The sequence below is a fragment of the Agelaius phoeniceus genome, chromosome 2, assembly GCF_051311805.1.
Source record: "Agelaius phoeniceus isolate bAgePho1 chromosome 2, bAgePho1.hap1, whole genome shotgun sequence".
Lineage (NCBI taxonomy): Eukaryota > Metazoa > Chordata > Aves > Passeriformes > Icteridae > Agelaius > Agelaius phoeniceus.
In genome coordinates this window covers 91,429,399-91,703,191 of record NC_135266.1, presented here as the reverse complement: position 1 = coordinate 91,703,191, position 273,793 = coordinate 91,429,399, and the positions used below count along the sequence as shown (strand labels likewise).

Genomic DNA, 273,793 nt, shown 5'->3' with positions numbered 1-273,793 from the left:
GTATGAACACCCACAGTAATTTCCTTCTGGACACCACTGCTTTGTTTTGGGTAACACACACACCCACACTCCACTCAGAAAAGCTCTTCATGTTCTGTATCTCTCTTCAGGGAAATGGATCACAGCTTAGGAGGCTGACTTCACAGGAAGCAGGACCGGTGGTCATCATCTCAAACACATGCTCGCAGAAATTTCTGGCCCTTGAAGAAGAGCATGCGCTCTCATTCCCATCATTAAATCTTAAAATTAAATGGAAGCAAAATTCTTTAAGAATACTGCTGTCATTTCAGACAATTTTATCTGAGTAAGTGTAAAGGATGGTCTAATGGAAGGGTCAACGTATTTTCCTTGTCTTTAAATCAAGCAGCTCAAAAAGTTTCTTTCATTGTTCAAGTTCTGTGTTGCAGAGCCCAAGCATCAAATAAATACAACAAACACTTTTTCCCTAAAGCAATTCTTTTAATGAATTGACACTAGGAGAATGTATCTATGCTGCTACTCTGTTGACCAAAAGTTAGATACATTAAAGGGAGGAGAGGCATACATAAATCCTCTGCTAAAGGCTCTCACTGCAGGAAACAATTCCCACCAAAGACTAACCGTTTCCTGTATTAGTACTGAAAAAATATTGAAGAAAATAACTCAGTAAAGATTTCCACTTAGTAACAATATATATTTCTATTCTGCCAGAAAAAGACCAGAATAAGCATTGCTGATATTTAAAATGTTCACAGCATAAACATGTTTCACTTCAACACGTAGTTTAACAACTGCAGCATGAAATCTATTACTTCCTCATCACTTCATGTCCTCCTTACAGTTTTGAAAATCCTACTTAAAATACTAAAGGAGACATCTATCTTCATTCTACTCTTCTTTTTTTTTTTTTTAAGGGGGAAAAGACAGGTTTTGCTATCTGAAATTTTTAATTCATTAAAAATAGTTTACAAAATCTGAGGACAGACCTACTTTACCAAAGTAGGAAAAAGAGCTAACTAGCAACCAATCGTAGAATTTGGTTCCGCAAGTACGTGCACAGCTGGTTCATCAAGTCTCTGTTCTGTCCTTCAACCCAGTGCATTTCTACTACTACATCATTTCCTTCTTTCTTCACGTTCATTAAACACTTGAAGAGAAAACCCCCACTAGTTTCTTTAGGGCCAGGCTCTTTTCCCACTGTCAGATTGCCAGCTTCCTCTGAAGGGCAAGGTTCCTCCTTCACATCACTGGAACCTCTCCCATATGATGTTTCTCCCTGCTTTGCTTCCATCTCCTCTTCCTTCACAGGATCACTGTGCTCTTCTTTGGCAGCAGATTCCTCTGGCTGCTCATCACCTGCTGTCATCTGGACATCCTCATCAGGTGCCATTTCAGAGTCTTCAGCCTTGGGGTTTTCACAGTCCGAGTTGTTGCTCACGCTCTTCTGGCTGTTCTTTTCCTCCTCCATTGCTTGCAGAATATCTTCAGAAGCTCGAGGAAGTTCTCGTAATTGCCTTACTCTCTCTCGTTTCTTTCTCCTCAAATGAATCCAGGAGTTTTCAATGGCAGTGACAAAGAGGCTAATTTCATCTTTTCCACATGGAACACGTTTATGCTGAACCTATTGCAGAAAACAGAATTTCATATGATCCTCTCACAGTTATGATTTCAATTAGGACGTTGTTTTAACATCTAATACTTCATACTGTACCTTCAGATCAGTGAGAATCTTCTCTACCCAGGCTCTAACCACAGCAATAGCTTCTACAGCATCCCAGCCCATAGCTGCAGCTTTGACAGACAACTCTTTGACTGTAGAAGCCAAAACCATGAATGTAATTGGTTTTCGTGGTTTTTCTAATTTTCTTCTTTTAGAGGGAGGTGACTAGAAGAAGAAAGAAAGAAAAGAATTACAAGGCTATGCAGTATTAATGGGGTGACTTTTGTACTCAGAAGACTGTGATTCCATTAGACACAAGGATTAAGAGTGTAACATAAGGCACTAAGCAGTCATTCATTTGGCACGTGCTCCACTTCACCCCCAGGAGTTTCAGACTCAAACCAGCTAACATGATCATGCACTTTATGCTAGCCTGATGGACAGAGGGAGTTTATCTTCAGGTATTAGGCAAAAAGCTTCATTGGTTCCTTTAAACTATGAGCTCTCCATGAGCTGAGAAAGTGTGGCTGCTCTTGGGAACAGAGGCCAACTGCCAATATCCACGTTTTGATCCAACTGCACTGAAGGTTTACTTGCATCTTCCTTAAGATTTGTTATTGTCTATACCTATATTCAAATATACAAATATCCAGATCCAAAAAACCAACTGGCTCACATTTAAGGTGAACAAGCTCCACTTACATTCATGTAGGCAAGTCTGAGTTAGACGTGGTCATACCTATTTGGTAACAGAATCCACATGTTAAATTAAAACTGAGTTCTCGGAAGGAAGTTTAAATTCAAATCCAGCCCCAAACTTAGCATATTATTTTTATTACTACTAAACTATTTGAGGTATGTTACAAATCATCCTTATTTTCACTGAAAGCCACAGGAAGTTCCTACAACGGCTTCCTTTTTCCACCCTCAACAGGGGTCACTCATGAATCACATGTCACAACTGCTAACAGACTGGCAGCTATCTAAGAAATTCCACTGTCCAGTCCATACAGCCCAGCACATCCAATATTCCAGTCTGAAGAAGAACAGTTTGTATCACAGTAGTTATAGCTCATTAGCCCCTTCCTCAAGTAAGAGGCAGAGAAAATCACAGGCAAGCCAGAATTAAGCTACTTACAGGTACTTGCACATCATCATAGAAACTCCAGGCCAGTGCCCATCTCATGGTGCGTCCCTGGCAGAATTCCGTGTGAGTGACTTTAGGGACCTATGCAAAGAAGCAATACATTATTTCAGATTAATAAACAACACTGTTTTACTGCACACATTTCAAAACAAGGCATATTATCTCATTATACAAATGGAGATTCTTTCTGACATGGCTCAGAGGTGTCAGGGCCCTCTCTCATTTCTCTCCTTTTACTAAGACTGAGGTGCAACAGTTCAAGGACACAGAAGGAAAATCAGATATTTTGTATCTAGCTCAGCATCTGCTTTTGGTAATTCATCTTTCTGGGAATTTATTTCACCATGCATTCTCTTCCCTTCAACTGTATACAAGGACAGATCTCACAATTATTCTCTTTGTATGGGAATTAGTGAAGAGTATGCTTCCTCCAGAAAGCCATCCAAAAGTCCTTTGCACAGCCCTCTTTAATGAGAATTTTACTTGGTGCCAGAATTGAATACAAACAAAACAACATTGCCACTTAAATCATGTTACTATTTCTTTTATCAACCAAATTGCTAGAAAGCTAGAAATTTTTTTTTGTTCTCTTTTTTTTTTTTGTTCACTACAGCCTTATTAAGCCTATTTTAAAGCAGAAACCCTGAATCTTCTAGACTGAAGACATACTCCAACATGTGCTAAAGACAAAACTTTGGAGATAATATTTGCTAAATATCTGTCAGTTTTGAATCTACAACAGTTAAACCTCAGTTGTTTCCCTAACAAGGAATTGCAGTTCCTTTCTGTAAGGAAATAATTCAACAATAATTACCCACATACATTGAAGCATACTATATTCTGAATAGAACATAGGAAGGATATATAGGGACTCTATGCAAACTCACCCCCTGGATTCGAAGTTCTTCTTTCAGTGGTGCTAAACTGCATTTCTTACCCAACATGCAACTGTACCATCTGCAAAGCACACGTTACAAAATGAAAAACCAAAACAACAACAACAAAAAAAATCATACTTAATCAGAGTGACTAGGACATAGTACAACAAAATTCAGAACAGAAGGTCCAAAGACAGACTGGACAGGGCAATCTTTTTGAGCTTTTAAGAAACACATTAGGAGTATTTAAGAAACAACATATGAACTAAAAGCAATCTTGTTTCAAAGAGTGACTTCATTTATGGGGAAGATGCTACACCTTACAAGAATTTGTTTCAACTTCTCCACTTTCTTTGGAGAATGAATCAGAACAAAAAGGAATAACCAACTATTGGCAAGTAATCATGCTCAAAAGCAGACATACTGACTATCATTTGTGCTCACTTATCCAGGTTTCCATCACATAACCCATATTTCATGAGGAAAAAAATCAGGAAAAAGAAAGGAAAAAAGTTATTTCCCACTTCTAGTGAAGCTTATCCTTCCACCCAGCTCCACATCTTCAGAATCTCCCAAACATTACTTTAGATGAAGCTCTGCTCTTCATCTAAATTATTATTCAAGCTTTACAACCCCATCTTCCACAGTTTTTGGTGACTGGATCCAAAAAAGTTTATTCATAAATATAACATATTGAAGTACAAAACTTAAGATTTCCCAGTTACCAAGGGACAGTTTTGTCCAACACTGGGGGAGTGAAAGCCTGATGATATAGTCAGAAAACTGAAGACATGCCATCTGTTTCAAAATAAGGTCAAAACAAGGTCTCACTATGGGTTTTATTGCAGCTTATGCTCACCCCAGAGAGCATTCAGTACAACAGTGTCCTATAGCAGGCAAAGCTGCAAGTTACCAAAATTCAGGCAGGAAAAGATAGAAATTTTTAGGTAATTAACAGATAACTAAGCAGTATCATAAAGCCTCTTCCATCCCAAAAATCCTCAAGAATGAACCCTGATCTGTCTCTTATCAGGTACACGTGCTAATTTTGCTGCAAGCTACAAATGTCACTTGCACAGGCTTTGTCTTCTGCCTTTAAATACCTCCAGCAATAACTTCTAATTGCTGCTCAAGAACAATTGGATGTGGAATTATCATCAAGCAAACTGAGCAGGTATCACTGGATCATAGGTACTAGAAATAACATGGTTGCATGACTTCTGCCAAAGATGAAGATAAAAGGTGTTAGTTTGGAGTTTTTTGACTGGAACAAAACACTTACCGTAACCTCTTTTTAAGTTGGAGACTATCATGAATAATTCTTTTGACAAATTCTAGTTCTCCTCCCTCAGCCATGATTTCTGTGATCCCTCCTGTATTTACAGAGCTGGGAGGGGGACGCCGTGGATTTCGAGAATTAACTCCCTGGATTAAAAAACAAAAACATTTGACATGAACATTTCATTAAATGTTATGCTGCTTTTTACACTGCTTCCTATCTTAATCTTTAGGGGAAGCAAGCACCATGACCTCTACTCATCCTCCCCCCATCAGAACCATGGATAACAAAGATCCACTCAAAATAAACATAGCTGAGTGAATTCCCCACAATCTCAAACTTAGTTAAGGTACTTGTCACATCAGGATTCTGCTAATATGAAATATGTGGTTCCAATACATGTAAGACATGCTAAGTGCATCTATGCAATTACAATCTGTAGTGCTTAATTAAATCTTAAACCTTCCTTGCTACTGCCCTGCTTTATAGATTTCTGACTATATTTAGTGGGTATTGCATGACCTGTATGACACCATCTACATGACTAAGGAAATGAAAAATACAGTTAAGCAAAATTCCAGGAACTAATTCCCCTGCACTACAGAGGTGCCTGTTATGCAGCAGGCATCTGATTTCAGATTTACCAGCTGTCTACTTTCCAAACTCATTTTCTAAGACAGTGAGAACTTGTGAAAGAATGCTACAGCTCATTCTCCACTTTAGGAGGGGTAACAGTTAAGTTTTCAGAAGTTTACTTTAAGTTTCCTTTAGGGGCTAGGTGATGAGGAGGGAGAAGACTTAAAAACTATTCATGATGATTTGGGGTTTTCCACTCAACCTTGCATCAATTTAACCAAGAGGTTAAATTGATGCTACCTTTTCACTGACTACTGAAGTACCTATAATATGCAGGTTGTTACCTTACCTTAGCTTCCAACTGGTTGGCAAAAAAGGGGGGGTTGCACATGCAGAAATCATAAATGATCTCAGATTCCTCTTTCAGTGCATCCATTAGAAGAGTTTTCTGTGGTACCTTAACCACTATTAGAAAAAGTGAATTTGGTCAGTAAAGAACTTCATATTTTATTTAACAAGCTATATACATTATACATAGTATAAAACCAGTACTTTCTAAACAATGCTTTCTACAGAAGAGATGTAACAAATATCACCATGCAAATAAAGACTTCAGGTCAAGGACTAGCATACAAACAGCCTGTATGTTTATACACAGCAGCAGAACCACATGAATCTGTTTAAAACAACAAGGACTACCTGACTTATGCCAAGTTCTCCAACACAACCACAAATGTGCTTTAAGCCCTTACAGCTACAGGCACTAAAGCTTCACATGAGGCCTGTTCCTTTGCCAGCTGCTTTTCCAGTGTATTGAAACACCACCACACCACTAAAAATCAGTGGCAGCAGTGACAGAAAACTCTCATTGTTCTCCACATCAAGTTCTGGATCTTCAAGACTGACATGGACAACAGATTAAGACATGTTGTTCAAATGGATGCTTCCAAAAGTTTTTATTCAGAGCTCATAAATGGACCTGATTTTTATTACACTGAGCTCCTTCAGAAAACTTTCCAAGCTCATTCCCAGACCAAGTCTGGCATACTGCCTCTGCTACCACAGGCAATGTCAGGACTTCATTCAAGAAGTGAGGATGAGGAACTCTCTGTACAAGATACATTTTGTGGCAGCATCATGCAATTATCCAAGGGGAGCATTCCAGGTCTCCTACCAGCAGAAACAGCCCAAACACTAAGAAATACTTCAGTAACAGACAAGGAATACAGAGATGAAAACACCCCAGGGTGAAGTTTATGTGACAGATTTTGATAAGGAAGAGTAGTTCTCTATCCACACATACCATGCTAGACAAGGCAGCTTTTTGGCTTAAGTATACACTGACTTAAGTAAATATTCTGCTCCAGTAAAAATAATTGAGCAAATAATTGAGTAAAAAATGTACTTGGAAGGAATACACATTCTGATATGCCACTGAACAGGCAAAAATATGCCAGAACATTCATATGCTACTAAATACCTTATTACATTGTACCTTTTATAAGATCAGACAAGTTATTCTGTTCCACATTCTTCTTGGCATAATTGAAGCACATGTCATCCACTTCTGTTGCAAGGAAATACCAGCCATTCAAAGTTGCTCCAAGCAATGGGTATATACAGGATGCCCCTGTCCCTGCAGAAGTGAAAATCCATGAAAAAGGCAAAATAAGTACTGGTGTTATACACAGTGTGGCTGTTAACTGTGTACTTATTACACCAAAAAGAACTAACTTCAAGAAAATTTATTATTAATCATCTGCTGATTATTAATCTGATTATTGATCATCTGCTACTCAATTCTTTAATGAACTTAATTTTTGTAACTTGAAAAATACCATTGTCCAATATGCACTTTTAATAAAAGAAAAAAATTAATAATCTGTAATTAATTTCTAGTAAACTATCAGCTTTGGTTTAAGCTACTTTTCTTCTATATGACAATGGTTAATTTATAGAAAGAAAGGCAAATACATTCTGGCTTTACTAAAACAAAAACCCTACCAAATAAATTTCTCTTCTGCACTGTTCTATCATCTATCACAAACAATTTACTTTGATGCATACAATAGCCACGAAAAAAAGAAAATCTGTTCCACCAGACTGCCTTTCTCTAATGTTCAAAACTATCAAAGAAAGTGTCCATTAAGTATCAATTGAGATACTCAAAAAGAAAGACAGACAGATAAAAACTTGGTAAACAGAGATACTAGCAAAAAATAATCATGGCATACCAAGGTGATCAAGTTATCAATGACAACCAAATTTAGGATTAAAGGGAATGGATACAAGAAAAGGGAAAGATATCCCACCACCACAAAACTAGAGTTCAGACATATATTTAGAATCTGTTATACTGACTTATTGAAACATCAATAACTTCATCTGTCAGTACACAACAGCAAGGGGTTATTTCTAGCACTTCTGTCAAGTCCCTCTTGGATGACTTCCTGCTTTTCCAAAGCTGAAACATCAAAGCTCATGCAAACTCAAACTGAAGATTTTGCAGTATGTGGAGGACTTAGAGGATCTGTCTCTTCTACCCAGCCACCTACCGTGACGAAGTTCATAGAAATCATTTTCAAAAATTAAAACTAATATCAAATGCACAGAAACTGTCTAGGATATTCCAAATTTACTAGAAGAAAGCTGCTGTGAACACACGTGTGATGATGGAAACCTAGTATCCAGCACAACTCCAGCTAAAAATACAAGTCAGTAAATTTCAGGAGAACAAAAAATCCCATTACAAAAAGTCATGTTAGCTGATGCCAAGAACATAAAATCTGATACAGTAACAGAGATTACTGAACCTCAGTTTTGAGGAATTCAGTAACTTTAAAGTTTTAATGTCAAGCATTAAAACAGGTTACAAAGGAAATTCCAACTTCTCTCAATTTCATTCTAAGTTTTCTGCAGCACAAAACAGTCTTTGAAATCAAGCCTCTGGAACTGTAAAGGAAGATTCTATTGACAAAATAAAAGATGTGAACTAAATTCAAATATACTATCACTAGTGCCTTTTAAATAATTCATCCAGAATAACCAAAGATTGGGAATCCAAATGCCAATTTTATTATTTGTGTGTGGAAGTTCTTATGGAGCGCACTTTTCTTTTATTTCCAATGAAAACCAAATTATGGCCATCAGTGTACATCTCATAAATTCACACCTCTACTGTTTACATTTATCTTCTGCCTAATCTAGATACCATCCTGATATAACCCAATAATCCAGACTGAAAGTAGACAGTGTCATCCATCTGCTGATGCTTGGTCCAACTTAAAAGACATTTTGTTCTCAACAATAAACAAGAAATCTTTGACCATCTACAACCAAAACACAGCTCAGCTGGCATTTGCCCTAGTTTCTAATTTGGCCTCTTTTACAATTCAGTTCACATATATAACTGCATTGAAATAAATTAAAATAAAAAATTTAAAAGAACATATCATTCACTTATCAAATACACCTATAACAACAGGAAAAAATGTCATGTGAAAAACACCAATCACTTGTTTTTAAAATTTTAAAAGTTTAATAGTAATAAAATGGTTATAAAATAGTAATACAATTTGAGTAATAATAATTTGGACAACTTGAATTAGGACAATATGAGACAATAGAGACAAAGAGTTACGGACATCCGGGTACCTTTTTCTGGGCAGCATAAGCCCGAAAAAGGACACCCGTTAACAGAGGATTAACCCTTAAAAACAATAGCCTGTTGCATATTCATACACCTCATACATGATGCATAAATCCTGCATTCAGACACAGGATTCTGTCTGGTCATCCTCAGCTTCTTCCTCTGAATCCTAACAGCGCCTTCGAGGCAGGAAGAAGTTCATTTCTTCTGATCAGAAGGCAATAAATTCTTTTTCTCTGAAAGATTTAGGTGTCCTATGGCTGCTATCTGGTGTGAGTGCCTCATTCTTTTCTTAAAAAAAAATCCCACTTACACAGTTCTTATTTTAACTACAAAAGTTACCTTTTAACTACAAAATTACATTTATCATATTATTAAAATGTTAATGCAGCACTAGTAATCAGTACATCAAAATACATACAGTAAATATCTTTGTAGAGCCATTTAATATGCACTTGTCACATGTCACTAAGTGGAGCACTAAAAAATATTGCTATGCAACTCACAAACTCTCTGGTACAGACATCCAAAAAAAAATTAATAAATTAGCGGCAAGACACAATTGGCTAGTTAGAACACTGAGGAGAAACACTTTATAGATCCTTTAGAATAAAATTTTTGCCTGCATTTCTAGAAGCACAGCACACAAAGCTGCACTCAAGTGAGTTCGAGGCCCTAAAGAACCACATAATTGCCTGCCACGATGCTCCTGTGTTTGTGCAGAGCAAGGCTGCCCACCCAGCAGGCACATGAAACACCTGTGGAGCTCAGACTGCTCCCACCACAGCTAGCACACCTCAGATCTCTTTGTTCCTCAAACCTGACGTTTTCCCCTGCAACAAATTGTACCTGCTACTGTCGCTGATGGTGAATAAGGATTTAAACATTTAGCTTTACCTATGTCAATGCCTCGTCTCAGGGTTTGCTTGTCAGCATCCCGGTGGCCGATGAGATCCTCCACCCAGTGGATGTAGTTCAGCCTCAAGGGGACGGTGGGAATGAGCCTTTCCACGGGGATATCGATGGTCAGCCCGAAATCCTCCTTCAGCAGGGTGCATGTCAGAGCCCTCACGGCCTCGGGATCCTTGAAATTCAGGCTGAAAGGCACACGCGGAGCTCTCAGGGGTGCCCGGGGGCGGACACATCGGGGGCGGGCACACCAGGGGGACACACCGGGACACCCACCCGCCCCATCCCGCCCGGCCGTACCTCACCCTGCCCGCCAGGGTGGTCTGCACGTGCTGCTGGAACTCGGGGTACTTGCCAGCCAGGTAGGCGAAGTCGGGGGGTTTGTCCTTGTAGCGGTTGCGGGCGTGCATGGACTTGTTGAGGGCCATGTCGGGCCGGGATGTGCCGGGAGCGGCGGGAGCGCGGCGCGGGATCACGGCCACACCCCCCGCGCGCCGGCCGGGCCCGCTCCCGGCGCGCACCGCGGCCCCGCGGGCCGTACCAAGCCGCGGCGGCCGCGGGGGGGACAGCCGGGCGCTCGGAGCAGCGCCCGCTGCCGCGGCGAGCGAGGTGCCACTGCTGAGGCAGAGAAGTGACCAGCGCGGCTCCATAGGATCCCGGAATGTCATGGGTTAGAGGGGACTTTAACGATTATGTAGTCCCAGCCTCGCTGCCAAGGGCAGGGATACCTCCCACTGGAGCGGGTTGCTCAAAGCCCCGTCCAGCCCGGCCTTGAACGTGGCCATGGTTACCCCCACAGCCGCCAGTGCCTCGCCACCCTCACAGTAAAGAATTCCTTCCTACTATCCAGCCTAAATTTCCCCTCTTTCAGTTTACTTCTTGTCCTATCACAACAGTGACGAAGAGTCCCTCTCCAGCTTCCCAGTAGCCCCCTTCAGATACTGGAAGCTTGCTGGGAGTTCTCCACAGGAGCTTCTCCAGGATGAACAGAGCCGATTTCCTCAGCCTGTCCTCGTACGGGAGGTGCCCCAGTTCTCTCATCAACATCTTGGCCTCCTCTGGACTTGCTCCAACTGTTCCATGTCTTCCTCATGCTGCGGGACCAGAGCTGGACCCCATACAGTTAAAATGTAAATGTTCTATATACAGGTATCATTGCTTCAGCGTTAGATGCTCAATGAGTAATGGCGACAAATAAATGAAATTACATAAACAGTTGTGTTTCTCTGGGGGCTGCTCTGTCCATGCAGCAGCATGAGGAGCCTACAGTCCCATTTTCAGATATATTACCCACCCAAGTCACCTTTGTTACCTTGAAGGAATCTTCAGCATTCTCTGAAACACCTCATAGCCATGGATTTCTGTAAAATTCCTGCATGAAGCTGTTAGTACAGGATTAAATGTTTCTGAAAATCACGTATAACTAGGCCAAAAGAATGCTTGGTATTTGGGACAGTTTAGCAAGCTAGAATGTTTACAGTAACGGGGATCAGTATTTAAAGTTTCTAAGATACCTATAGGTAAGATTCGTACATGTTCATACAAGCTCAGGCTAAGCTCTAATGAAGCAATATCAATAAGGCTGTTATAGTGATTAGTGCTACAGCTGAGATTGTATAAATATGTGCACTTTGAACAAAACCACGGAGCTAGATTTGGGTTGCTAATACCCCTAGTTCCCGTGTGCCTCAATAAAGCACCTGCATATCATCTGTCTGTGATTATGTGTGCTCCCAAACACTAACAAAGCCACTGGCAACCCAGCAGTGGCCTGGGGCCTGCTGCTTGTGGCTTATCTTGTGCCACAAGCTTTGCAACACATGGATTTTAAATGATGTATTGAACAGTTTGAGATGGGGAAAAAACCCCAAGGCTTAGACATCACACCTGGAAAAGATTTCCGAGAATTTCCCCACTTCAAGCACTTTGAATATACATATACAACATGTACTTCTAACAATTATCATACAGTTGTGTTTGGTGAAAATAAATTATGAAAGAAAAAGTGTATTACAGTGAGCTTTATACTGCCTCTGATTAAAAAAAAAAAAAAAAACGAAGCAACAACAATATCATCCTCAATTAAAATAAGATGTAGGCATAGCAAAACAAAGCCTCAAACTGGGAATTAAAACTGATGTCAGTTCCTGGCTTTGTCAGGATGGTCAGGATGGTCAGGAGCTTCCATGTTTCAAGCAGGAAACTTTCAAGTAGAATAGGAATAGTCCTTCCTTATTTAACATAGTGCTCTGGTTCCTCAGACAAAAACACGTAAGATTAAGATTAAAGTATAACCTATTATTATTCTTTTATTTAAAGATCTTTTCCGGTTTAAAAAGCCAGATACAAATCCAAATGACTCATTGTATATTGCTTAAAAAGTCACTCTAAATGTGCTGGCATTCAAATTCTTGAATATCTGAGAAGACCTGCAACTGGATTTCATTTAAATCCTGCCTACTTCCTGCCCTCAGCTAGCTTCTTGTGATGTGAGGTCAGCTAAGTTTTACATACCAAAGTACATAAAACTTGGGTTTGTTTTTTTTTTAAATATACAAGACCACCAAACTGTCTACTCTTGATGCTTCTGTAAGTTATTCCCCTTTGTCTCCCCCCAGCCACAGTCACAGAAAAGAAGCTGATATGAGCAAAACCAGAACAGAGGTAAAAATATTCACTTTAATTCAGACATTTAGTGTATTTACAATAGAAAGTTTCCTCTCTGATCAAGGGATTAGAGACTGAAAAAACCCATGTTACAAACATGTGGACAACCTGCACCTGGTGCAGGGTAGTTGATTTTTTTTCTACATCTGTTTCTCCCAGGGTAATTCTGGTGAGAAGTGATGGGGAGAGCCTGGAGATGGTTCGGATGGCCCTCACAGCCAAGCAGCAATCACAGTCCAGGAAGTAGTGTGCAGTTATTCAACAGTTGCTAAAATATCTATACAGACACGTACGCAGTCCCATGTGCAGTTAGATTCACGGAATCATATCCAATGTAGATAAGCAGGTAGACACAAGCCTACCAGCCTGTGTGCAAGCACAGACGTGCAGAGGTGCTCATGCATAGGTACCACCTCACCCAGGGAAGGTGCACACACTCCTTGCCACCCTGCACTTGGACAAACACACAGGCAGGTGTTTTGTTAATGCTAACTTACATGATTTTTAGATACAGAAAAAAAAAAAAAAAACTTGAGGAAAAAAGCACCAACCCTCTCATCTGACTCACTGGCTTGGAATTCTTACTCCTCTGGAACCTGAGGGACATGGTGTGGAAAGGATGATGTCCTCCTGTTTCTCAGAGAGAGAGAACCAGTTCTGAATCTCCAGGAGACTTTTGCTACAGCGATACCAACTAGTTGCTACTGGTTGACACCGAGAGGGGGCAATCCTCTCCTGCTCCCAGAAATAGGCACATCCTCCTACCACTTCCTCTTGAGTCAGATTTAGCAATCAAAAGGCTGCAATATGAGCCACTTCAACTGGTTGATCTCGCAGAAAAATAGATCTGCAAGAAGTGAGTGAGTACTCAGCTTAACCAAAGCACCCTACAAGTCTACCCACCACACGATGTGTGGAGCACCTGTTTCAGCAACAACTTGTCCATAGAAGCTGATCCATGATCAAGTCACTCAGAGCTCCTATTTGCACCTTGGTCAGACTCCACACACCACTTTCCCACTTTCTTGATGAGGTGCTCCCCTCCTTGGGAGAGGAGGTGTTGCAGACGTATGCCATGGCTTAAAGGTTGAACTACATGGTGGTTAAGAAGCAAACCTCAGCCCTCCTCCAGCATAACCTGCTGCTGTCTCCAACAAAACCAGCTGACAAGAGTTACAAAGATGGGGAGATATGGGGAAAGAAAGAGAGCTATGATCCCCTCTTAAAGGTCAAAGGCAGCCTAAGCAGAAATAGATTAAAGATGGTTGTGGAGGCTGCAAGGCTGAGGAGAGTTCTGGTTGAGCAAAGCTTCTTGAACAGCTTCGCTGCAGCCACTGAGCTCCATCTGGTTGAGAACGCAGCTGATGTGCTCCACGGTGGCGGCACGGCCCATGCGCAGTCTCCAGAGCCGGAGCATTTCGTACTGGGCGTCTCGCAGGCGCCGGTGCTCCAGCTCAATCCGCTCCAGGTCGCAGTCGCTCAGCCCCAGGCGCCGCACAAACTCCTTCCACCGCGACGGCGGCACGTGGTCCACCACCGTGTACAGAACAGCAGGGGCTGTGGACACAGAGGGAAACCCTGAGAAGCAGGATTCTGTCACCTCAAGGAGAATGGGAATAACCCAGGGCTGGAGGTTGCCATGGTATCTTGCATTGCCTCCTCTTGTTCAAGCCTTCTCCAGTTCTCCAGAGTAATCACATAGACTCCAGACTTGCTCTTGTCCCTCAAAATGTAATGGGAATGTTTCCATATGCTCTTGTATAAGGCTATGGAGCAGAGTCAAGCACTTTTTCTTAGGGCCTTTCTGCCATACATTCTTGAAAAAGAATGAATTATTAAAATTATTCTGGGTCACTGCCCATATTGACAGCATGTCAATACATATGGCAGTCCATTTTGCTGGTAGGGAAAGGGACAACAGAAAGGCCTTGCACAGATATTTGGCATATACAGACTCACAGGCTCTGGGCGTGCTTCTGCCTTTCTACTGTGCCGTGCATGGGTACACATCCAGGTCATATACACTGGGTAAGGTCTCTCCTGCATTACTCCGAGCTGCATCTGCATAATTAGGTTCCCATTTGACTGGGGAAGAAGAGAAGGATGGAGGAGTTTCACTTACTGTCTGGAAGCTGTGTCTTCCTGGCAGGTCTGACACAGTCTGGAAACTCATGTGAACTCTGTGGCAGAGGGTCAGATGGCTGGGTTGCAATTATTGGCAATTCTGTTTCCTTCTGGGACTCAGGACGAAAGGTGGAAATTTCATTTTTTTCCTCAACCTGAAAGACACATTACATAGTCCAGAATTACCCACAGCAGCACAATACACCTGTCTCCTGCAAGCAGCCACAAGCTTTATATGCTAAAATTTATCCAAGATAGATGGGAAGTGGGTGTTGAGATTTTAATCCTTCCTACATGCCTTGTTTCAGCAGAGGACACCAAACATTTCTTTCCAGCAGAACCCAAAGAGTTTAACCTTCTTTTGGCACCATAAAACAGTAGTCCAGGAAAAAGTATTTCTTTACAAAATCAAGTAAGGCTGGTACCCAAAATCACCACCATTCTAGAAGCTCCATATGCCATCTTTCCCATCAGCCTCCTCTGTAAGGCTGTGGAAACCCCACCTCAGCTGCTGCCTGGGCACTCTTATTTGCAGAGTTACCTTGGACCTCAGACAATACTGTGAAGCAGCACTGAGAGGCTTGCGGAGTCAAGATCTGAAGTGAAATAAAATTAATTAAATCCTCCAAGCTTGGGGTACACAGAGAGAAAAGGGGATTAAGGATCAACTATCTGAACAAAATGCACCAAAAAAAAAAAAAAAAAAAAAAAAAAAGCAAAAAGGAAAAAAAAAAAAAAAAAGCCAGAAGTTTGAAAAGTATCCTCTAGAAGAGGGGAAGTAAAGTGTTACTGGCTCCACCCTCTACAGGAAAAGACTTCTGAGTTAAACAGCCCTATTACTCAGCTCGCTTGCAAATATAAGGCCTGAAAACAGCCCATGGGGAAAAATATTACTCCAGATCTCAGGCTAACATATTTGAAAGTGGAAGGTAAGCTACATATAAATATATATATCCATCATCTTGCTCACCTCTGATACTGGCTCCTTGGTTCTCAGTGGCAAAACTTCAAAGAAAGGAAAAAAAAAAAGAAAGTAGAAATTATTTTCACTTCCTCTTGTCCCAGAGAAAACAGGAAAGCAGCTACTCACAATCCTGCCCTCAAAAATATTTTATAGCAAAATAAACATCCCAGAAATAAGCTCAAGTGTACATCCAGTCATAGCTACAGGCCTGGATGCAGAACTGCAATAACAGCCTTGGCTATTTAGTTCTTATGCTACTCTGGCCTTGCAGCAGAGCAGAGTCAGGAGATTCCACTTTGTCCCTCACACACAAAAGCACACAGATATTGGTGTCTATCCCAGTCAATATCACTGCACATGCCACTGTACTCACCACAGGAGTAGAAAGGCCCTGTCTCACGTTTCTGGACCAGCTTCCCTACTTTACGTGCAATGCAGAGGACGAAGATAACTCCAAATATTGCAACAAGGGTGCCAAGTACAAGGTTTCCATCTGGACAAAAGGAAGAGAGCAAATGCATGAGTGACTAAGAAAAGAGGAGGTAAGTGCTAGAGGAAGAACAGCAAGTGGAGATTTGCAAATGGTAGGGAGAAAAAGTATAAGGGTTTGACAAAGTGGAAAATATAACCCTTTACAAAAGGCATTAAGAAAACAACACCCCACAATGAAAAGATTCCACTGCCCTTCAGTCCCCTGAGCACTCACTCAGCCCAGATGAGGTCGGTGAGGTAGTGACTGGGCTAGGACACAGCAAGCAGTCTTCTCCAGTGCAGCTGAAAGGGCAAATCAGAGAGGTGAGCACATGTGCCATGAAACTCTAGCCATTTCCAACCACCCTAATTAACAGACAAGTCAAGATGAGCCTGCAAAGCAGAGCAATGCAGTGTGACTTTGGGCTCTTAGCGGGCTAATGCCCACATGGAGGAGACTGGGGGTGAAGACCTACTTGCCTCAGAAAGGCAGTTAGAATACTGTAAAGTTATGCCTAGATAGAAAGTGTCATGAGAAGAATGTCCTCCCCCCATGGCACTCCTGCTGTCCCTCCTACTCAGTGGTGGGGCATACAGAATAAAAAAGCTCACCTGTTGCAAGGCTTGCAAATATTACTACGCGACAGGAAGAACTGAGGCTTACACCTGCAAATTGCATCTTTGTTCTTTGAACCTGTAGAGGAAAAAAAAAAAAGAGAAACTGTTGCCATAATATGGACAGAGAAGAAAACAAAGGGAAAAAAATCCACTCCAAAATGGATGAGGGATTATCCTTTTTTTAAGCCTGGAAAACTTCTACTGAAGAAGAGATAAAGGATTTGATCTACATATAAAAACAGAGTTGGAGGACAATAAAAGTAATAAAACTAAGAGTGCCACTGTCCTGAAGGTGGGCACCTCTGTAGAGGCTAGGAAAGGGACTATAATTACAGAGCAGCTGGAATTAGTATAATGTGCAAAAAGCAGTAAAAGTCACCCAAGTTCAAGCATGACAGGAAGGGGAAACCACATTAGTCAGGCCAAGATGAGGGAGAAGTGGTCCCTGAGCAGCTGGGACTGGTGAGGAAGTCAGTTCAGGGCAGGGAGAAATCATTACAAGTCATGGGACACATAAGCATTCTTCTGATGTCATGAGTGGAAGGGGTAAGAAATGAAAGAACTATCACTTCTAAGCAAGGCACAGGAGAGAGCCTGAATAAAACAGGTGTGGGGAGGAGCAGGCAAGAACAGTGAAGGAAGGACATCAAAAAGCATGAGAGGAGGGGAAAATGTACTAGAACAAGGAGCATGCATTCTGTTATGAGTGAGGGAGGGGAATAAAACAGTTCTACATCAGCCAAGAGGGAAGGAAGCTGCTCAAGGACAGTGTGCAATCACGACCCTCGAGGAGAAGCTTAAGCAAGGAAAGTGTGACAAGATGATTGAACACTAGAGGGAACACATTCACCAGTGAAACAGCAAACCTCACACTGGGCAGGGTAAGAGATGGGAAAGGGATCATGAGCAGCACAATTTGCAAAGAAGACAGGATAGCTTTAAGACAAGGTAGGATGTGGGAGCGGCTGGACTGGAAGCATGGGCCTGTGGGATAATTAAAGAACAATGACTAAATTAATTATAATTGTATCTTTGGTACAGATCTGGTACAGATCATGAGCAGCTGAATAAGATGTTGAGAGGGTATGTGTGTCCTTGGGCTGGAAGACAGCCCCTAAGGAACATATCTACGTGCAGATTTGGAAGACCAGTCAGGGTGTGAATGGGCACAGATGTGTGATGTCTTGTTTGGCTGCACAGTCAGATCTGCCTGTGCAACTTATGAAAGAGCTAATCAAGGAAATAAAGTCAGTTCATGTTGCATCCAATAGTGACTCGTGCTTTCTCAGTCCTCACATCAAAAGAAGACATTTAAGTGACATGGAAAGAATTAGACTACAGACAGCAGTGTTTGTTAAGATCTCTGATTCCTGACTTTGGGACAGCTAACACAAGTACTTCTCCCAGACACTGGCATCATCCCAAGGTAATGCCCAATTCCACTGGGTATAGTTCAGTATTACTAGCAGCTCTTTACTTTAGAACACTGCACAGAAGACTGTGGCTGCTCAGCAATTAGTTCAGTTCAGACAAGCAGTTCAGCTGAGCACCAAGGCCAGAGGTATTTTCATCCATTGCACTCAAAGTGCTTCCAGCAGTTGGTAGGGGAAGTGCAGTGAGCATCAGGAGAAAAACAAACAAGGAAGTCAAGGGGAAAGAACTTTATGTTCTAGAACATAAAGACCTTGCTTCAGGACAGGCAAAGCAGAGGCTTAATTACCAAAATTAAGTAGAAAGTAGCTCCTCACAACAGCCAAAACCAAGAAACAGTTCAAGGACAAAAGAAAGCAGCTATGATAGGAAACAGTGATTGATGCCAGAGCAGGCAAAAAATAGCAGTCTTTCTGGGGAAAGAGGGCAGACAAACCCCAGAGTTGTTCCCAAACCACAATCCTTTCAGTGCAAGGCACTGCCGCATATCAGAAAGTCTACTCTACTACAGTACATCTGCACTGGAGCCATAACCATGCCATACTCACAGCTGGCAATAATCCCATCGGCACATGAGCTGCAGTTCCTACACTGGAAGTATTCAGACTCAGAATCAATCAGATACTGATTCTTCTGACACCCACATACAGTATCTTGCTTTGGGGTGCAGGGGGTCTCTACTATCTGCTGGAGTGCTGAGGAAAGAAAAGAGAAATTATTACTCCAGCCTCTTCCTTCACCTTCAACTGAGAGCACTGTCATGATCATAGATATTGTTATCCCCTAATTTTCACAGAAAAAGGCCAGAAAGGCCTGCAAACTATATCTCAGACAGTTCCAGTTTGGTAAACCTTATTCCTGCTGTCCCAAATCCATCCCCATACACTGTCTTACCCATTCAACTGCTTACTTTTCCAAGCTCCCTTGCTCACCTTGCCATCCCCTCCAGCCCTCATCCACCCCCATTTTCCTCAGATCCTGCAGATCTGGCAGTGCCTCACCTGTACGACAGCGTTTGCACTGGAAGCATTTAGACATGGTGTTATCAACAGCTGTGAATGTGCCATTGGCACATGGAAGACAGACAGTTGCCTGGTCAGGCCCTTCACAGTCTTTTGCCTTGTAGGTACCTGCAAGAAAATCACTTAGCAGAGCTCTGACAGGAAGGCAAATGCATTGTCTTAGGGAGGACAGGAGTCACTGGTTCCTCAAAGAAACCCTGGAGTTGATGCCATAAGGACCAAGTATGCCTCCCCTCACCAGTGTGAATGACACTGAGAGCCCATAAAAGGAGAAAAGGAATAAGAATAAATAAAAGAAATAAGAATTTATCTGGGTAGGGATAGGTAGCAAGCGAAGGGAGAGCTGATTAGCTGTAGGAAAGAGACAGTTTGAGAGTGCAGGACCGGGAAATGCCTCCCAGGTGAAAGTCACTACTACTGTATTTATTTAGTGTACCTGCATGACACCTCATGCAGCAGTGGGTCCTTTTGGGGTGTAGGTATTGTCCCAGTTGACAGCGCGTCTGTTTCTTTTCTCTCCTCAAAGAGTTAGGGGGGTCTTTTCCATCCAAAGCTACCCGACGGACTTGCACTCTATATGGCACTGGAGTAATTTCTACAGATTCCTTTGTCAACACACAGACAAATATTAGAATAACCTGTAAATAGAGAGGGAGGGAGGGAGAGGAGAGAAACAAGGTGAGAAAACATTCTATCCTCCTGCACGCTGCACCTCTGATTTTAGCACTTAGAATTACATCATATCATGAGTTCAGTTTACTTGGCTAATTCTGGTAACGGGACACTCCACTGGCAAATATGTGTGGGGAGATGATTTACAAAAATAAACCCCAACAAACCAATGCCTGCCATCTGTGATATTAATATACCATTCAATGGCCTCTATGGTAAACTGGTTGTATATAAAACCAATATTTTTCATTATGTACATTTTATACATGGAATGCCTCGAAAATGCTGCAGCTTGCATGAAAGTTACACAAGAGCAAAGAAATATTTTTATTAAGGAAGGCAGTAAAGTTGTCCATGTAGAAACAGTGCCACAGAGAAGAATGCATCCAGTACTTGCAGTTCCACTGAATAAATACACAAGATGGGAAGTTTGGAATAACATGGCAAAAGAGGACCTCACTGCCTACTAAGTACAGGAAATCTTCCAAAACGCCTCCTGAGCAAGCCAAACCTAGAAACATGGGAAAGTTAGGATTTTGATTCTTCCCCGTGTCAAATGTTCATTCTTTCTCTTAAAATGCAGCTGTTAACAATCAGCCCGTACAGTTCGACACAAAAATGAGCAGTTTCTTCTTTTTTAACACTGTTAAGATTTGATTTCTATTTTTCCACTTGAAAGTTACTGTTATCAAGCCAATCTTAACAGAAATATTAGGATTGGCATGACTGCCACATGACTGTAAGAGAGGGTGACTTTGTACACCCACACACACATGAACCAGGGGTTAAAAGCACAGCTGCACCAATAATGAGGATGCTGTTCCCTGGACACTGTTTGCAGGACACAGTTCCCAGCACTGAAATTGAGAAATATACTGTTTATGTAATGGCCAAAAGGCCTCCCCTACGGTAAGAGGACAGCATAAATGACTCATCGGCAAAAGATCCTGTACCAGAAGGATGGTAAGGAGATTGCAGTGTATCACAAACACAACCCCTCTGCTTCTTGGCCCAATAGAAAAACAGACCTCAAGCATGCATTTCAAACATTCAGATAAAGAAAAAACATACAACAACAAAAAGGTTTAAAAAATCCCAACAAATCAAAACCAGGTCAAAACTTGGTCCAAGATTCATGAAACCTGAAGTCAGCAAGTTTCTACAGCAAAGACCCATCCCATACCAACCAATGACTCCTGAAGAGTATGAAAGATTCGTCCAAAAACTACTTTATAGTACCATGAAGAAGCCCAGCAGTCTGATGAAAACTTGACAACCTGCATCCCTTGTCATCCTCTTTGCACACAAGTGATCCTGGCCACACTGGACATCCATGTGTTGATGCTTCTGAGTATGGTACAGACGTAACAATGAACTCTATGCATCAGATCAAGTGAATGATGAAAATCAACTAATAATTTTTGCAAATGAACATCGCCCTGCCAATATAATCTCACACAAAGTTTTACTATACTACCTCCCCTGCAATTGTAATGTTTTCCCAGCTTGTTTTTTTGAAATAGTTTTTTTTTAAGATGCCCAGCATTACAAGCACAGCTTCAGAGTTCTTTTTTTTTTTTTTGCTTTTTTTTTTTTTTGCTTTTTCAGCTAGGACACTTAGAGCAAAAGCAAAGTAAACCAATTTTGTGGTAGCAAGCTCACCAAAAGATACATAGAATAAAATCGTTTTGACAGCCCTACACTGTTCTGTTTCTCTTTCAGAATTAAAGCCTTGGGGAGAAAGGTACATACTTAAAAGCAACTTAAAACCTCAAGAAGGATGGGATTTGCAACTCTGACAAAACTAAAACATTGTTTTTTGGAGAGCTCTGACACATTCAATAGACCAGATGCTAAAATGGTGAACAGGAAAAAAGAGAACCACATATTTAAATAGATATCATTTCCGACTTCATTAGTTGACCACAGCATAATTGTAAGCTCTCCAACAACTCCTCAGAGGAACTAAAAATTGTTTCAGCAGCTGACATTACAAGATTTATTGCTTGCAGGAAAATGGATAGAAGATCCTTCACACAGATGGTCTGACACACAGTAACAATAAAAACATTCTGATTCTCTAGCTAGTGATTAATCCCCTGATACAAGAACATAAACAGTCACTCCATAAGTCACACAAATCAGCAATAGCAAGAAGATAAAAGCATCAAAGATTGAGCCAAAAATACAGAGAAAATTGGTCAGATACACCTTCAAAGCCAAAAGAAAACAGAAGTGGTTTTCATTTTTCAGATTAAGTGAAAGCAGGTCTGTAAGTGTCATCAAAGCAGAGTTAACATGTAACTGAACACAATTTGAGGAACAGAAATTTACAGGCCAGGAGTGACTCACACCCCAATGACTCGGCCATCCAGCAAAATCATTCACATGATGGAAAACCACCAAAACACCACCATCTTAATAAGCAGCTCCCCAAGCCATTCAGCAATACACTGATTTATACCAATGAACAACTTCATCAAATTCAGATAATACATGAAATTAGCACAGTCAGTTCTGTTTCAGTTGGAAGGCACACAACCTGTGGTATAAGAACTGTAACAACCATATTACAGAGCTGATGAACTACAGAACTGATCAAAATCCTCAGCAAAACCAACCTAAGAGGATATGAACGTGACCACACAGCAACCACTTGGTAGTGAAAGAGTGACCCAATGAAGAGTAAGAAGACCCCATATAGTATTGCTTTTTTATCCAGATTCTTGCTTGAGAGATAGGGAGTTTAGATCATAAGGATGATATTGCCCAGGAATTTCTTTGTTGGGGATCCCTCTTTTGAGACACCTGGTTTAAGCTACCATGTAACACAGCTGATTTGTACCAACAAATCTGTCTGATGGAGAAAAGAACCTAATTTTAAAAAATTCTTTTGCAGTTCCCCTCCTCTGGACACATTCAAGGACCTTCAAATCCTTAAATTGTGAGGCTCTCAACTGCTCCCAGCCCTCCGGGTGAGGCCGCAGCAGCGCTGAGCACAGCGGGTGATGGATGATCCCCCCTCTGCCCGCCTGTGCTCTGTGTTTGATGCCCCCAGGACACGGTTCCTGCCCTCTGGGCTATGCCCTGCTGACTCTCACTGAGCTGCTGCTGCCCCCAGCACCCCCAGGGCCCTCCCTGCAGGGCGCTCTGCAGACACTCCTGTCACAGGTTGTACTTGTGCCCAGAACTAACTCTGTCCCCGTATTCAGGATCCAGCATTTGGACTTGCTCAAGTTCATTCCAATAATCATTGCTCAATGCTCCAATTTATCTAGAATAAATATATTGAACAGAACTAGAATTGAGCCCTGAGAAACACTGCTGGCGATCAGTTGCCAGCCAGATTTAGCTCTGAAGCCTCAAGTCATTGATAAGAGTTTGCCTAGGCAGTTTAGAGGTCTTCTGCAAGTGAAATAAGCTGAATATCCATTGTTAGATCTACAGCACGGTCCACTTGCCAGGATCAAAAAAAACAGTAGCCACTAAGCAACTTCCCAGAGATAATGTGTATTACCTAAGCCAAGTGGTAATTCAAGCCACGTGTGATGCACACCACTGATTCATACCTACTCAGCCATTTCAGTCAGCAGGGACTACCCAGGGAAAACAGAGTCAGCAGAAACTCTGGGGTTTACTTATGAAACTGCTGCAGGAATAACCAAAATATGGCAGAACGCTGCTTCCTTAAAACATTCCACCCCTCTGGATGACAGCTGCACGTTTCCTCACACATAAGGCAACCCTAGTTCCTTCCCATGCCCTCACACCAGCACTTACTGCCCAGCACTTCATCTACAATGAAAACAGACACAGAACAAGCCCTAAAGCTCTTCTGTGCAACGTTTTGACAGCTGAGACAAGAGTTAGGAGTTTTTCCACAATTTTCACACGCAAATATTCTTAGATTACTGCCACCACTAGAATTTGCACAAGGTTGGAGGGAGCAGGTATACAGTGACACACAGGTCATTTTGCTATCTTTAATACTGTTGCTTCAATATTTCTTGAGAAAACAGTACACCATACTACTAGTTATAACTATCTGTACTGTGTTGTAAATAATTATGAATTAAGTCTTTTAGCCTCAGCATTATCATCATCAATGAAACCAGTATTTTATTCATATATTTTGTCATCCTTAATCCTCATGGACCAAGTTGCACGAAAATTCCATTGTAATAACTTAATCAACCACTTCTCCCAAAAAAGGCTTCCAGTTTGCAAATTCCATTTTTAAACTAATTAATTATCAATTACCTGCAAATTAGAGGCATTACGAGTCATTAGAGTGTCTCAAAATATTTTGTTACAGCAAGTTACCTTGGCTTAAGAATCCAGCATGATACATACCCCATGCACAAGTATTCTACACATAAATCATCTTTAATCATCATCATAAATCATCTGTCAGCCTTTTTAATGAGTCATAAAAATTAGTCAGCTTGGAGGCTTGGGCAAAAAACAGTACTTGCTCAGACTAATGAGGTACCAAAGAAATCAGAGTACAGGATTTACTCTTATGTTCTTTGTCTGGTTCAGCCATTTCCAAAAGCTCTTTGAGGTTAGCATTTGTTTTAGTTTGCTATACAAAGATGAAAGGGAAACCAGAACTTCTGCTTTACACATTGAGAAATGTGCATTAAAGCAACATTTACAGGAAGCTTTCGTCATTGCTCTCTAAAAACTGAAAAGGACAAAAGAAGGCTACAAGAACTACTATTATAAATAATCCTCATTTTATGAAGATCAGATGAAAGAATGCTGTATTTGAGGCCTTGTCTAAATTCAGGAGACTAATAATAGCTTTGATACAATGAAGAAAGGCCTTAGAAATCTTAACTTAAAAATCAAAAGAAAACTATGATTATCTATAAAGACTGTGGACTTCATACCATAAAACATCATAAAGTATATAAAGTTAGAAGGCTTTATTTCATATTAGTAAAGATTAAGAAAATAATGGAGAAGTCAGTAGGTGATAACAACCATAAGAAAATTTCTTTGGAAGCTTTCCCTCCAAGGACTCTGTGGTGGACACTGTGTCAGAGTGCCACATTCACTGACCCTCAACACCCCAGCACTTGGCCTGCCTGTGTTCAGGGCTGAGTTCCCCTGTGCTGCTGCACAACCTCACATCAGAGCACTGATGGAGCAGGAGCCAGGGGAAGGCTGATCAGGGGATCCTTACTTTTCCATCCTGAAATGATTTTCAGCTGGGCATGAGCCCTGGGCCCCTGCCCACGCTGTGCCACAGACCTGCTCATGCCCCTTGTCAGTGACTCACTAGGTGAATTTCCAAGTCAGGTAACTGTCAAATGCCAAGTCCTACTCATTGGAAAAGGCAGATTCCTGTTTGGTTTACTAGGAAAATGTAGTGACATTGCTTTGAGATGTGCTTTCCACTGTCAGGTTCCTAAGAACATAACACAAGGATATGTGTCAGCAAAGGAAGCACTCAGCTATCCAGGGATTATGGAAGAGAACACGAGGCATCTGCCCCAAATACAAACAAAGCCTCTTTGACTAAAGAAAATGGGTAAGAAAGAGCAAAGTGACAACACCGGGTTTACCACAAATAATACTGCTAATGCAGAAAATTGATTACTTAATGAAAAGGGAAAGGCATCCAGACTGATGGTACTGGTTACCTGTGAGAACAAAAATTGCCATGTAAGTGTACCTAGCACAGACCCTAATATAAACATTTCATTTGGCTAGAAGTAGTTAGTCCTAAAAATAGAAATTCAAATTAGATTAATAAGCAGTAAAAGTTCAATTAATCTTACTGGAGAAAACAATCAGAAATGCAATCAAATGCTATGAATTATTAGGAAAGGATGTGAGAGCAAAACCAAGAGTGTTGTTATGACAATATATAAAGGATTGAATCTTGACTGTAGTTCTGGTTCCCAATCTTAAGAATATAAATTAACCCAGATATAATATAAAAGAAAGTAAAAAGGACCATCATTGGTACAGACTGACTGCCACAAAGGGAATGATAAAATATACCAGTGTATAAAAGAGAAACCTGAGCCAAGGATACTATAGCAGGCTCAAAGACAGAATGCCAAAGAGAAGATGAACTGGGATGAGTGTTCTCTGTCTCCTCCAATACAAGAACTAAGAGGCATTACATAAGACAAGCAGCAGAGAGGTTCAAAACAAAATACAGGGAGGTACTTTTACAGCCAACATGTAGCTGAGGTGTGGGACTCCATGAGAGAGTGCTGGCTCTGCCAGAAACCTGTCCTGGTTCCAAAATTGATCACCACACCCATAGCAGAAGGGAAAAAAAAAACAAGCCATAGTAAGGGATGCAAAATATGAAGACGCCATTTCAACTTGGAAATTCCTACAGTCCCAGGCCCCTGGAAGCCAGGAAAGTATTCTTATTTTTCATTGCTGTACACTTGCCCTGCTCCAGAACCCTTGGCAGACACCTGTGACTGGTCACTACTGGAAACAGGCTGGTGGCCCAACAGCTCTTTCTTACAATGCACTCTTGGTGGCCTGGTTTTCAATTTGTATATAATGTAGCTTCTAACTTCAAAATGGCAGTTTCTCCCTTTACTTTGAAAATAAATCAGTGTCAGAAGTACCCTTATGGCTATTTTGTCTTTTTTCTTCATAAAACAGAATTTTCTTTAATAAATAAAACTACCATTATTATTTTTCTTTTAATGAGACAGAAAATATCCTGGCCTCAGTGAAGATGGATGCAAGTTTGTCCACTATAAAAGCTAGAAGTGCATGGGGAAAACACAGAGCACCTGAAAATTAATTTAAGGGCAGGCAGAAAGAGTGAATGCATGGAAACAGGCTACAGGAAATTTTGAAGAATCACAGGAAACATACAGGATTCAGAAGAGTAGAAGGGAGGCATCAGGGGACCAAGAAGGGCTATGAGGGGAAACAGGATGATATGCAACATAAATGACAGTGGATGGGCATGCAATAAAGTGAGAATGAGACCTGTAAAAAAGAAATCCCACTGAAGGACACTTCCTCCAGTGTCTTATTTAACTGAAGATAATATAATGAATTTGAGGAATCCAATAGATCTTTCTCTTTTTTTTGCCAACTGAATGAATAATATCACATATAGTACTGATTTGCACCAAAACGTGTGCACCTCTATTCTTAAGCCAGAAATACACTTTTCAGGTTTGCTATCTGCTTTGAAATCTGTCCATAAGTCAACATAAGTCCATAAGTTTATGTGTCCTACCTAGGTCCCAAGATGGTTAAGTGATGCACAGCTAGAGTCAAGGTATTCTTTCTCCTCAGTTTTAGGTGTGTTGGCCTGCAACTGCTAACTTTAAGTCTACTACCAGGTTTCCAAACCTTTCAAGCATTAAAAAAAGCCCCAAGACCAAATCCAAACCCTTCTGGAAGGTAACTTTGCCCACATTGCAACTTTCTGACCACAAATTAACAACTAAGTCAACATTACAAGTCCAGTGCAGCCAAGTGCAGGTGTGCATTACTAGGATGCTCAGGTATTTAAGGATAAACAGTTTGACGCTGCAACCTCTACAGCAGAATTTATAGCCATGTCATGATGCTGAGTGACACCACTCCACTGTCCCAGCTTTAGCACACATCTGCTGATGCTCGATAGCCATTCACGTCTGGCAATCAGGCTATTCATAAAATTCTCCGATATCTTTTACAACTTTTTCGCCCGCAAAATCACAACGGGCAGCTTAAAAGTCTTGCCCCACGAAGCCCGGGAAGGCTAAAGAAGATCTACCGGCAGAGCTGAACTTGCTCTTATACAAATCCCGTGGTTTGGGGCGTAGCTACAACCCTCTAATCTTTGTTTAGACGCCCGCAGAGTGGCATTTGTGTGCGCCCGGCTGCGCAGCAAAGCGGGGGCGGCTCATCGCCGGTCCCCGCACGGCGGCGGAGGGAGCGGAGCGGCTCCGATCCCGGCCGGACGCTCGGTGTCCCGGCGAGCCCCGCCGCCCGGACCGCCCCGCGCGTTAACGGCCGCGCCGCGGGCTTCGGGGAATCCGCCGCCGTTCCTGTAAGCCCAGACGCCTTCTCCCTGAGTCAGGGATAAATCCCGGGAACGGCGCCAGAGAACTCGGTGCCCGCAGGGGAGCGGAGGGAGGGGAGCGGCGAGCCCGGCGGTGCCGCTGCCCGGCAGCCCCGCGGGCACCCGGCGGATGGCGCGGCTGGGCTGCCCGTCCCGCTACCGCCGCTCCTGCCGCTCCGGCGCCGGCACCAGCCTCCCCTGCGACGACGACCGCCCGCCTCGCCCTGCCGCAGACTCGCCGAGCCCTCCCCCGCCGCCGCCCGCCCCGGCATGGGGCTGCCGAGAGGAGAGCCCCAGCGCCCCGGAGAGGGCGAGCAGAAAGCGGGCTGGGCGCAGAGCAGCAGCGATCGGGAGCCCGACGGCGGCCGGGAGGGTGGAAGAGAGCCCGGGCCCGAAAGCTCGACGGCGGACACCGCTCAGCGGACCCGCGGCGGGCTGCAGATCGCCGGGACCGGAGGAGTCGCCGGGCGAGGCGGTGTCCCGCCGGCGCACAGCCCCGCTCCGCCGGGAGCGGCGAAGTCCCCGCCGTGCCTTACCGTCCCCAGCGAGGAGCGCGGCAGCGCCGGGCCGCGCATGGCTCCGCGGGCCGCTACATCCCCGAGGCAGGGTCCCCTGCGTGCAGAGAAAGCCGCCCCAGCCGTACCCAGCGGCGGCCGGAGCAGCGCGGAGGGTGACTACCCCGTCTCCAACTTCCTGGCAGCGGCAGCAGGAAAGAGAGCGGCGAGCGGGAGGCGGCCCGGAGCCCCGGCGAGCCCCGCCCGCCCTCCGCCGGGCCAGGACCGGCGTCGGCAGTATTCCTTAAAAACCCTGATGGACGAGCTGAAGAAAAGCAACGGATGGGGCATCGAGTGGCTAAAGCTGGTAGAAAACACAAGGGAAAGGAGTCAGAGGAGGTCTGCTGAAATCTTAAAGTTCTTGACGCAGGAGTGTTTCACTCTTCAGCTGTACTTTCCACGTGAAAATTAACCATGTACTTATAAAAAAAGACTTTTTGCATCTTAACTGCCTTAATTGTAAAGAAAGGCATTGTGCAGCCACGATCAGCATTTTTAGAGTTATATGACCATCCTGTAGTTTTTAATTTAAAACACACGTTCTCTTGCATGCTCCAATGAACCGGCTGTACAGATAGTGCAAATATAAGCAAAACCAACATGACATTCTGTGTAAGCCCTGCTTCATTTAATATATACTCTTAGCATGTTTGAAAAACAAAAATACAGCTAGGAATAAGTGGCTAAATGATAAAGAACTCCCCTTCATTCGTTGCCCATTAAGACTTCCCTTTGCTTTCTGGAATTGTCTCTATACTCCAGTAAAAGACATTAGATCAAGTTACTAAACATTGTTTTGGAAGAATTTGCCCATTTCAGTACCAAATGGGTACAATTCACTCCATGGACTGCCTGAATTACTGCGTAGAAATCCAAACACCTCCACAGACTGATCCTACAATGGAGTTGCTTATCTGCCGTGTGGAAGCCAAGGACAGCACGTGCACAAGAGAAAACAAGGAGGGCACTTTGCCACACTTTGGCTTGGAACAGCTGTGACTTCCCAGCTGCAAGTCTCAGGAGGGAAGGAAATAGCAGAATAACCTGTTATCAGATTGCAGCCACCTCCAGGGATAGAGGTGGAATAGATTTTTTTCCTGTTCTTTTCCTAGCCTCAAATGAGGACAATACAAAATTAGTCCCTAAAGGGAAAATTCTGGCACGCATTCTGTGAAGGAGGAAATAATGTTTTTAATGGGCTGTTTCAGGTTTAGCACGTGCTGGCGTGTGAGTGGATGAGGCACATCCTTCAATCTTCCTGGAGCTTCAGCCTTCAAAAAATAAAAAAGAAAAAAACCAGCCTCACTTCTCTAGAACTACATAAATGTCAGAAAAATCCCTGTGAACCTTCACATTTGACTCCTCCCAAGTTCAGGGAGGGACGTCTCACTGCACGTTTGACATTTACACCAATGTCAAATGCATCACTGCACATCCACTTCCCAGCTTTCACCAGAACTCCAGGTCCAGGCCTCCCTCCATCCCTGCCCCCTCCCTGCAGCCTCCTAGGTCTCCAGCGCTTCCTGAGGTCCCGTGGCTAGGAGCTAAGGCCCAGAGGGACTGAGCCCACCCTCCTGTCACACAACCAGTGGCTTGCAGCTCGTCTGACAGCCCAGCTGCTTCACGCCCAGCCTGCAGAGCTGTGTTGGGCTTGCACAACCAGGTTTCGGTAGCGGGGGGACGACAGGCGTGGCTTCTGTGAGGAGCTGCCAGGAACTTCTCCTGTGTCTGGCAGAGCCACTGCCAGCTGGCTCCGAGGTGGATGCACCGCCGGTCAAGGCCAAGCCCATGAGAAACGGTGGCAATGCCTCTGTGATAACCTATTTAAGAAGGAAGAAAAAGTTATTGTGCAGATGTAATTGTGGCTGGAGAAGAGCAGAGTGAGAACATGTGAGAGGAACAACCTCACAGACACCAAGGTCAGTGGAGACGGAGGAGGTGAAGGTGCTCCAGGCACCAGAGATGAGATTCCCCTGCAGTTATGATGAAGACTGTGGTGTGGCAGGTTATCCTCCTGTAGCCCATGGAGGTCCATGAGGATGCAGAGATCCACTCATAACCCATGGAGGACCCCCATGCTGGAATAGCAGATGCCTGAAAGAAGGCTTTGACTCCATGGGAAGCCTGTGCTGGAGCAGGCTCCTGCCAGGGACCTGCAGCCCCCTGGAAAGAGGAGCCCACACTGGAGCAGGTTCCCTGGTGGGACTTGTGATCCTGTGGGGGACTCACACTGGAGCAGGCTGCTCCTGAAGGAGTGCACCCCATGGAAGCGTGGGTCATGTCGGAGCAGCTCTGTTGCCCATGGTAAAGGTTCACTTTGGCGAAGTCCGTGGGAGGGACCTGCTGAGGAGCAGGGGAAGGATCCCTCTGTCTCCCTGAGCAGCGGCAGGAACAAGGCGTGACGAACTGACCGTAACGTCCATTCCCTCTCTCCCTGCGCCGCTGCGAGGTGGGAGGGGCGGGAGGGACAAGGTGTTTTTAAGATTTATTTTATTTCTCATTATCCTGCTCTGATTTTCTTCGCAGTAAATTCAGTTATTATCCCCAAGTTCAGCCTGCTCTGCGGGTGACGGCAATCAATTTGTGACCTCCCCCGGTCCCTGTCTCCACCTGTGAACCTTTCGTCTTATTCTCCCTCCCCTGCCCACTTGCAGCGCCGATGGCCGAGCCGAGCCCAGGCCCGTCCCACCCCACACGCTCCCGCTCCCGTTCCTCGCCATCCCGCGCGGAAGGGGCGGGAACAGCCGGGGAGCGGCGGCGGTGATTGGACGGAGGGCGGGGAGGGGGCGGAGCCCGGCGCGCGCGCGGCTCTTCCCGCCGCCGCGTCGCCACGGCAACGGTGCGGCCCGCACGGGCCGTCATGGCGGCGCCCAGCGCGGCGGTGAGTGAGGGGCCCGGACGCCTCCGCGCCCTCCCCGCCGCTCGCCCGGCGCTGAGATCCCGTTTCCCTCCTTTTCCCCCGCAGGAGCAGCACTGGCTATGGGCGGCTCGGGACTTCGCTCGCCGGGCGCTGGCGGGGCCGGAGGGGCAGGAGGCAGCGGCGCTGGAGGCGGTGCTGCGGTGCCTGCGGAGCGCGGGCGGCGGGGCGCTGCCGCTCGGCTACAGGTGACAGCGGGGCGGGGGCGGCGAGGGCGCTCCGATGCCCACACGCGGCCCTCCGGTGAGCTCGGCACGGCTCGTTCCGGCGCCATGCCCGCCCCGGATGCTGCTGTGGGAGGGATGCTGCCGAACGCGGTAACCGCAGGCGTTCTTTCGGCCTCGGCGGGCCCCGCCGCCCTTGCGGTGTGATTGATTGAGCGCCATCTCCGCCTGTCTGCGGTAGGTAGGGCCTGTGACCGAAGCGGGCCGCTCTGCCGTACAGACTTTGCACAGTGTGAAAAACGCCAATCACTTGTTTTTAAAACTTTAAAAGTTTAATAGTAATAAAATGGTTATAAAAACAGTAATACAGTTAGAGTAATAATAATTTGGACAAATTGAATTAAGACAATATGAGACAATAGAGACAAAGAGTTACGGATGTCCGGGTACCTTTTTCTGGACAGCACAAGCCCGAAAAAGGACACCCGTTAACAGAGGATTAACCCTTAAAAGCAATAACCTGTTTCATATTCATACACTTCATACATGATGCATAAATTCCATTCAAGCACAGGATTGTGTCTGGTCATGGTCAACTTCTTCCTCTGAATCCTAACAGTGCCTTTGAGGTGGGAAGAAGTTCATTTCTTCTGATAAGAGAGCATTAAATTCTTTTTCTCTGAAAGATTTAGGTGTTCTGTGGCTATCTTGCTCCAAGTCCTTTCTTTAAAAAAAAGTATCCTACATAGCATAGTTTCTATTTTAACATTTTTTATAACCTAAAACTATATTTAACACACTACTTAAGAGAATTAATACAGCATTACTTTCTAACACAACACATATAATATTCATTTTAATATTTGCAAAAAGCCAGTCATAAAATACATGCATTTTTCACACATGGCAGCTTCCCAGCTGGATCCTGCAGGCCCATATGGGAGGATGCTCCTCGTCTCCCAGCCTGTTGGCCAGCTGAGCTCAGTGTTCAAGTGTTCTTAAAAAAGGGGGATCTAGGACAACGTGGTCCATATTGTAGTTACTAAAAGGCTTTTGGGTGCTCACCATCATGAAAAACATGCAGCTTGTTGAGAGATATCCATATTGGAAAGTTTGCTTGTCTGGATCTGTTTCTTGCTCCAGCTTGTGGGAGAATTAAAATCTCTGGCACGACCAGTTTTGGGAGGAAAGGTCAACTGGAATTGATTAGGGATTTGTGACCTTTTAATTAATAGTTAATAAATGCAGGTAGTTAATCTTTCACACCATCTAAACTTACCATATAAGCCATATTTTTTCCTTTGTATTTTATGGCATTTAAAACCAGACTTTGGTTCATATTCAGGAGAATCTATAAAGAAGAGTTGAAGGTACTTGCTATTTATCTTCTGTGAGGCCAGTGGTCTGTTTTTGAGCACTGTGCTACATCCAAGCCAACCACCCAGCTCTAAAGCACGAGGAGAGAGTCTGTTTGCTTCTGTATGTGATAACCATGAGCCAGTGTCCTGCTGTAGTCCTGGTTTCTCCCGAAAAGCACTCAGCACATTTGACAAAAACACAAGCAGCACTGTGCTTTTGTGGATCATAGGTACCAGTATTATTCCTGGTGGTGCTCTGTCTCTGAAGATGGAGTGGTTTCAACTAATGAAATTTTCAACTAATCCCCTGTTCATTTTCCTGCAAAATGCACAGCATAAATACCTGCATAAATTGATGTCTTCTTATTAATTTTTCTATATCTAATTACTGTTTATTGCTGATTCAGACCCATCGCTCAACCAGACTCGTTTCTTGCTTTGAACTTATGATCCCCGACTAATCCAGTGAAAATCTTCAAATTCACACCCTTTGAATTTGATTATGTCCTGCTACTGAGCAAGTGGGTATTGTGACTAGAGCTCCAGTTTCACAATGTAAAATTGTCAGTGAAGCTCACTGGAAACCAGTACCAAAATCACAGGCTGGAGAACAGTTTGTGGTGGCTCTTTCAGTGTTGATATTAGGGGTACTTTGTAAACTGAGTTCTTCACACATCCTGCTACATTCTTGCTTTTTTATTTCTTTCTTTTTTTCCAGTTTCATCTCTATCTCTGACCTGCAGCATCAGCAGCACATACCGTGTTGCAGCCACCTGAGCTGGAGCACTAAGGAATTTAAGGAATGGTCTCATCAAGGACAAGGTGCTTTACCCATGCAGCACACTTTGCCAAGGACTTACCTGATCCTGGTTGGCTATTTAGCAGATGGAAGGCAAGAAAACAAAGAAAAGCTGGTAGATGGTTGCCTATATGTGAAGGACAGTACTGGGATAATTCCATGTGAGGTATGTCCTCTTTCTGAGGGGTTCTGTGTTTATTCCCACTTCTAGGCCAGTATCACAAACCATCAGGGGCTTCAGGTATTCTGCCAGAGTCTAGTCTCTGTAACAGGCAGGAAAACAGCAAGCTCACATCCTGGGCAGAGGATAGAACATGTGAAATGTGCCTTTGCTAGGAGAAGAAATGCTGAATGTACTGGCATGGAAAAGAGAGACAACTAGTACAGTTCTTTTCTATTCACCACAGTACAAGGTGGCCTGGGAGACTTGTATTTGTGGCAGGAAGGAATGATGAATCTAACTCCATGTTCTCAGAAGGCTAATTTATTATTTTATGATACTATATTGTATTAAAGAATACTAAACTAAACTATACTAAAGAATACAGAAAGGATACTTACAGAAGGCTAAAAAGATAATAATGAAAACTCTTGACTCTTTCCAGAGCCCCGACACAGCTTGACCCTGATTGGCCATTGAGTCACAACAATTCATAGAAAACCAATGAAACAACCACCTGTTGGTAAACAATGGCCAAACACATTCCAAAGCAGCAAAACACAGGAGAAGCAAATCAGATAATTATTGTTTTCCCTTTTCTCTGAGGTTTCTCAGCTTCCCAGGAGAAGAATCCTGGGCAAAGGGATTTTTCCAGAAAATATGACTGTGACAGGACACCTTTCCACTCTTTGCTGAATTCCAACTAGTGGAGCAGAAATAACTTTCTGGAGAGCTGTACTACGCGTTCAGTGATGCATTGATAACATACTTTCAGGAAATAATAGCTTGCATGACAGTTGACTTAAAAGCCTCCTGAAGGTAATTGCAAGTGGAGTTGAGGTAACAAATAACCCCTACAGTGGTGGTGATAAAGCAGTGAAGTTGTGCTTTCCAATGAGACAAAGTCTAGGAAAAAGTTGTATTGGTAAGAACTTCTAACTGAAAACACAGGGGCAAAAGAAAGCAGGCAAGAATTTTAGAAAAATAGTCTGAAAATAACTAAGCCTTGCCTTGAATTAATTATCACCTTTCTGTGAGGTTGTGGCTATAAACAGGAAGTGCTAGCTGTAGAGTTCAGCAAGTCTATGGCAGATTTACATCTGGAAGGACAGAAGTTCTCTGTGCAAGGTAAGAGAGTGGGCAGAAAACCCTGCTCTCATTTAGTCATGAAGCCTGACAGTAGGAGAAGAGTTTGTGATGCACATGCAAGAGTGTCTTGGTAATGAACACTCTAAGTAGTGCTGAGAAAACAAACTGAAACTCATCTCAAGCTTCAATCTCATTATCTTTTGGTTTAGCTCTTGCACTTTGAACTGGACTGGCTGGACTCACTGTTTGTCTTCCCAAGCTGGTCATATATCCCACAGAAAGACCAGGGTGCAGCAGGGTACTTGGAAATCCTGGTGGATCCAGTGCCAGTAAATGCTCCCAAGGAAGTACTTCACAGCATTCCTGTCACCTCCCCAGTGCCAGCTGAGCCACTGCTTACCTCCAGGTAAACACCTACCCTGCCCAGCTCCTCATGGCACTGTTGCTCTGGCTTGGCAGGTAACATGAAGAGCACTTGGCTTAGAAAGAGACAAATTCTATTTCTGCCACACATGGAGGCATAGCAGCAAGTGGTGGAAGTAAAAGTTATACAACAAAGCCACTTTTCTTTAAACATCTGTTTCCCAGGAGTTTCTTGGAAGTTTTTTTTTCTGTAATTTTAAGTATTTCTAGATGTAATTTCAAATTATAGAAAGAATATTAGAACAGTGTTGATTCACCTGTCTTTGAGGCTAAAATTCACTCTTTTGATTAGCATAACTTTTTTTTTTTTTTTTTGATCCTCCAGTGAACCAAAAGTATACTTGAAAGAAATCCTGTATTTTATTATGATGTTAATATGTGCCACTGGTCAAATTCTTATCAGATTACTGAGATAAAAGTGCCAGTGAATTGTCAACTGGTAGAAGTAACTGTGCTTTTATTTACAGTATGTGAAAATGAGCCAATGGAATTGCAAATCTTATGGAGTTGATAATTTCGAATTGTGCTAGATCATGTTTTATCTTCTTGAGTAGAGAATTCTTGGTGTAATTTAATTACAATAAAATGTCACTAATCGTGCTGCTTTCATTTCTTTAGTTATCTTTTGTTTTTATTTGGTTTATCTGCTTCAAAGAAAGTAATTTTAAGCTTAAGTGTTTGATTTAGCTCAATGGACGTTTCTGAACAAGAAGACTTTTTCCATATTTCAGTATATGTTCTCAGACTTTTAACATAAAGCTCCTTTGTTATTGACTGATATCTGACCAATTTTCCATGTTACAACTAAAATGTTACAGTGAGGTGCTGGTACTGCTGTGTGTCTACTACTGGGCAGGGGTTTTTTAAAGTCATAAGGTTAGATAATTGTTTAGATGTTTTGGAATCAAGAATGGTTTTGTTCAGAGTAAGTGGGATGGTTATATTCAAGTCCAGTAGGAGCTGAGATGAAAATTACAAACATAAATTTTTTTGAAATTAATTTTTTTTTAATCTTTTGAAACATAGGTTGGAAACAGCAAACAGAATTGATTTAATAAATATCATCTCTCTCACCTCTCATCTGCTTTCAGTTTTGCTGCTCTTTCCCTCTGTGTCAAGTTTGTTAGAAAGACTCCATGGTTGCTTTCAGGCCTCTTGTTCATAGGCTTGCAGCTTCCACAGTGTCATGTTCCATGGACATACGAATCTGAGTTCTGTTTTCTGCACAAGAACTGCTTGTGACTTTTTTCTTCTCCTTTAGACCAACAATTAGTTGCTTGTTTGTGGTAATGCCTTTTATAACCTGGCTGTTGTCATGGAGTGTGTGAATTTGTTCTTCTGTCCTTCTGTCTTCAAATACTAAAATATCAAAAGGATTTAGTATAGAAAAGTTAAAGTACAAATTTTGTAGTCAAATATTGTTTTGAAAACCTCTCTGAGAGATTGACCATATTGCTTTGCTGGATCTGTTATTCCCGGAATGTACATGCTGCATATTTGGTTATTTTGCTTTTGGGATACTTTTAAGTGTTCTTTCATCCCTGATTTCAGTTGCCTCTTCAATTGCCCTCTAGGATTCTGCATAAGAAAAGATCAAAGCTTACTGTAGCAGGGGAATTGACCAGACTCGGGCCTCTCCTTTGTGTTCACCACAAGACATTCTTCTTTCTGTTTCTGAAGTGCTTTGCATCTGCTGTTTGTGTCCCTGTGCTGGTGCAAGTAAGTCCTTGGAATTTTGCTCACAAATTCACTATCTGGATCTGTGTATGTGCTAGCTGACTAATTCTTTGAAGCTTGCCATTGATTTCCCAGTTTGATTTATTCTTTCTTTTACAAGTGATATCTTTTTAATTGCACCCAGTGTACAATAGTTTTGGTATGTAAGAAGTCTAGTTCTGTGCCCTGCCAAAGTACAGTCCTTCTCCCTCATGCAGTTGCAGTGTCCGTGAATGTCTTGCAGATACAGTCCTTTTGCTAAGAGTGTGAGGCAATCCTCTGGGTGGAAAAGAGGTTTTTGAGTGAGATTATTTAGGTCAGGAGGAATTTTTTTCACTGGAGTTGATGCTGATGTTGCTTTTGTTTCTCTGCCCTAGAAACCCAGCCAGTTGCTGTGGCATCGTGTCTTTCAGCTGGGTCACAGGTACACAATCACAGGCCTGAGTATGTCCAGCCTGAAGAAATCTGGACAAACAATATTCATCACCAGTGCTTCTTCCTGCCTTCTGCCCTACTGTGCAGAGCAGGTGAGGGAGCAACCACTGGACAGTGCTTCACAAGGAGAATCCACTCAGTCATCTTCCCTTGAGACTGCTGAGCAGCTCAGTTGCTCCTTGCAGCTGGAGGCTGAAGAGGAGAGGCCAAGACCAACCAAAGAGTCCAAGATCATCTCCTATGTGGTAAGTGTTCATAGGCTTAGCCTTCACCCACTTGTGCACTGGGCTTTCAGCTCCTGGCCTGCAAGGACCATTATTTTCATAATGAGTTTAGTTTCTTACTGCTCAGGCCTGTGAGTCTCTTATATTTTGTGACTCTCTACAGTCCTTTTGCTTTCTGTTCACTTTCTGTTTAGGGATTTGTCACCAAAGTACTCAATGTCCAAGCTGGTCTCTTTTTACTGGATAACCAAGTCTGCTTGTGCCTTGCTTACCAGCCCCTGCTGAACTCTGCACGGGGCCTCCGACCAGGAGCCTGTGTGGAGGTAAGCTGAGATTTGCAAGGAAAAGACTCAGGCCCTGGGGATGGCTTGTGAGTGTGTGGGTCAAAGAAGGCTCTGGAACATGGGAATTATTTCAGCAAGTATCTGGAACAAAACTGGAGATCTTGCTGCCTGGACTCAGTCATGAGAGTTGATATAATTATTATCTGATTCCTCCCTAAACCGTGCTCGGTGCCTCAGGCCTGATTATAGACAATTCAGTAGAGTGAGAAAGGATTTAAGGTAGGATTACAGATTTGGGGAGTGGTGGCAGACTGGCTATCTCTTCTCTTACACTCTGTGTCTGTGTATGCCAGCTCATCGACGTCCACCTCCTGCAGAAGCCTCTGGCCTCCTTCCCCTTCACTGTACTCGGTGCTTGCCTGAACAGCATGGTTGTGCTGAAGAGTTTCTCAAGGCTCAGCACCCGCTACGAGCCCCTGGCCTCTTCAGGAAATCTCTGCTTACAGCTGCTCTTCCGCTTCAATCTGGGAATGCCGCTGTACCTGTGGCTGGTGAGCCTCCTGGAGACCTTTGAGCAGAGGTGAGGACAATTCTTCTGAAGTCAGGCTATGCCTCAATGTGCTTTGTAGGTTATCTGGGTGTCTTCTAGACCAAAGGATCACAAAATTACTGTGCTTGGATATACAAGCAATTGCTTCTGGTTTCTTGGCCTAACTAAGCCATTTATCCAGACTTCACATCCTGTCCAGTTGCTTGTTACCTTGCAGTTGCTCCTACGAGAAAGCTGGTGCATTTTTCAAGTGCAGGTGAGTTAAAGGTCTTGAGAAGCTGCAGTGCTTCTGAGCATTTTACTCACATAATTCTGCTGGAATGCTTTGTCCTGAAATACAGAAGCACCATAGGGTGTTTGCTTGCCTATGTGGTTTGTTTGGCAGATCAAGGTGGGCACTGAGGCTGAAGCTGGAAATTGGTGCTACAACTAGATCATAACTGATATAAAGGCTCTTGTGTTCTGACTGCACAGAAGCAGCAGCAGCTGTTCAGCATATCACTTTGAGATATTCTGAGTGTTCCCAGGAGTGTGATAATTTGTTTTAGAGTCTCTGTCTTGGCAGATTTTCCCACCCATGCTTACCTCCAAGTCTTCCAGATGGCTTCCTGCTCTCCCTGACACTGCAGGACAGCTGTGGGCCAGTTTCTGGGTCTACTTCTGGCTTCTGTTAGTGAAAATATTTGTGTTTGTTCTGAAGCGCTTATGGTTGATCACTGTGACTACTGCCTTGGACTTTAAAGGATATACATTTTACTGTCAGTCACGTAGCAGTTTATAGAATGCTCAGTGTTCCTGTGCTTTACTGGCACTGTGGAATTTTGATATGCTGCCAATAAAACAGCTTCAGTTTTGCCTTGGGAATTTTGCTAACTATAAGTTTCAGTTTTTATTATATTTTCTACTTTCTTTAAATGTGATTGCTCAGTCCTGGTACTGCTTAAAAATTGTTCCAGTGAGTGCTATTTCTTTTCATTTGAGTTCACTTTCTGTCATATTTTGGCTGGCAGTGTGATCACTTCCAGCCATTCAAAAGCAATAAGCTAAAGTTATGAAATTAATTTTTCATGAGGGAAATGGAATAAGAATAGTCTGTGGTTGTTTCTGACTTGCGGTTTTTGCATTCTGTGAAAGAAAGCCAAGTGTACCTAGCATGAGTAATCATATCATGCCCAGCCAAAAGGCATGGAGATTTATTTGTGTGGCTTAGAGGGAGATTATCTTTATGTCATTTGTTTCTCTGGCCATTTGAGTTTTGAGATTTTACCAGTCTCTTAATTCTGTGGATTTTCCTGTTTCTTGTCTGCCCAACATAATTTGCATTTGCCTTAAATGCTCTATTTTTTAATCATTTCATGGTTTTTGTGATCTCTTTAGTTCTTGTCCTATACAGTATAGTCACTAAAAACAAGCAGAAGGAGTCCCTGACTTAGATGCAAGACTCACTAAAATGCAAGGACTGCCTGTGCTTTTAATGGTCATAACTTTTTTTCAGGTTTTCTTGTTTCTTTGGGCGCCGTCGATTGCTTAGCTCTATGCACCAAAACCCTGGAGCTGCTGAAAAGTTCCTTGTCCCCCTTCTGCAAGCTATGGTGCCAGACAGAGAAGAAGCAAGAGATATTTATAATGAAATTCTATCAGAAATACACCAGTGTCCCCTGCGGAAAGTGAGTAAATGTTCTTTGAGCTGTTTCCTGCTTGTCTGATGGGAAGAAACTTAGGTGATTTGGTTTTTTCTCTCTTTTGTTCACAGTATTTGACTCTGAACCCTCCCTGCCAGGCCCCATCTCTGTCTTCAGTTTGCCGAGTGGCAGAGCAGAAGAGCTGGGAAGGCTTCAGTCCATCCCAGTTGCTTTCCCCCTTGGAGGCGCAGCATATGGGCACCCAGGAGCTGAATCGCAGACTGGCCTGGTCCTACTGCACACTCTCAGCACAGAGTTTCCAGCCCCAACTGGTATGTGCCTCCTTCTCTTTCCTGTCTGTGCCTTGAGAGCTCCTGCTTCTCACCATGCCTTCCAGCACCCTGTCCAGCGCATGCCTCTTCCTCCTGTTAGGAAATGACTCTGCTTTTCTCACTGTGGCATGTGGAAAACAGACTGAATTTGAGCTGCTGCTACACACACTTTGATTTCTGGCTTTCAAGGATAGGAATTGTTTGATGCTCTTTGCAGCTTCCTTTCTGTTGTAGATACTCCTGGGTGTGCTGAGGGTCTCCTCCAGGAGCAGTTCCCTCCAGCTGCAGGACAAGAGCAGCGCACTTCGCTGCGTGATCTCCCGTAAGGATGGCAGCCCCTTTGCCCAGACTGCTCTCATAGGTATGTCCCACTAAACTGTATTTGAGTGCTGAACTTTTGCTCTTCTGCCTTCCAGCTCCAAAACAAGGAAGAAGAGACGTTGTGTGGAGATGCTGAACTGTCACTGCCTGACCTCGTGACTTTAAAATGAGGATATTGACCTTACTGGTTTTATGTTCTCTTTTTATTTAGCTCAGCTCTTTTCTCTGATGTGTTTGCAGGATCACTCGTGCGGGTGGAAAACTACCAGCTTGTAGTGGAGAGATTCCTTAAGACTGATTTTCCCTCCTGGGAACACCTGGAAAATCTGGAGCATGTGAGAGAGAAAAAAACTAGGTGAGTCCCTTTATTCAGTGTGCAAGTAAAATCATCACTTTGCAGCTCCTTGAGTATTTTGGACTATGGCAAGCCTTCTTACCAGCATAGCATTTCAGTGCCAAAGCACCCATTCTTTGCTATTTGCATAAAATGAGCTCTTTCTCAGCATCAAAGCCACCATCTCCCTTTTGTTCAGAGTACTTGCAACCTGGGAGCAGCCCTCCACTTCACTCTTTCCCTCTGCTCCTGCTGAGTACCTGTGGGGCACTCACCAGATATGTTTTTCCCAGATAAGTGTTTGTTTAGAACAGCCACATGTCAGGAGTGGGGAGTTTCACTGTGACCATTTGTCATTTCAGTGTCTATGTGCAGTTCTACTTGGAGGATGTTCAGGTTCTCCATGCTGCTGAAGGACAAATCCAGAAAGGCCTTAGGAGTGGAAACAGCTCCTCTTTGAGGAATAAGAAAGATGGCAGCACAACATCTGAGCTGGAAACACCAGAGGCAAAAATGCTGAAATTGGAGGATCCCGAGGCAGATACTGGCAGAGATGAGAACTGTCAGGGGGGCCCAAGCAGCCCCAGAACAACGAGCTGTGTATCTCAGCTGTTTTTGGTCACCCAGAAAGAGGGTCTCATGTCACGCAATTACCAGCTGCCCGCAGAGGGACATAAAGAAGCACATGAGCTGCAGCACTGTTTCCAGGCCACAGTGCTGTGGCTGGGCAGACCACAGCTCTGGAGCCACCCCAGAGAAATTGGGAACCCATCAGAGCTGGAGGACACTGGCTGTGATGGAAAAGAGGGTGTGACGCAGCAAGAAGTGAGGCAGCTTTGGGGTGTGGTTTGATAAGTCTGGGAGCTGGTTCCTCTCAAGGGAGCCTGTGGGGTAATTTAGTATCAGTGGGAAAGTGATTGTTGTGTTGGGTGCCTTTGTGTGTTTGTGCCAGCAAATTCCTTCTTGCACCACAAGCAAGTTCCATCTTCTCCCTGTCACCTTCCTGTAAACGCATCTGCCTTCTCTTGTCAGTCAAGACATCCTCTGGGCTGGGCTTGCTCTCTTTTGACTGTATTTTTCATTCCATACCTAACAGTTCTCATCACCTTCTCTCTCTCTCGTCCCTTCCCCCAGCAGGCTCTACTGCTGTTTATGGGGAGGTCTCTGCGATGGTTTCCATTCCTGCACGTGGACGGACTGTATTGCTTCACTGTGCCCTGCTGCTCGGTAAGAGACAAGTTGTTGTGCTGGTCTCTCTTGGAGACTTTTGCTGAGCTGCATGTGGGAGTTGAGGAGTCAGAGGGTGACTAAGCTGTTTTCAAGGTTTGGAATTTCCTTCTGTCGTTCCAAGAAACTGCTTTCGTTCTGTGTTTGATTAAAATTCTCAGAGCTCTGAGTTCAGTGGATTTTTTTTTCTTTTGTGAACCATTGTTCTTCACTTTTTCCCTATTGAACTTTAATCTCCTTTTTCTAATAGACTTCTGCCTTGCCTTATCACTCTTATCTCAGGACCTGGAAGTGTTTTACAAGCACTGTTCTCCACCTGTGCCATCCACATTCCTGAGCAGGCCATCGTGCCCCCCATGCCTGCTTGTCCAAGATAGCTGGCACTTAGAGCATGAGACCTGGATCTCCTGTCTGCCTGAGCACCAGGTATGCAGTGCCTTATTGCACAGGGCTTTTACAGGCTACTTGTAGATCTCTCCAGAAGTAGCTAGAAATTATCAATATACAGTATCTTGTTGGTGAGATTGTTCTGCTCTGAGTTCCATCAGAGCCTGCTGCTGGGCTTCACATTTTCCTGCTTCAGAATTCATCTGGAGAGGAAGCATGAGTTGCTTGACCTAGCTCTGAGCACACAGAGCTCGTCTTTTCTGCTCTGGCTGGGGTTGCCTGTAAACTGCAACCTGTCTGAGGCTGTGTCTCCCTCACTTGTAGCTGACAGCCCTATCAGTGCTGAGAGGCATGGACCAGAGAACTGCCTCCATCCCAGAAGTGCTTAGCAGCAGGTATGTTGGTCTGCCCCAAATTACAAGTGACTGTGTCTTAGGGAATGGCTCTGTGGTAATTTTTATTGGGAAGTGCTATATTAAACTGCAATGAAATATCCACCCTAGGAATATGGTTTGGAAAATCTGTGTGCAAGTAGTTCAGACTTCTCCCCTCCTGGTTATTTAAGGTAAAGGGATTGTAGGTGACGAAACTGCAAAATGGTGTCCAGAAAATGGTTTGGCTACTGCTGGTGTGGACTAAGTCCCAAAGTCCCTTTGACTAAGGCCAAATTCCTGTCAGAAGTGGAAACAAGCACAGCAGGGAAAATGAGACTGACTGTATATTTTTGGAGGTTTTTTTTGTTTTAGATTTTTTTTAGCGTACATTGCTCAAACACGTAATAAACTTATAACTTTTCTGCTCAAAGCATATTTAATCTGGGGTGATATGTATGCACACTGGATTTTTCACCAGGGCTTTATGAAAAACTGTGGGTTTTTTGCTTGGCTTCTTCATCTAATTCAGAAAAACAATTAGGAGTTTAGCAGAGAGGAAGGCTGTAGTGCCTTACTCTTCATCTTCACTGCTGAACCTGAAGCAGCAGAAAGCATGGTAAAGGGGCCTCTTGTCCCTGGGAGGGGTAGGCTGCAGCAAGCTGCCCTCGATCCAGTAGCTCAGGTGCTCAAGGACAGGTTTCCCAGAAACTGGGCTTAACCAACACTGCTCCACTTTGTTGCAATCTTGAAGTCAGGCCTTCTTCCACTCCCTTTGTCTTCAGGCGGGACAAAAATCCTTGTCTGCTCTCAGTTTCACAGGTTCCCTTGTTTCTTTCTGTGGTGAGATCATAGAGAGGACCTTGTGTGCCTCTCCCAAGAATGAGAAGCCACCTGGCCATCCAAAGCAGACAGGTAGGATTGTGGCAGCCTGTTGAGAAGCAACAGATTGGTTCTTCTTTCTGTGCCAGAGAGCCAGTGCACTTGGCTAAGTGTGCTGCTGTGTCTGGGAATAGTGGAAGTATGCCAGGATGTTGCATCCTGTTGCATGTCAAAGGGCTTGGAAACTGCACACTGTGGATGTAGAGATGGGAATGGGAATGCAGTATCCAGAAAACCTGGGAGGTGGAACAGTGACAGCCTCATCAGGATGGGAGGAAGAACCCCTCTAGCAGGCCCAGCTCAGTGACAGGCCATGCTGCCTGTGTGAGTGAGCTCATGGTCTGTGTGGTTCTGTGCCTCCTCAGGGACTCTGCTGTCCAGGGATCACAGTGTGAAGCTCAGTGTCTCAGCTGCTCCAGGCTCCCCTCTTGGGATGGACGTTTACATTACTGCCACCTACCTGCAGCACCTCAGGGGCTTGCTACCTGGAGCCAAGATCCTCTTCCAGAACTTGGAACGCAAGATCTCAAGGTGCTCCTGTCTTTAGAGCCCTGACCTCTCTTACTGTCTTTGAAACCATCTCTTAATCTGACCTCCCACATGGATTTACCTCCTCTCTTGTTCAAACCTTCATCTCTCCCAATCCCTTAACATAAATTATTTTCCTACCATGTTACAAATGAAGATCAGCCCAGCCATCCCAAGAAAACCTGAGTGTTTGGTTTCTGTGAGCTCTTTCTGACATCTGCTCTTTCATATTGCAGATTCCATAATGTTTATTGCACCTACATTGCCTCCAGCTGTGTGAGCATCCTATCTCTGCCAGCTTCTCACCTGTCTTTTCCTTCTAGGTAAGTGTTGGGTCTGTTCTCATGGTAGACTGTCCAAAGAAAGGCTTCTGTGTTCCAAGCTTCTCAAATTGCTATTTCTTCTAGTCCTGCAGGAGAAGCCTCATCCCCCTCACTAGTGTTTCTATCCAGCTTGAGACCTCAGCTGCAAAATGTGGCCCAGGCCCGGATTTTATGCCACTTGTCCTGTGTACTGACTGTGTCCCTGCAATGGATTTGCTCACTTTGCAGCTGCATCTTCAAAGAGGTATTCAAGCTTCCACAAACATAATTTGTGAGAGGTCTTGCAGATTTTTTACTCTCACACAACATCCTTTGCTACCACATAGGAGAAATGAGAGTTCCTATCTTGATTGCAAACCCTTTTTCCAGTGTCTGAGAAGGACTTGCATATTAGAAAGGACCTAAGTGATTAGAAGTATATATCTGATGTTATATCTGATGTCAGGCAGGCTGGCAGCTAGGACTGGGGGTGAAGTGAGGGCACTGAAGAGGACAATCCTACTCTGTTAATGCTCTGCTCTTCCCATGTTCACTGCTATTTGGGATCAGCACCTTGCAGCAAGGTGATTCTTCTCCCCATATAAACTTTTCCCAGAACTCACTGGAAATGCAGTGAAATTCTTTACACTTTTTCCTACTTAATTAGAGAAGGATTTAAATAAGCAGTGGCCCTTCCCCTTCTCACTTACACCCATACATAGCTGTAGCTTTGTTCTTCCTTCAGGGGAGGTGCACCCGACACAATCCTCCATGTCCATCACAAACAGGAGTGAGGCAAGCCAGTGCACGGTAACTGCTGTAGGGATTGGCTGTGGGGAGAGGGGGGAGGAGGGAACAAATTACACCACAAACAGGAGGGGGAAAATCATATCAGGGATGGGATGTGGACACAACAGCAAAGATGGAGTTATCACATCTTCTGAGATGTGAACAAACTCTCTACTGAGATGTGTTTTCTGGAGTGTGGCCCTTGTGAGGGAGCAGGTATTGTCCTGCCCTCCTGATGCCAGCCTGCCTGCTGTCTGCACAGGGTGCTGGTGGAGGATGGAACAGGTGAAGCTGTGGTGCTGTGCAGGAATGAACATGTGGCAGCGGTGCTGGGCCTGAGCCTTCTGGAGTGGGAAGCTGTGCAGAGCTGTGTGCAGAGCAGGGGCAGTGTGTGCATTCAGCACAGGGAAGCTCCTGGAACAGGGGTGAGTGGGCTATTCCAGCAGCAATTGCAGCCTGCTGGGCTCAAGTCTCGGCTGGACAGGATTTCCCTTTGCTCTGGGTGTTGCAGAGCCTCCCTGCCTCCCACTGAACACTCCCTGGCAACACACTCTTTCCTTCCTCAGTGTCTAGAGGAACCTGAAGATCTTGTTGCTCATTACCTAAGGAGTCTGTGCAGAAGTCCTCTCATATGTCGCCCTATCCTGTTGGATTTCAGCCTAGACAGGAAACCCTCCAAGATCCTGCAGCCTGGTAAGCAAGTACTGCTGGCTTTTCTAATATTTAGGGTGGGAAGGAAGGGAGGAGGCATCTCACCAGGCTGGGGAAGGAGAGGTGCCTTTGCTGCCCATCATAGCAAGATCTTTGAAGGATTTTCCTGGAATTTTGTATTCTCTAGTGTAGAACTAAGTTGTGTCTTAGTAGATCCATGGCTATAAAATAGAGAAATAATATTATGGAAGTTCCTAAAAGAATATTGGATAATTTTTTCTACTTCACACATAAAACTGTTCTTGAGAAAGATTCCCAGTCCTTGTCTGGGACAGGAATCTGATCAGCCAGAGTTACTGTGCAGGCTTCTCAAATCAAGTGGGTTTTGACTGTAGATAGGATGGCATGTAGGGTCAATAGCAGGCCTGGAAATCCTCACCTGGAAATCAGCACTGAAGTGTTTTGAATTCATGAGTGCTGAGGTCTGAGCTCATGCTGCCACAACTGTGCAGTTGCTGTGTGAAGGGGACATTCTTCACACCAGTTCCTCACACTGTTTGCACACATACCTAGAGCTTAAGTTTGAGTGCAGGTGCTGCAGGGGTTGATTTGCTGAGCTCACCAGAGGATGCTCTGCAGTGGAGACTTTCTGGCTGTCATGTACACTGTAAAGGCAAGTTGCTGATACTGATAGAGGATACAAAGCTCAGAGCATCAGCTCTGTAAGCACACAGTTCACAGCATTCATTTCACAGTGTAGAATGTCTGTTTCCTGGAGGTTGGAGGGATGCTGGCAAAATGCATTCCTCTGCCTACATCCTGGAGTCATTCACCGTGCTGTCCTTTGAGGTTTGGCTGATGCCAAGCAGCTGCTGCAAGGCCTTCCCTCCCCCAGCAGCTTGTGCAACTGTGGGCTAGAGCAGAGCCAGAGCCCTGTCCTGAGTTGTTCCCGTTGTATCCTTCCCCTGCAGCTCCCCTGCAGCTGCGGAATTTTCGCTGTGGTGACGTGGAGTTTGTGTCACGAGTGGGGCCTCGTCCGAGCCTGCTGTGCCTGAAGGTGGAGGAAGTGGGACAAGATACCTTAGGCTACCTGAACAGCCAGAGGATGAGCAGGACATCCAGTTCTTGCTGAGTGGAAGCCACAGCTTAATATCTCTCCCAGTGGGAGAGGAATTATGGAAATACCTACTGCAATCAGGAGCTTTTCAATTCTCCTTTCAGTGGGAGCACAAGCCTGAAGGGTGAGCAAAGGGTGAAGGGTGCAGTCAAGCAGCTGCTGTGACTTGTGGAATTCCTGAATGGTCACTCTGGGCCATTGTCAACCAGTCACTCTGGGCTACATTTTGGAAGAGAGATGTTCAGTGCTTCCGATGTGACAGCTCTTGCCTTGGGCCTAGGGCATGCAGTGTGTGCATTTGGTTTTGTAGTATCTACTAAATAAAGCTATGAAAATATTACTTAAAGAATACTGTATCTGTTTTAGTCTCTATTTTAGTATTCAGTTTTCCTTGCTGTATGGTGACCATTAACAAAACTATACAGTTCCCACAAGGTATGGTCTTCTTAACCTAATTGAAATAATTAAAATTACACTTTTAAAGCATCTCCTTCAAGAAAAGAAGGGAAGTGAGTCAGCTGCTGTTTGGAGACTAAATCACAGTGCTAAATGACAAGATTATTTGGGCATTGTTTTGCAGTTTATCAGCAGCAGCCTGAACATGAGGTGGGGCTGGTAAGAAGAGGCAGGCACTGAGCTGTGATACAGGCAGTGGTTTTACTGGGCAGGAGTGAAATGTCTTCCCTCTCAAGGCCTGCTGTCCACTTCTGAGACCAAAGTGTGAGTGGCACAAGACTTGATAGATGCCACCATTCAGTAACGTTGTGAGACTCCGTCCTGAAAGGTTGCCAGAATAGCTTAAAGCTGAAGTCTTTGCAAACGTTGCTGTGACAGCTTTACTTTCTGTGGGTACTTTCTGCAGAACAGAAAAGATTTTACTAAAGCTTCTCTCCACCCTCCAGAAAGAAAGCAAAACAAAACCAAAAAAACCCCAAAATAAACTATCTCAGTCTGAGGAAAATGTTGACTGTAAGTGATAAGACAAAGATTAAAATCTGGTTAAAAAGTGCAACTGAAAGTAGTCTAGTAATATGAATAACACAGTAGCAGACAGAAATAGATAGGAAGTACCTGATAACACTTATTTAAGAAACAAAAAAGAAAAATTCAGCTCTATTGTTATATCTGGATCTAATAACTTTAATAACTTGAAGCTTCCAGTAGTATCTTGCTAGTCTCCTTTTCCTCCTCATTCTTTATGTTAGTTTTCTGTCTGCTGTCTGCTGTCTGCTTATCTGTTCCTCTTTCATTTCACATTACAACTGCAATCATCACTCCTCATACAGGACTTTAGATGTGGTTTGTCTTTGCCAGGATATTCCAAACCTGCTGGCAGTTTTCTAACCCATCGCTTTTCTGCCATTCACATCTTTTTCAGCAGGGGAGTTTGATTTTAGCACTCCAAGAAGATGAAGGAGGTTAACTGCCTCTCTTATTTACAGTTTTATTGGTACAGTCAGAGAATCACGAGAGACAAGAGATGGGTGAATCAGAAAGACAAGAGATGGGTGAATCAAATCTGTTTGGGGGGAGTTAAGATTTGCTTGCTTTTAGTACTCTGAAGGAGCTATTCTCAGCTCTATTGCGGGAAACCCTTTTCCTGTTTTTGTCTGAACTTCTGCCCATGATCAGAGAGTTCTGGTCACTGTTAGATCAGACAAGGGAACATATCTTGTCCTACAATCAGAACTTTTCCTTTATGCAATTCTCCTTATCGCATTCCTTGCTCTCTTTGTGAAGCCAAACAAAGTATCCTGTTGCTGGTGTGGGTAAGAAATGATAACACAGGAAAAATCAGCTAATTTCATGTTTGTACTACAGTGTACTCTGGAAGCAGCAGGAACTCCTAAAGCCCTCAACCCCATAGGGAGGAAAGCCTGAAGTGAGTCCTGCCATCAACGTAGCTGTAATACCTGTGTGGAAAGACAGACGTGTTCCTTTCAGCTGATTTTCTTTAGCTCACCCTTTCACCAGTTTCCCTCCAAGTCCTACCAGCCAAAGCCAATAAATGAAGGCAGCTGTCCTGTGCTTTGGCTGTGTAAGCCCTCCTTATTCCAGGTCTGCAGGGAATTGCTCAGGCTGGCAGCTCCCTCTAGCCATGTTCAAGGTGTCTGTAGTATTTACTGGAGAGGCTTGTACTGTAGCAGGTCTTGTGAGCAGGGGGGGAGAGGAAAAAGCCCGTGCTGCCTTGCAGCCATGAACTGCAGCCCAGGTCCAGAGGGTGCCCAGGAAAGAAAATGAGAGGACAAGTAGGAGCTGACAGTTGCTGGTGCAAGAGAAGGATCTCTGTGGTTGCCAAAAGTGATGGGAGAAGCCTGTGGGAGGGACAAGCTATGTGTCCCACCGAAAGGTGGGGATGGAGAAAGGACAGGCAGAGGGGAAAGACATGCACTCCCATTCTGGCAGTCTTGAGATAGGTCTGCTGCTGTAGCCCAACGCCCTAAGAGGGCCTCTGTATATTGTATGTATATGAGTTTCTCTTCCCAAGCTTACCTGCAGGTCCAGCAGAGTTCCCAATTGCTTTACAGAGGCTTTATATTGACAGCAGGTATAAAGGAAGCAGAAGCATCCAGTGACAGGCTGGAAAGGAGGATGACACTGATTCTGCATTCAGGTTCACCAGCTGCAAGTTGGTCACCTTTGTAGTGCTGAAATCTGTAGCAGAAGAACTGTGAGAGGCTACCAGAACAGGAACACAGCAGGGAAGGCAAAAAAAGTGTGTATTTATTCCTTCCCAATTTTCTGAATATGGATGAAGATAGACACTGCCTCTTGTACTGGAGACCAATTGCAATGAAGTCCTGGCTGTAGAAGCATTCTGGTCCTTCTCAAGTAGAACAGAAGATTCTCAGAACCTTTGTAAAGCTTTTTTTTTTTGTGAGTAATATGGCTTTTAAAATAAAGGGATTGGGCTGGAGTCAGAGGTATTGTCACCAATAACTGCTAAAGGGGCCTGTTGGTTTGGTACACAAATGTGAGATAAGATGAACTGGCTAAAGAAAGTGTCAAAAGATGTGAGGCTTGGTTGGTTGGTTTGGTTTTGGTTAACATTCCAAGCAATACACTCCTTTGAAGTGTGTCCCTCTTTCTGATCCCCTGGCAGTTCTGTCCCCTAGCAAAGGTGACAGTCAATACCACGAGAAGCATATGAGATAGCAGGAGCAAACACAGACCCTTTCATTCATCCCAGGGACAGAGAAGTGGGTGGATTAGCCATGCTTTCAGTCCCTTCCTTGCCTGATACAGCTGCTGCAGGAACCCCCTGGTGCACCAGGAACACTGCTGATACTCTCCCCCGTGCCTGTGGTCTCAGGGTGCTGTCAAGCCCTACCTGTCACTCTGATGTTGACCACAGCCTTGGCAATGCTGTTTTCCATCACGCAGGTGTAGGTGGCATTAGCAGTGATGTTGTGCAGGAGGGAAACCACCTTCACAGTGATGTTTTCGGGGTTCAGCTGGTAGCTGGTGTTGGCAGTGCAGGGCAGGTGCTCCCCAGTGTCACCGCAGGCCATCCAGCGCACAGCAGGGCGAGGGAACCAGCGCGGGGCTCCGCACTGCAGCGTGCCCCCGTGCCTGCTGTGCTCCACTTGCACCACAGGCCTGCTGAAGGCTTTGGGAAGGAGGCAAAACAGGGAGACACTCAAAACAAGGCAAGTGATAGGAACCGGGCTTGAAATACCCAACTGCATCTACCAGTCCCAGGCATTTCTAGGCTGCTTGCTGCTTGGCAGCACAGCACTGCCTGGAGCCAAGCCAAAAACAGGCTCAGACAGAGCTCTGTACAGATTGGGCTGTGGGAGGATGAGTACAAGGGATCCAAGGACTCCTAGGACATAGCAGTCCATCTTGACAGGATCTGCTGAGGTCATGACACAGCTTTAGTGTCTTTTAGTTATTCTTAATAATGGGGGAAAGATGATTCACCCTCTCCACTCACTGAGAAGGGGGCCAGACCAATACCTACGGCTTCACAGAGTTGCAGAATCATTAAGGTTGGAAGAGACCTTTAAGATCAAGTTCAACTGTTAGCCCAGAATTAAGTCCACAACTATACCATAACCATAAATGCATGTATTTTAAATCTCTAGGGATAGTAGGTGACTCCACTACATCCCTAGGCAGCCTGTTCCAGGGCTTGATAACCCTTTCCATGAGCAAATTTTTCTTAATATTAAATCTAAACTTCCCTTGGGGCAACTTGAGGCCATTTCCTCTCCAGAGCAATCCCCTGCAGACCTGTAATAAGGAGGGCTTACACAGCCAAAGCACAGGACAGCTGCCTTCAGTATTCGTCCACTTTTGTTTTGGCTGGTAGGACCTGGAAGTGAACTGGTGTAAGGATGAGCTAAAGAAAATCAGCTGAAAGGAACATGTCTGTCTTTCCACACAGAACAGGTATTACAGCTGTGCTGGAAATAAAACCCATTACAACATTTCACATGTTCTTTCTAATGCCTTTTCTGTGTAGATTACTTTAAACATCCAATCAAGCAACACAAAAGTAGGCAGAGCCACAAGGTTTGAAGGAGGGATAGGGGACCAAGTCTCAGTGGAACATTTGCAACCCTCAGGCTTGCAAAACCCTCTTTCACTTGGAGAGGTCTGAGGGCTTTTCCTCACCCAATGTGAGCTGTAGGACAGGAATTCTGGCCACAGGGATGAGAGGGAAGGGTGCAGTCTGGAGGAGACCTGCAAGGGGTTCATCCCTCAGTCTCAACATGAGGTGACCGCTTGGGAGGTGACTTGTTATTACAGCTAAATTCATCTCACTGGAAGAGGCCAAAGACCTGGTGGTTTTCAGATCTCTCCTGGAGGACTGACTCTTGTAAATATGTAACATTTCAGGTAAGTATGATATCAGAGGTTTGTTGCTTTGGTAGTAATTTTAAAAAACCGAATACTTCAGAAAAGCTGAGAAAAATATATTAAATACACTACAGTTTTTACTATGCAGCACTTCTGGCTGGAGATACATCCTAATTCAAGAGAGAAAAAGCTACCATGTTATCAAGAGTATAACCTTTTTTGGAACAAGGATGTCAGAAGAGGGGTTAAGGCCATAAATATCCTGTAAAAGCCAGAAATACACCCTACTCAGGGGTGTAGCAGCATCACAAGCACAGGTAGGTGCAACCAAGTGACACTAGCATGTGTTTTGCAGCAGGATTTTGCTCCTTGTAGCCCTCACCTCCTGTCCTGTACCGCAGCACCGCTGCCCCACTCCCTCTGGCTGTGGTGACAGAGCACTGGTAGGTGCCAGCATCGGAGAGCTGCACATCCCTCAGCTCCAGGGAAGCATTCCCGCCGATCACCTGGTCCGCAAACATGGCCGTGCGGCCCTGAAATGATGGATCCTGCTCTTGCAGGTGGTCCTTCCCACCCTTAAACTCGTGAACCAGCCCAGCTACCCCCTCCTTGGCCCACTGGATTGCAATGCTGTCCATCCGGATGTCGGGCTCGAAAGAGCAGCCCAGGATGCTGCGCTGGCCAATGTTCCCTGGAGAGGTCAGCGCCGTCACACTGATGGAGTGTTTTCCTGCAAGGAGAGAGCAAGGAGGCTGGAGAAAGGTGAGGCAGCAAGCCTGGAGAAAGGCCAGACTGCCATGTGGCTGTCATGGACCAAGCCCGAGGCTGAACAGTCACTGGCACACAGCAAGGCCTCCAGTGGCTGCTACCAGTGCTGCTGGTAGAGGCCAGCTCCCACGGACTGTATGCCATGATAAAGCACAGGAGTATTTCTGTAGCAAAAGAGTGCTTCAAAAAGTAGCTCTTCTTACTTGTTTGAGAAGAATTCACATGGTATTTTCTTGTTTACTTATATATATCAGGGATTTTTCTCTTTGCAGCTGCCAGAAAAGCATGATTTTTATGTCTTTTCTTAGTCAGGACCTCCCTTAATGTGATTGGAAGGCATAATGCTCGCAGAGAAATAGCAGCTCTTTCCCCCTTACTGAAATCCAAATATTTTTCTTTCATTTAAGAAAAGGGAGCATCTGAAATCCTAAGCTGCAAGCCTGAGAATTCCCAGAGCCAGGCTCTCTTCCCCATGCAGCCCTTCCCTACCCATCCTCACTCAGCACATTCCAAGGAAGCTGCATTTTGGCCAACACCAAAACAACACATTTTTGTTGTCTCTGAGGGTCCTGGGAAAGGCGCCCCATCCTGGCAGATGCTCTCTGATTTCACAATAAATACCATCCCATCATCTCATCCTATCCAGGAGAAGGAGCAGAGAATGTGCAGGACTTTATGTGTAGGTTTGGGGCTCCAAGCCCAAGGGAATTTCAGCTGCCACACCACTACACCTCCAGCAGCACAGGCTGCACTACCCCTGCCTAGCCTTTGTTAAAGGGTGGTGGGCAGCACTTCCACACATGATCACACCTCAGCCTGTGCACGGGATGGACACACAGAGGTAGAGGCAGGGCAGAAGTTCATCGTCCCACCAGTCCCACTGCAAGAAATCTGAGCAGTCACACACCTGAGACACCAAAACCAATGATCAGGGCGATCACTGCAGCCAGGATGACAATGGCTGTAGTCATGCTGTTGGGGAAAAAGGAAAGGACAGCATTAGCACAGAGCCCACCTCCTTCACAGCCCATGCTGTACCATCCATCTGCAGAGCTGTCTGCAGGAAGGAGGGGGAGGCAGGTGAGCCACAGACGCAGAATGAGGCGGATGGGTAAAGCACATCACCACAATAGGGATGAACATTGAACATGCAGGTGAGCAGCCCTTGTCATCAACAGTGGGGACCATGTGGCAGGAGACCCAGGCTTGGCCTTTGAGAGCAGGAGCTGGCCCCAGTGCAGGTGCTTCTCTCTGCATTCCCTGGCACATAACCAAGTCAGACAGACCTGCTGGTGCTTGTGAGCGACCAGGGGGTGAGCAAAGCCCCTGAGCCCAGGAGACACCAGGTACAAGGCAGGGAATGTGCAGGAAGGATCTGGAAACAGGGCCATTTTTTGGAGCTGGTTGGATTTGGGATGCTCCATGTGGGGATGGATAATGGGCTATTGAATGAGAGACTGAAGAGGAGAGGACCACTTGCCAAGCCACACAGTTGAAGCAGCTGTGCCAGAGGAGAAGAGAGGCAGCATGTCATGGATCAGCACAGCTCCAGCTTTCCCAAGCACCTCCTCTCTGGCACAGCCCAGCTTGGACAGACCCAGAAGCACAGCTGGCTATGGATTCCCACCACAGCCAGTGGAGCTGTCATGTGGTCACAGGAACATTTCCCTGTGGACTGAGGGGCTGTGGCAGCAAACTCAGCTCCCAGCCAGAGCAAGCCCTGAAGCAGCTCCCCACAAAACCCACAGGTACATCCTAGAGTTTGTGCCCAGCAGTCTCACAGAGACTCCTCACAGAGAAGAAGCCCAGAGAGCTGCAGGCTGTGAGAGGTCACAGCCCTTCTGCCCACACAAAACCAGCTGCTCTGCTTCAGCAGCATTTACTGGTTTGCAGCACAATTTTGCCAACACAAAGCTGATGGGCAGCCTCCTGCAGGACAGTCCATCTAGGACAGGACATGTCCCTACAACCATGGACTCCTCCCACCACTGGTGTGTGCCTGCATCTGTGACTTGCTCAGTTTCCACAGATGCCACGATCACAGGGCTGATATGAACTCCAGAGAATCATACCATGTGAACAAGCCTCTCCCACAGGGAGCAGCAGGGAGGGGAGAAAGGGAAGAGGGAATAGAGAAAAAGGGAGATGTTGCAGACTTGTTTGACCTCCCACTGTCTCCCTTGCATTCTCATCCTTAAAGCCAGTGGGAAGCTGTCTGAAGAAGCCAGTTTGTACATGCTCAGAAGGGTACCAAATATGTGGTACCTCCAGATAAGGGCTCACACAAATCCATTTACACATTCACATCCATACCAAGCTCTGCCTAGATGCCCTCAGAGCTGGGAGATGTCACGTTTGGCTTCTTCCCCATTGTCAGCAGCTTTCAGTCATGGCTGGGATGAACAGCAGTTCTCCACCTAATCCCTCAAGGTGGATCACAGCTGACCCTGCTGGGAGAAAAGCCATGGATATCATCCAGCCATGGGCACCAGGCAGCTGGGGACTCAGGCACTGCCTCCCCCAGGGGCCTGCAGGATGGGGACTTTGATGGCTCCTATGGATCCTGACGTGTGACAGCTTTCAGCAAAGCCTCACCATGTCCCACAGGACTCAGTCCTGAGTCACTCAAGGTCCCAGCCAGGCTTACAGTGGGACAGCCTGTGCTTTCCTGTTCTGGGGAAGATGCCAAGTGTTTCATGTACACTGAATAACACCCATCTCCTTGAGGAGTTCTACTAATTTCCACTCTGGGAGTTGATCCCAGAGTGAGATAGCTGCTATAAACTCAGCCAAGGTTGTCATGACAAGCCTCAGCTCTCACACCTGGGAATCACAAGCAAGCAGCAGCCACACTGTGCTGACTCACAACAGTTGTGATTCATCTTTATCCCCTTATCTTACAATCCTTCTTCCCAAGGACAGGCAGAGAAGAAAGTGCTCAGAATTGAGGGATGCTGCCAGAGGGTTACAGTAAATGCTAGGAGGTATGGCAGAGGGACAAGTAGCCAGGATGTCCTCCTGTGCAGTCCCTGAATGCTTCAAGTGCCACCACACTTGCCTCTAGTCCTTGAAAGGACACTCTGATCTGAACACCACCTCTGCCCTCACACTCATCTGTCCAAAACCATCCTCAGCTTACTCACAGACAAACACAAACAAGCACAAACAGGCCACACCAATGCCTTTGTCCTGTGCAGGTGCCACCTGCCCCCAAGGCTACAAAGCATTGCTGGCTTTGCACCCAGAGAGTGGCTACCCACCCTGCTCCAGAGCACCAGCAGGGCTGATTGGAAAAGCTGCACAGGGGGAATGGTAATTTTGGGTATACAGAGGCCACTGCCTACTTCAACATCCCTTGTGAGGGACAAGGAGAAATTAGTCCCTCTGGAGTTTCCTCTGCAGAAACTGCAAGACACAGGAATCACAAGATCCTTACAAACATTTGCTGTGTGCCCACCATGTGTAATGAGTAGATCTGGCATGCAGAGTGAATGAGAGGAACCTGGCATCCTAGCCACAGGCTGGTGGTAGCTGTGTCTTGCAGCAGTCCAGTTCAAGCACTCCAAGCAAGAAGCAATTTTCTGTGCATCAGCACCCCTGGTACCTCCAATGTTTTAAAGGCATAGAAACAGACTGATGTGGGTGGCTGAGGTGCACCAGTCGGAGCCCTGACACCACCCTCAGTTCCCAGTGCCCATTTGGCAGCCTGTGGGATGCTGCTCTGTGCCTCCTACCCTATTTTCCATAGTCTTGTTCCTCACCAGTCAAACTTGGAATCAAATTTGGCATTAAATGAATCCATTCCTTCCCTGCCTGAATGCTGCTGATCACAGCCCAGGGACAGGGAGAGGCTCACAGCCTGGCTGTGATAGGCAACAGTCCTAATTTTCCAGATCTCAAGCTCCACTTGGACTAAGCTTTCCCTCAGGAATGGGCTTAGAGGGTCAAAAGAACTGGAAGATTAGGATATTGAGGGTCCCTTGACTTCCTCTTTATAGCAAAGTTTACTGTGGAAAAGAAATGGCAGTGGTAACCCAAACCAAAAGGGTTTCTATTCCAATATGCAGATGGTGATTGCAGAACCCAACTTTCTTCAGCCCTTCAGGGAGTTTTTTTGTTGTTGTTTTTGTTGGGGATTTTTTTGTTTTGGTTTTGTTTCCTTTGTTGCTTTTGTTTTTTTTCCTGAAATCAGCAGAAATCTCCCACTGCTTTTCTGAAACTTCCTGGAAAATTCACCCCCCTCTCTGGTCTGATTCTGCATTTCAGGATTAGCCTGAAGAACAAATGCCCCTGAAGGAAGCCTGCTTCTCCCAGTAAACTGCAGCTGCTTGGCAGGGCAGGCAGAGGCACTGGCAGAGCAGGAGGAAGGTTTTCACAGCAGCAAGGTATAGATGAGCATTTTTTCACACCCATCAGTTACTTCATTTCCCTGACAAAGGCTGGCTGGGCTGCCTCTTGAGAATAACAGAGCTGGTTATTGCATGCATTCCAGACACATGAGGAATACAGTGCCCAGGGAATATTTACACTCTGACACTGTGTCTACAGGCAACCCCACTTCTGCCAGTGAAAGGGTGCAGATAATATTGCTAATTAGTGCTTCCTTGATGCTCCATGTGGCAAGGCTCATGTGTGAGGTCTCTTCTGTTAACACATGGCCTGTCCTTCTCCCCACTGCTGTTCCACTCCAGTGGGACAGATACTGGTAACAGCTGAAAGCTTTTTCACAGAATAAATGCCAGCAGGACTGTCTCACACTGGAACATCTGTCTCCATCCAGCCTGGGAAGTTCACACCTGGGATGGAAAGACACAGCTTGTTGCTGTCTCTGTTCAAGCAGTGAGGTTCAGATGAAAGCTCAGTCCACATTCACTAGAGGATGAAAGAATTGCCCTTTTATCCATCTGGTGGGGATTATTTTCAACTAATCAGGAGATAAGGATATAAGGTAGATATTTTCAAGACTTCTTTTTCCAACTTTAGTTCACCAGCACACAGTCAAAGGAAATGGGGTAATTGAAATGAGAGGCACAAAACACTTTGAGAATGTCTTCCCAGCTCTTACTCCTGCAAGGAAACTTCTGGAGGACAGTTTCTTTCTCCCCACAGCAAGCTGATATGATGGAAACACAACCAGCTGTCTGAGGACCAGCAGAAGAAGGGTGCCTTCCTCAAGCCATTCAACCCCCAAAATACAACAGAAGGAATACACCCTTCTTCAAGCATTGCCACCCCAATCTATCACAGGATTCAACCCTGGGATAGCAAATTCTAGCAAGTGCAGAGTTCTAGGACATGCATCTCCATCTTGACTACAGCTGATGACTGCAAATGGGTGTCTGATACATACATGGCCTTACAAATTGTGTAAAGCAAGCTGTACTGGTATTTAAGTAGCTTGAGTGAGTGCAGTACAGTCAAGCTGCAAAGAACCGCTCTCTTGAGAGCTCCTGGCAGCAGAGTGATACATCCCAAGAGTCTGAAAAGTGCAATTCCTTCCTTTCCCTCTACCAAAGCAAGTGCAGATAGTACCATACCTCCAGAAAATGGCCTGGCCTTGGGATGCCATGGTGACAGCATCTATGGAGACAAGTCAAACACCAGGAGCCTGAAGGTCCCACAGTGTTCAGCACAGACCCTGCCTGTTCCATGATATATCCTCCCAAGCTGTCCTGCTTAAATAACTGCATGCAGCTGAGGAGTGGTGAGCCCAGGCACGGGACTCTCAGGAATGAGGAAACTCTGAGCATCTCAACTCCCTCCACCCCCAGGGCAGTCATAAGCAGGGAGGCCTGGTTAGACACTGGGGCAACAGGAGAGACCTCCTACACACCCATTTAAGAAACATATCTTATTTAGGACAAAAAATATTACAGCTTGTGGTTGGTAGCCAGGTAATCCTGGGGTTACAGTGCACAAGTGTCCCAGGAGATCTGCAGCTTGGGGCTGTGTCATAACCTGGACTAGCTCAGGTCTCCCTACAAAAATCTCCAACCACTTTCTTGGCACTGGGCAGAGAGGTCCCACCTGCGGGGTCCCTCCTGCCCCATTCACACTGTGAGTCTCCCCTGCCTCTCTGTGCTGTGCTAAGAGGCTCCTACAAGCTCAGCAGTGCTCTCAGAGCCACACAGGTTTGGGAGCAGCCCCTTTTCTGACTGCTGTTTAATCCCACTGAACTCCCTCTGGCCAAACCACCTCTCATCCTCCCCGAAGGCAAGCTCCTGCTGCTCTTAGGTCTGCCGAGGTGGTGCACTTTGGGGCATGTAAAGGAAAGAAACTGGCACTGCAAGGCCCTCCAGGTCTTTACTTCTGGGCTTGGTCTCAGATGAGGCTGGGGGCAGGATGAGCAGCTCTTGGGTTGAGAAGGGCAGAGAGGTTGTGAAAGAGAAGGGAAGGCAGCTTGCACCACCATGTTCAGTTTCCCGAAAGAGAACCTGCGTATCCCGACATCTCCGTCTGGAATGTGTTCCGGGGAGGATGGGAAAAAGGGGATTTTTTACAGTCTGTAGCTATCTCCAGCAAATTTGGATGGTTAGTGGGAGTGAACAGCTCTCCCATGCAGAGCTGAGGATGCCCAGAGGAACTGGGAACAGTCCAGCACCTAAAAAGCCAAACTACTTTCTCTGTAATAACCAGATGTTATAATCAAGACCAATTAATACTGGTCAGTGGTGATAATCAGAAAAAAATATCATCATTATTTGTCAGCATCCTGCTGATTATTAAGCCTCTCCTAATTGAGCAGTACAGTACAAGAAGCTAAGAATAGCTCTAGGCCACAGTGGCCCGGTGGGAAATGCACATTGAGAAATATCCTGTTGCCCTCTGTGACACTTGATTAATGGCTGTGGTGACACCTGATTTACAGCTGCGTGCGCAGTGGGCAGACGAGGTGTCTCCTTTCCACTCCAGTTAACTCCAGGTCAGCCACGCACACCCCATTGCACAGTCAACAATCAGGTTACTTCCATATTGGAAAAACATGTCTGCTTCTTGGGCACAGGCAGCTCCAGCAGGACCAGGGTCGGTCCCATTCCCCAGGGCAACACCACATTCATTTCAGAGCAGCTCATGCTGGAGCCTACTCCTGTCTGTATGCTCATACTGCAAAAAAGCCCAAGAGGTGGTCAGGATACTTCCCAAAGAAACCAAGGGTTTGTGACTACATGATCTGCCCAGCTCTTACCAATCTTGAATTTATTAGCAAATGCAACCAAATGTGACAGCAGGATCTGGTCCCACATGGTCTGTGAGAGCTGGTGAGCACCTGGGACACATCAGCTGCCTTCACTGAGGAGAAGGCAACAGCAGGCACAAAGTGCTACCAGCTTTGCTGGGCCCAGCAGCTGCTGGTACCCTACAGAAGAGTTCTCCTGCAGGAGCTATTGGTGAAGGAGAAGATGGAGTTGTGGCAAGCTGACCAGCAGCCAAGTTTGACAGAGCATTCCACAGAGGTGTGTGTAGGCAACCAGTAAGCTGAAAGGAATGAAAGCTTTTCTTGGGGTTTGACCCAAAAATGTAGGATATCTTTCCAGCCTTATGATCCCACATCTGTAACAATGATGTCAAGAGGTGCTTGAGAAGTACCACAAATGAGAACACTAGTGATCTGGAAGGAGGAGAACTTGACACTGCCTTATTGGCAATATCAGTCCTCAGCCTCACCTGCCTGTGAAGGGAAGCTGGGAGCAGCAGCACTCAGAACAAGCCCTCACTTCTCATAAGAGGGGGTGCTGAGCCACCCTGGGCTGCAAACACACAAAGTGCTCCACACTGCATGTGGATCTGTCCTGACATGGCATTCCCATCAGGTGGTGCACCCCAGTGAAGCACCTTCTGCTGTGGGAAAAAGAACAAGCCCATCTGAGCCAGAATCTGCTCTGCTCCTGACATCTTCTGGGACAAAATGGACACTGGTGGCACAAGTGCAGTCATGTCACCAGCGCGCTTTGCCTCTCAAAGGACAGATACCTTAGCCTGACCCTGACTCTGCAAGCACCCTACATGGAGGCTTTCAGGTTCCAGGCATCCTTCCAGGTTTACCATAGTCTCTTGTTCTTCATGGTTTCTCTTCCAGCTACACTGTTTTCCCTATTGAAGGAGTAAATTCTCTTCTCTTGACTCCAAAAGCCCCTCCTTGTGTTCATTTTTTTTCCCAAATTTTGGAGACAGGCAATTTTATCAAGAGCTTTTGTCCTGGGAAAAGAAAAATATCAGTATCTACCAGTGCAGTCCTGTCAGCACTGCATTCATGTTTGTCTTGAAAATACCTTTATTATCTCAAGGACCAGCTGGACAGAAATAACATCATATAGCCCAGCAGACTAACTACACTTCCTAATGCACCCCCTGACCCAGGTGTTTACCAACACAGCACTGGAAGCCTATCTTGGGAATGAATGTTGGGGTCCAGTGTCAGACTCCAGCAGATCAGAAGGATGCATTCACTTGCAAAGTACTCTGATCTATAAAGACTGAAGCTGCTGTCAAATAATGGGAGGGCACTCCAACCTAGCCCCCCCACACAAAGTGACAAAGGTCATTAAATGTCTTTTATCCAGATGGTTCAAGATATCCTCATGCACAGCCAACACCAAGCTCACAGTGGTAGCTGGCCAATACTTCCTAATCCCTGGGACCAACTGAACCTTCAAATCTAACAAGAAGAAAAAATCAATACCAGGGCCTGACCCAAGCTGTTCAAAAACTGCTCTGCCCATGTCAGCTGCAGTTCCATGAAGGGTTTAAATTTCATTGGTGTAATTCTGACAAACAGCTTCTTGGAAAACATCAGTGACAGGGTGTGTAAGGGATACCTAACACAAAGAGAAAACACATTCCTCTGTCTGAGAGGACTAAGATGTTTTTAGTCAGAAATTATGTGCCTAGAAGGTAGTGCTGTCCTTATGTGTTCCCTCTGCAAGACAGCATGGAGGCTCTGAGAAAAAACAACACACCTAAGGGGTGGATGGAAAGAATTAGAAAGACACAAAAAAATTAGGCATTTGGGTTTATATCACATTCTGCATTGACTCTGTACATAGAAAGGATGAGAAGGAGTTACTATTTGTTCCATTAATAGCTAACTCAAACTAAACTTTTGCTTTGAAATTTCAGACTCAGCAACCTTAAATTGCCTAACTTGAAGATTTAAACTGTCTAGCCTTCCCTGACTGTTTGACAGGGAAGCTTTCTGGATGATTTATGGAAAGCTATAAATAGCATTTGCATTTATAGCAAGGATATCTATCTCCTTTGCTGGGAAGTTCCAAAACTGGCTTCGTAAGATTAACAAACAACAAATGAGAGACTTCTAAGGCTGAGCAAGCAAACAGACAGTGCAGGTTTCTACTATTTACAAGCCAGCTGTCATACTGCAGAAAGCAAGACTTGGTCCTTGCTGTTGACAGTGGAACAGCATTCCTCCCCTTCCCTGAGTGACCAGCAGTGGGACCTTTGTGCCCAGCTCCTCAGGCAGAATTAGGAGCCCCTAGCCACACACACCTACTGGCAAGGTAACCCTCAGGGCAGTGGTGATCCCAGCCTCAATGACAGAAATGTGTTTTCTAAAGGAAGGTATTCAGGGTGTCTGCTTCACCCAGGCAAGCAGACGGCAGCAGGGTGGCAATTGCCCTTCCAGGGAAGTGCCTCTTCCTCAGCACAGATGCCACTTCCCCAACTGTGGGTTGGTAAATGCCTTGCCAAGGTTGCACAAGCCAAATCCAGGAGTTTTGCTGTGTTCCATCTCCTGTGCTCCAGTTCTGGACAGACAATTGCAACTTGTGAGTCCTACTGATGCTCAGACTGCCCCCAGATCTTCCCTTGGTGAGCTGGGCACTCCCCTGGCTCCCCCACCACCGCCAGGAGCAGCACTGTGTCCCACATCATCTCCATGGAGAACAAACAGACCAGGTGAATGATACTCTGATTCCTGCTCCTATCAGTGCCAGGAGGTTTTCTGGGCCCTCCTGCAGATACATTACTAACTCACCTGGCCTGTACTTTGCAGCAGGGTATAATGAGACTACAGTATACCCAGAGGAAGGGTAGGAGTTGCAAACAAAGAGCAGCTCCCAGAAGCATGACTGTCCTATGTGCACACATCCAAGGCTGGAATCCAGACGCATATCCAACAGGGAGGCAGAAGCCATATTCAGGTTGCCAAGCCCTTCCAAGGCATGATGACAAACCCTTTGGAATGGGCCCCAATAAGCAGCTTTAACCTCATCAAGAAGGACAGCAGAGGCTGTTGACCCCGCAGAATAGGACACATCTTGACCCTCCTGTGAGGTTACTGCTCAGAGTGAGCTTCCCCTTACATCATGTCCTCACAGGCCACAAGTCCTCAGAAATGTAGGCAGCAGTACAATTCCCAGAATCTTCTCCTTTTTGGGCACAAAAGAACTTTGCATACACACCCCTTGGTGGAACATAAGGCACGGTTTTTATTTTCCCTCATCCCCCCTCTCTCAACTCACACCCATCACACTGTTGGTTGGCAGCAAGGCTGTGCAGGGATCAATCATATGGATCCTCATGGATCGTTTGTGCTCCTGGAGCAGCCAGCAGCAGTGCCCTGGACTCCCAGGAGCTCACCTGGCTGCTCAGAGTGCCACTGTCCTGAGCAAACTCCTCTGTGAGGTGTCACTGGGTGGCCCACACAAACACTCTGAGCTCTCCTTCACTTGTCCACAGCATGACCAGTGGTGGCAGCCAGGGTGACCTTTGTGTCCGTGGCCACAGCCTTGGTACCCACCTGCAAGAGAAGAGGCACCAGCAGCTCAACCCAAAGTGAGCCAGAAAATCCCAGTGTGTTATAGGCATTAGCCCCAGGACTTCTCTAAAGTGTGCTGATGAGAACACAGCATATTCAAAGCCAAAATTGCCAGAACTCCATACATAAAAGAACAATTCAATAGTTGGGGAAAGGTGATGATTTCCGTCCCCCTGCCTGTTGAATAAAGCAACCCCTGGGCATCCAGAACCCCATGCCAGCTGCTTGTGGCTATGGTCAAAGATACAGATCAAGCACAGAAAAAGGAAGAGGTCAGTTCTATTCTAAAAACACACAAAATACATGATGACACATACAGGTGAAGCACAGGGAAGATGGTTGGGATTAAACAAGTAAGGGAGTTGAACTCTTGTCCTAAACATGGAGTGAGGCTTCTCCAGAGTTGGTCACTGTGTCACACAGCCCACAAGCTCCCAACATGCCAGCACTGGAACAGGAACACTGTAGGTGCAATGCTGCTCAGCCTCACTCAGAAGGGCTGAAAGGCTGAGGTGCCCTGCCCCACCTCCTGCACAGCTGGCTCAGGGCCCTGTCTATGGGATGTGCCATAAAGCCCCTCTGTGTGTCCTGCTGCATTTCTCCCTGCTGCAGTCACCCCACCAGAACAGGTGCACACACAGTCTACCACATTCCTGCTGCATGTCCAAGGTGGGAGCTGGGTGAGAGTATCTCCTCACACCTCCATCCACTAGGGAGGACCTAGTGCAACAAATCCTCCTGATGCCAGCAGCGTGGGGAGAGCTGAGCACCCACCTGGCATGGTCCCACCACAGGCACAGCGAGCGGCTTTCTGGCCTCCGCTGGAGCAGAACGTGCAGCAGTGAAACACCCCCTGGTGCTCACGGAACTTGGGCTTCACCATCAGAGTGAAGGGAGAGCCCTGCAGGGGACAAGCAAACAGAGAGGCTGCTGCAGTGGGCGCTGTCAGATGTGCCTGCGTTCTCAGACACCATCTGGGTGACCCTGTCAGTCACAGATCACTAAGCCCAGCCTTGAACTGCTACGTGGTAGAAATAATCCTTAGACAGATTTGAAACAAATGCCTAAGAAAAGAAAAGTAGGTAAAGAAGAAGCAGTGCAAGAGAAACAAGAAATGCTACCTGCACATGTTGCCCTTTCACACAGACGCAGACAGCATACAAGCCTGGCTCCTCAGGGCTGTAGGAAATACAGTAGGTCCCATCACCATTATCACACACTGTTGGCTTGACTGCACTGTGAACAGTGGAGAGAAACCCAAGAGGTCAGTGACTGGCAGAAAATTGCTTTAGATGTAAACCAGAGTTTGGCCTAGATTGGCCTAGAGTGGCTTTCACACACCCCTGCTACTGGAAGCTGCAGTTACCTTACAAAGGAAGTCACAGAAAGCCAGTTGCACTGCAAGGATTTGTAGCAACCTGCACACCGAAAGGCATAAGATGACACATAGCACACTTAGAACTCAGATAGTCCCATCAGATAAGAGCCCACAGAAATGGGGTAAATTCACAGCTTCAGCAAGCAGCTACCTACGGAAAAACCTATTAAGAAGACAGGATATAATAGGGTAGGTTTGAATCACTTTACCACTCTCCCAACTGCAATGACCCCAACTCTTCCCTTCAATGCTGTGGAGTTCTAGGTCCCTGCTGGCAAACTCTCCCTTTTCCTAGTCAAGCTCCTTGTGTTTCACAGGGAATTCTGGTGAACAGAGTGCTAGAGAGAAAGCCTCAGCTGGTTACTCGGGATAAATTGCCTGCTCCACAGGAAGATGGAAAGCTTTTCACAGACAATTATCAGGCAGCTCTGCATAGAGGAAGGTGTTCTTGCTAATCCCTACTAATTAGTCTCCCGGGCCCCATGACATGACAGTTTATAATCTGTATTCCCCACCCCCAACACTTCACATCAATACAGCTGCCTACATAATTTCCTGCCATGAACTGTGTGGTGATACTTCATGCTCTTCTGCAGCTGTTGTGCCTCAAAGCAAAGCCAGACAGCTTTCAGCAATCCATGCAGCAAGTGCATACAGCCAAGAGCAAGGAACGGAGTTAATGTGGCTACAGCGACCTGTACCCCGCCAAGAGAAATCCAGAAATCCCTGGGGCATGCACCTTCCTACATTATGGGTGCACTTATGGAAAGAAGGTGCATTGGAACAATACTCTTGGACAATGATGCTCTATTGATAAGCATCTGTGCAGCCAGCACTGCTTCTGTGTGCTTTGTCAACACAGCAAAGGGTTTTAGCATCCCGTCCCTTTTTTTCACCAGGTCATCCCATCATGAGTGTTTCTGGCACAAATTAATGCTGGCATCTGGTTCCAGCTACTATAAAACAATAGATGTTTTTCTTAAGAACTAACCCCCAACTGGGTCTGCTTTTGTGCCTGGCTACTCTTTAGGGAAAGTGTGGTTTGGAAACAGTTTTAATTTTTTCTGGTTGTTCATTTTCCTTGTGGAAACACTGAGGAGCTCAAGTGCAGCCTTTCCTGGTTTTGCTAGAAAACCTTCAAACCTCTTACAGTACTCAATGCTTTCAACCACAGGAAAAAGAGCAAAAGCACAACACAGATTCTTTCTCCAGACCATGAAGAAGGCACTCCCATCAGCTGTCAGAGGCTCACGGTGCTGGTGAACTGTCTGACTCGTGACTGTCATCCAGGGGTTGCAATGACTTACACTGTTTAGGCATTAACAGAAGCAGGAGCCCCAGGTGTCTGCTGGGAGCAGTGAGAAGGAACAACAGCTCCCTCTGCCTAGCAACACACACAAGGAGTTGAATCCTTTAAGAACCTCAAATCACTCAAAGACTTAATACAAATCTCTGTCAGCAAATCTCAGCAATCACTGTCCAGCCAAACACAACCAGTAGGAACCAGTATGGGAAAGAGTAGTGCCTTTTCCTCTGCAGATTCTGACCCTCATGCTGAAGAACATCCCCCCACCCGCCTAAGCAAGCAGGGAGCCAGGATAAGGGAGACAGAAAGGCTAAGCCAGGGATTTCTTGGGTGAGATACCCACCAGTCCCTCTTGTCCTTGTGGGTGATGGTGACCCGCACAGCCTCTCCTCCCCGCCCCAGGCGCTCCCCTGCAGTGTCCCTGCACAGCAGGGTAAAGCCACTCAGCTGGTTCTGACGGGCACTGTGGAGATCTGGGGAAAAAACAAACACCAAACCAGAAAGAAACAGAACTACAAAGGATTCAAGTCAAGCCGTGACTGCCACCTCCCATCTATTTTTCAGACTTGCAGCCCCATCAGAGCACAGCCAGGACTTTGCTTCCAGGTTTTACAGCTCCTTCCACTCACAGGGAAAAGTCAACATAACTCTGGGTATCAGGAGAGAGTGGGAGCCATGAGTTCTGAGAGATGTCTGGCAGGTTTAGCCCAGAGATCTGCACAGACCATGGAGGTCTTTTTGTCTGTCACTCTAAGCCCAGCTGGCACCTTCCCAAGAAGGCCTCAAGATGCTCCATGCAACCCAGAGGAAGAAAGAACAGCCCCACTGTGCCCCAGGGAACTCAACACCTATAGTTTGCCATGGAAGGGACTGAACAAGTTCTGGGTCTGTCTCATCTGCCCTGTACAGACCATTACTGACCAGAGCTGGCTGTGCTCTGTGCGATGGTCTGAACATTATCTGTTTGCTGGCCCAGCTCCAAGTCCTTAGGGAGCAAATATCCATAAAACCATCAAGGTACTGCCAGGTATTCCTAGAGCAATCTCAGCAGAAGCTGTAATGGGAAAAACTTAATCAGCCACAAAGGGGATCTGCCTGGGCTCATGCTGCAGAACAGCCTGGAGCACCAGCAAAGCATCACAACCTGCTATTGCAGGTGCCATTCCCATCCCCTGAGAGAGCCCTCCAACCCAAAGTGAGCCAGAGAATCCCAGTGTGTTACAGGCTTTGGCTGAGGCTCATGCTGAGGCTGCTGATGTTGTGGAGGGCAGTGCCATATGCTCTGCACATCTGAATGAGAAAAGCTGCCTGGTTCCCTGCCCAGCACAGCTCCCATAGGCAGGCAGTGCAGCCTCTGCTGGGGCTCTACCTCTGCCCTGGTCAATGTCTGGACAGCAGGGAGCCAGCAGTGCCAGAAGCTGCACAGCATGTGGCTACAGAGAGCAGACGGGTGACTTCAGGGAGCAGTGCACTCCCACTCAGCTGCTGTACAGCACCCCATTACCTTCCCCATGCAGGGTACATCTGGCTGGATCAACCACTTTATTAAGAATGGCCCCAAAAACTTCATAGCCACAACACTGCCCTGCCCTCTCGTGGGGGGAGAAGTGGATCCTGTCATCCACACTGGGGTGGGTGCTGTAAGCAATGCTGTTGAGCTGTGTCAGACGGCTGGACACCACCCCTTTGGAGACGAGGATCTCCACATCTGAGCCGCTCATCAGCAAGTGCTCTGTGAACTCCACACCTGTCCTCATGTCCAGCAGCAGCTGCTGCAGCTGGGCCTTCTGCAAGTGCAGCAGGTTTTCCTTCTGCACCTTCAAGTCCTCCAGCTGCTTCAGCAGCCGGTCCCGGTGCTCTTCAATGGCTTTTACATAGCCCCTGGCAAAGAGGCAGATCTCCGCGGCCACAGCCTCTGCGCGACTGCGGACAGCGCCGCCCATCTCATCGACCTGGCTCAGCACATCCTCCAGGGTGTCCAAGTGCTGCTGGCTGCTCTGCAGCAGCTCCCGCAGGGCGTCCCCGTGCCTGTGGATGACATTGGCGGCGAAGTCACAGGGGTGCTGACGGTGTCTGCCCAGGACGCAGTCCCGGCACACGGGCTGGTCACACTGCTCGCAGAACAGCTGCAGCTCCTCTGTGGGATGGGAGGGGCACAGGAGAGGCTTCCCGGCCTGGCTGCAATCCTTGGTGTTCTCCAGCTCCGTCACAGCATGGGAGGCCGTTTTCTTCTGTCTCCTAGGCAGGAGCAAACACCAATCACTTTATGCATGTTGGATACAAAACACAAAAACTGAGACCCTTTGCAAATGCCTATTTGCAACGGGCTGCAAGTCATAGTGTGCACTGCTCCCTCCTGTCTCCAGTGAAATTTCCTGAAAGGACTTGTGCTCTCCCAAGAACTAGGCTGCACACAAAGGAGGATCTCGTTAGGGGCTGCTCCCAAGCTCCCGGAGTCCCCCTGACTGCATGGTCAGCCCGGATTTCAGACACAAGGCAAGTGAGCTCTAATATCCCTTAGGGGAAAATCTAGTTCAGGCCACTGCCAGAAGACAGTCAAACAGCAAAACATTTAATATTCCAAAAGTCAAACTCAGATTCCTTCTGCTTGCCAGGTTAGGTCCTGCTCAGAAGAGACCAAAGATGGGACACAAAGAACCTGTTATAACCCAGACATCTACCATGTCACAGGGCAGCACTAGAATATTTCCATTCTCTGCTATTTTGGACACTGGGAGTTAGTTTTTGAGAAGGATGTAAAACCCCCCTCTCCTAATTTGTCTCCTGCACTAATGACTTGTGGCAGTGCAATGGGAGCTCCAAGCCATAACCAATGACACTCCAAGGACCAAGCTCTGCAGAGTTGCTCTGGTAACACAAAGCAACCTCACCACAGGCTCTTATGCTTCTCCTTTTGCTTCCCACTAACCTCCCTTAGATCCATCACATTTTCAAAGCCTTCCAGTGTTGCGTGACTTCAGCCTAAGATCTTTCTCACTTGTTCCAAGGAGCACAACCATGGCACTCAGAACCATAGAAACCGTCCCTACACACCAGGAAATCCTTTCAAAATGTTTTTCCTCAGCCCTTGTTCTGCTCTGACATCAACTAAATCAAGTGACAGTCTGTAGATGCCAGTGGGGTGAAAAAATGATAGCAGTAAATACTATAGGAAGAGGGTCACATGGACAAATTTTCTGCTGCTTTCTCCCTTCTGCAGTTATCCCTGGCAGAGCAGCAGGCTGCTATTCAAGGTCTCTTATCACTCTTCAGCAGCTCCACGGGGTACGAGGCATTAGCTAATCAGAATGGTATGCTGAAAATTACACCCGGAGTGGAAAGGTAACTAAGAGCCTAAACTATTTTCCCCACAGGCACTACTATGTGCAGGGGGGCAGGGCAGGGAGGAATATGTCTCAGTTCCTTCTGGGGAAAGAATTTGCTAATCAAGCAGAAAGGAGCAGCAAACATGGAGGGAATAGGCTGAGTTGCTTAACCCAGGCTGAGGCTTCCCTGGCTTGCGCTGATGGGTGTTTTTCTGACCCTGCCTGTCACCTCCTTCCTTCAGAAGGCCATTCAGGCTTTACATCGCTTTTCTTTAGTGCCGTCTGTCCTTTGCCTGGCTTACAGGCCACTGCACCCCTCTCCTCTTCAGCTCCTAACTCTGCTGCAGTTACCTCTTGTTTCTGCAATAATTCTACAACATGTAGCAGGCAAGCACACAGGTTGATCATCAACAGGTAGCAACCACACTAGGCAGGACTTCCACAGGACTTTCAGTTTGCCTAAGGGCGCCTTTACGCACAGTAAATGGTCCTGCATGTGGAGAGAGGCAGAGCAGCAACTCAACGCTCCCCTTTTCCTTTGGGGGAGATGTGTCTTTCCGTTGGGAGATGTGTCTTTTCCAAAGTGGGACAGTACAGCATGTGAGGCTCTTGTCCTGCTGATACCTGCCCATAGCCCTGCCTGTTGCCCAGTGACACTAAACTGAGGTGCTACCCAGCATGGGGACACCACTACAGGCAAAGGGTGGCCTGATTTTGGACGCAATGGCCAATAACATGGCTGATGGATCTATTCCCAGGAAGTTCAAGAATTGTTTGGACAACACTCACAGGCTCATGACATTCCTGGGGCTGTCTTAGGCCAGGACTTGTACTCGATGATCCTTGTAGGTCCCTTCCAATTCCAGACATTCTATGATTCTATGCTAGCAGCTTGCTTGTCCCCACCCGAGTACAGAGCATCCCTGCGGACATCCTCTGGCCAGGGGTGGTGAGCGGTGGGTAAAAACGGGGAGACACGCCAATTCTTACTCCGGCTCGCCCTGAGCGGGTCCCTGCCCGCTGCGCCCTCCCCCGGCCGCGGTGTCCCGGTGTCCCCGTCCCGCCGCCGCTCACCTGTGCGCCCGGCAGCAGAAGCGGCAGAGGCGGAGGCCGCAGGTCAGGCACCGCCCGGCCGCCGCCCCGTCGGCGCAGAGGTCGCACCCAGCAGCGGCCCGGCCGCGGCTCCCGGCCAGGCAGTCGGGGGGGAGCTGCCCCACGCCGCCGGCCGGCAGCGACAGCTCGGCGTCGCACACCGGGCACAGGACGGGGCGGGCGGCGCCCGGCGGCCCCTCCGGCGGCCCGAGCCGCCGCAGGCAGGGCTCGCACAGCGAGTGCAGGCAGGGCAGCAGCCGCGGCGACACGCAGGGCTGGGCGCACTGCGGGCAGCGCGGCCCCGACATGCCGGCAGCCCGCGCGGCCCCTCACGGCCGCTCTGCCGAGCATTCCCGTCGGGAACGCCTCGCGCCGCCTCACACCGCGGGCTCCTTCCCCGCCCCGGCGCCGCCCGCCCCGTGAGGAGCGCGGGGGCCGCGCTGTGAGGGGCGGGGGCTGCCCGGGGACCCTGCTGCTGCTGCTGCTGGCCCCGCCGCTCCTCCTCCGGGGAAGGCGGCCGGAGGGAGCTGGCAGCGCCCTTTGTCCTCGTCCCCCTCGCCGAGGCGCGGAGGGACGGACCCGATGCTCCCCTCCTCTGGCACCTGCGGGGCTGTCTCCGCCGGTTGTGTGGGAAACGGCCCCTTCCCACCCACCGCCGGCAGATCATGTTTCCACTTCTAGTTCCAAACTTCCAGGTTTACCGCCTGACTGGCCACTGCAGCCTCTTTGTCGGTCTGCTGGATGCCTTCAAACATTGGGAGTTTTTCCTTCGGATCACTGGAGAGCTGAGCGAGAGCGGTGAAACTTTACCTGAGATGGTGCAAGGCGGCCGGGCTTCCCTGCGACTGCCCACCGGGACGGGCTGGGCTGGTGGCTGTCCTCAGTCACTGCACCGGGAATTGGGAATACTGCAAAAGGCAGGCTTGGAAAGCCCAGTGTCCGTGAAGCCCTGCATGATGCCCCGTGGACTTTGATGGCATCTACACGGTTGTCTTTATCAGTCTGATGTGTAAGCTCTTCAAAGACTGAAACCAATTCTTCTTGTTTTGAAAAAGGCTCTTTTCTATAAAGTGTCCTCTAGAGTACTGCATTCAGCCCTTAATAATTGAACTTTTTACCAGCCTCTCCATTAGCTTGCCCAGGACATTCAGTATCTTACCTGTCCCATCCTGCTGGCCGTTTTCAATATAATGTAATGTGAAGAGCATTTGAGACTTCTGGAGTTTCAGTTCCTTAAGTCAAAAATCAACAGCCAGGAAGATTCCCAGCCAGGTTTTTGTTTTTAGAACCAAATGGACCTCTCTGTCCCTTTACAGAGCAGTAGATAAATACTTAATATCTGTATATAACACAAGTAAATATTTCCTCTGTAACAGATGTTAATGCCACTCTGATGCCCAATGGCTTAACACAGAAATCATCTTCTTCTTCTGATACACTCAAAACATTTCTGTGTCTTTTATGTTGTAATACAAGATCAAAGTTTTAGGTCATGATGAAGTGTTTTCAACCTCAAAGCCAATCAAAAGAAGAAAGATGTTCCAATAGCCTTCTTCACATTAACTATTAGCAAGTGCAGTGGCTGTGGAGGTTAGAGAGGATAAAAGCTGCAGTAATTGTGAGAGAAGATTACTTGATAACAATATTCAATATTGTCACAAAGAAAGACTGGTTCTTCTAATCATGCTGGAGGAAAGAATAGTAAATGGCCCTGTAAACGTGGGTGTGGGAAGAAAACAGGGGAAGAGTCATAATGTCACCTTTGTGCAGAAAAGATCAGCTACCTAGAGAACAGCAGCATCTTCCATCGCTGCAGAGAGATGGTGGAATAAGCCATGACTGGCAGTGGCAGAGGAAATCTGAGGATCCAGCCCAGCTGATCTGATCACCTGCCCTGCCACTGATCAGGTTGGAGCACAGATTGCTGCTGAGTGATGCATTTATGAGTAACAACACAAAGCAGGAGCACTCTTGGGGTGATTAGAAGAAATTGTAGTGAAATGGGCTGGAGAGAATCAAGGGAGCCCTGTGAGACTTGGGGAAAGAAAGGAAAAGCAGAAATCCAGAAAAAAACAAACCAAAAACTGAACCCTCAAAACAGGAGCTGCATTAGTACAAACTCATGATTCCCTTTGGTTACTTTCCCCATAATATTGCTTTCTTGGGTACTGTCAGCCAGCAAGGGAAGCCCCTGTGCCACTACATCCTAAATTGTGGAAGGCAACTCAATGGACATGAAAACTGGAGCTCTGTGAATATCTCCAATTAAGCACATTGGTCTGCAAAGCACTGCAAGAACTTGACTGAGAGACCCTCTCCCATCTTGGATTATTCAGTTTGCTTTGTAACTGATCAAAATTTACAGATGAAGAATCCAATGTGTTAATTTCTATACACTGGAGGGCAATAAAGGAGCATAGTTACATAAATAGAGCAATGAAAATGTCATTAAAATTAAGCCAGTGTTTTCCTTTTTCCATAAGAGTTGATGGATAGCTAATTATTCTCATTTGACCCAAGATCTACTTGAAATTAAGTCCTCTTTAAACTTGTTTTCCTGCCCCTATTGTTAATAATGCCTATCAAACCTCCCAGAGTAGTTGCTCTGAGTGATCTGGTCTTCCCCCACTTTACTTTCACTGCCAGCTCCTACCTCTTTTTCCTGTTTATCTGCTTCTCATTTCCTATGATTAAGCTCTAGATCATTACACTGAGATATGGAATATTTGTTTCCTTCTCCCTTCTTGTCAAGGACTTCTGACTAATATTTCCATTGTATCTCCTAATTAGCCTCTTCTGGGGAAAGCTTTATGCTGCTTTCCCATTAATATTTTTATGAAGGAATATTGGTAAAACTTTTTATAGCATGTTCAAAAAAATCTTTAAAGCATAATGTCCCTCCTAGATTCTGTAAGTGGTGTCGGTATGGTCCGTTTATTAAATTTTGAATTGGATGCCTCATGCTTCCCTGAACCTATTTACTCTGGTAATTTTAGGGAGTTCTTTCCAGATATCCTGCCATAAGAAACAAATAAACTGAAAAAGTGGTGAAACGGAAGTCATTAGTGAACAGGACTGAAGAAAAGTCCCAGATGACTTGACAGAAACCTGAGAACTTGTCAAAGTGGCAGAGCTTAGCTTAATGGCAGCCAGAGGAGTGTGGAAAATTACTTATTTGGGGAATTTACAAAGAAAAGACAAGTAGAAAATACTGTTGGCTTTTTTCCTGCTGACCAACAAGAGCAGTTTAGCTGTGAATTTGTCAGCCCTGGGAAGTACTGTGTTTCAGAGACTTCTCTGAATGTGGCAGAGCTGCCAGGCTTGGTCTGGGAGTACTTGATGCACCACTACCCAGCTGACAGCTCTTCCCCTATATATCAACCTCAACCAAAAAATCCAACAAAGGATTTACAACATCTCCCAATTTAGGCAGAACCTCTCCCTCAGTCAGCTAAAGATGCATTTGAAATTATGTGGCAATTGAATGGTGAGAGGAGCATTTCTGTGAGGCACAGAGGCTGGTGTCATCCCCAGCCCTCACTTTCTGCATCCAGCCTGATGCCCATGGTCTCATCACACTATGGGTAAAAAATTTCTTCCTAACATCTAACCTCTCCTTTTTTTAGTTTGAAGCCATGGATGTTTTAAAAAGAGGCACCCTTTGACCTTTACTTGTGCCAGGCCTCAAACACACACAAGTAAATTGCCCCAAGCCCAAGTCTCACATGACAAAATTTCTGCAAGCTGATGGCACATGGGGGAATGTGACAGCTGCAGCAGAAGGACAACACTGATCTCCTGCTTGGGAACACCACTTGGGACAGACAGAGAGAGAGGACTTCTGTCCTGGGATATCTCACAGATTTTCTACAAAGCATTCCTAGGGGAACTCACTCTTCAGAGAAACACCTTCACTACCAAACGTCTCCCTTCACACATATACACTTATATTTGCCAGTAGCTTTTAGTCTTCAGGCTTGTGTTGAGCTTTGGAGACAAAACTAAACTGAATCTCAAGTTACCTCATTTAACATAAGCCCATGTATCTTCATTTTCATGCTGGACTCCAAAGTACATTTCTGTGAGCTGCTGCTGTCACACATCAAACCTGTGCTCCAGCAGGACTTCAGCCACGGCAGTGTGACCTGGGAGAGGTGAAGGAGGAAGGCAGCCAAACAGCACACCTGGCAGCCTGAACCTCTGCCACTCAGTGAATAATGGAAGGTTCGCCATCATCACACATGGACTTGGCTTAACCCTGAAACAGCAAACAGGAAGTGGACAGGGCATGGAGATGGGCTAACACTTGAAACACAAAGAAAGCAGCAAAAGATGTGTGATCTCTCTTGTCCTCCAGATTTGTGACAGGAAACACAGTCTGAAGTGGTCAAGCATTATCCCTTTCAGTTGGCAGCAGCAGCTCTTTGAAGACCAAAGCAGCTGCAGCCAAGCCACCAGCAACACAGGATTTGTGCAGACTTGCCCTTGCTGTGGCTTCTGACCAGACATTCCTGTTTTCCCCTCCTGCCTGCAGCTTTCCACCACCTGCTGCCACTTTCAGCTTTCTGCTGCTATATATATTCTTTTTAATCTCTCCTGAATCCTGCCTACATTTTCTGAAGAGAAGATGAAACTGGATTTCTTCCAAGGAGGCTTTTCTAAGGAAGCAAGTTCTTTGTGATGTCAGCCCAATAATCTTTTTTAGCTTCCCTTCAGCCATATTTGAGAGAGGGAAGTGATCTGAAAGGCTGTAAGTTTCTACATGCAAAAGATCATAGAATCATTGAATACTCAGAATTGGAAAGGACCCACAAGGATCATTGAATTCCAGCTCCTGGCCCTGCACAGGACAGCCCCAAGAACCACGCCATGTACCCAAGAATATTGTCCCATCACTTTTTGAACTCTGTCAGGCTTGGTGCTGTGCCCACTTAATACCGATGCTGAGAAGACAAATGGAGTTGGTTTTTTTTCTTTTCCTTCACTGCTGGGACCACGAGACAGAAGGATATTACAATAGGGTATTTCACTGAGATGGAGCTAAGAATAAAAACCTGGCTCTTGCTGCAGGGCAGCGAGAGCAGGGAATTCACTTAGATGAGACTTGAGGTCAGTATGAGGCCTGACCAAGCATGCTTTCATGCATACATGTACACACAAAGAAATATAAAATCTGATTGCCTGCAACAGGTGTGCAGGAAGACTAGTTGCCTGCAGGAGCAGATGTCAGTCTCATGAGAGTGAGCATTTTGTTTCAGACAGGTACAGGCCAGCCTGCTTATCAAGCAGCAAAGCTTGAGTTGGTGAGTTGAATTCTAGCAACAGATGCAGTTTGTTTCTTAGTCTAGAACAGACAAAAAACACCCCCCCCCACCATAAAACTCTCTGCACTAGCAGTTTCTCAGACACAGCCTCAAGCTTCACTAGCCTTCAGCATTCCAGCAAACACACTTCCATGAAATCCCAGGGGCAGCTCATTTCTAACCAAAAGAACACTGTGTGACCCCAGCCTGAACCACAGCAAGTCACAGGCTGTGGAGGAGATGGTGGGAGGTGACTGGAGACATCTGGAGAGGAAGTGTCCCTCCCATCTAGAGGCTTCCAAGTTAAAGAAAATAGATGACTCAAAGGATTAATTCCAATCCTGTATTCTAAAAGGAATTCTCATTAATTCCAGAGCATTTGTAGCAAACATTAGCAGAGGCAACAGCATTAACCTGTGGCACTATGGTTATGTAGTCCCATCCCAACTGTGGCACTGCCATCTCTTCATGAGTTGAGGGATTTCTTCCAAGCAATTTTAACTGTTATTTCACAAAATACAGAAATATAAACTTTCTTCACTTCCCACTGGAAAAATAAATCATGGAAGCATTAATGAATATTTGAACAGATCCTCTTCTGAATCCCACTTTTTTTAAATTTTAATTTTCTAGATCTGTTTAGAAGAACCCTTCCTCTACAAAAAACAAACCAGAAAAAAAAGCAGCATCATGTTTTCTTCATTCTCCTATAACTGAACTGACTGACAGGACAGAGGCTGGCTCCACCCTATCACTACCTTTCAGAGGAAATTACACCGTTAAAAAAAAAGTCTGTTTTTGCTACTTGCAGCTATTTTATTTCCCAGACTTGCAAATTATTTTCATTTTATAGATCTCCATCATAAATGTTTTTGGCAAGGTTTACTACAAGGTAAGGAACAGCTAACAAAGCATTTCCTCAAAGTCTAAAATTTTATAGGTAATCATTGCTAATAAAATAATGACTATTTTAAAAAGTCAAATAAAACCAATATAAGAACCATGGCCATTAGAATATTACATAAATACACAGCAAACCAGCTTATTCAATTATATGTATCAGTTTTCTGTTATATCAAAGACCACATACTTTAGTACACAGCAAATAGAGATTCTGATTTTAACTTCAAATAGTTACTTTATATTTACTATAAAAATATTAAATGAGATTTTTAAAAAGCAATCCTCCAGTCCAGATGCAATCTCTAACATGCTAACTGCACAGAAAACACCATTTTTGGGAGCAACTGTAAACCACAGAAGGAATAAATTCTTTCTGATGCAAATACTTATCCATCAGAAACAGACTGGTTTCCTAATCTCAAGGTTACTTTTCAATGCAGGTACCATCCCTCATCTCAGTTCTTCCTGACATTTTATTCCCACATCTGGTGCAAATAAATGCTCCAGAAAGTTTCACAGGCTATTTCTAAAACCTCCTGCCTTCAGCATACCTAACAGAGGTATCAAGGTGCTCACTTGTAAAGCTCCAGCAGCCTGAGTTACAACCTCATGAAAGATATTTTGGTGAAAAGGTGTAAGGTCACAGCAGTGTGTCCAGCTCAGAAACTCATTCCCAGGGCTTCCTAGAGTGCTCTGTACGGAACAAATACAGTAAGCACATGGACCTTTCCATACTAATGGCACTGACATGAAAACACTTCAGAGTTAAACTGCACATCTGTAGAGAGATTGTGATTTATTTGTAGTTAATAAAAAATATTTTAAAAATACAGGACTTGAGCTCAGCTTCCTTTACATAACGTGCATTGACAATGCAAACCATCCTTCTTCTTTTTGCTTTTCTACCTGTAAAAGAAGAAACCAGTTGAGATTCATGTACAGTAAACTTCCCATAGACCTGTGTGTTAGGACTGTTGTCTGCCATTGGCACCATGGAGGGAATCACACCACCTACTTCAAGCCACATCTACCTTAATAATTTCAAATTTCCCTTCTAGGGATGTATAGTTTGCTGTCAGGATAGCAAGTCCTGGACCCTAACTCTGTTCTCTCTATCAGGTCTAATTTAGGTTATTTTGGACACCAGGAAACAGGTTAGTGGTATGTCCTCATGGTTGCTTTCAAGCCTATAAACAGCTCTTATGACTGGTTTATCAGTCTGTACCACTGCAGATCTCCCTGTAAAAGCATTTCACCACAGGCTATCCTTTTCTTTGCACATCAGGAGTCAGAAATATACATTGTGGCTCTCTTTACATTTGGATTTACTCATCTTTCAGCAACTGACTTGTGCAACAGCTGGGGAAGAGCTTGCTTGCCTCTTGACTGTGGCTCTACCACTACATCATAATCATGGCTTGAGATTCTCTGGAGCCACCAGGGAAAGACTTTGAAAGGTTTCCAGTTCTAACACACAAAGATGCCACAGCAGAAAAGGGTTACTTATAAACAACTCTGTGGCAGAAAATAATGAATGTCACTAGTTCTCAGGTCTCTTCTTACCAATAATAATGGTCTGTAATCCAATCTGCCACTAACTGACTGATAATAGCCTTGGGATATTTAAAACAGGACAGAGCTCACCTCCCTTCACCCATCTTACAATTATCTTTTCCCTTTTATGACAACATAAAATTTTCAGGTTAAGATTTTTCAGTCTCACCTTTGGTCTTTGGCTGACAGAAGTTAATTTGGCACTTTCTGATGTTGCACTTAAAGGTTTGCTGGAGTCTCCTACAGTCCTGGAAAGATTCAAAATAAGATTTAAAAAGTGAAAAATGGAAGTGACTACTAGAATATTATCTCTGATCCTGAGTTAGGACCCCTCATCAGCAGTCTTCAACAACACATGTCATCTGTCTTGTGCCAGATTGCACATATTTACATATTTTAAATACAAACATAAGCTATTAGACCTTTGTCCCACTTGCAGAATTTAATGTGAGAAAGTAAGGGAAAATCCACAAAGCCAAAAAACCATATCGCAATATCTCCATTGTGTTCAATTTCTGCCGTGTGGGTAATTAGGATACTAAAAATATGAAACAGTAAAGGGTGAACTTTTACCTTCTTATACTGGTCATACTGGCATGGGGAACACTGTCATCCTTGGAGCTGTCCATAGCCACTGCCATGGGAACAGACACTTCAACTGTCCTCCTTGCATTTTCTACGTGATAAATAATTGTTTGATTCTGATGAGAACACAGCAACATTGCACAACATTCATTTTGTTTTACCATTTTTTCCAGAGGCATTACAACCTCTTCCCAATTGCACAGATACACAGACCAGAAACAAAACATCAGGTCAAACATCAACCTCACACTCACTTTCTGAAAATGACTGACAATGACAGCAGAGACTCAGATCAACTAACAGACAATGCTCACATATATAGAATGACTCTTCCACAGTTAAATTTCCTGTGTTTTTTGGCAATTACAGGCTTAGAGACTTCTTATCTCTCACCTTTGTTGCTTTAAGATTTTACTTATTGTGCTGAATTTACATTAAAACAGCCAAACAACCGACCCAGGAGTCACTGCAAAGGCACCTGCATGCAAATGCCCACACGCTGCTCCCTCCTCCCCCTTCTTCCTCTCTCCAAGTCCTTCCCCCTTTGTACATCCTCTCTGGTTTCTAAGGGGAAAGGACAGGTGTCTCACACAGAGCATGTGTACATGGTTACATGCAGTTCTGCTTGTAATGACAACAATTCCATGAAAAGATAAAGCAGCCCTGACCTCCTGCAAAGTAATCTTTTTTTACAGTTACATATGGCAGCTAATCTATGAATCTTGAACCAGCAAGTATATTCTCTAAGCTAAACTACCTTGTTACATGACTGGAAGCTCCTTTCTATTCCTTTCTATTAGCACAGGCAGCAACTCAGCAAGACAGTTTGATGGAAAGACTACCCAAAAGACAAAAATTAAAATGAGGTTGAGAAGAGGATGACCACTCTGCCATAAGTTTTAGAAGCCTGATGTCAATACTTTAGTCTTTTTCACCCAAGATTCTGCACAACAGAGGACTGATTAAAAAACCCAGTGCTGACCACCAGAGATTATCACAGAATTAAGTTGAAAAATACATCAGAGATCATCAACTCCAACCTTTGAACACCACCTTGTCAAACAGACCAAGGCACTGTCTGTGTGTCACATCCAGTCTTTCCCTAAGCACTTTCAGGGATGGTGACTCTACCATCTCCCTGTGCAGCCCATTCCAATGCCTGACAACCCTTTCTGTGAAGAAGTTCCTACTAATGTCCAAATGTAGCACCTGTTCTTCAGACACAGCAAAGATGAGGTTTAACATGAAGCACAGTACTTGCAGCAGACTAATTACTAAGCTAACTTCAGCAGAGGTTTAGCTGATAAGTTTTTAGCTCTCTGAAGTAAGAGGTGTTTGTACCACAAAAGCATTAACAGCAAGTGTAATTCTGACCACAACCGCTGATCCAGGAAGATAAGGACTTGCCAAAGGAGAAAAACACTGTCTGACTAGTTTTGTTTCTCCTGAAGCTGGGTACTTACCAGTGTAATTCAGGGATGGGGGTTGAACAGGAGACAGCATTGGAGGGACCATGTCAGCAGCAGCTGATTTCTGCTGGTCTATCAACTGCAACAGTTTATCCCGTGCTTCTGTACTCTGGCGATTCAGCTCCGCTATCCTTTCCTCCAAGCTCCTTGATACCATGAGATGACTCTACTTGGATAATGGGATAATTACTTCCAATGAAATATTTACAATTTTTACCCTAAAGGAGGGCATACAATATATTTCAAGTACTTCTATGCATTTTGTTTTCAAACTGAAAGTGAATATAATTATGTAGCACTTCTGTGAAAAATCTGATTTTGGCCCTTTTACTGTCCTGTATCTAAGTCCTCAACTGATTAAACATTACAATATTTTATACTGATCTTCCCTCAAGTAGGAAAAATATAGCTGTTGTCCATATAATTTGAGAAAGAAAAAAAAACCCAAGCCCCTACCCAAAAAAACCTCCCCTAAACCACAAAAAATCCCCCAAAAAACAACAACTGCCCCCCCGCAAAGAAAACCCCACCAAACCCAAACAAACCACCAAACCAAACCAAAACCAATAAACACCCAGCAATTAACTACAATTAAGAATGTACTTAATCAGAGACACATTCAGGAGGGTGTGGGGAAGCAAAAGCAGGTTTCTAAAAGAAGTGTCCTGGAACTCATCTTTAAGCCAGGTTTTGATTTTTTTGACCTCTTCCCGTCCCTGTCACTAATTGCTTCCACAAAAACAACACTTACTAAGAGTTTGCATCACCATGTACTACCAAACGACTAAATACTACACAGCATAACCCAAACTGAAAGTGACAACACTCTCAGCCTACATTTAAATGACAAAATTAAAAATCTTCAGGATCCTTAATTTAGCAGTCAACCAGCCACTGTGATAGAACTAAAGACAATAGCAAGGGCAGGGATGTTTTTGTGATGTGAACTTCACTCGCTGGGATCCTACTGAGTAACTGCTTAGTTGCAGGTTAATTTTTTCCACTTAAGCTGAAGCCTTCCAGGTCTCCCTTTCCCAAAATCTTTGGGATTTCCATAGAAGAGGACTGACAAGACAGACCCAACAAGCACATACACTATGATCAAACATTTGCAAAAGATGTATTTGCACTAACTTCAAATCTCACCTGCTTTTGGGTCAGAGTAGCAGAGGTGTATGACATGGCTTTAAGTATGCATTTTACAAGCTTGACAAGAAGCTGTGGGCTGGTGCAGTGCTTTCACTGCTAACAGTATCCAAACTGCAAGAGCTTGGATCACATTGCAACACCATCTCTTTTTGCAGCATAACCTTATAACCTTCTTCAGAACCCATGTACAACATAGGCCCAATATGAGAAACTGCTGCTGATTTGCTCATGGAATAATAATAAAAATAACAAGTCTCTAAGCAAGCAAATAGTAAGTGACAACATGAAAGACAAAAAAGCACCAGTAAACTATGGGAAAGCAGATCAGCAGAAAGGAGATCCAGCCTTCCTTTCCTGCTAAATTCTGACCTGTCCTTGTGAAGAGCCTGGACTAGGATCTGCATTTTGTGTCAGGCCTGGCTGATGCAGACAATCACTTTTGTCTCCAGGGACACCTCTGAATTTGCTCAGTTGAGCTTTAATTAGAGCATTCTGCCGTGTGAGCTCAGCTATCTGTCCCAGCAGATCACCATTTCGAAGGAACTCTTCAGCTGTGCTGCTTTTTCCAGTGTCACCTGGGCAGGACAGATTGGTTTTCTCATGGGAACTCTCCAAGTCTTTATCTGCAGGAGGAACTGGTTGCCTTTGCGAGATGGGGCAGTTCTCAGCTGTGCTCTGTGTCCTCAGCGAGGAAGGCAAGCTCCTTTCCTTGCATGGCTCTCTTTCAGTAGACTGGGAAATGGCTGCCAGCGCTACAAACACAAAATAAAGGAACAGTGAGGACAGTGACACAAGATCCTCACTGAGGAGACCAACAGTGACTTTACTGCATCAGGTTACTAATAATCAAGCAAGAATTTGAATTGTAGCATCTGGCCTGAATGGTGTTATGGTAGTGATCAAAACCACTCTATGCAATATCTTGCTGTAAGAACTCACTAGGTGAGTATTTCCGATTGCAAACAGTCTCACATTTAAATTATTTGAGATTGACAGAGTAGTCACTAAGAAGATACATTGTTTTGTATTTCTTAGCTGACACATTAATACTATTTCTTAGTTAGTCCTTCATTTTCCAAAATTCAGTTACCTTACCTGATAAACTAAGTTTTTGTTTCAGTTCTGATATTGGGTTATTAACAAAACTTTTAGGATACTGAAACAAAAAATACAAGAATTTGGCATGATAATAAACTAACTACTTAGCCCCTAAAGAGGAAGCAGTGTGGCCAACAAAAGTAGTAAGGTATTTTTTTGTGGTCATCATCAACAAAGAGATAACACACCACAGAAACATGACTACAGTTACAGCACTGTCTGCTGCTACATGCTAAGCCCAACTTGACTTTGGTGACCAAAACCAGATTTCCTATGCTTCATACACCAAATAGCCATTCCTTCACAAGCTTTAGTTTTTGCCTCTTGAGCAGAGATGAACACTTAAAAAATTACACTCAGGTGTGTTTTATGAAGCTATGAGCATAAAGAAACATTCATTAAGTTTAACATTTGTTGGGCCACTTAGCATCAGTCTTAAGAGAGGAACAACATATTTTAGAGAAATCTTGGAATACAGTTCTGCATTGCTGTTTCAAATGACAGAAGACTTCTGACAGTTCTCAATGGGACTGAAACCAGACATTGCTTTTTGTAGATCAAGACCTTTAGTTGATTTCCTCCAGATTGTTTATGTACCTCCTCACAGTACAGCAGCCCACCAAGTGGCAGAACTAGATAAAAACTTCCAATTGCCCAGCCAACTCCTTAAAAATCAAAACTTTTGGTTATTTTTATAACTTGGCAAAGGCTTACAAAACAGCTGAAAAGGAGGAAAAAGGAGAAAAACACCAAAACCCATTCCAGCACCCTCCTTCTTGCCAGCCACCATCAATCTGGCCATGGATGTACTGCCTCTCAACAAGGGTGTTATCCAGGGCCCTGGCATGCCCAGTGGGATGCATGTGCTTTCAGTGACAATTGCAGCAGGAAACAGCTCAGTTTTAGAATCACAGAGTGCTTCCTCCTGCTCACTTCAGTGAGGATAAATGAGAAACACCTTGCCTAATCACCCTGATGAACTTTCTTCCTCCCATGAACCAGAACTCAGCTATGGATACTGAGACAAGACTGAGCTACCTGGTTATCTGGCAACAGAATTTCACCCAAAATTTCCTCAACTATTTCCTGCGTACAGAATGAAACCCAACGGGAACCTGGCTCCCACAGGTTCCAAAAACCCCTTTGCTGGGAGGATTGGCTCAAAGCAGGAGCACACAGCCTACAGATATCCTGTTGTGTCTACAACATTGCAGAACCAGACGTTCCAGGCTTCTGTGGTCTCACCATTGAAGGTGATGGAGGCTGGATTACACCATCAGCAGATGGAAATCTGAAATGATGTGCTGTAGGTCACTGACAAAGAGCTTCAGCAATCACAGATATGATAATCAAAATGAGTACAGAATAAAATGTCTGTCTGGATTGCCACTGGCAGGACTGCTGCCAGCAGATGGAAAACAGGAAGTGTAAAGGCTGTCTAGCAACAGGCATAGCAACAAAGGAAATGCATATCTGGGTGCAGCAGTAGGATATTCCAGCTATTGGGCCAATTTGTCTAGGCATACAGATAAAAAATTTTCCATGTAAAATGCATCTTCAGAGGTAGTGTGAGATTGAAACAGTAACACACAACCACAAACTCCTAAATCTTCTGCAGTCAGAGAGATCTCACCATTCTGGAGGGAAGACAATTCCTGGCTGCTTTTCTGCTGTGGTGGGGACAACAGCACAGCTGGCTGGAAGATGTGAGCTGGGAAGCTTCTAGCAGATCTCGTATCACTTGAGGCACCCGGCCCTGGATGAAATGTGAAAGGAAGTTCTTCCTGTGGAAATTTCAGCATATTTTCCCTATTGCCTACTTCAGTCCTGGGCTCAGGGTAGGTCATATCAGGTTTTTCTAAAGAAAAAGACAAAGCAGGGATAAAAGTTAAACAAATGAACAAAACAAACCAATCAAACAAAAAAAGGAACAAAAACTACTTATAGTGAAATAGCAGTATAGGAAAAATATCAGTAACAACTCCTATGTTCAAACACCTGAAAAGACAGACAAGAGTAGAGTATGTTCTACACCTTTCTTCTGATGTCCAGGTACAGAAGTCTTTCACTCAAGCAAATTAGAAATTTTTACTGGCCATAAGAGCAAGAAGTCTTACACATAGCCTCAATTTCAGGACAGTGGCATGAAATCTGTTTGTAGCTCATGCACAAGACTTACAGATACATGACTTGAACTATCTGAGCTGCATTTGGCAACATTCTCTTGAAAAAAAATCAGACTTATGCACTTGTCCTAATCCCCCATATTATAAATTTGATGGCAACAATGCTGTTAGAAAACAATTCAAAGCTTTTTTGAGCTCTGCTGATCTTACTATCATTTAGTTCAAATGAGAGGTCTCTTCAGTTAAAAAAAAAAAAAAAAGAAATTATTCTTCCTTTAACTAAGGAAAATAAGGAAAATATTTGAAAATCCTAGTGCTGCAGAACTGATGAATGTGAAGGCTTGGGTGTTAGGTTAGGGGTTTATTGAGGGGTGCTTTTCTGACTGGGTTTTATATTTTGGGGGTGGTTTCCTTTGGTTTGCTTTTATAAGGCCTGGGTCAATCACATAAAAAAGGATCTGGTATGTGGCTTCTTCTGAAGAAAATCTTTCCAGGAAGAAAACTTTTAACTCCAGAAAGATTCACAAAACCAACATTTAACTATGGAATACAAGTAACTCTGAGAAATCTTGGGATTCACAAGAAGTTACTGACCTTGGGAGCAAAAGCAATACATTTAAACAACTGACCAGGAAAGACAGCTGGGAGGGAACTCAGTGTGAGAGGTGGTTAACAGTCCAAGGTGAATCCTGTTTGGCTAGTTTGGCCCCCCATCTACTGGCTCAGCTCAGGCTGTCTCCATGTCACACATCACTCAGCTGGTCACTGCCCTCACACACCCACAAACACCAAGTGACACCTCTCTCACTGGCTGGTTCCCGCCCTCAGCTGCTGCTGCTCGGGCCAGCAGCGACCTCCAGTGTCTCATGGAAGAACCAATCTCAGACTGCCAGGCTGCTCAGCAACAGAAAGCTGAGATCCTGATTCTGTGGGGTTTGACTTCTTTGGGTTTCTGGGGTTCTTTTAGGAGCCTCAGAAAGAAACTGACTTTAGAAGCCACATTAATGGGGGAATGCTACTCTTCTGCTTTGCTTGTGCTGAGAGCAGTACCTAGGGCCTGTGAATTTACAGAAGTGACATTCACGCTTCTGCAAGAGGAACTTGTGCAAGCAGGCATCTATCAAATACCAGATTTTCCACTACAGGGATAAACTAACCTCTCCTCTTTCATCCTTCATTGTACATACCTTGGCTGTTTGCTGGGCCTCTGCTTGCAATTCCCAAATGTTTTGAACTTTGTTCTCTTTCAGGTTCTACCAAAGGGAGGCCCTTAAATGCTTGTGTGAGACACATCAGCTTTTCATCTGTTACTGTCATGTATTGCTGAAGTTTCTTCTGAAGGAGGAAAAAAAAAACATATACAGGATTACAGGAATTTGTGTTCTACCAACGTAAATTAGAAAACTCTATACTACAAGAAGTCCTGAGAAGAAATTTGGCCTCTTAATACTACTGCATGATTTTGCAGGATTCCAGTGAGAGTTAAATATTATTGTCTCCATGTTTCTCATTTATAAATCATTTGTTTTGCCTTTCTTACTCATGACATTAGTTCCTCTCTAAGGTTTCTTAATTGCATCATTCCCAAATGTAGCCACTGATCAAATCTACCTCCACTGGAACCCCAAAAAAGGAAAATGTAGTATTACATCTACTCATTGCTCCAGTAGTGTTAACAGTATAGAAGCGTGAAGGAAGATGCCTAAACTTTTAGATAGATAAAGTAAAGGTCAGTTTCACAGAACCAGCACTTTCTCAGGCTTTGAAGTTAAATAAACATAAATAAATGACTTTCCAAATATTTCATACCCGTACCTGCTACTGTAATTCTCAGGCTCCTCACTCAATTTTATCACTTTCTTTCTGTTTATGGTGAAAATTTCCAGAACAGAGCTCAGAATTCTAACACAATCCTGATGGGTAAGAAGCAAGGGGGGCTCAGTACCTGCATAGTAATGTTTTCTTCCCTAACTTGAAGAACCTCAGCAGTCAGAGCATCAATCAGTTCTCTGTGTTCATGCAACATCTCCTTCTGCTGCTGCCTAATCATCTCTTTCTCATGCAGCTGCATTTCAGCCTAAAGATGGAGAAAAAAATTGAAAACTTACTATAAATCAATACAGACTCATTTGAAAACAGGAATGAGTCATGATGACATCATAATGTAACAGCTCTTCCCACTATTGCTAAACTTCATTACTTTCAGGACAAAATCAAATTGTCTGGCCTTGAGAACTGCCAGAGAGCTTACTGTTTGTCTTTGATCCTCCAGGACACTGTAGGGAATCCTAGACATCCTTCCTCTTCTGCCTTTACAGCTTTTACAGGATGTAACTAAAAGCATTTTCTCTCTGCACAGATACAGCTTCTTAAGTCACTGAATCTTCATGTAGGAATCAAATAATTCCAGGTGTGCTAATGCTCGTCAGTTTCCCATGCTACTTGTGCCTAATCTTTAGTTTCCCTAATTCATTAATGAAGACAAATTTGACTAAGTAAAGGAGAACTTGCTTTCTAATGTTTTCCATCAGAGAGAAAAAGTTCCAGAGGGTTTCAAAAGTATGATAACCAAACAGCTCTGCATACACATGATGTGAATGAATAAATGAATATTTTTGAGAATAACTCACAGATACTGCCACTAGACAAAGACATGCAGATACACCTCCCTTAAGTATATGAAAGGCAAACCATCAATTTTCTGTTTCCCTTCCAGAAGAGAAGAGAGAACAGGGTTTTTTGTATTGAACCAAGTGAAGCATGCTGGCTCAGAAAATGGATAAAAAATCCTGCACCTGGTTCTCTCTTTTCAGCAATAAGACAGCACAAAATAAGCACTTCTACCCTGGTAGAAGCTTCTGATGCCTTAGATCATGTGGATGAGCTACTATATCTACTAATCCTACACAGCACTAACCTAGTCTTGGAGGAAAAGCTTGCAAGCAGTTCTGTGTTATATTTATGCAAACGGAAACCATCAGGGTAACATCTATTCCTATCCCCAGGTAGGATTTAGGTCTGGTATACCCTGGAAGAAGTATTTTCATCCCAGCCCAGTGCCAGTGTGGCTCTGATCACATGAGCTTTAACACTGCACCAGAACATGCAGCAGACAGGGAGAACAGAGCAGCACAGATTCAGGGAATATGCCCATCCTCTCTGTGGGTCTGGCAAAGAAACAGCTTTCTCAGCAGAATGAGGGTGAGTAGGGAATGATTAATTTTAACACTTGGAAGGTGATCTAAAAATTAGTTTAGATACCAAGTCAGATTTATACATTTCCCTTTAAGAATTTCATATGGTTTTGCGAAGATTTCAGAAGTTTCTTTTTCTCTAACCTCTTCCATAGTCACTATTTCCTTCTTATAGGTGTTGGTTTGTTAATCACATAATAAAAACACTTTCATGGAAGATTCCTGAATCCAAGTTTCTCTTCCTACTTTTTAGATACAATTTTGAGAATAAATTAGGCAACATCCTTTTTTGCAATCCTTCTGATTTTCTGCAGCAAAACTGGAAGGAGAGGAAGGGAATCTCTAAAAGTTTTGAAATCTCATGAGGACTGACTGTCTAACTAAAATCAGGGGCTTTCTAAATGTCCCCTGCAAAGTCATGTTCTTCAAAAGCACTGCCAGTTACAATTCAGGCATTGGAATTCTGCTAACTCTGTTGGCTAGGCAAGACAGATGGTGCACTCAAGTGCTTGATCTATGTCTGGCATCACAGGGACCGGGTTTTATGAAACACTCAAGACAAGCTGAGCTTCTTCCCAGCAAATTCTCAAATTATAACTAATTAAAGCTCCCTGAAAAGGAGAAAAGTTACTTCAGAATGTGAATGCAGTATCTATCTCAAGCAAGCCTGAATACAATTAACCACATTATGCAGCTTGAGTGACTTTGTAATATTGCTTACTAAAGAATTTAGGTGGTAAATTTGTGCGTGTGGCAGACAATTATGCAAACAATCAACTTCTGGAAGGATGGAATGGTAACAAGAAAAATGATGAGAGTAGCTTTGGAAGATGTCTGAGGCGCAGGAATAACTCATTTCTGTAGAAAAATTAAAGACAATCTAAATAGGATTATAACTGCAATTACATTTATAACACAAACTGGATGCTATCAAATTGACGTACTCCTAATAAACAGAAAACATTCTACTGAAATTCTAAGATCCTTCCTTATAACTGCAAGAGAACCAAATTTAATTCCATGCTTTGGTATTACAAATTTAACAAAAACCAAGCATTATTAACTTTTTTTTAAAACAGAAGACTTTCTCAGCTGAAGTCTGTCTTCTGATGGCAGCTGCTTTTCTCTCTTGGATTGATTATTTACTATTTACTTCCAGGACTTAATCAAAGTAAATTCTTCCATACAGATTAAATACAGAGTAATACAAGGATTAAGTTATTATACATCTGGTAAGAGAAAAAAAAAATTTAAATACGATGGGTTTCCCTGTTTCAATTATTATACACTCTGAAAAGGAACCAAAATAAGAGAGTTCCACACTCATTAGAAATCTATTACCTTTGCTATGAAATAGAGAATTAGCATTTAGATAATATATTCTGCTGCACCTATTAAGAGTGCAGGAAGTGTCACAGTCTGGTTTAAAATGTCACATAGACCAAATGATCTGTGAGGCATTGCTGCCTCTTGATAGCTCTGGGATACAGATGAATTGGAACACACTTTTTTTCCCCCCTCTTTTTTTAAAAAAGCTTCTACATGGCACACAGGTGATCTTATTTATGAAATTCCATTAATTCCCAGCTTTGCATTGTTACAGTGAGCACTTCAGGTCATTCTTGCTTAAGGTAAAGTTTCTGTCCTGGATAGTAAAAGAGGACTACAGAATCCCTCAAAGAAAATAGGGGATTTGGGTCCACTGCTCTGGTGACAACAGCATCACCTTGGGGAGGCAAAGGAAGAAAATAAATTTGCAAACAGTGCTGTAGTTATAACCCTGCTACAACTCTGAGTATATGTAAATAACAAATTTTAAATTACTTCAATTGGTATTTTCTGCCCTTAGACACTGAGAGACTTCCACTGCAGTCAACTCCTCCATTTTCACTAGGGATACCAATTCCTAGCAAACCAGTTCCCAACAAACCAAAAGCCTTAACTGCTAATTGCATGCAAACCTAGTAATACGCAATGATAATCAGAGCTCAATGTAAAATGCTTGGAAGCCAGAAAAGACCCAAGTTCCCATCTGTGAAATAACTTCACCCCCTTCTTCATTCAGTCTCCAGGAGCAGTTCTGAGTCTCTCACCTCTTTGAGGTAGCGCATCAAGCGACAGAGAGCGTTCACCAGTGACAGAGTAAACCCAGACAGGCCTTCACTTCTCTGTTTTTTTGGGACCTCACGGCCTGTACATCGCTCATATTCCTCCAGTTCATGCTCTACTTCCTGGATCATGTGGCTGAGAACATCTAGGCCAGATTTGTTGTCCCTCTGAGTGTCAGTCTGGATTAAATTAGCTGGAGAATCACCTCTCTTCTGTCTTGCAGAGTTCTGTTCAGCTTGGTTTCTTTTCACTGAAGGGGAAGAAAAAGGGGTCACCGGAATTTCAACTTGTATAGAAATCTTCACAGTACCAATGAAATTGCATTGTTTATTGAAGTAAATCAAAGGAAATGCACTCTCTTGCCATAAGATGAAACAGATCATCAAAGAATGTCCCCCAGTTATTCCAGCTATTTTCAGATCCTAAAAACCACATTTTTTGCTGCCACAGTAGTACCTCTCAAGGACAACTGACTGATGCTTTTATCTTGGATACACCTGTTTGTACTTTTCTCCTTTCCAGTTAAATGCATGGAAAATAGTTTGCTAATGAAAAACATCAGCTGCTTTCTCATACTCAGTAAACAACTCCCCTTTCATGTTACAGCTTGCAACTGATGCAGTCCCCTCATACAAACACACAGAATACGGGGACTGAAATGCAGCCTTAATCTGTGCAGCACAGAACACAAATCTGGATCAGAGCTAGACAAGTCCTGCACAGGAGAGGACTCCATGGGCAGCCTCCAAGGGCCGTTTTTATGGTTCCCAAATTCCCATGGACTCAGCTTTGCCAATGAACGTGCAGAACACAGGGAAGTACACCAGACAAGGAGCTGTGGAACACCCAGCCTCAGATATGTTCAAGACTCAAGGACCCCCTCATCAAACTTTGGTGTTAGCCCTGCAATGACTCCCAAAAATCCCTTCCAACCCACATTTTCTTACAACATTAAGGACCTTGGACAAAGGGTATTTTATTTTTAGAAGTACTTAACTCTTTGCTGCAATTTGCTTTTGTTTCCCTGAGTTTGGGTTCAGCACTTGTCTCACAGTGTCAATGGAGTCTACAAACTCTTCTTCATCTTCATTCCGAAGTCTTGAATGGGTTCTCTTGATTACACTGGTAGCATTGAGGGCTGATTTAAACACAAAACAAAGAAAAAAAAGTACATGTGAAATATTTCAGGCATGTCCTTAATAGTAGTATGGTCTACAGTAATTTTATGATAAGAGATGGCTTTTTAGTCTGAAAATAACCTGAGTCAAATTAGCATACGTTTCTGTCTCAGACCCCCACCCAGGAAAGGAACTCCAGACAGGATCCTATGAACAGCTCAACAACCTTGCTGTGATTTGCAAGCCCAACCTGACTGGTCCAATGAAGGGGAAACAGTTGTTGGAGTACGAGGCACATTTGATTCCTGTGATAAGGTGGTTTTTCTCACACCCTTTTCAGCCCACAACGGAGAATTCACCAAGGAATTTTCTTTTCTCAGCAACCGAAGCAGCCTACATTCAAAACAAGAGTAACAGTGACTTGTAACAGGACAATGGCACGATTCCACATTATCTATCTTTACAGAGCTCCTAAAATTATCTGCAATTGCTCGGGTGAGTTCCCTGCTCACTTTCATTCCCAGTCTCAGTGCTACAACAAGGCCTCTCCCTGGAATTCTGAGATCAGGAAAGGAAGGCAAAGGGGAAGAGAAGAACTAACTTAACTATGCCCATTCAACACTCTTTTGACTCCACCTGTTTCCAGTGTCAAGCAGGTGGAAACCTGTATTTGTACTGACCTGTCAGAATTGATCCTGGATTTGAAACCCAAAACATCATGGTGTCCATCTTCTGATAATGCTTCCTCCTCCTCTTCATCAAGAGGCTTCTCAAGAGACAACAAAGAAAACAAAACAGAATTCAGAAGAAGTTAGACCAATTTTATGGAAATGTTTCAAGAAAAAAAACAACAACATTTGTTTTAGTCTTTCCCCCCCCCCAAACTTGCTTAAAATAAAAATACCACCAAAAAAAAAAAAAAAAAAAAAAAAAAAAAAAAAAAAAAAAAAATCCACACCCCTTTTCAGGAAGTTCTGGGGGACTTTAGTCCCTAAGAAACACTGGAACTGACAATTGTCTCTGAAAATAACACAGCAAGTGACTAATTCAATAACCAATATTTTTTTTGTACAATTTATATTAAAAATGAAAACCCATGCAAACTAGAGGATAAAATAAAAGCTGTTAAGGCTGTACCAAAACAGAAATACAGCAGGCAAAATATGGAAAAGCAACTTGAATCCATACAATTTGTAACATTTCAATTATTTGACATTACAAGCTAAACAATTTCATAATGAGACCTGCAAAATTACATTTATAGTCTGGTTGTAAAATGCAACCAGAACAAAATACAATCCTATGTACTACATTTATAGCAAGTGCAAATAACCAAATCTGGAATTAGGGTTCCTCAAACTACCAGGTTTCTGAGCTGCTGGGTAGGTTTCACCAGATAGCCTTTAAATGTGATTTTCATAGACAAATAAGAACTCACAGAAGCTTGTCACACAATCAGTACATGTTCCTTTTAAAATTTTCAGCTTATTCTGCAGCATGCATCCAGTGACACAGCTTACAAAGGTGCTGCAATTCACTCCTCATATTAAAAAAATGGAAAAACAAATGCCACACCAAAATACCTAACATAGAAGTACCACAACTCAAATTACAGATACTTTTGCAAGATAGGAGGAAATGGAAGTAGAGAACCGTGGGAATATGACACCATCACTTTTGCTCCCAACAGCCTGTTTGGTCTTCATCAGAGGAAAGTTTTCTGGGAGCACCACATGCCTGTTATCAAACCCCAGTGAGCATTCCTACTACAATATGTTATTAAAAGAAAACAGAGCACAAAGTCAAACTAAATTAAATTTGAAACAATTTAAAAATTGTTTACAACAAATCTGAATAAATGTAAAATAATGTGAAATATTAAAAGTTAAAGTTCTAGGAGTCATCAAGGCTGTGGAGTGAACTGGGATGCAAATGGCTGTGTCCCCATATATGCAGACATAATTGGTAAATCAGAGACATACTCTGAAATATGGCAATTAGTTAAATGACACAGAAGTTCTTCTCTTAGACTGTAATCACATTGTACTATTTCTGAGAATTCCAGAATTTAAAAGGGAGGGCATGCTTATGTGAGAGACCTTCTACGAGACATAATGATATTTGTTTCTCATATCTGAGAGTTAAGAAAAAAAAATCACGATTCCCAGAGTCTCACAAAAGAAACTCACCTCTGTTTAATCTGGTCTTCTATGAACATTATCTACAAAAACCAATTTAGTTCTGCTTGGAAATTCTTATCTTTGAATAGTCTTATTTTGTGCAAACAAAAAAGCCACAGGATGTGTATGCATGGAACAAAATATACATTACCTGGGAATCCATGACAGATTGATTAAGGATGGAAAGCTGACTGGGAGGATGACTTTTTTGTACAATGGGTCCTTGAGATGATTCTAGGTCACAGTTAGGAGCCATTGTTACATTAGGAAAACCTAGAGGAATTAAACAACACAGGGAAGAACACAGAGGGCTTGGTCTCTACTTAGGTTGCAGGATTTTGTACTGAAAATCAAGCTCCTGTACTTCACAAAAAAGGGGTCACAGGGATGTCACTTTAAACAACAACCAAGGACTGACAATAGGGTTAATTTAATACACTGGGCCACATACCCAGCTTTTGTCCTTCCCACCTGCATAAATTCACTTGTGCAGAAGCAGCTTGCAGGATCAAAGTGACCAGGAACAAAAGAGAATGGCAGCCTACAGAGAAAAATCCCTAGGTTTAAGATTTCATATACAGACAGCCAATCCTGCCTTCCAGCAGCACAAGGATCCACAAGCCAAATCAAGAAAAGGAAAAGCTGATGTTGCTGGTAAATCTTCAACCATATCCAAGAGCAAAGAGTCAGCTCATGCAGCAGTGAGAATCAGAACTGCTGCAGCAGCTCAAACTGCTGCTCTGCACAGACCAGTAGCTTGGCTGTGCAATGGTGAGCACAGAGGTGTTTCAGAGCACATGTTGTGAAATTCCACAGTGGACCAACACAGTGGAATAACCAGCCATCAGTCACTCTCCCCTGCCATGGGAGGTGATAGCCTCACCTGTGTTTCATCCAACACGAACAGGATCAATTATATTATGTTAGACAATGAGATGAAACCAGTCAAAAGGAATGCTTTGCAAAGCAAGACTATTCACAGAAAGCAAGCAGATATCTTAAATGGGCTACCACAAATGATGAGGTGTGCTACCTGTTCGTGTGCGAGGAGCATCCTCAAGCAAGTCTTTTGCCACAGCCATAGCCTGACCAGATCGTTCCAATACATCTTGCAAATGGTACTGATCAGACAGAATCTGAAAGGACAGTGCATAAGGAAACTTAGCACTGAGCAGACTGATCCTTTCCTCTGTTTTTTTTTTTTCTGGTATTGTTCCTCTAAACAGTTACCAAGCCAACAGCAAACAAGAGAACATTTGTAAAGTTGGTATTGTGCAATTAGATCCTAAATAAGACAGATCAGAAAACCATACTCCATTCAGAGTAACTAGAATTCATACTGTTTTTCTGAAAAATTAAAGTTATTACTTCTCAGGCCCCCATCAGCACTGACTCTCTTTAGAACAAATCCTTTCACTCCCTCTTCTCCTTCCAGCCTGACACAAGAAGCTGGGTATTTATGACATGCTCATCAAAAAAAAAAGACATATATAGCAATTAAAAAAAAAAAGTATTCCTCAAATCATTTGATGTCAATGTTAAGTCATAGAACACTTACCTACATCTGACACCCAAAAAAACATGTATTATTTGATGATATTCAAACCAATTGAAGCAGAGTTGTTTCACTGAGTCTTGCCTCCTGAAAATCCTACCTAAAACTTAAGCCACATACCACCAAAAGTTCCAACAGAGGTAAACACAGCTGGATACATCTGGCATCAGAAGACTTTTTGGGAATCTCCAGAAGATACAGCTTCTGTATCCAAATTGTCTCTCCCAAAGTCTCTCCCTAGTATTTCAAGTCCATCACAACAGGTGACTCCTAAGGAAGGATGTCTTGGGAGTGCAAAGCAAGAGGCATCCAGTTACCATGAGCCAAATGGAGCTGCCTGGGGATGGGGATTTGTGAGCAGAACACAATTTAAAGCTCCTCACTGATGCCTGGCTTCATTAAAAAGCTGGAAATTGAAAACTAGTAGAATTATATCCCACAACCTGGAGAGAAGGTAGATACTCTTAAATACCTGAGAGGAGATATGTCAGCAACCTCCTTCACCATGGTTCATCAAAATGATCCAGAGACTGTGAGTACTTCAGAAGACATCAGAGAAAAGGCTCACGTATGCCCTCCTACTCAAAATTTGAAAACTGACTGACAATTTTTGCTGCTCCAGGAATCATAAGAAACTGTTTTGAAATGGTTTCACAGTACTCAATGCTGTTATCTCTACAGAGTTCTTTTCAATGTCCATTGGTAATTTTGCTGGCTTACACTTAGCCTCATTAAAAAAATTCTAGGCAATGGCATTTCACTTGTTTCTCCTCTACCCCTTATTTTACTACATGCTTTGTTATGTCACAAAGCATCCCTACATATCTGAGTTTCCATGTTTTCTAGTCTTTTGAGCTTGCATTGCACTGCAGTAAATTAGACTTCTCATAATAATTTAGCAAGTCAGTGAATATTCACCTTTCAAGCACTTAATGTATCTCCTTTTCAGAGCACTATTCAATTTTCACATCTGATACAAACTAAATCTACTACTTCCATTAAGCCATTTCACATCAAAACAATGCAGGTTTTTAGATAAAGTTAATATACCATACTAGCAGAAGAAAAAGAATATAGAAAGGAAAAAAGTTTATAGGATTCATTTCCTGAAGGTAATTAAAATTAGAGTGATGTGTATAATCAGACAAAAGTTATCCTGATTAGCTTGTTTTTACCCTCCTCTCTAGATCTTTTTTGGCATCAGCAGGTTCCTAAGCTCTACCCTCCTGCTGAATGTTATGAACATTTTTAGAGCATTGCTCCCAAGGCAGATTAGCTCACATTTGCTTGTGATGAGAAGAAAAAGTGGTATCATCTTGTAACCCCTTTAGGCCCATTTACATGCCCTGGACAAATTCACTGAGCAGAGTGCTTTGTCCCAGTTTAGTATCACCTACAAATTTCATTAAAAATCGCCTTCCCTCCTGTTTCAGATTGCTATCAAAGCAAATAAACAGGACTCATCCTGAAATCTGTCCACTACAGCAAGCCATTTACCTCTACTCCTTGGTGCAATGCACTAACATTTTTTCAAAAATAAGTTGCTACAGGACTAATCTGTATGGTACCTGCAAATTCCCAGTCCTAAGTTTCAGAGTAAACTCATTATCTTTTCATTCAGATTTTCATGCAGACAAACCTCCAAAATATTAAAATTTTGCTTATCTATTTTGTAACTCTTTAGTAGTATCTGTCTGTTCAACACTCAACTACATGAGAAACAACACTAATAGCAGCACCTTCTTAGCTTTTGAATCTGAGTCTTTTGCAGTTGAGCAGGATTCAAGAGGCTTAGAAAGTTACACTCACAGCACTAAAAGAAAAAGATCACCAAGGTAACAGAGACAAGGAAGCAATTCTCAGTGGTTGTGCTCTGCTGGAAGACACAGAGTCTCCACAGTTACTCTGAACAACAGGACCTGGCAATTAACAAGATTTAAGTTAGGGAGAAGTGAAAATGGTAACTCTATCTATTTTGTTATTCTGCTTTGTTTTTGTCTCTGTGTTTCCATCTGTTTCATCTTCCTTGGCATCATTTTCTTTTGTCTTCCTTTTCACTGATTCAGAAGTAAACACAGAGTAAACTGAATAAAGTAATCTCTTAACTATAAAGGGGAAAACCACTCAGGAGGATGTGAGATTTGTAGTACGTTTTCATTAGAAACAGCAACAAATATAGAAGACTATTTCCTAAACATGAGTTTCACATCTGCAAAAGAATGAACTCACATAATAGGTAGCCCAACCAAATATTATAAAATATGGTCTAATTTACCTTTTCTGACACATAACTTATTTCTGCATGGAAGTATTATTGAAACTAGGTTGCATTAGGGAAAGTCATGTAGAAGTTCACAGTGTTTTTTGAATACTCTGCTGAAATATGCTTGGCAGAAAAGTACCAAAGTAACAAAAGTCCAAGTCTGAGGCTTAATTAGCAAAATATCCATAATACAAAAAAATCTACTGTGATTGCAGAGAAACAGGGGTCAAATAGAAAACTAGGTGGTGATCTTCTAAGTACTTCCATTTGCTTGTCTATGCTTGAATGTTCTCAGAGATCAGAAAGAGACTTCTGAAGAATTACAGAAGACAAAACAATGAAGATTGTGATGGTTAGTCCACTGCACATTTACAGAACTAGCAGATCATGCTTATTTTGACTGCTAAGTGAGCACTGTTCATCATCATTCTTTACCAGCATGAACAATTCTCAGTCACTACAGAGGTCTGAAAGCCAATTTTCAGATTAGTTTTTGCAACACACAGCAAGGAGTGACCTACCATGTGAAAAAGGAGATCTACCACCACTTCACAGTGACAGCTACTCTCTGTCGACTAGGCTTAGGTTTACTGCTACAGTTCAATATCCAAAAGCAAATTCAATAATATATTTACAGTCACAGTGCTTTAGAATGCTGAGAACAAGCTTTTCAATCCTCAGATGACAAGCTTGTCAGCCATAGCTCATCAATCATTGTCGTGTCAATTTTCCTCCCTTAACAACTTCTTGCCTCACCTTTTCAGCCCCCTTGGCACTGCACTTTCTCTGTTTAAATAAACAACGTCCCTCCCTGATAGAGAAATGTTCATGTTTGCATCAAAGAAAAATGCCAGACATGAGGAAGAAAAGGCAAGCTGGCAATAAGAACCCAAAGAATACACATACTTTTTACAACAGTTGAACTCTGCAAACAGCTCCTGTTCAGATGAAAAGAGGCCTGCAGAATTACAGAGGGCACAGCCAGGCAACCTGGGTCAAATGTGCAATTCCATGTAACAGCTGGATTGTCAGACAGTCTACTCCAACCACTGCATGCATGCAGCACACACAGCATGTGCAGGTATGAAATCAAGTTACCCAACAAGAGGAGCAATTGTGGCTTCCATGTGCATGAGCAGATTTCCAGGAGTGCTGCAGATCACCTGCAGCAGGCTGCAAGTGCGAATTTAGCTCTCACCTCACGCATCAGAGCAAATTTCCTTTTCTCCAAGGAATCCGCATCCAGTTGCCTTTGCTTCTTCCATTTTCTGTTCAGTGCTTTCTCTTGGAGTTCCAGATGTGCCAATGCTTTGTTTTTTGATTTGTGTATTTCACGGCGACGGAGCTACAGAAACATAAAAGAAATCATGTCAAAAATCAATCTTAAGCAAAATTTGTTAGTGAGCTCTTCTTGATTTTATCATTCATGCACTGAACATTATTTAACTTCACAGTAGTGCCAATGACAACCTCATAAACATCCACAGGTGTAAAATGCCATCAGTACTGCCATCCATATTCCATCCAAATTTAAAGCAGTTCCAAAGGTGAATAGGGAAGGTCTCAATTTCTGTCTGCCCTACACCACTGACTGGCAAGAGTTTCCTCAGCTGCAAAGGGAGGCAAAACCCAAACACTAGCACCTGTAAAGTGCATAAAAAGGCAAAATGCATTTTCCTGATTTAACATTGTCAGTCACCAGACACAGTGTCTCCCTTCTTCTAACAGATTATATATAAAAAATATACCTTAAATACAAATTAAAGAATTAAATGTGTGAGTGCTTGCTAAAGTCTCTAGAAGCTATCAAGGCAAACATTTGTGGAATCAAGTCTTTCTCTGCTACTGTGATCATCTATCCTGACAAACCTTTAAAAACTTACAATAGCTCATACTGCCTCTTCCATCCTGGTAATTACTGCTATCAAGAAAATGCAAATACACATCTAAATACATGTAAATGCAATGTAATTAAATAAATGTAAATACACATGATCTGTTTATTGCAAATAATTCACATACTTTGCAATCAACAGGTCACTCAGTATAAAGAAATTGTGTTAAATTGTTTAAATTAAAATTGAGTATTTTCAGAATTAGAAGGCTCCTCAGACAAAGCACATCTTTCAGTCCTTCTTAGCAAAGATAAGACCTTCAGCTAATCCACTGACCTTTCATGCATTTATGTTTTTGCTTTTATGATGGCACACGATTTATTTAAATAAAAACTGCAGCTAGTGCTCCCCAGTGGGAACAGGAAACTGAAGAACACTAACTGCTAGACCTGGGGATGCTCAGTATTATAAACAAAAAACTAGCACTAAAGAGAAAACATGCTCAGAGGCTTGAAAAAGACATTAAACATTGGCAGAAAACATCCCCATAAGCATGGTAAGCACTTTCTATGTCAGACAGCCAGCTAAATGTCCTTACCACAGGGACAGAGCAGTGAGTGCTATTAAACTTACAATATCCTCAGGAGTTGCACGGTGCACTGTCAAATCACGGACGGTACTCTACGAACAGGAAGCAGGGAACACGTCAAAAGTCGTAACTGAGGGCAAACTTTTTTTTAAAGTTTTATTTAAAAATAACACAACTTTTAAACTACAATATAATTAGCCTAACACTATACTGCTGTGCACTTTCATGGCGCTGCAGAGCGCTCCACCCTCGGCGAGGCAGCCGCCACAAGCGAGACCTGCACCAGACCTGAGCGGGTTCGTTTCCCCAGGAGACGCAGGAGGCCTGGTCTCCGCCAGGGCCAAGGAAGCCCGAGGGGCCGTGTCCCCGGGCACACGCCGTGTCTGCCCGCCCCAACCCACACGCAACCCGGGCGTTTCCACGGCGCAGCGCCTGCTGAGGGCGGCGGCTCCCCCAGCCTGGGCACGGAGGCTCCGGGGCCTTTTTCCCAGCGGAAGCCGCCCGGCAGCGGGGGCACTTACATCCCAGTCCCGCCTGGCTGCTGCCGCCTTTCTGGGGCCCTTCCTGCCAGCGGTGCGGGGCCGCGGCCCGCGAAGCAGCGACATCACGGCCGCGGGAAGGGGCGGGAGCGACGCCGCCGACGGCACCGGCTTTGCTCGGCCCGCCCTGAGGGGAGGGGGAGCGGTCTCCTCCGCCCGCCTCTTCCTCCTCCTCTTCCTTCTCCCTCTCTTCCCGATCCCGGTCTCGCCGTAGGAATGGCAACGCGACTCCTGCGCCCCTCGGGCTTTCTGTGAGGGAGCAGCCTCTGCCCCCGCCCTCCCTCAGGACTGCAGGGGACACCCCCCGCCCCCGCCGCCTCCCTTAAGTGGAGCCTTGGCCGCTCTAGGCCTCTCCACGGGAGCTGTTCCTGGCGTTGTCACTCGTCTTCCATCTCCCCTCGCCTTAATTTTTCTACTCGTTCACTTCGCTGTTATCCCGTCCTCGCTGGAAATACTCTCCAAAGATATTTCTCAGTGTGTCCCTCTGAGGAAGCCTTGGAATTTTCCCCGTGTGAAAATGTATTTCAGATGCTGTTAACAGGTGGTTCAGAGCAAAATGTCACACAAGCCATGAAATTAAGGTGATAGGAAATTAAAGAGTGGCCCTTGTTTAAATTTAACAAACAGATTTCGTTAGTGTGCCACTGAGGAAGGGTGTACCTCGGTAAGCGCAAGGAATTTGTGGTTTCTGTAAAGCAACTGGTGTTTCTGAGATGAGTCATTGAGCTTACAGATGGGTGCAACATATTGCCTACAGATTTACCCCAGAATATGCTACAGATCCTCCACTTCCCTCCACACAGGTGAAGACGTGATGTAATTACTAAAAGGCTACAGTTAACATTTTGTATTACACTGTGAACATAATATTTTGTTTGTGGGAGATGTAAAGTGAAGGCATAAGGTTTATCAGCTTTTCATTTAAAACTTTCCATTTCACCAAGATTTCCTGGTGCTTAGGGTCCCCATCAATGCAATTCTGGCTTTACCAGCATCACTGTAAAAAGATTCATGTGAGGTGCAGATAGTAGTGGTTAGTCTATTGAGGGAAGGAATTGTATTGCATGTGATACAAGGAGAAGATGGAAATCACAAGGGGAGTAAAAAGCATTTGAGAAATACTTTCAGAAATTGCCTGTAATGAAGTGCTGCAAATGTGGAGGTTGCACCTCAAAACCTTCAGTTTCCATCTAGACACTGAACATGGGTACCACATGCACCTGAAAGTGATCATCAGAGTTCAGCCTGTGGGAAGAGAAATCCATGCGAGGCAATTCATTAATCTGTGTTGGTCTGAAAATATGGAAGCCAAAAGCATAAATCAAGGGCATATCTGGATTTCTCTCTTCACATGGCTTTAAATTGTCTTGAAGAACAAGGCCTACTGAAGAAAAAAAAGCAATAAAGGTGTAATTGCATCATCACATCATCTATTTTGAAAGCTCTTTAACCTCTCTGCTATTATTAATTACAAATACAAATGTTAAATACCTAATACAAGCAAATACGATACAAGCAGAGACAGCTCTCATTCAAGCAGCGTATTCTCAAGACACTTTGCCCAAGTATAAGAAAGGTTGGAGCATGTTCTATCAGATATCTTTAAAGCCTGTCTACATTTCACTTCTCGTTACTCTTCACGCTGCATTTTCAGCAGAGTCTGAAAATGTGGCATTATCTCTGCAGAAGCCAGCTGAGCATCTATAGCATCTATTAACTTGCAGAGGAGCTTACATAAGACAGAGACTACATATGCAAACAGTAATTTTAAATGATCAGGTTTCCAAACAATTTGGTTTGTTATACATTTTTGCTATTTCCCTTTCTTAGTTAGTATGATTTAGGGAATTCCTTTGTAATATCCTCTATCCTGGATATTTTTGCAGCCATGGTTACCAGGGGAAATGTAGTTTCTTTACTGGTTTGGGGGTGGGTTTTTTTGTTATTTTGTTCCCAACAGCAATGAGATTTTCTGCTTTTGTGCTATAGAGAAAAAAAAAACCAAAACAACAAAAAACTCAAAACCACACTGTTGGTAGCTCTCATCTAGCACAGTTCCTTCTTCCCTTGAGACACTCACAACCTAGGCTTTATTTATACTGGAAAAATGGGTCCTTTTACAAAATACATGCCCTCCTCACAGCCAGAGACAAGGGCCCCAAGATCATCATCCCCTTTTTTGGAGGTTTGTCCCCCTGGGCTCATGGGCAGCCTAGAAACAGCCCAGCTGAGGGCTGCCCCTCTTCCCTCCAGTGACTTTGGCATCAGAGCTGTGGGGAGGCTCCAGCGAGGGCTCTCTTCTCCCTCACAAGGCAGCTGCATTTCAGGTGAGGCTCTGGTCCTTGGCTCTGCTTTAGCTGGAGCTACAGCCCTGTGACAGCCCTCTCTGTATCCCTTTGGCCCTGCTGTCCAGCTTCCTGGCCAGTCCTCAGGTCTGCCTCACTGTTGGGGACGTGCCTGCTGCTGATGGGACTGTGTCAGTCCCTGACTGCCATCCCCAGACCTGAGTCACTAACTGCATTGACCTCAGACCTGTCCAATTTCTATTGACTTGTCCACCAATCTGGACTCTGTTGATTCCATATCCAGGCCCGTCCTGCTTGTCTTGCTCAGATCCTGTGGGATGGAGCCCTGACTGGTGAGGTCCCTGCTGTGTCCCTCTCTCCCCTCTCTGTGTTGTGGCGCTCAGATCCCTGTCCCTTAGGGAGCATCTGGCCCTTGCTGGCTCCTGCTGCCTGAGAACTTTGGCATACACAAGAAAAGATCACTTCCACTGCCTCAGACCCATGGTGTATCTGGATGAGAATACTGCCTCTTAGAGGGATTGGTTCTTTCTTCCAAAGTACATGCTGCCCTTCAAGAGCAACATCCAGGTGTAATGAAAAGGGAAAATGGGCCACTCATCTTTATCAAAGGGTCTGAGTGAAGTGTTGTTGTATGTCAGCCAGCCTCCATTTGTTATCTGGAAAAGTAATGAAACGAGCTGTTCAGCAATCAGTGTGCAAGCAACTAAATAACAGTAAAGGGATGAGCAGCAGGCACTCTGCATTTGTCCAGAACAAATAATGTCAAACTAACCTAATTTATTTCTTTGCCAAGATAGCTGATTATTAAGTGCTGAAAGGAATAGTGAAATATGTTTTGACTCCGTAGGGCTTTTGACATTGTCTTGAACACCACTCTCATAAAGGCAAATTTGCCTCAGATGGTATTAACATGAGAAGAGTGTGTGATTAAAAAGCAATTCCCAAACTGGTGCAGTGGATATTTTCCTGTCAGTGGGAAGGTATATCATACGAAGAGATCTGATCTGTCTGCTGGTTGTTTACTTTCATTAGCAACTTGAATGATGGAGTTGACCTTTGACTTCAAACTTCTGCAAATAACACCAAGTCAAGCTGTATCATACCTTGGAGGCAAAGATTTGAACAAAGGTTTACCATTGCTAAATCACAGAAAGAACCTCAAAATAGTGAGATGAAGTTAAGATAAGAACAATGTATGACACTTAGAAAACTTGAATTTTCCAATTAAAAATGAGGGAAAATGTGTAGTCTTTGGTAAGATACCATAATGTACATCTAATCAGGGAAAGCACTTCAAGAATAAAATAACTCTGCATTGGAAAATGTGGACTATATGAAGAGCCACTTTTTTGCCATGCACCAACACAACTAGAGAGGGACAATTAATTGATATCCCAGTCTGGAATATGCATGACACCAAATGACACAAAAATTATTTGCAGCTGCCACAGCTGTCTTGGCTTGCAGAACACCATCTTTGTGCCATCAGTCACATTGCTCTGAGGAACCAGGCATGGCCCTTACCTGCCTTACCTCCTCCTGTTGCCTGAAGTCTCCTCTCTGGGAGAAGATGAGTTTCCTGGTGTCTTCCCTCCATGTACATGCTAGAGGGCTGCTGGCCCTGGCAGAGGGACCTGTGCATCTGCAGAGTGCAGTGGGGAGGAAAGAGCTGTAGGGCTCAGGAGCCTTGGACTCTGCAGGGTGGGGAGGGGAGGCCACAAGTCTCCCAGTGCCACCACAGTTTGAAGTCTCCCAGGACAGGTCACGTCATGTCCTGTTAAGAGGCAAGATAGAGTCATAAACTCTCGTTGTCTGCAGAGCATGATGTTCCAGGCTGAAAGACAAAATCTTTGTGTTGGGTTCTCCATCTTCCTCCAGGCCTCAAGTGGTTTATTTTACTCTAAATTATACTTCTTGGGACTCTGACAAAAGGCAGGGTGACTTGAACCCTGCTTCAATACTAACAGAACTGACACAATTGTTTCCTTTTTCCTCTTGGCAGAAATCACACAAGGGCCTGGAGATCAAAATGGCAGCACAAGGCATGCTGCTGGCTCATTTTGCTGAGCTTTGCAACTTTTCCTCCAAAGACAAGTGACCCCCTGGAAATCTCTCAGCCTTGAAAACAAAATCTGCAACTTGTGTAAAGCTTCTGGGGCTAGAGTCGCTGCAGTTGGAGACTACAGGCTGACTTTATAAAACTGTGGCTCCTGAAAGTTTATCCTCAGCCTGAAAAACCCTTCCAATTGCTTTATAAGCAACACTCCATTTTCTCTGACTTTAAAGTGCATCCCTATACCCTTCCAATTGCTTTATAAGCAACACTCCATTTTCTCTGACTTTAAAGTGCATCCCTATACCATGGGATCTGACACATTTCCTAGATGTGTTTTCAACAGAAGACCATAGGAGCATTAAGCCGTGAGAGAGACATCCCTTGCCTTTTCCCAGCCCAACAGTATTGCTCTCATCTTGCTGAAAAGGTTAAGAGCATTGCAGTGTGGTTTGTAGCTAGGTCCATGGATACGCAAAGAAAAGATTCACCAAGCCATTTTCAGATTAATGAAATTACATTTGCTGCTGCTTTCCACACCTTTAGGCTTTAGGATGAGAAGCCAAAACTAAAGGTTAGGGAGCGCCCCATACAGGATTTCAGGTGCGACCTGCAGCTCCTGCAAGCCGGCAGAATATGGAGCGGGGACCCCCCTAACGCGGTGGGCAGGGAGTGTTGAAGCCCTGCAGATGCTGATCCCCGCGTGCCTGACGATGCCAGCGTGTCCCTGCGCTCACGGCACGGCTCCCCAAGGGGAAAAGCTCTCTGACAAGAGAGCTGCTAAGCCGGGCTCAGAATTTGGGGCCGGTCACAGAGAGGAGAGAGACCCTCCTCCCCTGGGCTGGCCAGCCCGCCGGCCGGCCTCCCTTCCCCTCCCCTCCCCGCCCCGCCGGCCGGCGGAGGGTCCTTCCCCGGGGAAAGTTGCTCGGCGTCCCCCGGGCGAGGGGCGGGGGTGTGCGGCGCTGCCCCCGCCGCCTCTCGCCCGTGTCGCCGAGCTGTTTATTTAAATCACAGATAAAGCGCCTCGCCGCCCGCCCTGCCGGGGACACGCAGTCCGGGCGCCCGGCGGGGTGGGCAGGAAGGAGCCCATGGCCGGGAGGGCAGTCCCGGCCCCCGGGGCTCTGCTCTGCGCCCTGCTCTGCGCGACAGCGGCAGCGACGGGGGGCGGCCCCGGGGACAACCCCGCTCCCGGCGCCTTCGGCCACGTCTACCGGGGCGCCGTGAACATCAGCTCGGAGCGGGTCTACGCCTTCGCCTACCGCAGCGAGCCCGGGCAGGTAGGAGCGACCCCCGGCGGGGCGAGCACCGCGTCCCCCTCTCCCTCTCCGGTGTGGGGTGTGTGCCGGGGAGCGACCGGCTCCGCCGCTGTGCGGGAGCGGGCCGGGCTCTCCCTCTGTCCTGCCCGCATCCTCCCGCCGCCGCGCTGGTCGGGAGCCGCAGTGCACCTGCGGGCTCCTTTCCACCTTCCTTCCTGGGGCTGCCGGCTGGGAGGGTGCCGGTGTCCCAGGGGCTGCGGGGTGCGCAGGTGGATTGGTGCCCCCCACCGCCAAAGGGGGGTTTGGTATCCAGTAGTTCTAACAGCAGAATGCGTTTGAAGACTAGAAGAGAGTTGTGAGGGTAATAGTACTAATTAAAAATAATTTTTGAAAAACAACACAAAACCCACAAAAAAACCAAACCATCAAAAAAAAAAAAAAGAAAAAAAGTAAAAAAAAAGAGTGTCTGTGCATGTGCACTTAATAAACCTTCTTAATGCCGTTTTCCCCACTGTACATTTTCTTAGGATCAGGGTGCTCTCCCCTGGTAGCCCGGGAGGTGAGGCAAGGCTGTGCATGTGAGGTGTGTCGTGAGGAGGATGCAGGGCAGGGTGGCCAGGGCCATCCATGGCTGTTTGATGGTGAAAAGAAACCTGTCCTCTATGTATATACCCAGTTATTGTGGGTTCCCCCCACCCCACTTTTTGTGTCTTGTTTATCTCAAGTAGCTAAGTGGTACCCTTGGAAACTCTGCCTGCCCTCCCCCGCCCCCCCCCCCCCTCTGTTTTTTGGATTGGGTGTTAATTGATGAGTAAGATGATCTGATGTACCAAAAGATGGTGAACTAGGTAGATGACTCTTCCCTCCTGTCCTCAATTGCACAGAACAATAGAAAATGGAAGCTGTGGCTTTTTCCCCACACTGTATACTGTGCAATAAAATGCACCTGGTATTTATGGGCCAGCAGTTGGGTGTCTGGGCTATGATGCAACTGAGCCCAGCCTTACTTAACTGTTGGGTGTCACCAATGATCTCAGGAGGTCTCACCCAAAAGCACACTTTGGGCTTGAGCCTCCTTTTGGAAGCTGGACGAGGTCTAAGTAAGGTTTCTTCAGGTGTTACAAGTATTGGGTATTACCATGAGAGCCTGTTGGCAGTCCACATGTTGTCTGTGGCTTGTTAGCAGAGACAGCACGAATACTGACTTCAGTTAAAATTAATCTGGTTCCTTCAATTTAATATGCTCTTTGAAGCTGTGTGTTTTTTTGCTGGACACCTCTGGAAAAAAAGCTTTCTCTCCTGGAGAGCTACAGTGGGAGGAAGCACATGGCTGCTCAGGGGTGTTTACAGGTACCTATATACAACTTCTAGATGCTAAGCTGTTCCTGTAGCTGTGAAGTACAGACTGCTCAGTACAGACTGCTGCCTTATTTAAGCAGGAGCTCTAATGGACTAATCTCCATGGTCCTGTGTGCTGGAACATGAAGTCTCTGCAGAGATAGGGTCAAGAGCATATCTAAGAAAGGGAAATTCAGGTTTGAGATTTAATATTTTTTTCAATGCAGAACTCACCAAGCACTGCCATGAATATGCTTAGAGGGCCACGCAACAAGCTCCTGCTAGGAAAAGTGTTCGAAAGATAAAAACTCTTTAAATAAAGATGGAATTTCATAGAAAGTTTTCTGATGAGGGAGGCCTAGAACAGGTTCTGATGGTAGAGGAGGCTCCAGAGAGACTTTCTTATGGCCTTTCAGTATAAAAAAAGCTTATAAAATGATCAAGAGAAGCTTTCTACAGCGTAATGACAGGACAAGGAGCAACAGTTTTGAACTAAAAGAGTGTCAATTTGGGTAGGACATAAGGAAGAATTTATTTTATGGTGAGCACTGGAACAGGTTGTCCAGAGAAGTTGTGGATACACGTAATTGGGAGTGTTCATAGTCAGGTTGGATGGGGCTTTGAGCAACTTGATCTAGTGAAGATATCTCCCTGCCCATGGCAGGATGTTTGCACTAGATGATCTCTGAAGATGATCTTCCAATTCTGTGATTCCTCACCGAGTTCCACAGGTGCCATTTCTGAGGTGAACCAGTGGGAGCTGGGAAGAAGGTGGCTGACCTAGTTGGGGGATGGCTGTGGCTGTGTGCAGCCCCTTTCCCAGCTGCAGCCCTGAACCCATGAGAGGCAAACATGACTGGATCTCCTCTTGCTGGCATGGTCAAAGGCTGAGCTGTCTTGGTGTTCCTGTGTCTCCCTGTTGTTGAGAATTCCTCAAGATTTAGAAGCTTGGTAGTGGAAACCTTGACTTTAATGACCAAGTTCTTGTGGGCAGGGTTTTCTTATGCAAAAGTTGGGAAGATGTTTAGGGACATGCTGTCTTCTTGGTGTTAAGTCTTGTGAAGCAATGCAAGTCCTGCAAAAATTCAGTGTATTAGTCATTGCCTTTTGCTACAGTCTTAAGCCTTGAACTCCTAGGGAGGGAATACTAGCCAGTATTTGACAGGAGTTTGCCAGTTGCCTGCCACTTGTGAGCTCTCTGCTCTTCCTGGTCTTTTTGGTCTCTTTCTGTCTCTGTGCTGATGGCAGTTTAGCCAGAAGCCTCTAATAACTCTAGGCAGATACCACATGGGCAATTAACCTTAGTTACAGAAAAGTTAATTGAATAAAAAGAGCATTCCCCATATGGAAGGGCTGCAGTGCATGAGTTTAATTGCTTTCCCCTCTGAAACAAAGTCAGGTCTGGAGTGATCTGGTTCTGAAAACAGGAATTTGTTTTCATGATGCTGTAAATTCTGCTGTTTTCCCCTCTGCTGCTCTCCCTCATGAGGCCAGGCCTACAAAGCAAGGGAAAACTTGGGAACAAGGACAAAATGTGAGGGTTGGCTTGTGATCCATCAACCCTCTGTAAATTTTCTGGTTACTGAGATGCTATGGCTGCACAGGCATGTCTGAAAACGCAGCTGAATAGAGCAGTGCTTGGATGTTGGATGAGAGAAAGGAGGGAACAAGACCTTTCCTCCAGTTTGGTGCATTAGAACTTTCTGCTTTCTGAAAAGTGTTGTGCTTGCCTGATCTCAGAGGATGTTCTTCATCCACATCATCATCCTTACTCCTTGGGATATGGAAATGCATGCAAAATAGGAGAGCAAAAATGAGTGCCATGAGAGTATTCGCAAGCAGATAGATACAAGGTGAAGAAACCACAGCTCAGGGTTCTGCAGGAGAGCTGCTTTGAGACCTGTGGCTTCCTTTCTCTACAACTTGTGGGTAAAATGAAAATGATGATCCATATATGTGATCCAAACTACCTAGCTGAAATTTCTGTGTGTAAAACATCTCTGTCTGTGGAGGGGGAAAAGCCTTCCTATGTGCTGTGCAGAAACACTTGTCTTGAGGCAGGAGAGCTGACAGTCTTTTATGTAATAGGATTTAGGCCTTAATATCTGAGGTGGAAATGTGAAGGTAAAGCTGCGCTGAGGAGAAGCACAGCCACCTCTGCTTAGCCTTACTGCTAAGACTAAGGGGGTAGTCTTACTGCTTTTTGAATTCCCTTTTTTTCCTTCTAGCTGCTCTTTGAAATTTCCCTCCCTGTACAGCTGTTTGTTTAGTTTTTAACTCCAAGTGTAAAAAACCATAGTCATAAACCCAACTGTGTCACTTGTTGCTATGCCCTCATGCTCTAACAGCAAAGGCAGATGTGCACTGTTAGAAGTCTGGTGAGCAATTAGTTGAGCAAACAGGGTTATTTTATTTTAGAATTATTTACACTGGAGACATCCAGGATGGGGGTAAAAAACAAGCACACTCATTCCACATGTTCAACATGTTCCTGTTTGGGAGGGAGAAAGGAAGGAGACCTTTGCTGATTTGCTGGAACTGCATGTACAGTGTGTTCTGCTCAGAAGACTGAAAAAGTGCTGTAGAATGTTTCTGCTGGATTTACCACTGACTGGAGAAGGCTTTATGTGACAAGTAAGAGAACCTGCTTAGTTCTATGTTTGCAGTAATACCAGGGTTTTCAGGAAGAATAGTGTGTGTGTGAGTAATGATGGAATTCAAAGTGAATGAGACTTTCCACCACTGTAGGATATGGCAGTTGCTAATTGTTAATTTGCTGAAAACACAAATTGTACTAACATTGTTTAGTTTGGTTTGTATGTCCTGTACCAAATTGTAAGCAGTCCAGGAGAATATCATGAGAAAGAAGACAACCAAAGTTCTTTTTCCTCATTGGAGCTCAGGTCAGCTGAATGTATGATTTGGGAAATACTTGCACTATATTTAGAAAACCAAGTATCTCTGAAGAGAACAGGTTTCCAACTTCCATTTGTGGGCAAAGCTGCTGCAATCCAGACACAGTTCTTGGACATTCTTGCAGTACACGTTGGTTGCGATGAGCTCGGAAGCTGAGCAGTGGGCTGTGCCTATTTTAAGAGAAAGAGTGGGTGCTATTTCCCTCCTCCTCCCTTGCCAGGACTAGGAACAGAGCCCCAGTCCCAGTTCCCATATGGCCCAACTTACCATAAATTGTGATTGACAGTTGATTAAGCTGTGGCTTCTCTGCTGAGCAGTTGTGCAGTGTGAGGATGTGTAGCCCTGGAGTGTGTTGAGTGTCTTGTCTGTGAAGTCTATCTGAGGAGTGATGGGTAAAAAATTACCTTCAGTCTGTGAGAGGCTGTGTGCTGCCAGGGAGGGTTGCTACTATCATTACCCTTTGTTTTTTCAGAGTTGCAGATAGGAAAAAGTTGACATCCCTAAAGGAAGAGCAGTTTCAACACTAGCAAGAAGATCAGAAGTCCTCCAATTACATGCCTTAAGTTTTGTGACCAAGTGCCTTTTCCAGCCAAGGAGCACAATGCATTGTGTTCCTCTGACCTCTAGTGAATGGGTCTCGTTTCCGAGGTGTAGATGGTAGTTGCACTTGCTTTCCTTTAGGCAAGAAGCCAGAACCTCTATGTTCCTCTGGAATTGTGTGATGACTCACACAATTGCTCAGACTAAAGCCATATGTCCTAGCAGTGGGAAAACTCCTTGATCTGCTACACAGGACAGCCTGGTTTAATAAGTGGCAGTGATCAAATCAAGTGTTTGCTGTTCTCTGCTGTTTGACATACTAGTGTAGGTCTCATTCCAGCAGCACCCATGTCTATTATAACAACTCTAAGAGCAATTTTTTCACCTCTTGCTTCTGAGCTGGCTTTGGGTTTCACATGTAGGAACCTTCAGGCCAAACTACCTTGAAGTATTCCCATGGTGTCCTGCACACGTTCTCCATAATGTTAGTCTTGGCTCCAGCCCAGCTTTCAGTCCACAGCTACACTATGAATGCAATAAAACTTTAGTCTGCTGTTTGGAGTAGGCTGAGCCTGAGCTATAGTGAGGACAACAGGCTGAGTTCTGTCTTTCCTTAATGCTGAGTGGAAGCCCACCAGTTTAGCCACAAAGATGCACGTAAAAATCAAAGAAATTGGGAAGATTACAAATAGTTGCATAAGAGGATTTCCTTATGTTGGTAGAGCTGCTGTTATTACAGGATCTCTAGGGCCTGAACACTATTGCTCTTTAGTTGCTGGCTCTAGTCTGTTCACCACAGGACCCTGGAAGAGCTTCAGCACACCATTTCTGGAACCTAATAGTAAATGTCTTATGTGACAGGAATGTAGGCACAAAATCAAATCCAAAAAAAAAAATCAAAGCAAATTATAGTATATGGTATCTGAAGCCAAGCAAGGTTCAACAGAATCCCTTTGGAGTAACTTTTGTGTATATAATTTATATTTCTTAAAGAGAACAGGCAACCCTAGGAGGTGACAGTGTAGGCAGTGTAGAGCGCACAGCACTTGGAATGTGCTTGCTGCTTCTCAGTGGGTTCTCTTGAACACTCCTCACCCTGCCTAGGGTCACACAAAAAGCTTTTGCTTACAGGGGAAAACAAAAGTAAACTATGAGAGAAATTGCATGGGGATCTACTAAAAACTCAAACTTGACTGTTGTTTTTTGCATCAGAAAATACAGTCTTGAAAACTCTGACAAAAGTGGGATATCTTAGCTGAAAGAACAGTGTGGGATGTGGCTTTGCTTTGGGCTGAGGGTAGAAGCAACTGAGATCTCCTCAAACTTAAATTATTCTTTATCTTTCTAAGATTTTGCACTTTGTGGGTTTTCCTACCTAGGAGGCAGAAAGAAAGTAGTACATCTTGACAGAGGCTATCAGTTTGCAGGCTTTAGGGGAAAAAACTGAAAGCTGCTCTGGTTTCTTACAGAGTAGCCAACAGACCTTCAGATGGTGACTGTGGTGCTGGCAAGAATTTTATTTTTATTTCTAATGTGTAAGCTAATGCTGTCAAGCTCTATAACTTGTCCTTGAACTAAAGAATCTCTTTTGAATTTGAATGTTGTTCTAAATCTTAGTCATTCTCTTCTTGTTGGGCTGTCATGTTTAAAATCAAAGCTGATCAGGTTTTGTTGTTCCCTTCCCAGCCCCAAGATGTTTAGATTAAAAAAGAAAACAAATTCTGAATTGAGGAACTTCATCAAAATGCCTCTCCTCAGTTTGAACTCTTTCCAAGAACAGTGCAGCAATTTATTATACATTTGCATTGTAAGTAGAGGCTGAAATGTCCTCAAATAACTTGTGCAGAAGTTGTTGGTACGAAGGTAAGCTTTTTCTGTATGGACCTCATCTGCTATTTCAGGGGATATTTAAGGAATCGAAGTACAGACTGTAAAAGGTATATTGCAAGGGTGTGCCATCTGCTCAGTTTGAAAATATAGTTTAGTACATTTGCATAAGCAAACATAATTTTGTGCTGTGTACACTTGGAGAACCACAGAGGATTTCAGAAACAGCCTTCCTTACTTTTTACACTGACGTTTTTCTTTGAGCATAGAAATAGCTACTTCAGAGTAGTTTAAAATAAATGGAAAATGGTTTAAAAAAAAGACATCATGCATTACAAGACATAATTCAATCCACATCCAAAGTGCTGAACTTCTTCACATACTGAAGTGAAGAACTTGGGAGCCAAGAAAGAACCAGGGATCTAAGTTCTGACAGCAAACCCTGGAGTTAGTGCCAGGAGCTTGGAGTTACTCGGTTATGATTTGGAAAGGTTATATACCGTTTTGTTTCAAGGGTTGGCCTGGCCCAGAGTTCCAGCTGCTGTGGTTTAGGAAGATGCAATTATTGCAGAGTAGTTTGTTCCTTAACTGACTGTTCAAAATAGTATTTTTTATTTTTAACATCTCTCTGAAGTCTGAGGGTGTTCAGAAACAGGTACCTACTTCATCCAGCATAGCAACTCCCAATTTATCCTTCTGGCTGTCCTGGAGACTCCCTGGCGACATTGGTTAGAGGACAAAACTTCAATAATGGAAAAAGATAAATATTATCATGTTTTATATTTGTCTTACTTCCATTTATGCTTCACAGATACTGTTGCAAACAAGTGAACTCATGGGAAAGTCCATGGCAGACTGTAAATCCACACAGCACATTTGCACAGAGTGAAACATTTAAATGAAAAATACTAATCCTGGAGCAGTTATGTTAATGTGTCCAAGGCTGTGCTTGACGTACCCAGAGTCTGTCTCTTCATTTATGCTGCTTCAGGTATTTAATACTCCTGGCAGAAATGCTGGAAGAAAACTCTGGGCCAAGGTTATTTGACAGATTGCTTTTGGCAATTAAGTCTTATTGACATTGGAGCGCAGAGACAGAGAAAGGCTGAAAGGGAATGATCCTCTGAGCTCCACTTGTTCTGTTGTCAGCCAGGAGCGGTGCTCACATCTCCTGGGACAGCAGGAAAGTGGTTCTCTAAAACCTGTCACTGTTTTCCTTCCGGGTCTCAGCTTCCCCCATTGCCTCATCAGTGGGAAGATCAGCAGAGCTGGGTGCTTATGGGGTATTCACTCACTGCCTCGATTGCTCCAGTCCATCTGGCTCAATCCTACCTCACTTCATTTCAGGGTCTGTATAAAAATGAAGCACCTCTTTCTCATGCAACAGCCAGCATTAGCAGTTCAGTGACTTTTGCACATGTATCCTGTGCTGAGACCTTTCCTTGGAGCAGCAGTGAGTGTTTGCCTGCCGGATGTGTTCCCTGCCCACGGGCCTGGCCCGGTGCCTGGCAGGCCCACGGCCGAGCGCTGTCGCAACACGGGCTGGTAATCCCAACAGGCTGCCAAGGAGTGCCTGGCGTGTGGGTGCAGCCCTGGTGTGACTCAAAGGCTTTGCTTAGCAAGAGCTTTTGGAGAGGAGTCCATGGTAAAGCCCTTGAAAACCTTTGCTTACAGCACAAGGTGTTGTTGCAACCTCCTGCCTTGCCCTTAAATTCACATCCCCACAGTCTTAAGATGATGTGTAATCTCTGTGGAAAATGCAGATTTAATTATCAGTCCAAAGATTCTTTCATGTCAACAAGAGCCTGGTTTATTTTGCTTAATGTTTGCGGCCATGTTGGTTCTGTTCAGCGGTGCAAATTTGGGGCTGGCTCCTTCTGCCTGTTCCCATCTAGAGAATGGAATTCAGTTGTACTTCTTTTAATTTCCTTTTTTTCCCCTCCCCCTATCTCCATGGTGGTGGTGGAACTGAAGTACAAATATTTGTCTTTCCTGGTCTAACACGTTTTTATGCAGAGCTGAGAGCGCTCTCTTTATTCAGCTGTCTTATTGCTCTGTCTACCTTGAAACACAGGAGAAACTTCAAGGTCAGTCATCTGAGAAACAAAACTATCATGAGCCTGCTGGTGAAATCGCCCCCCTGCACACGGCAGAGCCTTGGCACTGGGAAGGAATGTGAGGAACAGAAGTCTCTGAAGCACTCCTGACCCTGCCTCAGCCCCGCAGCACAAAAGGCAGCAGTGTGGTTATTGCTGACAAATATTTGTGCAGGGCCTGCCTTTTCCAAGGGAGCATTTGGTACACAAGTTTGTTTCCCAAGATGAGGGTTTCAGCTTGGAGGCTGCAGATGAAGTCTAGCACTATGTTGTACTGCCAGCCTCCTGCTGAGAGTGTACCAGGAAGGGGAAGGTGCAACTAGTTTTCTGTGGGGCTGGCAATGATCTGCTCCAAAATAAAGTTCCTCAGCAGTGCTGGCAATGCAGGAGTGACAGCAGCCTAGTTGACCTCATTTCTGCCCAGGCAAAACTTCCTCCTCATCTCACCATTGCTAAGTGAGTGGGGATGGATGCAGAGAAGGCTCATAGTCTTTGTGATGATTATAATTTTTAATTTAAAGCACTGTTTTTTCACTGGAGTTCCTCTTGTCTCCACATCAAGTTTTGTGTTGGAAGGGGGAGGTATGTGTGATGGGAGCAGTGGTTCTGTAGCAGGGAAGGGTTCTTGCGTTAGAACTGCTTGTTTTAAAAATGAAATAACCTTTGGGAAGATGTGGAGGGGGAGCATATTTGAAATAAATCACTTTTTTTTCTTCACCTCCTGCTTTTTTTCACTCTTGTAAAAATATTTTGCTGAAGGCAAATGCCAAATGTGTTTCAAAGGGAAAGATGGGATTAGTAGCATTGACTCAATAGTGAATTCATTAAATCTATAGCATGAGATTGTATCTGTTGTTTATATCAAGGCAAGAGAATCCAGGAGCAAAGCATGGATTACAAGTTTAAGATAGGTCAAGTAGAAGAAGACCTAAAAATCATAAACATCCATTCATAAGTGTTACGTTTTTATCCCTGTCCCTTGTGATGCTCCTGCTGGACAGTTCATCCCACCAGGGAAAATTCTTTCTCCAGGACGCTAATTAGGGTTCCTTCTAATCTGTAGCACTAAATTGGAGAGTGAGTGACAACAGATGAAGAGAAGCCCTGGTTGCAGTTAAATGGTAATTCTTTCTGCACTTTCCCAAGCTTCCTCATAATTGCACCTACCTTTTTCTGGACTTATGCCCAAGCTTATTTCCAAGTCATCAACCATTAATTGGGAAGTTCTTGTGCAGGTTTGGCCAGAAGGCAAATCCCACCTGTTTTGTTGCAGTGTTTGGCAGAAATAGCTGTCATATAAGATGCCCATCAACCAAAGCTGTTGGGAGCTGTTCCTGTATCCCTGAGATCCTCTGAGGGGAGAGCAGAGCTGCACCTTGGGATGGGGATCTGCCCAGAAGAGGCCCTGTGTTGCTTTGGGGATGGCAGCAGGGTACATAACTAGATGGGCTGGAACCTCAATTGCCATCTGTCCAGCTTCTTAATCACCCTGTTTGTTTCCTGGACTTTTATAATAAAGATATTGATGGGGTTACACTCAGTGTGATGCTCCAGATTGATCTGGGTATGTGCAAATGTAGTAGGAGCAGAGTTATTCATTGCAAGTGAATTGCTGGTGTATTGAGGTGAAATTTAAATTACATTGAGATCTTCTTAATGAGCTGCTCTGTAAGTTTTGCTTCTGATTTTCTGATGTTCCTCTCTGTTTGAGGCACCCTGTTTGAACATGGCCTGGAAAGGAGCTTTGCCTGTGTAGAGTGCAGAGAGAAAGGTTAGAGGGGGAAAAAGTGTAGTGGGATCCCATCTGTGAGTCCATACTTAGGCCATAGTTGGTCTTGCTTTGATGCAGCTTGGTGTTGCCCCAGATATCAGACCAAAAAGAGCTCAAGGCACATGAATATGGACTTCTAGGGGAGCAGGGCAAAGAAGCTATAACCAGCTGTAACAGAGAGCAAATACAGAGTGCTGAGCACAGTAAGGATGCAGATAAGTCATTATGGTAGTAATATGGCATATACCAGTTTTCTTGTGTGTAATTGCTTAGATTTAAAAGAGTATTGAGTCTTGAGACTCTTACCTCCCTCTCCTGATATTCCTATTTCCTACACTTCTTATAAGATAATGGAATCAGCAGCAAAGCTGAATAAATGTTGTAGGTGGTGTATAATCAGCTTAGCTTTGTGGAGAGAGGGGAACCAAATGAGGGGTCTGGCTGCTGGATCACAGCAGAGGGAAGGGACTCCCACTTCTCAGGCTTTTCTCTGTCAGAGCATTAATCACCAATGCTTTCATTTCCCTTCCCTTGTGCTTCTCTAGAATAGATGGGAAACTTTCTTTTCTTACTGAGGATGATCAGTCACCGTAACAGGTCTCCCAGAGAGGTTATGGAGTCTCCATCCATGTTCAGCTGGCTCTAGGTGATCCTGCTTGTGCCAGTTCTGGTGCCCTGGTCCCAGTTCTGGTATAAGGAAGATATGGACTTGCTGGAGTGAGTCCAGTGCAGAGCCACAAAGCTGATAAAGGCATTGGAATACCTCTCCCATCAGGAGAGGGCTGGGAGGGAGCTGTACTCATTTAATATACACATACTCATGTACAATTAGGAAAACCTATCTGCAATATATGCATAACTCATGTCCTGGGTTATGGTCTGTATTTGTGCAGTCAGTGGAGAAGAGAATTTCCCAGTCTCTGGCTTGTATTTATGGATAGTTGAGGATGCATGAGCCAGTAGTGATATTTGCTGTGAGTTTGATGTGAGCTCCCCATTGCATTGAGCTGATGTGCTGTGATGGAGAGTTCACAGAGCCATGTCCAGCCTGAGGCAAGCAAGAATCACTTCACCTGTGGAGGTGGGCTTGCTTGAACCTTTTTCATGGGCAAAAAGCTGCTGTACAGGTAGCTGAAATGTGTCTTTTCTGCAGTGATAGTTGTTTTCCCCATGGGTGGAGAATTGTTCCATGTCCTTGCAGGAGACTGGCTTGACCATTTTGTCTTCATGTTCCTTAGATTTGTTTTCTTGTTCAGTTCCAGTTGCTTCTTTCATGTCCTCACTCCCTGTCACAGCAAACACCAAGAAACAAGCAGGAGCTTGTTCAGCCCAGTCCCTGTGTTTCCAAGTCACACCAATGTGTGCTGGCTCGGCTCCCTTGGGGCAGCTGCAGGGACTAAGGAAGCCACTGAGTTATCTTCCAGTGCTGCTGTGGTGACACCCTTCAGGTTTTCCTTGTGTGTTTTGCTTTGTGCTGCTGTTTTTCTTAGCTTTGTTTTAGCACTTTATGGTGAAATATCCTTGGAAACAAAATTGCATATATAGCTCTTGTGACTGGAAGGAAAAACTGGAAAGCAGGCCAAAAGAGCTTTGCAAAGGTTTAGAAGCCAGAAGGCAATGAGAAAAGACACTCTTCTGTTTCAAGGGGGTTTTAATTAAATTATGTGTTTGTTTGTTTTGGTTTTTTTTTTGTTGAAGATATAATTTTTTAGGAATTGGTGGCTGTTGCCTCTGTATTACGGTAATAATGTCAGGAAAACTGATGGTTATGGCTTTCAGGAAGGTGTTTTGTTCTACTAGATTCAACTCTCATGTGAGTCAAGAATCACCAAACAAGAATAAATAGGAAATTTTCTTTTACTTGGAATTGCAGAGGTAAGTAATTTCTCTGAAACTGGTGTCCCCAGGGTAAGGATAAGTTGCTGTCTCAGATAACTCTCCTTTTTCTAGCTTCCTAATTCTGTATGCTCTTTTCAGAATGTGCTACCTCCTTGACCCTTTACTCTTCTTGGAGGAATAAAATCAGAATATCTGTGAGAAGTATTTTACTGATCTAGTGAGAGTCCATTATAATCTTTCAGGATGTGGCAGGTTTAAAATGTGTATGTATTATCTACTTAATATGTTTTCATTATTTCAAGGCCTTTAGTTGAGATGGACTGTTTCTTATCATATGATGAGTTATGCACTCATGTATTTTGTATTCTTCATCAGTGTCTACAGTTCTGGAGAGGGAGCTGAAGGGATGCTGTTTTCAAATGGAAATGGTGATATTTCCATGTGGTACAGACAAACTTCTTGCTTCTCAAATAGTGAACTGAGGGTGTGTTACCACAGCTGTCCTACTTCTGCAACCACGTGGTGGCCAATGATAATGTAAGAAGAAATTTCAGTTGCTGGTGCAGTGGGCTGCATTACAACATTTCTCACAAGCAGCCTTTCTTGTCCACTTGAGGGCAGTCAGCAGTATATTCCTGTTTTGTTAGGTGGGATTATGGTCATATTGGAATTGTTTACATGAGAGCCCACTGCTAATCTGCTTTTTCATCCTTGGCTCTTGATGTCATCTTTGTGACTTTCCCAGTAATGTTGATTGAGTTTGGCACATAAGAGTCCCGGCAAGAAAATTGTTAGTTGTAGCTTTGAGTCTTTGTCTTGTGTGTCCACATGTGCTTGCTTAATTTTTGTAAGATAAGTTATGTAGGTTGCTCCCAACAGAAGGTACTGAACTCTCTTATGTATTCTGCATTTGTCCACTGTGTCTTGTCTGACAGTCACCTCTGACCTGGGCACAGGGCTGTGATTCTGGACTGCAGCATCAGCAGAGAGGCACTTCTATAAATGATTTCTGGATCTGAATAGTTAGTCTGGTGATAAACACTGCTGATCTCCCTGTGCATATTGTCAGCACCTAAGTCAGACTGGGGAAGGGGGAAGGGCTTTTCCCACCTAGATTTGGAGCTGCCTTGTTCTCCCCCTTCAGTTTATGCTCTCTTTCCCCACAGGTGGATGCAGTGAGGGTGTACGTGAACAGCAGCTCCGAGAACCTCCAGTACCCCGTCCTGTTTGTAGTCCGTCAGCAGAAGGGAGTGCTCTCCTGGCAGGTGCCACTGATCTTCCGAGGCCTGTAAGTACTGGGGGCTCTTCTTTGTGACACACTCCTCTCTCCACACACTCCTCTACCAGCTCTATTCATCAGCAGCCTCCCTCAATGCTGCTGCTTGTAACCTGTGTGCACTGCAGGGCTTGGTTAGTCCTTGCTCGCTGCCAGCTGGGTGTAGGGAGAGCAGGATTTCATAGGTCACCTCTCACCTGGCAGCCTGCTCTTGGCTCTTAGCTTCTCAGATATGTGCACAGAGCACCAGGAGGCTTGTCTGCAGGGGATCTGCCTGTGGCACCAGTCACTGAATCTACCACACATTGTTGCTGTCATTCCACAGTTGCTGCTATGTGTGCAGGTGGTTCCTGGGCTCTGGTTTGGGACAGGGTTTGAACAGGCTCTTGAAAGAGCACTGTAGCTTCTGTGTAACAGTGCATTTCTGGAAAAAGAGCTTTTGTTTCTCACCTCAGGAAGATTTAAGTTAAGTTTATTCTAGGGAGTGGTTGTTTTGGGGCTGCTGCTTTATGAAAGCAATGCTGCTTTGTATCTTCATTAACCCCAGGGCTCGGTGGGCTGCAAATAGAGAATTTTCAGGCACCTTAGTCCATTTCAGAGGTGAAGCTTCATCCTGTGACTGAATCCTGGTGCCAGCAGCAGATATCCTGCAGTGTTTTGCCTGATGCAGGTGATGGGTACAGCAGTGGCTGTCAGTGCTCTCTTTGCCTCCACTAAATGGCAGATGTTAGAAATCCACAGCTGTCGTGGCCATCCCCGAGGGAAGTGAAATGTTGATGATGACCAGTCCCTTGGGCAGATTGCCAGAGGCAACAGAGGTGGAGCTTGAATGCTGAATAAAAGAGTGAATGCTCCTGGGCTTTTAGATGAGAATTTCAGTTATGCAAACAGAGGCAAAATGATGCCATTCTTAATAGTGCTGAAAAACTTCTTAACTGCTCTCTCTCTCTCTTTCCTATCCAACCTTCTCTTCCCTCCTTTCCCTGGCTGTTGTAGCTATCAGAGGACCTACAATTACCAAGAAGTGAGTCGGACCCTGTGTCCCTCTGAGCCAACACCTGAAACAAGACCCTCTGAGCAGATCATATTTGTGGATGTGGCTTCCATGGCACCGTTCAATATTGCATATGAGCTGCTAGTCACCAGGCTGGAGAACTTCCAACTAGAGTAAGCTGGGATGTGAGAATACAAATGCAATTTCTTCATGTATCACTTGAACATCACTTAAGGGACTTGGTCCATCTGCCTACTCTTCCCTTATTTTTCCTTCCTAGGGGAAAAAAAAAATTCTTTTGTTTAATCTCAGGGTACTTTGGGTGTGTTCCAGCTCTAAAAGTTTTAGACTTCAACATTCCGGCATTTGTTTTCTAGGACCAACAAAGCTTTTAACTTCACTGCCAGCCCTTCCCAGCCCCAGGTAAGGAGGAATCCTGTGTAGATTGCTTGTATGTCTTACCACATCCAAGTGGTTGATGTGATCTTTGATCTTTCTATATGAAGTTCAGAGTTATATGCTAAAACAGTACAGAATCTAGAAAGTATGAAAGCTAAAACTTAAGGCATCAGTATGTCTGTTAGTTCAGAAGGAGGCATGTATGAGCAGCCCCTCCAGCTGAACAGCTTTGCTTAGAGCCCTGCAGATACAAATCCCCTCTTGGATGAAAATGCTGTTGGCAGTAACTGTAGAGCTATAGGAACTTGTAGCGCTAGGAGGGTGTGTGATTTACCCAGGCTTCTGGGACTCTGTTTTTGTTGTTGCTTTCACTGTTAATAACACCATTTAATTCTAGGTTTAGTATTACCAGGCATCCTAGCTAATCCTTTTTCCTGACAAATGTCTTAATCTGGTTTGCAGATTCATGCAGTGTTTTATACTACAGAAGCATAGGGAATGATGGTGACTCTTTGTAAGCACTCATTACTTAGGATTTTAGAATATTTAGGATATGAAATTAACTTTGTGACTGTGGTCTGATTTTTTTGTCACAATTAATAATATGAGATTTATGACTTTTAATTAATAACCGGGTGTATGGAGTAGAAGACTGCTTCTTAATTGGTATAATGCTGAGGTTTTTGTAAATCAAAGTATTAAGCAGTCTATAAGGGGAAGAAAAAAAAGATGATTTAAAACCTAGATGGGTATTGTAAAAAGAGGTAACAACTGAAGGAGATGTTGTCTGGAGCCCAGTTTGTGCCTGAGGGCAGAAGCAGAAATTGGATATGCTTGTATAGGTGAGAAGTGTTGGCTGGACGTGTTTTTAACACTTGCAGTGTGTGCAGCAGAGAACTGCTGGCCTCAATGCCCTTGTGTTAATTCTGTACCTTGGTGCAAGCATGGCTTAGAGGAAATTACAGAAGAGTCCTCATAGACTAAAAGGTGATCCTCATGCCCCTAGAACTTTCCAAGGGGAAAAGTGCCCCTGAGAAACCAAGGAGCTCACTCTGCTTGTGTCCTTGCTTGGTGCAGACAAACCTTGCTCTGCTAAGGAAACTAGCTTGGTGAGTTTGCACTTTGTAGGGATTTGTGGTTGGAGCCATCACTCCTTCAGCAGGGAAGAGACCCTGCTTGGGGAGGGGTGCTGGGAGTAAGTGCTTTAGTAGAAATGGGCAACTTGGAAAAGGCTTGGGTGATTTCCTGCTTGTCCCTGCCCTCCCGCTTCGGGGCTGTAATTCCTGGGGTTGGCATGGGGGAAGAGAAACAGGAAACAGCTGGCCCTTGCTCAGCACTGAAGTTTATGTGCCAGAAAGGGAGCTCTACAGTTGGGAAAGTCTCAGGTGATGGTTTTGGAGCAGGGGTGGTGGTAGCTCCCAGTGTGGCAGCAGTGGCTGCCTGGTGACCATATGGAAGGGAGGAAGGTGGCTGGTGGCACTCCTCAGCCTGTGTCCCTCTGAGGGGGTGTGAGTGCCCATCAGCCCCTCAGGGTGGCTGTGGCTTGGAGGCTGAGCTCTCAGGATCTGGCCTCCAGGTGGGATGATGGGAGCCCTTGCAAGAAACATCCTGCTGGGGCAGGCGCAGGAGCCACACTTCTCCTGCAGTGCATCAAACCTTTTACTGAACTAATATACAAATAATGATATTGCCTGGGACATCTTTTGCCCAGATCTGGAAAAACAGCTTTTTCCTAACCCCACAAACTGTCCTGTGGGCCTCTCAATGAAGGAGATGCCATTCCTTTCCCACCCCCTCTCCCTGGAAAAGTAGGAATATTGCCAGATATTAGTATCTCAAGAATTTTTTTAGAGTTACAGCTGCATTATTTTCAAAGCTAAAGTGCAAAGAGAAACCCCCATTATGCTTTGCCATCAAACCAAACAAACAACCCCAAATCCCTCAACTAATATCAATATTTTATTTATGAAACTCTTGACAGTTTCAGCCATTTGACCTAATACTGTTCATGGTCTGTCTTTGAGGCAACCCATTTGAGAAAGCTCCATGATGTTTTCCATGTATAAAAGTACAGCCAGCAGTATGGAAACATCTGGAAATTGCTCATATCAAGGTAAAATGGAATGGGGTGTAAAACAAAGTCACTTTAGCTTCATCAGGTGGGAAAAAGTGAAGGGATCAATGCTGTATTTTGCACATTGAAGATGTTTGTGTCTAATAGCATACTGTGCAAGGGGGACAGTTGCCTGTATATATTTGATCTGCTCTTCTGTAGTATAAGGTCCTAATATTTGAAATCTGATTTTTTATGAAAGCCATCCACATCCAACCCCAAAGCCATCTAGGGCTGTTGAGGTAGCTTAGGAAGGTGTTGAAGATACTGCCAAGGGTGATTTCTGGATCATGTCTCTTGTACTCTGCTTTCTCTACAGTACTTTCTGTACAAATTTCCTCCGGATGTCGATTCAGTCATTATTAATGTGGTGTCTGAGGCAGCCTACCCATGCTCAGTTGTCTCTGTGCAGGATATTGTGGTAAGTCTGAGCAGAGAAGGGTAAGGAGCTGCCTGCTGGAGCTGTGTCCAGCTCTGAGGGGTCTGGGCCCTGCAGAGGGAAAAGCCCAAGGCAGGGCTTTGCCCTGGTGGTGGTGGTGAAGGGAGCCCCTGAAAGAGGAATGAAAATTCTGTGGGAAGGAGGCCAAGACAGGGATGCTGAGTTCAAGTAGCTCATACAGAGACTTTTGTTGTAAAACGGTGAACAAGCTGTTCCTTTCTAGCCTATCCATAGAGAACACATTCCAGAGCGGGACTTTATGTCTCCCTTGTGAGATTCCCTGAGATATGGGTCTGTCTCTCCATGGAGGGTGTTGGGTGGAATGTTGGTGGCTCAGGGAGGGAACAGTGCTGTTCCCTTGACTCTCCCCTGGCTCAAGGCAGCTTGGGGAACTTCTGATTTTCAGACACACGATATCTTTCTTCCTTGAGTTTTGCTCCTTTCTGTATATTTCATCCCCTTTCCTGGGGTGTTCCCTGTCATGGAGGTTGGCTGTTGCTTGTAGCTGGGAAATAGCCCCATACTTATTCTCTTTTCCCACCTCCCTGAATAGTGCAGGGAGCTGCAGTATGGGAGCAGAGAGAGATGCAAGAGGTTCTATTCCCTTGGATACCCCAACTGGGGCCTTTTTTTGCTGTTCTCTGCTGTGTTTTCCAGCTGGCTCCCTTTGAAAATAGTTTGGATGTTGTCCCTGGTTTAACCCTTAGTTGTCTGTTTTAGTGCCCAGTGTATGACCTGGACCATAACGTGGAATTCAATGGAGTTTATCAGTCTATGACAAAGCAGGCAGCCATAACTGTGCAGGTGAGATGTTGATTTGTATCCCAGTGTTTTTTGCTGCCTGTGTAGCAATTAAAACCTGATCTCTGGCCTGTTGGAGTGGAGAGGCTTTGTGTCTTATGGATTTTCTGTCTTCTTCCATCCTTCTGTGCAGAGAAAAGATTTCCCAGGTGAGCAGTTCTTCGTTGTGTTCGTCATCAAGCCAGAGGATTATGCCTGTGGGGGTTCTGTGCCTTCTTCAATTCATGGTGAGTTGTTCTGGGAGGTGGATTTGATTGCTGCATCTGAGTGATGGAGCAGTGGGTGTCTTTTGGGACCTTCCTGTAGGATGCCACTGGGTGATTATGTAGGTCTGTCTTACCCAGGTAGTTGTGAGGAAGAGTGAAGTATCAATTTGGTGTTGTTGGGCAGGTTGAAAGTCTCGATGTGGCAGGAGGTGGCTGGCTAGTACAGTGCCTGGCATGCTGGGGTTAGGTGCTTTTCAGCAGCACCACTGGGGCCTTGGGAGACACTGGAGTCATCCAGGCAACGCTGCTTTCAGCCTTTGGTTTGGTTCTCACCTCTGCTCCCTGCTGCTGTGTTATCCTCCTGGCTGCATGGAGTCTCAGTTCCTGCAGAGAGCATCTTCTCCAACTGCTGTCTTGGGATCTGTGACAGCTCTGAACTTGGGGGAACAGGAAAAATCGGTAATTCTGGGAGAATAATTTTACAGAAGACTTGTTCTAGTGTCTTTTCCAGCCAGAAGACAGTGTGTCCACTTGCTGGGCAGTGGTAAAAGCAAAGTCTCCACCACTCATGCAGTGGCTGTAACTGGAGTGGGAACATTCCTGTTCTCAAAGCCTCAAAGCTTCCTCCCTGTAGAAGAAGCAAGACTGCAACCAACAGATATATTGGTCTCCCTCAACAACTTTTTACTACTCCCCTGCCACCTTTCTGCCCCAATTTTCCCACAAAAAAACCCTGTGCCCTTTGGAGTGTCATTCTCACATCATAATGCTGTTGGCAGGGCTGTACTGGCCCGGTGTGCTAAGCCCTGCAGAAACAGTTTCTGGAGTGGCATCCTGCACAGAAATGTTTTACTCACAGGGATTTGGCCAAAGGCAAAAATGGACTCCCACTACCTGTAATGAGAGAACCTCTCCTTTGGGGATTAAATGAATAGGAGATGAGATGCCTTTGGGATTCAGGATCCAGAATTAAGCAATATATGGAAGGCTCAAGCAGGGATTTCTAGTCTGAAAAAAAGTTTGTGAACAGGGAAGAAGGGGGAAACATTTGGGAGAAGCTGTATATTGATAGATCAGAGAATATTTTAAAGCAAAACCACCCACACATTTTAGTGAAAAGCCAGACCCTGTTGTTTTTGCAAGTTCAGAGAACCAAGATCAATGCCAGAAATCATTAATGTTGATTGTTTTTATATTTTCTGTACACTGTGCATCTCACAGGGAATGTCAACCGTACCTGGAACCTGCAGCGGACGAAGAACCTTCAAGTGACAATTCTGCCCTCCATTAAAAGTCAGTGTCTTTGGGCAGAGCAATGCAACTTTGCAGGGCAACTTGGCACTTCTGAATACAGGGGTGTGACTGGGCCAGCAGCCTCTGAAGGAATGGTGCAGACAGCCCCAGCAAAGGAGTCAGAGCCACCTGGAGCCTGCTCCCTTCAGGAAGGGCTGTGTGCCACACCAGCTAGCGCTGGGGGTGAAGAAAGGGGGGGAGAAAGGGGGGTTCTGTCAATTCCTTTTGAAGAAAGCAAATGGGTTTGGAAGGGCTGTTTGGGGCTGGGCATTTTTACAAGGTGGTATTGGGAAGAGTGCTGACCCTAAGAGGTGCTGTTCCTGCTCTGTAAGCTGACTGATCCCTTCTCTTTCCTCAGAGTCTGTTTATGTCCAGGCCATGTTCTTCAGCTTCCTGAGTTTCCTCTCCTTTTACCTGGGCTCAGTGGTTGTTGCTTTTGTGCACTACATTAGGTGAGTCAAGGGGTTATAAAAGAACAGCCTTTCTGTTTCTTTTCATCAGGGACACCACACCCTATGGAAAATTTGGGATGAGTGGGGTGGCAAGCATCTAAGCAGAGCAGCTGAAGAAGTCCATGACTGCTCAGTGGGCTCCTGCTGATCATCAGCCAGAAAATACTTCTTCCTCTGCTATGGGGACCATGGGAAGGATGAAAATCTAAGGGTCTGCCCTCCCAATCTTGTAGTGCCCCAGCCCTGTGTTTTCTTATGTAAGGACACTGGGCAGCAGGTGGGAATTGTGAAGGGACCAGTCTGGGATATGGAGTGTGAGAGCATGCTGGACTGAGAACTGCAATCAGTGGCAGTGATACAAATTGGGCCTTGGAGTCCCAAGAATGCTGGTTTCCTTCCTTACCTGCCTCCCCTGCCCCAAACTTTGGTGTCTGGGCTTGTGTTGAGAAGAATGTCTGCATGGGCCTGGCTTAACTTCAAGACACATCAATGAAAATACAATTCATTGGAACAATTCAATTAAATTCCTTAAGTATGTGCTCTTACCTGCTGATATTTTTCTGTGTTGTGGTAATATGTTGGTAGGGTTTTTTGGTTGGTTTTTTACTATCTTCTTTCTGCTTGACATCTGCATTGACAGGGGTGATGTGGGCTTCTTAAGCATTGTGCTAGTGAGTGCCTCTAACTCCTGCTGCCACTTCAGGAGATTCATACATGTTTGTTCCCCTGAGCAGGAAAGATGGGTTTGGAAAGATGGTGTGAGAGTCTCTCCCAACATACTGAGCAGTGTAGGATGAGATAAGTAATGGAAATGGTTGTCCTGCCTCAGGTGGATAGCTGAGGGGATTAAAAGCCCTCTGTTGCTTTGGAAGTTAGAGAGACAAACAGCAAGCAGTCATGGCTGAGTTGTGTCTAGTCCAAGCAGTATTTTTCTTTTTGTTGTTGAGTGTGTTTGTTTCTTTTGTGCTTATTTTTGTTGATTTTATTTGTTTTTTTAGAACTTGTGCCATATTTACCTGTTGGTGTCCTAGATAATCCTGCCATGGGTGGCAGGTGCTGAGATTTGTTGGCTGTCTCATGAGTGCTGTCTGTTGCTTTGCAGGGTTCAGAGGAAGGCTTCAGCTGGGAGATTGAGCCCTGAGCATGGTAAGGTCTCTTCTCTGTTGTGTGACAGCTTTGAGTGAGCAGCACAGGCAGAGGACAGGCTGTCAGTCCAGTACCTTCTGTCCTAGAGCTGTCTTCCCTGGTAGCTCACACAGTCTCTGGTGCTGAGGAAAGATGTTAGAGCTTCCTCTCTGCCCTCACAAGAGAGTCCTTTGAAACCAGCTGCCCTGAACCTGGTCCTGACTCCTGCCCCTAGGAACTGCCTTTAAAGGGGTGGAGGAAGGCTAAGCCTTGCCTGGACCTGGCTACAGGCTGATGTTCCTGATGCCAGGTCTGCTGATTTTTAAACAAGGCACTTTTGAGTATGTTGGCTCTTATGCTTTAAGAATTCCTCTGCCTGGTTTAAGCATGGGGTCTTTTAATTGAATTTAAATGTTAAATTGTTTTTCACTGGACGTTGCAGACAGCCAGCTGAATGAATGACTAACAGAGTTAGGTAGTGGTGTTTATGGTATTTGTGCTGGCATTGGATTCAGTTTACTTTGTGCTGCACCCACATTTCCACAAGCTGCAGCCTTCTGCCTTATAAAAACACGGCTGCATCTAAGAAGCTGCCAGTGAAAGATGGAGGTTTCTGTCATGTGGATGGGGGGCACTGGGAGTTCTTGCTTTCTGGTGAGGCATGGGAGTCTTTTCATTTTGATTAAATATTTAGTGCCTGCAAAGTAGTTCAAAGCATTGGTGCTGAGGTCATTTGTACCTCTCTCCTGGAGGAAGGGAGGACATAGTCTTGGCAGCATTGAGAGGTCCTTGATGTTATTCCTTTTTTGATGTGAGCATTTTCAGTCTCTCTGGTCTGCTGCATCCCATCAGATAAGCATGGTAGCATAACTGAGCTGTGTTTAAAGGATCAGCAGTGGAATTTCACTCTGACTGGCATTAATTGGCTTAATATTTCTGCTGAGGGCCTGGGGATATTAGAATTCTTAGACTTGTTTTGTGAGCCACTAAAAGATCCACGTGTACCCCTGTATTTGGAATACATGTGAAAGGGTTTTTTTCACAGCATGTACAGGGAGCTGTAAAAGTGTCCGTAAATATAATCTCATTTTATATCATTTGGGATGGATCCTGCTGTAGAACAAGAGCAGGTCTTAGGGCACTGGAGCAATGGGAAAGGCCTGTGTATTGGGAAGCTGGAGTAAGCTGAAGAGACCTGTCCAAGGCTGTGGGAGAGCTCCAGGGTGCTGACAAGGAATCACTGTCTAAGACAAGGAGGCACAGTCTCAGCCAGGTGAGACCAGAAGTCCCAGGGAGTGCTGCTGATGCTGCAGCTGGGGCTTAATGTGCTGAAGCCAACTTAGAAACTGCCTTCTAAACTGCCCTGCTGAGAGGTGGAGGTTAAATTCTGGTGTCTGGAAAGTTCCCAAAAAGCTGCAGGGCGCAGATGCTGGACTTAGTATGGACCTGGAGAGTAGAGAACTGGGTTGCTGAGCAGGGAGGACTGCTGAACAGCAGCTCTGTGGAGGGAGAGAGAAGCACAGTTCCTTCATAGTTTACAGCTTTCCTCCCAGAGGCACCTGCTGCTTCTGTGACCTGTCCTCTCCCTTGTAATGCATTGCCACTTTCACATACCTGGCACTGAATGTGCAGCCATGTCCTTTCCTCTGGGGAGGAATCATGTGCTACCCACACGCTGTTTCTTCATCTATTGTCTCTTCAGGGTGTGTCTCACTGATGCTTATAAAATGGTAATTAGCAGCTTCCCTGTCTTCCAGATCAGTGGACACACTGGCTTTCTCTGTTTGTTTCTTTTTTTTCCTCCCCTTCCCACCCTTTGGAATTTCTTTCCTTCCCAAGTACTCCTGGATCTTGCCTTCTTCATTACTCCCTATTCCTTTTTCCTACCAAGGAGCTGGATAGCTGGATGGAAGTGCTCAGCAATGTGTCTTTGCCATTGGTCTTGGAATGTCCTGCCACTCCATGTGCCTCCTTGCTCTTGTTATCCATCTTATATCTGGCCTCTGTGGTCCACTTTTTTTTTTTTTTAATCCCATGGCACACCTTCCCTTCCGCATCCTCACTGTTTGGTGGAGGCAATAGCTGGAGGAGCCACGCCTGGTGTGGTAGATTTACTTTGCTGACTCACTCTCACAGTGGCAAGTGGGATGGAAATTAGTGGGTGAGCTGGGTCCAAAGTAGCTGTTAGAGTCAGGGCAGAGTGCTTTTTCTCCTTGGCTTGCCTGCTTTGTCCAGATTGAAATCTTTGGTAACTTGGGAGAATAAAGGTCACTTGAGAGAATAAAGCCTGGTCTAAAATTAGGAGGGAGTATCCTCGTGGAACAGGACAGACAGGCCTAGGAATTGTGCTTGTACCTTGCTGATGTGAACATAAGGAAATGCTTTTGCCCTCTTCCCAGTGATCCGGATTTCCAAATGACTTTTAAAGCAACAGGAAAAGCTTTCATGAGAGAGGGAGATTGGATTGGAGGTGTTGAGTAGAAGCTGCATCTTGCTCATGCCTCAACCTACAACAACATCCTACCAATCTCAGCTCAGGGCTCAAGGGCTGTCACCTGGAGCTGCAGTGTGCCAGAGCCCTCCCTCTGGTGCTCAGTCCATGCCATGTTCCCTTCTGACACTCCTCTGAGCTGTTTGTTTTCTCTGATAGAGAGGTGGGGCAGGAGCCTAAAAGAGCCAAAATTTGAGACCAAGTCTTAGCCCCCAGCCCAACAAGCACAGCAGACATGCAAAAACAAAAGCAGTAATTGTAAATTGAAATATCAAATATCATTGCTGGATGGGTGCTTCTCTGACTTGGGGTCAGTCAGGGACAAATTTTAGATCTCTCTACGTTTGTGGCTGATGAAAATGGTATAAAAAACTATGCAAGGTGTTACAGAAATGCCCAGAATTTCCAGTTGGAAAGAGCACTCTGTGCCTGTCACTTTGAGACCAGTCAGGTACTGGGAAGCCAGAGCTGCAGCTTGGGAAGCCAGGCCATTGCCAGGCTGCAGTAAGGCTTTAAATACTGTGCCATGTTCTGCATTGCTTTGCCACTGACTGCCCACATGAGATTGTTGCAGGCATGAAGCTTTAAAGCAACTTCTTAACCTGTCTCACCGTTTGTCACTACTGGAAAACATGGTCCTGTTCCTGCTGCCCTTGCTTCCCTCCCTTTTGTGACTGACCTCTCAGTGAAGGGATTCAGCTGGCTTTGTTTCCTGCCATGTAGGTCAGCTGCTGAGCTCCACCATTGGGAGCAAAAAGAGGGAGTGTGGAGGCAGGAGAGCACTCCTTCTTGCTTCATATATGTGGGCAAGAGGCAGGATGTTCCTAGCCCTCAAAGGCTTTCCTTTCTTGTCATCAGCACAAAATCATTACCACTTTTTGCATAAAGCATATTTTGTTTCTCCTTGATAGGTTAAAATTATGTAGCAGCTGTCTGCCAAAGTCTGTGACCCTTCCAGAGATAGCTGAAGGCAGCAGGATTTGAAGAGATTTGAAGAGTTGCATGAGATGGGGAAAGAGAAGAATTAGAAATTCAGAAGGCTGTTAAGAACATCATGAGACTTGCTCTAAAATTTACCAAGTCTTGCAGCCCCACAGTGTGATCTGTACAGGGCGCTGGAGGGGGCTCCTGCTGCCAGTCTCACTGGCACCCTGTGTGGGGAGGCTGAAGGAAATGGGTTTCCTTCACACTGCAGAACGAGGGTTTCCCTTTTGCACAGTATGCTCTAGAGGGAGACTGCCATCTGTTTAGAGAAATGTTCCTTTTCCCAAGCCCCTCCAGCTCTTCAGGCTGTTTGTGTTCACCTCAGAGATGTTTAGAAGCACTGACATGAAACTAACTGTCCCTCCTGGGTCTGTTTCATTGCAGGATCTGGGATGATGACTTCTTCACACCCCATCTCAGCCAGCACTCCTGAGGGAAGCAGCTACGGTGCTATTGGTACAGTATATTCCAGAATTGGGGCACAGAGAGGCTTCTCCCTGGGGTGGAGGAAGGCATTTTTAGGGTGATTTAACACCAGAGGAGAATAAAGCTGCAAGCTACTTTAGGAGCATCTTGCAACTATTAAAAAACAAAGCAAAACAAAACCCAAACAACCAAATTGCAGTGAGTGAGGTTCAGGTTGCACTTTAGGGAAAAGCATCTACATAATAAAAGTGGCAAATGTGAAAGAGGTGCCCTAAGAGACTGTCATTGGAAATGTGTCTTAGACAAAGCTACAGTCACCTGCAAGCTGTGGGTGACAATGCTGCTTCAGACAGGACATTTACTAGTGACTGGAAAAGGTCCCTCTCAAGCAAGCTTCTAGGAGCCTGTTATTAGCTCACAGCCTGCGTTTAAACCAAAGCATGCTTGTCCCTGGGAGGCTGAAGGGTTGTGTGCCATAAAGCAGGACACAAGCAGAGTTTCTTGCCCCCAGGGGTTTCACTAGGGAAGAAGTAATGTCATACTACCAACAGGTGAATCATGCCCTGGAGGCAGAGGAGAAAAAAACCTTCCTGAGGGCTTAATGACTTTACCCCTCCTTCCCCTTTTTCCAAAGAAATCTTCTAAAAGCATTTGGGAAGTGAGGCAAAATCCTGTGTTCTGCCCATGTCCATGTGGGCAATGAGCTGGGAGTTGCCCAGCCTGTGGGAAGTGCAGGCAGGTCCTGCTAACCTGTATGTGACCCAGTACCAGGGATGCAAGGGAATAAAGCTGGTACTCCGCTTGCTTTGAAAAATCGACTTTCTTCTTTGTCTTTTGTTCTACAGTATTTTTAGAAAAGCTTAGATGTATATAAAGCTTACATAAAATCTGAAGGTTAACTGAGTGTGGTTTTGACCCCTAAATGTCTGCTTCTCTTTCTAGAGGTATTTGTCTTGTCTCAGAATTCCAGATTTCAGAGCCTGGGCTAGTAGAGAGTAGAAAATGTTAAGAGATGAAAAGTAATACAATAAAAGTAGAGTAAAAACTAAAATGCTGCAGAGAGGGGAAGATAATGGTCCTTCAAACTGCTCTTAGCTGAGCACCTAAAACTTCTGGAAGGTTTGGGATCATGTGTGGCAATGCTCCTCACTCGGGGTTCAGCCAATGTGGAATTTTTCTTCACTCGGGGTCACCAAATGTGGTGGTGTTCACAGGGGACCCAAGACAAGGGAAGAGATGAGAATCTGACTCCATGTTTCAGAAGGCTGATTTAGTATTTTATGATACATATTATATTAAAAGAAAATGATATATTAAAACTATATAAAAAGAATAGAAGAAAGGATTTCATCAGAAGGCTTGCAAGGAAAGGAAAGGAAAGGAATGGAATGATAATAAAATCTTGTGACTCTCAGACAGTCCAGACAGCTGGACTGTGATTGGCCATTAATTAGAAACAACCACGTGAGACCAATCACAGATGCACCTGTTGCATTCCACAGCAGCAGATAACCATTGGTTACATTTTGTTCCTGAGGCCTCTCAGCTTCTCAGGAGAAAAAATCCTAAGGAAAGGATTTTTCATAAAATATGTCTGTGACAATCATGGAAAAATTTTTTCCCTGAACTGACCCTATCAACTTGTCAAAGCATCCAAGCACCTGGGACTGCTGGATTCTTGCTGTGCACAGAGGGATTTAGCCCTTACCCTGTGTGTCTCCTTCTCCCTGCTGTGGCCCAGACGAGTCCAGCTCCAGTGGTGCCCGGCAGCTGTCCTCCCTGGAGCGCAGGGCCCCGGCCGGCTCGGACACTGACAGCTCCGTGGAGGAGGAGAGCGACTTTGACACCATGCCAGAGATTGAGAGTGACAAGAACATCATCCGCACTAAGGTACGGCTGGTGCTCACCCGTGGGCACCTCTGGGCCATGACCAGGACTGGTCACGTCAGTGAAATCTCAAAAGTCCTCTTCCCTTTCACAGTGGATTTCATCCAATACAGCTGAGTGTGCTTCTTAGTCTTTTTTCAGTCACTGGAAGTTTTCCCACTGTGATAAGAGTGCTGGTGAAGTGAGTGCTTTAATATGGAAAATCAAAATGTATTGGGGACTATCAAGAAAGGAGGAAAATACCCAGAGAAGTTCAAGGAGATAGGAAGATAGGGAGAAAATAATCTGCAACAGTAGGTGGCTATTTAGTACAAGGTGACTACAGTGGATGTATGGAGGAGCTTTAAGACAGCAGCTCTCAAACTCCTCCCTTTGTCATCCTGCACTGCTCTGTGTGGTTGGAGCCATCCCTGGAGGTCAGAGGATTTTGCAGAACTCACCCCCATAGAATCAAGGGACACAGTGAGTTCACTGTGTAAAACCAGTTCAAATATCACCAGTTCAAATATCACAAATATCTTGACACAAATATGTCAAGATCTCCTACTGTCATCTGTAATCTACATTGGTTCTTTTGTGTTTTCTTCCCTCTTTCCCCACCTGATAATGTTTTAGGTGTTCCTCTATCTCTCAGATTTGTCCAGGAAAGACCGAAGAATTGTCAGCAAAAAATACAAAATCTATTTCTGGTAAGGAGAAGGCAAACTGGTAAGACCCAAACTCTGGACCCAGAGTCTCTGGTTGTGGAATCTGTCCGCATGCCTTTCTTCTGAACCACTTCTGAACTACCCTGTTGCCCATTCTGACCCTGTTCCAATCAGTAACTGCAGATCCCACATACCTCAAGTAAGGACATTTGTGGACCAGTGCACACATGATCCTGGAAGTGGATTCTGTTTTGCATCATTTACTTTTAAGCATGGTAACAAGCAGTGCACTGAAACCTAATGGGAATGGGGAGAAACTGGCACTCAGACACATGAACTTGTGGCCAGCATCCTGGTTTTTCCTGTGCCCTTAGCATTTGCCTCTGGTTTTCCTCCTGTGTGCTCCTCTGCTTCAGGGGCTCACAATGAGATCATAACCCCAGAGCAGTGAGGTGTGAACATTCCTCCATGAGCACTCTGGGGCTTTCTTCTGGGTGTGCCCCCCTGGTTTTGGTGTGTGTGTGTAAGTGCTGCTGCTGTCTCCTCTCTGCAGGAACATCATCACCATCGCGGTGTTCTATGCCCTGCCGGTCATCCAGCTGGTCATCACCTACCAGACGGTGCGTTTGGCCCCATGGCTGCCCCCTCTTGCTTTAAACTTGCCCTGTGGTTGTGTTGGGCAAGGGGGACAAGTCACAGTGGAACTGGGATCACCCAGGAGTTCTGCTCTGTGTGAGGAGCAGTTTACCTTCGCTGCTCCTGCTGCACTGTGTTGTTACAGTGAGCTTGGCTCATTGGGCTTGCATTTCTGCTATTTCTGCTTGGGAAGTGGGAGTGCTGCTGTTTTCCTGATCAACTGATGTCTCATTTGGGTCCTGTTTCATTTTAGAGACAGGAGGAATTTGATGTTATCTCTAAGGGACAGCTGAAAGCAAGTAGTGTTTGCTGTGATTTCTCCTGCCTTCTCCCAACCTTTGCTATCCTGCTGTTATGCAGATATCTGCAAGCAGGTCTATTAGTGGGGGGTTGAGAGCACACAATGTTTCCTCTGAAGACTGTTAACAGATTTGTGGCCCTTGACAACATCTTGTCCCACCCTAAAAGCTTTGCTTGCACATGTCAGTACTCCCTGTGCTGGCTCTAGAGCTAGGCTGTGTCCTGGTACACCTTGTGTTTGTGCCCTGTTTGCATGGGGCAAACCCCCCAGAGCAGGGAGGATTTGCTAATGGCAGGCCTCCCACCTGCTCTCTGTCCAGGTGGTGAATGTGACTGGCAATCAGGACATCTGCTATTACAACTTCCTGTGTGCTCATCCCCTTGGGGTGCTGAGGTGAGTGAGCCTTTCCTCACTGCATACTTGTCTCATGCCTCCTGAGTGTTTGTGCTGTGCCCAGGTCAGGATTTTATGCTTGCCAGGCTCACAGTAGCAATGTTGATAAGACCACTGGGAGTTTAGGACTCTGATCTTTGCTCAGCAGCACTGCTCTGTTGCAGTGAGACACACTCACCCTAGAACTTGTGGCACCTGGGTGCCCCTTACAAATCCTTGGCACAGCAATGAGGTGCTCCTGTGCTCTGTTGGACACTTTTATACAAGGAGCAGCAGCTCTGCAAAGAAGTTCAGATCAGTCCTTCCAGTGTAGCATTTCTCTAAATTAATGTGTGAGTGCAAAGAAAGCCCAGAGTTGGGAATCTCTCAGAAGTGTTAAATGAACTGGGACAGGTGAACTATTCAAATTAAAATTCTCATCTAGAGTGTTAGATTGCAGTTTGGCAGCTGCTGAGGTGGAAGGTGGTGGAGCGGGGAGCAAAATGGATTCAGCTTATCACAACCCAGGGTTCAGCTTCCTGCTGCTGTGCTGCCTTTGTCTTAAACCTTCTTCTTTCCTGCAGTGCCTTCAACAACATCCTCAGCAACGTGGGCCACATGATGCTGGGCTTTCTCTTCCTCCTCATTGTGTTGCGCAGGGACATCCTCCACCGCCGGGCCATGGAGATGAAGGATATCTACACCCTGGTAGGAGGCATGACTGCCTGGGGCTGAGTGGAGGCAGGGAACATGGAGTGAACTCAAAAACCAGAGTGATAGACAATGGGTTTCCACTTGTCTTCCTCACTGGAGTGTTGAATCCTCCTCCTTTTTCCCTCCTGTGCAGAAGTGTCTAGGTGGGTTGCTTGTGTTCCTGCACACCCCAGTGCTTTACTGCTTACAGTATGTCCATACTGTTGTGGTGGTGACCCAGCCTGGGCCTGTGAAGACATGGAGATTAACAGAGGAAGAATTCCCATGGCTCTGGATTTTCCTGCAGCACTTGCTGTGGAGGAACTGGGACGGCAGGAGTGTCCCAAGATGCTTATCTTTATAGTGAAGTTTGATTTGTCTTACATAAGAGCTGCTTGTGATAACTCAGAGAAATTTGGCTGCCTCAGTCTCTGAAGCAGAGATTCTTGTAGCCAGAGCTTCTGTAATCTCTCATGGGAGAGAATGGAGATATCTGCAGCCCTGTGGGCAGAGGTGCTAATGGTTTCTGGAGACAAACAGCTCTGTTCTCATGGGCTTGGTATCAAGGAAAGGCAATACGAGTTGTAAGGGTCTGCTGCTTGTGGTTTTCAGGTGAAATCGTGGCCAAATTGTGATGGAAATGCCTTCTCACATTGGCTGATGGGCACTGCTCAAGAGCTTCTAAGACCCTACTGACCACAAGAGCAATTCTGGTCAGTCCTCTCTGTTTTGGACAGGATGTAGCATGGCATGAAGTACAGGACAGAGATTTTCATGATGTCAGTACCAAGACACCAAGGTCTTCAGATCAGAACTTCCAGGGTTATTAGCTTAGGTTTGCTGCCTGTGGATTCACCTGGCTATGCCATGTATCTAAATCCAGAGCCTGTGGTTGCACCCAGGACTCTGTGCTGCACTGGTGACTGGAGGACTTGTGTAGGAGTTAGGAGGGATGAAGTGATGGAGAATGGAAGAAATGAAGAAAATGAAGCTTGCCTGTGATCAGGACACTGAGGGGACTCACTATACAGCTCTGCTCTCTTCCAGGACTATGGGATCCCAAAGCATTTTGGTCTCTTCTATGCTATGGGCATTGCTCTGATGATGGAAGGGGTGCTCAGTGCCTGTTACCACGTCTGCCCTAATTACTCCAATTTCCAGTTTGGTAAGCTGAGTTTCCTTTCTCCTTTTGAGCTGGAGCTAGGATTTGCCATGTTCTGTCTCTTGTTGAGTTGCTGACGTTTCCCATCTCTCTCTACCCTTGCAAGTCTCCTTGGAGCCTGCCTGTTTCAAAGCTCAGTCAGGAGGTTGTGATGCCCTGTGGGCACTTATTTTCTGATCCCCTTTAGTTTTTGTTGCCCCAGAGCACAGAAGATGTGCTGCTGCAAGGTGGCAGAGCACAAAGTGCTGTACAGTGTAGTGCAGCAGCAGGGCCAAACCCAAGGCTGGCAGGCACAGATCCCTGATGCTTTGTGTACCCTTGGAGGAGCAGCTTTCTGGGGCCACTGGCAGTAGGTGTTCACACTGTTTCTGTTGTGTCCCTCCACAGACACCTCCTTCATGTACATGATTGCAGGGCTGTGCATGCTCAAGCTCTACCAGACCCGGCACCCAGACATCAATGCCAGCGCCTACTCCGCCTACGCCTCGTTTGCTGTGGTGATCTCCCTGGCTGTCCTTGGAGTGGTAGGGCTCCCTCTTACTCCACTGCTTCTCTGGAAGGAGGTGGTATGGCTGGGAACATAGCTGAGGTGTGAAAATGACTGGGGAAAGCAGCAGAGTAGGATGAGAGTGTGTTAAGGAGCTGTCAGCGTTTGAATTCTCACTTCTGCTGGGCTTTCCTCCTTCCTTCCCCTGAGATTTCAGGCAGGAGAAGAGCAGAACAGTTTCCTCTAGGTGGGCTCTTGTTTTGGACTTTGCCCACCACATGCCATCCTTCTCAAGAGGAGAAATTCAGATATTCATGTCCAAGTGCATAGATGGTCTTCCTGGGGCATGATTCACGTTTGAGGAAAGAGGGGTGAGGCTGGCTGGGCTTCAAGACAGGTATCTTATACCTAATTGCTTGTGCCTATTTCTCTCTTTGGAATACTCCATGTTGTTTGTCACAGCTCCTGCAGTTGATTTTCCTATCTCTGGAGAGGAGCAGGGTTAGGATGATATATGGGGGCTCTCAGGCAAATTCCTGGAGTACCTGCCTATGGAAGGGCACTGGAGCAGAAGCTACAAGACTTTTCCTGTTTGCTGCTTTGCCTGTAGCATTGCAAGTACTGAGCTGGGCTCACCAGGATCCTCAGGCTGTGCTTTTCCTTGGAAGTCTCTGCTTCTCTTCTTTTGACGGACTCATTTTCATTATCAGTAACCAGGCAAAATCCATGGAATTCTTGCTCTGAACTAGCAGCTAGATCCCAGTGGGCTGTTAGCTCCTCACTACCAAATAATGCAGAGGTCTCTGTTTACATGACTGTCTGTGGGATAAGGCATGCAGGAGGAGCTGGTGACCTTGGGACTTCCCAAGAATCTCTTGATAGGTGTGGTAGATCTTGACAAGGTTCAAAACACTGAGACTTTATTATGGATTGCTCTATCTTTTGTGGGATGCTTTGAAGCTGTTCAGTGGAGCTTGAAAGCAGCATGTCTCCCTTGTTCCATTCATGGACAGGTGGCTTTTCTGCTTGCTTTTTGGTGTGTGGGTTTTTATCTCTGCCCACACAGAGTGAAAATGTCAGGAGTGCTCTACCCCAGGGTAGGGAAGTGGTCACAGCTTGATGGCAGATCAGAGTTTCTGGTCTCCTTATTGTATGAATGAAAAATTAGGATTTTAATGTAGCATTAACCTGTGCTTGCAGGTTACTTCCAGTCCTTAAATAAAATGAAAATGCACCGTAGGAGCAATTGCCTGCAGAGCAGTTCTGTCATTTTTGGTCTACTTTAGTACAGTTGTTAAAGTAAGGGTTGGTTCCCTGTCTGCCTTTGTAAAAATCCACCTCCTGGCCAGAGAGCTGCTGCTCAGCTCAGCAGAGACAGCTTGCTTGGCCTTGTATTTCTGTTGCCTGGGCCAGTGCTGTCCATCCAGTCTTGTCTAAAGGGGCATTCAGAAAGAATGGTCTCCTCTCCAGGATGCTGAGCTAATCTTGCTTCTCTGGAGTTCATTTTTAATTTATAGATCTGTTTTCTGGTTGAAAGAACTAGGGGTTTTTTTCTGTGTTCAGTGAGGTTGTTTAATGTTCCATGGTGATACAGCACAGGAAAGGATTGTCCTGCTGAGAGAGGGCTCAGTTTACTTTTAAAATGTTTTTGCTTTCAGGTGTTTGGAAAAAATGACATGTGGTTCTGGCTTATTTTCTCACTGATCCACATTTTGGGCTCCCTGGCTCTCAGCACCCAGATCTACTACATGGGTCGCTTCAAGATCGGTGAGTGCTGTGACTGAACCGTCTCCTCCCGGGTGCCTCCTGTCCTCACCTGCCTCTGCAGCACAGTCCTGCGGCCCCTCTTCTGGGCTACCCTGTCCTCTCATCCAGCTGATGCTTTCCTGGCCTCTGAAGTCCTTGTGCTCCTGATTCCCAGTGGGAGTGAGCAGGAGCTGTTTGCTTTGAGGAAGCTGCAGTTCTCCCTAGTGCTGTGGTACACCCTGTGTTGGGATGGGGGGAAGAGGGTCTGCTGGGGAGCCTGGCTCTTGTGCTCTGCTTAAACCTATTTCTTCTTCCTCTTCTGCCCCTATCTGCCTCAGATGACCCTGACTCAGGTAACCACAGCTTTCCTTTTTCCCTGTTGGACTTGATTGTGCTGAGCTGTAGTAGCCAGGGATTGCATGGATGAGTGTGGGGAGGCAGGATCGTGTGCCACCTGGGGTCAGCTCTTGGGAAGTGAAAGCAGTTTGCCAGCAGCACTGCCAGTCCTGTTCCTTGGCAGGAGGGCAGGGATCCAGCACAGGAGAGCTCAGATCTTGGTGCAGGAGCCTTTTCAAGCTCTGTGTTGTGGCTAAAGGGGAACGTGTGTATTCATGCATGTTTGTCCATCCCCGCTGCCACTGATGGCTCTGCAGTGAAGCTTCTGCAATGATTTTGAGAGTAGGAGTGTCTCAAGTGTGCTCTGCCCCTCTAGTACCCTCTAAAGCCTGTGGGACTTGTTTCTACTGTTTCCCTGCTTTGGCACCTTATTCCATGGAAGGACCTTTTCCCCCTGTGTGACATACACACACCTCTTCCAGAGATGGGGTTGCAAAGCCAGCCTCTTTACACGCACAGGCAGGGCCTGTGTGACTTCAGGGCAGTGCTAGTGTAGAGGGGGATTTTAAATTTATTTTTGTTGTAACCTGCTGTTCTGGCCAACTGCCCATATACATCCTGTGGTGGATGCCCTCCTGCTCAGCACAGACTGCTTCCAAAGGGCAAGACATGAATCTGCTGGCACCTTGGGCTCTCTGTTGTCAGCTGGTGGGTGTCAGCTTCTTCCTCACAGGCATTTTAGAGCTCAGTGTGCCTGCTGTCCTGGCTTTCTACCCTTTCCTTTGACAGACATGGGCATATTTCGGCGAGCAGTGATGGTGCTGTACACGGACTGTATCCAGCAGTGCAGCCGACCAATGTACATGGTAGGTGACTTCTCATCCCAGCACCTCTCTGCAGTTCCTCACTTCTTTAGGCCATGTGCAGAGGAAAGAGGGGGGGCTGTTTGAAAAAGTGATGGTCCTTGCTCCCCTTGTTCTCCTTCCCCCAAAATGCCTGGTTAAGTGTAGGTCTCTGGTCTCTGCTGGAGTGGTTTACCCCCAGCCTCCAGGCCTCCCCTGATCTCAGCCTTGGTGAGTAAAACATCAGAGCAAAGGTGATACAAGTGTGGCAGGATGTGCCTTTGCACTTGCTCTCTGGGAGCATCCAGAGGAATCATCCATTCAGAGGAACAGGTAGGAGGCTCTGTGCAGTGGAGGCCTCTCTGGGGAAGGCTGCAGCTATTTTGGGTCTGTGGCTTAAGCAAAAGCAATTGTCATTTCTGCAGCACCTCAGGGCAGATAGCAAAAAGTTAAGAAAAGGTGGCTGTTACCTTGTGTCCCACTGATTGCTTTCTCCCTTAGCAAAGAGTGCTAATTAGGGCTTGAAGCCACATGGAGTTGTTATCCATAAGCCTTCTTAATTTTTTATTTATTCTCCCATCTCTGAATAAGCAAACCTGGTCCACTCAGGCATGAAGTAAGCCTGGCCAGCCTGAAACAGCTACATCATGAAAGCAGCTGTAAGCATAAGTGCTCATGCCCCACAGATATAACCCTTCTGCCTGCTGTTGTTACAGTGCTTCCCCCAGCTAATGGTGAGATGGCAAGGAAAAAAAGGCTCCCTGAATATGTGCAGGATGCTGTCCAAAGCTTCCCCTGCCACCTCTTTAAAGCATGTCCTTGCTCTCTGCAGTAATTCTTTTGTAAAACAGTGGGAGGGAAGGAATCTAGCTAGAAAAACAGTAGAAGCAGTCAAAGGATTCACAGAACCTCCTGAGGCTGATCCCTTAAGTGCTGAGCTTGTCCTTTTTTAGATGTTTGGTCTCCTTACAACACTTTCTTAAAATTTTTGAGGGTCAGAGCAGTTTCCATCTGATGAAAGCTCCCACAGAATCAGGTGCATGTGTGTTTGCAGGAACTGAACTCCAAATCCTCACATAATGCTCTCCTGAATTTCTGAGGCAAAGGCCTTTTTGCATATTCTTTTCACTTTATATCATCATCAGTGTCTTTTCTCCAGGACAGGATGGTGCTGCTTATTGTTGGGAACCTGGTGAACTGGTCCTTGTAAGTACTGGTGTGTTGGTGCTTTGTATTTGTGCATGTGGGCAGCAGGATTTGGTACTGGGACATGGTGGCCTGGAGTGATGGGGAGATGCAGCAGTGTCTGTGCAATAATCCTGACATGTTTGGGCAGGCAGGCTGTTCTGAGGGTGGTTGGCAGATCCATGGGATGCAGTGCAGCACTAGAGCTACATGGAGCATCCCCTGAGCATTTCAGCTGGGGGTGTCTCATGGCTCGTGTTTCAGGGAGATTGTGCAGGGACTGTGCTGCTGTGTTGTGCTTCCCACAGAGCTGGGAGATCTCTGGCACAGCCAAGGTGCAGGAGACCTGGCAGACACAGTCACAGAGCCTGGCTGAGCAGTAACTGCATGGGAAGGATCATCTCTCAGATGAGACCTAAAGTTGTTGCCCCAGGCTCTTGCTTTTCACTGAAGCTGCTTCTCAGGGACATGCTTTCTACCAAATGCACAGGTCTGGGGCCAGATCCTACTGAGGGAGATGTGTTTGGCCATGAAGCAATCCAGGGCCCTTGCCTCACCTCTGGGGTCTCCAGTTGCTTCAGCAGCTGATCATGGCTAAATGTCCTTGGCTGGGAGTAGAGGCAAACAGTGCATTTCCCCCAGGGAATTTGGAAGCTGTGGCACTGGTGCTGTGTCCTGCAGTCCTGGTGGAGGGTAGAGCAGTGTGTGGCTGTCACTTTGGGGATCTACCCTGTCCCCAGTGAAGGAAGCTGCCTGATGTCCCTTCTGTCCTCTCCCTCAGTGCTATCTTTGGGCTGGTGTATCGGCCCAGAGACTTTGCCTCCTACATACTGGGAATCTTCATCTGTAACCTGCTGCTCTATCTGGCCTTCTACATCATCATGAAGGTAATGGGAAGCACTGGGGCTCCTGGCTCCAAAGGGGAAGGGATGGGCCTTTTTTCTGGCTGCAATTTGGGTTCCTGTGGTGCTGCAGAGGGATGTGAAGGGACCTTTGTGTGGCTCTTGCTGGGACAGGGTGTTGGGGAGGGATGCTGTGGAGCCATTTCAGGGGTGGCTGGGCTGTGTCTTTGAGGGGTGGGCAGCCCTTCCCAGATGCAGGTAGTACAGGCTGGTGTGTGAGCCCTGTGCATGGCTCTGTGCCCTGGACAGAACTCAGGGTGTGTCCCTGTCTGCAGCTCCGCAGCTCTGAGAGGCTCCTGCCCATCCCCATGTTCTGCATCGTGGCCACAGCAGTAGTGTGGGCAGCTGCCCTATACTTCTTCTTCCAGACCCTCAGCAGCTGGGAGGTAAATTTCCCTTTTACTGTTCTTCTGTCCATCTTTTTCTCATCATCTTTCCTTCCTGGTGCTTGTTTTGCACAAAAATGACTCTGGAGAAGAGTCTTGGGCTGCTCATGGGGAGCTGAAAGGGTTCAACTCATGTAGCAGACTTGTGAAGGGAGCATGGGAGGCTGTGCTGAGCCAAACATGACTGTAGCTGTGTAGAGGCTGTTTATAACCAGGTGATCTGGAGGTGACTGGTCCTTCCTAGGGGACAAAGGAGGAGCTGGGGATCTGGAAGGAAAACTAGGAAAATCCTAACTGGGAAAATCCTAATCCTTCCATCCTCCAGGAAGACATGGAAGACATCCCTGGAGCAGATGGCCACCTGGAGTCAACCAGGTCAACCTGCTGGGGTTGTTAGGGCTCTTGGTGGCCTGGGAGCCATTAAATCCTGACTGGGTGCTTTCTAACAGGATGTCATATCCATCTCCATGGAAATGAGGGGCTTGTTACAGGGTGGTCTGGTGGAGGCTGTGCAACTTGTGCTATGCAGGACCTCAGAAGTGGAGACCAGAGGGTTCCCCTTGTATATGGGTTGTGGTCCCAGATCCATTTTGAGGTCCAGTTATAACATTCTGTTGTTTCTGGCCTGCCTGTACCACATTTCTGGCCAGCACAGCAACTTTTCCTGGATCCTGCTTGGAGGGTTAAGACAGGGTGATTCCTGCAGGGTCTGATGTGGCCAGCAAGGGCCCAGTAGGGGTGGATATCAGGTCCTGACCCCCTGCCTGCCCTCCTAGGAGACTCCAGCAGAGTCCCGGGAAAAGAACCGGCCCTGCATCCTGCTGGGATTCTTTGATGACCACGATGTCTGGCACTTCCTCTCCGCAGCTGCCTTGTTCTTCTCCTTTCTGGTGAGTCCTGCTGAGCCTCCCACTCTGCTGGATGGCCTCTCCCTCTCCTTTCACCTTGCTCCCCTTTCTCCACATGGAGCTGTGCCTGCTCCAGAGCTCCACAGAAGTGCCTCAACTCCTCTGCTTGGCTCTACCTCCTGACATCCTTCACAGTGGGATGCTCCTTGTCTGTGGGATCAGGCTTTCTCCTTTATCTTATTTCTCTCCCAGTGCCTTCTGGCCTCAAATTCCCTCTGGGGCTGTGGGTCACACAGCTGTTGTGGGGAAGCTGAGGGGCTGCTGCTGTGGCCAGTGACTCATGGATTTGTGAATACCTCCCATAAAGGCAAGGCATGAAGATCTGAAAGGAAGACCTCCCTGGGCAGCAAGACCTGACTGGCTTTCACTTTCCTCCTCAGGTCCTGCTGACCCTGGATGATGACCTGGATACGGTGCGCAGGGACAAGATCCCAGTGTTCTGAGTCCCCAGGACAGGGGCACAGAGGTGTCCCAAACCACTCTGCCAAAGGCTCTGGGCCACTGTGTCTGTGCAGAATGAGCCTGTTTCCATGGCCAACAGCCCAGTGGGAGCAGGGAACTGGATCCCCAGCAGGCATGGAGGGGTGCTGTGGCAGTGAGGTGGGACCAGGAGGGAAGATGATGTTACTCCTTTCCCGCCACATCCTGTGGGGCAGGCTTGATCCAGAGGCCAAGGCCCGTGCACAGCCCTCTGGTCTGTGGGTGCAGTGGGTGCTGGGGCCAGTGAGGGGGGAGGAAACAGGAGGGAGGCATGTCAGAGACCTTTGCTTCCCTTCCTCCCTGCTGATGTGCTCCACTTCCTCTCTGGTGAGCAGGCTCGAGAAGTGCCATGCCAGCCTTCCTGCGCAGGGAGCTCATGTCTGCACCTGCAGTTTGCTGCCCTCAGGGGTCCCTTCAGCAGCACAGGGGGAGCATTTGGTTCCTGTACTGCAGCAGCCAAGGGAGAAAAGGACTCCAAACTGAGGTGGCAGTGGGGGGGACTGTGTTTTCTTTTTTCCTCTTTTTGTTGGAGAGACTCCTTCTGTAGCTGGTGGGGAGCCACGGTACCGGGGCTGCAGCGTCGGTCGGAGGTGGTGAACTAGAGCTGCCCGTGAGGGCTCTGCCAGGCTCAGAGCCTCCTGCCTTGCTCTCTTGCAGCCTCTCTGTCACTCCTGTTGAGCAGCCACTCCTCTGGCAGCTCCTGCTGGCACTTGGCAGTGCTGTGCTCCCTGTCAGGGCACCACGAGTGCTCTCCTCGAGCGAGCCTGCCGGAGAGCGCACGGCAAAGCCACAGCCTCGTGTGGCAGCCCTTGGCTCCTGCTGGTGCCTGGCCAAGGGACAGGGTGGGACAGGGAGGCTTGCCAGCAGCTCAGACTCTCTCCTCTCATGAGCTTGCCTTGGACAGCCTTGGCAAAGTCGGTTCTCTTACGGGCTGGGAGGATGAAGGAGATTTTGGGGCAATTGGTGTTGAGCTCTTTAGCTAAAGATGTGGACCAAATTTTCTTCTCCAACTTGTCCAAATCGGAAATGAGTTTTTTAATGGCTTCTGCATTCTTTCCAGTTTCTTAGTTATTTAAAAAACAAGAAGGTGTTAATTATTTCAGGCCTTGCATCTAAAATGGGACCTGTTTTGCTAATTTGCAATTAAAAAGTGTTCTTTGAGGCCTGCTGTCCTTATTCTTGTCTCCCTGAGCATTTTTACTTTGGTGTATGTGCATGTAGCCAGTGATGCAAAGGTTTCATTCCACTTCTGCTTACTAAAGCAGGTGACTCTGGTGATGTTTTACTCCAAGAGTCTGTATCTCCTTGAAGAGTTTTGCACCAGCTATTTTTTATTTTTTCCTACGTTGGAGTTTGTTGAGATGGTCAATAAAATGGATGTTCCTGCTTCCCTGCTCTGCAGGTTGATCTGAATTCTTCTTGCTCCTGCTCTCAGCAGCAGCAGAGACAGCAGTCAGGGCAGAGGGGTGCCCAGTGGTGTCACCCTTGGGACTGTCACAGATGTTTCTGGAGCCATAGGTGTGGATGACCTGCTTGTTCTCTTAACCAAATTGCCTTTGTAAGGCTACATAAAGAACAGACACTCTTGTTTGTCACTGTAGTCCCTTGGGCAGGGTGAGGAGAGGGCTGGAGGAGGAATGACACAAGAGGCTGCCAGCCTTTATTTTCCCAAGCAGAGCTGTGCTGCTCTGAGGGTGTTGGGGTAGCTGTGCCAGACTGAAGGAGGACCTCTGTGCTCCCAAATTTGTCCAGTTCTGGGGACACATAAAATATACTTTCTCCCTGTGTTTTCATAATCTGTGGTCTCAGACCATGTTTCAGGCTTGTATTTGTTTCTAGACAGGAAGCTGGTTATCTTCTCTAAGTTGAAATGTGAGGAAAAAATAATGTTGAGCAGCAGTTGGAAGGCTCAATGTAGGAGGTAGAACAACATATGGGCTCGCTGTGCTGAGCAGAGATGAGCACAGCATGGAATGGTGAGGTGGTAGCAGGGAGGGAGAGGGAGGCTGGGGAACAGCACAGAACAAACAGAAAACCATGACAGGATTCAATTAAATACAAGGAAAGGCACCTCAAACCTGAGAGATGGCAGGAAGGGTTGGAATCGTCTCCCTGCTGCTTCTGTGCTTCCAGCTTGCTGTGTCAATTTTTAACATTTCCTCTTAGCTTTGCCCTGCCTGCTGGGCACTGTTGGTGCTTCAGCTGTCCCACCTGGTGGCCCCTGAGCCCTCCATGGCTGTGGCTGCTGGGGGGCCTGGCTGGGCACTTGGGCACTCTGTGCTCCCTGCTGTCCTAGGCACGCTTGGCTCTGCAGCCCCTGCCCCAGAAATGCAGCTTTTCTTGGCTGCTGCTGTCCTTGGGCCCTGCCCTTGGGCAGGAGGAGCAGCTTGGTGGCTCATTCCCTCATTTGCAGGGGTGATGCTGTGCTTTCCTCACCTTGCTCTGCTCACAGAGGGAGACAGACGTGTAGGGGCAAAAGCAGAGCAGCACCGTGGAATTGGGTGTTGGGAGGTGAGGAGGCCTTTTTGCTGCCCATGGGCTGGTAGTGGAGTCCCTGCTTCCCTCTGCTTATCCCAAGCTGTGCCCATGCAAGTCACAAGTCCTGAAAGGGAAATAACGCTGCCATGGGCAGGGACACCTCCCACTTAGAACAAGTTGCTCAAACACCCATCCAACCAGGCCTTTCTAAAGATGGTGCATCCACCACCTCTCTGGACAATCTGTTCTCATATTTTACCACTCTCCTTGTAAAAAACTTCTTCCTTACATTCCATATACTCCCTGTTTTCTCAGGAAACGTAGGTAAAGTTGTTCAGCCCAGTGCAAGTGAAAGGAGAAGGAAACAGCTTCTGTACAATACTGACATCCCCTCACAGGTTAGGAAAAGCACCAGGGTCGTGTGAGCTGTTACAGCTCCCCCTCGAGCCTCTGGAGTGGCACAAGAGCAGCCAAGGCAGGGGGAATGCACTGAGCATGAAAAAGGAAGGCAGCTCCCTCGTGTCCTGTTTCCCTTCCCCTCTATGACTGAACCTGGTTGCCACTGAAGGAACAAAAGCCCCTCTCTCTTACTATTAAACTTCAACCTTTTTAAAACTAAGACCTTCCCTAAAGGCAACTTCCACACCTGCAAGAATTTTGAGGTTTACAAGCCAGGTTTTCTGGAGCCCCTGAAAAGAATTGTTTCCTAGGAATTCAGTCAACTTCAGCATTGTGCAATCTCCCAAAAAAGCCTTTACTTACCTTGCAGCGTCTAGGTACTGCTCTCATCCAAACTGCATCCTTTAGCTTTAAACTGTGACAGAACAACTGTCTTAGACCACTTTCAAAGCAATGCGAAGCATTTTATAAAATGAAGTTGTATCTCAACAGTGATCAATGTCACTGGGGCAGGGACAGCACCTGCCATGTATTTTTTAGATACTACACAATCAGTATTTATTTATTCTGAATTAGGTAGTTTTATATCTCCAGCTAATAGGGTGCATTACTCTGGTGTATGCAGAGAGTGTACATCAGTGGAAAACTCTGACTGTAAATTCCCAGTCTCAAAGCCAAGCTTTTATTTTTACCTCTTCTTTAGAGTGAATGGCATAGCTTTATATGGGGAAAGAAAGAACACAATATTCAGAGGGATTTTCTCTTTTTTTAATAAAATACTATCATGTTCATATCTATACAAATAATTATTACAACTATTAAACAAAGTATTACATTTAACAATAGAAATCTCAGAACTCTGAACAAGATCATGGTTTGGGATATTTACACCTGAATGCAACACATTTGTAAAAAGATGTCAAAATAAACAGAGCAAGATCTTATTTACAATTGGAAGATGATGTTCCTGTTCATTCATTATAGATTTCTACTGCAGAGTTCCTATTTTCCATTACAAAATAGTAAGGACTTTCCACTGGGACTGTATCCAAGTCACTTACAGCTGTATAAAACAGAAGCACAGCAGAATACTCTGGACTGAATATAAATAATTTACATTGTGGAGGGCAACAGCATCTTTGATTAATCTCCTGTGGCAAAATCCATACTTGCTTCCCTTCTCACAGTGAGCAGGCAGGAACAGGGTCCAACCCCCCACGAGCTCTATTGTTTCACACTTGTGATTGCCAGAACAGCAGCACATATTGCAAACTTGAAAACCTTCTCATAAAGATAGTTCTGGTGAGGCAGAAACAAAAGCACTTTTTAAAAAAAAAGTTATCTCAGAAAAACTAGTATCAGCAAATAATGAACGTTGTCGGTGTAACTGAGCCGGGCTTGAATTTGTACTGTCAGGTTCAAAAACTTCTGCTATATCTTTCACCAGTTCAAAGAGGAATCTTCTCTTAGTGGGAATAAAGCCTTGTGCTCTGAGGTTTCCAATTGATGGATTGCAGAGGCAGTAGGAAATTGCAAACACCCTCACACAAACCTGTGTCTGCTACCCATGCTGGGTGATGGCAGTGGGAGAAGGGAACAGCAGGAGGTGGTAACAGGTCAGGTGACAGCAAAGAATGGATCTCCTTATAGCACTGTATCAGAAAACAAAACAAATATGACTGATGTGGCACAAACAGAGCCAATGCTACTCTGTCTTGCCAGGGGAAGTTGGATCATTATAAAGTGATGAGCATGAAACTTACTGGGGAACAGCAAGAGATGACAGCTCTTGGCACACTCAGCATCCAGGAACAGTGGGAGTCTGACTAAGCCCTTGAGCCAGGACTGCACAAGTACCTCAGAAAAGGTGAAAAGACAACAGGAGACCAGAAATAATGAAATTGCCCCTCTTCTCCAGCCATGGCCTCTGCAAGTTGCCTTGCCACATGACTTGTTTCCTGCAGCAGCACTACAGACACCAACCACAGCAGCAGCACAGCTTTAAAGTGCAGTAGGAAATCTGTGCAAAGTTCTGGAGGCTCAGGACTAGCACCTACTTTTACTTTTTTTCAGAGAGGTGCTCTTCCACCTGGGCAGCAGCACAGTGACAAGCTGGAAGTCTGAGCTGGAAAACCCATTCCAGCCCCCAGTTCAAATCACTCCAGTTCTCTCTTTCTTTAACTGTTCCTAAATGAGGTCCTTTCTCTCAAGAAAAGGTATATAAATATTAACACATTACTATTTTATTGCCTGCTTTCAAATTAGTCTATCTCTGCTCTTACTCTCCTAGGCTGTTTAAGGGATTAATATGGACATACATGCAATCCAGCCCAATATTTACCATTGTTTGTTGAAGTCATGTAGGCCAAGCTGAAATGCACAGCCACACAATGCCTGGCAGCTGAGGCACTCCCACCCCAGAGTGGCTGCCCAGCCTTTCCCTTCCACTGCTGATTTTTCTAAATTAAGCAGTACTGGGTATTTTTCCTTCCTTCAAAGCCAAAACAAATCCTGTGTAAGTAACCTTGAAAAAAGTACTATGGAAGAGAAAATGCTATTCTCAGGCTAACAAATCGCAGTTAAACTCACAAAATCTCTTCCAAGTATATCTTGAAAAACAAAGGAACCATTAATTGCTGGGTAGTCCTCAGGAGAAAAAGAAAATTGATGTCATTGATGCTTGCTGAAGAAAATGTGTTTGCTTGTCAAATGGTTTTCATAACAAGTAAACCAGAATCATTCCATCTGCAGAAGCTCCTTTTTCAAACTGCCCTCTCCAAGCACAGATCAGGGTAAGGTGAGCCTTATCAACCTGGCAGCTAAGCACAAGTTCAGTGGGAGTGGAAAGGAAAACTGAAGAAAAGAAGGACTGATAAGAGAAGATGTTGCATTTGCTCCTCTTCCTGAGAGCAGAGCCTGAGGCCCTGGGCAAGGACTGAGACACCAACCTGTCAGTGCCACAAACTGACCTACAGAACTGAGTCAAGAAGCCTGGTGGATGTGGAGTGGCAGGTGGGATTTGTTTACAGTGACAAGGAAAACACCAAACAATTTAATAATTAAAAACTAACAGAAATTTAGTATCTAATTCCCTCTATTTTGATGTGAAAAATCCAGTCCCCCCACTGTCCCTCCTAAAGACAAAAGAGCATGAACATGAGAGAAGTTGAAACCCACAAGCTGCTCTCAACCCAGAGGACCAGGCCAGATTCAACATTCAAAGCCCATCTTGGTCAGTCAATTACACCAAAAGGCTACAAAATAGATCAAATTTTTCTTTAATTAAAGTTATCTAGAGGCCAGTCAGCAGTGTAAATATCAGAATTTGGATGAATGGGTTGATATGAGGCCCTCACAGACAGGTCTGCCTGCCTTTCTTGTCACAGTCTCCTGATCCCACACTGATGCCACAGGACCTTTTAGTGTCACTTACAGAATGAAAAGAGACTCACACAGAACTTCAACAGAAATTCCTATGTTCAGGGAGGGGAATGAAATGAATTTCTCCATCCTGGTCTCGTCAGGTTTCAGAAAAAGGCCTGAGGAGGACGACAAAGCGCCCTGTCACAAAATACAATCCTCCAGAGAAGACCAAGGGTCACACAGTAAGTACTTCTTAGCCACTCACTGCAAAATTGTGCAGTTCCTGCAAAACCCCAACAGTCTTTGTATGGCTGAAATGACTGTGCTGTGATTCCCTGCACTGCAGGCATCCTGTGAGCAAGGAGGAGCTGCTTTAAGTTGTCTTTGTAAACAGAAAGTTTACAAAGTTTACTGACAGTTCCTCTTCAGAAAATAATGTGCAGCATGAAAAAAAAACCAAATAAAATCACAGCTGACATATTCTATCATGAATACTCAGGACTGCATTAACCTTGAGACAACAGCAGTAAATATGAGGAATAAGAAAATAGATATTTTAGTTGAAAGGAACTATAGTGATCATCCACTCCAACTGCCTGGAGGGCCTCCATCCACTTCAGGACTGAGCATGTTGTCCAAATGCCTCTTAAATATGCTTGAGGCCTCAACCATCTTTCCAGCAAGCCTGTTCCAGTGTCTGACCACCCTCCTGGTAAAGAAATGCTTCCCAATGTCCAGTCTGAACTTCCCTTAGTGCCCCTTTGAGCCATTTCCATGTGTTTTATCAGTGGATCCCAGGGAGAAGAGATCAGCACCTCCCTCTGCACTTCCCCTGTCAGGGAGCTGCAGAAAGCAAGGAGGTTCACTGTCTATCCAGATCCCTATCCAAAGCATCTGCCAACAGCATCTCCAAGTTTGGTATCATCAGCAAACTTGCCAATGGTGTTCAGCTCCTGTATCCAGATCAGTGATAAATACATTGGATAGAACTGGCCCTGGAACTGAGCCCCAGGCAACACTGCTGGTGACCAGGTGCCAGCCAGACATAGCCTGTTCACTCTAAGACCTTTGAGCTCTACCCTTCAGCCAGCTCTTCACCCAGCACACCATGAACCTGGCAGTCCCAGAGCTGAACAGCTTGTCCAGATGCATGCTGTGAGGGACAGTATCCATAGCATTACTAAAATGCAGAAAAATTACATCCACTGCCTTCCTTTCACCCACTAGGTGGGTGACCTTATCACAGAAAAGTGTCAAATTAGCTAGACAGGACTTTAACTTTGTGAACTCAGGTTGCCTGCGCCTGATGGCTACATTATTCCTTAAAACTCCTTTCAACAGTACCCAGGATAATATTCACAATTTTTCCAGGAGCCCAGACTCATAAGAGTCTGTAGTTGCCTGTGTTCTTCCCTCATGCCCTTTCTGTAGATGATCAAGTGGGGTCCTGCTGTATGTCCTGCTTTCTCCTTTAGTACTCTGGGATGAATCCTGTCTGGCCAAGTGGATCTGTAGGCATTCAAGCATTACAACAGGTTTAAGTTTATAAGCTCTCTCCAGTTTTAAGAGACATGATAAAGTAGGGTAGTTTTCCCAGCAGAGGAAACAAATATGGTTTTCTGTGAATGTCTGGAATGATGAGCAGGATTAGAATCTTTATATAAAGTCCTAGAAGCCAGGGCCTTATTTTTCACTAGTTTGTCTTGAAGGCCAAATCCATTGCTGCACACACAATTCCATTTAAAGAGAGCCAGAATGGGCACGTTTGCGTCCCTCCTCAAAGACCAGACAAGCGTGTGTGACCACAGAGTGGCTGCTGCTCCAATCCCCATCCCTACCCTCCAGAACCCATGGAACAGCCACTGTTAGAGCTCACCTCACCTCTGAGGCAGACCCTTTGAGACTTCCTGCACCACAGACACCCCTTGGGTCAAGAGTCTCACCAGGGCACACCTGCAGCTGGCTGGGCTGGTTTGAGGCTGAGAACTGACTCATTCCTAACCCCTGCACAGGCCAGTGGCTGCCACCTGGGGACTGCACTGTGGCAGAGAGAAACTGCCTTGCTATGAACTGAAACACTCAATTACTTATAAGAAACAGAGAACTGATGCACCACTTAGATTTAGTGTCTTAAAATAAGTTCCAACTGAATCAAATCATGATTCCAGGAAGAAAGGGACCTGGGGGTACTGGTCAAGAACTGACTGAACATGAGCCAGCAGTGTGCCCAGGTGGCCAAGAAGGCCAATGGAATCCTGGCCTGTGTCAGGGATAATGTGGCCAGCAGGAGCAGGGAGGTCATCCTTCCCCTGGACTTGGCACTGGTGAGGCCACACCTTGAGTGCTGTGTCCAGTTCTGGCCCCTCGGTTTGGGAAGGACATTGAGACACCTGAGTGTGTCCAGAGGAGGGCAACGAGGCTGGTGAGGGGCTTGGAACACACGCCCTGTAAGGAATGACTGAGGGAGCTGTGGGTGTTCAGCCTGGAGAAAAGGGGACTCAGGGGTGACCTCATCATTCTCTACAGCTTCCTGAAAGGTGGGTGCAGCCAGGTGAGGGCTGGTCTCTTTCTCCAGGCAGCAACTGACAGAACGAGAGGACACACTCTTAAGCTGTGCCAGGGGAAGTTCAGGTTAGACATCAGAAAAAAAATTATTCACTGAAAGATTGATGGGGCAATGGAATTGTCTGCCCTGGAGGTGGTGGAGTCACCATCCCTGGAGATGTTTAAAAAAGACTGGACGTGGCACTCGGTGCCATGGTTTAGTTGATGAGGAGGTGTTAGGTTAGGTCATAGGTTGGGCTTGACGATCTCAAAGTTTTTTTCTAACCTAGTTTATTCTGTGATTCTGTGATTCCCAACCAGGATCAGAACTCTTTTACTTTACCTTGCAGGAAAACAGCAGACTGCAGGTTACAAGAGCTGAGATGTTGTCAGGACAGGCTACAGACACAGCCCAATTATTTTTCATGTTAAAGCCTCCTTACTTTCCTGGATCAGTGTAAAAGGGCTTAGCAAAACCAAAGTCTGGGCAGTCAAGCTGTGGAGAACTGTTCTAGGTCCCTCTTTGTGTGTCCTGTTCTTTGACATGGAGGAATATCTTCCTTTCCACCTTTCAAAGAAAAAGAAACAAAACAAAACAAAACAAAAAATCCCAGGGAGTCTGCTCCTGCCCATGCCCTCACCAGGAGTTTTGTCAGGTCCCAGGAGCTACAAGATGATGCACTGGTGAGCAATACGCAAGCAGAGGATGACCACATGCCAGGGAACCTGAAGTTACTATGTTCTTTGAAGAATCAAACTCAGAATGGTACTTCCAAACACATAAAAGACAAGTATTTCTGCCCTGTTAGAAGAAAAAGCACACTGCAGAGACATTAAATAAATAAAATTTACCTAATTCTTCCCTTTCCTTTAAAAGAATTAGGACCAAAATTTGTGAAAGTACTGGAGACTCAGCCAGCACACACATTGACTCCATCTCTCATGCATCTACAAACACATCACCCTTCCTCAAATCCCAATGTCTTCCTGTGTGTTTTACTCTCAACACATCCATGTTCCTCCTTCAGCCACAATCACACAGGGTTAGATAAAAGGTGCATTCAAGTGCAGAGTACTGATATTAACTCAGGCTCAATCCTATCAGCAATATCAAGTAAAAACTGTGCCCCCAGGAATCTCCACTCATTTTGTGGGATGTGACAGGCTCAGTCCTCCTCCCATGTGCTGCCTGCTACAACAAAGGGCTGTCACTCACAGAAAGCAGAAAGCTGGTGTTGGAGCATGGGCCAAAGAAAAGTAGAGAGGGAAAAGAAAAAGACATTAAGAAGGTGCTAAACAAGGTACAAACCCCACCCTGAGGTAACTTGCAGCAACAAGTTGGCAACAAACACGGCTGCTGTCTCTGCTGACTGCACCAGGAGTGTGAGCTACACTGAAACACTGACTGAGTTCAGCAGCAACTGAAGCCACTGCTGAAACAGATCTAAACAAGATTTTTAGAAACAGAAAGTCATGGGTTAAAGAAATCTAAATTTTCTAAAACAGTATTTTTAATTGCTGACCATAGGAGCACACAGTAATTTTCACCAAGTAAAGTCAGCCTTAAGTTAAGTGTACGTGACAAGCTTGAGACAGACAAAAGCTGCACAACAAATGCCTTTTCCAATTAGCACTGGGTTAACACAGACTTGACTTGTGTTGAAGCTCCTGAAGATATTTTACAAAGGAAAAAGAGAAACCCAAACCATTCCAAGCTCCTCTGCAGTTTCAGGTAAACACATCAGTAACAAACTGACACCTGTAGCACTTGTTTCCTATCTCCCATATGGATGCTCTCACTCCATGTATTACTGAGGGTGGCCCTTACCTTGGGACAACCAGACATCAAACCTGATTGTTGGAAAATCAACAACCAGCATTTGCACAGCTCTCAATGCTGCATCCTTACCGTTTCCTAGTAAGTAAGCATTGCTATAGGCACTGGTGCTTTAGAGTCAGTAAGGTGGGTGGAAACACAATGCAATATGGAAAGTACCACACACATACATTGAGGCAAATAAACAGTGATGCTATGAATGGTCTCTCCAGGGGTCACACCAAGATCAGCTTCCTTCTTCTTAAATATATAAACAACAAATCAGACCAGAAGTCAGTCTGCCAGTTTTCATACAGCTGAGCTGCAGTCATGACCTAAAATATGGCTTATATTGTGGGCAGGGCGGTTTGAGGGCTGCTTGGAAGAATCTGAAACAGATGTGTTTGCAATGGAAAGCAAAGGTGACATCGCTGAGCCATCCGGAGGAAGAGCTGTGGCTATTTCTGGAAACAAAGAAGTCAAGTTAAAATTGGATAAGTGCGACGTGTTGGTCATGTGCATTGGTGGCATATCTGGAAGCAAAGGAAAACTTGGCTGAGCAAAACCAACAGGCCTGGGAGGAGACAAAATGGATCCAAATCGATTGTTTAAACCTCCACTGCTCGGCTTCTCCGTGCTTGGGTTCGGAAACATTTGATTGGGAAAGTAAGGGATGGAAATGTCATTGGAGAGGGTGGGGTGGGCAGGAGAGTAGGGTGGATAGAAGGACGGCAGTGTGTTCTGAGGATCAACTGGGATTAGAGCTGGTGTCCGAGTGGCACTAGGCTGGGTGACTGGTGGGATGAAAGAAGTGTTAGCATTTATTGGTGGATTCATGCCACCCTCTGGAATAAAAGGGAATCCAAAATTCTGGGAGAGCGTATGTTGGTCAGGGGCCGCGTTATCGTTGGACACTTGAGGGCCGTCAGACATAAATCGGACAATGCTTCCCCTTTTTTCTATCGTGGACTGTTGGCGCCCGAGGATCATGCTGCCACTGGTGGACAGAGGAAGATGGGGAAGACTCGGGTCAAAGACATTTCCATGTCTCTGATTTCCGGATCGATTCCTTTCGGGCTGACGTATTTTGGAACCCCCGTTGTCTTGCAGAGGATGCCTGGAGCGCTGAGTGACCGAAGAATTTGGCTGACGAACAGAGGGCTGCCCTTGCTCGCCGTTTCCATGAGAAACTGCAGGGTGAGGGTGAGCTGGCCTCACAACGCCATGCATATTGCTGGACACGGGTGTATTCATGTGGTTCTTAGTTCCATGACTGTCTGTCATCCTCATGGGGTTGGACTTCTGCACAGAGATGTTCGGGCTTGTATTGCGGCCCTGAATGTCCCCTGAGGAAGAAGAACTTGAAAAGGGAATAGTCAATGAACTGTTCCTTGTGTTAATTGCCCCAATGGACATGTCACAGCTTTCCCTGCTCTGGCCATCACCATCCCTTCGGATGTGGACGCTCTCCCGTGCTGGGGGACAGTTGTACTCGATTGTGGAGGAGGCACCGCACTGCGTGTTCCTTTGATGTTCTGGGATTGATCTTTGGCTTCCACTGACTTGATCTCCAAGGTGAGGGGCGAGCAAACTCTGCATGAAACTTTGGTGGCACGTGTTTTCATTTTCCCTTGATGGCAGGGTATTCCCCGTTGGAATACCCTGCACTGGCTGGTAGGGCAGTCTCTTCTGCCTCTCTATGGATGGTGCAGCATTCTGACCGATTCGGAACGCTTGTGACTGCATGCCCCGGAGGGAGGACACAGAATTGCCAATTTCACTGTTTCTTGAAGCCTGTACATCGAAATTGCCCGTTGGTTGTTGATTGGGTGCAGAGGGCTTAAAGGTCTGGCAGTCAGAAAGACGCTGCACATCCGAGCCAACTGTGTGATCGACCGACAAGCGGCCCTGCATATTGTGAATCGCCAACCCTTTGCTTCTAGAAACATCAAGATAGCTTCTCATTTCAAGCTGGTCAGAAACCCTAGGGCCTTGAAGAGATATTCCTATTCTCTGCTCGGAATTAGAAGGTGTCTTCCCAATGAGAGCCTCAGCAGAGTAGCTGGAAACTCTGTTTCTTTCCTGCCTGTGAGGGGTGCATGTCATATCTGATGGTCTGGAAACGATACTGGCCTGGGACACCATTTGCTGCTCTAAGCCCCTCGAGGTCATAAGTCTTTGCATCTGATTGTGCCCTGACACGTGTTCTGAAGCGGAACCTTGCTGTCTGCTGCCAACATCCTGTTGCTGTTGATGCAAAATATCCTGATTGATATGGCTCTGAGGGTGGTTATGGTGGTTTCTGCTTGTTGCAGGATTTTCACAGTTCTTTTCAGGCTGGGATGCTCCAAAGTGCTGCTGCATCTGCTGCTGCATTTGTTGGTGGTGAGGATGGGGCTGACCACCCTTCTGCCGTGTTTGATCGCTTCCGTGGTGTTTCTGCTGTAGAGAAAGCTGTGTGGCTTGTGTTCCCTGGATGAGGTTCCGTTTCTTTTGCATCTGCACCTCCTGCTGTATCGTCCGCTGCTGGTGGACGCCGTGGGGCTGAGAGTGGACTGAGTTTTCCCCATGAGTGACGTGGTGCTGCAGCTGGTACAAGTGGTGCCTCTCTCTTAACTGCCCAGCCTGCTGCTGCTTCAAGTAGGGGTGATTGCTGTGAAGGTGAGAGATGCCTTGGGCAGGGACATGTTGGATGGGCTGCAAGTGCTGCCCTGCCTGGCCTGGCTGTTCTGAGAGCGGTGGCTGAGAACCGCACTGAACTTCAGTTTGTCTCAAAGCCGGCGTTACAAAATTGCTGTTGGGTGGGAATAACCTACTGAGGCCATCAGCGTGCCCTTGATTGCTCACTGGAGCCACTGAGTTGGATGAATTAGGAGGAATCTGACTAACCAGCATCTGTGTTTGATCAGCAATACCCTCTGGGGTCCGGTTCATCAGCGCCATCCCCTCCAGCCTTATGGGTGCTGTCTGGCACTGCTTTTGCCTCTTGGCTGTAGAGAGCAGCAGGTCGTCCTGAACAGCCCTCTTGGCAGAGTCTTTGCGACCTTCATGGTTTTGCTGCTTTAAGTGGGATTCCTGCAGCTGGGGAGCCTGCATGCTGCTTGCCCTGATAGCATTCAGTTGTTCCTGAGCATATTCACTCATCAGAGCAGGTCCTGGAGATGGATTGATGTATGTGCTAGATGGAAGGGAGAGGCTCACAGTTGCAGGGACGCTTGCAGGCTCTGAAGACTGGGATAAACCCGAGCAACTCACCAGGGGATGGACAATGCGGCTCTGGTGTATCAGATTATTCACACTTAGACTGGTTATGCTGGGTGTCTGGGAAGTGGAAATCTGCAAAGGAGTGTTTGATGTTTCCACACCTCCTACAGAGCAGCTTGGCTTCTCAACCTGCCTGTCAACATTTGTCTGTCCTGTTTCATGAGCACTGAATTTGTTTGGTGCCGCTTCCAGTGGGCCTGTGTTGTTTTCTTTCACTGACTGAGGTTTAAAAGGTTGTTGCTCTCTCTCCAAAGGTGCAACCTCAGACTTAGAGATGACATCCCTCGTGTTAACCTGTATTCCCCCTCCACCTTTCTCAAGGCTTTCCTGGTCAAAAATAGCTCTCGCTGCAAGAGCTACAATGTCGGTCTGTTCTGAAAATGTGCAGCTGTTACAGGTACTGGTAGAGGTGCTGCTGGTGACATCTTCTCTGGTGGTATCTGGCAACATAGATGCAACTGAGAAGCCCCGACTGCTGCCAGAGCTGGTTGACATGGGGGAATCTGCCTGCCTGCTAGTAATAAGGGAAGCACTGACTACTTCCTGATCAGAGATGCAGGAGTGAGGCTGTGAGAGAGCATCACTTTCCGTGTTCATCAGCAAGAGTTCCTGCTTCTCAGGCAAATCAACATTTGATTCTGCTGATTTGGAGTTTTCCATAGGAAAATCAGAATGCTCCCCCTGAACAGTAAATGAAGAGGTTTTTCCCACACCTGTTCTTTCTTTTGTGAGATCAGACAACATTTTGGTTAGACCCTGTCCTTCTAACAAGTCCGCATCTTGCATTACCACTGAGGAATCCTGCGCAACGTTGCAGGACTCCGAAATCATTCCTGCCTTGGAAGTATGACCTGCTGTGTTGCTCTGTGCTGCTGAAGTCCCATTTGCAACCTGTAAGTGTGTAACCTGTGCTTCTTTACCAGACGGTGTTAAGGTGTTGGGGGGTTCGCAGGGTTTGGGGGACTCTGATGGGACAGAGGCAGGTGGTGGGTGGCTCTGAGATCCCTGGGCCTGCTGGCGAGGAGCAGCATCTTTGGCCGGCGGGGGAGCGAGCAGCAGCTGCTCTGACACTACAGACTCCAGTGGTGAGGAAGCAGGCACCTCTGCTGAGCTTGGCTCTGGGGCAGAGGGGGTTTTCACTGCCTGTTCAGAGCTTGCAGCCTCTTTGGAAGGAGAGTCAGAGATGCTGATGCTGCTCGCTGCAGCTGCGCTGCCTGCCTGCGCTGTCGTTACAGCCTGTGCCGCTGCTGGGGCGCTTTCTGCCGGCCCTTTGCCACTTGAGGGCTTTGCCACCGTTTCCACAGGAGCACAGTCCACCTTCCCTGCATCTTTGCATGGAACTGCTGGGCAAGACACTTTATTATTGACTGTTAGGTGTTTCTTTGTGCTTGGCTTTTTGTTTGTCCTTTTTGTTTTTGCACTGGATGGCAAGCCAGCAGCCGCTTTTTGTGGGGAAGCATTTATGGAATTAGATACGCTGGTTAATACTGAAACCTCTGCAGGCACTGAAGATGCCACAGAAGTTGGCAATGACACACAGTTGACTGTGGCAATCTGGTTATTGACAGTTGCAGGATTGGTGGGGTGGCTGAGAGACAAGTGCAAGCAGCTCTGTCCAGCCATTTGCGATATGCTTTGATTGAGGTTAGCTAAAGCACCAAATGTGTTGAGGGCAACATTGGTATTTGGATCTTCGCTGGTGGTGGGCTGAATAATTTGCATAGGGGCTTGGTTTGAAGCTCCAGATGAAGACATCACAGGCTGCAATGCAAAAAGCTGCCCATTTAATGAGATAGTCTGAGGGTGCTGTTGGTTGGACATTGTCACTGAAAATGTCTGTGTAGAGCTAGAAGATGGCAAAGAAGATGGCCTTGGTAGTATATGGACAAGGTGTTTCCCTCCAAAAGTCTGTGGAAGAGAGGCATTTTGCATGGTGCCACTGGAGTTGGCGACTGCAGTCGGCCCATTCACAGGAACTCTTACAGAAGCAGAAGGCTGAGCAGAGAGGAGGGGAAGAGGATTCTGATTTGCAGCTTGTATAATTACAATTTGCTGACTAACATTTTGGCTGGGAACTTCTGCTCTCACAATGGGCGGGCATGGAGCAGGGTTTGGAGGCTGGAGAATGATGACATTCTGGTTAGCTGGTGCTCCTGTCACAGCTGAGGCAACTGGCTGAGCCATCTGAATCACCTGCATAGCTGAGTTTAATGGAAGGATATTTCCTGCAGCCTGAGCTTTAACCTGTGGCTGGCTGATTAAAGGCTGTATAGGTACGGGTGGGCATGAGGGCAAGGTAACTACAATCTGTTCAGCTGCCTGGCCATCCCCAGGCAGAGAAGCATGCAAACTGATGCTTGTAGTCAAAGGCCTGCTGTGGGCAGAAGACACAGTGCTGGCAGCATTGACTGGCTCGTTGAGGAGCGCAGTCATGATCCCGGATGGCGTCTGGCTCAGCGGCTGAACCGTGTTTCCTGCCAGCTGCAGGGTCGTCCACGTGGTCTGTGTGTTCCCAGCTGAAGGCATCCGGGTAAGGCTACTCATGTTTTTCAAGTCTGAAGTGCCAACACCTGAAGAGCCTGAGAAAGACCAGCAGTTCTCCAGGGGACTGGCAGCCAGAGTGCTTATTGCTGTCACAGCCTTAACTCCTTCTGCTGCAGACGTCGCCGGCGTGCCGGCACTGCTGACCGCCTCCGTACTTTTGGGGACATTTGCAGAAGAGCTCCTCTCTGCAGGTCTCACAGGTGGCACACAAGCTGTGTCTGTGGTTGAAGCGGTGCAGCTCTCCTGGAGGTCACTCCTGGAATTTTGTGTATTTGAGCAAGTTGCATTCACCTGCTGACCTTGGGAAGCTTCCACGGAGGCACTGGAAGGAAGGCTGGTTCCCTGCGGGAGCGTTTTCTTTGATGATTTAGTGGCCTCCTCATCACTTTTACTTCTGGGGGGATTTTGCTCATTCTGTGGTGCATTATTTGAAGAACACTGTAGCTCCTGCTCTGCTGCAGGCCGAGGTGTGCCCTGTGAGCTGGCAGGAGCAGCACTGGGCACACCTCGCTCGTTCTCCTGGGTGGAAAGCTCAAGAACATTCCCTGCTGGAGCTGTCTGAGCAGATGCCAGTGGAGAAACTGTAGGTTGTGACCATGGTTTATTTTCTGTGGGATAAATACCAGCAATTGTCACAGGAGTCACTAGGTTGCAAGTTCTCTGAACTGGCACAACGTTGGCTGTTTGCTTTTGTAAATTATGACCAACGTTAAACGTTATTCCCTGCACAGATGCTCCCTGGTTATTTCCATTGGGCTGAGTCCCATTTGAATAAACAATGATGTTCTTTTGAACCTGATCACTGGGAATAACAACTGAGACCTTGGCATTTTTGAGGTTTCCTTTCCAGTGGATTGTAGGGTCATCGTATAAGCAAATATCATTTGCTTTCAGTAGCTCGATGTATCTCCCGTTTTCCTTTTGCAGTTCATCCAACTGTTTCCGGAGTTTTTTTATCTCTTCAGCTACAAAACAGTGAGAGCACTCCATTACATCAGCACCAGAGCAAATAATGAAATAATGTTACCACATGATTTAGAGAGTAAACACTGTGTGCTATTGAAGTAATTTGTAGAAATAAATTTAATAAATTGTTAATAATGTATGTTCTTTTCAAATGGTTAGCACAACCTATGTGCTCTTATCCTGCTAAGTCTCTCTACTGAATGGGAAAGTGAATGAATTTCACAGACTATTCCATTACCAACAGCAGGATATATCCAATTACTTAGGAAAAAACATTAGGACTAACCCAGATGAAACTAAATGCTAATCAAAATTGTTTAATTCCTGAAGGAAAGACAAGCACATTAATATTTTTCTTTTCCCTGCTCTTTTGTAAACACCAAAACTGCTTTAATTGATAAGCTTACAGCTTTCCAGAAGAATTAAGTTTCATTACATCTAAAAATTACAGACAAAATGAAATACAGAGCACTCATGTAAAGCCACAAAAGCTGGCAATGCACTTGATAGATAGCTCACCAAACTGGGAAAATCAAAATAAAGCAGAAATAAAAATCACAAACCACAACATCAGCCCTGAAATTATTTCTGTCACACCTCCATCACTGTACTTTTACACATCTAGTCAAGTAAATTTTATATGATGCATTATATTTTTATAAAATGAGCTCTTATAACTTTTACAGCTTTTCAAATTAAAAAAAAAAGCTTCATGAATGAAGAAAACTTCATCTTTTCAATAAAAAAAAATCTAACTGAAGTTTGTCAGAAATCATTCTGGTCACTCCAGTAGAATAAACTGGGGCAGAATTTACCAGATGATGGCACATCACCTATAAGCTCTGTAATTACTTTACTCACAATGCAATTGCTTCATTGTCTGATAGCTATGAGCCAGAACACTCACTTGGGCATTCTGTCAGCTTTTTGTTTCAGGATATTCTAAGCAGCTGTATTTTTCCTGTATGTGCATAATTTCTTGGGATTCCCATGTGTGGTTCCAGGCTTTGCTGTTAGTCAGTACAGACACAGCAGAAGTGAGGGACAGGAATTCTAGAGCCCCCAGCAGCACCTGTACTTACCCTGCTCATTGTTCCCTCCATTTAACAGAAGTTCATCATTCTGTCTTTTCATTTCTGTTATGTACTTAAAGGCCTGATCCAGGATCATGTTCTTGCTCTGTAAAAGAAAACACACTTATAAAATTAGGAGAAAGGTCTAGAACTTGTAAATCCATTTGTGATGAGGCTGCACTTACTCCAAGAGGTTTTTACTTTAAAAATAAGGTCTGAATATCACTGGGTAGAGTTTGTTTCCTTCTGGTTTGGGTTGGGTTTTTTGGAGGTTGTTTTTTGGTTTGGTTGCTTTTGTAAGATGAAACTACAGGCTTTTGTGAGTGATGCTGACCCTAAAATGCCTTGAGATTTTACAGAATAATATTTTCAATGCTGGAGCTGACACCTTCTGATGCCCAGAGGTAGATACTAAGGCCACAGATCCTGAACAGCCAGCATCCTTTCTCACTGATCAGCCTAAAATTCATGTTCACTAATAAATACACACATCACATGAGATTTCCAGGATACTGCCTTGTAAATATTTTATTAGAAAGGCAAGAAACATGGAACAACTATCCAGGGAGATATATGCATAATTTTGAAAGTAGTATACTAGGGAATATGGGAAGAGAAAATGACCCATCCACAATCATCTTTTTATGAAGCTATGCTTATTCTGTCTGCAAAACCTTTGTTCACTTCTTAATTTCTTCTACTGTTCAGCAGGAACAGTCTCTGCTAGGGATTCCTCTATCTTGAAAAAGCTGCTTCTGTGCATCAACCTCAAAGCATTTGTCTTGCTTCATCTTTTGCAAGGAGAGTGTCTTAAATGACTATTATTATAATTTCAGTTTCTGAATTGCTTTCAAGCCATTATATGAAGGATGACAAAAATAAGTAGTCATATGCAACACTTTCAGAAAAAAATGCTCAAAATCTGTGTAACTACATTCATGTGACCCTGCACTTCCAAGTAGGACTTCTATTACAAGTAGTTTTTAAAATACTAATAACTAGTAATATTTTTGAGTATATTAATTCAGACAGTTTGCCTTCTTGCTAATACAAATACTAAAATAGGTATTTAGACCTCTACAGACAAAGAAACATTTGGACATCTGACAGGAAACTTGTATGCACCTCTGGATGGACACTCACCTGCTTAAGTGCTGGAGAGCAGGGAATGAGTTCTCCAATTCTGTTTATCCCAGCATTAATCTTCTTCTTTCGATGTCTCTCCACTAAGCAAAAACAATATGTACTGTGTCATCTGGTTGGGCAAGGCAGCACAACTAGGATAATGTAAGGGCTCAGAAATACATCATTTCATTATACATTGGAACCTGTGTAATATTCTTCCTTGAGTGAGGAAAAATGTTCTTCTAAATTAAACCTCAAAGTTATCAAATTAATACTCACTAGAATCAAAGAGCCATAACTTAAATAGCCTTTAAAAAGTGGGGAGATTTTGGACCCCTTCGTGAAAAAGTAAAGTTCCTACAACTCAAAATTCAGGTTTTGAAACTGCGCTCTAACACACTTTTATGACACTCTCTTCATAAGGCAGATTAAATCTGAAATTTATTAAATTTACGCATACAGAAAGCAAATGAACAAAGATTATGGAAAGAATCAGTTTCGGATTTGGGAAGCAAACCCATGCCTCTTAAATTCTAATGTCAAATTTAGCACGAAAAGACAAATAATGTAGATTTTACCACTCTTCAGGCTAAATTTTAAATTTATATTAACAGAGTAGCCAGCCAACACTGAACAGAGCTGAAGTTCCAGGTATATGGACTATCGGATACTCTTTTCTATGTCCAAAAGTTTAACTGTTCTGTAAGGTCTAATTGGCTGGGAGTAAAGAAAATACTGAATGGAGAGTAGTTCCAATGAATTACCTGTGTTGGAGAAGGTTGGTCAGAAAATGCTTCATTTATAATCTTCTAGTGATACCATTTACCTCTTCAATGGGTCTGAATATTGGCAGAAAGGGTCTACACTCTAAGTCTAGGAGTGGTTTTTACAGACAGTATCTCTGTTTTCCATTCATCACAGTCAGCCTCTTTCAAATATAGTTAACTCTCATGTAGCTATTTTTTTCTACTGAAATATTTTCATGTTCTATGCAAACTTAAAACTATTAGATGTCTTTTTAAAAAAAAAAAAGGAAAAAGTTCTCTCATGGATTTGTCAGGACTCAAACCACTGTGTTGTTCATGATGCTGAATGAACCTTTTGGTTTGTGCAGTTGCTCTGCTTTTGGTGGCACACAGAAACAAACTATGACCTTCAGGTGAGTGTATTTCATTTTGCTCAGTTGCAAAAGACTAATTAATTTAATTTAAATAGTCTTATTTCAGTAGCCTGTCACTTCAGTTTATCTTTCTCAAACAATTTTTTTTTTGTATTTCAGGAGAGATTGCTGGCATTGACAGAGACAGGCCTAAATACACGAAACACAGCAAGACAAAGTTTCTTATGCAAGAGATTTACCATATAAATCAGAGCACCTCTGTAAAAATTAAAACTCAGGACACTTGGGATTTAATCTTTATCTATCTTAGTAATACATACAGATATCAAGTGTTTGTGAGGTGCTACTCTTTTGTTTTTGTAATATTTGCAACACTCTCCTCAGCTTTTCCATATATTAATGACTAAGAAAGTATAGGTTTGGAAGGAGCTGCAGAGCTCACATACTGCAGAGTTCAGCCCAGGTGATAAAGATTTTGGAAAGCTATCAACAAGTGAAACAGGAACTAGGAATTCCAATGAGGCCAACCATCTTAGAAGTAAACTTGATAAGACTGTTCCCTGATTCTTCTTAATTCTTAAGAAACTGGCCACACCCTGAGCACACTCAACAAGCACAGCACTGCACAGGTTCACATGGAAACTGCTCAGTGCTTTTTCCAGCTGAGTTTGTGAAGATCACATGATGCTGCTGTTCAGGTAAAGAAAAACTGCAATCAATTTCTTTGGATACCCAGCCCAAAGCCTGCCAGACTCCTCCCCAGTCCATCTTTCTGCTCCTACTTTTAGAAGAGGCCATTGGCACTAGAACTGACTGGGTGCTGCCCAAGGGATGTGACTCCTGCAACGTACAGCCAACATGTGCACAGAATTTCTGGGGTGTCAACATCCAAGTGGGTGCCTTAGGAATAGGTTAGAGGAATACTTCTAATCCAGGGAGCCTCTAAAGCTCTCAGGTAGGACACCTGTCTCTGTTTTGACAGAGGTGGATATTGGTTGCATGTGAATGCCTGTGCAGTTGTTTTCCTTTGGAATTGAACACAGCTGAAATTGTTTACTTCTTAATTTACCAGCCTTGGAAAGGCAGGTGCTCCTTCATACTTTAACTTTGTACTGTGGAAACCAGCACACCAGAAACAATCTGCAAAGTTATTTTATGCAAGAACACAGAAAGGTGTTTGGTAGGGTGAGGCTTTTTCAGTGTACTAAACTCCTGTGGGGGAACCTTCTCCATGTAAAGTATGTTTTACTAATCCAAAGTGTCTGTGCTTATTTCCAGACCAAACAGCAAAGCATGATGTTCCCACCTGCATTATGTGTCTCCCGGTTTTTCTTTCTGTGAAACATAAAGGGAAAAGACTCATGTGAAACTCAAGGTTAAAGATCTGCATACAAACAAATATTTATTTTATTATTTCTATTACAGCTAAAAATACTAAATATTATAGTCCACTCCGTAAATTAGAACAGCAGAAGTCACAATCAAATGTTCTTACACATTGGTATTAGACGGTTTCTAACAAAAATTTGTTCATGTCCAGTCTTAAATCAATTGCAATACAACAAGTCACAGTGCAATTTTCCACTTGATTATTGGTACATATTTATAGTGGAGAGCTGGGTTTTTATGTTCCTGTTACACTATGCAGTGTTCAAAAAGGCCAAAGATTTTTAAAAAATAGTTTTGTTTCTGAGGAACAAGACAGTTAAGTATTTGTCTGAAATGCTGCTTTTACATTTACTGGATCACTGAAATAGGAGAAAATTTTACCATGCAAGTTGATTTTCCAGCCACATTGCCTTCAAACATCATAACTTCTGGTGTCAAAGAGGCTTCCTTTGTGAGAGAAACCAAAAATACTGTTCCTCTGCAGCTGCTGTTCTTTAATGTCTCAAAATTCTGAATAAGTGTGATTTCAGCATATGAGGGTTGTTTTTGGTTTCATACCTTCACCTGGGATTACTGGATTGATGGCAACAATCATTGAGCAATGCCCCAAATTACTTTACTGGCAGTCAATAAAATTCAAATATATATATATTTCAAATCTTCAAAGTCTACATATATAAATAAGATGTACTACACACATGCACTAAGACAAATACTTCCAGGAAGTACAGTAAAGCAAAGCTTTCTTGAAAAAGGAAAATTCCAGAAAAAAACAATTTCAAAAAGCTTCTGTCCCGCAGCACACTTTCAGTCTAGGTGTCTCCTAGGGTAGGCAAAAAGCAGAGTAGCATCTTCTGCTGTGGTTTTTGACTGTTACAGAACAGTCCAGATGTGACAAGGAATCTGAGGTAAGACTGCATGATACATGTGGAAGTTATGTGTGATTACCATGAGGCACAGTATATCTATGCTTTGTGCTTTGAGTTGATTCTGGTTTCTGGTAACTCACTAAAGCGTGCACCTACAGTAACTTAGACAAGGACTATGAGACTGTAATGTTACTGCTACAGGTCAGACCCAGAGACATCTGCTAAGAAATAAAGCTTAAAGATGATCATTAATACTAAATATGCACAAGAACATAAGGACTGGACAGACCCAGCTGTCCTTTGGTTGACATTACCATTACAGAACACAAAATACTCTGTTCGTCAGGTCAGAAAGAGTCGCGAAATCTGCGAAGACTGAAAAACCTTCTGTGGGATAAATCAGTGTTCTCTCTGAGCTTTTCCTGATCATAAATCATATCCTACATGGTTAACTAGTGTAAGATGAATGCTGCATTTAACTAAGGAGTGAAGAACCCCCTTACCAATCAGGTATTAGATGAGCCATGTTAATACAAAGGAACAAAACCCTGGAAAAGTTCTAATGAGTGCTGAGTGACTGTTACAAATTTTGGTCATAGTGTTGCTGTACAACCTCAAGGCATAGTTTGTGCTCCTGCAGAGATTTAAGATGTAAGATCCAGATTCCACTGGGAGTTGAGGAAGAGATCTAAATGACCCTGTCAAAATAGTAGAGTTATTCCCCCATATCTACAAGGAGCCTCCACAAAAATACAGACTGTGCTCTAACCGAGGCAGCAGCACAGTTTTACACACATCAGAATAGTCAGTGAAATAATTAAAGAATCTCTTTTGCCTAAGTGACCCAGGTAGATATATCTTTAACAAATAGTTTGGCATAGACAGGGCAAGAGAGAAACTTTTGGATCAACCTGAAGAACACACAGAACTTCCTGTCCATACCCTTATTACCAAACTTTTAGCTAGAAACTTGGTAACTGCAACATGACTGCCATGGTCCTACAGGCCTAGGAAATAGTCCCTTTCCCACAGGAACTCACCGATGCTGCTTCTTAGTAGGTGTCTCATTCTCTGTCATCTCTGGCATGGTTTCGGAGAAGAGAGCCTGAGGAAACATCATGGAAGGAATTAACAACTCCTGCACTTTTCTGAATCCTTAGCCCATGACATTTACATGGCTTTGCAAGGACCACAAGGATGGGGCCCTATCACAGTGTAGGCACAAGTCCATGCCCTTGACTCAGAGCAGCTGATTTTGTGACATTAAAAATTAAGCACTTTACCTATCGAGATGTTTTGCAAAAGCTGTCTGTGATGAACTGGTTTCCATTTCCTCAATTACTTTAAATATAAAAACTATTATAATCCCAATCACTTTCAGCAAACAAGGATAGTAAAGAATATGACTGCTTTTCAAATGGGAGGAGGAATAGCTGAACTCTCTCTTATCAGCCCTTCCTCACTGAATATGCATTCAATTCCCAGTTCAAAACAAGGTATGAATGCTAAGCAAAAAAACAAACTACAATGAGGACATTTCATTAACTACAAATTTAGAGTGCTCTTAATGTAGCAGATTACAAAACTTACTTGCTATTAAATTACTGTACACCTTAAAACAACCAAAAATGACACCCCTAAGCTCTCAGATATGTAAAATTCAGCTAAAATTAAAGTTATTAATTAAAGTTATATATAACAGCCTAATGAATTGCATCTAACTTGTCCTCATCTTGAACAGATTACTGGTAGCCTGTATTTAGACAAACAAAAACATTTAAAAAATACACAAAAGATGAGATTAAGTTCATGATGGTTGAACACATATCTACCAGAGAAATGAATTTTAGAGAGCAAGTAACGTAAGTATACTGTAGATGACAACAGGAAAAAATAGATCTTGTTTTTGATGTGTCTGAGCTCTGTATTCACTTTCACAGCTCCTTTCACTCTCTCACCAACCAACCTGTTATTGCAACTCTTCCCATGGGCCCTCAAACTCCTTGTGGCTTCCCCTTTCTCTGGCTCCTCCTGAAAAGCTCACTGGCTTCTTTTAACAGCCTTCATGTCTTTAGGGTATTTTTTGTCTGTTTGAACTGCAAGGAAGTGGAGGTGGTTTTTAATATAACTTAAAGCACCAAGCAATTCTTAATGTAAACTGAGCCTACCACTACTGGCACTGACATCAAAAACAAACCCCCAAAATAATATCCTTGCAAACCAGAAAGCCAGACACCTATGGAACTCCCAAAGCACTGAAGCGTACACTTCACAAAGTGTTCTGTGCACACACCTGTGTGTGTCAAACTAACAGAAATCATCTGTATTGTACCAGAACTGAATTCAGATATTGCTTTTCAGCCTTTACACTCTAAAAGTTAATTGAAAGTTGTGTATTCAGTAAAGATTAGAGGAGGATAAACATTAGGGCTGATGCTGGTTACCACTCTAATCTTGAAGTACTTTCTTTCTCTGTTCCAGGGAAGACTTGGGAGATGTTGGCAAACCATAAAATAAAGCAAACAGGAAACAACCTATTAATAGATCCAACTCAGGGAACTCAAAGTGCCTGAAGATTTCAGGAACATAATTCAACTCCACCTACACGACAGTGTTCACACCATCACAAAACTGGACACAATCCTCTCTGAGATGAGTTACAGCATTCCATTGCCTCACTGGGTGTTACACACAGCTGACCTAAACACAGCCACCACAGACCTCTCCAGCCCAGCAATGGGAATACATCACTTTCTATTTATATCCCTCCATGGACTTTGCTTTCTCCGTGCTCACCTGACCATCCCCTCCATAAATTATGAAAACACCTGACAGAGTTAACAGTCTTTTGTTGTGGGAGAAAGCAGTGGTGCAACTTCAGTACACTCTTATAAATTGTGTTACCTCATCTCAAAAACAAGATTTCTTCTCCTTTAAATCCAATTAGCTTACTTTACTTACAAATTTATTTGAGTTTATATGTAGTAAGAGTAACCCAGATGTTATGCCAGGTTGTCCAAGTCAGTAAACACTCACAACTCTGAAAGCCAGTTTCCCACCAAGGCATCTCTAACTTATCCCTCCTGGGTACAGCTGGTGATGGTCAGTAGTACTTACTGATTCTACCTGCATTCACTGATGAGGAAAGGGTTAACTGGGAGACCTTAGCAGGTGAGTGATTTTGATTATAATAAAAAACCAAAACCCGGTTAGAGCCCAGAGAGATGTTCAGGCATACAGGGAGTGACTGGGGCCAGCCCACCTCCTTTCAGCAGCTCCAGTGTGCCAAAGGAGCCCAGCAGAGCCTGTATCCATTAAGGCTCCCAGCAGAGACAGGAGAAGCAGAGCAGCTGCCTGGTGACACTACACTCATGTATCCATCACTGAGGCGGCAGCACCTTGTGCAGCAGGTGAAATAATTACTCAAGGGGCAAAGGGGAAATTTAATTTACTGTGTCCAGTACTGTTTCTGTTTAGTGAGGATGTGAGCACATGGACACAGCTCTAGTAAAGCAAAGCTGTCAAACATGCTCAGGAAAAGGCTGATGCTGGATTGTATCACGTGGCAGTCACATACCCTGTTTCTTGATTTCTGCACCACCTATAAAGACAGAGCTGATGTGTCTGTTGTTGGGCATTATGGAACCATTGCAAATATACTGGAAATCAGAGCAAACAGATAAAAGAGGCCTTAGTTTTGGTGGACTTAGCATTTTTGAAAGACTAATGTATTCACCAAGCAACGGTATTTTTTTTAATGTGCAAATGTAAACAGCTTGAGAACCAAAGGACTATTTCTGCATTGCAGTGTATTCAACACAGAAAGCATCAATGTGGATGTAGATGCCCAGCCACCACGCAGGGCTACAGATGAAGCACAGCTGTGTGAAGGTAAGGGAGTAAAGGAGCACCCAGCCACAAACACCTTTTCCCAGAACAGACATGGTTGCTCTGACCCCAGCTGCACAGCCCAGAACAGGCTCACAACCCCACCCTCCCCCTGCCCTAAGTCACAGCACCCCTTTCTCCCCCCTGACATGAGATCTCCTTACTCCTATATTTTGGCTTCTTCTGTGTCTACTCAGCAAAGTTCTTTTTCTTAACAGCAGCCACCCCTATCTCCCAAAGTCATGATACACACAATTTTCCAATTGCCTTATTTCTTCATGCTGAGCAGATGCCAAAATGATTCAGCAATTCATTGTATGTAGCATTCTGGAAGATAGATAGACAAGGCCTTAGTGAAAATTTGTGCTGTTATTTATTTATACAGTTTCTAACCATTTTTTGATCCTGAAAAACAATAGAAAATCTTTATTATACGTCAAAGACCCCACTTCTTTCTTTCTCCTCTGCCCTTTTTTTAAATGGTATCAGTAAACTTCTTCCAAATGATGCTGTTCCCTGCATATTTCAAGCCATTTGCTGCCACACTGAGTGTATAAGCCTCACAAATGTAAACTTAAAGTCTGTATTTTATATGTTTCATTTCCACTGGGATCTGCAGCCCATTTCATATAGAAGACATGGCACAGGAATGCCATGACTATTACCCTAATTTCACTTTACTGTGGATTTACTTCAGGTGAAGTTTTTCAGTTCACCACTCAACCAATGCTCCCACTTTCGTGGTCCTGACAGCAAAAAGCAAGGCTGTACACATTATCTAATGAACCAATTAGTTTATTGTGAGCTCCACTGAAAAGAGGTGGTTAAATTTGTTAAAAAACACTTGTATAAAACTCTGGGCTTTCTACTGATAGATTGTACCATGAGAAATACAGTGAACTGAAGCTGGTTTTTCCCATTCTTATTCTGTAAGGACAGAAACCTTTGCATTTTATTTGATATTCCACAGAACAGCTGAAGCTGGCAATACCAGGGAGGAGGTTTTCTTAAGGGCTGCTGAAAATATGGGCTTTGTGAATTACAAAGAAATTAAAAATAGTGCCTAGGTGGAGATTTCTGAGGGCTGATGAATGTTTACATGGTCTCAATTTCTCCCCCTCAGCTGGTGTATGACCAGAGCTTTGACAGTGGGTTTTCCTTTACTTATTCCACATCAAGTATTGCTTCTTCATCAGGATCCCTTCATGGATTCTCTAAAGCAGAAGACATGTACTTGCCTCAGAAGCTCAGAGACAAATGTATTTTAAGTTCACTCATGAAATATGCTCAATATGCTCACTTAACTCAGCTGAATGTCATCTGCAGAGAAAATGTAGCAAAATCCAAATTCTTAAAACAGATGAAGAAGCAGTAACTCGTCGTTTTTATTTATTTAGTACCAAGCTTCTCTTAAGCTTTATGTAGCTAACAGCTTTCACAACATCAACCTAAAATATTGATTTTAATTTAAATGCAATGTCATCCTCAGAAATTAAAGGATGCTTTGTGTTCTGAAGATTTAATTTTAACATAATTTAATTTCTTCTACAGTTCTGAAACATAGAGTATAAAACTTGAAAACCAATTTATTTAAACATCTTCTTGTATACCACCCATCTTTCCAGGTAGTATTTAGCAAATTTTATGAAATCTCTTCTTCAAAACATGCACTCAGCAAATACAAGAAAAAGTTATTAGATTTTTTTTTTGCATTATTTTTTCACTCCTTATTTAGGAATTGTTTCCAAACTCAATATTAATTTTTAAAAAGAAAATAATTATTCCAATCTGTTATCTTTGGCTGTACAAAACAATCTCCCTCAAATTAGTATAGCCATTCCATTCTTCTGCATCAGGCAGAAAGAATCATTTTTATATGCAACTTCACATATTCTGCAAACCTACCAGCAGTCCAAACCTTTCTTCCTCTGAATCTCCTTCAGCAAGCTCATGCTGTGGCACTGCTTCAGTCTCACAGTTCTTACTGGTTTTGTATACCTCATGTAATTAGTAATGTAATGTAATGTAATGTACACCTCTTAATGTAAAGCTAAGGTCAATTCCAAGGCATAGACAAGAGCTACTCAAATGCTTTTTTCCTGACACAGTGTCTTCTTCATCCAAGCAACTGCTGGAGCTCACTTCTCCAGTCTTCCATGCATGTTTTAGAACAAGGCTAGCTTTAATCAGGACTCAGTCCAAACTTTTAATGACAAGCCAGGTGCCCTTGAGATCAAAAGACAAAATTTACTGCCCTTTCTTTATTCCCCCTTGGAATGGATCTATTCTAATTTTGTATTTACCTAATAAAATGACTGCAGGAAACATAACTCAAAGCTGACCTTTGTGATTGTTACCTGTGTGTGTTAACTACTGTGGCCTATCAAAGCAACCTGGTAAGATTATCAAAGAGGAAAATTAAAAAGGCTATTTTTCCTGACAGGAGGAAAAAAACCTACCAGTTTGGTTTGAGAAGAAATCAGCATTTCCCTGTTACTGTGACCCTTAATGCACTCCCTCACAACAGCTGGGCCCACTGACTGATTTAACTGCAACCCCTCAAAGAGATGCAGTTCCCAGATGTTTACAAAAACCCAGGAGTGAGCAGAGGAGGAGGAGTGAGGTCAGGTGAGGCACTGGGCACAGCTGGGGCTGTGGCCAGCTCTGCAGCATGGGTGTGCTGGCTGACCAGCTCAGTGGGCACCGCCACCTTGTGCTGAGGAAGATATTCCTGAGCAAACCAGCTGAGAGCTTCCCAGGCCAACCAAACTGTTCCCAGAGCTTCTGCAAAAGCTAAGAAAAGAAAACTAAAGCAAATAAGCTCAAACTTGTTACATGGGGCAACTTTTTTTTTTAAGATGCTTGCAAATAATACATAGAAAGAAAACTTCACTGCTTTTAGATATTTTTATTCTGCCTCTTTTGTTTGTATTATCTAAACTCAAATACATTAGTATTTTTCCTCCTGCTGACTTAAAGCAATAAAGTTTTAGTAAGACTCTTATATAAGAACATGCGAGAGAACTAGAAAGAAAATGTTTAGGGTTTTTTTTTTTTTTTGTAATAGCATTGGAGAAAGGGAAAGGGTAATTACTCAAGTGATATTCCCTCATACCTACATTGGTTTTGCTTTCATTTGTAACTTTCAAAATATCAGTGGCAATTGCACTGGCTATTCAGAAACAAGCAGTTTTAGGACAACATAAGTGTAGGGTCATTCTGAGAAATCCTGACCAGATGTGCTTAAGAAAACTTCATAAGAAGAAAACAAAACTAAAAAAGAAACTTCCTGATCTAATCACCTGAAGATCCACCTCTCATATTTCTTCTTCTTCGTCTACTGTTGTTCCCTCCCAAGTCATCATAAGTAAAACATCAATTCTTTTTAAACCTTAGAGGAGGGGCAGAGATAGAGCTCATGTCCCCAGAACAAAGTATCTCCCTCACTGTTTATGGTCTGGAAAATATTTAAGGAGAAGTATCTCTGCACATTTTGCACCCAGATGAGAGCTGCTGCCACTCTCACATTGTGCAGATGATCTTGGTACTGCAAACAAACTGAGGTGCCCACAGTTCAAGTAAAGGAAGATGCCTACAGGAACCATCGCCTGTGGTCTGGAGCAATTGTTATAGGGAAGCAGGAATTTGGGAGCTGAAGAGCTGGAATCATGGAACCAGTGCACAAGCCACAATCACAAAGACCAGAGCTCTCACCTAAAGCCTTCAGCTACTTTAGATCAAAATAAGGGGAACATCACTCTTTTCTTTAGGAAATCAAGGAATGACCAGGGAAATCCTCCTGATCCCATGTATTGTGCTGAAATTCACAAGTTACCACATACCAATTTCACTAAGGAAGTAAGAAAGTGTGAGAAATGTCTGTGTTGCAAGACAGCGCTCATCTCCCTGGCTTCCAATGAGCCGTGGTACACCTCAAAACCGAGCTACTTTCAAAGAGAAGACAGACATCTAATTATGCTGTGCTTGACAAAGGAGCCACAAGTGTGTTTTGATAGTGACAGCTAGGTGGATACAAAGTGAATTAATTGCAGGCAAGTTCCTCCTAACAGAGGTCATCACCTCTGTGTGGGTTAGGGTGAGGTTACCTGGATCAGATGGCAAGGATTGCCTGCATCAGGCTGAGGCTGAGAGTGCTCTCCCACTCGCTCCTGTGCAAGGGCAGCTGCTGGTGAGCCCCACCTTGCAGCAGCATGCTGCCTAAAGAACAAGGAATTCTTTTCCTGAAAAAAGCTGAAACATACAAGTCATCATGGTCTCCAAATACCGGTTATCCAAGGTGGTTATTTATAACTTAGGAATCCATCCATATATGAAAATTGTACTTGAAACATCAAAGACTTTTCCAGACTTGACTGGAAAAATGTAGAGGCTGTAAGTCATAGAATCACAAAATGGTTCAGGTTGGAAGGAACTGTTATAGATGGATAATGAGATGATTGGCTCTCGCAATTAAGGGATGACTATTGTGTGAATATTAAGAAAAGCTTTAGTGGTGTATAGTTATGTTATTATAGTTTAGATGCCCTCTGTTCTCCCCATAGTTCCCTTTCCCACCCCTGTATTGTGACCATCAGACAGCCGGGGCTGTCTAGGACAGGTACAAAGGAGGCGTGCACAGGTGCCCCTCACCTGGGGCAGTTGGGAATGGAAAAGCTTAGGGGGTTGCTTAGGGGGTGCAGCATGGCAACACCTGACCTCCAATCAAGGTACAAGAAAGCAGTCTCCACCAATAAATGGCAAAGAAGAGCTGACTGAGACTTTGGGAGGGGCCAGGGCTGGCTGATGCAACCCCCAGGGGTATAAAACACTGAGCATCCATCTTGAAGATGAACCAGCCATGTGGTATGCATGAGGGGCAGCTCCCAGCGCTGCAGCTTTTTCCTTATGTAGTCCTTTTGTTGTATTTTTGTTAAGGTTTAATAAACCTCTTTATATTTTCAAAGTGAGCAGTTGTTTCTCACAGAACCTTAAAAATTGTCTCATTCCAGCCCCCCGGCTATGGGCAGGGACACCTCCCACCAGAGCAGGTTGCTGAGAACCTCATCCAGGCTGGCCTTGAACACTTCCTGGGATAGGGCATCTGCAGCTTCCCTGGGCAACCTGTTCCTGTCAGAGCCAGTCCAATACTGCCTTCTCATGTGACCTTGTCTCCAAATGAAATCTCTATCCAAAGAGCTGTACCTCGTCACAGAGCCTGACAAGCAATTTAGAATTACAACACAAAAACATTCATTTTGGCTACAATGATTTAGCCAGAGCAGTATTCTTTGCTTCACTGCTTTGGTTTTAAGCTGAGCTCTTTTTGTTCTGCAACTACAAAGGATCCTCACAGAGTCTGTTTATAAAAGCACATACGGTCCCGAGGAGGTATCAAGGCATTTTCTGACATGAGCCAAACTGCCTTGCTGCTCTCTCCTGAGGACCCTGACTAACAAGCAGTGCAAAATATCCTAGAACCAAAATGTTCAGGGCATCAGAGAGTTTATGTGTCAAATTTTTTAATTCATCTTTTCAGATATGAGTCATTCAGTACAAAGGATTATACAGTCAAGTTCTTAAATATTTTATAGGCTTGGGGTTTGAGAAATCTGACACAAACTAAGAACACATCAAGGCTTCATGATATAGGAAGCAACATTCTATGGGCCTGCACTACAAAGTTCCTCTACAACATGCAGGAGAGATCAATCCTGAGATTCTGCAACAAAAACTGCCCTTCCAGAGTTAAGGGATTTCCCCATGAATCTTAATGGGGCCAAAGGCAAAAATGGCTAAGGTAGAAGGTACCAAAACCCAGAATTTTAGTTTTAATGCATAAGCTTTTGAAAGAAGCTTACTACTTACACTTCAATGAGCTTTCAAAAACAAGCACACACATACTCTGCCCCCAAACCCAAAAAAACCAAACAAAATCTCCACAACTTTGCAATGTACATTTTATAGGCAGACTACTCACAAGAGGTTTCAGTGGACAGAAGTCTCATTCTCCTTCACAACCTCAATGCAATCACACCTTTGCTTTTCAGAGGTTTTTTTCTTGGACCCATGAAGTGGGTGTACTGGGCAATTACTTCAGTTCCAGGAATAAAGGACTCATCTCACAATCTGGATGTTTGACAGTTTTGAATAATATTGGCAGGGATAAAGCTGCACATTATTTTAATTATATTTAACAGAGAGTTCCAAACTAAAGTTATCTGAGCCCAGATGAGCAGAGAAAGCAAGCACACTTTCATAACACTTTCAAAGAGGAAATTTAAAATAAAAATCATTGCATGTTAGACACAAGAAAATGCAACTACTAGGTGCAAATCCATAGAAAATCTGAATTCATTAATTCCACCACTTTAGGAACTACTTATTTAGCTTAGGAGAATTACTGTACATGAACTATCCGGGGTGAATAAGTAGTTCTGAAAGCACTAGGAAAAGCAAATAAGACTACAATAGAAATTTAGCACTGACAATGGAGAAGAAACTAAAACCAGATTTCCAAGTTACTACTTTGCACAGGTCTGAAAGGAATGGCTAAAGGGGACAGACTGACACCATGATCCTGCAAGTATTACTTAATTAAAAAATCATTCCATAAAATGAAAATGCCTTACCTCTCCTCTTCTTCTATAACTGTATGAAATCACCTCCCTGTTGCCACCTAAGACTGACTTGGCAAAAGTACCTTAAAGTGAAACTAGGAGTGGGAGAACTCCATTGCATTCTTTAGCAAGGGATAGCTCACACACTTAATACTTCCAAGCTGGGAAACACAAGGTCTTCCCATTCCTGCCCAGAATAAAACAGAAAAACCACAGAGTAAGATGGACTGTAAAGCCTCTTGAGACAATTCACAGGTGGGATTCTCCCTCAGCCTTCTCTTCTCCAGAGTGAACAATCACAGCTCCCTTGGCCTCCCAAGACAAGAGATGCTCTTGTACCTTAATTGTCCTTGTGGCCTCTCAGTGGACTCTCCATGGTACATCCATGTCTTTCTTGTACTGGGGAACCTAAAACTCAACACAAGATGCCAGGTGTGGCCTCACCAGTGCCAAGTGCAGTGGAAGGATCACCTCCCTCAGCTTGCTGACACTCCTGTATCAAATGGAGCCCATTCACTACCTGTGCCACAAGGACACTTTGTTGGGGCAGGTTCAACTTGGTGTCCACCAGGTCCTTTTCTGCCAAGGTGCTTTCCAGCTACATATATCCCACCATATATTGGTGGACTGATTTGTCCTTCCCCAAGTGCAGGATTTTGCTCTTGTTGAACTGCATGAAATTCCTATCAGCCCATTTCTCCCAGCAATAATGGGAAAATACTTGTGGTGATTATTTTCCCCTACTACCCCAACTCCTTCAAAGTAATGCTGAGAGATGCAGCCTCTCCCCTAGTTCACTGGCACTCCTCACCCAGGAGGCCAGATGAGAACACTACTTCAACTTAAAACTGACTTTGCAAAAGGATCACAGAGACACCCCACACTCCCAAATAAGTACACTGAAACAACAAGTCTGCTTCGCATGGTGACAGTGCTGGCTTTGTGAAACTATGTGTGAAACTATGACCCAAGATGATGCCAAAACTAGTTAAGCTTCTCCAATTACACAAGAAGTCCCAGAATTTCCAGCAGGTGAGAGACTTATGTGGAAGATTGAGGGATTTAAGCTATAGATGCACAGAATTTAAACATTCCCGAATTAAAACATCTCTGAATATTAGGGATACTCCAATAGTGGAAAAATTATGTTGCTGATTTGGAGTTCCATTTTACTCCTGGAGTAGATGAGCAAGAAGAGCTGCAGCATGAAGCTTTGTACAAGAACTCTGTTCAATTTCTAGCTAACAGCTTCAATGATGCATGAAAGCAAAGCAGAGTCCAACTTCAAAGGTGGGAGGCTGGCATGAATTAAGTGTCCCTGAAGCCAACCACATTACAGACTACAGATGCAGACAGACACCCCCAATGGACAGTATTATTTTCCCTTGAACTTCAGTTACTTGAGAATAAGCAAATCTTTAAGCTCTCCTCTCCCCAAAAAACCCTTACACTTCTATTAACTGTGTCAGCAGGCTAATGGACAATGTTTTCTATAATCTCTTCATGGCATTGCCCACCATACCAGAAGCTGGAAAATGGATCATAGGTTCTGAGGAACCTGGATTTAGACCTAAAAGCTAATAGCTCCATACTTGGATCATTCCAGCCTCACTAGAGATGGACCACAAAGAACCCATTCAGGTAGCAGAATACCAGCATGACTGAGATGTGCTTTCAGATGGAGCTGATTTCAATTCATGGTGTTCACGCTGGTCAGTTAACCTGACAGAAGTTCAGGGAACTGAGTGAGAAAGGCACTGGTTACCAGGAAGCACGAGACATTTTTAGCAGCCTAGTACTTTCTTCTTATCTGAGCCACAATGGCACCCAGCATGGCTGATGTAAGAGATTGCTATCGTAAGTCATGGTTGCAAAAGGAACTAATTCACCTTGGAGGACTAAAGCATGGCTTTTCATACAGGAAACAAACCCAGTTTACACACAATTTGTCAATCTTGTGCACACAGCAGAACCTCTTTTATGCTTACTCTAAGCATGACAACAGCACTACACTGGTAAGGTAGCAAACCAAAGTACACTTTGGACACATTATATCCACCCATAAAAGCTGGAATTACATTTTAAACAGCAAGTTAGGTCAGCATTACATAAACTGCACAACATTTCCTAATCAAGGAGTTGAGACCTTTACGTGTTTTACTGTAATCTGAAATAACTCAAACAGTGCTTGAGTTATTAAAATTGAATACATATCACGGTGCAGAGTTCCAGATGAGACAGTTTTCAATTAAATAACACTACTGAGCCATGTCCCTGATGAAAATGTCAGTGAAGCTGTGCATACAACCCAGGTTTTTTAATGAAAATGGATGTGTAAATGTGTGCATGCATACAATCTAACAGCTTTAGTGTTCCTAATCTTTTTGTAACAACTCCAGGTATAAATCTCAGGGCTCTGAAGAAGTGTACTTGCCTCCAGCCCGATGGACTGTGCATCCACAGTATTGCCAGTCATTTTATAATTCTTCATCTCAGTTGTGTTTGTGATTCCTTTAATCAAATTAACTCCCTCAGGAACATGTTTTCCTATTTTGAAAGGTGTCACTGTCCTTCAAAGTGGCACAGACTTTGTGGTACTTTTCACAAGTTCTTGTGACACAACCAACCATGATTCATTGGGAAACCCTTTGCATCAAATGCTATGCTTCTTATACCTCCCCCCAGCCAGGTGTCACTTACAAAGTTATTTTTAAGACCTTAAAAAGCACTACTGTACAAAAATTAAACCACAGAATGGCTCTTGTCAAATCCAGCATGTCCCAGCCCTTGACTTCCTTGCATGTCTATTTCTTCTGCAGCATCCAGCTTCAACTCATACATTGTATTAATTCAGATTCAAGTGGGACACGATTGGTTACAGTGTCACACACTTTGTATGAAGGCACTTTGCAAATTAAAAGTGTGCTTAAATACTTGGAATGCACCATCCCGAATCTCTCTGCAGCCTAATTCATTATACTTCAATATGTGGAAGCCTGAGGTGTTCTTACAACTTCAGCACATGGGGAGAAACCATCAACAACCAAACAATGCTCAAAAAAGTTCCTCTGTAACTCCTCTGCCTGAAAAGAGGCAGGAGCATCCCCCACATTCACCGAAGAAGAGCTAAGGTGAAGAACAGCTGGAGTAGCTCAGCCAGCAGCGCCAGCAGAACACATTCACAGAATCTTTGCCTTCTTGCTCCCAAGGTGTCTTTGGCATTTCAGAGTACAGCTAAACTTCAGCTACTAGCAGGAGTCCACAATGCACCCAGCAGGCGTGGGCCAGGCACGTGTCACAGGGCCACTCCAGTGACAGTCCCTTCAGTGTGTCCCTGGCCAGCTCCTCAGGACACTGCTTCAAACACCAGCAATCAAAGCAGCTAAGCCACTAACAAAAATTTACATCCTAATTATCTCTTTGCAGCTGCCAGACTCCTCCAGGATCCACCACCATTTTTCATCTACTCTGTTAAAATCTTCCCGCGTATCCACAACCTAAGGGAATAAGTAAGTCTCTAAGGGAATAAGTAATTTCCAAACACTTCAAAATTTGCAATGTTCTTCCACTGTTTCACATACTTGATGTGATATTTTGAATACAAGCACCTTAAAAATCATGCTCACAACACGAGCATTTCTCTAAGCTTATTTCCCATTTAGTGGCAAACATGTTTTCAGTTGTCAAATGTACTTCATCCCAAAATGTACCTATGAGTTATTGTTATGGCACTAATTGAAAATCAAAAATTAAAGTTTCTAAATCTTTCTAATAATAAGCATTTACTCATAGGAAGTTCCTTCCTTCCCATTTGTCTGATTACTGCACACAATTCGTGAGCAACGAGCAAGGCTCTGCAGTTGGTTGAAGTGCTGCATAACACAGTCATATAAATAAGATGGTCCCAACGACTTGTATATTAAAAGTAAAGCTCAAATCAAGCCTCTAAAACAAGCTGCTACATCACCTGACTTCTGGATGCTTAACTGTGCCATCATTACCTCTGCTAGAAATGCTTAATAATTGCATGTCTAGATGAAGTCTAATAGAAGTCCAAGCTATTATGTGAAAAGCAAAAATACAGTTTTGTGATTTTTGTACTTATGGGCAGAAACTCAACACATCATTTCTCCCTTTGTCTTTGCCTTACTTCCAATTTTTCCCTACAGACTCCCCTGGACAAGGGGCATCATGTGCAACAGCTGTACCTAACTATAGCTATGTCAATGGACTCAGCTCATTTGTGCTGTCACAGGGAGCTGCATTTTAGGTGGCCTGCCCTTAATGCGAGCAGTACCTGTGAGTTACAAACACTTCTGTGCCTGTCAATGTTGATTCCCATGAAACTGAAGCCTTCCAACTCTTTAAAACCCCTGCTGCTGGCAAATTCGACCGAAATCGGCCAGAGAGCTAAAATTAGCAGGCAGAGAAGGAATGGACAGACACATCCATCAGACTTCCTTCCTTCGGAGACCAAGCTTACTACACGAGAAACGTTAGCTACGAGTGACCGAATTCTAAGCAAGAAAGCTGTCCCTGGAAGCACACCATGCCCTGAACCCGTGGGGATCCCCCTCCCGTGGGGGTGGCACTCGATACGAGCACCCGCGTCCCGCACCACGCCGGGAAGGTGCCGGGCTGCGGGAAGGAGCCTGGCTGAGGGAAGGGGCCCAGCTGCGGGAAGGTGCCGGGATGCGGGAAGGGGCCCGGCTGCGGGAAGGGGCCGGGATGCGGGAAGGTGCCGGGATGCGGGGAAGGTGCCGGGATGCGGGGAAGGTGCCGGGATGCGGCGCAGCGCCCGCCTCTCGCTGCCTCCCGAGCGATGTCCCCGATCGGCGGCTCACGCTCGATTGTCTCGCAGCGCCCAGACCGCAAAGCGATAGAACCACGCCGCTCCCCAAGCCCTCGCCGCTCTCCAAGCTCCCACCACTGTTCCCCCGACTTTCCCCCCAGCCCAACCCTGGCCCGGGCGGCCCCCGCAGCCGCACAACTCCGGGCAGCAGAGTCCGGGCACCGCCACCGCGCCGCGCCCGCCCGGGGCCGCACCGCCACGGGCTTCCCGCGCACTGCAGCTGCGCCCCGGCCCGGCCCGGCCCCGCAGCCCCTGCCCGGGCCGGGCCGGGCACACCGGGACCGGACAAAGGGGCACCGGCCCCACCGGCATCCCGGGCGAGCGCGGCCCCGGCCCAGCGCGACGTCCCGGCCCCGCTGCCGCGGCCGCTCCGGGTCCCTCTCCTCCCGCTGCCGCTCCCGCCCCCGGTCCCGCGGCCGGCACTCACGGTCGGGCCGGGCGCGCTGCGCGGCGGCCCCAGCGCCGGGACCATCCTCCGGCGGGCGGACACTCCGCGCCAGCCCTGCCGCCGCCTCCGCGCCGCTGCCCGCCCGCGCAGCCCACCCTGCTGCACGCGCCGCAGCCAATCACCGCGCGCGGGGCCAACCCTCGCGGCCAATCAACAAGCGCCGGGCCGGAGGGGGCGTCGCTCGCCCTCAACTGGGCGGGGCGGAACGGGCGCGGACCAATGGGAGCCACAAACATTGGCCGCGCGGACCAATCAGAGGGCAGGGAGGCAGAGACTGGCGTCAACAAGGTAAGGTGGCCGAAACAGGAACTTGCGGGGAGCGGCGTCCCGGGCGGCCAATGAGCGCAGCGGGAAGAGGCGCGCGGAGGGGCGGGCGGCCGCACTTAAAGGGGCCGCGGCCGCGCCGCGCCAGGACGGGACGGGAAAGGTTGCGGCGTTGGGTCGGTGCTGAGCGGCACCACCGGCACCGGGGAAAGGAAAAGGACCGTGTGTGAGAAAGGGCCGCGCGTTATTTTGTGTGTGTTGCTGTCAGATGAAACAATCCCGTCCTGCCAGGGTGAGAGTGACCCGAGCGCTGCCCTTCGCCGAGCTGAGCCGCGGGGTGTGAGAGCCCTGAGCAGTGCAGAGCAGCGTTTGTGCACCGAGCTGCTGCCCCGCGGCCTCGGCGTTCCGGGACAGAGCGGCGAGCAGAGATAAGGCTGGCTAAAGGTTTGCTACATGGAGCTGTCCATGAGGAGCCAACCACGTCCTGTGACTGTGCTGTGCCATGAGTGATGCTTTAATCGACATTTTCCCTTAACTTTGTCACACGCTCTGGTCATTTTTAGCTCTGGGAAGAAGGCGCTCCATCCATCTTCCTCATGAGTTGAATCAGAGTTTAGGAAATGAGGGACTGTGGATCATTAACAACTCCCCACGACCTCACTTTTTGCTTCCTGCTAATGCCTAATTCAGTTATCATCCATGGTAAGGCAGCTTCCCAGTTCCAGCTCAACTGCTTCCCTGAGAAAGCATCTTGTACCTATATGCCTTCTTACAACATAATAGAGCAGGGACAAGTTTCTGAAGCAGTGTCCAAGAACTCTGCTGCTGCTGAAATGAGTCATAGCAGCAATCGGATGTTAAATAACCCAAAGCATTTTGTTTTGAATAGCTGCCACTTGCAAAATAACCTCGCAGCTGACATTAAGTGAAAAGCCCATGTGCGAGCTGTGAAGAAAATTGAGGCCCAAGCTGTTTTTGCAGAGGAATTCTAACATTAATATAAATACCAGCTTGAAAGTGTAAAGCAGGAATGTAAATGCACTTTTTCGCTTTTCATCATCTTTGGTTCTGATATGACACAAGCAAACTGAAAGACAAGTGAAATCTGAAATGCCACTGCTTCATCAATTTATTCCAATAAAAACGGAGGGGGGGGAGATTTCTCTTCTAAAGGGTAGTGTGCTTTTTTTGGTGAAGGTTTTCACTAAATAGGCACCCCTATCCAAAGCAGCAAAACCAAGTTTGCCTTCTGACACAACAAGGTTGTGATCTACAGTGTTTGAGTTCATAAGTGGTCAATACCAGTACAGGGTTAAATATCTGAAATACTATGGCAAGAATCCAGCAGCAGGCAAAAATCCACAGGTGAATATCACATACAACAAGAACCTACCTGTTTCTCTTGGAGAATATAAATTTACAGTTATATGACAAAGTGTTTAAAAAAAATGAAGAGCTTTTGTACAAATACTTGCAAGGAAAGCTTTACATTGGATAGATAATTTGATATTCTTTTGACAAGTCAAGAAGCTTTTGCAGCTTTATTTGAGATAGTCTTAATCAAGAACTTTGCAACTTTTTTAAACTTTTTTTAAATTATTATTATTTAAATTCTTGGCTGTAGTGCAGGTTTGGGTTCAATAATTCAGTAAGCAGTACTGGCCTAAGTCTGTATGATGTGATCCAGCAGCTGACAGGCAATCAGAACACAGGTCAGTGCATCTTTCCCAGTGCAGGAGTTTCTTGGGACTATGGGTCATGTACATTCAAGGGAGTGAAAGAAAGCTGGCAACTCAGCAGTTTAGAGAGCTTCAGCTGGTGGTGCCACAATGCCTTCGGGCAGAATGGCAGCAAAGCTGAATGCTTTTACAGTGTTAAAGCACTGAGGAGGAGGGAAGGAGGCAGAATGAAAAGAGAGGGATAGAGTAACCATTCCATTATCTGTTTGAATTGATGCCTCTTTAGGGGCAAGAGAAAAGAACATAAGGCAGGACATTTGTCCCTTACAAAGCATCTGGATTAGATTGGCTGAATAGATTTAGAAAACCCCTATGGAAAGGAAAGTAACACTGCCAGAAACAGATGACAATGCTCATCTGACAAGATTGGTTCGGTAGATTCTCAAAAGGACTTCACGTAAGAGGTTTTGGACAGGGATTTTTTAAAGTAATCCAAGATACTGCAGGATCAGAAGATAATGTCCTCACAGGGACAGAGAACTGATGAAAAGACAGAACAATCCCAGTGTTCCACATGAAGTGAATAACTGACCACTCACTCACTCGATCCTGGTGTGGTAACTGTTCTTGAAGTAGTTGTACCAGTAACAAATTAGAGACAACAGCACATCTGAGTGATTACTGAGGTGCCATAAATACTCAAGTTTTGAACGCAGTGAGGGGAATGGGAGTGCCTGTAGAACCAGCACAGCTTTGGGAACGCACAGCACAAATGATCAGGAGTACCTGTTAGTTTCCCTGTAAAGGACAACTCAGTTGTCTGGTGTTGTACAGGTTGTTCTAAGAGGCAAATGGAATGAGGAAGGAGAAGAAACACAAAGCAATAAAAGCCGGATGGTTTGGAGAACAGCTGCAGCAGTTTAAGTACAGCAAAGGTTTTCCAGCCTCTGCAGCTGCTGGTGAGGCTGGAGTGATGAAGGTTGCACTTCTGGTAGCAGTTCACTTCCAGCTGTGCCTTCCAGGCCCTCCAGCAGAGGTCGGGGAAGACAGCTGGAAGCAGCCACTCAAGATTACAGACAAGTTTCAGAGCCTGAGCTTTGCTTTTGCACTGTTATTCTAATGAATGCAGCAACTCCATCTGTTGATAAAGCAGTTTCCAGAGGAACTTAAATAAATGAATAGAATACAATGTACAAATTTAGGGAAACTCTTATTTTCCTCCAGAACCTGGGCCAGAGTGCAACTTCATCACTTCATAAATGGCACTTCAAAGCAGAATAGGAGCACACTGAAATTACAGACAAAACATGGCTTTAACAGAAGAGACTGGAATTGTTAAGAAGAGAGATGAGTTTTACTTAAATACCTTTCTAAGAAAAGTCAGTGCTGGATGTTAAGACCAGTCACTTTTACAAATATGGACCATAGTTTTTCAAAGGCTGTGGTCAAGATTTGCAATGACTAGCAGCTAGTTTGAATACTTTAAACTTTTTAACCCATAAAGCCCAAACCAGAGTTCTCGACACCTGGTCTGTTTGTTTCCAAACTGCTCAGTAATCAATCAAAATTATTCCAGAACAGTTGTTCTTCCTCTCCTCTCTCCTACCCCACAATACAGGACTTCTGAGGAAAGGCTCGTAACTTCAGGGAAAACAAACAGACCTCACTCTGCACAGTTGTCAGACACCCTTGGCATTCATCCCAGCAGCCCAACACACAATTCATGTTAGAAATCTTCTGAGTTACACAGTTTATGCAACATCTGAGGAATAGTCTATATCTGATTTCTGAAGGAAACAGCTGGACAGCAAAAAAATGCACACAACAAGTTGTAAATGACATAACTCAAATAGTGCACGTTTATTCTGAACGGTATTTCTAAAGAGTTTGAGAAAAACAAAAACATGCTCCTGATGTACAACAAGGGCAATGATATAGATTAAAAATGGACCATCTTATTGTAAAGAATTTGCTCCCCCTGCAACTTAACTTGTAACATTGAGAATGCATCTGTAAACTGCATACAGCATACCTTTCACTAAATCTTAACTCAAGAGACCAGGGGTGGTCTTAGCCAAATTAATCAGGAAGCAATTGCAGATTCAAAAGAAACATCCAAGTCAGCAAACACTTTACAAAACACAGACATTGTGCATAGCAGCTGACCCTGGATTACAACATGGGGGAGAATAAAACAATTTGGAGGATCAAATTTTTACTAGACACAGGGCACCATCAAGATTTAACTAAATAGCATGTAAGTTTGTTTCAATTTTAACAGTATGTCATATTTAGTTGGCAGGTTTAACCATTAGCTGCATCATGTAAACTCAGCCAGTTTCTGTATACACTAAATACATTCTTCCCCCTTACCCCTCCCAAAAATGAGGGATCTCTCTTCTGGATGATTCTTTTTCTCCTGTACCATGGTTTCCTCAAGGAGTCTTTTTGTAGGTAATATCTTCATACTTCAACTGATGTGTGACAAAGCCAGTTGCAGAGATTCAGGAGTAACTTGTATATACACAATTTACACTCTAAAGCTGTTAGTCGTGTACTTTTTCTTGCTAGATCTTCATCCAGAACAGGAGCTGCTGGTGGCTTTTTTTCCCCCACTGAAACTCCCAACTTTGCAAAAATTTAGTTGTTCACAAGCTGTTATTTTCAAACTAGAAGGATGTCCTCCTGCAGCAACAACCAAAGTAACTGAAGTTCTCTGCAGTAAGCCCATACTTCACACAATTTCAGTGTCTCTAGGTAACAGCACTAAGATACAGCACTCTCCTCCCTCACTCAACACAACTGGTAGACTAATAAAATACAACTGTTTGTCATCCAGAACTACTGACCTTCACTTGCCCTTACCCATGTACAGGGAACACAGTTTTCTTAAGATTCAGATTAAACCTTGTATTCAAGATTCAACAACTGTTTTCCAGGATTAATAGCCTGGGAAAAAGGAGTCTTAGATTTATTCTCTCTTCCATCTCCTACAAAACATTTTGTTAGAAGTTACAATGAGGCAGGTCTGCTGTGGAATAGGAGCTTTAAGAATTGTTCTCATGGATACATTCATAGAATGATGGCAGCCCAAAGCAAAAAGAGACAGAAACAAAGGTTAATCCAAGTAAGTTCAGACATCAGACTTGTACTTTTAAACCTGAAGAATAACTGTCTGTGAAACACACTGATTTGTGGAAGCCTACGACAACAGCAAATCCTAAGAGTTCATATCCCCACACCCATCTACCCAACCCAAACACTTACCACTTAGTTCTAGAAGAATGAAGAGCACTTTGCTTGGCACCAGAGGCAGCTATGGTCTGAGTTACAGCTGTGCTGCACCAACACCCTCAAATACAATACTATCTCTCTCTCCCTCCACATACTTCTCTTGGTTTGGTCTACAGATGGCCAGGGAAACTATGTTGGCATATGACAAGCCAACTGTGCTTCAATACATCCCCTTCTAGAAAGATGCCGGGCTGCCAACATAACCACCACGAGCAGGTCCTAGCTGTACAGAAAATAAGCTTTTGTCAGAACCAGGCTGCCTCTGGCCACGGGAACCGTCTGCATCTTTCTAGCCAGAGTCTGCCACCACGTGTTGCAAACGCAGGTGCTCGGGCCGAGCAGACGGGCTGGTGTTGGCCACCTGCCCATCTCCAAGACTCCATTAGTGCAAACTCAGCAAATTAAGCAGCCGTTTTCCAGCACAGGTCTGTCAAGATGCACTCCAACAAATGCTACACACCTCTGTCAAAGAAGGAGTAACTGTGTAGCAGCTGGCATAGTCATCCCTGGGGTATCAAAGACCACCCCACGTGCAGCGAGGGGTGCCATCCCTTGCCTCACAATTCCCGTTTTGGAATCCTTGGTTTCCAAGTCACCCTCTAATGACTGGACAGCACCTACTAACCAGATGTATGCTGCAATGCACACTACAGGTTGGAGGCTTTCAGAGCGGAAGAATTCAAGATGCAGATCTAAACTTTTAAAAAACAAACAGGAAAAGAATACAGTTCAGCATCTACATGGGGCATGGGGCAGGTTGGTGTTGTCTCAGCTCAGTGCACTTTCCCAGATGCTTGGAGAAGAGTCCAAGCTCAAGTTGGTATTTATATTGGCATACATAAAATTGCTGGCAACAGTGCCTAGAAAGGAGCACTGGTATTCACGCAAACAAAGCATGAAAGGATGCAAAGCAGAGCTTAGTACAGTTTACTGTAGCCTCAAAGTTACAGTACTAGGAAGAAGCCAGCCAGCCTATTTTCCAAACCCATAAAATGCTCTAATATATGCTGCTTTCTCCGGTGCTCCACCAACACCCTCTCACCAGAGGAGAACTGCATTACTACTACTGAACGGGGAAGGGGAAAATAATCTTCAAAGGAGCAAAACCACGCAGTTCTTCACCACCTCCTCCCAAAGGAGCTCATAAACACAGCAAGTCAAGCCAATCCCAAGCAAATCCAGGAGACCCTGCAAAGCTATGTGATTAGGGTCAGATTCATGTCTGCCTTCTTAGCCTTGCTGCCTGGTTTCCTCAACCCTTACATCTGTCACCACAGATTCAGTAGCTGTAACAAAGTTATCTGGAGACAGGTGCTTGCCTTATGTCATCAAAGCTGGTAAGGTGGTCACAGTCACTTTTTCCATCCCAACAACACAGATAAACTAACTCTCAATGAGCCCTGCAGAATTTCACCCATTTTAAAAGCAAGGGTGTTGCCTCAGGATTCATATTTTTACAAGGTTATTCTTGCCAACACCAGATCTAGCTCTTGCTCTGGCAAAAGTCTGCTGGGAGTTGGGTAAATGAAAATAAGAAAAAACAAAGACCACTCTAAATCCTCCTCTCAGTCAGTTAAGAAGTGTAGCACCAGCTTGGGTGAGGAGTATTTAAAAAAAGCATCCAAAAAGATCAGCCCAGGCAGAGTGAAAAGGTATGGTAAAGTAGCCCACCCTTCTCAGCAAAAGATGGAGGAAAAAGCCATACTCAAAAATATTGGGAAGAACTAAATATACTTTTTTGAGGTGGGAGAATTAAAAGGAAGAGTGGGAAGTACTGAAGTAACATTCAAAGGTTGGGAGAGAATAAAGTACCCTGTAGGTTATAAAAAACACAATAATGTAGGAGTCAAAGGACAAGATATTGCTTTGCCTTTTCCCCCCCATTGGGTTTACATTCTGCTTACTGAAAGAATAATTCTGAAGGAAACTTGTCATCAGGATAACCTGCTCAAGCCCTCCACACCTCAAACTTAAAAGAGATCTGCACACCTTTTCCCACCCCAACAAAAACCAAAAAATCAGCCCCCCTGCCCTCAAAAAAACCAAAAAACACCAGAAAGGAGAGCTCAAAAGAAAAAAAAGAAAAAAAAATCCAAAACCAACCAAAACCCAACCCCAAACATGATTGGACAATCCTTGGAAGAAGCATTACATTTTGTTGGAGAGAGGTCAAGAAAAAAAAATTAAGATGAAGGGGTGGAGTAAAAAAAAAAAACCGTAACAAAACAAAAAACCAACCAACCAATCAAAAAAAAAAAAAAAAAAAGAGGCCTCTCTTTCCTTATTTGGCGACAAGCAAGTGCAAGAAAGTGTCCGCAGGGGTTTTGTTCAGTTGTCGTTCTTTTGCACATCTGCGTTCTGGCCAAGACAAGGGGCTTTGAGGTTTTTCTGCAGCACGTGCGCATCTGCGGGCTCTATCCTCTTGTAGTAGTTCTTCTTCGTCTCAATGATCTCAAAGCCAAACTTTCTGTAGAAGTCAATTGCAGATTCGTTGCTGATCTGGACATGCCTGGGACACAACAGGGCATAGAGACATGGGGGTCAGTAATCTGCCTCTATACTCACAATGGTCAAAGACAAGAAAAGCAGCTAGATAGATAGAGACAGGAACAGCAGTGTAAATCTGAGACAGGAACAGCGGTGTAAATCCAAGACTGGAAATGTTCATCTTCCCAATTCAATTCTGGGCTAGCGCTCAGCTCCTGGATGGCCTATGGTTGTCAACAGCAGAAAATGTTTCCCCTCAGTAAAACTCTTTCAAGGAACACAAAATAGCAGAGAGACTCTGAAGCGTTATTACTTCAGTAATTTCAATTTTTCTTCATCTCATTAAAGCAATATGGCAGATATTCAGTGGAAATATTTAACAGTTTTACTAAAAAGCCATTTTTAACCTCCTGTAGTAACACTTTGCAGATGACCAGAGGAATTGTCTCAGGGATGACCAACACACTGTAACATACAGCTGGCAATGGTGTTTGATATTCTTTTAACACCTTGCTCTACTCTAAACACTCCTCTCTCCTAACAAAAAGCTGTAATACAAAGAAGTCCTATGGATTTACAAAAGTCCTTTTCCCTTGTATTTACTTCCCCTAGAGTTTTACGTATTTTGCTAGCGTGTTTCAAGGCCTCCAAAACTAACAGCCATCTGCTCTTTATCCTAAGTGACTAGGACATTTATTTGCACAAGTTTTGTTGAAAAAAAGAGAGAGAGATAAAAGAAATAAAAATGTTTATATCAATAAAAGGCATTCATTAAACACTTCCAAAATTCAGTGGAACTGCACAACTTCACGAATCACTTTGTCATGACAACACACTGCATAACCATAGAACCAAAGTGGAAGCAACAGCAGAACAAAACAAAAGATCTTCGTGTTAAGCCCAATAAGCACCAAAAAGCTAAAAGGGAACGTTATCGCAATGACAAATTCAGGCAGTGATATCAAATTTGGTGCTAAACTGCATAATATGTTCAAATAGAAAATGCACAAGCAATAGACATAGTAATAAAATCAATGGGCCACTAAAAGAACTTTAGCCCAATTTTGGGGCTATTTATTGTCATGCCAGAATCCTTAGTCTAGGAACTATAAAGAAGGATTATGAAGGATTTAGGGTTTTTTTGGTATCAGAACCAGCAAATAGTTCCTTCACTGTGCACACAGTTAAGATGCAAAAGTAAAAAGGACAGCCTCTGTCCCATTATGCAGGCATCTCAGAGAGTTCATTACCACTTCTCCTGAGGCAGAAGAGCAGGAAGGCAAAGCCAAAGGCAACTTTGAAACACAGAGATGGCACAAACCAACAACAGCAGAGGACGTGGAAGAGTCTGCACCTCCATGGCAGAAGTGGACTGAGTTTGAGGAGAAAATAACTCCATTTACAGTGATATCAGTGTATGAAACACTCCTCACAAGGCATCTTCCACAGGCCTGACAAGTGTTCAGGGTGTAGTTCTGTGGCAGTGTAAGTCCATCCAGGCTGTACCTGCTGTGGGGCTATCCCCAGCAGTGCATCATGCTTGCACTGATGTGATGGCCAAGGCAGTGACGGACAAGGAGGAGTTGGCTCAGAGAAGTGATCAGGCCAAAAACTGCCATCAAACCAAATTCACTTGGTAACCACACAGACAAAAGCAGAAGTGTGAAACCAGCAGCAAAGGAAAAGCATAGTTTTGGCATGTATGGATTTCAGACTCTCTTTCCAGGGGGACTACTGATACTGCCCTCTACCCCAGTGCTTGTTCTCTTGCTACATCATGCCAAGTGCTTACACAGACATGCAGTTGATTTTAAAAATAACCAAAACAAAGCACAAGAAAACCACCTCCAAAATCCAAAACCACACTAGAACAAAAAAAACCCAACACCCAGAAACAAAACTGAAAACAGTTTCCCTGGCTGGGTCAGGGCACTGATCTAGTTTATTGTGTTGCTGCACAAAGAGCTGACCTGGCAGTGTGCAAGAATGGGAATAGCAGCTGGGCCTTATTACTGAATGTAGTAAACTTTCAGTGCTTGCAAACATCTGCAATATTCCAGAGTGCTGCATCACAGAGCGCTGTCATAAAAGACAGAAAGCAAATGCACCAAAACTGTATTCAAGACTTACAGTATTTTCCATTCTGAAGATGACCATGTATGATAAAAATAAAATCCTTTCTAAAAAGATTTTTTTTTTGGTCTTACGGTATAATTTTGCTCTAGAACATAATTTTGTAACTAAACTTCTTTCAAATTCAGCAAATTTACAGAACCTTTTCTAAATCAAGCAGCTTTTGGTTTTCCCAGCATTACACAACAAACCCAGAATATGACCCCTGGCTTTCATACTATGTTCCATGACCCCACAAAAATATACACTAAACCCACACTTGGATCTCCATCCCTTTGCTCCCATATCTACCTTTATCATCTCTCAAAAAAATGCATGAGTGTAACTCATTTACTTACAGATAGATGTTGTCAAAAGTGCCATCTTTTTCACAGATGTTTAAGACATGATTCAACATTTTAGTTCCTGCCAAAAGATAAAGAGATAGGTAAGAAAACTAGAAGGGCACAATTTAGTCTGTACTTAGCTAGGTGCTTCCTTGAGGAGAGGCAGGTTAACTGTAGGTAGACTAAAATGATAAAGTGTGAAAACTAGGAAAGGCAAATAAAACATGATGTGTAAGTACTTCATTCTGTCTCTGATTGCTCATAAACCTTAATTCATTGTTTCTTTGAAGAAGAAATAAAAAATCACAACAGACCAGAAGCATTTGTATAAATCAGCTTATTTTAATACTACTTTCAAGGTCTCAAACTCAGCTCAAAATACAGCCAAAATATTGTATGAAGCAGTGAGGGCACTGGTAAGCTTTTCCTAAAGACCTAGTAAAATAATTTAAAATAAAGTTATCTTTTCATTCCAGTTTGTCAGGGCAAACAGGTTACTATAGGTCTTGATTAATCTGTCCTATGGGTTTGCAATGTGGAGCAAAGAACTAAATGCAATATAGACAAAAGTAGGTGCTACCTCTGAGCAGCAATAATCAGTAGTGATAAAGACAATAAATATAAAGCCCCTACATTTAGAAGAGTGAATTTAGAAGAGAGAAGCCAATGAAGGAATGTTGTGTTCTTCTTACGTATGACTTGCATACTGGCTACATATCTCTGACAAATTATTTCATCTCTCTCTGCCATAATTTTCACATGCATAGAAGCAGAGTATTTACATCACAATATGATAATATGATTAAGATTAAATTAATCTGAAATCCTGAATTAAAAATTTCTACAAAAGGTTCATTTCTGAAAGGTAGGGAAGAATGAACACATGATAAATCATACTCTTTCCCCCAAGTCCCTTCCAAAGAAATCAGCAGTCTAAAGTGCACTAACTTGGTTAAAGATCTGAAAGAGCATTTAAAAAGCTGGACAGCAGCCTGGTTTCTTTGATGCCTCAGATATAAAAGAAGACCCCTCTTTACCTATTCCTAGCCTTCGGTAAGGTGCCAGGCATCCAAGTGTCATGATGTACAGTCTCTTCTGGTTCTGGGAGTGATCCACCCTACAGCACACTGCTCCCACTGCAATATCATTGAAATAGGCTGCCAGGGAGGGAAACAAAGGTTTATCAGTAACAAGTCTCAAACTACACATACAGCTCTTTCATTTACAGCCTGTATCTTCCTCCCTCCCCTCTCATTAATTCTCCTATCCGGATAAAATAACATACATTGTGGATTCACACTTGGAATGAAGTAACTAGTGCTGTTTTGACACAGTGGTTGCTCATCACTGTTCACACCGACCAGCAATGGCATCAGGAGGTAAGCTGCAATGGACAACTGCTTTCTTCTGGAGCAGAAACATGCCTATTCCCAGTGGACATAATCTAGTCAGAACACAGACCCTCTGTGGCTTCTTTGAGGTTCTTAAACAGTTATTTTTCATGATGTAAAACAACTAAATAGAAGGAGCTGTTATTTAAAACCATTATGGATAGCAATGATGACCACTTCTGCCACCACAGCCCACAATTACTGGCAAGAACATTTGTACCTAGTTTGGCAAGTTCGCCAACCTCCAGTACATCCTTGTAGAACTTGTCATTGTAGCTGACAGGAAAAATGACCTGGTTTAGCCTCTTCAGCTGCTTAATGTTGTGTGGCGTCACATCTCCCAGCTCGATCCGGCTACTGGAACAAATCAAAACATGCTTAACATCTGACATACTGCAACATTTTTAAGGACACCCAAGATCAATTACTTTGCTTATCCTTAGAGAATTGTTCCACCTAACAGTCAGCTCAATACATATTTGAACTGCCACATCCAACCCATACAATCAAGGCTTATGCTGGTGGCTGATTTAAGTCCCAAATCTAGTTTCAGTCAGTTCTATACAGCCAGAAGTTTCTCAGGCCAAACTAAACACCAATGTACCATAGTATATATGTGGTTTTACTGCGTAGGAGACAGGAGAACATGGATCTCTACAGAAGTATTAGCTTTAACATTATCCCACTCATTTCCCCTCTGATCATCAAGATCACACAAAAAAAAAAAATTAAAAACCCCAGTGAAAATATGGGAGGAATAGGAAGCTACAACAGAGACCAAGGAAATGAAGCCCTTATCCATGCTTCAAAGACAACCTCAATTTTACCACCTGTCAATATAAAGCCTATGCTTTGACAAAGTCACGACTAGACATCTTTCTCTAAAAACCAACAGTACTGCGTGCAACAAATATATGAAGCCTGTTAATATGCAACTGTGCCCTTCTCAAGGTGATATCTGCATCTACTTTGATCATCACTGAAATCTTTCTTCCTGCTGAGAGCAGAACCACAACTTAAAATACACTGAATTATACTGAGAAGCAACAGACCAAGCTTCTCTCTTTTCTAAGACAAACTTCCTGACAGAAAGACTATACATACAGAAGAAAATTAAAAAAAAAAAGAAAAATAAATTTAAAAATATAGAGATTAGTTACGCTTGGGTGAGTGCAAGCAGTTTTAACAATGATTACAAGAATGAAAAATAAAAAGAGCAAGATAATCAAAATCTTTTCCCTAATGATCACCAGAATATGCAGAAAGCTAGTGAATATGGAATTAGAAATCACGTAATTCTAGGTTCATATCAGCCCTGTTTTACTGAATAGACATGGGCAGCAAGATTGTTTTCTGCCCAAATAGCAGTAAAGACACTGTTTATTCTCAAGATTCCTTTCTTCATGTATGGCCATTTGCACAAGTCCCTTGGAGAATTACATTCCAACACAGTGCAAGTCCCGAGCTAATAAGGATGATGTTCTCACACTACACAAGTACTCCCAGGGTAAACAAGCATGCAATCAAAGTTATGAGACGGTGGAGAAACTGTAGCACTTGTTTTATGCCCAGCTTGGCACAACTGCTCAGCCTAGCACAGCAGGGCTTCTTCAGGCTCACAGAAGGCAAGTTCTGATCCCAGCCAGCAGTGCTGCTGCCTTTTCCTCACAAAGGGCAGGAGTAAATCTGTGGCATGTGGGATCCTGGGTATATTTGTGTCTGTGAAAGAGTTTTGCTGGAGTAAGAGTAATCTCATACTAGGAGGGAAAAGAAGCCTGAAGAGTCCCTTTTGCTGCAGTCGGCATGAGGGTAGAAACCAAAGGGAGCAGCATCTGCCCAGCTAGGTCAGATGAGCCTCAGTGCAGGAGGTCAGTAAGAGAGGAGGCAAACCTCAATTCACGCTCAGTTACTGAAAGCCGAGACCACTTCTCCAAATAACACAATATTTACCTTGGTGATACAAAAAAGTATCAGTAGATCCAAGCTTCAGTAGATCAGCAATGCTAGTATGATAAACCCACAACAAAGTTGCTATACAGCAGGTCTCCTTTTGAGCAAAAATCCCTGACACAGACCATCATAAAGTAGTGTTTTCTAATATTATTTAAAGATTAATTAGTTACTAATCAAACAAACCAGGCATTAGAAGACAGCCACTATGAAATATTTATGACAACAGCCCAACAGAACAAAAATATATTACCACAGGCAGCCAGGACAAAATGGCCAAGAAAGGGAACATGGCCAGAAAATTGATCTTCACCAAGAAGGTTTTAGACAGAGAACAAATAAATAAATAAATAAATAAATAAATGCAGAAACAGAGTCTAAGGCTGGGAGTTGCTGAGCCAAGACATCACCTCTGAGCCTGGCATCAGGCCAGAGAAATGAGCTCTCTTAGTAGATGGCTAAAAGGCACTTGCTGACACATTTCCTCATGCCCCTGGACTTCCCCCCTCTATCTCTCACCACTTGCCACATTCCCTGCTGCCTCCTGCCATCTCCAGCTGCTTGTCTCCTATGCTCTGTCACTATCTGGTTTGTCCTTGCAAGAATTGCACCAGGGACAGTATCTTACCCTGGAGAATAACATGAAAGAGGTTTGAGAAATGCTGCAGGAAGCATAAATCAATACCCTAAACATATCTGTTTAAATAGTATGTACTCAAACCATAAATTACTTTAATGTATAGCACTAGCTGATTAAATCAGCAGCACATCTGATATGCACAAAACCATTTAATACATAAATTAAGTAAGAATATGGAAAGGAAGACCCACATTATGTGAATTCATTATTTTGCCTGAGGACAGCATGGCCAAAGTGCCACTGGGGCCTTGAGTAAAATCATGGGAAAGCTAGCACTGCTGCAGAAAGCAGCAGTCCTCAAGCCACTCATTTCCATCCTCTTGCTGGCACAAACGTTTGTGCATCAATGTAGTGAACCAACACCAATTAAAACTAACCTGGACAAAAAAGGGAAAGTTTAGTTTTAACCCACATCGGTCCTGACTTCACACAAGTCCTCTGCCACAATAAAGAAGAGAAAAAAAGTTTCCATAGGCAGAACTAATTGGTTCTTGAGCAGAAATGCCAGCTGACCCCAGTTTAAGCTGGAAGTACTGTGCAAGAGGAGCACAGGGACGTAGATTATCCAGTACATCTGTGAACACAGTCTACAGATATTGTGCTACAATATCATCCATAGAACAATGTGCACTTTGAGAAACTACTCCAAAGAGCCAAGACAAAGCACCTGTAATAAAGGACTCCAAATTATCTCTCTCTTATTTTCACCAAAGTAAAGCAAGCAGCTTTGTGGGGTCTTTTTTGTTGTTGTTAGTTTGTTTTTAACAGCAGTTTACAACTAGACCTGGTTCTTCAAGTGAAGTCTCAGCCAAATCAGTAATTTCAGCAAGTTTACTGTGTCAGGTAAGGTCTGACTAGGACAGTCCTGTGCATTCCAGCTTAGTAGAAGGTGTACCAGAAGCACTTGTCCTCTGCTGTTGCAAAGAAAAAAATTAAATTATGAGCTCAAATTATTATATGAGAGAACATAAAGATGTGTAAACAACCTGAAGTGCCCAGAAGGGACACGCCCTCCCATAATAAATTATTCAACCCTATGATGCCACTAATATTCCTAAGAAGATCCACACTTGTTACTGGCACCCCACAGCTCAAATGGCACCCCATGGAAGATGCAATAGTCAACTGTACTCCATCTCAGATGTCAAAGCTCCTGGGACAAGCCAGTCACCCCATTCCAAGCAATTGTTTTTAAGAGGAATGAGGGACTCCTGGCTTATCAGGTCAGATCTCTTACTACTGCAGTGTTCTACAAATCCATATTCTCCTCAATGAAATACCAGCCTTCTGAAGCACTTAAATATCTTCCATTGTAAGGCTGCTCCCATGCTACCATTATTCTCAGTTAGTTATTCCAGTGCAACTCAAATGTAACTCTATGCTGCCTGGAGATTGTGGGCACCATTGCTTAGGCCTTTTCAGAAAGTTAGCATGATCTCTTCATACCCTTCTTCTAACTAAAGCCAAGCTCCTGGCCTTCTCCTGTAAGGCTGGCGCTTAATTCCTACTATTGCCATACTAGCTCTTCCTTACATTTCCTTCTGATTAAGGTTGATTTTCCTTAAACATGGCTAACCAAAACCAATTACAGCAGCCCAAACACTATTGTCCTGTCCATTGACACTAAGCTTTTCCTCTCACTACTGGAAGCATTTTCCTGACAATTCGTAGGACTACATTTCCATGAGAAACATTCAGCATTTTTCACGACTGCTACATTCCATGACTTGGTCACTGGGGGAAAAAACACGTGGAGAATTCACTAGTAAAGGGAATCAGCTCCTGGTGCATAGGCTGCTGTCTGTTAGAAGTGCACAGCAACACTGCCCAGCGATGTAAGAGTGGAAGTGAAGAGTGATCCACCAAATCTGAACGGAAGTGTGACTTTAGTGAGGTGACAGGCACCACTTCCTGAAACTGGATGCATGCCCAGAACATTGGCATTATCACTCCTGCTCTTGCATGCCAGTGTCCTAAGATCCTCCAGGCACCGGCTAGAAAAAGCCTCACACATTTTGTAGGACCAAATGCAATCCAGTTAGTCCTGCTGCAGTTGCATTGCTCTGCCTGGAGCTTACAGTGCTGTGATTTGAACAGTTTATTTTTCCTTCAATGTCTTACAGTGATACTGCTGGAAATAACACAGGCTACATGAGACATTAGTGTTACTCATGTTAAGACTGCCTTTTGCTGCTCAACATATTCCAAAGGAGAACTGCTATACAGAATGACAGCTCAAGAGGCAGCCAATTTCCAGCTACAGTTCAACAGGAAACACAAATTCACTCCCTGGGAATAACAAGTGCCCAACACTAGTTTAGAACCAACATCAGGGAGAAAAAGCTAATTTCAAGTTTCTTAATGCCATAAGAATCTCAGTCTCATTCAACTTTAAATAGTGCAAGTCTCTCCCCAGAGGGCTGTGCCTGACTGCAACAGATCTCCGTGTAACTGATAGCTGGGCTCGAGCTTATTGAAGGCATCTGGCAGGCTAAATTTAGCAGAGCTGTATCTGAAACTTGCAAAACTTACTGAGGAGTAAGTCAGGAGAGGCAGCACTGAGAAATGGGCCCTAACAAATTAAGAGGACTTCAGAGAAGGTTTGTCACCTGCTAACAGGCCAGCTAGCTTTATTGCTTCTATTTTGGCATCCAAGTCAAAGCAGGAGTCTAGACAGGATAATCCGCTCATAAAATCAAACCAAACCAGAACTATGAAGGCTATAGACCTGAAGGCTCTGCTTAGATTCTACTCCAAGGCCAAAAGAGCCTCTTCTAGAGTTTTGGGGTCATTGGGATTTTTATGGAGTTTTTTGTTTGCTTTGTTTTTGCTTAGGATTTTTTTAAAGGATGAGCTGTCTTGCTACACACACACAAGTTAGTGTAGTTCTTGTGGGCAGACCATTATGTTTTCAATTATCTCAAAGATCTGTGGGCTGCATATCTACTCTGCTTCGCTTGTCAGAAAACCAGAAGGATAAGTACAAACCTAGCATGCAAAAAGTCTTACCAATTTTCTCTGAGACCCCTGATCTTCTTTAGTCCTGCTTACTACTGAAAACATGTGTTTCATGACACCTGATACCTTGCTGGATGTTACCCCCAGTTCTGGCCTGCAGAAGAGCACAATGATGTACAGAAGAAAACAAAGCAATTTTAGAATCAGAATTAACAGAAGACTTCATTCAAGACTTGCAAGACTACTGGATGTCACTGTGAACAGGCTTCATGCATCACAATTCCCCAAGACATACATCAGACCCTTGCTGCCTCTCCCTTTAGCATTAAAAAAGGAAAAATAATACACAGCACATTACAGCCAAGTTTCTTCATTATATCTGGGTGCTGTATAATGTACTCTGCTTTAACCTAGAAAACCTGACCACATACAAAAGACTGGCCAGTCTTCATATGCAAGAAGCAAAGTTATGCTATAATAGCCTCACAGTTTTTCCAGCTGAAACGTGTCCTACCTAGGTCTCAAATCTTCAAGTGAAAAATAAACTTTCCCAAGAAAATGATAAGCTATCCTATTCTGTAGAGGGATACAAAGAGCATAAATCACTACGCCCAGCTGACAGAATTTTCAAACTCTAAAATGGCAAGAATAAATGTAGCTGGTCTAGAACAGAAAAGCAGACACACATATATTACTTAGTTGTCCACAAAATTCTGCTGCTCCAGAGCACCTCAAAAGGTTAAGGCCAAAATAATTATTCAGTCTATCCCAGGTACATCGATACCAGGTGAAAGAGGGAACAACTTGTCTGCCATCATACAGCAGGTAAAGGCTGCCAGAAAACCCAACTCTTTGTTGCTGCTATAAAGCAAGCTCACAAGAACATTGATTTTTATCCATGATTGCTAAACAGAAGTACTTCCCTATTTTGAAACACCTTCCCTCAAAATTAGTTTTGTGCCTCCACTAACTATATCCTGAGACACCTTATGAATTACTGCCCCTTTCCACACCCTCAGTGTCCCCGGATCTAACAATTATAACCCTTACTTGCCTCCCAGAAGATCATGAGCCTTTGCTAATTAGTGTTCATGAAGTACCTGATGATCATCAGGTAAGAACAGTCTTACCTTCAAATTCAAAATAGAAGTGATGTTTACAAAGTACCTTATTTACATAAATACATCTTGAGGGCACTTCTTGTATGTTCACAGGTAACAAACTACCTAATTGACATAGCAGGACAAAATAATTTTTCTGCTTCACAGAAACTATTTCTATAGGTCACCAAAAATGCATTTCTTTACAAATGCCTTTGTGCATTAGAATAGTGGGGGGAAAAAAGTGAGTTCATTATGGCTTTCCTATCTATACTTTGGATTTCAGTCCCAGAGCTGGGTTTTGCAAGGTGTTCAAATCACACATTACATTAATAACACACTGAAAAATTACCTGAATCAGTTTCATGTGCCAACCTTAAAAACACTTCTAAGGCAACAATCATTTCCCCCCATTCTCTTCCTAATTTTCACTAAGAATGAATTGTTCTCAAATAAAAATTTGTGCCAAAGATCAAAAACCAAATAAATCTCCTTTAAATGCAATTTTCAATTTAATTTGTGATCTTTGCCAACAGTTCCAAGTGCCAGGTAGAGTAAACTTTCACAAGCCTTCAGCTGGTGCCCAGGTCTCATCCCATACTCTCAAGAGAACATAAATACAATGCTGAGATGGTGGAAATCAGAATTTTTTTCAGGGTTAGAGATTCTAGTCTGCTAAGGGCCAAAAATCACATGGAGCCTGGAAAGGAACAGGGAGAAGGAAGGCCAAGTGAGCTCAAGAAGTACTTAATGCATGAAGATCTTACTATGAAGCACAGTATTTTCAATTAATTAAAGACAGAAATACCCTGCCCCCATGAAAATTAAAGTATCTTAATCTTAGTTACCTGGTGACAGTGTTGTGGAAATGGTTTTGGCTCTATTTTCAACAAAGCCTAAGGTATAATTTCCTTGTGATAATGAATTCATTCAATATGCTTTGACACAAATACACAGTTACCCCATTTCAGTGCTGTGCTTCTCTGCTCTCAGGTCTTCAAGGCCAAGAGTCCCTAAATAACCAAGTATTCTTCTGTGCACAGACTCTCTTGCCCTGGCTTCCCTGCCTCAAACTCCCTCCTGACAAACTTCTGCCGCTTTACAGTAACTCCCACATGGGTCACTTCTTCCCTTTCCCTTTTCCAGACTGGAGCAGAAGGTAATCCTGGCATTGCCTGCCTCACTTAGAGCAGGAGTGATGCAAGGAAGTACTGCACTTCTCTCTTATCAATTCCCAAACAAATATAAAGCTTCAACTTTTCATGTTCTTTCCTCTTCTGGATAAAAATATCTAGCGCCTTCTCAGATTATTGGTCTGAACACTTCTAATGCTTGCCAAATGGGCAGGCTCTTCAAGTTCTGAATGATTTCCACTTGGATTTAAGTATTTTTCTGGCTCAACCATCACCATTATTCCCCATTTTAAAAGAGATTTAATGTAGCAAAGGAGGATGCATCATTTCTTGTCCTCAGGAGATGGCAGCAGAGTCTGTGGCATTTGCTGATTAACTAATGTTACCACATTTTTCATAGAAATGTCCCAAACCACCAAGCTACATCTACATGCAGAAAGAACCAAATGGTCAAACAGTACTCAAAACACAAGACGGGGTTCTAAAGTGCTTCAGTAAAATGCCTACAACTCCCCTGCTACCTTCCTACCCTCCCAATCCTTCCTACTTTGTGGAATGTCTTAATCTGGTTAAGGAATTAAACTCAAAGTGGTCAGAGTTATAAATCAGGTTAAAGTACCTATAATAAACTGCACTGAGTTTTTTATAAACTCATTTAGAAGCTGTTAAGCCATTTGTAAGCTTGCATATAGGCAAGGTTTAAATTTACTGTCCATGAAAAAAAAGGAGACTTTAGCTCACACTTGGACATTTCTAGGTTGAGAAAAAGCCTAAAAATAAAGTGATTTTCAAGCTCAATTACCTTTTTTGTCCTGACTCCAGTGCATATGGCCATTCAGCAGTTTTCTCATAAAATTGGAACTTCCTCCCATATATGTTAAGCTTAGCACTGTGCCGAGCAAACGGAAACAATTCAGCAGCTCTGCACAAACTCTGTCATACTAACTCAGGAGAGAAATATCCCTCCCTGTTCTCCTCAGAAACATGATCATCTTCAGGACCTTGAAAGGTTTACTCCTTGAATCCAGGCAAAACAAGCAGAGGTATCAGAACTTACCATAATGACTCCCCACACTTCAGGAACAAGATAGTTATTTTTCTGTTATGTTTAGTACTCCCCAGCTGTGATGTCCTACAAAGGCAGCCAGAGCAGCACAAGCTGCAGTCTCGGGGTTGGGAAGTTCCCTGAGGCAGCAGGTACCTGTTGGGTAGGATGTTGCCTGTAGGACTCTTCCACAGCAAGTCAGGAGGACCCTTAGGAACTACCAAACCTGAGACTTAGCTGCAAACACAACAAAGTTGAGAGGCAATCTCCTAGGAGTGTCTTACCCAGAAGTAGTTAGTGCACACTTCTTTCTAAGGCCGGTTTAACACACAGCACTGTACTTACTCCCTGTTTCAATCAGTTTTCCACCACATGGCTCAAGATGTGCTGCTACATGAAAATCTCCCAGGTGTTTCCCATCAAAACTGGAGAGGGATTTGGTCAATGTGAAAAATAACGCACACGCAGGATCACAGGCACTGGGCCCTGCTTGTAACAGGCCCTACTGGCTCCTTGAATGTGACAATCCTGGTCACACAGCAGGTACATGCACGCAATGGAGCACGCAGGTCCTGCAATAGCCACGTGTAATGTGATTTTTAAGGAAGGCTACAGGGAAAGGCTGGATGCCTTACTTTCACAGGTTTCATCTGAACTGAAACAAGTCAGAAATGCATCCTTACTTTAAGGCCTCAAATGTCACAAACAGCAATCAGCAAATGCTCAAGAATCAATGCAAGACTTTCAGTTTTCTCTCCTGAAAACCAGCAGCATAACAACTGCAATGAAAACACAAAATCACTGAGCAACAAGTGAATCAACACCATGAAAACAGCAAAGTGCAGGGAGTATTATTTACAACTGCTCTACAAAAACAGCCAGATTACTACAGACAGTGGAACCTAAGTCTCGTCCTCTGCTATTTTTCCTCATGCAAACACAGTTCTAAAATAGATTTTCAAATTCAAGAACTAACAATAATTACATATAATAAAATGAAAATATCTATTAATCTTTAGAGAATCACAAGGTTCACTAACAGAACAGTGAATTAACTCAGTTTTTCAAGTCACATTTAAGAAAAAAAGGGAAACATAATGAGACTCAATTAAAATTATTCAGAAGGTGAGGATAGAATGAACATAAAGCCAAGTCTCACAACCCCAGGTGAAAGCTAATAGCAGTTCCCAGTTGAGAAGATGGTGTTTAATTCATCAAATAAGAGAAAATCCACAAAATTGTAAGCAGCTGAGAAAGCACAAAAATCCTCAGCTATTTCTGAAACCAGAGGGCCCAGGTAGGTCACCTAACCTCAAACACTCTGATGACAGAGACACTGCAACCTGCTATGCATTATTAACACACATCTATGTGCTATTTCAAATTCAGAGAGCTAAGAAAGAAGGCTGCAACACATACATTGACTACACAGACTTTTAGATCTGAAATTTCATGCCAATAAACTGGATAGTTTCTTTTTTAATTCTCTCTCTGCCAAAGCAGACTCTTCATAATGACAGCTGATTAAACATCAGCTGCTCCAAGCGCTTCCAAAATCATCTCTGCATTTTGTGGTATGGGTTACAATGCAGTGCATGCATTCCCAGAAAAAACAGTCAGATGGAGTCAGTTTGTTCAGAAGGACTTGTCCACAATTTTGGATTCAATACTGAAGACAGACCAGATCCCTTCAAGCCTATCAGTTTCTGTATGCTGGGAGCTGAAGCTTTAGATCTATTTTTGGACCTATCTTTTGACAGTACTTGTACTTTAGGGATCTTCACCGATCTTTATAACTTAAAAAACAATTTGGATTTGTTCCCAAGTCCCCCTATGTAATTTATACATTCCTTTTGAACTATTCTCTAGTCCTTTGAGTCTCATTGTATTTAAATGGGGTTATTTTTCAATTTGAGCTCTGCTGGCATATTTGCCTCCATCTGAATTTTTAGAGAACACCTGGATTCAATATGAGAATCTGCACAGGAATATGAATTTATTCTGCACCAGAACTTGCTGTGTGGTGCTAACAGTGTTTTGGCAAGACAGGAATATGCTGCTCTTCAAAGAGATGAAAGAGTACCAGAAGAGCAGAAATACCAAGTGCGGAACTCAAAGCAGTAAGCCCTGAAGTTGAACCAGAAATAAAGCTGCCTGTAAGTAAAAGTAAAGTGACAGAAATGAAGTTTGGTGCTCTGGAAGCAGAAGAGTGGTATGCAGGTTTTTTCTCCATAGCCTTTTAGTCTAAAAAAAAGTTACAAGGAGTAAAGCAGCTCATGAAATGAGAACTCCTGATCTGTGCAAGCAAAGCCAGGCTCAGCTCCTCAGGGAGCACTGAGCACGGCAGACAGCTCTGGCCGTGCCCTGCCAGGACATCCCCACAGCACCAGCCTGGCACGCCTGGGCCGCTTTCCCACTCACACAGCCAGGTCCCAGTAACCCCGTCCCACAACGGACACACCACCAAAGCAAGGCTAAGCTGCAGCAAACAGCAGAGCGGTCAACAAAGGATAAAAGGAAACCCAGTTCTGTCGGGAGCGCTGCGGAACAATGATCCTGCCACCTCATCCTGGCTGATCCCTGCTGCTGCTGCTCCTCCCGCAAGCCCCACCGTCCTCGTTACATGGGGACTAAGAGTGGCAGTGTCCCATTTTATGTAGGGTGGTGCAGGTGGATAAGGGGTTGTCCAATGTCCCAAACACACCTATCTTATGCCAGCTGAGAGTTTGTTTATTTGCAATCATCTCTGAACGTCTTTCTACATACACCTGCCAGCCCCTCAGGATGCCTGAAGCTGCTTACATGCTGTAAAAACCAGCTAAGAGTATGTTATCAAGCAGTCTTGTATGACCTCACCCCTACTGCTAATAAGCTAAACCCCTTACCATTTCTTAGTAAAAGCTTAAGTGATTCAGCTTCCATTCACCGTGCCTTAAGCTGCCAAACTGGAATAATAATACCCATCATTGCATAACACCAGTTCCAAGGGGACTGGTTTAATGCTCTTCTGAGAATCAGCTGGGGAAAGCTTCCTCTGTGCCTGTGAAGAAACTGAGGCACAGAACTGGAACAAGCACGTTTTGTGGAGCACAAGTGATGCTGAAATTAATAAACATTAGGTGGTTTAGCCAACATTGAAAAACCTGTCCCAAAGTGACCTGGACAAGGTCAGGCAGGTCATCTGACACCAAAGCACAATTGTGAGTGTAAGGGCCTCCAGTCTCCTGTACAAAACCGGCCCCCACTGAGAGGGAAATCAGTGTTTTCAGCCAACCAGATTTGAAATCTCTAGCTTTCAGGAAACAGAGAGAAGCGATGCCAGGCCCAAATCAGCGGGCGTGCTACAGAAACATGACACAGAACACAGCTCATTTGTTATCCATCCACGCTGTACAGCCTGCACGTAGCAATTAAAGACTTAAAAAACCAACAAAACTGCTCAGAGGATGTTGCACACAATAGCACTGCAAAACCACACACATCCGAGGCTGGCAGTTTTTTCGCACACAGTGAGTGGCGCTTCTTCGCTACCGCCAGACGAGGACCAGGCAGGGACGGCAGCCCGGCCAGCATCCCCGCCCGCCGTGCAGCTCCTCAGACCCCTCAGGGCGGGATCCCCCGAGCACGAGGAGCCGCCGCGTCCCGCCCGCTCCAGCGCGGGGCTCCGTGCGGAGAATCCGCGCTCCGGCGGTGCCACGATCGTGACGGCGCGGGAACCCCGCGGGCAGCTCCTACTCAGCCCAAAGGGCGCCAGCGGCGGCACCGCCGGCTCTTCTCGCCCAGAGGGACTCCCCGCCACGGGCCCCGTCCCAGCAACACCGCCCGAGCTCAGAGGCGGTGGCGCCGCTCGGCCCTCTCCACCTCCCGCCAGCCGCGCCGCCCGGGCCCGCCCCGATTCCAGCTACCCTCCCGGGCGGGCCCGGCCCGGCCCGAGCCCCGCACTCACCCCTTCATGGCGCGTCCGCGGCCTGCCCGCCGTCCGCACTGCCTGCGTCCGAGGCCCGGCGGTACGGGTGTGGCTCCGGCCTCCCCGTGCTCAGCGCGGGCAGCTCAGCTTCCTCCTGATCCCGCTCCTGCTCCCGATCTTGATCCCGCTCCCGCTCCCGCTCCACATGGGCCTCCGCCCGCCCCGCCCCGCCCCGTGACCCCTCACCTCACGCCGCGCGCGCGCCCCCGCCCCGCCCGCCATGACCCGCCTGCCCCGCCCCGCCCCTCCCGCGCGCCCCCGCCGCGCACGCGCGGCGCCCCGCGGGGCGGGGAGGCCCCGCGCGTCTCGGGGGCGGGGCGCGGGTGCCATCACGTGACGCTGAGAAACCAATCAGCGCGCCCCACTGCGCCCGGTGCACCCCTGCGCGGAAGCGGCCCGGGCTTGGCGGGCGAAGCTCCGCCCAGAGTAGGGCACGGCTCGCGCCCGGCGCTTCCGGTGTGCGGCGCGGCGCATGCGCGCGGGGCCCGGCGTCAGCTGATCCAGCGCCTCCTTTGCCGCCGCCGCCGCTGCTGCAGGGACTTGGGCGGATTCGGGCGCGCCGGGTCGGCCCAGGTGAGACGCTCGGGCCCCGCGCCCCCTGTCCCGCGCCGCTGCCTCCGCCGCTCCCGAGGTGCGCCCGGGGCTTGCCCTCCTCTGCGTTGAAGGCGGGGGAGGTCGGCTCTCGCCGCTCTCCGCCGCGCTTGGACCCTGCCCGGGCAGGACGCGGTGTCCCCGCAGAGCCGCTCGCAGAGGGAGCGCGGCCCCAGCTCTGCGGAGCGGGTGTCGCCGGGCCCTGGCCCTGGGCAGCCGACCTTCAGGGAGCCGTGTCCGGCAGGGCAGCCCGCGGGGGAGGCCATGCGCTTCCCCGCCCCGCTTCGCCCGGAGCGGAGACCTGGAAAGCCGAGCGGCTCCTGAATGAAAAACCTCAGAAGGCGCCCACTGAGATGCTTTAGGGTTGTGCCAGAATTCCTTACAGAAAAGGAACGGGGCGATAGCGGCCGGGTTCCAGTGCCAGGTCATCCCACCATCTTGAGTGGGTGGATCTGAGTCTCTGGGTGCCTGAGCGCAGCCCAGCAGAGAGCGAACAGCGCATCTCTGGAAGAGGAACGCGGCTCTGGAAGGGGAATGTTGCTGCGGGCCTCCCACTGCAGCCCGAGCGCGGCAGAACAGCCCCCCTTTTGTTTTGCAGTTGAATATCCTGGTGGCGCATCAAATGTGCCTCCTATTCCTGCAGCCGGTCGCAAAACTCTGCCTTAGATGAGGTGTTCCAAACATCACCCTTGGCATTCACTTGGAGGCAAGAGAGAAATCTTGCATGACTGGATTCTGGATGATTTTCCAATGTCACAGGTAGCTGTGACATTGGAATATGTGGCACTTATGTGTCAAGATCTGTCCATTCCATGCAGCTGCCCATAGTGATTTACTTTCTTAGGAAGAAAGTAAAATCTTTCCTCCTGGAATTTTACTGTCTTCCCTCAGAGAAATTGCACTCCTGTTGGGCATAAAAGCAATTTGGTGATCGTTTTATTCATTGTAATGCAATACTTCAGCAAAGTACACTGGCTATTTGATCTAGCATGGTATTTCAAATGCTAATTCTGCTTGCTGAAGTGGAGAGGGGGTGGAAAAGTAGGAAAACCTGGTGACAGACTGCACGAAGTGATTTATTAGCAAGAACATGCCAAATACCAACTGGCATTTGCAAATGGAAGTTTGAGTAACTGAGGCAGATCTGTGAGTTGTGGTGTATTTGTGCTGTATTTCTGCACTGTGCAGATCTGCAGCAGCTGAATGTTTGGCTTCTCTGTGTGGTACTTCCAAAGGCCTTTTCAATGACCAGCAAATATACATATGTAATAATATCTACATTTCATTATTTTCTATGTAAGAATATGTAAAGTGAGATCACAATCTACAGGTCTTTGTATTACCAAAAATACTGCAGAATATTTTTGATGTGCCTGTCAGTCTGTATTATAAAGTCCTCTGGGAAAGCTTTATTCTTTATGTGGGGGGAAAATTAGTCTTTATTTTGTGATCAGGTGGTGAAGTCTGACATTCAGAAATACTAAATCACTATGGACATCAGCTTGAGAGAACAGGGAAGGAGAAATTAAGGCAACAGTGGAAAATGGTTGCTGGCATCAGCTGACGGTTCAAAGGGGGGTTGCAGTCTTGTGTTGCAATAGTAACACAAGATCTCTGTTTCCTGTAAATGCTGCCTTGTCATTTTCCAAATCAAGAATTCTTTTCTGCAGGTACTGGTAATAGGGTTGAGCCATGAGTGATTATTATTGCTTCATTTTTATAGAGCATTAGCTTAAATTTAGCTTTTGTTTTGGTCTAAGTATATATTAACAGTTTTATGCTTTATTGGCCCTCATTTACAAGGTCTGTGGGCCTTAAGTGTCCTTCTCTTATCTAATTTTTTTCCCAGGATGACTTCATGCCTTTATCTTCCTGACTTGCATGGGTGCTGTTGTTACACATTGTCATCCAAAGCTGCTATAGTCCAGCAGGTTACCAGATGATTCCTCTGAATGATACCCCTTTTAGAGGCACTGTGCATTCCCCCTTGTGTTTTGATGCCATAATGGTTTGTCTTGGGGTTCTCAAGCCCTGAAAGTTCCTACTGGTGGGTTTCCCTTGTGCTTTTCAATTGCATGTTTGTGACTATGGCTGCATTCCTAATTACTCCTTTAGAAAAAGGATTACAGGATAACCTAGTTGGGGTATTTGGTTACTTTGATGTTGACCATAAAATGTTGAATGCCACTGCTGACCAAGTAGTAATCTCTCTTTTTTTCCTGTCTTTTTAAGAAAACCCTACAAAACACAAACCATGCAACAATCCAATGCTACATTGCCTGACATATAGTCTTTTCTCCATGCTTGTTTCATTGGTTAAAAAGTGGGGGATTTCAGACTTGGAAATACTGAGGCATTGTTGAACAATGGTATCCATGTGATTTTTTTTTTTAGGCCTGAATTTTGCCAATGAAAACAGACCATGTAGTCAACTGGAATATCATGCTCATTCATTCTTACTCGACATTTTAAAACATGTGACTCCTTTAGCCTTCCAGCTGGGCAGAGAGAAACAGGGTCCTACTCCAGCAGAGGAACCAAAATGAATTTAAGCTTTTCAGCCCTTTTTTTTCCTGTACAGAATAAGCCAATAATCACCTAAATGTCCAACATGCAGAACTGGTTTTGACTGTTTGTCATTGTTGTATCTTCTTTTATGGTATAAAAAGCTTTTTGCTTGTCTTTGATGTGCTCACTCCATTCTTCTCTTTGGGAGTGGACAGCTAAGCTTATACCAAATTCTTGGGTTTGGTCATCTCCCATGGCATTAAGTTCTGCACCTGTAAATATTTTTTGTTTGGTTGCTTTATTTCATCCAAGCATTTACTTCTCCTGCGTTTGTCAAGTCTCAAGTTCAACACTCCCATGTCTCAGAAACATTGACCATTTGCTGCCAGCTTTTTGGATGTCCATACATGATATGGCTGTTCTGACAGACTTTGCCTTCCAAGGCCTGGCTTTAGTGAAATGATGATACACTTACAGTGAAAACCAGTAAGATGTATGTGGATAAATCCTGAAAGTCTTACAGACCTTGTTACTACCACTTCACCAAATGGCAGATAGAGACCAGTTTTAGCTGCTGAATTTATTTGCTTGCTTCATCAGCTTGACTCTGAGCTTGTGTAATGGTAAAATTCAGTGTCACTGCTCACTCTGTACAAAAATAATTTGTCTGACAGTGGCCTCTCTTTTAATTTTGTCATAGTTTACATTTTGGGGAGTCTGTTATGTTCAAATCAAAAGTAATCAGCAAGGACCAAAGCTAGTATGGGAAGCTGCCCCAGTTAACCCAGACTCATGGTGCTGAACAGGTAAATGAGCTAGAAAACCTGCTGGAAATAGGCCCATTGCAGATACAAATACTTGAGAGATGTGGTGTTCCAGAGGGTCTCTGTAATATAAAAGCCTTATCTTTATCTTTCCCAAACAATTGAAAAGTGCTCAAGTTGTAAGGGTTCTCATAGCCAAGATGAAATGTTGGTGCTCTGGTGAGTTTCAGCTGACCAGTCTGCCCAGCTGTGTTTCTGGCAGAAGCATTCCCTGAAAAATGCTAGAATGTGTGCTGTGAAGGTGCTGTGTCCCATCTTCAGGCTGCTGTAAGCCATGCTTGCTTACTGAAGTGGTTTGTGGTGGTTCATGTAAAAGAGAGGTGGTTTGGATGTCTGTGATGCTGATCTGTGTTCTGTGCCCTAAGCATGAAGAGCAGTCCTGTTGTGGTTGGGATGGTTGGGCATGAGGAGATACAGAAAGGATGTGGGAAAAGCCATGGACTTCATAGAGAGACGGCTGTGCCTTTATGGGAATAACATATTATTGCTGGACAAAAGCTTTCAGGTGTGCAAATTTTGTGTAAGAGCCTGAAAAATGACTTGACAGTTTTTTAATAGCCAAGCAAAGAAACTGCATCTTCCCAGAATTCCAGTTCGTGGGGCAAATGTTTGGCCCTTGTTCTTGTTACACTGTATCATTACTTTATTTCCCAGTCTGAAAGCAAGGCCTTAAAAAGCAGCTCTTCAGAAAAACCCTAAGATGGTACTTTAGACTAACTGCAGACTATATTGGTAAAGATGGCTAAATAAGCAATTCTGTTACGTGAACTGTCTATAGATCCTTAAAATTCTGAGGGTTTTATCATGGGATAGATTTGCATGAGGCTGGTAGATATTCAGACAACCACCTCAGTATGTAGTTTAAACAATGGTAAAATCTAATATGTTGGAAGGCCTCTGACTGTTCTAAAGAAGCTGTAAGTACTTCAGGTATTATTTTATTGGAACAAGATTTCCAAACGTAGCTTAGCTTGCTTTAAAACATGAAGATGCAATTTTTCATTACAGGAAAAGTCAACCTCAACTTAATTTCCTTTTACTGGAATCCAGTGCCAATAGGTGTGCTGTGATTCCAACCAGGTGTTTCATTATACCAAAGGTGCTATAAAAGACTACTTCTATCTGCTAGGGATGTTGGATCTTTCTCAAAGACTTTCATGCAGACTCACTCGTGGTTCAACTCTTCAAACTAGCTATCAAATACCTTGCGTAATAAACTCAAGATTCCATAATATCCTTACTTTAAAGGTAATCTGAAACTTAGGTGTAATGATGAAATGCTTATTCCAAACTCATGCTCAGTATTTTAGCTATTACACTTGGGGAGAAGGGTTTAGGCAGTAGTGAGGCTTATAGAGGAGACAATGTATTTTAATGAGCCCAAACAACTTGTGCGATTCTGTGTGTAAAACTGAGCCTGACTTAAAAATCTAGCCATAGTTGTTTTGTCAAATTGCACACCTTTTGTCTGTTGATGTAAAGTCTTCAACTCTTCAGAAGTCACTCTGCTGAACTGTAGTAAAGTTTGCTGTTATAGTTGCTTACAGCTGCGTAATAATTTCATTTTAATGTTTGTCATCTTAAAGGTTAGAGCAACAAAAAGTATTTCAAGTAACAGTGCCAAATAGACCTGGAAATCAAGTGACTTTTACTTAATAAAAGCTAGGGTAGATTTTAGTTTAGCAGTAATGTTAGGGAGGTTAATGAAAACTGTTCATCTAGAGGAAATGACTGAGCATTGCACTGAGCAGATGGCTGCAGAACTTTTCAGCCCTGGCAGCTAGATGACAGGATCAGGATAAGAAAAGAAGGTCACTGTAGAACACAGAGATGAATTTTGTATTAGTGTTCTGTAGTATGGTTTGGATTTCAGTTGCATTAGATCTTTATTTTGTGTGAAAGTCTATCAAGCCAAAGGGCAGAATGTGTAGTAGGCTGAAAGGAATGTCAATTTTTCGCAGTAATAAAATTGTGAAGCAGTGTAGCAAGTAGGAACTAAGGAGAGGCTCATCAATTTCCTCCTCTGGAGAAGCCTCAGCTGAGAGGAAAAAATTGGTATAGAAAACCCTATTATGGAAACTGTAGCATGTGAGTCAGTTGATGAACATTTTTTCACATGGACAATGTGGTTTTCTCTAGTAACAGGAGTTTAGGGTCTTTATCAATTCTAGATATCGCATGATAGCTGTGTTTGATGTTTGAAGGCAGCTTATCAACTGAGCTGATCAGATCTTCAGTGGGTCAGAGTACTTATGCAAAGAACACCTTGCCAGCCTTTCTATCTAGTTTTATTTTAGCTGCTGACTTCTTAGTCATGTTCAAACAGCTTTGTTCTAGTATTGTTCTGGGCTAACTGAAGGAATTTCCCAAGCTGCTGAATAAAAGCTTGGGTGCTCGAGTTACAGCTTGTAGTGGTGGTACATCTTGCATGGACAGACTTCACACCCTTGCTTTAGGAATATATACTTCATGTTGTATGTATGTATCAAATATAAATATATTGTTATATCTTTAGCTTGTTTCAAGGCATGATGTTTATTTAAAGTATCAAACTTGTATGTATTGGCATGCCCACAGCTAAGTCCTCATCTGTTTTTAGGAAGAGGACAGGAGGAGCTTGTGGTGGACTTCATGAATTCAGTGTTGCATGGTCTCACTTTGTAGTGAGTGTGTAATCATGTGCTGCAATGACAGAGGCAGCATAATTCTCTTTCACATGGATTTATGTGTACATGTGCTGAGTAAAACAATCTTCATGTGAGAGGAGGGGGCTTATAAGAACCCAAGGAACAAGTTATGTAAAAGATAAATGGTCTTGTAGGGTTGCAGATGGGTCCACAGTTTGTAGCTGAACATTAGTCAGTCAGGTTCTGGATTTATCTAGAGCTGAGGTGGCCTCAAAGTGCGCTGTGACAACTGAAATTGTATTAATAACAAAGTGGGAAAATGTCCATATTGCTGAGTATAAGAAATATTCTTTCTAGCTCAGAGCTTGTGGCAGGAAGGTTGGTGTTGTTCACTTCACAGTGTCTGTGTCATGAGAAGTCTGAGCCTCGTGGTTGTGTTGAGCACAGGAGGTGACTCCTGCCTGGTTTCATTAGAGTGCAGGTGACAGGTTGGAAGGTGTTTGGTGTAGCAGAGGCTTGTGCTGCCATACAGAGGGACCTGGACTGGAAGAATTGGCTGACAGGAATCCCATGAAGTTTGACAAAGAGAAGTGCCAAGTCCTGCACCTGGGGCAAAATAACCACATATCCTGCTACAGGCTGAGGACTGAGTGCTGAAAAGAACTGGGGGTCCCCAAGCTGGACATCAGCTGGCAATGGTCCCTTGTGGCAAAGGCAGCCAGCACTATCCTGGGCCGTGTTTAGAAGAATCCTGCCAGCAGGTTCAGGGAGGTGGTTTTCACCTTGGTTAAACTTGATGGAAACCACATCTAGAGTGCTGTGTCTGGTTCTGGATTCTCCAGTAGAAGAAAGATGTGGCTTAGGGGTGTGCATCCAGAAAAGGGTTGCGGAGACTGTTAAGCATTTGGAGGCAAGAAAAGAGAACTGGGATTATATAGCCTCAGGAAGAGAAGGTTCTGAGAATCTTATTGTAAAATATATAAACACCTGAGGGGAGGGAGCAAAGAGGACAAAGCCTGACTCTTCTCAGTGGTACCTGTTGAAGTAACATGACACAGTGGGCACAAACTGAAATACAGGGAATTCCCTTTAAATGTAGGAAAACACTTTACTGCAGGGGTGTCTAAATGCTGGAACAGGTTACCTAGAGAGTTGTGGTGGCTTCATCCTTGGAGGTAATCAAAATACGTTTGGATGTGGCCCTGAGCAGCCTACATCAGCTTGCTTGGAGCTGGGAGTTGGAAGTAGATGATTGCCATAGGTGCCACTGAACCTCAGTAATTCAATTATTTGGTGACTGAGAAATCTGGAGTAATTTTTCCTGCTGTCTAATAAAATTACAACTCTGCATACTGTGAAGGAGCAGGTTTCCTGAGAATACTATTGGGCTTCCTTTCCCAGTGACCTGTGTTAGAGTTCTGGGTGTGTGGTTTCTTGTGGGACAGTATCCCAAATTCTAGATATGAAAATGCTGCCAGACTTCTGCATTTGTCTAGTGATTCAAGCACTATATTTTTTTTTTTTTTTACTACTTCCTCTTAAAGATATCATCTGTTAGAAGGGGAAGTTTAAACTGTCCTAGTTACAGGAAATCTGTGGCAGTGATTATCCAGTTATTTATGAGGCCCTTGCAACAGATCTTCATGCAGCTGGACACTGGGATTTATGCACTGGGCCAGAGTCTGCTCAGGTGAATGCAGTGAATGGCAGCAGCCTTGAATCTGAAGCATCTCTCCAATGTGACACTAAGCTGATTGTCCAGTGTGGGTGGTGATCTTTACTATCCTGTAATGTCTAGGTTTTTACTAAGAAGAGGAGGGGGTATTATTTTCTTTGGAAAACTCTTTGGCTGTATTTTACTGTTTTGGCCTATTAAGCTTTCCTGGATATCAAATGTAAGGGCTTATATTCTGACTCTATTTTTTTATCCATGGAAATCAAACCACATTAGTCTGTTTCAGATGTACTAAAATCTTTGACCTTCAAGTTCAAAGTTATTCCAGCAGAATGATTCCTACCATTGATGACTTACTGATGTAACACTGCTGCTTCCAAATTACTGATACTGATGAGTTGTGGTTAGTGTCTAGGCTTTTGTGGCAATTTGAAGTGTTGGTAATCCTAGAACTTGCAAAGATAGACTTGAGAAGTTGTGAAGACTGCAGGGAACTCTTCGGCTTCATGCAGGTTCTTAGGGAGGGATCACACAGCTGCCCCTGTTCTGTTCAGGTGCGGGGCAGTGCCTGTCGATCTCTGAAAACAGATTCCAGCAGCTGTCACTCAGGGGGGCACAGCTCCCTGCTTTGTTGGGGTGCTGGATGTTGAGCAATTGCCTTAGTGCTTCTGCTGGCCAGGGGAAGGGCTTCTGAGCACAAGGAAGCCCCACCAGACTCCTGGAGGCAATCAATGCTGTTCAACGTGCTCAAGCAATTAGTATTGCAGTTTGCTCAGCGCCTCCCTGTGCAGTCTGTTGTTAAACACTTGTTCTGTTAAGCTCTTCCAGAGCACAGCACACACTGACATGGCTGCATTACCCTGGAGGGCTGGCAGGTGCACAGATCCCAGCAGAAAACATGCACCTCTTTCAAGGATATTTGTATAGTTGTATGCACCATTCGGGACATTGGAATTCCCAGCTTTGTAGGAGGCCCTTAATGCAAATGCTAAAGCCTTTTAATTTTTTCTGCTCGGCCCTGTGCAGTCGGGAGAGCACAGATGGGAGTTCAGCTGGGCTCGAGGTGGCTGGAATTGCTATTGCGGCATTCCTCGGTGCTGGTGGGAGAGAGAGGCAGAGAGAGACTGATGACTCATCAAGTCAGGTGGTTGTGCCTCTGCTGTGTGTCAGAAATTTCGTTCCCCTCTGCAGCAGCTTTCTCATCCCTCTGTGTAGGGGCACTGGAAGGACGATTATTTCGCAAGCGGTGATGCTTCACTGCTGAATTCTAGGTTTTTCATTGGGCCTCTGGGTTTTTGGTACTCCCTGCTTCTGCAAAATAAGGTAAGGAGCTGGGTTTGATAAAATTGTTGTAGATTTTCTTCCTTGCTGAAAGAAGGCTCCTAAAAATCTCACTGGAGTCTGAATGTTGAAAAAATCTTGTGTTAAGGTAGTTCGTAATGTAAATTCTGTGTCTAATCAAATGTTAGATGCAAAACCCAGGAACAGTGAAGCAAAATGGGTTTCTCCAAGGTTGAGAGCAGGGCAGTTACATTTTTTAGGCTACTGTGTAACCAGATTACGGTGCTGGGGAGAAACTGAGATAGAAAGCTCAGGTTATGGGGCTCTTTGTTTAATTAGGACTTTAAATTCAGTGTAATAAATCACCTTTTAGTCAGACAAGGTTCTACTGCAAGCAATACTTTGATTTCTGGTACTATTAATCAGAATATGACTGCTAGAGCTAAAGAGCATGTTTGAAATCAATTAGTGAACTGTTTTAGATAAGGAAGATATAAATTGTAAAGGATGCAAGATGCATCTTTACTCATAAGGGAATTAAAATTAAGCTGATATCCTATGTAGGTGTGCTAGTGGACTTTTGTAGGAGGGAATTGCATACAGTGCCGAATATCTTGTGTTGGCAAGAGGCCTTTCAAAGGCCTCAGGGGCTCTGTAGATTTCTAGAACGACCAGCTACCATGGCTTCTAGGGTACATATATGCTTTATGGAATTTCATTTTCTCTGAGTACTGGCAATGAAAACATCTAACAAGCTAGGAAGGTAAGGCAGCGTTTCGGTCCTCACGGACTTTTCCATATAAATTGAAAATCTGTAGTGCTTGTACACAAGCACAAGAAAATGATGCAGAGATAAATAACAGCTTTTTTTCCCCCCTAATTTGTATTCAGTGTTAAAAAAAGTATAGCCACTTAAGAAAGAGGTCAGCCTGGCTGGGTGGGCACTGGCTTTGTGTAGACTGTACTTTGGAGGTATAGCAGAGGTAAAGGAGAGAAGGAATTCACATCTTTAACACTTGAAATAGTTAATAGGTATGTGTTTCAAAGCTGGTGCAGATGCTAGAGATCATGGTAAAGACAGGGTTTATTAGTGTGTTGCTAGGTGGTCTAGTGGAGGACTCCCCTGCTCTACTTGGCTTGGCCAGTAATTTGGAAAGGTGGCTGTAGGAAGAGAGAGGAAGCAGAGCAGCCACAGGAACAGGAGAGGCAGATGCTGGCTGTCAGGATGCTGCCATTTAACTGCAGAATGGCTGTTCTGAGGTTCTCACTTGCCTCCCTAAAAGGTAAAGAGTTGCTTCAAGCAGGTTTTGATTATGAAGAAAAGTTAATTTAAATTGAAACTGGCCCAGTGTTCCTGCTTTTCCTTGCCTTTGTAATTTGACTCTTTCATATGGGAGGTTGTCTAATTGCCAAGCTGTGTCTCTGATTCAGTTAGGAGAATGTGGTTTGACTCTCTACTGTGCTTTTAGAGGTGTTGATAGTAAGACACTGGACATTGTTCTGTGTTGTTATATTGGAGTAAATGTTTAATTTGAATTTATAAGAACAATTGCTTCTTTCAATATGAACAGCAATTGTGCTTGAGTTTTAGTTGTTAAAAGCAAACACGTTTTAGTTGTTAAAAGCAAAAAAGATGAGATTGTTGTGTTAGTCAGATCAGAGCCAGCTCATACCAGCTGCTCAGGAACTGCAGATTGCCTTGCGAAGACCTCCCCTCTGCCATTTGTCAGAGGAGGCATTTGAGAAAAAAGCAGTGAAATTAAAATTGTCTCCTGGGTCTAAACACCAGGAAGTGTGAAAGATAACCTATGGCTATGGAGGGTAGAGGGATCTAATGGATATCTGGCTTAGCCTTTGGGCTCACGACCCATTAGCAGGTCTGCTCCAAGCTGGTGGAGACTGAACCATGATCAGCTGCTGTGGAATAAATCAGTGGCAGCCATGATAGACATTACACTCCACAGAGACATGGAGCCTGGGGGAAGCTATTCCTTCAGGATGAAGAGGAGTTTGGAATCATTGGACATCTTCTTCTTAAAGAGCAGTGCCACCAATTTGAAACTTATAGATCAGTAAAGAGGCTGAGGGGCAGAGGACTTGTATTGCTATGTTAAAAAGCTGGAAAGCAGTTGTAGGTTTTCAAGAATAGCAGAAGTCAGCTACTGCTCCCAAAGAATAGGCAAAAACATATCCTTTAATTGTACTGGAAAGGGTGGCAATGGAGTTGCTGTCTTGGTTATTATAAACAGGGCAGGTTTTTAAGCCTGAGTATGCCTTTGTATTTGCTGTCTTGTGGAAGATGCTGGGTTAGATTAGGCTGCTCTCAAAGACTTGAGTGTGAGTGTCAGCAGATGCCTTCCAGTTCATGTCACCAACCCAGGGGCCTTGCTGCTGATTAGGACAGGAGCCTTCTGTGCTGGGGCTGCACCTTTCACCAGTGCTGTGTCCTAAGGGTGTCTGTACAGGAGAAGAGGGAAGAGTGTGGCCTTGCAGTTCTCTAACACCCATCAGTTTCCAAGGTAACACACAGCATGGTAAGGGCTCACAAAGCAAAACCCTTAAATCCTCTGATCCGCACTGGAAGCAGGACAGCCCAGCTGCCAGCCGCAGGACAAACATGGATGGAGGAAGTCTCTTGATAAAACAGCTTTTCCAGTGCCAGTTGTTTAGATTTGTTAAACAGTTACTGGCATGAGATGACAGCCTGTTGTTTAACTGTTGCAAGTTGAAGGGGTTTGCCCATTATTCAGCACAATTCTTCTGTAAGGCTCTGTGGGTTTCACTGAGAGCAAAGACTGCATAGTATGTAGCTGTGAGACACATAGAAAAGATTCACATCTTTGTGTGCTGGTGCTTCTGAAAATCTGTGTTTCTTCCTCTACATACTGTGATTCAGCACCTTAAGATAGCAAAAATTGAATTTTCACAATTAATATTTGTAATATTGCATTTTAGAGACTGGTGGCAGTAAAGCGGACCCAGAACATTCTCTTTCTCACTCAGAATCATGGAAAACTCCATATTTTGAAGGAGAGTAATGACATGTGGAATACTAAAGAGATTTTCTGTCATTTAAATATCCTATAACCAAGCTTAAAGACAGTGCAACAGTGTTAGGGCATTGTTCTATTGCATCTTTTTCATTCGGTAACATTCTGTAGAGCATATTATGGGGTGATGTTCTACCCCTGTGTTTCTGCAGTAAGGAATCTCAGTCATTTTGTTTGTTTAAATCAGTTACTTTTTAACTTTTTACAGCTTTAAAATGAGTTAAAAGTGCTTAAGGCTAATGGCACTTCTGGCTATGAGTTTAGAGTTCTTTTTAACTGAAAATAAGAGAGCAGAGGGAAGAGGAGGAAGTTACTGTGTGTGTGTGTTCTTCAGGACTGACTCTTATTTTTTTCTTTTGTTCAGTTGAACAGGCAAAATGGACTTCTCCAAGCTCCCCAAAATCCGTGATGAGGACAGAGAGGCTTTTGTTGGCTATGTTTATGGAGTCTCAGGACCTGGTAGGTATTATTTTGTAAAGGAAGTAATAAATTTTGTTTTATCTAGGATCTTGTTAATCTTCACTTGAAAGCAGAGAAGTATAAAAGAGCTCTGGGTGGTGGTTTTCATTTTTTTTTTTTGGGGTAGAGGACTTCAAGAAGAATTACTGACTTGTAGTCAAACTATTAAAAAAACTGCTAACAAGATGTTACTATTAATTAACCTTTTTTTAAAAATATAATGAGCAGAAGCAGGCAGTTGAATAAAAATAACAATAATAATAATAACAAAAGGTAAGCTTTCTGTATGAGAAAAAAACCCTTGCTTGGAAATCTGCAGGGCCCAGTGTGCTGAGATTCACTAAAAGGGTATGAAATAAATAGTCTGTTCTCACTGAAAGTTTGTCCCTGTGCTTTCTGATATCCTCAGTCCCTGTCAGTGTGAAGCTGTTCTGTTTACTGCACCATGGGCTGGGGGAGCTCAGCAAGGAGCCACAAGAGTCAGGGAAGGTGATAGAATGTGGTGATAGAGCAGCTGGGAGAAGGAGGACTCTTCCTTCATCTTTATCAGCTGAAATAATTTCGGCTCTGCTAGGAACAGCTTTTGAATACAGGGAGGCTCTACTGGCTTTTCTGCTCCCTCCTGCATTCTCTTCAGGAGCTGAAGGAAAGGATGGGAATGTGAGAACAGAAGATTAGCAAGTTTTTTTGTTAATGCAACATATTTGATGAATAAGAAATTCCCTACCTAAATAGGCACAAGTTTTCTGACTGCAAATTCTGTAACTGCAGAGGTGGTACTTCAAAAAAATTTTAAACTGACACAGCTTTCTTTTCCAAGAAGTGGAAAATGTATTTTTGTGTAAATATGTGACTCTTGTGTGCGTTACTGTGATCATAATCTGCAAGACATAATAAATTTTATTCTAAAGCAGCCAGGACTCCGTGTATGACCTGCTGAAATCTAACTCAAAGCACCAAGAAGTTTCAGGCCCAAAACATGCTGCACAACAATCTTCATCTGTTGAAAGTTAATTTAAGTGCCCTAAGATAGACAACACTTTTCTACAAAAAATAGTATTTTTTAAAAGCTTTCTAGGCATCACTTTAGATGCAAGCAGGTGCCTTGGCTTGATCTATCCATGTTTATGCCAGCATCCAGATGCTACCAAGGTAAACAGAAGCTTAAGTGACTTGAAAATGCTGGCCCCCAACCACAGGCTTATGTAACTACCAGGCATTGAGTGAGTTTTGCCATTTTCTTGTGTGCTTTAATTTAGTCAGATGAGAATGTGGCCTAGCTCACTGCAAGGGAGAAATGCCTATAGAACTTGTTTGTCAAAGTTTACAGCATCTCACACCCTCAACGTTTGCAATCTGTCAAGACAGATAAGAGAAATTATGGCCTGAATTGTCCTGTGAATTACTACATTCTCATAGTGTCCTCTTCTTCTGGATAAAGGACAGAGTGAAAACTGTAGGAAAACTTATTCTTTTGACTTATTCTTTTTAACTTATTCTTTTTAAACTAGAAATACCAGGAGTTGTGGCGTCCTTTTGTGAAGTCAAGAATGTGTGTCTTATATGGGTGAATACCAGGTTTATGCTGTGCAGTTCTTTGAGACTTGTGATGGGTAAATTTCCTGAGCTGCAGGGAAAATAACTCACCTATGTGCTTGTCTTTTGCAGTGGTCACAGCCTGCAACATGGCAGGTGCTGCCATGTATGAGCTGGTGCGAGTGGGACACAGTGAGCTGGTGGGGGAGATCATCCGCCTGGAAGGGGATCTGGCAACTGTCCAGGTGTATGAGGAAACTTGTATCCTTTTCACTGCTCCCTCTCTGCTGCCAGATACTCTGGGTTCTGGCAGGACGTCTGTTCTGCATGTGTTTTGTAAATTTTAATGGGTTTGAGGTGAATCTTACCTTGTGTGGCTCTGTAGCAAGGAGACTTTTGACTGGGAATCAAAGTGTACCTTAGAATTCAAGTGCATTTTAATGCCTCTTTGTAAGGCAGTTGACAAGTGTCAACCATAAATGGCAAACCTAAGCAATATTTGTTGCGTCTTTGTCTTTGCTTTTGATAACTGTGCTTGTATAATGCTTAAATAAGAAATGTGAAGTGGGCAGGATGCCTTCTTTTGGACAGAGTATTTTGCCAAGCATAACAGATTACACTTTTTCTGCTGCACTAGGCTTACAGTATCTTGGTCCAGCTATGATGCAGCATATATTCTAAAAGCTAGGCAACATAAAATGTATTTTTTATTACATATATATATATATATATATATATATGAGAAAGTGTCAAAAAAGAAGTCATAAAATTTGAAGGCAGGCCTCTTTCTCCCTCCCAAGGGGGCTGTGTGTATCTGTATAGCCTAGGAAAAATTTGGCTGTGCTGGCTCCTAAACCTTGGTTCTGAGGAGCTTGCTGGCAAACTGCTGACTAGGTCCTGTCTCTGCCTAATAATTTATCATTTTAGATGGCATCATTGTTACAGTATCAAGTAGCTTTCCATCAGTACATGGAGCAAGTTTGAGTCTAGTTTACTTTTAATCTCGTGTTGAGAGGAAATTTGGTCATATGCCTCTCTGAAGTCAACTTGTATTAAAAACTGGTATTAAATTTATTGAGTTTGTGTAAGTTTTGGAGGTTTCTTTTGTATTCCTGCAGACCCTTCTGCCAAGGTGCTGGCCCTTTGCAGAGAAAAGCCCATTGTGCATCCTTTGAGCTCAGGTAGTGCACAGACCTGACAACTTGGTATGAGACAGGAGGGCAATAGTGCTGGTCTTAGACAAAGTCCTTTTAAAATTAGGGTGCTATTGAAAAAAGCTGTGCAAGGCTCAAGATCAAAACAGTTGTGCTCTCTAAGCAAATTCTGAAGTGGAAAAATTCCATATTTCATAAGATTATCTGACTTAAACAGCCTAATCTGTTTTCTAGGTTTGAAGATGTAAGAAATGTGTGATGTTTTGTCATCTCACTGCCTGGCACTTGAGTGAACTCATCCATATTAGCTGACATTGGTTGCCAACAACAGTTGACTTGAACAAACGATCATAAAGCAGAATATTTGCCACTACTTGGCCTCTCTAGAGGATGGTGAACTTTGCTGTTTGGGGAAATTCAGAATTTAGTATAAGGCTACTATTCCTATGTTACACATCAGCATTTGCTTCTCAAATGCTTATGTGTAACATAGGAATAGTATTACCTTAAAGTCAGAAAAGAAGGTTGAGAGTATGATGTGAACCTGATGATTTCTGCCTGGTTTCTTTCCCTTGTTCTGGATGAACTTTTCCTCAGCAAATCTGTAGCTGGTGTCTCTGTAGGAGATCCTGTGCTCCGTACTGGGAAGCCCCTGTCAGTGGAGCTGGGGCCTGGCATTATGGGAGCTATTTTTGATGGTATCCAGAGACCTCTCTCGGACATCAGCACCCTGACCAAAAGTATCTATATCCCTAGAGGTGTCAATGTGTCAGCTTTGAGCCGAGATGTCAAATGGGACTTCACACCTTCCAAAAATCTGCGGGTAGGTTCTGACAATCCTTTGTTCCCCTCTTGCTCCTCTACCCCCAGAGCTTAGGCCTGGAGCAGTGTGCTAAGGCTGTGACTGCTGGGCCCTGTGGTTAATGCTGCATTTATTGAAGTTTGCAAAAAGGAGTGCTAGGAAGTGGTAGTGATGTATGAGACCAGATGGGGATCACCAAAACTTACTTGATATAACTTACAGAGTTTTGATGTATTTACCAAACCATAGAGAAACTTGTGCAATTGCAGTAAGCATTAGCAGGAGCCAATACTACCTGAGCAAAAAGAATGACTGCAGCACACATTTTGCAAATGGTGAAGGTACCCTTAGAGCTGAAAAATGTCATGGCTTTAGCCCTTTGCAGCATCTTTTTTCCAGCCCTGCAGGTTAGCATATGCTATCCTTTCTCTTCTTAGCACATTAGGTTGAGAGGTGGAAAAGAAACAAGGAAAATTTCTTTTGTCTGTTAGTAATTGCTCCTGTCTGAGCCTTGAAAGACACTACATCACAGGTAGTGTTGCTAGCAATGCTGTTGGAGTAATGAATTATGTAAATGAGCTACTGTGCTGTAACAAGGAATTTTTAAAAGGGGTAATCACAGTGCTAGACTTAATAGCTGTAGTATTTTTTACAGTTTGTCAAGGTTCTTTTTTAAAAGTTATGACTAATAGACCTGTTCTGATTTTAGGTTGGCAGCCACATCACTGGTGGAGATATTTATGGTGTGGTGAATGAAAACTCCCTGATCAAACACAAAATCATGCTGCCCCCACGGAACAGGGGTACAGTTACATACATTGCTCCTCCAGGAAACTATGACACTTCAGTAAGTCTCCCAAACTGCAGCTGCTGGTATATTCCATGTCTCTTTTATAAGGTTGATGTACTCTTTCTGTTCTGCATGAGGCCAGCTAAAGTGTTTCAACAAGGTGTCTGAGTTAATGATCACTTCTGCTACCCTGCCTGCAGGGGTTGCATTATTATTTTGTGCAGGTATTTTCTATGTTTATGGCTTCCCAATGGCATTCCACTGTGCCATGTTTGATAACCTCTGTGGGGATCTACAATATCTTATGAATATGTAAAATTCACTTGCTCTTCAAAAGCCTGTTTTTAATGTATGGTGTATCTTGCTCTGTTTTCCCCCAGAGGCCTTGTAACTATGGGAGAGAGCCTTCCCTTGGGAGGTGATGATTGCATGAGAGATTCTAAGAGCTCTGTGGTGTTACCAAAAGCCTGTGCAGAGTAGTTAAAGTGAGAATTTATGTGCTGGTCCAGCGTGCAGCTGTTTGCTTACTTCACATGTCTTTGTGTTAGGATGTTGTGCTAGAGCTGGAGTTTGAAGGTGTGAAGGAGAAGTTCACCATGGTGCAGGTGTGGCCGGTACGCCAGGTCCGTCCTGTCACCGAGAAGTTACCAGCCAATCATCCTTTATTAACTGGCCAACGAGTCCTGGATGCCCTCTTCCCGTAAGTGCTTCCTTTTATTTTGTACTGTGTAAGAAATCTCTCCCTCAGGGGGAAGCAGAAGCAAGAGGCCTTAGAGCATTAGGTTTTTTTAATGGTAAGCTTTCGCCATGTGTCACAGCATAATCTTAAAAAAATATTTAGCTGAACTTCTCATATTTATTTGGCAGGTGAACCCACTGGTGGAAAAAGGAAGTTTAACAAAACTGTTCTAGGTCATTAATCTTGAAAAAACTGAATGTGCATAAGCTTATCATAACCATGCCACATCTACAGAAAGGCTAGAACTTTCAAGCTTGCTATCTTCATTTGGATGCATGAGTAGGATATCTTTCCACGGTCTTGAGGATGTGTAGTTTCCAATGATTTTGAGGTTGCCACTTAGGAAAACTGTTGCACTTAACTGTAACACAAACTGCTCATTTAAGCAGCTAACTTCTAAGACCCTGAATTCAGTTATTTTAGTCCTGAAATATTGTGCTCCTTATTTTCTATAAGGCACAGCTAAGTACAGTTGTTCTTTTCTTAGCATTTCCATTCCATCGCTGCTTCCAGCTGTGAAAACTGCTTTGTCTCAAGCCCAAAAGTCATGCTGTTGTATCAGCATAAGTCACATACTTAAGGACAGGAGAAGAAAAGGATGGTTTAATCCCTCAATTTTTTTGTTTCGTGAAATACCTCTGTGTTTCTCACCTAGAACATTGAATGTGACTCCTGCCATTCTGCTTTTGATGAGGGAGTTCTAGTGAAAAATATATTCTAAGATGGGAAAGAGCTGTTTTTTAGTTCCTTTCAAATCAGAGTCCTTTTTCTTTACTCAGGTGTGTACAAGGGGGTACAACAGCGATTCCTGGGGCATTTGGTTGTGGAAAGACTGTGATCTCACAGTCTCTTTCAAAGTACTCCAACAGTGATGTCATCATTTATGTAGGCTGTGGAGAACGAGGAAATGAAATGTCTGAAGTACTGAGAGATTTCCCTGAGGTTAGTATGGAGATTTCATGGAGAGTAAACCTTCCTGGGAAGACTTGCTATCGTACTGGTATTGTAACCGAGTAAAATACCCTATTGGTAGAGTGACTTGAAAAGGTCATCTTGCCTGCTGTGAAGCTCTGGCAAAAATCCCTTTTGGCTTGTTAAAGAATTATTTCAGTGGCCCCTCAATAAACATCTGGACTAGTTTTTGGGTGTACCTTCTAAATAAAGCCAGAATGAATGTCAGAGAAGAATTTAGCACAGTTGTAAGCATCTCACCTGTCGCTGGTCATGTCTCTAACTTGACCATGCATAGAAAATGCAATTTATAAATTGCAGGGTGGTGATACAGTTCCCAGGTATTGGTTTGACATGTTCAGCTTTGGAATACCTTTTGAATCAAGTAGAAAATACCTTGTTAATAAAAAAACCACAAAAACAACCAAGCAACAGATTTAGCAATCCTTGTACCTGTTATTATGTTTTAGTGAAGGTGTTGTGACAGGGTCGGCTAGTATGAACTGTCAGGTAGAAACTTTACTGTCAGAAATAGGGGCTAAAAGGCTTGGGTGTGTTGATTGGTGACAAAGTGTCAAAGTCAAGCTGAGGTAGCCCTGAAGAAGGCAAATCTCAAGGTATTCATAAATGGAATTCTACACAAATATCAGGGTGTGCATTCTGTTGTCCAGGCACTTGTAAAGCTTCACTGAGGTTAAAAATGTGGTTTTATGACCAGTTGTCAAATACTAACTTGGATTCTTGTAGATGGGGGAAAAAAGCTCTCTAATTCCTTATGGACTTATGACAGCAGGCTAAGAATTTTTAGCTCTTTCAGCCTGGAAATCTGAGAGAGGACCATGTGCTTCCTCGTGCAGTGGGTTTGTCATTACTTACTTGAATGGGATCTACAGAGATTTGGCAGTTGCAGAAGATGAGGTGAGGCTGAAGCACGTACCTTAACAAATAAAGCTGTGTGCAGTTTGAAAGACAAACCAACATGTCCTAAAATTTTGACTCTCATCTTTGGTCTTGGTAGAGTAGCTGAGGGGAGTATCCTGATACAAGGCAAGTAAAACAGTAAAAAAAAAAAAACAAGCAGCAAAAAATTAACAAAAAAAAATCTTGCTACTGTTACAGTTTGGGTATTTTTCCTTTTCTTGCATTTTAGTTAACAATGGAAGTTGATGGCAAGGTAGAAAGCATCATGAAGAGAACAGCTCTAGTAGCAAATACTTCCAACATGCCCGTGGCTGCCAGAGAAGCCTCCATCTATACTGGTAAGATTTACAAGAGGATAGAGAAAGTTGTGTGTATAAAACAAGCCATCATGCTCTAGTATATTCAATTCCTGAGATGACCATATCAAGAAGCCAGTTTAGTTTCAGAAGTAAACCTTCTCAGACTTTGCCTGCACCAAGTCTTAGTATCTTAATTGAATCTGGCTTGCTTGCATATAATTGCCATTTCTGAATATTGAGTAAATTTTGTTTATAAGGTGAATTTACTGTGCCAGGACTTGTGTAGGTTTTCTGCATGTGTTAATTCTGTAAGCTTTAGGTTTTGACTAGCTTTTTGCTGACAAGTACAGCTACTTAATGGACAGGGATAGTATTCTCTGAGCTGGTTGACTAATATTTCCTTTGCAGCCTCTTAAAGGCTTTTTTAAAGTTCTTTTTTATGAACAGTTGTCAGATAATTCAGATAAAACACAATCTTTTTCTCACTCTTGTATTCTGGTGGTTTGAAAGGGAAGGAGACATTTTACAGTTAGAAGAGTCTTTGTTCATGGTTTCAGTGAGGAAAAGTGTCGGAACCCAGGAAATTCCTCTGGCTGCCCTGGAGGACTTGAGCCCCTGCCCAGGGGGCTCAGAGACCTTGGCACAGCGCCCAAAATCCCTGTGCCTTTGATTTAGCCCTTGGAAAAAATAATTACCAACCTTATATGAAGAATTACAAGCCACGAAAGTTTAAGTAGAGTGATAGTGAATTTATCACAGGGTGAAAAATAGATTTTTGGAGCTTTTAGAATGTGGGTTCAGGGGGCAAGATGGAGGAATCTGGGCATGTCGAGCCTTTCTCCTTTTTCTTCTTGGCCTCCATCTTCTCCTGTGATGTTGGCACTTTTAGATTGGTTTAGAGTAGAAGTTCACTGTCTAACATGGGTGATAGTTATTGGAAAGTAATTGTAAATATTGTACACATAGTTTTTAGTATAAAAAGATAACACCATCTCTGAGGCGGGCAAAGTGCCTCTGACTGTCCTCTTGAACGGACCTCGACAGGACAGGAAGAAGAATTTTATAGATAAGATAAAATAACCTTGAGACCGAGAAATGAAGAGTTCTGACTCCTTTGACTGCTGGGTTGGGAAAAGAGACTTTCTAACCCATCTCGGGGTCACTCTGACCAGCGAGAGACCCTGAGAGGAAAGAGTATCATCAGTGACATTGCAGTGTCTCTTCAAAGAAATACACATGAATGTAAGATGAATCTGAGTGGTCCATAAACAAAAATGAGGTGAGTGAGAAGAAATAAACAGAAAAAAAAGACAGCAGGGACATAAGCAGGAAGAAAGAGTAACTTCCATTGTCTGTTTCCATCAAAATGTAAATCAAATAATTTGGTTTATTTACGTATTTATGATGACATATAAGCATAGAATTCCTTTTTGCACTGTATCCTGCAGCAGGCTGTTGTCTTTGTCACAGGAATCACCCTGTCCGAGTATTTCCGGGATATGGGCTACCATGTCAGTATGATGGCAGACTCCACTTCCCGATGGGCTGAGGCCCTCAGGGAGATCTCAGGGCGACTGGCTGAAATGCCAGCTGGTGAGTAGTCTTTCCTCAGCCTAGGCTTGTACATGCAGCCCTTCAAACTGGGAGTCTCTGACTGAATCTCTGTGTGTTGGTGTTTGCAGACAGTGGTTATCCAGCCTACCTCGGTGCCCGGCTGGCCTCTTTCTACGAGCGAGCCGGGAGAGTGAAGTGTCTGGGGAATCCTGAGAGGGAAGGCAGCGTCAGCATTGTTGGAGCGTGAGTGTTGCTTTGCTTTGCCTCTGCACCTGTTTTGTATGACACTATTGGAATTAAATACCAATATACCCGGATGGAACGTGCCTGGGCTTGTCCTGGCCCTTGCTGCTTGACCAAAGGCAGCAGCTGTGGTGGTTTCACCTGAGAAACACCTTTGGCTAGCAGTGTGCTGCAGCTGGGCACTTGGGACAAGTCCAGGCATGCAGGAGCTCAGGTTTACCACTGGCGGAGAAGCTTTAAGGAAAGGAGTTGGGTTCTGCTTGAGGGTCTGATCCAGAGCTTTATTCCTGGCCCACAGGCCTCTGAATCCAGCAATCCTCTAACAGAACTCTCCCGAACCGCGTGGTTGCTGTGTCTTTTAACCCTAGGGAGAGGGAAGGGGTAGGGATCCCACCAACCAGGTAAGGGGGGGGAAGTCTCAGGGGACAAATGACACCTGGATGGCCCAATGTCCCCAGGGCTGAGAGGCATCCTTTGAACTCTGCCAATCACTTGACGCCCTTCTGGAATGCCAAGATTGATGGACAGCACTCAGCAGGGGGCAAGGGAGGGGGAAAGGAGTGGTGATTGGCACCTGGGGAAGGACTGGGAAACTGAGGCAAACCATGACATCACACTGCAACATGACACGGTACCTTTTTTTTCAGACAAAAAGGTCTCGTTGCTCTGTGCAGCTGCAGAACTTAAAAATATGGGAGTGAGTAGGTAGATGCTTAGTCTCTGTTCACCCAGAACTGCTGCTGAATTGTGCGTGGGGGCAGAAGGAATGAATGCAGACAGGTAGCTCTGTGGGATCACAGGCACACCAATTGGATCAAGTGGCTCAGGGAAGAATGTCATTAGGGCACTCTGAAAAATATCTCAAACCATGCTCAGAGCAGGAAAGAAGGGGCAGTTAGAGCAGCAGTGTGTGCACTTGGAGGCATAATGAATCATGACTCTTATGCTCAAATATAGTTGAATTCCATGGAGCAGTGTATCTCAGGCTGTGATGTGCTGTGAGGAGCATGTTGTCTGCAGGGATTCTCCTAGGTTTGTGTATCATATCCTGGATAAAGTGGATTCCCTTTGTTTTCAGGAGGGCCCCTGGCATATGCAAGAACACCCAGAATTGACTTTTTGCTCTGCTTAGTTCTGTTCACAACATACATACATAAGGGCTTTCTGCTTTTGAGATTGGAAGACTACTTTTTTTTTTTAATCTCTGTGAAGGCACGTATTGGAGTGTCAAGCACAAATGAAGTAGTTACTGTATAGGTGAATATCAAAAATAATTCCAAATTGGCATATTGTTTTCTGTAAAATCACTGCACTGTGTATTCATGATGTTCTATCAGCACTCTTGCTGAATCTGTTATAGTTGAGACAGGTTTGATGATCCAAGCTGGAGTTACTACCTGCAGCTAACATGACTGAAATTACACCTTAATACTGTCAATCAGTCACTGATGTAACTATTTCATGGTATGCTTGATATTACCCCTGTGTGGATATGCATCAAGCACTTTCTGTAAACATATTGCAATCTGTTATTTAGTTGAAATCATGTGGACTTTTCTAGTTTCTCTGCACTGAGCTGTGCAGTCAGTCATATGTTCAGTACTTCAGTTTGAACTGTGAAAGCCACTCTGATAACCTTTCCCTATCTTTTCCTGCTCAGTGTCTCTCCCCCAGGTGGTGACTTCTCTGATCCTGTCACATCTGCTACCCTGGGCATTGTTCAGGTACGTCTCACAATGTTGCAAGCTCTTCTGTCCACTTTGTTAGACTCCAAATAGTTGTACTTCAGCACATTTGTGCCAGTGGCTGGGGTGAGCTTTGATTTGACACAGGCAGCATTGTAGGGTGTTTTGGAAAATGTTCTAACACTGTGAAAGGTGACCTTGTGGAGATGTTCTCAAACTGATGTGTTTGAGATCCCTTTGGAAGAGGGAGTGAAGACAGCAATTCCTTCCACCACTGCCTGCTCAGGGATGTCTGTGTCCTTTCTAAGTGCTGCCCGTTGAGCTGCACTGCAAATGTATCTGTTCCAGCTGAGATGGAAAGCAGACCACTCTTAATATAGGTGCTTTGAAACCACAAAAAATCCTCAGTGAAGCTGACTGGGAGTGTCTTGCAACTGTTTGCAGTTTTGGGAAAAGCAGTTACATCTATTCGGTCTCTGCTTTACATAGACTCCAATATTGACATTGCTGTGGCTAAGTGCTCCTCATGAGCAGTCTCAAGCTGAATAAATCTGAACTCAGCTTAAAAGTTGCATCATTTTTTGAGAAGTGTTATTTGAATGTCACTGCTATAGTTACCAGGCTCCCGGGCTTCCATTTGTGAAACCTTTGCTATGCTGCATTAACTCCAACTTGCTCGACTTCCTCTCTCTATTTTTTTAAATTGCCTTCAATTATTTTAGTTCACTTTTGATTTGGAGAGGCTGATTGACCTTTTTGGCTCCTGGCAGGTTTTCTGGGGCCTGGATAAGAAGCTGGCCCAGCGCAAGCACTTCCCATCTGTGAACTGGCTGATCAGCTACAGCAAATACACGCGAGCCCTGGACGAGTACTACGACAAACATTTCACAGAATTTGTCCCTCTCAGGACAAAGGCCAAAGAGATCCTGCAGGAGGAAGAGGACCTTGCAGAGATTGTGCAGCTTGTTGGGAAGGTGAGTGACCAGATGTGGTGTCATTGAGCCATCCTCCATTTCCTTATGGGTAGTGCAGGCTTTTGACCATATCTTTTGAGTAGACCTGATGGATACTGCATTGCACACAGAAGATCATTGGGAGGTGTCGGACTCTCTCACCTCAAACTGTGCTTTATTCCAACTTTCCTACATGTTGTTTGACTTCTAATGACAAATAGTTTTTCAGATTTGCTAAACCTTGGCTTGGTGCTGCTTTTCTCATGTAAATGATATTGGGACATCTACTGCTTGCTTTAATGTTCACTTGCTTCAGTGTTCCATTCAGTTCTGTTGCTGATATGCCCTTTGCTGCAACTAAAAGTACTATTCCATTGGAAGCAGTCTTCGTAGAGGAATTATGCAAACCCATCTTTACTGTAGAAGTTGTCTGAAGGGTTACAGTTTATTAGAAACCATGTTGCCAGCTGCAGGACAGAGGTGTTGGCATTTACAAGTTGGCCTGTAGAAGCAATGTGAAGTCTGCTTTTTAAAGAACTTGTGATTATCTGTTTTTTCTTTTGGAAACCTGTGACATATGGCTCCATTTTGCAGGCATTCTTTAATTTCCTTTTTTCACTTCAATGTTTTGAAGAGAAAGCTAAACTTGGACAGGAAAATTTCAATTGAAAGCTCTCAGAAAGGACCTAGTGAAAACTGTGTTTCAGCTTAGCACTGTAAATATGATAATTGGCAGGTTCCTGGCACATACTTGACAGTACTTTAATTCTGTGATGTTCAGATGAACTATTATGATTTACAGAGCTGTAGTAGTGTGTAGTAACATGTATTAAATACAGTTACACGGAGGAAGTTTGCTCATGGTGCTCTGTCTCTTCACTGACGTTCTAGTCCCACCAAGACGAGACCTTTCATCACATCTTATCTAGTAGAGCTCTCTTCTCTTGATGTGTCTTTGAAGAAAAGGAAGTGGGGTCATAGGACTTACTGCAGTTCTCTATTTACAAAACCATCTTCTAAAAGGGTGGTTTGCAAAGCAGGGTAGGATGAGGTCCTTGGTGTGGAAGGGATATTCATAAGCCAGTACTTGTGACTAGGCATTGTTCTCACGATAGAATTACTGGAACCGGTGATTTTTTTCTCAGAGATGTTATCTTTGACAGTTCCTTTCTGTCAGGGCTTGGCTAACAACTGCAACAAACCTTTAGAAGGGGGTAATTATGGAAGTACAGTCAGTGTGGTTTTTTTTTTTAGAAATGAATTCTGAATTCTGTTAGTCTCCTCATGAAAGAAGGTCCAAATTTCCTGTCTAGAAAGGAAGTTGGGCTACTTAAAGCTTAATCAGGCCCCTTTAGCAAAAGGATGATGAAGGTGGAGAAGAGCAACCAAGATCCAAGTGGTGCCAAGAGCAGTAGTGTGCAGCAGTTGTGCCTTTCCTGTGGAGTATGAGAGGAATTTTCATAAAATCCTTTTCTTTTCTTGAATGCCAGGTGGGAAAAGGACATTGGTAATGGTGCAGACTAGTACCAAATCCTTTAGCTTGCTTCTTGATCTAACGTGCTGAGATCTAGTCTTTCTTCCATAAGGGTTGAGGAAGGTAAAAATGAATTTCTCTCTATGTAGGAGGGTGATGTTTCAATGTATCTCATAACTAAGCCGTGTGCATTTTCAGTGTCTGGTGGCTTTTCCATGGTCTTAAACAGTGGGAAGGAAGTTCCCTTTATCATCAGATAGACCTAAAGCAGACTTACTGAGTATTTGGCTCATCTTAATCTGGCAGTCAGTTAAATTAGCTATTCTAGAGCAGGGAGTGAGAAATACTCAAAAGACAGAGTTCTGCTTAATCCTGTCTTAGGAGGGTGGGAAGACAGGTACTGAAAGACAGCTGTTCTTGGCCAGGACATTCTGTGTCTTCATGACCTTGAGTACTAAACTAACTGTTTACCTTACTTTTCTAGGCTTCCTTGGCAGAAACAGATAAAATTACCTTGGAGGTTGCCAAGCTGATCAAAGATGACTTCTTGCAGCAGAATGGTTACACGCCTTATGACAGGTGAGATCTGACTGGCCACTCTGCCCTCTTAGTCCTGTGCAGTCTGGATTGATACAGTTATTTCACATGGAAGCTGACCAGTGCAGAAATTCATGTTACTGTCTGTAAAGAAGTGGAAGAACTGTGTTTAGGTAGCTCATTCAGCAGTGCATTCACATTGTCTTACCCAAGGCATGCAGACCCCTTCTGAAAGCAGCACCCTGCAGAACCCTCCTCTATTGTTCTGTTAGCCAATGTTTCTGCAGTAGAATATCTGAGGAGGAGGACAGGACTGCTTTATTTTCATAGACAACATCCAAAGTCTTCCTGTTTATTCCATCAATACACAGGGAACTGCAAGAATCTGCTTTCAGTTACTGTTGCATAATTCTTGAGTAAGTTTGATCCATCAAAAAAAGCCCTTACTCTCTCTTTCTCCCTAGTGAACTCTTCTTTTCTTCTTTCCATGCTATCCTTGTGTTTTAACAGCCTGACAAGGGGCCTTTTTGTACTTCATCTCACTCCCCAGCCCAGGTAGATCAGGAAGTCTCGAGTACTTCATCACTAGAAATGTCAACATCCATCATTTTGTAACAGTGTGCCTTTGATCAGGTTACTAGGACAGGTATGTGTGTATGCTATAGGAAGCACAGGAAGTAGCACATAAATAATAATGAGGTGCCTTTTATGGGACTCACCTACCCATTAAAAATGGAACTGCATGAAGTGCTCCTGTCATAGAGAAACTCCTTTTCCTGTGGGCAAAGAAACTCGCAGAGCTGTCATCCCAGCCTGTTAGGAGGAAGCCTGCTCCCTTGATGGACAAAACAGGAAGGAGGAATTCTGTTTGCTGCTCATTGTTTTCCTTTACTTGTTAGCATTGGCACAGATTGAAATGTGAGATTTGTAGAGCAGCAGTTCCTGTTCACTCCTGTTTTGCCTGAATGTTTGGGTACTGCTTCAGAAACCTCAACTTCATTCAGCCTCAGGATAATTGTCTTGGCCTGCAATTTGACCATTTAAAAATGTGGGATGTGTTTGAGGCAGCCCCTCTCCTTTGGCAGTATACATTAAAAATCCCTGGAGTAAAGCAGGCTGGCACTCTTTTTGTCAGGGAAGGATGCTGATACTGTTCCAAGGTGCCTGACAGGTCCTCTTCTGTTCCATCAGGTTCTGCCCTTTCTATAAAACAGTGGGAATGCTTTCCAACATGATTGCATTTTATGACATGGCACGCCGTGCTGTAGAAACCACAGCTCAGAGTGACAATAAGATCACGTGGTCCATCATCCGAGAGAACATGAGTGAAATCCTCTACAGACTTACCTCCATGAAGTTCAAGGTATGTTGTAAGGAATTGGGTTGTCCTGCTTCCTGTGAGCTTCCAGGGCCTCTGGAAGACTGACTAAGTAGTAAACACACCAAAGAGCTTTGATAAAGGTCTGTGAACAGAGACTCTTTGCCATCATTTTGAAGATAGTAAAGAATTGTTTTGTGAGCAGAGGTCAGTGCAGAAATCCAGTCAGCTGATGCTGACTGCACACAGCCTTGGCAACTCCACCTTCAGCACTCTTTTATGTTACATATAGTCATGGTAACAGTACAAGCATCTTTTCCAATTTGCTTTGGGGGTTTTGTGATAAAATTCTGTAATAATATTTTAACATGTTCTAAGGAGACTATTATCAGAGAGAAGCAGCCTGAAGCCAAACATGGGACATGTCATATATTATTGCAGGAGTGTTTCTTTCTTTAACTTCTATTTACAGTAGCTCAGTTAACATTTCTTTCATTCAGTTTCTCCTGGATTTAAACTTCAGGCTGCTTATATCTGTCTCTAATATAAAAGAGACTGCTCAAAATGGGGAGAGGAAGGGAGGAGAGACTTTAGCATGGGCTTAAGACAAAACAAGTGGATTGGAGCACCTGCTCTGGGTAACTTCAGTAGCTGTCATTTTAGGGTACAGCTTTAATAAAACTCATCCAGAGCGTGCTGGTGTAGCAGTTACTGGTAGGACAATGGTAACCTGTGATACTGACTGATCTCCTCTATGAAATGAAATGCTTATTCTGTTAAAACTCATGTAAGTCAATACTGCAGATCTTTGGAGAACAAGTCGCAGTAGATTAAATACGTGTAGAATTAAATATTCTGCCATGCCAATGTATTCTGTTCCTGCAGGGTACTGGCTTGTTTCTGCAGTACGTGGGTTCCTGGTATATATTCTCAAAGCATCAAGAACATAACAAGATGCCCTTGGGGACATGAGCTTCTTTGAGAGCTGCTGATGTAGATAGAATAATTAAAACACTCCCTACAAACCCTGGCCCACCAACAGGCACCCGTAGTACAGCAGAGCAGTGGACAGCATGGCTGAAAATGGGAATCCAGAGAGTGAATATATGTTAAGTGGAGCTGGACCTCTAATAGTTATGAAAGGAAAATTGTATTCCCCAGGGCACAGTCTGGCAGGTGTGAGGATTCAGATGTCCTGCATCCTGGGGTTTGGGTACTTTGGAGAGACAATGTAAGAAGTAGTGCATCCACACGTGTAAGGCCTCTGTGTTTACCAAGAGTTGCACTGATCCAGAGGATCTTAGCACTCAGAGGAGCATGGTGAAGACATTGAACAGATTTCACAGCCTGACAGTTAATGCTTCTTGCAGAGAAAGCCTTGCAGCCTCAGAGCAAAGCTGATAAATTTTTTGCCTTTGTCTTTCATGAAAAATATTCTGAGAAAATGAAGCTGTACAAAGAAATTTTTGGGATTTTCATGATTACACAATACATTTTAATTTGAACGATACAACCTCTAAGTAATTGCAGAGTAACTCTTCCACTTACTGGGGATGCACTGCATTTGGTGTGGGGATAGGAGCTGGTATTAATCACTGCAGCTCTTAAATCACACAGCATTAACCAAGACCCTCAGTGGTTTTGATAGCTTTCCAAATCAGTTGCTTTACAGTGCAGTAACCACTGCTCATGAAAAAAAAATCTCTTTCCAGTAACCATTCTGCCTGCTTACTAATGTGGGAAGAGAATGAGATTTAAACCCTGTGGCTGTTGGTGAGACAAACAGGATGCAAAGACAGAGCTACAGTGCCTGCTCTGCAGTTGGCAAGTGTTGATCCCGAGTCAAGAGGTTACAGCAGTGGCAAACCAGGGCTGACTTAATTACAATGGGCTTTTCCTGATGGATTTGTTTACTTGCTGTGTTCTTTCAGGACCCTGTCAAAGATGGTGAAACAAAAATCAAGGCGGACTATGCTCAGCTGTTTGAGGACATGCAGAATGCGTTTCGAAATCTGGAAGAGTAGACTTGACTTCTGTGACCACTCCAGTTTGTCCTCTCAGTTCCTCATCTCAGCTCCTCTGCTTCCCTACCTTACAAGAATGATGCAACAGTACTTGAGTTGATAAATAACCCTGTGTTTCCCCTGTTCATACTCAGAGAGCGTCTTTACAAGAAACATTCCTCTTAGTTTGTATTTGGCATTGCTTTGTGTGTCTGGTGAGTGATGTGTGAATGGGCCTGGCTGAGTGAGGAAATGCTGTTGTACACTTCTAGGGTGGGAAAAATGTCAGCTTTCCTCTCCCAGCTCTCCTGGTAACCAGTCTTTCACCTCGGGGTGTAACCAGTTGAGCTGCACTGGCAGAGGAGGTGTAGGTCTTCATGCAGTCATGCAGTACATTGCGAGCTGGCAGTGGGAAGGGCATTTACACCTGCCACTTTGCTAAGTGACTATCAGACATAGAACTCCCTGTTCTCAAACAGAATTTTTGACCATATTCTGATGACATGTTGACACAACCAAAAATTCTTCACTACTCTATCATTTCTGAGTCTCTCAGCTGAGTCTTTTGGTACTGAAATGTGGTAGCTCTGGTCCTCTTCAAGAAGGGACTAACTAGAAGATAAGCATATGCAAGTGACTGGTATAATTTTGTACACTGGAGAAATACAATTTTATCTTCCTGCTTAATACAGATAGGACTGTTGGACTCAGCATCAGCTAAAATCACAGCTACAGGTGCTCAGCTTCCAGCAGAATTTTACCTTCTTGGCTCCTGTTCATCCCGTAAATTTTCCTGACACTCAGCTACTTTACTTTGTGAAGCTTGTGATGCTGCCATGTACTGCAGGTCATGGTTGGCAAGGTACAGTGATGCCACACGTGCTGACCACAGCGTGGTCCTTCCTTGGTGGTGCTCTGCCAGTGCAGTTGCCCCCAGTGCAATGCCCAGGTTATGCCAAGGAAAGGAAAGCACGTGCTTAGCCTTCTTCCTCCACCTGTGCTCACCTGGCCTGTTGGGTGGTGGCACAGAAGGTCCCCAGTTGTTGTGTAAGAGGAATGTAAGATGCTCAGCTGGGGGCAGGGGATGAACGGGGGAAGGTTGATGAGTACAAATGTATTTACTCCTGCCTTGTTGATTACAATGCAAGAGAAACCAGTGGCTCTGGTCTTCTGCTCTGTGCTCTGGAAGCACTCTGTCAAGCAGCTGAAACTGCTGCCTCTTGGGCTTTTTTTATTGGTAAAACTAGACTGAGATGAGAAATGAGCAGAGCGCAGCCTTTCTGTCAAACTCCCCAAGCCCAGCACTCATCCCATTGCTCCAGAGTGTGAGAGAGAGATGCTGGCATCCTCTCCAGTCTCTCCCTCTCGATTTTGTCAGGTGGCATTCCATGCCCAGCTGGGTTCCAGCTGCCACCTATGGCTTTGTTAGTCCTGAGACAGCACCTGTTGTTGGTGACACTGTGCCTGCGTGAGCGTTAACTCTGCACTGAAGTATTTCCACCGGCGCCAGCTTTGAACAGTAGTGATGCAAAGGGATCTTGTGCTACGGACCAAATGCTGCCACTTCCATTATGGTATCAACCCACTGTTTGTCAGGGGAGAGCCCAGCTGTCACTTAAAGGGATTGACTATTTTTGGTTCTCCCGAAAAGAAACTGCTCCTCCAGCTGATATTCTGGTAGTGAACGCTTAAGTTTACAGCTCACTAAACTTTTGGTGTATGCTGCTTATTTTATCAACGAGCATGTGTGAATGAGTAGTCACCATCCAAGCCCTTGCTGGGCTCATCGTTTGTACCCTTCACCACTGTACAATGTAGCATTTCATGCTAGAAACCAGATGTTCTTATCTCTTTAAATAGAGGATGTTATAAACTTTACAGAAGATGTCTAAGATAATGCAGTTCTAATATTTATTGTGCTGTACCTGGCCCTGAAGTGTGACCAGTTCAAAGTTTCATATATATTTTTGTCCTTTTTGTTTTGTGTCTGTTTTCAGTGTTGAGATTCTGATGTTCACTGTGTCCTGCAAGTCTTCCTTCCACAACTGTGGGAGGAATTACAACATTGGCAGAACCCCACCACCTACTTTATCTTGTATATTTCATAATGTACGTTGCTGGAAATTGTGTAAAAAAAATAAATTAAAAAAAATTGTTCAAGTCAATGAAAATAAAATTGATTTAAATTAGGTTTTATCTGTCCTATTTTTTTTATGTCAAACCAAACCTATGCTAAACAGTGGTGTACACAGCAGCCCATCACAAAAGGTGACAGCTTGCTTAGAAAAAATTACTTCATCACTTGAGGGGTTTCTTCAAAACTGCAAGCAGTTATTTGGCATGGACTCTACTTCAGTTCTCCCATTCCATTACAGCTTCCACAATCTCCTCACACGTTACATGAATGAGTTACAAGTAGTAAATACTCTTGGGGCAGGTATTTTTAGCATTACTTTAATACAATAAAAGTATAACTATAAGTTTGCCTCTTGCTGCCATGCAAGCAAAACAACTGTAGTTGTACCATTTGAGGGGACTTGGCACTTTGGATCAGAATCTGAGCAGCACTACTGGCCACAGCAACTCCTTTTGAATAAGGAGTTGAGACCTTCTGTAGACAGCAACACATACATGAAGAATACACTAAAAACATCACACTTGGCCCATTTTGTAGATTTGATCACTCTGTAACACCTCTTTGAAGAAAGTGTTCTGGTATTCCATAGAATATATTAAGAGATACATCAAGCTGAAGGTGTTCAAGTAATTCCACCACCTCACAAAGGGTTGGAAGTCATAAGCTCATTTCCGGGCAACCATGGACTAGTACTTCTCACTGGATGTTAAGAAATCCACGAAGTGAAGCGATGAGTTCAGGTTTTGGCAGTCTGGAAGTTACCAACAGGCAATGTCCTCACTTCATCCACTCGACTTTTGTGGATCTGGAAGGCCGGTGTCACCCAGCGGCCACAGGAACACTGGTCCCCCCTCCAGCTGAAGGAGCCCAGCTTTGACGAGCATTTGGGACACAGAAGCTGCAAGAAAGACCCAGAACTCAGTCTAAGACATGTGTTGATGTGGACTTAGTTAGAAATAGGCCAAAAAGCCAAACTGGAAGGGCTCTTTAGCCCTGGGGTGTAGCAGGCAGCTGTGCTGGCAGATGGGAGGGTGTGGAGATGCAGCTGCTGGGACCTGGTGGGATTCCAAGACAGTTTTACCAGGGTCCAAAGGACTCGGTCAGCCTGAGACCACAACAGGCTTCTGAAGTGCCACAAATCTTTCTCATAATAGAAACAAACAGATAAACCCTCTTCAAGATCCTGGCTGTTGTTGTCAGCACAAGCAGTGCATCAGCTCGTTTCCTTATGAAAGAGTATTTTACATTTAAGCATCTGCCCATAAGCTGTGAAATTTACATCAAAAAGGCTGGGGAGGCCTAGGACCTTGTGTGGGGGTTTTCCTTTGGGGAAGAAACACAATTCTGCCTTTGCAAAAAAAAAAAAAAAACCCAAACCAAAAATCCAAAGACTAAAAAGCACATGCTCCATTTCACCTGTCCTTCCATTACTCCGAGCAATGCCGGTTCCATCCACTGCACAGGCTCGATGAAGTATGAGGTGCATTTTTCCTGGCCATTCCCAGAAAGCCGTGCAGACTCTGTTATCCTCTTGTGGGCAAAGGCTGTCGGTCCCATTCCTTCCGTGTGGGACAAAATGCTGGAGCTACGGAACAGAGCACGTCTGCCCTCCAGGACACGGGAAAAAAGAAGTAAAACAAACGGGTTTTTTAACTGGGCAAATCTACAGACAATAGAAAATAAGGATATGGGCCTCCTGACTCTGAATAATTAAACAGGAGTACAAATTATACATGTTTTTGATTAGTCTAGAAGGTTCACAAGCACCACTCCAGGGAACAAAAGCTTTTGTATTTTGTAGTTTTGACTTTTTTTTTTTTTTGCAAACACAGTATGGAAACTTAGGCAACAGCTCATCCCTGACCTGACAACAATGACATGCCCATTGATTCACACTAGTTATGCTACTCTTGAGTAGATTTCACAATGACATTTTAAGGAGAACTATAAAGCATTTCATAAATATATAAAAGTACCTGCATTTCCTGCATCTGTAGAGAACCTCTGTGTTCAAAGTTTGACATATAGTGGTAGGATCAACTGCAAAGACTTCTCGGGGCAAGTCTTGAGGTTCTGCAGAGGGGTCAGGACCATGTTGTGAATCAGGTCAGCTCAGCCACGCTGCATTCCTGGGAATGAGACAGGAGTGTGTCTCTGCCCCAGTCACAGCCTGCAGGAGCCACCTTCTTCCCTTTCATTTGCTCTCTCACCAATTCCAATAGATTAAGCTAAAAACAAAAGAGCCTCATCCCACCATGCCTAAGACTGGGATTTGCTTAATGCAAGGAACTGGGATCTAGACTACGGCCTCAACCATGGAAATAATGATATTTTGCTTTATGTTCTTACTTCAGCAGAAAGTAATGGTAGAGGAGGTTTCTGAGCAGTTGTGCCAATGTTTGAGTGCCCAAAATACAGAAAGTCAGCTTGCAAATGGGACAATTTGACAAAGTCAGCTTGCAAACTGCTAAGGATAACGATACATAGAGGGCAACAGTACTATGATGCAACACTCAGATCTTGCAAGAAAAGCTACAGATTACTATTTTATTATAAAATTACACCGATGCACATGTATCTCTTGCAAATTAAAAGAGGAAAATTTACTTCATTACCTGCATTTCAACTTTTCTCAAGTTTTGCATGTTATTTTTTTCATCACATTGACATATTTTCTGAGGATTCTGTTTGCCTTGCCAGGGATGTAAAAATCACGAAAAATATCAAACTGACCTTTACCATTTTTCGCACTTTGCTAAAGAGCACAGCTCCTTACAGATCTCATTTCCCACGCATCTCCCAAAGGAACATTTCCCCCCCCCCCCCCCACTGATGAGCTGTGATTCTCTAGGGCTGGTGTAAGGTGAATGCTTGCCCTGGCCAAGTGCAGGCTCGGCTCCTTTGAGGGCCACACTCGAAGTCCAGCCCCTCTGACGGGGCTCATTCCGGGACAGCCTGCTCCAGCCCGTTCCCCTGCTGCGACTCTGCTCCGCGCACCTGCGCTGCTCCCACTCACCGCAGAACCTCTGGCTGAGCATCTCCAGCCGGTACCGCTTGTAGAGCGCGCTGCTGGTTTCCACGGCGCACCCCATCGCCTCGTAGAGCTTCAGCTGCGCCTGGAAGCCCGAGTTCACCCTGCGGCGGGGCCGAGAGCAGAGCGGGGTGAGGGGGGCGCCGGCCGGGCCGGGCGGGCCGAGGGGCGCGGGCGGGTACTCACTGCGCGTCCGGCTTGGCGGCCCTCACGGCGGCGAGCGCCTCCTGCCAGCCCAGCCCCTGCGTCTTCATCAGGTAGGCGGCGACCACGGCCACGCTGCGGCTCACCCCGGCGTGGCTGCAAGGCAAGGGCGGCCCGTCAGCGGCAGCGCCGCGGCCGCGGGCAGCGCCGGGCCCCGCCGCGGCCCCATGCTCACCAGCGGACGAGCGCGGCGCCGCCGCCCGCCCGGGCCGCGCCCAGGAACGCGGCGCACTCGTCCAGGCGGCTCAGCAAGTCCGCGCCGGGCTCGTCCCGCGCCCGGACGTGCATGGCCCGCAGCCCCGGCACGGCCGGCGGCTCCTCCGCGTCCACCGTCAGCACCGCCACCACCCCCGCCGCCGACAGCGCCGCCGGGGACGAGCAGGAGTCCGCGCCGCCCACGTAGAGCCCCTCCAGCACCGGCACCATCCCGCCGGGAGCCGCCATAGCTGCGGGAGCCGGGAGGGAAGCGCCGCCCCCGGCACGGCAGCGCTTTCCGCTTCCCTTGCCAGTGTGGAAATAGTAATTTCCGTAGGAAACGTCACGCAGCTGTGCTTACCGGGCAGGTTCTCTCCTCACCTCGTCCGTCTTAACTTGTCTTTTTTCCCCCCACCCTTCTTCTGTCTCCTTACAAGTGCTCAGAAAACAAATATGAGTCACAGGAGCGGTCGGGTTGCAAGGGACCACAGTGGTCCAACCTCCCCGCTCAAGCAGGATCGTGCAAGAGCACACGGTACAGGATTGTGTCTGTAGTATCTCCAGTGAGATACTGGAGTATCTCCAGTGAGGGAGACTCCTGACAGACAACACAGAGAATAGAAGTTTTCAGTTCCCCTTGAAGCTGCTAAATAGAACTTAAATACTAACTAGCAAAATAGATAAAGGAGTATAAAAGTAGACACAGGATGCTGAATATAACTGGAACCAACGGATGAACAGATAATTAGGAATATAGTGGCTTTTGTAGCAGAGCCATGTGTGAAAAACGCCAATCACTTGTTTTTAAAATTTTAAAAGTTTAATAGTAATAAAATGGTTATAAAAGTAGCAATATAATTAGGATAATAATAATTTGGACAATTTAAATTAGGACAATATGAGACAATAGCAACAAAGAGTTACGACGTCCGGGTACCTTTTTCTTGGCAGTACAATCCTGAAAAAGGGCACCCGTTAACAGAGGATTAACCTTTAAAAACAATAGCCTGTTACATATTCATACACCTCATACATGATGCATAAATTCCATTCAAACACAGGATTCTGTCTGGTCATCGTCAACTTCTGTCTCATAATCCTAACGGCGTCACCTGCCCGAGTGAGGCAGGAAGATGTTAATTTCTCCTGACAATGGAGCAATAAATTCTTTTTCTCTGGAAGATTTAGGTGTCCTGTGACTGCTACCTCAGTGTGAGTCCTTTCTTTAGAAAAAAAGTATCCTACATAGCACAGTTTCTATTTTAACATTTTGTTATAACCTAAAACTATATTTAACACACTACTTAAGAGAATTAATACAGCATTACTTTCTAACACAACACATATAATATTCATTTTAATATTTGTGAAAAGCCAATCATAAAATACGCATTTTTCAAACCATGTAAAAGAAGCAACAGGGCATGCCCTAAAAGAAGTTCAAACCAAAGTCATCTACATCAAGTCAAGGTCATTAGGGGTGTCAGGAAAATCCACAAACACCAGAGGTTTATGTCTATAAAGGAGACAGAGGTGTCCTGCAACTTTATTCGAATAAAGGGAGAGTTCACTGGGGCACACACCCGCAAGGTTTTCTTTCTTGAGGTTTCAGAGGGCACAGCTGCCTTTTATCCTAAACTCCTGGCCGTGTGTTGCCCTCTTCCTTTCCCCATTGCTGAGGTACTCGGCAGGTACAGCCTTCCTGAACTGCCTGCCACACATTCCCCCCTTGAATCTACTGTTTTACCCCAAAATTCAGAAGTTCAGGCTTGTGCAGACTCTTGTCTGTTTCAGGAACCAAGCTCTTTGGGCTCTGCAACAAACCTGCTGCCCAAAGTTGGCAGAGACATTAAGACCCATGTCAAAGACTTTAACACCCATACCTTCACCCATCAAATTGTTTGTGAAGACATTAGCTTTCCTCTCAGGGGCACTCAGTGAGTATAACCACCAGAGACCCCTTTAGATGACCCTCTAGGACCATAAAGGACTTCTGAGGTGGACCCATGCAAATTAGTTCTAGGAAAAGTGATGTTTCTCTATTAGCTAGGAAGTATACTGCAATGAATATGTATGGTCATGATGGAATTTTACTCTGGATACAGCTATATTAGGGAAGATACCTTCTGGGAATCCAGCACACTCATAATAAAGAATCCCTGCTTTCTAATACTTTAAATTGTGTTAGAAAGTTTAATTGCCAGCTGTTTTCTGTCTCACTCCACACGTCTCTGGACAAATTGTTCCAGTGCATGATCACACACAGAGTAAAGTTCTTCCTCATAGTCAGGAGGAACTTCCTGTGCATCAGTTTCTGCCTGTGTCCTAGTGGCTGGCACCAGTGAGAAAAGCCTCGCTCCATCCACTTTTTACAATGGCAAAATGCCAAATTTTGTTTTAAAGACCATGGCTGGGACCAGAGACCATACGCTGAGACCATACGCTCTCTCCATGGCTGGGACACAGAACCTTACCCTGTCTCCACTATATGGGATAGAAGAGCCTAAAGTCCCTAACTCCCGTCACTGGGGAATTGTTCTAGTGGGGCTCCGTGCGAGACAGCTGGAGGCAAAACTTGCAAAAACATCTGCCAGGGCCTCTGGGATCCTTGCAGGATGCTGACTAGCCACGGAGGAGGTGACACTGGCAGTCACCTCAGACCTGATAAGGTGAGGCTGAAACCAGAGAAGGGAGATTGTTATCCCATTCCCGCAGGAGGGGCGGGTGGAGCTGGGGCACCATGGAGCAGCTGCCGTGCTGCAGGAGGGATGGGCCGCCACAGAGATCCTGCTGAGGATGCTGCCCATGAGACACTTCCTCACCACTGCCAGCAGACAGCATGCACCAGTTGCCAGTCTCACTGGGAGATGGGCAGTGGGACAGCGGCTTCCAGAGCTGTGGAGTTTCCGTGTGCTGCTGGTGACCCTCTGAGCAGACTGCAACGACTCTTTGTAGTTGAGATTGGCCCCAAGGTTTCCAAGGGTGCAAGGGCACTGCTTGAAGTTTGCTGCCATCCTGCCTCACCTCCCATGCCTGCCCTAGTGCCTGTGGGATTGTGGGATTGTGGGATTGTGCAGCAGTCCAGCTGGGAAGCTGCTCAAGGGAAAGGCAGATCCCCTCTTTGGGTGGATCAGTTCTAAATCACATAAACGTGACCCAGAGGGTGTGCCTGTGTATCTGAGTAAGGGGAGTTTCTGACAGCTCTCATTTACATTGTTTTAAGCTACATAAATGTGCGAAATGTCCTCTTCCAGTTGCCATTGCCACCAGCGAGAAATGAAAGGTTTACTGAAAAAAGCATTTAAAAATGCCTTTTAAAATGCTTTTTCCAGTAACAGCAGGGGGAAAAAGTATACATACTGAAAAGAAAGGCAGGTGGAAATTAAAACCAGATAAAACTGTGAATGGACCTTTACTTGTGAAAGCAGATAACAGTTGTAGCAAACTACCATGGGGAAAAAACAGATTATTCATTTCTTGAGTGATCTGAAAAAGTCTGCAGACAACTGCAAGTTACTGAAGGGGCTATGAGTTTTACAGCAGGGTAATATTATCCAGGTATTATGTGAATACTAAGGGGTGGTTAATAATCTCTGTTAACCTTCAAATCTGTGAATGTGCAGGGGCAAACAGTACTGTCTGCAACTAAAACCAGGCAGGGCTGGATGCAGGATCCCAAGAGACTGGCCCAGTGGTAGTGTTAGCACTGCAGTCCTCCACGCTGCTTTCTAAAGCCATGGATAATGAGGGAATGTGAAAAAGATGCGATTTCAAATGGAAAAGTTGTAGTGGGGGTAAGTACAAAGTCCTTAGGGCAGAGCCCACAGACAGCTCAGTACCCAATGGCTTCACACGACCAAAACTGCACTCCCTAAAACTCACTGTGTCTCTGCACACCCCCTTCGCTGTGTTTGCCACCTGCAGCCTGAGGCCATGTGTCCTGAATTTGCTCATGACTCCCAAATTAGAGTAAATATTTCTTTTCAGTCTGATTTGCAAACGTTTGTTCTCCCCCCACCTCCGCCTCCCCCCATCATCTTCTCCTCTACCACCGAAAATTGTGATGTTCTCCCCCAGGTTCCAGGAAACCGTGTGACTAATTAAGCAGTTGGGGGGAGCTCAGGTGCAAAGAAAAAGCCAGTCAGATGATGGGCTGCTGCCCACTCGCTCCAGCAAGTGCATTCCATCTCTGCGTGTGTCTGCCCTGCTGCTTCCTAAGGGAAAGGAAAATGCCAGCCTTCTCTGGGCTGCCCACTCTGGATCCCCACAGCACTACCAGCATCCAGCAAAACCGATTTTCCTGCTGTGGGAACAAAAGTGCCGCAGCCTGGGCAGAGGCATAACACCCTTTTCCCTCCTAGAAGAATTTGTCTGCATCTTTCATTGCACTCTGTTCCTTCTGGCTTTTGGGTTGTTTGGGGTCTGTACATTAGAGGATTTGTGAGAAGAATCTGCAGCCCACAGCCCAGGTTGCCAGGGGTGGCACACAGCAAAGTAGTGGGGGCATCTTCAAAAAGCCATATGTGAGAGACAGCAGCTCTGGATTTCTGTGTCTTCTTCATATCTAAATGCAGCAGGAACATTGCACAGGTCCTGCTGGTGAAGGGGCCTGGTACCATTTCTTGCCTTGTGGAGAAAGGGTGTTTTACTGAGCTCAGAACTCTGTGGGAGCTGGGAAATCCTCCATGGCAGCATCACATCCCTTAGAGCAGGGACTTTCCAGCACTCATGGTGCTTCTAGCAGCAAATTTATCTTCTGATTTTTGAAAGGCTGCTGTTCCCTGCGTAACTACACTCTGTGTGTCTATATTCATGTGTTTACCTTTATCCATATATCAGGAGGAAGATTTGCTTCATCTCCTAGCAGGAAACCTCAGACTTGCAGAGGCAGCTAGAGAAACACCAGAGAAAGAGGCTCATTCTTGATGCTCTGCAGGAGGATTTCATCACAGCCCTGTGTGGGTGGGATGTTCCTACCTGTCTCCACTCTCTCAGCATCTGCAGATATGCAGTTACTCCACATGTCAGACAAAAAAGAAGAGTTTTCCAACTGCAGATCTGATGCTCAATTACAGAATGGAGCCTGACAGCTACTACTACTGGGTATTAATAACTCTGCTTCACTTTATGGCTTTAACAGCTGTAGCAACCAAGATTTATGATGACACATTACGTTCAGCAATGCATCACATAAGGAAACTAATCTGACAGTGCCAGGTCACTGAGCTCACTTACAGGCTTTTAAGTGAGTTTCTTCTGCCAGATTTGCTGCCCTATTTACTGGATAAAAATGAACAACTTGCACTGTTTTAATATAACTCCGTACTTGCCTCTGTTTTGGCAGCTCACAGACTCTTTTCCCTTTGTGACAGTGCCTTCCCAGGAGCCAGCTGATCCTTCTTCATTCCCCATCCTCTGTCTGAAAACCCTTTGAAACACGTCCAGTGCTGTGTATCCTGAAGAAGGGTACATCCCAGGAGAGGGGAGGAGGGAGGAAGCCGGGAGGAAATACTGGAGCAACGGGCAGAGATGAGGGATGGAGCAGCTATGGGAGAAGGGGGAGATGACAATTGTCCAAGAGCAGAGGAGCATGGTGGCTGCCAGCACTCACTGTCTTGTGGCAGGATTTTATCTGTATCCCAGACACTCTTGGAGAAAGTGTCTTGCAAAGACTGGGATCACCCATTACTTCTCCTTAGACTTAGAATTAGAGCTGGCAGCAGCAAAGTCCTAAATAACTGCTAAACATTAAGGTGGTACCCAGGAGCTGTGTCTGGGCCTGTGTCAGCCCCCTCAGCAGCCACAGCACCTGAGCAGTATCCCATGATTTTGAATCTCTTGTCTCAGCAGTGGGCTGTATATTTCCATGTTTTCTATCCTCATGGCACCCTAATCCACTGCACAGACACAGGTGGATGGGTAGCAGAAGGCAGCTTCTCCTCAAGGGTAAATGGGCTTGTTCATTCCTCAAAGAAGCATTCCTCATTATTCATGCAATCTGCTTAGGAGCCCAGTCCAGCCAGCTTTCATGGCATTTCCAATTCCTATCCCAAGGACCCTTTGTGTGGCACCTGTGAAAAGCAATTAAAAAGAAAAAGTTTATTGTCAGGAGGTCTAAGTTCACTGCAGACAGTACTGTGCAGTATACTGTTCCCCTGACAAACACTCAAGCTCTGCTAGTCAGAAGATAAAGAAAACACCCTGAAACAGAGTTGAGAAACCTCTTTGTGTTTAAAAATGTTTTTGTGAAACAAGAACTTTTAAACAAATAATGTAAAGTATGAACTTTAAGGAATGGAGTTCACATTTTTTCCTTTGATTAATACTTTAACATCCATAATAGCAGTATCTGCTGCATTTATCTTTGTCTATATTAGTATCTGATAAATATTCCCAATAGCAAATATTTCTTAATAAGTATTTTAATTGCTCCCCATGTGGCAACAGAAAATATGCTGCCCAAAATCATCAGTTATTGTCAAAAGGCAGTATTATTTGAGGCAGAAATCTCGCTGAAGAAATATGCTTAAGAGGTGAGATCATTCACTGTTTTAATCTCCAAGTGAGACATTTCCTTAGAAGTGGTTATGCTTCTCTCATGTGTGCTTCTACTTCTCTTTGAGTTACCTATTCCTCTTTCTAATTTTAGAAACATAAGGAAAAAGTGTTGAGAGACATCTGGACCCTCATGTCCAGCTCCATACTACCACGGGCCATCATATTACTTATTTTCTTTTCTAGCTTCACCTTAAACCTAGTTTTATTCCCTTCCCTCCTACAAGGCTCTGAAATCTCATGATTTATCTCATTGGACAACAAGATGGCAGCTTGCCTCAAATCTGATTCTTGTGCCAATGTTATCCTTTAATTTAAATAGGTAATTTTGTTTCCTGTTATTTATCCCAGTGGGGCAATACTGGAGTAAAATAAATTATTATCTAACCTATTCCTGCTCAGCTCTGGCTTTGTTGGTGAAACAAGGCAGGTCTGTTTTGTTTGCTAGGCAAAAAGGAGCTTTCCAGTTTCCTCATTCAAGGCCAGCTCTTCTCCATATGTGTGCAGGTTTTAATTCATCTTTCTTGACTGTGTATGGCCAAACAGTATAACAGATGTAGTGGTGATTTTTCTTTTCCAATGCTTTGTAAGTACTTTTTTTACTTCTACTAGGATTATGTCAGCTGGCCTGCCCTAGGTTGTGTTGATTTTTTCCCCTGCTTCTATTGAGTCCTGATTATCCTAACAAAATACAGATACCCCTGTATTTGATGAAACATTGTGTTCTCAGCAGAAATTCTGACTTTTGCCCCCAGAACGCACAATCTCGCACCCTGCACTATTAACCACCGGCTGATTTTTATGACACTGCATCTCCAAGTTGATTCCTGTCCAGTGATTCCATCATCCCTGTCCATGTGCGCAGAGCCTCCCACAGCCCATCAGCTACAGTTTCCAGTAGCTGCTGTTGCAGCACTGCTTGTGAGCCCATCCTTGTAGGTTCTGGATGAGCGCCTGCTTTGGCTGTTCCAAATCGAGCACCACAGAGAACTCCTTGGCAGAGCTGGATGTCTGGGATCTCTGCTGACAGCTGCTCTGTCTGGGACAAGGTGCCATCGGGGAAGCCTTGTTTTATTTCAGCAAGCCCACAGATTCACAGAATCACAGAACCAATTAGGTTGGAAAAGACCTCTGAGGTCATCGAGTTCAACCTACGACTAAACACTACCATGTCAACTAGATAATGGCACTGAATGCCACATCCAGTCTTCCTTTAAACAACTCCAGAGATGGTGATTCCATCATCTCCCTGGGCAGTCCATTCCAATGTCCAATCTCCCTTTCAGTGAAGAATTTCTTCCTAACGTCCAACCTGAACATGCCACAGCTTAAGACTGTGTCATCCCCTGTCACTTCTTGCCTGGAAGAAGAGACTGATCACCACGTGGCTACATCCTCCTTTCAGGCAGTGGTAGAGAGCAATAAGGTTTCTCCTGAGCCTCCTTTTCTCCAGACTATGCAACCTCAACTCCTTCAGCCTTTCATCATGGGACTTGTGCTCCAGATCCTTTACCAACTTCGATGCTCTTCTTTGGAGGTGCTCCAGCCCCGCAATGTCCTTCCTGAACCGAGGAGCCCTTTGACAAGTTTGTATTTATATACAAACTTCATACACAAGTTTGTATCTATATGGGAGTGGGGACCTGGGCGCTGTGAGTGGAGCTCGCGGGACGAGCCCCCGAGGTGGCGGCCGAGGGCTCCGGGGCTCGGGGGCCGCCCCCGCCCCGAGCGCCGCGGGGCTGCCCGGGCGGAGCGCCCGGACCGGCGGCCGGAGCGGGGCCAGAGCCGCCCCCGCTGCGGCGGGAGGGCCGGGCCGGGCGGGGCGGGGCGGGGCGGGGCGGGGCGGGGCGGCGATGCGGGGCCATAAAGGGCGGTGCGGGCAGCGGCGGGGCTGGCGTGCTTGCTCGGGGTGAGCGGCGGGGCCGAGGTGAGCGGCGGGGCCGGGGCTCCTCTCCCCTCTCCGGGCGGGACGGGCGGGCTGGCTCTCCCGGGAGCGGGAGCTCGGCAGCGCTTCTGCCGTGGCTGTGGGTGTTGGAGGCGGCGTCAGGCGCAGGGAGCCGGACCTGCCGTCCCCAGCGCCGCTGGGCTCCGCGGGACAGGCCCGCGGACTTCTTTGGGTGTTGTGTCAAATTATATATCTTATAGGAGAAATTGCTGCTGCAGGGTAACGCACCTCGTCGTGACCAAGGTGAAGGTGTGTAGTTCTCGCTCTTTTTTGCTTCTGGTTTGAGTGTTGTATTCAATACTCCTTACACTCGGTATTAAAGATAGTTATGTGTAAAGGTAGTTATGTATTAAAGATCGCTAGTGTCTCCTGCCTCCGTCGTGGTTTTCTTCCTAAGGAGTGAGTATCTTCAGGTGTCAGATCTTGTGAAGGGAATGGCTGGCAGAGAAGCAAGGGGCTTGGGAGATGTTAGCATCCCAAATACACTGGAGTCGCTAGGAATCTGTTGTCACTAACATAAAGCTTGCCGAGTAGGCAGACACTAGTGGTTTGGAGGTGGGAGGCTTTGGAGGTCCATAGACTGAGAATTAAGCCCTCCGCTGAACTGGAAATGAAATACTTCGTCTTCCTCCCCCCAGGGGCAGCAATGTGCATTATTCTCCTAGGTGAGGGTCACCAAGCAGAACCAAGCGTGTGTGGTGGGGTTGGAAGCACTGGTCCAAATCCTTTCTGGTCTCTGGGCAAATGAACTGCAAGTGTTGTCCTGGCTGCAGAGAGGGCTACAAATGGGAAGAAAGAGAGGGAATAGTTTCAGAGGCCGTAGCTGAAAGCAGTTGCAGCTTCAGTTAGAAGTCGTGGGAAGACTCCCGTGTTCTTTAGTGATCTGAAGGCTTTAATGGAAATACAGTGAGTTTACTGAGGAAATGTACTTTAATGTGCTTGAGCTGCATGAGAGCAACTGCTGGCAGGCTTGATGCTTTTGTGTTTATGCTGTGTTGGAACATTAAAGATCAAGCTTGAAGAATCTCTTGATTTGTCCTAGATTAATCATCTTGCAAATCAAAGGTTTGTTTTGTGCCTGCTGGTGCTGATGTGTTCCATGGCAGCACGGTTTGTAATGCAGCAGGTCATGCTCAAGGACAGAAGCTACATCCCCAGAAGCATTTTAACCTCACTGTGTGCTTGCTCTAGGTTTGACTCTCTTCATCCAAACAGGTGGCTGGTCAAATGAGTTGCTCAAAAATGAAAAGCTGAAAAAGGGGAGGTCTGAGATGACAGTAGCTGTTCTTTCAAACATGCTTAAAAATGTTCCATGCACTGTGCTATTGCATGCTAGGAAACTATAGGGTTTGGTTTTTCCTTCTTGGTAGGCAAGAGTTAATTAGGTTAAATTTGACTAGTCTGACCTTGGCAGCTGCAGTCTTCAGGGGTACTTGGGGCAGTAGAAGGTGAGGCCAGAATTAGTCCGTAGCTGTCAGGAAGCACCTGGCTACACAGAAACCTGGAACACTTAAAAAAAGAAAAGGTTATTAACACCAGTTTGAGTTGCATGACTGTAGAATATCTGTAAGTATCTCCATGCTACAAAAGGCAAGTGACTTAAGGAATCTTGTCACAGCTAATCAGATCATTCTCTTGTGCTTGAAATGTTCAGACAAGGCTGTGACCAAGTCTGGTTAGTGAGATTCTGGGTGTTAAAAGAGTAACATGAACTTGATATGCATCATCTGAATTTGTCCCAGATCTTACAAGCTTGTTTGGCATTCACAAATGAGCAGACCTTGGGGCAAGTAAGAACATTTCCAGAAAGGTGGTTTGGTTAGGCAGTGTCTCTGAAGAAGGGCAAAGAGTTGCTTACAAAGATTGGAGTGCCCATTGAATGCTGTTACCTGAGTTTGCAGCTGAAATTCTGTCCAGGATGTTGAAGAGATGCAGCTTTTTGCAGGAGCAAGATGTACTTGGCCTTTATCCTGTGAGTGATAGATGCTGGATCATTTAGAAAGGAAAGCATTCTATGTAAAGGAAGAAATCTTGTATCTCTGACAAAATTTAAGAGTTGTCAGTGGACTGGATGTCTAAGCCCTGGAACTAACACCTGAGGCTGTTCTACAGTTGAGTTAGTTGGAGACAGCAGTTTGAGCTTTCTATGCATCATGAAACAACTTCAAAGCCTGACTCTCAGGAGTTCTTTGCAGCTCATCTCACTTCTGCTGGTGCTGCTGACGACTTTAGCCTTAGCTTGTGTCATCTTTGGTAATTTCCATTTGACACAAACTACTTTCAAACTACTTTCCTGAAGTAACTCTACCTCACTAAAAAAAAGAACAATGGCAACTAATATCTTTTTTGCCTGCAACAATAGAAAAGCTGTGTCTCATTTCAGGTGAAAGGATTGCTGATAATCATTAATACATTGTTATTTCTGTCTAGTTTGTGTCTGTGTGAATGGACAGAAAAACAGAGTCTAGGAATGGATCTAGGAAGCACAAACAGAAGCTCTGATTTGTCTTTTTTTTTTTTATATCCTACCTCCAGTTTCTTTGGAGAAGAAAAGCCCTAAGATGGCAGGCAAAGGAAGCAGTGGAGCAGACTCCATGTCCTGCAGTGTCCTGAACTGGGAGCAGGTCAGCCGTCTGCATGAGGTTCTCACAGAGGTGGTTCCCATCCATGGCCGGGGGAACTTCCCGACGCTGCAGATAACGCTGAAGGACATTGTCCAGACGGTTCGGAGCCGGCTGAGCGAGGCGGGCATCGTGGTCCACGATGTCCGTCTGAACGGCTCTGCAGCTGGTCACGTCCTGGTCAAGGATAATGGGCTGGGATGCAAAGACCTCGATCTCATTTTTCAAGTTTCTCTTCCAAGTGAGGCAGAGTTTCAGTTAGTCCGAGATGTGGTCTTGCGATCCCTCTTGAATTTCCTGCCGGAAGGAGTGAGCAAGCTGAAAATCAGTCCCGTGACACTGAAGGAAGCCTACATCCAGAAGCTGGTCAAAGTGTGCACGGAGACTGACCGCTGGAGCTTGATATCGCTTTCCAACAAGCATGGCAAAAACGTGGAGCTTAAGTTTGTGGACTGCATTCGGCGGCAGTTTGAGTTCAGCGTGGACTCGTTCCAGATCATTCTGGACTCCCTGCTCTTTTACTATAACTACTCAGAAACCCCCATGTCAGAGCACTTCCACCCAACTGTGATTGGGGAGAGCATGTATGGAGACTTTGAAGCAGCTTTTGATCACCTCCAGAACAAGCTGATAGCTACCAAAAATCCTGAGGAGATCCGAGGTGGTGGGCTGCTGAAGTACAGCAACCTCTTGGTACGAGACTTCAGGCCCATGGATAAGGACGAGATCAAAACGCTGGAGCGCTACATGTGCTCCCGGTTCTTCATAGACTTCCCAGACATCCTGGATCAGCAGCGCAAGCTGGAGACCTACCTCCAGAACCACTTCTCCAAAGAAGAGAGGAGCAAGTACGACTACCTCATGATTCTGCGCCGGGTGGTGAATGAGAGCACCGTCTGCCTCATGGGGCACGAGCGGAGGCAGACTCTCAATTTGATTTCTCTGCTGGCACTCAAGGTGCTGGCAGAACAGAATGTCATCCCTAATGCCACTAATGTGACCTGTTACTACCAGCCAGCACCTTATGTCAGCGATGCAAACTTCAGTAACTACTACCTGGCAAGTGCCCCTGTGCTGTACAGCCAGTCCTACCCCACCTGGTTGCCTTGCAATTGATCGCTCCCCTCGAGTGCTCCTGGCTGGAGACTGCTGAAAGCCAAGAGTATAAATATAGACAATTAATAAGTGTCAGTTGGATGTTCTCTAATGGAAACGTGACTGTATCAGACTGTCCATTTCCTGGTGTGCAGTGGGATTATGCAGCCAGGTGACCTGCTATGAATCTTTAAGAGTATCTCTACAAATGCCAAAAAGCCTTATTACCTCTTCATGGGGAGAAGAGAACCAGCAGCCAGACGTTAAGAGGAGCAGTTAAGAAACTTTGTACTAGCTCTGGAAGGGGGTTGTTAACATGGGATCTAAGTGGAGTATGCAGTAAACTGGGTTGGTTAATTGACTGTAAAATGCCTTAAGCAGAAGCTGCTCCTGGAGTAGCAGCAAAACTCTGCTTTCTATTTCCTAACCTCATTACTCTTCCTCAGTCCAAGTTCTGGCCAAATTTCTCTTGAACTAATTGTGCCAAGACTGGGCTCATGTTATGCTTGGGTCACTTTCACTTTGTGTCTGTGTGAGCTGGTAGCAGTATGGATACTGTCTGTCTTGTAGAGGACATGAATGTTGTTTCCTGTAGTGCCTATAGCTATGTGGTCCTGCCTTGAGTTCAAGATTAATTTTTTGGAAGTTGAAGATAGATAGTTTAGTAAGTCTATTCACAAAGCATAAGCTGGTTAAATTTTTCTTGACTACAAAAACTTGGAAGGTGGCCTTTCTAAAAACATACCAAAACATAATCTAAAACTTGGTAATGTAAAAAGTCCTTGAAATGAGGAATTGAAGCTTTAAATAGAATTGGAGCCACAGTTTGAACAGTTAACTTGGAAAAATATTTTTGAGTCCAGCATAAAGCTAAAGCTTTTCTGACTATCTTTCAAAACAATTTTGGCACAGTTGGAAAGTAGCACAGCTCTTACTTTGGGGTTTGACCAGATTTTCTTCCTCACAGGTCTGCAGCAAAACCACCCCAAACCCTAAAGAAAAATCCCAGGTCACTATAAGTTGCAGGATTATGTGCACTCCTGCCACAGTACAAATTCTGAAAGTGCCTCCTAAAATGAATTTCTTATTGTACAACCTCAGGCTGGTCCTGGAGGTTTGCCTTTCTGTCACCACTGAGCTTACTGGGTTATCACTATCACCTAGTCACTGCATGAGACAGCATTTCGAGTGGTTAAGGTAAAATTCTTCCTTTTTACTGCTCTTAACCCTTGCTTGAAGAGGTGTACAAACCCTGAGCAGAGCTCTCCACAGAAGTTCTATGTGTTGAAAGTCTGGGCCTGAGTTCAGAATAGTCTCTGGAAGAGTATGCACTCCCTTGGGGGTAGGTACAGAGGGCTGATCTTCCTCAAGGGTGTGTGCTGAACTTGCTGCTTTCAGACTCCTGGGCTTTATAAGGAAGGTTAAAAATTCCTCTGTTATTTATGTAGTGGTGTTATTAATGGGATGATTTTCACTGAATTACAATAGTAAAATACATATAGCAATGATCTTGAGTTTCTTTTGTTTAACCAGAGATGTAGACTAGAAAGGCAAATCTTAGAGCTATTTATTATGTGCTGGTGCAATGTTCAAAAATGCTTGTTCACTGAATCTTTTTTATTACTTCTTTAACTATTTATTACTGTTTCTGCAAGCTTGTAAGACCAAAGTGCCTGATCCAACAAATGGTTAAGGCTTAGAAGGTAAAGCAGATGGAACACCAATGTTCGGTTGCCATTCAAGGTGGAAAACAGCAGCAGTGCTGTACTTAAATGATGGTAAAAATGGCCTGCTCCTCATCAGACCAAGAAGTTCTTTCCACTTTTCATAACTACTTCATAAAGACTGTCTCAACAGAGCAGTGAGGCTACTTCTCTGTTCAGACTCCATTTAGCTTAGGAAGGCAGGGTGGGATGCAGTCTACCAAGTGGACTGTATGTAGCTAAGCAGGCTTTAGCTTGATTTCCTGAACAGTTTTGATAGCAACTTTGGTAGCAAAAAGGCAAATAATTTGGTGGATTATATTCTATGTTTTTTTTCATTAAAGGCTTCCTGATTAGTCAGCCAAAGTAGCTAAATTTGAAAGCAAACCCAGCCTTTTTCATTAACTGTGGCTTGGACTTAGTGTGGTTTACAGACAAGACATCTGTCATTCAAGACTTTGACTTTTTAAAAACTAACATGATGCCAGTGTTGTCATGTGTGTTAAACTTAGTGCAAGCTTACTGCTGGAATGCAATGCTAGGCAAGAATAACTCCTGCATGGAAAGCAATACTTGGCCTAGTATAGAGTGTCACTATAAAGAAGACTTAAGAGTTTGTAATTGCTGTCCTCTCTTGCATAGATGTTTTTGAAGCCAGCCTATGCTATAGCCATTGCAGAAGTGAACAGGTGCCTAGAGGGGCTCAGACTCTGGTATCTGCCTTCTCTGTGGTGTCATGGATGATCTTTAGGAACTGGTTTTGTGCATTGGCTCGCATGGAAGTGGTGAGATGCTTGGAAGGAGTCCTCACAAGCTGGAAACACAGACTTGTTTTATTAGTCTTTAATGCCTTGGCTGCTGGACATCAGGCCAGGTGCATCTCCTGGAAAAGGAAATGCTAGAGAATGAAAAAAGGCTGAATTGGATTCCTAGTGAGATAGAGCTATGGAGAAGTTAAGTTTCATGCCATAACTATTGTGCTTTTGCTGATGTAACTTGATGCTGAGGCCTCTGAGGAAGCTCCACATTGAATTGCTGCTCTCTGAACAGCTGAGTGCCTGGGTTTGAGCTTTGCAGGACTCTTGTGTTCCCTGTCTGGTTGTTAGGATGCTCTGGCATGTGGGAAATACAGATGCTTTATAACCTGGCTCTTAGATAGGAAACCCTCAAATGGTTAAATTGTATCCTGAAGCTGCACACTACCTGCTGCATTGACCCTGGAGTACCAGGGATTGCTGGGGCACTGCTCGTCCCATTGCCTTCCAAATAATCCAGGCTTGGCAGGTAGAGCTGGTGTACTTGGTAGCTTTTCATCACTGTGCTGCAAGTGCTACCCCTTTCTGTTCTGGGTGGTGCTGGCAGCTTGATGGTGCAAGTGGCAGTGGCTCAATTTGCTGTGGGTTAGCTGGTTTGAGTTCAGGTTTATGGTGACCCCTCTTGCAAGGGGTAATTTGAGAATGAGCACTAGGTAAAAGTGATGACCCTGGGCCAAGTCTAGGATGCCTGCTTGGTTCAGTCACCCCTCTGCACTAATGATGCCTCTGCTCTAATAAATCTCTTCTAACCTCTTGTGTGTCATGTGGAGCTTAGAGAGAGACTACTGTGCTTCAGACTGTTACCTGATACATTCCCTCTGGGCAGTGGCATTAAAACAAAGCTGCAATAGCACTCAGTGCATCATTCCTCAGGATCAAGCTTCTACCAACTAGGCTGTGGTGTAAAATAGCTGGTTTCTTCGTGTAGCTTGTAAGCACTGCTAGACAAAGCCAGTCTGGGGTTAAGCACCCGTTGACAACATTTATTGCCAAGTTCCCCTTGACTTGCAGTTTATTGTTGTGACTTCCTCACTGTAAGATAGACTTTTTTAATTGATGGAGATGCTACCAAAGAGACCTGGTAGAAGACTGTGTTTTAGTCAGTTTGGTAAAATCCCTGTGCTGATCCATGGTCACTGTGACAAGTTGTAAGCTTAAGCATAGTTTGTGCTTACTCTGCTAAAGATTGAATTATTGCTGTGTTTGTCCTCAGCTCAGTCAGTCAATCACTGAGTTGGGGGTTTAAGACTACTGCTTGCTTCTGAATAACCATTTTTCAAAAGATATTCATGCTTTCACTTAATCATCTCCTCTACAGAGCAGTAGGTAGTACTTAAATCTAGTCCAAATCTTGTCATGGGCTGTGAGGCATTAGGCACATGGTAATCTAAAACTTTTTATTGAAACTTAAAGATCCATATTTTGGACTTGAGTTCTGGGGTTAAGCATTCGGTATGTGCCTAGGCTTTGTGGGTTCCCAATTCCTAGAATAACCACTGATGTTAGTAGTGATCTCTGCATGTCACTAGATGAGTAGTTGGGGAAAGGCCTCTTAGAAGAGAACCTGGACAAATTGCCTTAATCCTAAACTGTCAGTGTACTGATGGTACGTGTTTCCCATTCCTCTCACTCAACTCAGTCAGGATTCTGTAGTTGTTAGGCACAGGAATGAGCAGTAACTGACCACAGCCACCAGCAGCTTGGTCTAATTTGGGCATTGGGGTAGCCAAATGAATAATAAAACTTCTAGTCCTCACATCTAAGTCTTGTTCAATTGTTTCTTGCGTACAGTTAAGTGTATTTCATAAATGTTCTTTATTTACAGTGAAGCCAGATATAGAGTGGGATGTTGGTCTGTAGTAGAAACTTTGGGGGGAATGGTTGGAGCACTCTGGATTTTCTCACTTACATGTCTGGATTGGGCTTGTCTCTCTGAATAAAACTGCACTTCCCATTGAAATTTAGAAGGCCTTTTTTCCTATGTTTCTTATTTTTTACTATTAAAAAAAGTAAGCTCTTGGAAAACCTGTCATCTCTTTGGAAGAAGTGAAGTTTTTTTGTTTGTTTGTTTGTTTTTGGGGTGTTTCTTTGGTTGGTTGGTTGGTTTTTTTTTGTTTTTTTTTTTTTTTTTCTCCCCCTCCCTCTTTTAGCTGGAAAAACAGAGTACTAGAAATATTTGGACTTGTGATGAGCCCAAATGTGAGATTGGTCACAGTAACTTTGTCTACTGTTCTGCACTGTGGTGTTCACTTGTCATCCTTGGAAATTGGGGTTTGGACCTTAATGAACCTTGCTGAAATTCTTGTGCAAATAAACTTATGCTAAACCACTCTTGCCTCAAGCTATTTCTGCATCTAAATAATGCTGACAAAGTATGTGTAGAGCTTATTGAACAATGGATGTGCAGGTGCACTTGTGAGGTGAGTAATAATGTGGGGTACACAGTAATGCTTGCTTTAGATGCTATTTGAGGTACATGTTTTAGATCTGCCTCAGCTTATTGAAGATGAGTCAGTGAAGTGAGACGTGATTAATCTTTCACTATCATTACAGAGACAGCTTCTAGAGAACCATTTTTCCCTGTCTGACCATCATCAGGTCTCAACTTTAAGACATGGTGAAACACAGCCCCAGACCTGTTAGGTAGGGTCTGGTCTGAGCTGGAGCCTGCCAGTCTGTTCTGTGACACACTCCACTTTATGGAGCAGCACTCTGCAACTGCAAACTTCAACTCATGACCCAGGGGGGTGAGAAACAAAGTCAGCAATTGTTTTTCAGGTTGTTTACATGTTGAAAGCCTTTGCTTTCATGCTCTCCTAGACACTGATGCTACTATTAACCAATGGTCAGTGGGAGTTGAGCAGGTCAAAGCTAAGTACAAGCTAGGGTTGTTTGGCAGTCCTGCTGCTCCTGCTCCAGAATAAAAAATAAATGCTCTTAAAAAGTGTGCTTGCTTCTAATCCCCTCCAGAGCTCAGACAATCTCCAGCCTCAGTAAAGTATTGCTGGAGAAATTCCAGACTCCAGGACCTTCTAACATGTGCAGTGGAAAGGTCTGTGGAATTTAGAGGCAGTGTGATCCCATGGAAGCAATCATGAACCTTGTGTAGTCCCTTTTCCAGATCTAATTGCTTCCCTATGACCTTAAATAGAGGACTAATAATGCAGCTGGGCAACACAAACCATCTGCTGTCACCTAAAACTCTCTTACCTTAACTCCTGCTTGTCACACCACAAAAGCTTTGGAGTTATTTTGGGCACCACCCTTATGTTTCTAGAAAACCAAGCTCAGCTTTGCAGGGTCAGATAGCGAAACAACAAAATAGCTGTGCTTAGGCAAGTGCTGCCAGAGTACTCTGTATGTTCCATATAGAGCTTATACAAGGGTAAACATTCAGAGGTACTTAAGAAAGATGGTTTTGCTCTATTGCAGTTGTATTGTTAGTGAAAATAAGTATCCTGTTCTGGTGTATCTGCTAGAACTCTGCCTTCTCTGTGCTGTGCCAGATGAGCTCAGTCTTGTCATGGGCTGTGAGGCATTAGACACATGGTAATTTATATTATTGTCATTATTCTGTCAGATGTACTTGTTCTCTTCTTCCTTCTGTGATGGAATACTTAGTATTTTTGAAATCAGAGTATTCCAAGGGCCCTTACAGAGACAGAGTAGGAGTAGTTGATCCTAGGAAAGAGAGAAAAAAAATCTGTGCATTCCTGCTTCTTCAATATTACTTATTGCACATTAATATATTTAGTTCATCAATACATTAAATACTTACAGTTGGTATTTTCAGGAATAACAAATTTTTATTTATTCAGCACTTGAATATGGGTATAAAACATGGCAGTTGTGTTTTGCTGCAGTAGCAGTACTGTGCTCTGTTCTGCTTTATCTCAAAGAGTTCCACATCCTATAGGCAAGGCTGCCCAGCCAAGGGACTATTCAGCCTGCCAAACCTTTGTGATTTTCCTCCTAGGAAAGGGTTGAGTCATCATGCTGGCAATAAAGTGAGTCTTGACAAAAACTGTGTGCGGAGCAGCTACTAGAGCCTAAGCTGGTAGTTTGTGTATAGGATCAAGGAATCCTATACATTTGTTAGTGTTATCCCTTTGACCCTTGGATAAGTGGTTTAATTAACCAGCAGGAATGAGTTCCCTAGGCTGTGCAGCAAAATGCTGGGCTGTTTCTGTCACTGGTAAATAGATTAGAGGACAATCCATATCACCTTGGGGAATGGAGTAGTGCAAATTCTGGGAGAAGCCTGGCCAACGCAGAGGACTGGCTGGTCTAGTCTGTGTCAATAACCTTTTGTCACTGAAAAACTCTGTAGAAACTCCTGCATACTTCAGGAGACTCCCAAGGCTTGATTGCACCTCAAGCCAAGGGAGAATTGTCCTCTCTTGCAAGAGTAGGTTTGAAGTGTGAGAATGCTTATTTAGTCACTGCAAGGCAAATCTGAGTGTGCCAGATATGTGGAATGTGAATTACACCCACAGACTGCTCCCTTTGTGGGTGCCCTTCTTGCTTCAGCACTGACTGTCCACCTGCAACAGTTCCCTTCCCCACCCCCTCTCTGTTGCTTATCTGAGAAACTTACTCTGAAAGCTATATCTGAATGTTCCTCCCTGGAAATTAGTGCCCTGAGCTTACCCTAAAGATAGTGGCAATGCATTCTGTACTGGGAGAACCTGTTCTAATATTTGACTGTGGTCATTACTGAGAATTTCAATTGCATTTTCACACTGGGCTTTGGACTTCATCTTCAGCCTGTGGATTGCTGCATCCTTAGCAAAAAGGCTGAGAAGTCCCAAACAGTCTCCTGCTATCCACTAACCTCTTCAGTTCTTGGATGAACGGCAGAAAGTGGGCATTTTGTGTTGTATACATTTGATTCAGAAGCTGGAAACATTTTAATCTCTAACTTCCTTGTTCCTGTTTCTTGTGACCCAGCACCAGCTGTTAGCCCAGTGCTCTACATACTCCCAAAAAAATGGTGCTCAGATTTTGAGCAGCAAGTTCTTGATGTTTGTGTCCACAAACTCTGTCTGCCACTGTTACCGTGGCATGCCAAGTGTTTGTGCAGAGTCAGTTATCCACAGTGATTTCAAATTCCATCTGCTGCTTTCTGAGGCAGCCTCTACCATCTGCTCTCAGCAACATCTGTTCTCTTGGTTTCCAGATGTGGTATTTTGCACTTGAAGGTATTAGAAAAACATTTTGTCTGAATTCTGTGGGTGAATATTCATCTGTATTATCATTTTCATAAGGGTGTTAGAAAAGCGTTTTGTCTGAAATCTGTGGGTGAATATTCATCTGTGGGTGAATACTCACAAGGTGGATGGACAGAGTAACTCATCTTCATTGTTTTTCAACCATGCTGTTTTCAGTGTTGCATAGTTCTCACAGTTTTGCATTGTTCTTGCATACTGAAGGGTATGTGACGTGGCTGTGGGCACTCTGAAACCTGCAGATGGCTTAAAACCAGTGTCAGCACAAAGTCCACAGAGGTACTGGACGCAGGTTATTTTGGGAGTTTTTATTTACTCTGCAAATACAGAGTAGAAAAAGCAAAGAAACTTTATATTCTGTCAGTGCTTAACAGCAACTCCTCAGTCCTTTCCTCTGCACCCCCACATTTAAAACACTGCAGTTAAAAATGTCCTTGGGGCTTACTGTCTAATTACTGATTTTACTTACTGTTAATAGGGAACAGATGAGTGGTCAAAGGGTCTTTGGTTTGGCACAACTGAAGTGAAGAGCTCCATGTTTCTGCTCTTGCCATCACACCTGTAACTCATCACAGTCTTGCTGCTCCTGTGGGGCTCCCCAAATGCTGCACAGCCCTGAGTAATTTAAATTTAAATCAGCCAGGACTGATTTAAATCTCTAGACCCCTGTGAGTTCCCTTCCACTTTGTCCTCCTGGGCAGCTTTTCTTAAGGCTGGGACAAAGGAAGTTATTTTGGGGATGAGAGCCTGCCATAGGCACAGTCCAAATTCCCTGGGAGAGCAGTGGGAGTGTGTGCAGTGCTGTGAGGGATTTGCTGACAGTCTGGCAGACCTGAGTGCCATGGGCTCCTGTGTTACAGATGTCCTGCTGCCCAGCTCTCCTGGACTGTGTTTCCTCAGCCCTGTTTGGTCAGTGGGAGCAAAATGTGCAGATGGAGCTCAGCCTCCGGCATCAAATTCATGGAGTTACTCCAGAGAAATGCTGCTCATGGGAAAAATACCCCCAGCATCTGTTTTGGAACAGAGGAATATTTGAATGGGGAGTAATATTCCAGCTAAAGATGTGCATGCCTCAAATTGGTGGTTAGCCTCCCTCCTTGCAGCACTTCTCTGGTAGAAGGAGGATTCCTGTTTGTTACCATTTCCCAGACCATGGGCCCTGAAGAGAGGAAAAAGCAGGGCCAGGAGTGGATATTTTGGATGCCCTGCCTGTTGATGGAGTGGGAAGGGAAAGGGAGGCTGGGTGGCATAGGGGCATTTCAGAAACCAAGTAGAAGGCTTCAGGTTTTTAAAAAAGCCCACACAGATGACCCAGGAAACTGGCAGAGAGGTGTTCCATCTTCTTACAAGCAGGTCTGGCCTTGAAGTGCAGCAGCATATCAGCAGAAATTGCCATGGGGCTGTGTTATGCCCGTGCTTAGGATGCTCTACAAGTATAATTGGTAACTTTTGCAACAGTCAATTGCAATATAAATTGTGGCTAATGTGCTCTACTGTTATCAAGTGCTACACGTGGCTCTCCTCAGCACTTATGGTGTGAACTGTGGCCTTCAGAATGCTCAGCCAGATTTTTGTTGACTGGTTAAAATAAATAAAAGATTCCTATATGGGTATAATTGCAACTACAATTACAAGTTTCAGTTGACCAGGACTTGAATTTTTGTTTTAATTGAAGTACTTGGTGAGAACATCTAGTTTAAAATATAAAAAAAAGGAAATTTCTTTAATGAATAAGAGTTCATTTACTAGCGATATGATACTTGACAAAAGTGTCTTGCTATAAAACTGCTTGTGAAGTTATGACTTTTAATTCCAAAACAGCAGCTTTTACTTTGAAGGTGCTTGCTGCCTAATTGCTGGTTTTACTTACTGCTAATAAGGAGTAGATGAATAGTGAAAGGATCTCTAGCTCACCTCAGGGATCATTTGACTGATTTGCAGTGTTACAATACCAGATCATCATCAGACAGTTTATGTCCACTGCAGCCAAAAGGTCTAGATCCCAGACCTCATGGAAAAGTACTGTTCCAGTGCACTACAGTGGTCTAGACTTGAATGAGAGAAAAACTGCAGAAAAAAACAATTTAAACCTGTTTTGGTTTTGGAGGTTTTTTTGTTTGCTTGTTTTTGGTTTTGTTGATGTTTTTTTGATGATGACTGTTCTTCAGGCTGTTGCACGCATGCTTGATAGATTCCAAGCCATGTTTCATTTGTGAGAGGGACCATCTCAGAGGAGAAGTTCATTTCTATACATATTGCAGTGTAATACATGACAAACAGGCTGCAGTGTCATAGCACTGGCTCCTGGCACTACTTGAACCAGTCTGACAGCCTAAGTGGCTGAATTGTACATCCATTGAAGTGACACTGCTTTTAAGAATTGTATCAGAGGACTGAGAAACTGCAGAAAGGTGTTTAAGGTTTATGTGGCCAGAGCTGTCTGAAAGGCAGTGGTGCCCACTGTGCCTCTGGAGGAGAGGATTTCTGTGCATGGGTCATTTTAGAGAGGGCCTGGGGTGCTGCTGAGCACTTGCTGAGCACATCTTGGGCAGCAGCACAGAGCCCTTCAGTGCTCTGCCACAGTCACTGCATAATGATGTGAGGTAAGTGTCCATTAAGCCTTACCTCCAAATGGTGTGAGTTAAATGGCAAGTTAAACCTTGCCCCCAAATTTAATCAGGCTCCATAGAAACCTAACATACTTTTTTAATTTTTCCAGTGGTTTAATTTCCTTTTTATTTCCGTAGCAATGGATTCTTGAGAATCCAGACATGCCAGAGTGCTGGCAGTTTACCTAGACTTTAACCAAATCTTTATTCTTGCAGTATTGAGCGAGCAGAGAACACAAGCACTGAGTAAACAAGGTGTAACTGCTCTATAAATGTTGTAAACAAATATTTAAAGAGTGAGTTTTAATGTATAGAGGACCCTTAGTACTTATTTTATTTTTTGCTATACACTTATTATATCTTTAAAGAGCTAAAATCTTGCTTTCATTAAATAGTTGCCATTTTCATTTTTCTTCAGGTAGGTGCTGGTTGTAGCCTAGCTCCCAGATATCACCTGGAGATTCCTGTCACAGGTGATAAGAACAACAAAATGTAGGTATGGCTGTTGTTCAGGCTAATGTTTTACTTCCTGTGCTCCAAAGGGAAGGTAATTTAAAATAAAAAGAAAAATCTCGTGAAATATTGCACAGACTCACAACAATATTTTTCTTTCACAGAAGAGTATTTATATAAATTCTTTTCTTTAAAAAGATGCATTGAAGCAGGCCAAGGGGTTTATTTTGGCTGAGAGTTCCTGACATACAGCCACCCAAAATAAGCTGCTCATGGCATTTCACAGAGTGCTGTGTCCTGTGCCCAGGGTTACGGGAAGTTGAGGCAGCCCCTGATGTCAGTGCCTGGCTGCAAAACCTGTCTGGGCCTTTTCTGCTCCTTGGCACTTTGGCTTCGGGTTATCTGGGACCTGGGCTCAGCCTCTGGTTAACCTTTACAGCATTGCTTCTTATCCCAAACTGCTAGAAAATGACAAAAATACCAGGAATTTTCTTTCAAGCCCAGGGGAGATATGCCACCCTTTCTGGTAGCTCTGTGATAACAGCATGGGTCTGTTCTTGCAGGCTGCTGTGTTTCTTGCAGGCTGCTGGAGCCCTCTCTGCTCCGTGTCAAGCTGGCTGTCAGTGACTTTTTCAGCCAGAGTCTGCAGGGGTCAGGGTGGAGGTGTCTCCTGTAGGGATAAGGGGTCTTTTAGTCTCCTGTCTTGCCCTCTCACGTGAAGCTGAGTGACCCACTTGTCCTGGATTTTGTTTTTTTCCGTGCCTGAATGTGGCAGGAAGTGCTGCTGCCATGCAGGAGCAGAGGCTCAGGGAAGAGTCTGACTCAGAGGCCAGAGCTTTATCACAGAACAATTCACATCTCTAAAGCACATCCAGTCCATGCTCTTAAACATTTTTCTTCAGTTATCTTTGGTTGGCTAAAGTCACTGTCAACCCCATGAACTTCAAGGACTCTCCCTCATTTCCAAATGGAAATTACTCCAAACCATTTAGGAGCCAGAATTAGAAAGCCAGTTAGTACAGAGTCTGTGCTGGTGACCACACACCTGAGACTGGTTCAGCCAGGGGCCATGCAGGGGTCTGGAAGCTGGTTTTGGAGTATCCAAATGAGAAACTTTAGGATGTGAAGCAGAGCATTCCTGCCAGTGGTTTGGTATATTGTGATGTGTCTCTAAAAGCCTAATGTCTCAACAGGAGGAAATTCTGAGGAAGATGGATAAGAAAAACAATTTGTGGAGAAAAAATACATTTTCAAACAGGAAAAGTTCCTTAGGAGGACTATATTAGTTAGACAAAGAGCTGTGTATGCAAGAGAGATGGCAGCTTCAGCTAAAACCCACTGCAATGAGCCCAATAAGATTGGAAGATGTTGACACCCCTGAGCTGGTAGGGGGTGGAAAAAGACATGCTTCAAACTCATTTTCCAATGTTAAAGTCCAGTTCAGATTTTTAGGTTTATTTTTAGTGGGGTTTTTTGTTGTTGTTTGTGGTTTTTGTTTGTTTGGGGTTTATTTGGGGGTTTTGGGGTTTTTTTGTGTTTTGTTTTGTTTTGTTTTTTGGTTTTTGTTTTTTTTTTCCTTCTGGTTGGCTGGGTGGGTTTTCTCCCTGTGAGCCAGCTTTCCCGAGCAGCAGACAGTCCCTGCGGCCCGGGGGTGCCCGGCGGAGCGCTCAGCACCGCGGACAGCGCCCGGAGCCGCCCGGCTGGGAGGCGCACTCGTGTGTGTGTGTGTGTGTGTGTGTGCAGGACGTTCGGATGTTGCGCACATCCTTTAATTAAGAGGGCTAATTAACTCTTTTAAGAGCTCTCTCTCATTTGGTGGAGGAATTTCCAAAAATGAGGCGGAGGCGTTGCGGGCGTGTTTAAGCAGCAGGGAGATGGGGAGGGATGTTCCATGTGATCCCGGTCTGAATGGAAGGCTCTAGAGGAAGAGCCTGTTTTCCAGGAGCTATTCCCACCAGCCTCACTCTTCAGCTCCAGATGAAGCTTCATGCCCAGCCTTCTTAGGGCTCTTCTTGTACCTGTCTCCTGTCCAAACATTGTGCATCCAACTACTCAATGATCCTTGTGGCTTCCTAACAACTTGGGATATTCTGTGATGCTCACAGCCATGGCATATGTGTAGCAGTCCCATAGCCACAAATGGTTAATACCATTTTATTTAATCCTTTCACTCTGAGAGTCTCATAAGGACCAATTCATTTGCCTTTCAGAACAAGAGAAGAAAGTATTTTAACCCTAGTTTTATTTCACAGAGACCTGAAAAGAGAAGGAAAGAGAAGAAAATGGAAATCATCACACAGGAAAGTGCCCTTTTTTTGGATCTTGCTATTCTGTGTCCATTCAGGGTCACCTCTACACTTCCCATGAAGCAGTTTTTCTTGCAGCCTGGACTCACAAGGGTTTCTTTGCTTCTTCCTCAAAAAACACTGACAAGCAGTCTCCAGGCAAATCCTCTTTAGTAGGCAGCTGCACAGAAGAGATAACTCAGGTCTAGGACTATAATAGAACAAATGTGAGAAGAGCTTTCCCACCTCAGCTCCCACCTTACACTCAGTGGATGCCAATCAAAACCCATGAGGGACTTGTTTCCAGCCAGCTGAGACCCCTCAAAAGGCAGAGCTTACCTGGATGTTGGTTTTGAACTGCAGATTCCCCCTTCTTCTTCTTCTGTGTTACAGTGTGAGCTCCTCACCTTGTTGCAGACTGTTTGCTCTGGGGCCTGAGACCACATCATGAATCTTGCAGCACAGTTGGGGCAGTATTTTAACTTGGAACTTCTAGGCCCTTTGACATGTGGTAGAAAATAAATGGGTAGGCCATGCTGTATGGGTTCCTCTGTAGATGTTTGCATGGAAGAGCATGATACCAGTGTGTGAAAGAAAATATCAGGAGGAGAGTGTGTAACTAAGAACAGGGAGGTCACGACTGGATCAGCCTGACCAGGGAAATGCCAGTGGAAGAAAGGAGCTGGAATACACAGATGACTTTTCTTGGTGTGCCTGTGAGAGCTCTGGCTGGGGTATGTGCCCTGCTGTGCCCCCAGTCACAGAGGACTCAGCTGCCTCCTTCCAGTGCTGCCCCTCTGGCTGGGGAGAAGAAGGGTGAAGAGTTTTGAGGGTTGGCTTGAAAGCCTGAGTTGTTTTGAGTGGTTTTTGACTCCCAGGAGAATGAAAGGTTCCTTCAACAATAGAAAGAGATGGAGAGGAAAAGCTGGGATGGGATTGAAGGGAAGAGGGGTTGTGCTGTGGAACAATGTGACCCAGGCTGGCAGCTCTCCTAGAGTGGAAGAATCATTATCCTCACCCTCAGGAATAAAAAGGTGCTGCTGATGGTGGACAACTGGGAGACCAGGCCCCACCCACCCAGGATGGCCTGGAGCTTAGGAACCATCCTTTATTCTCCCTCCTTTCTCACAGACCCCAACCCTCACAGCCCCTACTTGCCCCCTGCTAGCCTTCCTTTGCCATCCCTCTGCCAGGGCTGCTCTGCAGCTGTGCTGCTTTCATCCCCATGCTCTCCCTCTTTAAAGGCAGGCCCCCATGTCCATGGCAGCTCTCCTGGCTTTTCCAGAGGACAAGGGCCAGTACCCTCCATCTCTGGGCACCTCTTGCCATGGGGGCTCAAGTCCTAGGCCTCCACCCAGACTGGGCTTTCAGCAGCTCCTCTCTGCTTTCCTGTGTTCTCTGGGATGCTGGTGGTGCAGAATGCCTGGGGACAGCATTTCCCAGCTGCCCAGGAGCCTGTGTCCCTGTGGTGCAGGGGGAGCCCCAGGCAGCTGTGAGTGCTCCTTGGCAGCCGGAGGGTGGCACATTGTGTACACAAGAGTGTGTGAACTCAGTCAAACTTCACAAACAAGGATAAGAACAGAGCTAGGACGTAATCAGTGCTCAAATATAGCAACTCAAGGTCTCCTGGGAGTGACACAAGTGAAACAGTGAAGCAGAGCAGGTGTCACAGACCCTGTGGCTTTCACTTCCCCTTACCTTGGCTTCTCAGCAGTGAAGCTGGTGCTGGCCCCAGGGCCAAATTTAGACTTCAGACAGCAAAGCAGCCTGTCACAGGCAGCCTTGTTGCTATGCAGGGCAGGAGCCTTACTGTGCCCTATGTGGTCACATGTCCAGAGCCATACAGGTCCCTCACCTCTGGCAGGTTCCCCACCTCCTCCCCATGTCCATTGCTGCCTCTGCTGCTGCCTCAAAAGCAGCCAAGCATGATCCCAGCTGGCAGATTGGAGCAGCCTTGTAGCTGGCTCAGGAACCAAGAGCTGGGGGCTGCAGCTCTCTTGGCCTCTCTGACAGCTCTGGGCACAGCTTCCATGTGGGGGAAAGATTGGGCTGGTGAGGCATGACATGGGCCAGGGTGGCTCCAGTCTCTCTCAGTCCCTGGAAAGTGTTATGGGGAAGGTTGCCACTGCCCAGCACTGTGTGCTTCTTCTCCTCTCCCTGGAGAGAAAACCTACACTATGGAAAAATGGAGAAATTCATCCCCTCCTGGGTGAGGTTTGGCTTTCTGAACTAACATGGGGCTAACCGGGGGTTATGCTTGTGTTTCCCACTGATAAATTGCTGCTTCTCTGAGCCCCAGGCACCTGCTGGAAGAAATGGGCTCATACTCCTGGGCTGTCCCAGGCATGGCTCTGAGCCACCTGTAGCTCTCTGTAGGCTTGGGCTTGGCTTGGGATGAGTTACCTGTGTGTCAGACACGGCCTGAGAAAATGGAAAGGGAAAAGCCAGGGTCAGGCTTAGAGCTCTCCTAGGGCTGGATCTCGGCAGAAGCTGGCTTGTGCTCAAGTAGGGACTACCAGAACATCAGCAGTCCCAGGAGAAGACCCTTTCTGTTGAAGGCATTGCCCTTGTTTTGTTTCCTGCTGTCACAACAGCAGCGTGGGCGGCAGGTTCTGTGGCCATTGTGGCCATCCTGTTGCCCTGGAAGAGAGGCCAGGTTTCCTGGGGAGTTGGAGCCACAAGGGAAAACGTTTGGAAACAGGAGCCTCCTGGTCACAGTACAGCCAGGACACTTGGGGGCTGTCAGCATCCTGTGCAGCACATCCCTCTGCTGGCATCCATCAGCTGGGCTGGCTGCTTTCACCCCGGGGGAGGAGCAGCAGGGCTTGTGGCTAGAAACAGCTGCTCTCTCAATAGCCTTTTCTGACTCAAAACAGCAGCTTTGTGAGAGGACACGGCAGCTAAAATGGGATGAGGTTGGAGGGCCAGGTGCAGCATGAAAGATTTCACAGTGTCCCAGGTGCTGATAGTGATAACAAAAGGAGAGAGAAGCCTGCTGCATCCTCCTGCCCACACACTTGGACTTCCAGCCAAGCACCTAAAGCAGGTTTTTCCTGGGTGTGTGAATGAGTGGGCTCTGGGATACCCCATTTCTGCAAGATGCTTTGGTTCCCATCTTCCTCCTCTTCTCCCCTCATGCCAGTAGACAGCATGGCAACTGAAGCTTCCTCTCTGTGCCTGACAAAAGGAATTTGTCCCCCTGCTGTCCTGCACTCCTACACCCCACAGAAACTCTCCTGCCCTGATTTTGTGCTCTGGCCTGAGCACCAGCAGGTGGGGGTAGGTAGGTGGAGGCCATGGCCAGCATGGAGCCCACGGCAGAGGACTCTGCTCCAGCTCCATCCATCCCTCTAAGTGTGGTAACCTGCAGGGTTTGACGCAGACAATTGATGCACACCAGGCAGCCTGGCTGAGCTGGGTGAGGGTCTCTGAGCAGAGCTGTTGTATGGTGCCTTCAAACCCCTCAGCTCTTGGGGAAGCTGGGGGCTGACTTGCAAGCCAAATACCACACACCAACAAAATCCTGTGTGTGCTGCTGTTTCCCTGGCCCAGCCCAGTGATGGACCAGGATCCCAGCACCAGCTGAGCACCTGCCTCTGGAGTGCTGTCCTGCAGTGAGGTCTGAGGCTCACCTGCTCCATGCACAGCCCTTCAGTGCTGTTTCCCAGCCCAGAGTCCAGTCCTGTGAGTGCCCAGTGCCACCCACAGCATGAGCTGCTTGTGCTCATCCCCATCCCATCGTGGGGAGCCTGGGGCTGCTGGGTGTCAGGGTGGGGATGTGCCCATCCATCTTGGAGGAGCAATTTGTAGGTGAACCTGCTTAGGAAGGTTCTGAGCTGTTCATAGAGCATCTCTAACCAATCTGAAAAGTCAGTGTGTGGTCCCCAGGGATGCTTGCTCCTTTGGGAATGTGGAATAGCCCAATGTGTGATCCTACCAAAAGGTCCCTGTGATGCCAGGAGGGTTTGTACTCCCATGTTTGAGTATCAGAGCACAAAGGATGGAATGAATAACTTGTTCCTTGGCCAGCACCTGTGTTTTGCAACAGGAAAGGGCTCTTTGAAGGGAAGTCAGAGCTTTTCATGGAATTTGGCAGCTGTGGATGGCAGACATGGTGCATCTGATGGAGTTCATGGTGCTGGCTGAGCCTCTTGACTGCTTTGTTCCATCTTGGGTGCCAGTACCCCGGTGTTCCTGGCTGGACCAGCACTTGGAACCCCAGGAGCTGCCTCTCAGCTTTGCAGGGGAGCCAGCACTGGTGCTGAGGAGCTGCTCAGTTGCTCTCTGAGAGCTCTGCAGTGCAAAATTCCTGAGAGCCAGTGATCCCTGCGAGGCAGCAGCACGCTGGAGACATGACAGCGAGGTCAGACTAAACATCAGCTCTGTGCCAGGTTGTTGACATCTTGTCCTGGAGGAAAAGATCCTGAAAAGGCCTTGAGGAAGCAGTGAGGTGAGGCTCCATGCCAGGATGGGATCCTTGCCCCAGCCCTTCTGGAGAGGCCCTGGGTGGGAGCTTCCAGCTGCTTGCAGTGCTCGCTGTCCCAACGTGCATCCCCAGGCTTGTGGGACTTGGGCATTTATCCCAGAAAACGGAAAGAATCCCTAAGGTTCCGCTGCAGCTCCAGAGTCCCATCATGTTTCAGGGTGCTGCAGAGGCTGTGTCTCAAGGAGGCAGTGATGGCTCTAACCCCTCTCCTGGGCTGGCATCCCAGGCTCTGCCTGCCCTTCTCGGGATGGGCACCTGGCTCTGCTGGAGCTGTGGGGTATCGCTCCTGTGGCAGGGCCTGCTGGGCAGGTGCTGCTGACCCTGACATTTAGGGCCATCAGTAAAAGTGGGCCAAAAATAATGAAGAATGGGGTTTACTGAGCTGCTGTTTGCTGTTCCCAGGCCGGAAGGGATTAATCCAGTTGTGAAAGCACAGGACACTCTGTGGTGTCCAAGAGAAACTGCGTGTGGTGCCTTCCCAGAAGTGTCCCTCCAGCCACACTCACTGCCAGCCTCAACCCACATCAACCTCATCTTTAGGCTCACTAATCTCAGTCACTGCCTTGGAAACCTGATCAAATATTCCTGTCCATTTCTACCCCTTTGCCTGGTTTCCATGGCAGAACTTCTCCCCTTTTACCACAGCAGGCAGGACTCTCCAGTCTTCACTCCTCCTTACAGCACAGGAACCAACAAGTCCATATGGCCTGGCACTGGCAAGGAAGGTTCTAATATCTCTTTCAATAATCTTTAAGCTAAATACCACAAGGCAGAAT

The 273,793-nt window shown here is 44.7% G+C and overlaps 12 protein-coding genes across 21 annotated transcripts; 4 read left to right on the top strand and 8 right to left on the bottom strand.

The window, feature by feature from the left end:
• Positions 1-873: 873 nt before the first annotated feature.
• METTL16 (methyltransferase 16, RNA N6-adenosine) lies at positions 874-10,603 on the bottom strand. Its single transcript, XM_054654909.2, has 9 exons — positions 10,378-10,603; positions 10,066-10,265; positions 7,015-7,155; positions 5,869-5,984; positions 4,947-5,089; positions 3,674-3,743; positions 2,778-2,867; positions 1,691-1,864; positions 874-1,600 (listed from the first exon to the last, which is right to left on the bottom strand). The coding sequence occupies exons 1-9, from the start codon at positions 10,503-10,505 to the stop codon at positions 992-994; spliced, it is 1,671 nt and encodes a 556-aa protein (XP_054510884.2). The 5' UTR covers positions 10,506-10,603; the 3' UTR covers positions 874-991.
• Positions 10,604-12,735: 2,132 nt separating this feature from the next.
• Positions 12,736-28,815, bottom strand: TNFRSF1A (TNF receptor superfamily member 1A). Its single transcript, XM_054627850.2, has 10 exons — positions 28,630-28,815; positions 19,811-20,012; positions 19,354-19,482; positions 18,901-19,047; positions 16,916-16,997; positions 16,539-16,606; positions 16,206-16,325; positions 15,839-15,873; positions 14,867-15,023; positions 12,736-14,301 (listed from the first exon to the last, which is right to left on the bottom strand). Exons 1-10 carry the CDS (start codon positions 28,666-28,668, stop codon positions 14,000-14,002), a joined length of 1,281 nt encoding a protein of 426 aa, XP_054483825.2. The 5' UTR covers positions 28,669-28,815; the 3' UTR covers positions 12,736-13,999.
• Positions 28,816-30,424: 1,609 nt separating this feature from the next.
• CTC1 (CST telomere replication complex component 1) lies at positions 30,425-47,969 on the top strand. 6 transcript variants are annotated; one of them, XM_077174252.1, is made up of 24 exons: positions 30,425-30,566; positions 31,613-31,752; positions 33,805-34,051; positions 35,344-35,540; positions 37,132-37,276; positions 37,651-37,953; positions 38,127-38,255; positions 38,570-38,796; positions 40,262-40,433; positions 40,520-40,720; positions 40,955-41,081; positions 41,282-41,396; positions 41,738-42,200; positions 42,510-42,602; positions 42,885-43,028; positions 43,314-43,384; positions 44,175-44,275; positions 44,608-44,773; positions 45,007-45,093; positions 45,178-45,337; positions 45,818-45,882; positions 46,124-46,286; positions 46,428-46,554; positions 47,484-47,969. In XM_077174252.1, exons 3-24 carry the CDS (start codon positions 33,920-33,922, stop codon positions 47,642-47,644), a joined length of 3,549 nt encoding a protein of 1,182 aa, XP_077030367.1. In that variant the 5' UTR covers positions 30,425-30,566; positions 31,613-31,752; positions 33,805-33,919; the 3' UTR covers positions 47,645-47,969. The 6 variants fall into 6 exon arrangements, with proteins under 6 accessions (XP_077030367.1, XP_077030365.1, XP_077030364.1 ...); XM_077174250.1 differs by lacking the exon at positions 30,425-30,566 and adding an exon at positions 30,627-30,951; XM_077174249.1 differs by lacking the exon at positions 30,425-30,566 and adding an exon at positions 31,377-31,528 and having other exon boundaries at positions 42,513-42,602.
• Positions 47,970-50,152: 2,183 nt separating this feature from the next.
• VTCN1 (V-set domain containing T cell activation inhibitor 1) lies at positions 50,153-58,772 on the bottom strand. The gene is made up of 5 exons (XM_054628328.2): positions 58,741-58,772; positions 54,111-54,175; positions 52,818-53,165; positions 50,961-51,239; positions 50,153-50,308 (listed from the first exon to the last, which is right to left on the bottom strand). The coding sequence occupies exons 1-5, from the start codon at positions 58,770-58,772 to the stop codon at positions 50,163-50,165; spliced, it is 870 nt and encodes a 289-aa protein (XP_054484303.2). The 3' UTR covers positions 50,153-50,162.
• Positions 58,773-63,624: 4,852 nt separating this feature from the next.
• Positions 63,625-71,608, bottom strand: TRIM45 (tripartite motif containing 45). Its single transcript, XM_054628099.2, has 6 exons — positions 71,062-71,608; positions 68,166-68,899; positions 67,005-67,134; positions 65,099-65,213; positions 64,752-64,878; positions 63,625-63,959 (listed from the first exon to the last, which is right to left on the bottom strand). The coding sequence occupies exons 1-6, from the start codon at positions 71,385-71,387 to the stop codon at positions 63,808-63,810; spliced, it is 1,584 nt and encodes a 527-aa protein (XP_054484074.2). The 5' UTR covers positions 71,388-71,608; the 3' UTR covers positions 63,625-63,807.
• Positions 71,609-78,064: 6,456 nt separating this feature from the next.
• SPICE1 (spindle and centriole associated protein 1) lies at positions 78,065-100,795 on the bottom strand. Its single transcript, XM_054654614.2, has 17 exons — positions 100,631-100,795; positions 100,154-100,201; positions 98,884-99,030; positions 94,901-95,003; positions 94,019-94,140; positions 92,368-92,453; positions 91,938-92,080; positions 91,567-91,707; positions 90,554-90,819; positions 87,212-87,343; positions 86,454-86,601; positions 84,774-84,998; positions 82,412-82,794; positions 80,888-81,059; positions 79,413-79,515; positions 79,009-79,087; positions 78,065-78,191 (listed from the first exon to the last, which is right to left on the bottom strand). Exons 1-17 carry the CDS (start codon positions 100,712-100,714, stop codon positions 78,138-78,140), a joined length of 2,436 nt encoding a protein of 811 aa, XP_054510589.2. The 5' UTR covers positions 100,715-100,795; the 3' UTR covers positions 78,065-78,137.
• Positions 100,796-105,846: 5,051 nt separating this feature from the next.
• SIDT1 (SID1 transmembrane family member 1) lies at positions 105,847-145,953 on the top strand. The gene is made up of 26 exons (XM_054654666.2): positions 105,847-106,284; positions 119,757-119,878; positions 120,863-121,033; positions 121,238-121,283; positions 123,692-123,793; positions 124,532-124,615; positions 124,746-124,839; positions 126,040-126,111; positions 126,470-126,563; positions 127,666-127,709; positions 131,548-131,619; positions 133,331-133,479; positions 134,092-134,165; positions 134,677-134,743; positions 135,380-135,453; positions 136,017-136,140; positions 137,173-137,290; positions 137,675-137,811; positions 139,433-139,541; positions 139,859-139,873; positions 140,646-140,722; positions 141,858-141,904; positions 142,665-142,770; positions 143,061-143,171; positions 143,948-144,061; positions 144,460-145,953. Exons 1-26 carry the CDS (start codon positions 106,096-106,098, stop codon positions 144,520-144,522), a joined length of 2,475 nt encoding a protein of 824 aa, XP_054510641.2. The 5' UTR covers positions 105,847-106,095; the 3' UTR covers positions 144,523-145,953.
• A 2,237-nt stretch (positions 145,954-148,190) lies between these two features.
• Positions 148,191-183,405, bottom strand: USF3 (upstream transcription factor family member 3). Of its 2 annotated transcripts, XM_077174246.1 has the most exons (7): positions 183,294-183,393; positions 169,476-169,605; positions 168,550-168,614; positions 166,558-166,586; positions 164,150-164,232; positions 163,016-163,112; positions 148,191-161,932 (listed from the first exon to the last, which is right to left on the bottom strand). In XM_077174246.1, the coding sequence occupies exons 3-7, from the start codon at positions 168,594-168,596 to the stop codon at positions 155,469-155,471; spliced, it is 6,720 nt and encodes a 2,239-aa protein (XP_077030361.1). In that variant the 5' UTR covers positions 168,597-168,614; positions 169,476-169,605; positions 183,294-183,393; the 3' UTR covers positions 148,191-155,468. The 2 variants fall into 2 exon arrangements, with proteins under 2 accessions (XP_077030361.1, XP_054510824.2); XM_054654849.2 differs by lacking the exon at positions 169,476-169,605 and having other exon boundaries at positions 183,294-183,405.
• A 3,688-nt stretch (positions 183,406-187,093) lies between these two features.
• On the bottom strand, positions 187,094-207,851 carry NAA50 (N-alpha-acetyltransferase 50, NatE catalytic subunit). 3 transcript variants are annotated; one of them, XM_054655126.2, is made up of 5 exons: positions 207,661-207,851; positions 195,109-195,245; positions 194,535-194,654; positions 193,510-193,576; positions 187,094-191,060 (listed from the first exon to the last, which is right to left on the bottom strand). In XM_054655126.2, exons 1-5 carry the CDS (start codon positions 207,666-207,668, stop codon positions 190,880-190,882), a joined length of 513 nt encoding a protein of 170 aa, XP_054511101.1. In that variant the 5' UTR covers positions 207,669-207,851; the 3' UTR covers positions 187,094-190,879. The 3 variants fall into 3 exon arrangements, with proteins under 3 accessions (XP_054511101.1, XP_054511102.1, XP_054511100.1); XM_054655127.2 differs by having other exon boundaries at positions 195,109-195,242; XM_054655125.2 differs by lacking the exon at positions 207,661-207,851 and having other exon boundaries at positions 195,109-195,280.
• Positions 207,852-208,096: 245 nt separating this feature from the next.
• ATP6V1A (ATPase H+ transporting V1 subunit A) lies at positions 208,097-239,845 on the top strand. 2 transcript variants are annotated; one of them, XM_054654659.2, is made up of 15 exons: positions 208,097-208,254; positions 220,602-220,696; positions 222,365-222,493; positions 223,995-224,209; positions 224,898-225,035; positions 225,527-225,678; positions 226,497-226,659; positions 227,819-227,927; positions 229,359-229,481; positions 229,571-229,685; positions 231,346-231,409; positions 232,141-232,344; positions 234,282-234,376; positions 235,526-235,697; positions 237,584-239,845. In XM_054654659.2, the coding sequence occupies exons 2-15, from the start codon at positions 220,615-220,617 to the stop codon at positions 237,674-237,676; spliced, it is 1,854 nt and encodes a 617-aa protein (XP_054510634.1). In that variant the 5' UTR covers positions 208,097-208,254; positions 220,602-220,614; the 3' UTR covers positions 237,677-239,845. The 2 variants fall into 2 exon arrangements, with proteins under 2 accessions (XP_054510634.1, XP_054510633.1); XM_054654658.2 differs by lacking the exon at positions 208,097-208,254 and adding an exon at positions 217,067-217,229.
• Positions 239,846-240,093: 248 nt separating this feature from the next.
• On the bottom strand, positions 240,094-243,520 carry DUSP12 (dual specificity phosphatase 12). The gene is made up of 6 exons (XM_054627776.2): positions 243,203-243,520; positions 243,010-243,123; positions 242,809-242,927; positions 241,769-241,865; positions 241,209-241,395; positions 240,094-240,690 (listed from the first exon to the last, which is right to left on the bottom strand). Exons 1-6 carry the CDS (start codon positions 243,469-243,471, stop codon positions 240,529-240,531), a joined length of 948 nt encoding a protein of 315 aa, XP_054483751.2. The 5' UTR covers positions 243,472-243,520; the 3' UTR covers positions 240,094-240,528.
• Positions 243,521-254,266: 10,746 nt separating this feature from the next.
• On the top strand, positions 254,267-260,060 carry TENT5C (terminal nucleotidyltransferase 5C). The gene has a single exon (XM_077174245.1). It carries the CDS (start codon positions 254,284-254,286, stop codon positions 255,457-255,459), a length of 1,176 nt encoding a protein of 391 aa, XP_077030360.1. The 5' UTR covers positions 254,267-254,283; the 3' UTR covers positions 255,460-260,060.
• Positions 260,061-273,793: the final 13,733 nt, after the last annotated feature.

Coding starts and splice junctions, on each gene's coding strand:
- DUSP12 (XM_054627776.2), bottom strand. CDS start 243,471: ATGGCGGCTCCCGGCGGGATGGTGCCGGTGCTGGAGGGGCTCTACGTG. Junction 242,928..243,009: donor GCCGCCAAGCCGGACGCGCA/GTGAGTACCCGC, acceptor GCCCCGCCGCAG/GGTGAACTCGGGCTTCCAGG. Junction 241,396..241,768: donor TACAGATGCAGGAAATGCAG/GTACTTTTATAT, acceptor CCTGGAGGGCAG/ACGTGCTCTGTTCCGTAGCT.
- TRIM45 (XM_054628099.2), bottom strand. CDS start 71,387: ATGTCGGGGCCGCGCTGCCCGCAGTGCGCCCAGCCCTGCGTGTCGCCG. Junction 65,214..67,004: donor CACAAGGACAAGAGGGACTG/GTGGGTATCTCA, acceptor CACTGTTCACAG/TGCAGTCAAGCCAACAGTGT. Junction 63,960..64,751: donor CTGTGGTGGGACCATGCCAG/GTGGGTGCTCAG, acceptor CTTCTCTTGCAG/GTGGGTACCAAGGCTGTGGC.
- NAA50 (XM_054655125.2), bottom strand. CDS start 195,280: ATGTCAGATGTTAAGCATGTTTTGATTTGTTCCAGTAGCCGGATCGAG. Junction 194,655..195,108: donor TGGCGAACTTGCCAAACTAG/GTACAAATGTTC, acceptor CCTCCCTGGCAG/CCTATTTCAATGATATTGCA. Junction 193,577..194,534: donor TTACCGAAGGCTAGGAATAG/GTAAAGAGGGGT, acceptor ATCTTTTGGCAG/GAACTAAAATGTTGAATCAT.
- ATP6V1A (XM_054654659.2), top strand. CDS start 220,615: ATGGACTTCTCCAAGCTCCCCAAAATCCGTGATGAGGACAGAGAGGCT. Junction 224,210..224,897: donor CACCTTCCAAAAATCTGCGG/GTAGGTTCTGAC, acceptor TTCTGATTTTAG/GTTGGCAGCCACATCACTGG. Junction 225,036..225,526: donor CAGGAAACTATGACACTTCA/GTAAGTCTCCCA, acceptor TCTTTGTGTTAG/GATGTTGTGCTAGAGCTGGA.
- TNFRSF1A (XM_054627850.2), bottom strand. CDS start 28,668: ATGCGCGGCCCGGCGCTGCCGCGCTCCTCGCTGGGGACG. Junction 16,607..16,915: donor ATTTGCAAGCCTTGCAACAG/GTGAGCTTTTTT, acceptor TTGCCCTTTCAG/CTGCACTGGAGAAGACTGCT. Junction 16,326..16,538: donor ACCGACCTCATCTGGGCTGA/GTGAGTGCTCAG, acceptor CCTTTTGTCCAG/ATGGAAACCTTGTACTTGGC.
- SIDT1 (XM_054654666.2), top strand. CDS start 106,096: ATGGCCGGGAGGGCAGTCCCGGCCCCCGGGGCTCTGCTCTGCGCCCTG. Junction 123,794..124,531: donor TCTCTGTGCAGGATATTGTG/GTAAGTCTGAGC, acceptor TGTCTGTTTTAG/TGCCCAGTGTATGACCTGGA. Junction 142,771..143,060: donor CCTTCTACATCATCATGAAG/GTAATGGGAAGC, acceptor CCCTGTCTGCAG/CTCCGCAGCTCTGAGAGGCT.
- CTC1 (XM_077174248.1), top strand. CDS start 31,508: ATGGCGGCGCCCAGCGCGGCG. Junction 31,753..33,804: donor GCGCTGCCGCTCGGCTACAG/GTGACAGCGGGG, acceptor CTTTTTTTCCAG/TTTCATCTCTATCTCTGACC. Junction 38,256..38,569: donor GACCAGGAGCCTGTGTGGAG/GTAAGCTGAGAT, acceptor TGTGTATGCCAG/CTCATCGACGTCCACCTCCT.
- VTCN1 (XM_054628328.2), bottom strand. CDS start 58,772: ATGGCATCCCAAGGCCAGGCCATTTTCTGGAG. Junction 53,166..54,110: donor CATTGGTTTTGGTGTCTCAG/GTGTGTGACTGC, acceptor CTCTCCTTGCAG/GAAAACACTCCATCAGTGTG. Junction 50,309..50,960: donor GGTCAACATCAGAGTGACAG/GTAGGGCTTGAC, acceptor CTGTTCTGGTAG/CCTCTCACAGTTCTTCTGCT.
- METTL16 (XM_054654909.2), bottom strand. CDS start 10,505: ATGGCCCTCAACAAGTCCATGCACGCCCGCAACCGCTACAAGGACAAA. Junction 7,156..10,065: donor GAGACGAGGCATTGACATAG/GTAAAGCTAAAT, acceptor TCACTTCTGCAG/GGACAGGGGCATCCTGTATA. Junction 5,090..5,868: donor CCAACCAGTTGGAAGCTAAG/GTAAGGTAACAA, acceptor TTTTTAATCCAG/GGAGTTAATTCTCGAAATCC.
- TENT5C (XM_077174245.1), top strand. CDS start 254,284: ATGGCAGGCAAAGGAAGCAGTGGAGCAGACTCCATGTCCTGCAGTGTC.
- USF3 (XM_054654849.2), bottom strand. CDS start 183,338: ATGGTCCCGGCGCTGGGGCCGCCGCGCAGCGCGCCCGGCCCGACC. Junction 166,587..168,549: donor CCTACTAAGAAGCAGCATCG/GTGAGTTCCTGT, acceptor TATGTTTCACAG/AAAGAAAAACCGGGAGACAC. Junction 161,933..163,015: donor TGGAGGGAACAATGAGCAGG/GTAAGTACAGGT, acceptor ACTGTTTTGTAG/CTGAAGAGATAAAAAAACTC.
- SPICE1 (XM_054654614.2), bottom strand. CDS start 100,714: ATGTCGCTGCTTCGCGGGCCGCGGCCCCGCACCGCTGGCAGGAAGGGC. Junction 99,031..100,153: donor GTGCAACTCCTGAGGATATT/GTAAGTTTAATA, acceptor ATGTTTCTGTAG/CTCCGTCGCCGTGAAATACA. Junction 79,088..79,412: donor AGTATGACCAGTATAAGAAG/GTAAAAGTTCAC, acceptor GAATCTTTCCAG/GACTGTAGGAGACTCCAGCA.